This window comes from Tiliqua scincoides, chromosome 4 (assembly GCF_035046505.1).
Source record: "Tiliqua scincoides isolate rTilSci1 chromosome 4, rTilSci1.hap2, whole genome shotgun sequence".
Lineage (NCBI taxonomy): Eukaryota > Metazoa > Chordata > Lepidosauria > Squamata > Scincidae > Tiliqua > Tiliqua scincoides.
In genome coordinates, this window is record NC_089824.1 from 150135185 (window position 1) to 150380549 (window position 245365).

Genomic DNA, 245365 nt, shown 5'->3' on the forward strand with positions numbered 1-245365 from the left:
TAGGAATGGGGAGTGTCTGCTCCTTTTGGTGAATGCCAGGGGCACCAACAATTGCTGCTGTTGGCCAGAATATCAAGAGTTCCTTCCTTTTGCATTTCAGGACTGTACCATTGCCACAGAGGGTTGTACAGTGGTCCTCTACAGAGTTCCACTGCAGCCTCTTCCCAGAGAGAAAGGTAGTGTTCCATACCACCATGCCCTCATCTCCAGCTGAGCATTATTCTTCCTCACAAACACCTGCATCTCAATCCTGAATGAGGTGCACGCTACTTACCTTCTGCTATGCCTGGGTGGTTAGAGAGCAGCTTCGTGGAGTGGCCGGTGCGAGTGCTAGGCCTGCTCCTGTCTTCCTTTATCCCTGCCATGGGTGTTTCTGGTCAGTTGTGCAAAAGGTGTTTTGCTGGTTAGGGCAACTCCCTTGGCTGGGTTTGAACCCATCTTGGCTGTGCCTTTGTACAGTGAGCTACCAGCATCCTGCTTTGCCTATTAAGGCTCTCCTTGTGACTTGTCCCTCCTCTGGCAAAAAGTTCCATTCCAGGTGATGAATGCCGCCACAGGGACTTGATCCCTTGCCATGGCAAGACTTGTGTGACATGGCTCGTGACACCAGACTTGTTGCACATGGCTGCCTTCTTCTGAGGAAGCTTTCTTGTGTTCTTTCTTCTTGTGTTGTGCTCAAAAAGGTATTTGTTGAATGTATTTATATGGTGGGATAAGGCAACAGGTTTCCAGCAGGTGTCTTGTCCTTGCACCTTTTTTGCTAATAGCACTGTATCTCCTGTAGGAGATGTGTGGTGTGCATCCCTGTGTCGCGTGCTTGTTTGTGTGAAGTGTCCTTGGGTTAATGGAGCAACTTGTTGCTGTGTTCATTCCCAGTGGCTGAGGTGGGAAGGTGTTCCCCAGTATTGGCTGCTCATCTACCCTGCACCTACTCATTGCTCTGGTCACCCTGGCAGCACTTCACCATCCACCAGTGTTGAGGCTGGGTGGATGCAGTCATTGCTTCCTTGGACATCACATTGATGATGCATAGATGTAATGGGCCAATGATGCATGGACACTGCACCAATGATGCAACATTGTCAGGAGCTCCTTTATGGGTGATGAGCTACACTGAGGTTTCCATGGACAATAACAGTTTTGCTGGAAAGGGCTGAACCAACATCAGTGGGAGGGCTGCACAGGCATAGAATTGCCTGGACAAGCTTAGGATAAGATGGACATCGCACCACCATCTGTGTGCCACTGGCGTGGCATCCAAATAGGATTGGGGCTTTAGTTTATTTGAAGTGCAATGCAGTGGCAATGGAATCCATGGGATCCTATGCTTCCATCTAGGGGCCTGACATATCCCCTTTGCACTAACATATTTTTGCCAGCATAAGAGCTGGCTGAGATCTGAGTAGATTCATAGAGAATCAGGGAATGACATCGGATGTAAGTAAACATTTTCATTACTGTTATTGAGTTTAGAGTAACAAGGTTACAATTGGGTCATTAGATGAGGAGGACCTGGGTTCAGATCTTGACTCTATAGGAATCTTACTTGGCCATCTTGTTGGTATCTCTACTACTTGTAATTGACCTAAAAGGGTAATTGTGAGGATAACAATGGGGTAATCCATGTATAAGATTCTGACCTTCCTGGCAGAGGCATGGTATATATATATGAGTAATAATAAAAACAATATAATGAAACACCATCTAAACACATATAGTAAAACAGCATAAAAGTATATCCAGATAAGTTAAAAGTTGTAAAGGAGCGCTGGTGCTGGGCCCACACCAGTCAGGTGCTGGGCCCAGGCTGGCAGGAAGAGGGGGTGAGTGCAACTGCCAGGGGTGAGTGCAACTGCCAGGCAGCGTTGTGGCCTCTGGGAGAGTGGGGGAAGGATGGAACGAAGGCTGGGTGAGGGGAGGAACCGGGGCAGGAAGGGGGCGGGACTGGCAGAGCTCTGCACCATATCCTGAATGCTGTGCCAAGCCGAGAGATTCTCTCAAGTTTGTGCTGGCAAAATAGCCGGCACAGACTTGAGAAGCCCCATTGCAGGGCTTGGGGCTTTCCCCTGAGAAACCTCCGGCTGCTTCCCGGTGCCCACTGGATATAGTAGTAGCCGCTTTGGTGCCGCTGCTCCAGCAGACACCAGGAAGCTCAGGATTGGGCTGCCCACTCACTGTCATAAAAGCACTTTTTAAATATGTGTTTTCATGCCACATTATGCATATCACTGAGCCCTACACTTCAACAAGGAAAATGTTGAAGATTTGTTGAATCATAATCTCTGTTCATAAAAATTAATAGTGTCTATAAAATGTGCATTCAGTTATCCCTCTCATTTTAATATTTATGTTGAAACATCTGGAATGTCAGGTGTAAAAAAGGAATTCTGAAAATCTATTTCCCTAATAAAAAAAGTTTTTTCAGTAGTCTCAGTGGATTTGTTTGCATGAGGAAAACAAGCAGGATATGATTTTTAATCCATCAAAGATCCTCAGACTATATATTTATATTACGATGAAGAAAGTATGTATAGCTTTATCTTAGAACTATGTTTTAATAACCAGCAGCACATAATAATCAGTGTTTAATATCACTCTGGTGTCTGAAAATACAAAAATGCACTTAGCTTCCATATAAAATAGCCTGTGTTATTACATTTTCATATTTGCCTTAGTGCAATGGCCTTAATGAGCAGATCAATAAAATAATACAGTAATTAAATGCATGCAAGAGAACAAAAAAGGCATTACAGCAGTGACTGAATATCACCACAGATTTTTAAGACATCTCAATTCTTGTTTAAAAAGAAAAGAAAAGAAACAAACCAAGAAATAAAAAGTAGAGATGTATTTTTCAGTTTTGCTATACAAAAATATTTTTTGTGCAAGACTTTGAAAAAGTCACTGTCAAGTTTTTGAAACCGTGTGTGTGTGATCCATACAAAAACTATTCTAACAGAAAAATCTGTGAGAAGTTGCAACATACATAGTATTTTTTAAAAATTACAGTGGTTTCAAAATAATCCAGATTGCATATACCTGAATTTTCAGTAATACAAATGTCATATTTTCTAGTAAAAAGTTAATTTCTAATTCACATTATTTAAAATGACATACAAAAGTTATCATAAACGATTTCCAGAATATGGTTGTGTACATCTGATGGAATGTAGGCTTTCTGTTTTAGAGTTATCGCTACAAAAGCTATTTAGTTTATCTGAAATAAATATTCTTGGGAAAACCGATTGTCTGCTCATTATAAAATAAGAATTTAGAGCTTTTTTAATTAAAGGGTTGCATAGCAACAAAGCATACAAAATTCTATTGCAACTACAAATATAAAGAAATATAGTTTTTCACACTTTTTTTCCTGCATTTCCATGACAGTTCCTGCTTGCTAGGCGTCTCTCTTAATTGTAGTACTCTATGTCATGAGCGCATTTTATGCCCTAATATGAAACAATGCTTTTTGACTTATCACTAGTTAGGAAGAATGTTTACTTGAAATAATTTACTATCTATCAAAGATCAAAACTGAAGGAAATGTATGAAGAAAGATTCTAGTCTATATAGACATGTTTGTCATTTTGACTTGAAATTGCACACCCATTACATTTCTGATTAGGTAAAAGTTGTTTAGAGGAGAAAAAAGTAAAGTCAGTCCTTAACATGCCCTGTCAGACTGGGATAAAAACAATTTTGTCAGTGCCTTTGGCTTCTCCTTAGCAGATCAGGAAGACCTGATCTGGAAATGGCCCAACCTCTTGAAACCGAATGAGTCAAATTTTCACCCTTCAGGTGTGTAGTTGATTGTCCCAAATGCCTAGCCACTGAATCCCAATCATCCATGGGAATGACAAATATTAACATATGCGTTCAAAACAATGCAATTGCTAAAGCAGGAACCAATTGATTTAAAAACAACTGTGAATAAATGAAATGCGGCACAGTTAAGTTTGGTTTTTTCAAAACAATCATCATGCACAGATTTTGCTCCTGCTTAATATCTGTAAAATGAACATATAGTATAGCCAGTTGTTGACTATCGCATTTTGGCTGGTATATTTTTTAAATCTGGTTGGCAGCACTTCTTTATCCTGTTAAGCAAAATAAACTTCACAGAAGATACTTATTGTAAATGTCTCTTTATACAGCTAGAAGAACCTCCAATAAAATATTTGAATATACATCTCCTTTGCAACTTTCTAGTCCATATTGTAAATAGTTTTATTTACAAAATCCTCAGTTATTTAAATCTCTCCCGAAATAACAGTCTCATTATGTCCAAGAATATTTGAATCTCCTAATAAAGATGCCTGTTTAGAATCAATTTTGTAAGGTTTTTGAGTTTTGTTTCCAAACACGGTTATACTAATCCCACTTGGATGATTTGACATTGACATATGAGACAACAAAGGAATATTTGCATCCTGATTGGATCCTGAAGAGGGCAAGCTAGTCACATGACCAGTGCTGGTTGATCCGCTTGCACTGCTTGGTGAACGGCTCTTTGGTGGAGGGCAGTGTTGAATTACCCTTGGTGGACCTGCAGGCTGGTAGTGGGCAGCTGGAAAAGCAGCATATCCAGGAGGAATAGGATATCCATTGATAGGAATAAATCGCTGGTTTTGAGGTATTGGTGGGCCAATGAATCCAGCAATTTGGCCTTGTGGTATACCCTGTGCTGGGAACATATAGTTAGGGTACCTGGGGTTACTTAGGTTACTAACTGGACTTGCGCTGAGAGAAGTTGTTTGAGTGGTAGCATTTCCACCAGATGGAGAAGTAGAACTAGTGTGACTTGACAGCCCTTCCCAAGAGCGAAGCCTTGCATGGATCTCTTTAAATCTTGGCCTCCGAGATGGCAGCTCATGCCAGCATTCTGTCATTAAGCTGTACATTCTGGGTGGGCAGTCTTCAGAGCATGGTAAAAGTTGCCGTTTTCTAATCATTTCTATGACTTCTTGATTACTAAATCCATAATAGGGTTGGAGACCAAAGCTGAAAATTTCCCACAGGACAACACCAAAGGACCAGATATCTGAATCAGAAGTGAACTTGCCATACAAAATGGCCTCTGGGGGCATCCAGCGAATGGGCAACAGGGATTTATTTTGAACTCTGAAATAATCTGCCAAGTATATTTCTCTTGACAATCCCAAATCAGAAATCTTCACATGGAGCTGTTCTCCAATTAAGATATTGCGAGCCGCTAGATCTTTATGAACAAAAAAATGACTTGATAAGTATTCCATCCCTGCTGCAATCTGGACTGCTATGTGCAGAAAATCCGCATGATCGAGGCTGGATTTCACAGTACCGTCCTCATCACTGCTACATCCAACATCTGAATGTGGTGACCGCATAATAAGAAATTCATGGAGGTCCCCTTGGTTCATGTACTCAAAAAGCATGCAGACTGGCTGCTCCTGAGTCACAACCCCAAGGAGACAAACAATGTTGGGGTGATGCAGCTCTGCCATCAAAGACGCTTCCTGCTGGAACTCTGCCCACTGCTGTGGGTTGTTGCAGTCCTTTAGAGTCTTGATTGCAACCAGTTGAGCGTGGTCCATGCCTGGTAGATAAAGGTGTCCCTTGTAGATTTTGCCAAAAGCACATTCACCCAACTCTTCCATAAAACGGACTGCAGAAAGGGGCAGCTCCTTAGCTTTGCTCTGTGAGAAAGAAAACAAGGTATCAAACACAGCTTTTGGCATTGTTGTATCTCACACTATAATGGGTTTGAAACAACAGACAGCAATTAAAACAGTGGAGCTACAATTTTTTCCTCGAGAAAATGTCATTTACAAACTCTCTCCCCATCCAGATCAGTAAGAAATTAGATGTCATCTTCAGTTTATTATATACAGGATTTAAGAGAACAACACTGTAACCCAGATGAATTTACTCATATTTTTATGCAACTGCCCACATAATGAGAGAACTCAGTGTTTAGGGTTTTTAGGATTCGAAGTGTTACCTTACTTGGGATTCTAATAACCCTCGGCTTAGAGTAACTGTTCTAATTTTGCCACAGTAATACAGCAAATAAACATAAATATCTGCTATGCACTATTATCATTTGAATGTGACACTCAGAGAACAGAATTCTGATTTTCCAAACCATTTACAAATTTTAGATAAACACTGCATGAATTAATATATTGCAGGGGCATTTAAACAAGCAGCCAGTTGACTGTGCAGTGATGGCAGGAAATTAGCTGTATTGTTGAGAAACAGATGGTTTCTATTATACAAATCCTTTAGGCTAAAACTTGTTTAGATCTGGCATATTGTAAATTGTATTTTAGTAATGAAAGTGAAATGACCTCAGTCTGACCTGAAGGCAGGGTTTGTCTGTTTTAACCAACCTAAAGGAAAACTATGAAAGAAAATGAAGTCATAAAATTTGGGCAAGAAGGGGGTTCATTTCGAGTTAAGTTTTTATAAATGTGCTTCATTTTTGTTTGACAAGGATTTGTCATATGGCAGTGTGCAAAATGCGAAGAAGTGTAAAACACACGAGGCATCACACCAAAGTATAAGGAGAATCAAGGAGAGATACTCTGCCTCTATCAGTGGCGATATTAGATTAATAACAGGGTAAACTCCATTTATGATATTATGTAAGTTAATCAAGACTTGTATATACCCAGACTTTGGGTTGTTAATGTTTTTTATTGGATCCCTAAGCATAATTTCCAAATTCAGTCTGATTCCATAGTCAAATACAAATTTAGTTCTTTTACACAAGGTCAGCAGGGTATTTTATGGGAATTACCATACAATTATCTACTATTTTAAAACACTTTGTGAAATGCAGCCAGCTGGAACTGACACATCATTAAGAAAATTATAGAACAAAAGGGTGGAAGAGTCTTAAACTCTCAGCGTTCTTCGCACAAGAAAACATTTCTCTTTTGTAACTATACATATTACTCTGAATGTATCAGCATATGAAGTAGATATCACTCACAGTACCTTTGGTTTGTAAGCATTTAACATAGACATCTCCACATTCTGCCCTCTGACATGCTTGGGTTGTCTCTGAACTGGAGGGGAGGAAGACTTCTGGTTGTTGCGGCAAATACAGATGAATAAAAATAGTAATGTGATAGCCAAGGGAATTGTAACACTAGGCACCAGGATATAGAGGATTTCCATTTTATTCTTTTCCTTGGAGTCTTTTGTGTCTAATTCAGAAAATGAAAAAATGTTATCATGGAGAAAAACGCATAAAATCTAACACAAAGAGAACATTCCTGTACATGTAATACATATGGAAAAGATTCTGAATCAAATTTTGTGTCCAGCATTGACTATTCCACTCACTGTTGTTATTTCTTGACTCAGAAGCAGCAGTACAGGGCCCTGTATCAACTGAATAGCTGCATATTTTTGAGTTTAGTTGGATGCACTTCGGGCTTCTGGGTGGATAACCACAGATCTTATCTGGGGAAAACTAACTAAAAAAAAGGTTCAGTCTGATGATATATGATTTGCATATAGCTCATATATGTAGCTACGGGGTATGAATGAACTTTTGAGGAGTACTTTTTAAATCCCTGACAAATAATTATCTTCACAATTAGTGTTGGGATTTAATGTATCTCCAAAAGAGCTGACACATGCCAGGGGCTTTGCATCGTGTTTCTGTCATGAAGACTTGACAGTAGAACAGTAAGAAATGAGAAGCTAGACAAAAAGATAATTTCCAACTGGTTGTGATTGCCCTGCAATGAGAGAGATTAGGTATTAAAAGAAACAAGGCCCCTTGAGCATGAAATGCAGAACTAATTGGTTTTTTTTTACTGCTGTCTTTTGACAGAGCAGTAGTTTTATAGCTCAATCCCTCCTTACAAGGAAAAAAAGACTGTTTTCTCAGTGCACTGTGTGTTATCATTGATGACATCATAATAACGCCCATCTAAAGTGCCAATGGCATAATCTGTAAGATGCCTGTATATCCCTTCTAAACAAGTTAAACTTGACTAAGATTGTTTTGATTGCACTGGGAAGTTTCCAACAAGTTTGGAAACCCAGACAGGCATGCAATATATTGGCCAAGCCAAATTCGGTGAAATATTTGTCTTATCTTCCCAGTAAAAGCTACAAAGATAATGTAGAATAGTCTAGAGAGCCAACAGATACTATTGTTCAGGAAATTGAAGACAAAAGGTTCTGAATTGCCTTACTATAGCATACCATGAACTCCTTCATTTCCAGAATTTGAGGGCAAGTTAGCTTTCACATGTCTTTTAAGTCTTTAAAATTTTGCTTCTCTAGGAAAGGGCAAAAGTACAATTTGCCCAAATTCCTCATTTACCTGATTCATCTAATCTCCCTCATTCATACTTCAGTCACAAGGTAGTCAAGTCTTGATTGCCCCACATTATGTATGTGATAATTCATGATTTTCCTTATCCTAGTCTCATTGCATTAATTTCTACAACATTAATAGATTAATGATATATTTCCCAACTTGGTATTTATAACTGTTTTGTGTATCCCAGTGTGGACTCCACTAACTATTAGGAACCCTTAGTATGTATAAGGCAGTATTTATCAAACTGTGGGTCAGGACCCACTAGGTGGGTTGTGAGCCAATTTCAGGTGGGTCCCCATTTCAATATTTTATTTTTAATATATTAGACTTGATGCTACTATGGTATGTGGCTGCATTTGGGGAAATGATACAGACCTTTACTTTTAACAAGCTACTATGTATATTCTTTTAACAATGATAGTCAATGGGGCTTACTCCTGGGTAAGCGTGGTTACAACTGCAACCTAGGATAGTTAAAAAATTTTCTGCCTGATGACGTCACTTTTGGTCATGACATCACTCCCGGTGGGTTCTGACAGATTTTCATTCTAAAAAGTGGGTCCCGGTGCAAAATGTGCGAGAACCACTGGAAGGCATATTTTGAGCATTCAGAGTAGTTCATATACAAGTTCTCAGTGTAGCTTATAATAATCCTGTAAAATATGTTAATATGGTTTGAACATCAAAGCTGCATGTAGTCTACTACTGTCTTGTAAGACTGAGAGCAGCTCCCTAAAGTGTCAGACAGCAGTCTTTTCCAGAACTGCTACCAGAGACTCTTTTCATGGAGTTAGCAGTTATAAATTTGGAAGTGCAGGAGCTTGGCATGACATACACCCCTTAGCCAGGTCCCACCAAGACAACACAACAACAACTACTACCACCAATCAATTTTAAATCTCTTGATTAGAATGTTTTCTGCTGCCACTTATTCATACTTTGGAATTTATTATACAGGTCCAGCCTATTTATACATGGATTTGACTCAACATGAATGGCCCCTGCAAATGAGAAGGAATGTGCTGATCCCTGGAGAAGGGGGAAAAATGCATCCCTTTAAAAAATTGCAATCCTTTAACAATAGCCTCCTTAATGAGAGAGAGAGAGAGAGAGAGGGCAACTGGTTGACAATCCATCAGTCCTTCTGTCTCCAGGCGACCCCTCCCTTCCCCCTGAGCACAGTGAAAGAAAGGTGATCATTTTGCATTGGTGATGGGAGGGGCTGAGTGAAGCACCTTTGTAAGCTCTTGGAGGAGAAATGATTGATGGATTGAATTCTTAATGACTATCTTACATCACAAAGGTCAGCAAGGCTGTTTTTAAATCACTGGAGCAAAGAAACTTTGTTTTTTAAATTGATTTGCTATAGTGCGTTTTTTGCCATCCACGTGAGTGCTTGGAACGTAACCCACGCGAATAATTAGTCTCAACCTGTACTTCATATAAAGAATACCTCATTTTATCCAGGTAAATTTCATAGGATTGTAGCCTTAATGTGATATGAACTGCTTACTGTCTGTCAGGCAGTCCTTGGGAAGGATAAAGGCCTAGAACAGCGATGTCAAACCTGTTTCATACAGCAGGCTGAATAGCATTCATGATGGCTGCTGAAGGCTAGAAGTGATCATAAAGCAGGAAGTGATGTCATGAGCAGAAATAAGCACTTTTTTCTTAGTTAGAGAGTCCATTAGCTGCAAATGGCAGAAGAGAAAATATGCAAATCTTGATAATATTTTCAAGATATGGGCGAACCCATTATCATGCAGACTGCTCTTTTAGCAGTGATACCTCAGCACAGCTCAGCAGCTGAGAGCAGCAGGTGGTGGTGCCAAAAGACCCAAGGGCAGGATAAAGAGCTTTCCAGGGCCACATCTGGCCCACAGGCCTTATGTTTGACACCCCTGGCCTAGAATCTAGACATTAACTTCTCACCCAAGGCAAATTTCTCGGTTTGCCTCCTGCTGAGTCTGATGCTTCTCAGCTATAGCCCTTTTGGAGAAAAAAAAAGCCTCCAAGGCGGCAACCGAGACACCACTGATCCCGCTGAAGGAGAAGTCCCAGAGCTCTGGTTTCCCCACTTCCCCTTGACTACACCCCTGGGAGTTATCATATGCTGAATCACTGAATAAAGAATCATTCCCATATTGCAGATGGAGCATTAAGATGAATGATAGCTGCTTGCATATGGGGAGGAGTCAGACCTCTGTGGCAGAGCACCTGCCCTGCATGCAGGAAATCCCAGGTTCACTTCCTAGCATCTTCAGAGAAATATCTCTGTCTGAACCCCCGGAGAGCTGCTACCAGTCTGTCTACAATGCTCAGCTGGATGGACCAATGGTTTGACTCTGAATAAGTCAACTACATCTGTTTTTACGGTGGCCTGTTAAGTTCAGGCTGAGGCTACATTTGAACTGTCCATTACATGCCACCAGCATATTTATTTAAAATATTGTCATCCTGACTTTTGACCATAATTCTCAAGGTGGCTTACAGTAAGAATTTTATATAACCAATAATGAAGAAAATAATCACCAGCAAGCACACAACCAACAGTGGGTAAAATGAAGCAGCAAAGATACAATGATAAGTCACACTGGAAAGCTGCTAAGATACCAGGCCAATGACATTTTATTTGACACTTGGTATATTTGCCTGGGGAGGGGAGCTCCCATTTTCCAAGGCAAACGGTAGTGGGGTGAGGGGCATTTTCATCAGGATCATGGCCCAAAGGGAAAGGATTAAATGCCTGCTGTCTACAAGCCATGGTCCCAAGTATCCTAGTGCAACTACTATTTAATTTGAAAACACACCCACACAAAGGGTCAAAGAATGCATTTAACATGTAATTTAAGACCCAATCCTAACTGGGCTTCGCAACATCATAAAGGTACTTATGACAGCGTATGTGCCTTTACGACATCACAAAGAGCACAATGCCAGTGGCCATTTTGGGAAAGCCATTGTAAATGATGGCGGTGGCCCCAGCACACTGCTGCAGAGGGCAACCTGTGTAGCCTGCACTGAAGCAGGTAAGTGAAGGGTGATGAGGGGCAGAATGGTGTGGGGAGGTGGAGGAACAGGGGGGTTTCTGGATAGGGAGGGGAGTGGGCAGGAGGCAAATTGGGGGAGGGAGTAGGTGGATCTTGGCAACACCAGCATGCACTAAGATCCTATCCCCATTCCTTCCCCCATTCTCTCTCCCTTACTCTGCTTGGTTCTATGCCAACATAATGGCTGGAGCAGATCCAAGGAGACCCACTGGGGTAGCAGAGACTTACCCCAAGATAAGGAAATGAAAAGTTGGTTAAGAAAAATTACTTCAAGGAGGCCTCCAGGATTGCCCTATCTCGCAGGATGAAGCTCACACTCTGTTGGCATGGCTGCATCGGCAGAGTGGTGGTGGTTTAGTTGGGACTGGGTTGTTAGTTGCTGATGCATAAATGCCACTATTTCTGGGTGTGTTTTTTTTATTTAAATGCTGGACACCATGGGAGCTTACTTAATCAATTTCTCCAATATTAGAATACTAGATAACTGCCTGACTCATTCTGGTTCCTAAATTCTTGCATGGAATCAACCTCCCAATGACTTGCCATTGTTAAGTTGCCAACAACTGATTTATATTGAGACCCACTACCCTTTCCTGAAGCAGCCATAATAAATATCAGTCCATTAACGCATGCTGGTAGGATGGGCCAACTACATTTTGGTCCAGTTCCAGTCCTGCCAAATTTTGACATGCAAAGATGGAAGAGAAAATGTGAACTACAAAGTCTAAGGAAATGCTTGCAGCACAGCAATGTAAAAGCTGAGAGAGCACAACTGTTTAAAGAGTCATTAAGGATAAGGAAAGAACAGTGGATTGTGGGGGCAGTAAACTTGCAAAACAGATCATCTTCTACTAGGAAAAAAAATCCAGAAAAAAGAGGGGCCTGTGCCAAAATTCAAGCAAGTCTTTTAACACTTTTAAAAAGATGTTTGAATCCTACTTTGTGGCTATATTTTAAATTCCCCTTTATCCTGCCTTGTCATATTTGAGGCTACCATCATCCTTAAAGGCTTTTGGGGTGTGCTAATATCTTCTAAAATATTTGCTTCAAAGGCTGCGGTGGTATTATTTTGTGGATAAAATATTGGCTGTAGAAGGGAAGGTCTATTAAATTTTGGAGGTTATACTGCAGAAGAATATGTTTGCAAACCTATTGGCTAACAGAATTTAAAACAAAGTATAGAAATCTCTAAGGCAGCATAGGGACTAAAGTCCAGCTAAGCAACAAGTACAGAGAAAAAGTTTCTTCCAAGGCTATCACTGAGGTGGTCAAAGAAGACCTGAGCTGGACAGCATGCGCTATGCCCATTTAGACTTGGGGTCTAAATTGGGATCCATGCCAGAAATATGGCACTACGCTCAAATCTTTCCAAATGAGGCGCATTGCAGGCACAAATCCTTCAGCTGCATAGAGAACACAAAGAGAAAAAACACATTTGCCTGGTAAGACTAGCAAAGGCATGCTTCTCTATCCAGACGTGTTCACTGACAACATTCCGTCTGTCTCTTCCTCCTTGTTTCTTCATCCTTACTGGTCTTCTATACAGGCATGTCCCCTTATCCACTGTGTTCCATTCCAGAACCCCCCATAGTCTGGGGATACAGGGGACGCCCCTGCGAATCCTCATATTCATGAAACTGTGGATACAGGATCCACAGATATGCCCCTCCTCCCATATCATGTAAAATCAGAGAGTGGCTAGCAGGAACTACTGATGAATAGCAGCAAATGCCACTAAATATTGGGTGATGACAATTAAGAATGTTGTGGTGCAAGAAAAAAAAATTGTAGCATTGTACCTCAGCTGGAAACTTCACATTTATTTCACAGCTTCTTGGACCTAGTGAGAAGAGCAGAACTATCCATCGCAAAATATAACGTTTGCCTCTTTCACAAGTTTCTGGTGCTATGTTCATCTGAGAGGCGATGGGAGGGAAGTGATGGAAGGGAGTCATGGCTTCTACTACCACTAAATATTATTATGTCTATATGAAACACATGGCTTATGACCCAATCCAGGGCTGGCCTACATGATGCAGGGACACCGACACAGCCACCACTGCACACTGTGGGCTGGCTGAGGAGCAGGCAGGCCAGGAGAGGTAAGAAAAGAATTTTTTTCTGCTACTCATCGGTCCCAACAGGCCTACACAGATCTACACAAGCTGTTCTGCTGGTGTAAATCTGTTGGGCCAAAGGGGGCGTGTTGGGTCTGGAATAGAGTATTGCAGACACTGCTGCTGCTAAGATCTACCTCTGACCTGCCCCTGACCCAATCCCTGCCCGCTGCTACATTACTCTTGCTGATGGCTGGTCTGCACCCTGCCACTGCCCGCACAGGGTTTACTGGCTAGTACTGCATTGTCAGCAGTGCACTGCAGACCACTGGAGAGGCCGCAGTGATAGTAGTTCATGAGATCCGCCATCATATCATGCAGACAGGATTGGGCCATCAGATTTAAAACTTTGACTGTCCAATTAAGCCTTGTGCTTCTGAAGTCTCAATTTTCAATCAGGCTCAGATTTATTACTACTGTCTATCCTGAAGCTACCTGCTGGATCCAATAATCCCAGAATAATTCCCCATTATATTCTTCCAAAGGCTTTATATTGCTATCGCTGCACAGACTTGATGTTCAATTGTTCCATAATTTTGAATTTCTTTTACTATAGCATCTTCCAGAACTAAAAGAGGCACTGAGTGATATCACTAGAGCAGCTACTAATACCTGGATGCCTCAGGGCTAATTCCATATATATATTCATCACCAATTATACGGCACTATCATTTCCCTAAAGCTGAAGATAACACTATAAAAAAGCCTTTAGGTTTGAATGGATCCTGATAAACCTAGTTTTTCAATTCACTATGCTGTCAATTCTGAGTATTCCATACTTCAAAAATGTACAGTTTTTCATTTACAGTTTTTGAAGTATGGAATACTCAGAATTGACAGCATACAACAGCCCTAATGGCCTACTTCTATCCAGTGGCGTATCTAATGATCATGTAGCCCAGTGCCAAGCTCAAAATGTTGCCCTGGAAGTGATGTCACTAAAGGAAGTGACATCATGCCCGGGCTTTTTAAAAAGTGAAAATTGGGAGGAACCCACCTCCTCACCCAAGCAGCTTGCCACCCACTTGCTCTACTGCCTCCCCCCAGTCTGTGGCATAGCTAAGACATCTATCTGCTACCTGGGGTCAAAGAAAATTTGTAGCCCCGCCCCCGCCAGACAAAATCAAATTTAATTAAGTAAATAAATAAAAAGTATGCCCTTTATTGGTCAGAGACACTGTGCTGGGGTGAAAAGGGATGGTTATTCTCCCCTTGCTAAATATAAGAGGGGCACCACTTGAAAAAGTGCCTTTTAACCCAGTTAGCAGGGGTAACTGAATGGAAATGAAGTGAAATGAGAAATACATGGACTCATATGAACACCTTATTGGTTTCATGCTGTATCATGATAACATGTCATTGCAACATGTCAATAACATAATAACATGTCATTGCCTCTAAGAACAATGAGTTTCATAGGTCAGTTGTGAGTTAAGTAAATTCACTTTTTGTTACATAAGGCAGTTGTGTTTTCATTTTATGGTTAATTGGTCATAACTTTCGATAGAATACAGATATTCCAATGCTGTTTCATTGTATTCTGCATTAAATTACCTTTCCAGTGATATATAACATGATGGTATTATTCATAAATAGCAAGATTTTCACAATTTTGGTCACTAGTGTCAAGCTCAGCTTGTTGCCCCGCTAAAGCTTGATGCCCAGTGCAACTGCTACCCCCTGCACCCCCTTAGCTACGCCACTGCTTCTATCCTTTCCCCCCTTGCTGGTGCAGCTGTGCCAAAAAGGCACATGCTGTATCCAGTGGAAGGGCAAAATGGGGCAGGGGTGTTTGGAGGGGAAAGGGGATCTCTCTCAAGAGCATTATCTTTCTTTCAGATGAAGTCCATTCTACCTCTCATGCTTCCTCATTGTCTTGAACTTAACAGTGACGTTTTAACAGACATACTTAGAACTTGCCCATGTTGACTTTAAATGATTAGCAGCCCAATCCTATGCATGTCTACTCAGAAGTAAATCTCATTGTGTTCAATAAAGTTTAATCCCAGGAAAGTGTGGATAGGATTGGGCCCTAGTTTAGAGTATTCCTGTTTAAGCTCAATAAGCTGTGGGTTAAATCTTTGGAACAATTTACACTGCAACTTTATAAAAGACAAATCTTTAGATAAAGCAACGGTTATTCAGTCTAGAGCTGCACATGCTGCAAAATAAGCCCAACACAACAGTTCTATTATCCTATCAAACGGGAAATTCCGTATTTACCACAAGCTGGGATGTCACAAAGCTCCGATTTAAAATTTTCGTCTAAGGTGAAGCACCATGGAGCTTCCTTCTGATTTCCTGGATTGCGGCAGTAGGAATGACCCCCATTCAGTTCTGGGTATCGAACAGCAGTGAACGCATGTGTGTGGGGATACTGAGAATTCCATGGCTGGCACTGTCGACCAGATTTTGTGGCACTCACAGTCCCTCGGTAGTCAGCTCCTGTGCTGTTGTAACATTTGTGATCTGTAGAAGAAAACAGCAGTTCGTATTGGTATGGTACTGTATGGACTAGTACAGTATGAACTAGTAGCTGAATAGTGTAAACGCAGAGCAGGGTGCATTTCTAGAGGCTTGTCCCCCAAAATCTAATTCAGGTTCTCAATTTGCAGAGACTGTCACACTGGGCTTGGTATGCTTTCATATTCTTGAGAAGATTTAAAGGTTAGATTTCAGTAATAAAAACTGCTTATTCCAAATATTTTTAGAATAAAATACATAGGCAAACTTAAAACTACCCTGGAAACCTGAAATAAATCCCCTTATTTGGGCACAAAAGTAAAGAGAAACTCTGAGACCCACAGTTGTTACTGGGTTATTTTGGAAATGCAGCCATTTGATATTATGTTTATTCTAATCAGTCTGTGATCTAACATGAACTCTAGTCTGTGTCTGGAGTTAGGTCTACTAATGTAGCACACAAACAATGCACAGCAATCTCTGGCTATTTAAGAAGGCTTTACATACCCTTAGCACCATTTATTTTGATGGGTGATTTAATGAGGAAGGTTTGTGGGGGGAAAAAAAAACAACCATTGGTATAAGAACAGTACAAAGACTATTTGCTAATTTACATTTTTAAAACAACTTTTTCCAAAAATAAACTGCTGGCAACCTTAACCCAGAAAAAAGGCAGCAACATACTGAAATATGGATTATAGAAAATCTAGCTGTGCTTCCTTCCTAATTAACCTGATATTATGTATGAACCTTAAAGTCTATGAACCTTGAGTTTACAAAGGACATTCCTGATTCTCCTTTTGGAGGTTGGGGGATATAACATAAGCTTCTAATGCAGTATTTCTCAATGTTTGTCCCCCACCATACCACTCTGCATGGTCCATCCACAGAAAGCACCACCAGGAGTAAACTGGCGATAATGTCATCGCCAGTTACTTCCTGGTTGGGAGGCCAGATGCAACATGATAAACACTGGTAAGAGGCTCAGGGCAGACAGGAGGGACTTCTCGAGTGTGCAAAAACTGCATGCTGGAGCTCTACCTGACTAGCCGAGTCTCCTACTGCTGCGTGTCACATTGCATTACTGGTCTTGCTGTGAGGCAGTGCAGAGTCTAGAGGTCCCACACGTCTCACTGGACACCACCTCGAGTACCACCAGTACCACTAGATGAGAAACACTTCTGAATGTTGCATTTGCATGAATGTTGCATTTGCAAGATTGGGCGTACAGCCCAATTCTCAGCTGCCCGGCATGCAGGGCTGCAGCGGCACTGAAAATGGCTGCCGCTGCATCCCGCATGCTTTGCTGACACCACCAGTGGCTCCTTGGTAGAAGGGAACTTTTGTCCCCTTCCCCAGGGTAAGCTGAGTAGTCCCGCAATGGGACTACTCGATTCCATGGCAACCCTTGGGTCAGTGTAGAATTTTGAGCCTCTCTGTCAGGCCAGTGGCCTGAAACAAAGGCTTGGGATCCGGTGGAGCAAAGCTGCACCAGTCCCGCCTCCCTCTCACCCCACTCCCTCCCCCTGGCATGCCTCCTCACCGCCCTCTCCCCGCCCTCCCTCCACCTCTCCCCACCCTGGAACACCTCCTCCTCCACACCTCCACCTACCTCACCACTGCTTGGCGGTCCACACGACCGCTGAGCAGCAAAGCTCCAGTGCTAGGGCCTGCAAACATGCCATAAGGTACATTTGCGACAGTGCACACTAGTGGTGAGCCAGCATGCCAAGCTCAGGATTGGGCTCTAAATCTACAACTGTCACTTACTCTTGTTGATCGGATCTGCCATAGGGATGCCAATACGGATGCAGTTTACAGCATCAGGACTGTCTGGTTGTGGAAGATCTTCACAGTTAGGCAGCTTTAAACGCATCAGAATCATTGGATTGGATCTTGCAAAAATGTACTCAGTTTGGCAAAGGACATTTTCCAGAATTTCACACTCATCACGGCACAGATCCCGTGGCTTTGCAGCAGAGGAGGTTTCATCACAGTATGGGAAAGCATAATGGCACAGCGAAGGAATAGCAAACTGGGAACATTTATCAGATAAATGACTGGACGTTCCGATCATTGTGAAAGCAGCTGTAATAGATACATGCCAAAAGAATAAACATGATGCAGAATTGCAGATTCAATATCATAATATTTAATACTTTATAATACTTAAAAATACTTTGTAATACTTAATAATTTACCATGTCTAAAGTTGTAACCTTAATAATTTATCATGTCCAAAGTTGTAATCAGAAGAAAACTTTCTTAGAAACAATAATATTTTTTAAACTTTTCACTATTTCTCCAGATCCTTCAAGTCAAACCTGTCAAGCTGAATATAGCCTATTAGGGCTCCTTTCTGTTTTTGTGACCCTGGAACTGCAGCTGCAGGACAGCTGTTGAGCACCTGCCAGACCACAACACATGGCTTGTGGCTGCAACTCAAGAATGACTTTTGAGTGGTAGGTTACAAGTTGTATGGGCCTTCTTTCAGAGAACATTACCTATAAGGAAGGTGCAGGACTGCTGCACATGACTGCACAAACCAAGGCTTGTTCAGCCAGGAATGTGAGTTCAGTTCATTGACTCCCTCCCCCATAACAGCTTGTTGCAGTGATATGATGTTTCAATTCATTTTGTTAAACCAAATGTGAAACCAGGAGCTCTGATCTAACTCTGGCTTACATGCCAGGATATGAAACCACAGTTAAACCATAATCAGACTATGGTTTCATATCCTGGCATGTAAGCCAGAGTTAGATCAGAGCTCCTGGTTTCACATTTGGTTTACCAAAAAAGAATTGAAACATCACATCACTGCAACAAGCTGTTATGAGGGAGGGAGTTAATGAACTGAACTCACATTCCTGGCTGAACAAGCCATGGTTTGTGCAGTCATGTGCAGCATCCCGACTAACAGCCCAACCCTATTAGAGCCTTACACCCCTGGAACAAGTGTTCTGGCAGCGTAAGGCCCTTTGTGACTGTCGCGAAATGCAACAAGCCATTTGGCACGGTCTGGCTATTGCTACAAGCAGCAAACAGCCAGATCTGCATGCCAGCAGACTGGGAAAGACCACTGGCGCTGGTAAGTCAGTGCACAGGCTTGGAGGGGGGAGGCGGAACAGGGCAGGGAGGTGCAGAAACAGGGTAGTGATGGTGGAGGAGAACTGGAGCCAGGACGGGGGCTCTATCAACAGCAGAGTCACACACTGCTATCCTAACACCCTTGCTGGCCTTGATCCCCTGAGCAGGGTCCATGCAAACTTGTGTCAGCTATAAAGCTGGTACAAGTAGTGGCGTCACTAGGGTCTGCATCACCCAGTATGGGAGGCCAGCACGTCACCTCCATGATGGACCTTCTCACAGGCAGTGGGTGGGACAATGACCGGGCTGGTGGGTGTGGTGATGTACCATCACCCCGCCCCTGCTGGTTTTTTTTGCTATGCCTTTTGATAGAGTACAGATATTTCAATGCAGTTTGTTTTATTGCATTCTGCATGAAATTACACATCAATTGATATATAACATGATAGTATTATTCCTACAAACTCATTTTAGCGATCTTGGTCACTAGTGGTTTCACCCCCCCCATGGGTGTCACTATACGAACATCTTATTGATTCCATGCTGTGTCATAATGACATCTCATTGACTCAAACAGTATCATTGGTCTGTTTTGAATTAAGGAAATGTACTTTTTGTTACATAACACAGTTGCATTTTTTTTCCTGGTTTTTTGGCCACAACTTTTGACAGAATGGAGATATTTCACTCTGGTTTTTTCAATGCATTCTGCTGTAAATTACACATCAAATGGTATATAACACGATGGTTTTATTCCTACAAACCGCAATTTTAGTCACTAGTGGTGTCACCCCCCTTTGTGCTACCTGGTGAGGCCTGCAGCCCCTTAACAACACCACTGGGTGCAAGTCTGAGTAGGCCCAGCATGGGTGTATCCCAAAGCAAGGGAAAAAATGTTCTCTTACCTCAAGGAGGCCTCCAGATGCCAAAACTCCACATCAGGATACAGCAGGCACTACATTGGCACTGCTGCATCACCTTATGGAGAGTTAATTAGGAGTGGGCTTCAAGCCAGAATTGCAGCCCAATCCTATGGATGCCTACACAGAAGTAAGCCCCATTAGAGTCAATGGGGCTTACTCCCAGGAAAGTGTGGATAGGATTGGGCTGTTAAACTACAGTTCCTAGCTTTACACAACCTGGCTTCATACAATGTCCTGGAACTCTAGTTTAAGAAGCCAGGATGGCAGATTGTGTACAAAGAGGAAAGAAAACAAGGGGAGAAGGGAGTGTGCAGAGTCAGCTCATGTTCCTGATAAATCCTGGTTTATACTATCATATGAATAGTGTCGTGTTTTCTAGAAGGTATGTCTCAAATCAGTGCAAGACAGGGTGCAATCCTAACCAACTTTCCAGTGCTGGCATAGCTGTGCCAGTGGGGCATGTTCTGCATCCTGCAGTTAGGGGGCAGTTATGGAGGCCTCCTCAAGGTAAGGCAACATTTGTTCCCTTACCCCGGAGTTGCATTGACCTTATGTCGGTGCCGGAAGGTGCTCAGGATTGTGCCTTTAGTTGCAGTCAAGGCTTATTAAAGGAAGTGGAGTTAGAATAAATTTGTTTTACTGATTTAAGTGGAGCTTAATACCACTGATTTTCAGTGGGCTCACTGTATTTAATATACAGTTAAAAACTTGCATAGAGTATAGAGATAAATAATAAAGCTTACATAATATACAAAATATTTTGTTTTTTCAGGTTAGCTTTTCCAGTGTTGTAAAGTTATCTACAGATCTTGTTCTTCTGAACACGTTTACCACAGAGCTAGCTTTTTCTTCTATGAGCAAGCAAAAACAAAATGTAGCGCACAATAAACAGATTAAATCAAGAGTGAGTAATTTAACTACACAGTAATTTACAGCAAGGACAAAAATGATGGCAATCTGGCTGAAAACAGAAGAAAATAATGCTTTTAACCTACCAGTGATTTGATTTTCGATTTCACCCTGCATATGGAGGGACTCCATATAAATGGTTCGGTTTCCAATAAACCTTGCACATGCAATTCCTCTGTATGGCTGACAAAATCCATCCTCTTCGTATTCATCACTAAAATCAAATAGGCAAAATATATAACACATCAATTGGAACATATAAAACGTAATTGAGATACCACAATCATCATTACCATTCTTACCAGCTAAGGGCCCAATCCTATCCAACTTTCCAGAACCGATGCATCCACAATGCAACCCCAAAGTAAGGGAACAAATGCTCCCTTACTTTAAGGAGGCCTCCATGACTGCATTCCTACTGCAGGATGCAGTGCACCCCTTGTTGGCATGATTGCATTGGTGCTGGAAAGTTGTATAGGATTGGGCCCTCAGTCACGGTACTATTTTGCATTCTGTAAAATCACTTAAAGCAAAATTACTCAGATTTCAAAGTTTGTTCACTGTTTGTTCACTGTTACCTGGATTACTGTTACCTGGTAACCTGGATTACTTGGAGCTGTTATTTACAAACACTAGTCTTGTCCTATGCACAACTATCCTACACAAACACATCTTTGGATTTATTCATGTTATCCACTATACTTTTCATTACCTCTAATACTAAATTTTTCTTTGTTCCACATCTTGCTCTACTTATCTTTTAAAAATATTGGATTACATTGAGCAATTCAGTTGTGTGTGTTTTTTTAAATGTCCTCAGTCGAATGCAGACCTTTCAAAGCAAGAAGGACAGTTTCTTTTACCACCTGAAGCCCCCAAGTATTTCCCCAATGGGCTTGCAGGAAAAAGTTGGAGTGGAAGGTGGGGGGGGGGGGAGGAAATAAAGGTCCAGCCACCCTCATACTACTTTTCTGCTCCAAACTGACCCACTCCCCAATGCTCCTTTGCAGTGAATAAGCAGGTTACATTGAACCCTTAGAAGTGGAAGAAACTTGTAAGCATACAGAAATATACAGTGTAAGTTAACAGTAAACATTTAAAGTGGTAAATATCCACGATTGCTTCAAATCATACATATTGCAGAAAGTCTTGGAATATGAATAGCGACACTGGCACTGGAATCTGGACATGGAACTGAAAAAAGAATTTTTTTGCTGAAGTTAACATTTTGTTTTGTTTTTGTATTCTCTGGTAATATTAGATTTTCCACAATTAGAACCTCCCAAATTAAAAAAAAACACCCCAGACTTGTAACCATAACCCATATAAGATTATGGTTAAGAGTTGAATAAGAATTGAATAATATTTGACATGTTTCCACTACAACATTAACACAAATTCTGCTTTTATATCTGTTATGTGGTTTAGTAGGTCTTTGGTTTGCTGTTCAGTATTTTTCCATATATCCAACTTATGCACATTTTCACCACTTGGGTTTGTATTATTGTACTGAGCGCAACAAACTTTAAGCAGGAAAATATGGCTGTAGTGTAGAGAAAATTATTGTGCTAAAGTCCCATTGATTTCAATTATGTTGAAATCCAGTTACCTTTAAGGCGGGCAGCCCAATTCTAACCTGCACTGGAATAGCAGGCCAACTGTCCTGCGCCATATCCAGTGAAGGTTAAGAAGTAGCTGGAGTGCAACTCAGAGTAAGGGGATATTTATCCCCTTAGTCCAAGTAATTCCCAAGCCACCTCAATGAGGCTATTGGTGCCAGTAAATTGCTGGTGTAGATCCGGGCAGCCTGGTGTAACACTGGGCTGCTCAGGATGGGTGTTAGGATCCAGCCTAAGTGCTGATGGCAAGTCTCACCCCACTTCTGGGCCCATTTCACCCACCATTCCCTGCCCTCCCCCATCCTGAATTGCACTGGGACACCTAGAGCCCAAGTGCTGTTTGCCCAGCCTCCCTGGATGGGCTTGGGGCAAAGGCAGGAAAATCAAGGCAGCCCATTGGCTGCTTGATTGTTTGGGGGCATTGCGTGGCTGTTGCTGGGGCCAGTGGGGTCTCCCCAGCTTCAGTCCATGTCTTTTAAGAAGCCCCACCCACCTAGCCTATGTCAGTCTGAGAGTAGCTGCTTGCTCCATGTGGGGGCTGGGTAGGAATTTTTGGCTGGTGACTTGATTGGCCATGATTATTGGTTTGTTCACCTATCCTGTTCTGGCATTTGGGCATGGTGTTGTAGTTATTTAAAGGTTTCCCTGAATGGGACAGGTAGCATGCTGGCTGGGTAGCCAGGAATGGCTCCAGACAATGGCTCCAGTATTTGAGGAATACAAAATTATGCATGGGAAGGATAAAGTGGATAGAGAGATGCTCTTTACATTCTCACATAACACCAGAACCAGGGGACATTCACTAAAATTGAGTGTTGGGAGGTTTAGGACAGACAAAAGAAAATATTTCATTACTCAGCGTGTGGTCGGTCTGTGGAACTCCTTGCCGCAGGATGTGGTGACGGCATCTGGCCTGGATGCCTTTAAAAGGGGATTGGACAAGTTTCTGGAGGAAAAATCCATTATGGGTTACAAGCCATGATGTGTATGTGCAACCTCCTGATTTTAGAAATGGGCTATGTCCGAATGCCAATGCAAGGGAGGGCACCAGGATGCAGGTCTCTTGTTATCTTGTGTGCTCCCTGGGGCATTTGGTGGGCCACTGTGAGATACAGGAAGCTGGACTAGATGGGCCTATGGCCTGATCCAGTGGGGCTGTTCTTAAGTTCTTATGTAATGGGGGTGGTGTGCTTGCTGAGATAAGGAATGTCAGGGAGTGAGCCAGGAACACTATGACAACACTTGCTTGGGTTGGTGAGACTGGCTGGCAAGTCCCCTGGTTGGTTGGGGTAGCCTGTGCGGGTCAGTGATGGCCAGCTGCCTCGGGATTGGCTCGGATAGACTAACCCTGTCTTTGATTGGGTGAGCCAGGATGTCATGTCCATGGGGTCTGGGGGGAGGTAAACAGCTTGTGCAGTTTTCCCCCAAGTTCTTAGTGGCTAGCACGCTTTGGGGTTTTTACAAGCTTAATTTTTCCCTGCTGCCAGTTATTATTATTAATTCAATAAATTACAATCATCCCAAGCCTCTGTCTCATGCCCTTCTTGCGGGGGTAAAATACCCTGTGTAAACATCTTTTTGCCTGGGTAAACACCCCCGTTCCATTCTCCCACCACCCTCCCCATCCCCCTGTGCCAGCTGATCTCAGTCATCACAACCCTACTGTCTCGAGGCAGTACAGAGGCAGAATGTGGCCTTTGAGGGCCAGCGGGAATCCTCACACCAGCCCAGCTGACTCCAGAGTAGTTGTGAATATGCTTTACGGCACATTTGCGACACTCCTGGGCTGGTGCAAGGGACTTGTGCCGGTCGAAGAGCATATTAGGACTGTGCTCAGAGTCTTTGATAGTTGAAATCATGCTTGTAGCAGGCTTCACAAAAACACCCCCCTCTGCAAATTATATCTCAAATTGAGTTAGAAGTAGTTTTACTTCTCTCCATATACATACAAGAGAACAGGTGCCCTAGAATCAAGATCTGTCAAATATATTGGCACCCCAAAACTTTGTATGTAAGTTCCATTTATTCTACATAAATAGTAGTTGATGACAGAGTGGAAAAGAGCAATCTTCTTTGCTTAATTGGGTAACTTATTTCATGCACATTCAGACAGACCATTTTATTACTATATCCAGCACAGCATACCAACCTACACACACATTAGCACTGTATGATTTATTTTCATATTCTTAACAAACCCTCCCTCATACTCTGTAATGTTGTTCCAATTCTATGTGAAGTAAAATGTAAAAGCTTTTACTTGGCAAGAAACTTTCTGATGCAAATGGATAAATAATATTCTGTCATAGTTTCCAGAGGAGTAGAAAATAGTTACTTTTGTGCAAGTTAAAATTGGATATGTGCTTGCTTGGTATCATGACAAAATTGGGAAATTCAGAGTTTCTAGGTCACATTAGAGAGAGAGAATTATCTGGAAAGCTAATGGGAAGATTACTTACATATAACATGAGATGTAAAATAAGTCTTTCCTCTGTGTAATCACCACAACATGAGATTTCTATCTCATCTGCACAGAACCATGCTAACTGAAGAAGTTAACTGAAGAAGATGGAATCATCTACCAATGGTTTTCAAAATTTTAGCACCAGGACCCACTTTTTAGAGTGAGAATCTGTCAGGACCCACTGAGAGTGATGTCATGACTAAAAGTGACATCATCAAGCAGGAAAATTTTTAACAATTCTAGGCTACAATCCTTCTCACACTTACCCAGGAGTAAGTCCCATTAACTATCTTTGTTACAAGCATATACAAAGTAGCCCAGTTTTCTCTTCGCACTGGGACCCACTTTTTAGAAACAGAATCTGTCAGGACCCATCAGAAGTGATTTCATGAAAGGAAGTGACATCATCAAGCAAGAAAATTTTTAATAATCCTAGGCTGCAATCTTCCCCACACATACCCAGGAGTAAACCCCCTTGACTATCATATAAACGCATATGCAGAGTAGCCTAATAAAAGTATAGATCTGTAATATTTCCCCAAATGCAGTCACATACTATAGGAGTATCAAGTCTAATAAACTAAAAATAAAATAGTGAAATGAATGGGGGCTCACCTGAAATTGGTTCACGACCCACCAAGTGGGTCCTGACCCACAGTTTGAGAACCACTGGAGTAGCCTATTAAAAGTACAGGTCTGTAACATTTCCACAAATGCTTTCACATACCATGGTAGCATCAAGTATAATATATTAAAAATAAAATATTGAAATGAATGGGGACCCACCTAGTGGGTCCCGACCCACAGTTTGAGAAACACTGACCTACACTTTTGTAAGCTCCAGAAATGAAGTTTCCAGAATGTGTGCTTGCCACTAAATCTATTGGAGTGTATTGAAACCTTGTTTTCAGTGAGTAGAATAACATCCAATAGTGCAAGAGGTATGTGTTACAATCATCTCTTCCTCCTTAAATTCTCTGCAAACCTCCCCCCAAGACTGCTCCTGAGGACTGGAGAACCCTTGGAACAAGCTGGTAAATAGCATGGGAGAACTCCACCTCTTGCCACTATTTCCTATGTCCCATTACAAGTTATGTAAGGCAGCTCCACATGAGTGATCTGAACCAGAAAAACATGATGCTGACTTTGTCTTAAGATATCTTAACAGAATAGCTAATGAAAATTCCCATTTCTCAAGTGAATTTCCCATATATTCTAGACAGGTCTTTTTACTATGAAACATATATAGTTGACAAAACCACTTACAAGAAAATATTTTGAGAACTGTGACCTAAAGCTTCAATCTCGAAGATTTTCAGCAGAATCTTATCATTTCTAATTTTTTTTCTCTATATAACAATAATCTAAGGACCACAACTAATTATGATAGTACCAGGTTGGATCTGAAGGTTCCCCTTATTCTGGAGGCAGACTCCTTCTTTTGGGGCAAAGCAATCTTTGGATACAACTTACTGTCAAGTAGCAAAAGGAGACAACAGCTGCAATCCTAACCACACTTTCCTGAGAGTAAGCCCATTGAACAAAATAGGACTTACTTCTGAGTAGACCTGGTTAGGATTGTGCCCAACATTGCATACACCTTCAAAACATCCCAAAAAGGGCCCTTGCCCCACAACAAAGCAAGCAGGTGGGGGAGGGTTGTTGCTGTGAATAACAAGGTGCATAGTTAGGGATTGGCAATTAGCAAGTTATTGATCATTAAGTTAAGGGAGAAGGTTCTGGAAAGAAAAGGAATTTGGTAGGTCATAAGCCTCAAATGAAGGTGTGAGGGGCAGGATATTGGGCTATACCACCAGTGGTTCACAAACTTACCTATGATGCAATGCCCTTGCTCTGATGGTGCCTGTTGCAGAACCTGGAAGTAATTGCCGATGACATTGACACTTACTTCTGGGTTGTGCCTGGGAAAAAAGCTTCAAAATCAGCACAAAACCAGTCAAGGTGGGCCAGAAAACATCACTTGCAGCCCTCAGCTAATGGGGCAGAACTTCTACTCCATGATCTCTGTTCTGCTCACGCTGAGTGACTTGGTCAGCATGCAGCCCATAGCGCTCCTGGAGCCTCATTGTGGCTGTACCTTGTACTAAGGAACAGGGGTTTAGAGGATGCAACTATTTTTGAAGGGTTTCCTAGCATCCTACCCACCTTTAAGTTGTGGTAGGACCACCCTTAATCAGCATGGTCAGTTTGTTTGCAGGCTGGGAAAGATTATGGCAACCTCTCAGTTGGGATGAATCTGAAGGACTGGTGATTATGTTCTCAATGCAGCGCCCCACATATTGTTTCACCCATATATTGTTGTGTCACTGCTTATTTATCTCTGCCATGTAGACACTAGCTCTTAACTAGTTAGTGTATATTTCAGCCAAAGAAAAGTAGGTTTGTGCAAAGAAAAACATTACTGGCGAGAGTAGGGCAGCACAACAGATTTAATGGTTTTGTGAGCCAAATAAAATTACATCATTTTGGTCATTGTTTTTCTGGCAGAAAAAGACAGCAGCAATTATTGTTGTTTTACTTTGTCATCATTAGTAAGTTTAAGGACTTATCTAATTCACATCAGGAAATTAAAAAGGAGCCTAGGAAACTGCAGTTTTGGATACATGGATCATGTTATGTTTAGTCCTCTTCCAATGGTACAAGCTTGGCCCAGACTGGCTGAGCATAATTATTCTGGACCAGACACAAAGCAAGAATGGGGCACATGTGTGTAGTACATCAGTAACTGAGATCTATTTGATATTTGTGGAGTCACTTCTAGTGACAAATAGTCACCTGCTATTACCCAGTTACCAAGGTGCCAACACTTTTAGAAAATACACCCAGCATTGGGAATAAGTGGGCCAAATCTAGACCTATATAACACTGTATAATAGCGCTAAATAACACTGTATAATAGCAGATTCAAACTAATTTTTTTTTTCTGAACTAGAATTTCAGAGCTTCATAAATAGTTTGCAGTCATTATTCCTGTTCTAGAAACTCAGCTCCCCATTCAGTAAAGGCTACAACTATGGTGGCTGCCTTATGCTCTTAGTCAGAGCAACAGCAGCTGTGACTGGTTATGAAACAGCACTGGTAATATGCTTGGATCTTTCTTGGCAGCACTCTTACAACATGACCTACAACTCATACGCTCATAGTTATGAAAATGGCAGGAAACTTCTAGCACTTGCATTCTGTTTGTTTGACAGAGCTATTTTGGGTTTATTTCAGAGGGTGGCTAGCCTTCCAAACTTTGGGTAAGGAACTATATACAACATTCTGAGGATCAATCAAACAGGATACAATTATAAGCGCAGAGTGAGCACTGCTTAGGCTGGTGGATTGTTATATTAAAACCTCTATATTCCATGTGACTGAAGCACATCATGTGAGAATGGAATTTAGCATATGGTACATAAATTGGTATTCTGAGAATCTTGGCTTTCATTTCAAACAAAAAACAAACGAAGGAAGTCAAAATCAATGTAAGAATCAGAAATACAGTTACGGTAGTTCTCTTTATCTGCGAGGGGCAGAACTGCCACCTACCTCTTGTTCTCTGTGACTCTGTTCCCATAATCTGCTAATACTGTGTTGGTGCCACATCAAACAGGCATTGGTATTGGCCTGTGGAGAACTGTTAGACATATTTGTGTCCGCTTCCAAACTTGCCCCACTATCTTGGGCACCATCTCAGGAACTCCAGCTGAACTTTTACAATCCTGGTGATGATGAAAGGTCTCTGGGAGGCTACCTGAAGGCTGTTCTGGGGTTGGGGCAAGGCAAGGCAAGGAGCCAAGGGACAGGTGGAGGAGGAAGATCAGAAGTAAAGCAACCCCCTCCCCACTGCTGAACTCTGAGGCCTGCCTGTTAGGCCAGCAACCTTCATCAAGTCGAGGGATAGCAAGCACGGAGAAACTGCCATTACCATCACCACAACCTTCAACAAGAGATCCAGCATGGAGGAGGCAACATCAGATATTGGAGATGTAGATGAGCCATCACCAGCCCCATAGACTTCAAGTTCAGGTTCATAAAGTTCATAGAAGGTACGGTGAAGAGGGTCCAGTGGAACCTAATCCGATTTTCCCAATAGACTCAATGGTTCAGAATCCACTAGCCATTTTCAGCCACTGGTGTGTTGCGAATGGTCTACAGGTGTGCTGCGGGAGTTTGGGGAGGATTGTTTGTTAGTAGGGCACTGGGCGATGCAAGCTCCTGCTATCAGTGCAGCACACCTTGTCAATTGTCAAAAAAAATCTAAAACTGGCAATTTTAGTGCCTTGTCAGTGTGCCATGAGATGAAAAAGGTTGAAAATCACTGCACTAGGTTTTCCAGGAATCTAACTCCGGTGGATAAAGAGAATTGACTGTAAAACCCCAAAGTTCCTAGTACTTATAATGGCTGAGATAAACTTGAAAAAAAATGCTGAGTAGTACCCTGGTGAAGTCTGAAGAATCTAAGAAAAATTAAAAAAGATTCAGTGCACTGTAAAGCTCCTTAACTCCCAGAATCAGAAATATGAAAATTTGTGTGCTTAATTTATTCAAAGCACATAATTTGGGTTGTCCTGCCAGAAAAGTGGCATTCATTTCTTTATTTTAGTAAGTAAGAAAACGGTTTCTACACTCCAAACTATTTCCTCTTCTTCTAAATGTTTTCACTCCCTCTCACTGAGTTCAATATGTCTTAGTGTGCAGTCTATGAAGCACTCATCATTGCACTGCTGACAGCAGTAAGAAAAGATGCCAGCCTCAGAATGTGAGTTCATTGATTTTACGGCACATCATTTCTGGATATTTAAAATACAGCTGCATTTGGTGTGACTTATCAGATAATAGTGGACACTCCCACTCAGTTGTCAACCCAGGAAGTCCAAGTTAAATCCCAATTAAATTGAAACGTGAGAGGCAAGAACTTCCTTTCTGCAACCAGCTAAGTTGAGTTTAGCCCTCAGGTTATTTTTAAAACTCTGTTCTAAGAAATTCCTTTTTAGGTGATACACGATACCTTTTTAACATGAGCTTTATGAATAGCTATGAAGTGCAACAACTTCACAGTCAAGCAGTTGTATCTTTGTTGGCCACCCAGATGGCTACCCCTTTCATGGCTTTGTTGTAGCTTTTTCAGCATAAATAATGGAGGTTTAATGTATCTGAGGTTCTCTTTGCTCAAACATTTCACTGTTCATACACATAGAAAATCTATTTATCTGACACACAGAACCAGGAGGCTGATATTCTCTAGAGAGGAATGCCACACATGTATACTCTTTGCCCTGACTAGGAATTATTACATGCACACTTTTAACATAGTATGTGCTTTGAACATTTTTTAGTGTCTGAGGTAGAGAACATGCACTTCTGGAATTTCCCTAGAATGATATACATGACCATAAAGTGTGCCAAATCCCAATGTACCTACTTAGTTTCTGTACAATCCTTATTCAAAAAGAAGCAGTTGTTGTATAAGATTCTGCCTAATAATTCTGTCCTCCTAGTTCCATTTGTGTAATTTTATAACTTTAAATATTCTAGGTAATGCTAGCATTCGCTAGGCAAACCTGGTATATACCAGGGGTAGGTAAATCCTGTCCTGGGGGCCATTTGCAGCCCTTGGGGGCCCAGCAAACCAGCCTGCAGGAAGCCCCCAGTCTCCAATGAGCCTCTGACCTGTCAGATTGTTGGCAGCCGTGCTGGCCCATGACTGCAAGCTGCGGGCTGAGTTAGAGCAAGGCCTTTCATTGTCTCTATGTGTTTTCTGCTTTTCCCTCGACATTAATTTATCCCCCACACAATGCCTCTGAACAACTTATGTCTCAGTGTGTTTCTGGCTTGGTCTGTATGTTTTCACTGTGCAAGAGGTGTGCGGCAAACAGTTCTCATGTATTTCTACATGCCTGTATCATAGTTCTCATGTGTATTATAAATAAGCTCAGTAAAATTCATTCATTCATATAAGTTCAGTCTCTAATGTATTCATTTATGTAAATTTATTCAAATTTGAAATGTAAATTAATTCTTTTTTTCTCACCCTGACACAGTGACAGAGATGATGTGGCCCTCCTGCCAAAATATTTGCCCACTCTGGTATATACGAACAGCCTTCCTATTCACGGGCAGGCCAGGTGAACAGTAACTGACATGGCAACAAACTCATGTTGCATTTTGTAAAAGATCCCACTGCTTTGCAGCAGTTTTTAAGAAAACTGCTTATAACTCTTTAAGAAAATAAAAATCCATTATAGGTTCAGATAGAGCAAGTATTCACATGGCAGAAGGCTCAACATGCAACTTCCAGTTAGATAAGTTGCTGCCCATTTCACATTAGTCTTGATTGAGTCCAGTCTGGATGTCCCTCAAAATGGCCATGTTCTATCCCACTTGCTAGTGCCCTCTGTCAACTAGCTCTCCATTTTGGCAAACAACCCCCAACATCTTACTGTTGTAAGGGGTAGAAGCAGTGCTTTTTTGTTAAAAAAAATAAAAGGTGCAGGAACTCACAACTTGTTAATCTTATTTATCTATCCCATGCATGTATACTCAGAAGTAAGTCCCATTATAGCCAATGGAGTTTACTCGCAGGAAAGTGTGGATAGGATTGTAGCCTGAGAGCCCAAGCCTATGCATGCCTACTCAGAAGGAAGTACCATTATATTAAATGGGGCTTACTCCCAGGGAAGTGTGGACAGAACTTGTAGCCTGAGTTCCCTTGGGATTAGACTGCCAACTTTTTCCACCAGCTCTTACTCCAGTGGTGTTTATCAGCAGGGTAAGCTTCAGCAGGTTGATTTCAGAATATCAACCTTCTGCTAAAGCTTTGCACACTAGCAGCAGGTTGGTTTTGCACAGCAACTGGTTGCAACTGGTTGACCAGTAAGTGTGGGGCACTGGGGCTTCAGGCTGTGATCCTAGCCACACTTTCCTGGGAGTAGGCCCCACTGACTCTAATGTGACTTACTTCTGCATAGACATGCCTAGGATGGGGCTCTAAGGCTGCAATCCTACCCACACTTTCCTGGGAGTAAACCCCATTGACTATAATGGGCCTGAGTAGACATGCATAGGGTTGGGCTCTGAGGCTGCAATCCTGCCCACACTTTCTTGGGAATAGGCCCCATTGACTAATGGGACTTACTTCTGAGTAGACATGCCTAGGACTTGGCTGGCAACTGATGCAGGAGGCAGAGACACTGATGGGAGGGGCTGAGCTGGCAGGATGAGTCCCTCTGAAGCCTGCCCCCCTCCTCTCCTCTCTCACCTCCTCACTGCTCATGGCTGTGCAGCAGCTGCTGGTTCCTATGCTGAGTATAATGGAAAGGGGGGGGTGAAAGTGGCACAGGGGGGGCGAGCGGTATCTATGACGTCCCGCTGGCCCACTGCAGGACTGTCCCAGGAGCAGCCGTTTCTGACTCATAAAGCGCTGTGATTGGCTCACCCCGCCCTTCCTCCCTCAACCCAGAGCCGAATCTCAACCGCCCAGCCGCCCGCAAGCCCCAGGGCTCTGGTTGGCTGAGAGAGGAAATGGGCGTGTCCATGAGAAGCACCGCCCTCCATGGAATTGTGAGTACCTCGTGGGGAGAGCATTGCAGGGTAGACCATGCGCCTCTTCTCTCTCCTTGTAGTCCTGCCTGGTCTTGATTGCTGCAGGCAGTAGATTGTAGTCCTATCTAAAAGGTGCCAGAACACCGTTCAGGTGCGTTATATTAGAAAAAAACCCCTGGGTAGAAGTAACTGGCAGCAGGTGGAGTCCTGCGAACTAACTTCAGGACTTGAAACGGCACTTCTGAACTCAATTTAGAAGCATCATTTCAAGTTCTGGAGTCAGTTAGGCAGAGTGGCAGGCTAAGGTGCCTATCTGTTTGGTGGAGGTATGGGATTCCTCTGCTCATCTCAATCACAATTGTAAGGGATTTTTTTGGTTTTGTTTTTTGCTTGCAAAATTTTCTGGTAAAGTAGTAGGAAAGGGGAGTCTTATTATGCTTAATATGAGTTTTGCAAGCATTCCTTGTGAGTATTCCCAAAATCCTTCATGGAATGCTAGCGCAACGTAGATGGTTGGTGAAATAGGAGGTTGTGCAGCCACTTACAGTTGCAAAATAGGTTATAGTAAAAGTGTTCAACAGTTGATTCATTCCACAGGATGAAAGTCTGAGGTGATGAAAGTCTACATATATGGTATCATGGACATGCTCTGCCATGTCATGCCTGGAAGGGAAGGAAGGAAGGAAGTTCACAGGTCTCTTCTTTCATACTGAGCTAACCAGGCAATAATTTAATGATTTAGATTCACTTCCAGTCTCTTCTATTTTCTACCAGACACTGTCTCCTGAGGTCAAAATAGATGTGATGCTAACCACATAATTTCTGTTTCCATTTTTTCCCTTGACAAAAATAGTAGCCATCACAGGGGAGCAGGATCAGGACCATACTGTGCAGGAAGAGGCATTTATCCATTTCCATTCATGCTGAAATACCTCCCCCACCCCCACCAAAGCTGTTATAAGTCCATGGAAGGTTGGTGCCAGTAGAAGTTTTCTTCCTAAGGTTTATAGCAGTTTGAAGCTTTTTCATCAGGCCTATGGTGCAAGGGTCATAAGAACATAAGAAGAGCCCTGCTGGATCAGGCCAAAGGCCAATTTAGTCCAGCTTCCTGTATCTCACAGTGGCCCACCAGATGCCTCAAGGAGCACTCAAGACAACAAGAGACCTGCATCCTGGTGCCCTCTCTTGTATCTGGCATTCTGAGGTAGCCTACTTCTAAAATCAGGAGGCTGCACATACATGTTATGGCTTGTAACCCATGATGGACTTTTCCTCCAGAAATTTGTCCAGTCTTCTTTTAAAGTCATCTAGGCCAGATGCCATCACCGCATCCTGTAGCAAGGAGTTCCACAGACTAATTACATGCTGGGTAAAGAAATATTTTCTTTTGTCTGTCCTAACTCTCCCAAAACCCGATGTCCCCTGATTCTGCCCCCTGGTTAAATGACCCTCCTCCTTGCACGTCACAGTCTCAGCCCTTAACCTCCACAGACCCCAAGATGTTGAGAGCATTATTTCTTAGCCCCAGTAAGCAATCTGCTGAAGCAGCAGAGAGCACTGATGTCAGAACAGAACTGTCTCCAGCTTTCTATGGGTCCTAGGCAAGAATCCTGAAATATATTGTTCTCTGTCCATACAGGCAAGAGACTATCAAAACCACAGGCTGGGACGGACCAGCAGTGTTGCCAGAAGCCTTCAAAGACAAGGAAAGAGTCAAGTTCAGGAGAGTAGAACAGAAGGAGTGAGACAAAGCAAGAAGAGAAAGGAAAGTTCACAGCTTGATCTAAAGATGCAAGGAATACAAAGGAAGATTAGGAAAGCAATTAACTCCTTCCTGGAGGGCAGGGGCTTGTGCAGGCACATTCCTCCCAAAGGCCATACAATGAAGAGAAGAGGCAATAGCTGTCCCAATTGCTGCTGGGGATGTCTCCAGCTTCCACCTCCTTATTGTCACTGCCTAGTGGACAAAGAAGGAGAAGATTCTGACAGATGCTGCTGCTTCTCATTCTCCTGGCCATCACTGGAGGAGCCATAGTCCTCTCCTCTGGGCCTACCAGACAGCAGGAATAGTGATAAAGAAGGACAGCACCAGCAGCCACCACCAGGGTCCCACTCCATTGCCTCTGGGTCCCCAGTATCAAAGATTACAACACTTCAGGGTCCAAGGGTCATGAAAAGTATAGAAGTAACACCAGGCCATCTGAGGCCCAGGTTCAGGGGCAGCCTTGGATAAGCATTCAACTAGAATCACAAAGGGAGAGGTTTCCTCCTCCCTTTGTTAGCCCTTCATTTGCACCTTGGAACAATCTGGTACAACAACTGAACCTGAGAGCTTTCCATGCATCAGTTTCTTGTTCTTTGCTCCAACCTATCCTAGCCCTCTGTCGCCACTCCACACTCTCCAGTCTGCAATTTCAGTCTCAAGACTTTAGCTCCTGACTCAACTGTGACCTGTCCTAGGACATGAAGAAGCTCCATCTTCCTCAGCTGGCAAGTACTGACTAATCCAGGAGCGTCAAACTCATTTCATACAAAGGGCTGAATTCATGATGCTTTCTGAGGGCCGGAAGTAATGTCATTAGGCAAGAAGTGATGTCATTAAACAGGTCAAAACCAAAAATATGCACCGCTTTTTCTCACTTAGGAACTCATTAGTTGCAAATGACAGAAGGGAAAATACACAAATCTTGATAATCTTTCAAGATATGGGAAAGCCCAATTTTCATGTGGGCCACCCTTTCAGCAGTAACACCTCAGCACAGCAGCTGAGAGCCTAAGGGCCAGATAATAAGCTTCTGTGGGCTGCATCCGGCCCCCAGGCCTTATGTTTGACACCCCTGGACTAATCGATGCTGCTACCATGCTCCTTCCTCATCATTGCCTACAGGGGAGCCAGAGCTTTCTTTGTGCCCATCAGGCAATGACTTCTGTGCTTTATCTCTTCCTCCTCCTCAATTTGTCAACACCACTACTTGGTGAGCCCAGAAATAAAGGGTCCCACCAGTGTTACTGGCTGCTGCTGCTGCTCCTCTTCCAAAGCAGACCGAGAAGATAATGCAGACTGTAAGCATATAAAAGGAAAAAAGAAAAGTCCACCATATATAGAGACTAAAAAAGACAGCTGCGTTCAGCTGCATTTTGACATTGGACCTCCTAACTGGAGTGTGGGCCCTTGCCAGAGCCCAGCTATAACAACCCCTTTATTTATCAATTTATAATCCGCCTTTGTCCCCACAGGGCACCTAAAAAACATATGAATCTTTTCTTATGTGACTCAAATGCTTGCATAATATTTCTCAACAGATGCTGACCAAATAATCTGTATCATATGCTGCAGGCTACAGTTGATAACTGAATGTTCATATGCTCTGAAGTGCTATTAGGTTTCTAAATTACTGACATTGGTATTTTGAATAGGACCTGAGAAGGGATGATCAGCAAGGCGTCTTTAACTTCTGTCCCTACGGCTAATGACATCTTAATCCATTCATGCATCTGATTCATATTTTCCTTTTGGTATCAACAGATGCAGAGTGAGTAAGAGGCAAGTAGCCCACCCAAAAGAGGCTAGCCCAAGGTTTTTTGCTCCACTAAGCAAATCCTTCTTATTCATGCTTTATTGCAGGGGTGTCCAAAGTTTTTGGCAGGAGGGCCACATCATCTCTCTGACACTGTGTCGGGGGCCAGAGGAAAATTTTACATTTAACATTTGAATAAATTTACATAAGTTTACATAAATGAATATATTAAAGATGAACTTATATGAATGAATGAATGAATGAATGAATGAATGAATGAATGAAGGTCTTGCAGTAACTCAAGACCTATAAAAGGCCTTGCACAAAGCAAGGTTGGCCTTTCCTTGCTGCTGCATCATTGATGTGAAACAGCAAGCAGTGGAGGAAGCCCTCATCCCACAGCTCACACAAGAGGTCAAACAGTCACCCTCATGCTGAGAGCAGTTGTGTCAGGCCAGTGTGGGCTCCAACAAATCTCTGGAGGACCAGAGGCTCAATGGAGACTGGGGGCTCCCTGAGGGCCACATTGAGAGGCCTCAAGGGCCGCATGTGGCCCCAGGGCCAGAGTTTGGGCACCCCTGCTTTATTGTATAGAAGCTTAATGATAGTACATTAGAGCATCAAGAGTTCATATTAATAAGAACATAAGAAGAGCCCCACTGGATCAGGCCAAAGGCCCATCTAGTCTAGCTTCCTGTATCTCACAGTGGCCCACCAAATACCCCAGGGAGCACACAGACAACAGATACAACCTGCGTCCCAGTGCCCTCCCCTGCGTCTGGCAATCAGAGGCAGCTTGCCTCTAAAACTAAGAGCTTTCTCATACCTACTATGACTTGTAACCTGTAATGAACTTTTCCTCCAGAAATTTGTCCAATCCCCTCTTAAAGGCATCCAGGCAAGATGACATCACTACTTCCTGTGGCAAAGAGTTCTACAAGCTAATTACACGCTGGGTAAAGAAATATTTTCTTCTTTCTGTCCTAACTCTCCCAACTCTCAACTTTCGTGGATGTCTCCTGGTTCTGGTGTTATGTGAGAGGGAAAAGAGCGTCTCTCTATCCACTCTGTCCAACTCCTGTATGATTTTGTATGTCTCAATCATGTCCCCCTCTGAAGCGCCTCTTTTCTAGACTGAAGAGGCCCAAACGCTGTAGTCTTTCCTCATAGGGAAGGTGCCCCATCCCAGTAATCATTTTGGTTGCTCTCTTTTGCACCTTTTCCATCTCCACTAAATCCTTTTTGAGATGTGGCGACCAGAACTGGACATAATACTCCAGGTGTGGCCTTACCATCAATTTGATATTATTTCCTTCTTAGTTTCAGTAATTTAGCTTTCACATATTGTCCCATGCATTAGTTAATCTGGACTAAACACTATCCCAGAGATTCCTTTGCATTGCCGCTAATGTAGATTAGAATTCCCATTTTACCTATTAACTTACATTGATAAAGTGGATCCATCTATCCAGTTGCTGTTTGAATGCTGAGTTCTGTTAAGCATTAAAATGAACATGGGCAGTCTGACTCTTTGGTACAGAAGAGGGAGATAGAAGGTGCAGAGGCACCCCTGATTACAGGGAAGATCATGCAGCCAATGAGCTACTAAATTGCATCTGTGAATCTCCTCCAAAGCAACACCTATTTCTCCAAATTATTTGAATTGCTGAGGCAAGGGCTGGCTGCAAGTACCTTACTTGGTAATGCGTAGCCGTAAAGGAAAAGAAGTGCAGGCTCCGTGTTTCTCATTTGTAACAGGAGAAACTTGAAACATCATTGTTTGCACTTAGATTTCAATAATGTGACAGCATGCATTATTTTAGGGGTGTCCCTAATTTTTTTATGAAGGAAAGCCAAATAACCCTGTGTTTTAGAAACAAAGGCAGGCTATCCATGGAAACCAAACCTCTAAAAGCAAATGTACCTTTCTATTCTTAGTTTTGCTCTGATCTTGCCAAACAGAAAATGTGCACTAGTCATAAACGACATAGATCATTTTTTGATGTGAATATTTGATTCAAAGAAGAGACATTTCACCTCTCAAAAAGAGATCTCGCATTCTCATTGTTGTCACCACTGCCCTGCCTTACTATGGCTATCTAGTCAAATAAATATTACTGTTGGTGAAACAATACTATGAATGTAAGGATGATGGAAAACAGACTGCCCAATCCGACAACTGGGTGAAGAGTGAAATATATTCACTGACAAAACATAAAGACAATGTATACATTAGCTCAGTGGTTCGGGACGCACTTTTAAAAAAGACAATCTATCAGGACTCACCTAACACCAGTGGCCAGAAGTGATGTCATTTTGTAGGAAGTGATGTCATTAAGCTGGCGATGACCAGAAATAAGTACTTATTAGAGGACAGACAAAAAGGCTGTGTTTCTCAGGCTGTGTGTGAATTTAGAAAAGGGGGGAAAATGAGAGGAAAGTTGGGGAGAGGCATGGGACGTGCTGTGCCAGCTTAGGCACCTTTAAGTAAGCCCATTCAGAGGTGCCGGCTCCTGAAGGGCAGCCTGCGATAACCACATTTCGCAGAGGAGAAAAGGAAGCAAATACAGGGCAGCCCTATAGAATGGCTCTGGAGGGTGAGTGATCCCAATGCAAAGGGAGCTGGGGTGATCCTGGGGGGGGGAGAGGAGGTAGGAGGGGGCAACGGCTCCCCACCCAGTCACAGTGAAAGCCAAGGAAGATGCCACTGCCAGAGAGGGTGCTATTTTGAAGAGGAAGGCTGTGGCACCTTCTCATAGCTTCTCAAAGGCCATTTTCTAGCTGTAACCACTGCCACTGCCTGTCTCAGCCTTATATGCTTTCCAAACCAGCAGAATTCCTAAATAAAGGAATGTGTGCACATGCATTCCTTTTTTCACTTCCTCCCTTCTAGTCTTGCTCAGTAGTGTGTGCTAGGACACACTGAAAAGAGACCTCAACGCAGGTTCAAAGTGCTGAGCATCTCTCTTTATACACACACGTGGTTGCATGTAGCATAGTGGCAGACACAACACTCGTGTGTGCTCTTCCTGTATGTAAGGCTAGTCAGGTTGCTGCCACTATCACAACTTCTGCCTTCCCTCCTCTATTAGGGAACAAAGCATTCTGCATTCTGAAGAAGGGTTTATGGCTTCCACATCAGACACTCTTATATAAGATGTTTTCTTTCCTCAGTTGCTTACTTGCCCTCTGGCTACCTTTCTGCTCTGTTACCTCATGGCTGGAGTAAAGGTTAGGCACAGATAAGTCAATGGTCTATGGTGTGTAGTTGGACATACAACTGCACAGTAGTCCCTTGGAAAACTATTTTTATAAGCAAATCGTCACATCTCTGTATAGTCTCATACTAGACCTATGTTAGAACATTGAGGGCCTAATCTTATCCATCTTTCCAGCACTGATGCAGTCATACCAGTGGGGTGTGTGCTGCATCCTGTGGTGGGGGGACAGTCATGGAAGCCTCCTCAAGGTTCCCTTAACTTGGGGCTGCACTGTGGCTGCAGCAGTGCTGGAAAGTTGAATTGGCCCCTTGGGTCTCTTAGCCCAAGTGAGAGACTCTTTATTGTGAGCTTTTCGTAAGGAGACAGGCAGGTTACAGAGAGATGATTCCACATATTAGGGATATAGAAATGTTTTGTGTTTGTTCCGATCACACAACCATTTTGTTTGGATCTCTCGCTACTTGTATGTAATTATGATCTTCTTGTAGATGCATCTTGAATCATGGGAAGCATTTTAAAATACATGAAGGGAAGTAATGCCCTAGATAGAATGTCTGTTCTAGTAAGCATTACTTGTTACCAGGGATATGTGAAAATGTTAAAGTAGTCAAGATACAATTTAAATCACTTCCAAAATGTATTAAAAGCAGTTTAATAAACATTTGGAGAAACTGCTCCCTAAGATTTGAAGGTAAAAAAATATATGATTGTCAAGGATAAAAACTTAACTCTGTGCTGCTGCTAAATTATCTGGGGTTTGTTTGGTTCAGAGCTGTGGTTTTCTAACGTCATCTAGGCAGCTGTTGAGTCCCAACACATTATAAGCAGTTACTCTTATTTAAAATAGATGGAGTGGTTTAACAACTGTGAAAACATTAAAAGTTCACATAACTTGTGTGTCTTTCATAAATTTCACCCCTGATAGACACGTATAAATAGAATCTATTCACTGGAGAATAATCGGTCAGCTTAAGAATCTCATCAGCTATATTAAACTGGAGTCGGAAAAGAAAGATTGCTCTTGAGATAAGAAACTAATTCCTAAGGCAACAAACAGCTTTGAACATATGTTCAATAAAAATTAAGACCTTTTTCTGTATTCACAAATCGAAAGGACTCAAGAGCAAGGAATATATATTATATCCAAAGTTCTCAAATTGTATCTCTACCAAAGTGTCTAGAAAGGAAAGTTCAAGAAACTCCCTGGCCCTCAGAACACACTCCAGATGTGACCAGACCCTCTGGTTGCGTTCAGAGGGTCCAGGTAGGGCCACACCATGAATTTGGAACCTGTGGATATAATCAAATCTTCAGGTACCAAATCTGTGGATAAAAAGGACCAACCTGTACATTTACAGATGACATATATTTTCTGTCTCACTTGTGTTTATCTAAAACTGCTGAGGAGTACATCCATCCCCTGCTGCTTCTAACTTCCTCCTGAGCTCTGAAAATACTTCTGGACTCATCAGCTACAAAGGGACACCAGTGATATTTGGATCCAATCTTTGTTAGTTGCTACAGGAAGGGTAGTTAATGGTGGGTGCAATGATCATAGGCAGAGTGGTTTTGAGGCAGAGAAAGGTGCTTTAAAACATATGAAGCTGCTTTATACGAACTCAGGCCATTGATCCTTCTATCTCAGCATTGCTGACACTGATTTGGCAGTGACTCATCAAGGTTCCAGCCCTACCAGAGATAAGAACCTAAGACCCAATGTATGCCAAGCAAGTGCTCTACCAGTGAGTTACAGCATTACCCCTCTAAAAATATTTCCACACTACATATAAGAGTTTTAAGGACAATGCAAGAATTTGTTTATTGCTTCTTGCCTCTGGATTCACAAGATTCCAATAATTAGCATTTCCCGCTCCCCTCCAAAATACAAAGCAGAGCGTCTGTCCAATCTTTGGTAAACAACAAAGCTAATACTCTTCTATAAAGCTGCCTGACAAGGGCAAAAAATATTTTTAACCATGTTAATGTCCATATACAAATCAGGATAAATTATGGGCCCAATACTATTAGGAGTCTCAAGCAGTGGATCTTGAGCAGTGCAAAAGCCGTGCTGCTGTTGTATGCAACAGAGCTTCTGGTACAAATGGCCAGCGTTCCACCGGCTCAGGAAAGGTAGCGGTGGAGAAAGACTGTGGGTGGGCAATTTGGGGCTGAGAGGAGAGGAGGTCAAGGGACAGGATAGAGGGGGCGAATCTCAGCTGCAAAAGCAAATGCTAGATTCTGTCTCCTATTTTCCAGCTCACCCCACCTCCTTACTCTCCTTGGACAAATGCAAATTACATAGCTGGTGTGTGTCCAAGGAGACTCATAGGTAGACAGAAGTTCTACCAAGGGGTAAGTAAAAAAAGTGCTTTACTTACCTGTCATTGGCCTTCTGGTCACCCTTCCCACCCCATGCAGGGTGCGCTCTGTTGGCATGGCTACAAGCTATAGTATAGCAGGAGATAGTATTGGGCCATTAATCATTTCATTTATCTGCCTTATCACTGGAAAATTATTACTGAGGTTAGAGAGGTGTGTTCAAAGAAGCTGTTTCTTTAAGAAAACCTTGTTTTAATAAACTTTGCTATGGTATATTTGTGCAATGGCACTTTTATCATCCAAAAGCTGGAGTCTATGTTGTCTAGAAAACTGGTTTATATCCAGGGAAACTCTTATCATGGCCTGGTAACAGAACCATGTATTTTACAAATGCATTAAAAATATTCAACTGCCGCTTCAGTCAAATATTGTTTTTAAAAGTATGCCTATATGCTACCAAAACAATGAAGCAATGTTTAATTTCTACACACTTGGTTCTGCACAGTTAGACTTGATTTTGGCATGGCTAGTATCAGCCTGTTCTCACAATGGAGGAAGCATATCTTAAAGCTTTATCTAAATGAGCTCCAATGTGGACCACCTCCAAATGACATCATTGCTCTGCTTTTACATTTGTAATTCAAGTTCAAGTACAGATGAGACAAGAGCATTAGCCCATAATGTACACCATTGGACTTCTGAGAATTTCCAAATGGCAGGTTCACATGCATCTTGATGGGCCTTTTTGGAAACTTGGAGCAGTTTCTGATGCAGTGCAAATACCTGCTGTTGGAAAAGCAAGTAGACCCCCCATTATTCTGCATTCTCACCAAAAACCTTTTAAAACAAAACATGAGCCTGAAATCTGACAGATTAATTTCAGAACAACTTGCCAATGCAATGGGATAAAAAGGAGAACTGGTTACCGTTTTGTTTGTTTGCATGGATCTTGCTGACATAAAAACTATTCTGCCAATAAGAATACAGATAAATGTATTCCTTTCTCACAGAAATAGCCATGCACATTTTTTTTTTTGCAAGGTCAGTAAAATATGCATGCTGTGAAGTCAATGTTTAACTCCTTTTTATAGCAATTAAACTTCTGATAGAAATTTCTACCATTACATTTTTGCAACTTTAATTCTTTAATAATGCTAACTCTGTAGTATTGTACATGGCTTTAATTAACAGAATAAATGATGTAACACATTACAATCTTTCTTCCATGCCCTTAACGATTTTGTACTGAAGTAATATAAGTTGTAACTGACCTCTGCAACTACCACTCAAGATTGTAATATATACACTGGCTATGCAAACTATATTATCTTTACCTCTAAAAGTCCTTTCTAAATGTTCTATGGTTTATAGCAGCAGTGAAAAGCAGTTCAGGTCACCAGAGATTTATTCCCCTTTCTAATGTTTTTACTAGACTGAATAAACACATTCCCAAAGATTGAAACCACTGGTTACTCGAAAGACTGGTGAAGCACAGGGTAAACTTGTTTAAGTTGAGGTTTGCAAGATTGACACTTCTTTACAACAATGGACTGCTTTGTTAGCTTTAAATGAAACTGGTATGGGCCACAGAGCTTGCAATGTGCCCTGTTCTACTGAAAGCAATAAATGAATCTAGTCTGACTGCCTTCATATAAGGTTTCAAGTCATTTTCATTACAAAGCTGTCTTATAAAAAAAATTCGCATTGTTCTGAAAAGTCATCTTGCACTAAGCCTCAAATTATTAGTTTCTTGAGCACAGGAAAGCGGTATATACATCTTTTAAATAAATAAATAAATAAAGATTGTTTTCTGTTTCTGGTGGCCATGGTGGAAGATATGCTCATCAGCAATGAAGCCAAACTCCAATGAACAAGGTAAGCATTTCTTCCCTGGAAAGAAATCTGAAATTCTTTTGGTGTAGATATAAAACTGTGCAACTCCACCAGCTCAGCCTGAATGAATGAATGAATGAATGAATGGGCTAGCCGCAAACCTTGCCTGAACTGAAATGGATCTGCAATTTATTCCAACATTTAATAAAGTATGTCAGCTCATATCTGAATATAGCACCTTTCAAGTCTATGGTACTTGTCTGACAGAGTGAGACTAATGTGTAACTTCTGGTACAGAAAGCAACTTGCTTAGTAATTATGGCTGTCCTTTCACAAAGTAACATTTTAAAATTAACATACTCTGCTTTTATTTTTCATTTTCTGAGAAGTCACAGAAGTCTCCCTAACAGTGTGGAGCTATTTGGTTGGCTCATTTATTATTAGCTCACCTCATCCTGAAAGATCCAGGAAAATAATACAAAATGAGCATCTTTGTATTTTAATCCATCAATGCAGGTTTAAAACGTTCTGTGGGCTACAAAGACTGTCAACATGACCAGATCTTTTAAAACTTCACTGACTGCAGTTGGCAGCATTAGTAGTGCCTGAATTTTGCTGTAATGAAAAACACAGATGAAACAACAGATTCACAGTTTCCACTGTCCACCCACTGGCCTAATTAGCTATCTACTGAGGTTTGGCACTATGCTTCATTACACGACCAGACCAACCTTCCAAAAGGAAAACACCCCTATTTGCTCAGCTTATTACTTCCTGAATTGCCCCCACATTATTGATGGTATACACCCAGCGGTTTACAGCATTAATGCTTACATCATTCTGCAAAGTAGAGAGTATAAAGTACATTATGATTCCCTAGAGGTCCAGGTTTAATTTTCTTTGGCTAGTTATTATTAAATAATTTTTGCAGCAGCTCACAGTAACCTAATCCTAAGTACCACATTGTCTCCACTGTATCTAGCGCAGCTTAGGAGTGGGTTGGAAGTCTTATTGGGGTAAGTGGATATTTTCCCCTTACACTGAGTAACACCTCAGCCTGCCCAATAGGGCTATTTGGGTCTGCGTTAGCTATTTATCACTGTGTACAGCTGGCCTGATCTGCCCACACCTGGGCCTAATCCATCCCCATTCCGCCATTTCCCGCCACCCAGATACACCTCCCCACCTCCATTCTACCCTCCTGCTGTTCCTCTGCATCTCTTACCTCTGCCAGCAGCCAAGTCACTGGATGCAGTGTTGATGAGGTGGCGCAGGCCTCCCTACTGGCACTGCTTACTCTCTGGAGGCTGCAAACATGCTTTCAGCATGTTTATGACACTGTCAGCTGGCAGAGTGACTGCTGCACTAGTGCAGCAATCGCTACGCAGGCAGAGTGGCAGGTTTGGATAGATAGAAATGAGATGATTAAAATGTACTTTTTTTTCTTTCTTTCATGGTGTTCACATTCACCATGATTACGGCGTTCATGAAGCATGATCACAATGCTTCATGAAGAATTTTCATAATTTCATTCTAAAAGTGGAAAAATATAATGCATCTATGTACTATGCTTCAGGCACTTTGCTTCTACTTTAATATGGGTGTCAAATGTAAAATCTGAAGATTTCCTCACAAATGGGTGATGAGGATCTTGGTGTTTCAAAGGCCATGGTTGTGATTTGTTCAAATAAATGAAAATCTAATCTTTCAACTCTACTTTTGTCTGTTAATCAGTCAAGGGTCATGGCACCTTCTGTGCAGTGGCTCAAAGCGTGGTGTCACAACTGCCAGATTCAGATCTGATGTCAATATTTTGAGATGCACAGCGTTTAGTGGATAGAAGAAGATGTTTGAGCATGTAACATTATGATCATCTGAAGTTTCCATTTAAAACAATTTAGGGCACAATCCTCAAGTCCCTTGCACCAGGTCACAAATGTGCTGTAAAGTACGTTTGCGCCTCTGTTCAAGTTGGAGAGGACAGTGCAAGGATGTGCGCCTGTGCCGCTGTAGGCCCTGGGACAAACAGGCCTTTCCAGATCAATGCAGGGGTCTGGGGGGCATGGGGAGGGCAGGGAGGAGGCGTTTTGGGGTAGGGGAAGGGCAAACAGTGGGTGGGAAGCGGAAGGCGGGGCCAGTTCCCGGATAGTCCCCTAGCCCTGTTCCTGGACAGGCTAGGGCAGCTTCAAGCTGCTCGGATTTGTGCCACTTCTATAGGTGGCGCAGATCCGAGTAGCCCCATTGAGGCTCTATGGTGTTACCCAGGATAGGGGGTATTATTTTTCCTTGCCCCAGGGTGGCCCACAGTCAGCCCCAAACTTGCGCTGGATATAGCACAGGCCCGCCAGCCTGCCTGTTCCTGCACAAGTTAAGATTGCACTGTTAAAGTCACACATGTCTCAAGTTAATTTCAATTGAGAAACACAAAGCGACATTATCCCTACACATAATTGTCATGCCTCAGTTTAGATGCCTACATAATGCTGTGTTCACATCTATATGCTTCTCACTACTTAAGAACTTGTACTCCCCTAAAATATCACTATTTTGTTCAGTTCCTGCCAGAAAACTCTTCTAGTGAATAATGAACAGGATAACCATAGAACTATATTCAAAACAGAAAAAAATCAAAGCAAGGTCATAAAAGATAAGCAAATTATAAATGTGCAAATGTAACATGCTAAATTAGCACACCTCATTTATGTCATACCCAGAACATCCTCTAATTATGTATTTTGGAAAGTGTGGTCTTGTATGAAATTAAAGATCAATGAGATGTAGTAGGCAGAATAGATGGGAAGAGGGAAAATGATATTTGAAGAAATTTATTTATTAAGTATAATATTCTTTAGTCACTGAGAACTGCTCCTGCGTCTGTTGCAAAAGTACAACATGCTTCTACACACACCAATAGCTAAGGCATGTCTTCATTTATTTGGGACTGTGCACAGTGGACTGAGTAGTTTCAAGCTTAAGTGTGGCTGGAAGCCCCATCCCTAACATCCTGACATTTGGGCGAAGGTTCAAATGTATCAGAGTTGAGACCCAACATTCAGCTTAAGATATATGACAGCTTCAAAATACGCTATCAAAGTGTGCCTTTAAAGGTATTTAAAACTAGACCTTGTGGTATTAAAATGACACCTCAGTATACTATTTCTGTTTCAGCCAGTATACTTCTTGTTATTATGGATGATTGATTATGTTTAAGTATAATCATTGTCATGGAGGAAAGCCATTTATAATTAATTTTGTGAGGACAGGTTCCCTCATCTTGCCCTTCCTCACATACACGTTCCTTAGGTGTCATGTATTCTTCCTGCTTTGAACTGGCCATGGGGGGCAACCATTGTACCAACCTACATTAATTGTTGCCTCTTCTATAGCTCACAGTATTGATGCAGATATATTTTCCCTCTTAGTTTCTTCGTGTACACTGGGATTTTAGAATTCAGTGATTACTGTTATTATACAAACACCTCTGTATCATCCTACAAATTATCTTCTTTTTATCACATCTACCAACATGTTATTATTCTGGTCTATGTATCTCTATCAAATCCTCCCCCTTTCCTTTCAAACTTCCTCTTTTCTTCCAGCAGAGGCAGCCCAACCAGATTAGGTGATGCAGGTTGCATCAGCAGAGCATCCAGACTATGGCTGCCCCCGTCTCCCTCCAGCCATCTGTGGACTCAAGCACCCACTAAAAGCAAACAGGAAGAGGAGCATTCGCCTCCTTAACTTGATGCTGGCATGGTTTCTTCAAACACAGAGGCAAAGAACTTCTGGTTTGATTTACAGAAACTGTGAGAATGAAGGAACTCCCTCATTTGCACGGTCCCTTTATGGAAGTCCCCCAATTCTGCAACTCAAAAAAACTGCAAGAGGAGCACAGTAAGCAGTGGCTTCTTTATTGTGCAGAGGTGGCAGTGGGGGACACAAGTAGCCATTGGACAGCATACTGGGTCATGCTGGTCCTCACCCGCTGTCTCCATAGTTTAAGCTGGACTTAACCAGTCCTAGCACAAATCAGAGCTGTATTAAGCATTGACATGAATACACATCACGTGCTGAGGAATCAAAGGATTTTTTAGTTCAACTTTAAAAGTTGGAAACCCCAAGATGGAGAGGTCTTCCATCAATGACCAAACTTAGCTATATCTGGCACCCAATAACAGGAGGCCGCTACTAATAAATTCCAGTCAGAAATTGGGTGTTCTTTGTTTTCTGAAGTTAAATAACTCCATAGGCTGCTCCAGTCCCTGCTCTCTTGAGTGATACTATCCAGACCATTACCTGAGAATGTTTAATTTATGTGACTGGCACATGCATGGGCAAACAGATAACCCTGGCATGGTTGAGGAATTTTTTTCCACCAAAATGAAGTCATGTTGATAGAATGTAGCATGGTTTCTGTCAGTGACAGGTATAAACACAACCTGTTGCAGTCATACTATTTCATGTCTTGATTTTTGCAGACCTATATCTGTTAATGTATTAGGCACAGCTAATTACACACTCTTTGCTGCACATAAATGACACTCATGCAGGATGTGAAACTTCTACCTGACAGGTCTATGTAAAAGACACCTATGGACGCTGGTCCATTTTTTAGATCTTTCAGCACAATCCCATGCCTGTCTACTCAGAAGTAAGTCCCATTGTGTTCAACAATGCTCATTCTCAGAGAAGTATGTAGGATTGCAGTTATACAGGGAATAACCAAAGATCCTCCAGTATGCGTGAATATGAGAACCTCTGAGAATATATTGGAGTTGTCACTTTCAACTATTGGCCCAATCCAATACAGAGGTGGTTCTCAAACTGGTGGGTTGTGACCCACCAGCCTGAGAACAAATTCCGTTGCCCCTTAAGAGGCAGGGAAACAGGGAAGGCAGTGATGCAATCTCCAGGATTGTGCTGCTATGAGTTGTTTTTATTTTTTACACACTCTGTCAGTGTTCAAAGGTGCAGGAAACCTTGAAGAGGGCTCCGTGGGACTCCCTGCACCCCCTGGAAGCCAGCAGGGACTCAGGAACTCAGCGACACGATCCTGGGGATCGTGTTGCTGCTCTCCATCTGGCCTCTGCAAAGACTTACCCTGGTCCTCAAACTCCCTGAGAGTTTGAGAACCAGTGCAATAGAGAATCCAGGACTGCATGCATGGAATCCTTAAAAATCCTGAATTTCTACAGATCAACACTTTGGTGGGAAAGGGGGGAGGGGGAGGCCTGAATACAAATCCCTGCTTCCCCACCTCAAAGGTGATGGTTGAACTATTTGCTTTTAAAATAAAGAGCTCTGAAAACACAGCCTGGTGATAGAGGGGAAATGCACATTCTTCGCCTGGTTAAGCATGCAGTTTCCCACCACTGAGGTAGAAACGCGCACGGAGGCTGGCTTACATACACGCAGTAGCCCTATCTGGACTGGAGGGAGTTTAAATATTTATTTATCTTGGCTTTTCTAAGTTGTCTTTCAATCCAAAGACACTTATAAAGCATGAACTTCATTATATCATTAAGGGCATGCCTTCAGAGTGATGACAAAGTCTACTCTGAAAAATTAAACTGTGCGGCCAGAGCAGAACAATACACCTCTATTTGCATGGAGTTCTTGCCCCAGTATAGAAAATTTATAAAACAAAGTCAGACTTTGATTTTGGCAGATTGCATATATTTTGTGCAGAGGTTCTACAAATGAACCACTACAGCATCAATTAGAGCAATGTGGGTTTTCAAACTTGCACAGTCAAAGCATAAGAAGTGCTACATCAAAAAGTTACATACTAAGAATCTAAGGACATGCTAAGAGCCAGGAGAAGATACTGGTGCTGAAAGACAATGTTTAGGGTTGGAATTTCATTTCGAAAATTTCCAAAAAAAGAAGTTCCCTCCTATTTTGTGTATTTCTCTTTGGTTCAGGGACTGGGTTTCTTAAAAATTAATACTTCTTAGAATTTTATTTCTATCAACATATATTACATTCACATGTTGCCATCTATAATAGATATACAGTGGGCCCTCAGTATCCGCAGGGGATCCATTCCAGGACAGATACAAAACCCACAAATACCAAAATCTGTGGAAAATTTATTCTGCTGGGGGGACACACAAGAACTTACCTGAGGGGGGGCTGCTCCGACCCTCTGGAAGTCACATGCAACCTCCTCAGAAACCTCTTGGACACACCCAGGAATCACCACTGCAAACAAGAAGTGACTTCAGGTTGAGTCCGGGAGGTCCTCTGAGACCCTTCAGTCACAGTCTTGACATCCGTGAATGCTGAGCCCGCAGGTAAGGGGGGCTCACCGTATTGCTTCTATTACCATGTTTATACAGTAAAGACCTGCCCAAGTTGTGATAAGCCAAACTGGCTACAGCAGCTTCAGACGCAAGTTTTGGTACACACAGGACACTGTCCATTTTAGTGTGAGCATAAATATGATGATACCAATTTTCTACATTTCAAAGATTTTAGAAAGACTTAGGAGTGTGTTCTGTTGCCCATATTTATCTAGCTACCAATGCTGCATGATCAAGTTGACCTGGGCTCTGCATCAAGAAGCCTGGAAGATCAGGGCTCCAAAGACTACTCTGGCTGTCAGCATCCTCCCCCTGCCCTATTTTGTCCTCAGTTCTTCTTGCCCCCATTGCCCCCTCCTCTTTTGGGAAGAGGCCCCAAATAAACTTTGTACTCGCTGATAAAATTCTTCTCAAAGGCACTGGGTTGCTATACACAGCTAGTAGGTTAAGTTCAGCTTAGTGTCTCACAGGTTGTATGGGCCTGATTTCATACGTTTTAAATGTTCAAAGTGCTTCAAAGTGTTCAAAGCGCTTCTTCTCTGGGTCAAAAAAGACATGATCCTAAACACACAGATTAACTTTCTGAGTTTGTTCTATTTTAGTGAAAAAATTTTTTCGCATTAAAAAAAACAAAACACTGGGGAAGGGAGGAGTGTACAAGCAGGATTAGAACCAGAGTAGGCAAAGTTTTGTTGCTTCCCCTACCTGCTATTTAATAAAATAAAACAAAGCCTGGAAGGTTAATGTAGGTGTTCAGAGTCATGACTAGTTTGACCCTTAATGTTCTTTACAAAAGCCCTCTGAAATAAGCAAACACTGTTGTCCCCCTTCAGCAGGTGAGAGGCTGAGAATATAACTATTTCCTCAAAGCCACCAAGAGAAATGTCAACTGAAGATATTCTAACTTACAACTTATGCTCTTTGCCATTCTGTTACAGTTACAGCGCTGCGCTGAAATTATTTTGCAGGCTCTGTTAAGATTTTGGAAACACTTCCAAATTTGTTCAGGACATGATGCAGATATACTGGATGCCTTTCCTTATAAGATTCCATGGTGAAGGAGTTTGCATAAGAGGGCCAAATTTGCCTTGCAAGGAGGTTAATTTTACGACCTAATGACTCTGTAAGATTGTGTTTTCCTCTGGACTACTTGACTGCAAATTCCTTTGAAGCTTTCTGCAAACTTATTTATGATTTATGCTCGTGTAAGTGCATCATCAAGTCTAGGCTAATGATATAAGAAGTGGAAAAGGAGGGGGAAATGACATGAAGATGGAGAAGGCTAGTGTTTCGACCATTTTCCCAAGCTGAAAGTATTTTTCTTCCTTTTAAGAAATCTCCTTATCTCTTGGAATCTGCGGTGCCATGACTGTAGTGGCTGCTACCCTTGTTGCAGCAGACTGTTCTATCTCTCCCCTGACTGCTGATCCATCATGACAGCAGTGAAAAACCTCATAGATTAAGGACATAATACAGCTCTGAGGCCATTAAAAGAGCAGGCTGCTCTTTGGGTCAGGGAAATGATCTCAGACTGAAATGTGTGGCAAATAATGAATTGCCTGGAGAGGACTTTTAACACTCTGGAGATCACAATGTTATTTGAAGCCATTTCTTGCTAGCTGGAAAAAATGTTTAGGGGTGCATTTACTATAGCACTGTCTACTTTGGTACAACTCAAAATACAATAACAGATGAGTACCACAAGTAGAAATCAGGATCAAGCATGGCGCTCCATGGTTGAGATGCCTATAGCAGAATAAGGAAACGCTTCCAGATGGTTTATGCAGCTGAACAAGACAATATACTTCACCCTGCATGGGAATTTCAAAGGTCCGTTAGGAGACAAGATGTGGCTTCTGGTTCCTGAGCTGATCATACAACAAATAGCAGCCCTGAGCACAGACAATAGATCAATTCTATCATTAGAATTATTAGTGAAAGTGGAGAGGTTGCACTCCACTTCCGCTTTAGCAGAGGCGGGGCTCGATCGCTCCGCTTTTGCTTTCAAAGCTGCGGGGAGCCTGCAGAAGGTCGCGCAGGGCTCCCTGCACCCCTGGGAGGCTGCAGGAGGCTTGGGTAAGTGGCCCCAAGCCCCTGCAGCTCCCCTGAGCAGTGCAATCCTGGGGATCATGCCACTGCCTCCTCCCTGCCTCCAGGCTGCCCCCGCCCCTTAAGGAGAAACAGGCCAGAGCCCACAGGCAGGGGGCGTCGCGACGCCCCAGTTTGAAAAGCCCTGCCCTAGACTGATGCAATCATATTTTTTCATTTCAATTCATTCAAAGTTACTCAAACCACTTCATACAATAAATATCCATTAGCCTCCAGAATTCCCACACCCACATGTTTACTAGGACTGACAGCATGAATCGTTTAACCACAAATTAAGAAAAGGAAAATTTTAAATCAGAGTAGTTCCACATGAAAGGCTGAACAGTGCTAATAAAATTATCTACACCTCCTACTCCAGGCAAAACATTTAATTTGATTTCTCTCTTGATAAACGATTTGTTAGTGTTGAGTAGTCAACAGAAACTCTCATTTTTATTAAACATGCTCAAAGTAGTTTTGCATGACAACTTCATAATATTATTACTATTAAACAGTTAATTAAGAGATGGAATTGCTAAATGCAAACAATTAAGTTATTATGACTTCAGTCGAATACACATTTCCTTGGGGCAAACGCCACAGAATTCACAAGAAAGTTACTTATGAAGTTACTGCTTAGGATTGAGCTATGAACTGTTGACCTACACACATAGTCAGTAGTGTGTTTTGTTAAAAATAAATGAGAATTATTAGGAAGTGAACTGTGAATACAATTATATGATCATGGCCACCCAAACCTTTCAATAACTGAAAATCATAGTATTTTGTATGTATTGTATTGTATGATTCCTTAATATTGTGGGCATCTTGAACCTGCTGATGTGCAACATTGGGGGTGACACAAGATTATGGACATCTTTAACAAGGGACGCAGTGTTGTCCTTCCTTCCTGTCTCATTTCTGACCAAGGTCACTGTGATAGTAAAGGTTCCTGAGAGTTATAGGGTTAGAGTATAAAAACGCACTAGGCTGTAACCTGCACTTTTGTTTATGGTCTATAGTTTACTCTGCAAAGGCTGAGACTGGATAAGATTTAAATCAATGTCTGCAGCAGACTTGATCAAGGTTTGGCAGCTGAGCAAGGCTGATGGATGCCTACTGAGCATTTTCAAATATGCCACCAACCTTAATCTGCATTCCCTGCTGGTTTCAGAAGTGTTAGGAAAGCTCTCTCCCTCTCCCCATATATCCATCCACATTCACAAAGAATTGCTAATTTAAAGCAGTATATACAATTTTATAATAAACACTTTAATGAAAAATATCAAAACATTTAATTAATTAACTTTATAAGTATCAAATTACTTACGATGTTCCTGGGCTTGCAGTAGGTGGAGGACCTACAGAAATAAGATTTTAAAAAGCAGAGATGAGTTTTAGTTGTATGTACAAATCTAGAGGAGAAATCTTCATTTGTACTCAGTATAATTTTGTTACATAGTTCCTAGTTTCTAATATGGCTAGCAGTGATGTTCCATAGTAGCCCTTGCGTACTAACAATAGTAGTACTTCAGATATAGACTTCACTTTCTTCCTTTCTGCATAAAGAGTTCAATGCATACCATATAAAGAAGATTATCTTCCCTATGAAAATTTGTTGGAATGATCAAGTTAAGTTGGCTTGGGATCTGGTGCAGTAAACGTCATGGAAAAGTTAGCTATCAACACAGCTTCCATTATTACATTATCATTTTCTGAGTATTTGCATTCTAAAAATATGAGAATGTATGGCAGAAATAATCACTGAAATGCTAAAATAGTAAGCAGGTGAATTAAAAATCATAACAACATAAGATCATAAGAACAGCCCCACTGGATCAGGCCATAGGCCCATCTAGTCCAGCTTCCTGTATCCCACAGCGGCCCACCAAATGCCCCAGGGAGCACACCAGATAACAAGAGACCTCATCCTGGTGCCCTCCCTTGCATCTGGCATTCTGACGTAGCCCATTTCTAAAATCAGGAGGTTGCACATACACATCATGGCTTGTAAGCCATAATGGATTTTTCCTCCAGAAACTTGTCCAATCCCCTTTTAAAGGCATCCAGGCCAGATGCCGTCACCACATCCTGTGGCAAAGAGTTCCACAGACCAACCACGTGCTGAGTAAAGAAATATATATTAAATAACTGTAAAATTTCAAAATGTTTCAGGTCTCAAAATAACATGAAGCTCAAGTTCTAATTCTCTTTAAAAAACACACTAACAAATACAGGTCATCCCTCATTATCCGCTGGGGTTCCATTGCAGAACCCCTAGTAGAATAAAAAAAAAAAATCAGTGGATTAAAAAAAATGTGGAAAAACAGATTTAAAGACCCACTTCCAGGTTTCTTGCCCCTCCATTGCTCCTAATGGAATAAGGTTCTGCCTCAACATCTGCAGGGGTTTGATTATGGGACTTCCTGCTGATACCATAAAATGTGTTAAATAAAAGCAGTTTAAAAAAATTAAAAAGTGCATCCCTTTACAATTGTAGTTTAAAAACAGCTCTTCTAACGGTTGTAGATTGCAGTCAGCGATTAGAAATGCAAAGGACCCCCTGCCTTTGCCTGGCTCAGCTGAAGAATGGAATGATCACTTATGACAGCTTATGATCGCTTGCATGACTGTCTCTCTACAACAGTAAGAAAAGCAGTTTTTTAAACTGTGATTTTAAAGAGATGCATTTTTCCTCTTCTCCAGGGATCAGCACATTCCTTCTCATTTGCAGTGGCCATTTGTGTTAAATCATATCTGTATATAAAAAAAACCATGTATAACAAGGTTGAACCTGTAGTTTAATGCTCTGAAAAGAAAATCTAATTTCAACATTATTCAGCAGACATTTTCAAGTTATGAATTATTATAAATGACAAAAGACCCTGCATTGGCAGGAAGTTGGACTCAATGATCTGTAGGTCACTTCCAACTCTATAGTCCAACGGGCCCAAGGAGACTTTGAACAAATGTTTCTTCAAAAGCAGCCCATCCTTGCTGCATGACAAATGAGTTCTGAAACTGATGGCACAATCTTATAAATTACCTGTGGCAGCAGAGCTCCCATTCTCCTGCCATAATTCCTCTAATGGTGATGCAACTCTTGTGCTACCATCACGCGAATTGGAGCCACTGGTGGAAATGGCCAGAAGCTCTGCAAACCCATCACGCACAGACCCAGCCCATGTTGGAGCAGGTAAGGTGCTGGCAGGGTGGGTCGGAGAAAGTTCGGAGCAGGAAATGGGAAATGGGGAACACAAGGGAATGTTTGTAGGCTGGAGAGGATGGACCCTTGCAGCAGCAGTATGTGCCATGGTGTTAGCTTTATGTTTCCAGCCTGATACACTTCCTGCCTCTCCTTGACTTACAGTCAGCAAAACAGCTAATGTTGGTCCAAGGAGACCCACTGGCAATCAGGCAGCTTATTGGGAGACAATAAAAATGTTTACTTACCTCTTCCATGCCATCTAGTTGCCTTTCCAACATTGCATGAGGCATATGCTCTGATAGCATGGCGGCACTGCAGAAGATGGTGGGTGATGGGATTGAGGGGAATGCCAAAGGTGGCCTCTGATGTCACAATGGATTGTGTGTGGGTCAACTTTTTTTAAAATGCAATGGGCTAATGTGAAGCCTATGTAATGTAACTTAAAATAGCTGTTTGGATTATGTCCTTGCTTACATTTGAGACAGAAGTAAAACTTTCACTAAATAAACAACATTTGGGAAGCTTCTTTCATTATTTTATGTGCCGTCCCTTTTTATCAATGAAGAAAAAACATCAGTCTCCACTTTTGCCCACCATTTTTCAGAAACAGCCGTTTGTCAACAAGAAGGAATTCTTACCAAATTTCACAAACAGCACCCCAGTTGTGGAAACAGTCTTCCTGCCATTTGTTGCCACACACTGAAAATAGCCGGTGTCTGTGGTATCAAGGTTTCTTATTCGTAATCTAGACCCATAGCTTGTAGCACGGAAAGATATCCTTCTGGGTTCTTGTACAACAGGAGCATCATTTTTCAGCCAACGCACAGTTGGAGAAGGATTACCAGAAACCTTACAATGGAGTTCTGCTGTCTGGCCTAGAGTAGTGGTGATATTGTTCATAGGCTCATCAAGGGTCAAGAAGTAATCTGTCAAATAGACAAAGACGACAGGTTAGTTGTGGCAACTACTTAACTGAAGCACTGTTCTAAAACAATCAAATTCTTGAATTTAGTGTAAAACCTAACTAGCCAATGCTTTCTAGTGAATGTACTAAGAAAAAAAATGTTTTACAGACCAAGCAGCACCTGTTAAAATTCAATTATTTTGGACCCAGATTCCAGCTCAGACCAGTGACATAGCAAGTGGGGGTGGTACACCCCAGGTGCCAAACTAGAGCGTCACATAAGGGGATGCCACATGAGGCCCAGCCTAGATGGCAGCTGCTGCCTGTCTGTGTTTTGATCCCGATCAGGGCACTTAAAAACCCTAAGAGGCAATTGCACCAGTGCCCTTTCCTCTTTGCCTTCCTCTTTCTCACACTGCTGCCTCTTTGTGTTTTGGCAGCTTCTCTATCTAGAAGCCAACAAAACACTAAGAGGTGGTGGTGGCATGACCACCCTGCCACCCCCTTCCTCCTTCTTTGGAGGTTCTTGTTGAGCCTCCAAAGGAGAAGGAAGGGGATGGCAGGCAGATCATGCTGCCCCCACACCCTTCTCTTTTGGGAGAACCAGGAAGCGATGTCACAGCATCACTTCCTGGTTCTCCCGGAAGAGGAGAGTGCAAGGGCAACACTTATCTTCCTGCCACTCCCTCCCTCCTCCATGTCACAACATCAAATGACATCACTGCCCCAGGACCCTTAGCTACAATGCCGGCTCAGACATTATGTCTGAACAGCCTAAAGAGATCTACTTTGTTGCCTAAGTGACCATTGATCTCTTTTCACAATCTGGCTTTTGATGTATTAGAAACAATATTTAAAATAGAAAACAGTTGCCTTCCATGTTTAACAGGTTTATTTGCCACTTCGCACAATGCAGAGATGATATGGACGTGACTGGAAAATTCTTCCAAAAAGTCCTTCCATGAAGCAAGCCTTTTGGGAGCAAAACTTGTCATCTAGTTGCACCCCACCCCCATATGAACTGAGTGTTTTGCCCCTAGGAATTTTTGGTAATACTAAGAAGACAATGCACAGCAGGGAGCAGAACTGCATCACAAGCCGATACTCATCACCAAATGCCTTGAAGCAGCTGTCACGCAGATTTCAATAAAGTCTCAGTACTGTTTTGAAAAAGATATCCATCCTGTTTGTTAAATACCTACTACAGAACTAACATTAGGAGGGGAAGAGCAGGTAAAACTATTATGGAACCAATTCCTTCTACACCTCAAAGACAGTTTTGTATATATACACATTGCTCTAGAAGGTGAGTTTTAAATGTCTTCATATGAACATGCCAGCTCCATGTGACAGCCACCTTGCAATGAATTCAAGAACTTTCTAGAGACTATGAAGAAACTTCCAGTGAAGTTAAGAGGCTTTAAGTGCTGTGGCTTATTCTGCTATATAGAGAAGAGCATGATGGATCCCTCAAGGAAATCTGTAATGCGCACAATGTCCAATAATTGAAGCTTACAGCCCAATTTTATGCATGTCTGCTCAGAAGTAAGTCCCAGTATAATCAATGGGGCTTACTGCCAGGTAAGTATGACTGCAGTCTCAGTATGCTCTGGATCACACTGGTAGGCTGCAAAGACTGGGTTGGAGTCTTTAGTAGTAAGAGGCAGCCTCATCTTTCTCAATTTCAAATCTTCTTTCCCATTTTTTCCTCTTTCCGTTTTGTCTCCAATCTGTTGTCCCTGCCTCACTGCTACCGTCGTTCACAGAGTCATCAAATGCTATGCAAAATATTGCCAGTAATAAAGTTGGAGCTTTTCTTCCCACTGGGAAGGAAGTGATATCTCTCTAGGAATCCAGACTCCTCTGGAAACAAAGCATTTTAGGGCCTTTCCCCCCTCTTTGTAGTCTTGCACCCCTTTCAAATTTGGAATTTCTGCAATTTACCCACTGTCTTTGTGGCTGGTCCCATTTTAGCTATACAGGCGTGCCCCTTATATGCGGGGGTTCTGTTCTGAAAACCCCCACAGAGAGTGAAACCATGGATGAGGTGAACATCGGTTCCCGCAATCCCATGGAACCAACCCCCCTCAGGAAGTGTGGGGAGTTTCGTTCCCCTGGCCTCCTGAGGGGCCTCTGAGCTCAAAGGGGCTGAGGATGTCTGTCCTTGGCCTCTGCCAAGCTCAAACTGAACTCTGAGGCAAAAACAACTTGCAACTTCCGGTTTCACAGAGAAACTTAAAGTGACTTTTTAAAGCCTTATAAGGCAGTGTTTCTCAAAGTGTGGGTCGGGACCCACTAGGTGGGTCATAAGCCAATTTCAGGTGGGTCCCCATTCATTTCAATATTTTAGTTTTAATATATTAGACTTGATGCCACCATGGCACGTGACTGCACTGGGAAAATGTAACAGATCTGTACTTTTAACAGGCTACTCTGTATATGGTTTGAACAATGATAGTAAATGGGACTTACTCCTGGGTAAGTGTGGGTGGGATTGCAGTTTAGGATTATCAAAACGTTTCCTGCTTGATGATCTCACTTCCGGTCATGAAATCGCTTCCGATGGGTTCAGACAGATTCTCATTCTAAAATGTGGGTCCTTGTGCTAAAAGCTTAAGAACCACTGTTATAAGGCATTGAGAGGCCGGAGGAAGTCCCGGGCTTGGCCTATCTGTGGATAAATGAATCCATGGATATGGGATCCATGGATATGGGGCCCTCCAGTATTCCTATCAGCATGGAGATGGGAACTTTAGAAATAGATACAGTTAAGTCATTAAAAAGAAGAAATCAGGGACTTGTTGCTTTTATCTTCTTAAGAATGCTCATGATCAGTTTTATTGTGATCTGATCATATGATAGACCCAGCTGTAAAGACTAATATTTTGTGAACAAGTGGAATGCAAAGCCAGAATCCAGAGACACGTTAAACCCTTCTAATCCATTTTAGTCTCTTCTTTCAAGTCTCACATTAAGTTCTTTTAATAGTAAGCCATCTTTCAGATTTGAACATTGCAAAATTAAAAAAAGTATCATTAAAATTAGAGACCAATATGGATGGGTTCTTCTTGCATTTTTGTTGCCAAACCATAAACAAAATACTATCTAATCCTCGTCATTGGTTATAAAAAAAATCCATCAAGCAACTATATAGAAAAGATGATCTACTGAATGTAAATCACGCTCTTATGCCAGAAGATGAGCTCTCAGATGAAGGTGACAATCAAGTCTGAAAGAATCACTGTCGTAATTTTTTTGCACCATTTTACATATATATTGCCACCGATACTCCAACCTCATTTACAATTCTGCCAATGTTCTTTACTTGGATAGGACACAGCCAATCAAAGCTATTCTCCCTCTCGCTTTGAAGAGAAAGTCTCCTACTTTGCCTTTGTTCAGGGTGGTTCAATGTCGCTGGGATGTCTTCAGCAATGTTGCCAGCATTGTGAATTGCCTAAGGATTGAAGCACAAGAAATCCCTGCTCGGCAGCCAAGTGGGCCAATCATCTGCAGGTTCATTAATATAATTTTACCAAATGTGCTTGATAAGCTTTGAGTTAAGGCTGACAACAAATTACTGGGGTGCACTTAGATGAGGAGCATGAGCCAATAATCACTGGTATTTTAATGATACCATTAATGACTTTAATGCAGCACAATCCAATCTTGCACTGGAACAGGCAGGCCAGGAGGCCTATGCTGTGTCCAGCACAAGATTGGAGCCTGAAGTGGCTCAGGCAGAGGCAAGGGGAAACTCTTCCTCTTACACCCGGGTAAGCCACCACAGCCCCAATGGGTTTCCTAGGATTTGTAGCAGCTCCAGAGCTGGTATAAGTCTGAGGAGTGCAGAGCAGCTTGCAGTCGCTCTGTGTTGCTTGGGGAACAGGGTTGGGATCCAGCATAACAGCTGGGTCCCAGCCCCACCTCCAGGTCACCACCTGCACCCAGGACTGCCCTCCACCCGCCCTCCTCCCACCCCAGAAGATCTCCCTCCTACCTCCTCCCCAACCCTTGCGTTGGCCAAGCTCAGCCAACACAACCCTCCCTGTCTGAGTCAGCACGGCAGCCTCCGTGTGCCAGCCCAGCCAACTCTCGAGGAGGCACAAACGTGCTTTATGGCATGTTTGCAACCCTCCTGGGCAAGCACAAGGGACACATGCCAGCCAAAGGCGCAGTCAGGATTGCGCCAAAAATAATTGGTTTTAGTGATTTAGTTGTGTCTCTAATGTGGGTTCCGTGTAAACAGGTACATACCTATGGATCTGGATTTGGATCAGGTCAGTAAACAGGTCCTTCAGATCTTTTCTGAAGAGTTTCTGATTGTGATACCATTTGGGAATAGATATTTGGTTCTTTCTTATGCTAACATGTAAGTTGGTTTTATTGTGCACAAGAACCACATCTCCAGCTTCTTCTAGTTTCTGTTTTGCAATGCTTTAGGTCTCAGATTGTATTAGATGTATTGTACATCCTGCTTTTTTTTTTTTTAACATCTTTGCTATTTGAGAAACTATCAGTTTCTCCAAGCAGCTTACATTAGGTCTGCACTCTCTTCCATGCAACACCACCCCTGCCTATATGGTATCTATGCATTTCTTTCAAAAGTGAAAAACCTATTCTTTCAGTAGCTTCTCCTTTGTCTCCTTCTGGTTGCATTCAAATGAAAATCTTATGCAGATCAGATCTTAATTCATGGCCAGATTTATAGAGAAAGAGATGGACTTTCAGGTAACCCAGGTCCCAAGTTTGAAAGCGAGAGCCATCCCTTAAATAGGGCAACTGGTGGGGTTGCACTGGGCCCCAAGCTTTCGTGACCATAACAAGGAGGGGGCTCACTGGTAGAGTTGCCCTGAGCCTGCACCCTGCCCACTTCTAGGGATGGCTTAAAGATTCCAGAAGTGAAAATCAGTCCTTTGTCCTGAGAAATGAACAGGAAGTCAATGGAGCTTATTTAACACTGAATGATGTATTTTGACTAACTTATTCTGATCAGTACCTCTTGCTGCTGTAGCCTACTGCAGTTTCTGAGTAGTTTTCAAAAGCTGCCTCATATAAAACACTTTGCAATAGTCTATTCTTTTCCCCTGTTGCAGATAAGAACCCCTTACATTGAAAATATATTACAGAATCCAGTCATGCCTAAAATGACACTCTTTAATGGCACATTTATACAGGTGTGCCCCCGTATCCTCGGGGATCCTGTGAAACTGTGGATGTGGGTGAATGCCTCCCCCACCCTCCGGAGTGGGAGCGCAGGAGTGCACACAGGGGGACCCCATGCACCCAATTTGCAGATAAGTGAATGTGCATATATGGGGTCCGTGGATACAAAGGCCCCACCCCCATGCATGCTTCGGCTATGGACCTCAAGCCACTTCTAGCAGAATACACCATTTCTTTCAGTGAGACTTCTGCATTAGGATGATTTAAGGACTGCACCATCAATCAGAGTTAGACTTTCAGCCAGCTTTGACACATACCAACCTTCGTCTAATACAAGCTACTTACCAAATTACTTTCAGAAAGCAATTTCATAGTAGACATTTTGGGTTGACACCAGAAACCTTCAAAAATTTAGACCACTTATTATTTAATAATCATCAATTTAATTTTTTTAATTTGTAAAAACAATTTGCTTCCAGTCATAAACCCTGAATGCCAAGTTTCAATCCACAATTGTTGTTTTTTTCTTTATGGCTGAGTTATAAACCACTGAAAAATGCTGACAGACCCTTTACTGTAGCAGGCCTAGTGGGTGCTCTATAATGAACTTTTAAATTACTTGAGATAATATCTGGAAAGCTTGGCCTTAAATATGCTTTTGGTTTTGACTCACTGCCAGTGTAAACACTGCACATCGTAAGTCACCTTCATGCGTCTAAAAGCATAAATCGGAGACAAGGACGGTAGGATCTAAATATTAGATGACTTTTATACTGCAACTTTTTCTGATGTTTGTGATACAGAATTATTGCAGCTGTGCTTTAGCACGAAGAAATTTAATTCTATTAGCACAAAAATGTGCTTGGTAAGGAGAAATATGCACATATTTCCACTGTTATGTCCTGACATTGTTAGACAGGAAACTTTTCAACTATTTACTACTTTAAGTTGTATCCAGATGTCCATCAAATTAAAACCACCAAATTCTGGCTAGGGAATTTGAATCTAAGATTACTTCATATAAATTTCTTAAGTTATATTCTAGAGGTGCAGCTATTTGTGATGAACCATTTGCCACAATAAGACTTAACACAGACAACCATTTAATCTAATACTGTCTAGCCTGAATACAACATAACTTATTTTCAAGTAAATATACACCAAGATCATTCAGATAATATTCCAGAATGTGCTCCAAACTATTCAGAGGCAGCACTTAACTTACAGGCAATTCTCATACCCTTAAGAGTGCTGATTCCTTTTTTATTCTTCTTTGGGGCAATGAAGTGGCCACAGCAGGAGAAGATGAAGATGCAATTTTAGAAGGAATTACTTTGCATCAACTAAAGCAGAGAAAAGCCTGCAAACTTCTATCTGTTCGCAAGATGGAATGATGGTTCCCCTTCTTTATCTGGTAACTCAACATAAAGCATACCAAAGTGTTGAAGAGGTCAGAGAAATTAACTGAAATGTTTTGGACATCAATTTAATGATAAGAAGAAGGGCAAGATAGTGCTAATGGCCAAGCTTTCAGAAACTCTCTACCATTCATTCTTATTTTCTTGAGTGCTCAATAAAGCATATGCGGTAAACTGTGTCAAAACACCTATGAGCACTGAATGGACTCTCTTTTTGTTATTCCATCTTGTTGTTGGTATCCTTCAGTCTCGGAAGACTATGGTATCGTGCTCTGAATGGTGGTTCTGGAACAGAGTGTCCTCTCCAGTGCGCAAAGCCTGGGTAAAGTAGATATGGAGGATAGACTGTTTCCCATGCAGCAAGTCCCCCCTCTCCATGTCGCTGAAATGGTCCAATGGAAAGGCAGAGGCCAATACGGTTGGTTCCAGCAGAGTCGCAGGACGCCTTATATTCCACCTTATATACCTGCTGGTATACGGCAGCAGCTGAAGGGTGGTCAAGTTGGAACAGTTGTAATGAATTGGCTTCCAGAACCCAGGGTGGTGGGGTGAGCCTGGTTGCATTTTTAAGAACTTTAGTCAAGGCCAGGCCAAGTGAAGCCTGCAAGTCAGAGTGCCTTTTATTCTGATGCCTCCAGACTTTCTCCCTCCTCTCCTCTTGACATGAGCAAAGCCTAAATAGGAGCCTGCATGTAAATTTCTCCAAAGCAGCTGTAACTTCTACAGTGTTTCTCAAACCCACTAGGTGGGTCATGAGCCAATTTCAGGTGGGTCTTCATTCATTCCAATATTTTATTTTGAATATATTAGACTTGATGCTGCCATGGTATGTAACTGCACTTGGGGAAATGCTACAGATCTTTACTTTTAACAGACTACTATGTATATGCTCTCAACAATGATAGTCAATGGGACTTACTCTTGGGAAAGTGTGAGTAGGATTACAGCCTAGGATTGTTAAAGATTTTCCTGCCCGAAGATGTCACTTCTGGTCATGACATCACTTCCGGTGGGTCCTGACAGATTCTCATTCGAAAAAGTGGGTCCCGGTGCTAAAAGTGAGAACCACTGTCCTATGCAAATTATTGTTATATTGCTTTACAGATGATGAATGCGTTTTTCAAAAACCTCCCCACAATATTCTCTTCATGAAGTTTGGGGGAGTTGTGGGGTCTTTAATGTTTCTCCATATTTCTCCTTTAATTTTGCACACCAGTATATATACCCAACATAATTGCCTACTCGGAAGAAAACAGTTGCCCACCCACCTCTAGGAACCTGATTAAGGCCCTTCATCTCTGGTTCCTGATCCTTTCTTCCCCAGCTCTGTCTTCTACTCCTTCGAAGTGCCAAGCCCGGCCAACCAGCTATGAAACCATTGGCATGTTTCACCCCCTATCCCTGGAACTAAGCTAACTCACTTGTGAAGCCCCACATTGCTCCTCTCCCTCAATAAGTCTCCCTCCCAAAAATAACTTATTATTCAGCTGCTCAATAATTATTTCAGCAGCTGAAATAAAACTGTGTTGGGAAAATTTAAGTTTCTTGCATTAAGAAGCTATTTACTTATACAGTAAGTCAGTCATTTCACTGGCTTAGGATAAAGGCCTAAAAAGTTAACTTACAGGGCTTGTTGGAAACAAGAGGAAAGCAGGAGCATACAGTAGCCAGAAGTAAAAAAAAAAAAAAAATAGCCAAATAAGGAGATGTATGACAGGAGATCTATAATGGGCTAAATAAGGAGATAGGTATTACATGGAGAGTCACATGGGCAACTTGTAGACATGGGCCTATAAAAACTCTTGATTTTTGGGTATGGTTCTTTGGAAGACAAGACTGCGTGGCAGACAGAGTGAAGTTTTGTACCCAAATTCTATGTGACTGATTTGTTAATTGATCTACATTGGAGGAATAAAACTTTGAGGAAATTATTAAGGAGTTCCTTGACTGTCTTGTGACATGATTGTTGTGAACCAAAAAACTTTCCATCAACCGGAATCACTGTAAGTTGAAATCACATCAAGTTGTAACTCAAGCGAGCAAATTGGTCAGTTCCTCCTAAGTTGACCATGACCAACAGTCAAAGGTCCTTTAAGTCACTCGTTCACGCAGACATATAGTTCCTGAGCAGGGGTGGTAATACAGAACTATCCATTTGGGATGAATAGTAGAGAGCTTCTAAAAGTTCATCCATTCGTAGCATCTCACCCCACCCACATACACAAGAAGGTCAAGGTGGATAACTTCAATGGCATGGGGCTAGTCTCAGTCACTCTACCACTACTTAAGGCATGGAGGAGGCAAAAATGGGCAGTATGCATTCACGTTCAATATATCAGTTTTGAATTAGTTTCTGGCCAACTCAAGGTGTTGGCTACATGACTTGAGAGCAGAGTCAGAAAGAACGGAGAGCACTCTGAAACTGCTTTGAAACTGCCATTCTTTATGAACTTAACCAAATGACTTGGATGCCCCCTTCCTTTGGAGGTTACATGGGTGGTAACCAGAGATAGGGCATCCTCCACCCCCCCCCCCAACAAGTTGGGGAATGCCTTCCTCTGGGTCACTCAGCTGGGATCTATTCTGTTAATTTTTAGGTGTTGGGTGGAGACACCTGTAAGTAATATTTTAATCAGCCTTTCCTGATGATTGCTTCTGTTTCACTGTTTTACTGCATGGTTAAACTGCTGTTTTTAACTTTTGATGACAGCCGCCTGGAAAGTTTATTCTGAAAGGTGATGTCAGCATATTTTAAATAAACAAGCATCTGCCAGATATTTGAAAATGCAAAGGAGGTAAAATTACATTCCAAGTCTGCCTCAGCCTTTGACCTTCAATGAATGCAAAAGACAATAAAACTAGGGAAAGAATTTTAATAGTTGCTTTCAGACAGAAAATCGTATTTATTTAAGGATTCGATTTTATTAAAAGTTCAAGGCCTCTATGCCTATTAGTGCTCAGTACCCAAAAGAATGAACATGCAGCCAAAGCCAGTAAATCAATATTGTGGGATAGTCATTGTAGCTATCACTGTGTTTGTACCAGCTAAGGAGCCAACATCACAAGCATAACTTTTTGTCATATTATACCTTCAACACCTTGATAAGTAACTAAGGGATTCTGCAAATGTCATAATTAAACAACTTTCAGGTGAACCAGCACTACATCAGACTTGAAGCCACTGTAGATTAAAACAAAAAACCTCAAGAGATCAAAAGTTCTCTTTCTTTTTAATTGTTGGTGCAGAACTGGTCTGAGCACATCTAGTCTGTGACTGCAACATCAGTCATCCTTAATGAAAATTGTCTGCACCCAAGTGGCAATGTCTGTATATGTCTGGTTTCATTTGCCCTAATTTCCACTTCCATAGCAACCTCCCTGTCCAATACCACCAAATATGATTGTGTGTCAGAAAGTAGCTCTAGGTGCTCTAAAATTGAGTCAGGAATGGCAAATGCAATACCTGGATTAGCAGGTGTGACATGAAATGAGGAACAGTTGCGAACCCTGGGCTTCTCTGGCCTGACCTCCAAAACAAAGCAAAAGGAAGCAGGAAAAGACTACTGATACCTAAAAGGTCCTGAAGGGTCCACTAGATCCCAGAAATTCTTCAGTTCTGGTTCAGAAATACTTGTTTGTGCTCCAAAGCAAACCCTATATGGCTGCGGCTTTCAAACTCTCCGGGAGTTTGAAACCCGCAGTAAGTCTTTGCGATGGCAGCGGGGAGGCAGCAGGGGCAGGGGGAAGGCAGCGACGCAATCCCCAGGATTGCGTCGCTCAGGGGGCTGCAGGGACTGGGGTGCACCTTCCGGTCCCTGCAGTAGCCGTCACTGGGTGCGGGGAGCCCTGCGCGAGCACCTGCAGGGCTCCCCAGGTCAGGGAAAGTGAGAGTGGAGAGATTGCGCTCTGCCTCCGCAAAACCGGAAGCGGAGCGCAATCACCCCACTCTCACTTTCCCTGACTTCAGGAGCCCTGCAGGTGCTTGTGCACAGCTCCCCGCACCCAGGGACAGCTGCTGCAGGGACTGGAGGGTGCACCCCAGTCCCTGCAGCCCGGTCAAAAGGGAAAGAGGAGCGATCGCGCTCTGCTTCTGCTTTAGCGGAGGTGATACGCGATCACCCCACTCTCACTTTCCCTGACCTGGGGAGCCCTGCCGAAGGTTATGCAGGGCTCCTCGCACCCCCAGGAGGCTGCAGGAGACTTGGGCAAGTGTACCCAAGCCCCTGCAGCCCCCCTGAGTGGCGCGATCCTGGGGATTGCGCTGCTGCCTCCTCCCTGCCTCCTGGTTGCCCCCGCCCCTTAAGGGGAAAGAGACCAGGACCCTCAGGCTGGGGTGTCGCAACACCCCAGTTTGAATACCACTGCTATATGGCATAATCTTCTCTGCTTACTCTAAATCCTTTTTGAATCTTTTCCATGGCCTTATGGCCTGTCCTGAATTCATTCCCTGACGTGTCTGTTTCCCGCCTGTCTGTCTCTAGACTCAGTCTTCTCTTGGATCTGCCTTGGATCTGATCCTACTCCTACCTAGACTTCCATATGATGGGGAGAAACTCTCCCTAGGGTACAGCATCTGCCTCTGCAGACAATCACTGTATCCGCAGAAAGCAGGTATAGCTAAGGGGACAGAGAGGTACACTGCCCAAAGTACCACACCTTAGAGGCCTCCGAAAGGTACTGCCGGTTTTCAGCAACAAACAAAAGTGCCTTTCAGAGGTCTCTGAGACTCCCTCTCAAGGTACGATACTTTTCGGAGGCCTCTAAGATGTTGTATGGCGGTGTTAAAAATGAGAGGGTGTTATGGGAATATGGTGGTGTGCCCCCCAGTGCCAGACAGCTATGCCATTAGTGGGGATATGGAGCACATCAGTGCAGGACTTTCTGATGGATTCTCATTCCAGCTGTATCTGTTAACAGAGCTGAGGAATTAATGCAGTTTCACACACAGCAAACTGAATTTTGTTAAGAACTTTACTGAGACAAAGAAAAATTTGCAGCCATTGATGTGCATAGGCAGAAACAGCAAGACAGGAAAAGAAGTCAAACAAAAGGTCTAGTAACAGTAGGAGAGAGAAACCCACAAGTCTTTAAACCTCAGGTGGCCAACCCATGACACACGGAGGTGTATTAAGTGGTATGTGGGATACCTTTGAGCAAACATGTAAACCGCGCAGTTTCCACACTTTTTGAAGCTGAGCAGTCAATCAGCAACATACTCCAAAGGCTTCAGAAGCGCTCCTAAGCCATGGAAGCCCTTAAGGGTAATTGTCCAAGTTCCTGTGATTTGCTGATCTCGCTGCTGTTAACCCTTTTCTGTCCTGGTTGTGAGGCACTGAGGAAATAAGCTCAATGAGCAAGCACCGCTGGGTCTCTTGTGAAGACAGAAGAGGGTTGAGGAGCAAGAGTGGGATGCTTTGATCGTTTTAAAATGGTGGCGTGCAGAAGCAGCTTTGCTCTCACCACATTTAGGTAACTAGGTTTCCATCTGGCTCATAAGTTCTTTGAACTGTCGCCTTTGGGTAGACGATACAGAACTATTAGAGCAGGCACCACACGATTCCTGAACAGTTTTTATCCCACAGCCATAATTAGGTTGAACAAGGCGATATAGTTGTTACCCTGCTCCTGGGCATTATGGTCTGTTATACTGTTTTTATATTATGATGCATGTTGTCTAGAATGTGTGGGCGAGTGTGTAGAGTGTGACTGTTGAAACTGTAGTACATATTTATGCTTGTATCTCAAAGGTGCATACATTTCGTTGTGCTGTAGCACAATGACAATAAAGTTACTACTACTACTAAAAAAAGAAATAACTAAGGGCCAAATCCTATCCAACTTTCCACCCCTGGGGTAACTGTGCCAACAGGGTGTGCACTGCATCCTGCTGTAGGAGGGTAGTTATGGAGGCATTCGCCCAGTCAGGGAATATTTGTTCCCTTGCCTTAGAGCTGCATTGCAGCTGCACTGGCCCTGGAAAGTGGGATAGGATTGAGCCCTAAGATGCTCTTGGTGAGAGAAGGAGCCTGTGAGGCAGATGTGGCAGAATTTGGGGGTTGGTCACTTTATCTAGACACGCATGCCACAGTGGTGGCAACAGCGGCAGCTCCTTGCTCTCCCCTTGCTTGTCTTCTCCTGACCTACTTCTTTATTCTTTGCCCCCGATTCACAGCTTCCCCACTCACTGGCATGGTAGTGGGAGGAGAAAGAAGGGATACATTGTGGAGCCTCCTGCTCTGCCTTTGGGCTTGACTTTGCCAAGCGCTGCTGCTGCCGTCAATGTTCAGGCAGCTCTGAGGGCAAAAAACTGTGTATGCCCTGAAAACGGAAGAGAGAAAAATGAAACTTCTCTTTACTTCAGCTGTACTATTAGAGAGTGAGAAAGTGGCCTTCCATACTTGTCACTACAGTTAAAATATATACTGGTTATTATTTCTAAAACGGCGTTAAATAACATGCACAAGCAGTACTTAAAAAGCCACCACAATCAAACATTAAGAAAAGAATAACGGCACCATCTGATGGTCTCCTTGAGCCGGCAGAGAGTGTGCTCCAGTGGTGCAGGCTGTCGCAAAAGCACCGTGAAGTGATTTGCAGCTGCACAGGAGTTAGTGGTGCTGGCAGGAAGGTCCGTGCTGTCCCCACCAGTGCAAGCCTCCATGTGCACCACAGCAGGTGAGTTTCAGGCTGAGTAGTGGAGGGGTAGGGGATGGGCAGGGGGTTTAATGGGTGGAGGGAGGGCAAGGTGGGGGTGAGGATGGGCAGATAAGATCCCAAGAGGAAGGCAGGATTAGTGATGCTGGCGCATGCCATATACTACCCTCCTTCCTTGATGAGAGCCACCAAAACACAGCCACTTGGACTTGTGCTAGCAATTTAGCAGGCACAAGTCCAAGTAGATCTGTTGCTGTGGCTGAAGCTTTCCCCTTACCCTCAAGACCTCCAGACTATAAAATTCCCCCACAGAATAAATTGCAAGCCACCCTGGCCCTGCCGCAACAGCACAGGGGAATTTCAATAGCATTAGGTGGCTGGCAAGAATAAAACAGCACACAATAGCGGCATTTCCAAAACATGATAAAAAGGCAGCTGTAGGGTTTTAAACGTGTGTGCATTTAAAAAACGACAATGCAGCAAAAAGCAGACAGTGACACAAAATACTGCATCACAAATCACAAATAATTGTTTATCAACAATATATGTTTTGAAACAAGAAACTGGTCCAGCTACATTAGCTTGTAAACTAAGCTCCTGAAAAACATAAATGAATTTTCTTGTCGTTTCGGATGCCATAATTTATTAAACAGTCATGTACAAATGAAACCTATTTAAACAATATGTATGTATGTGTATCTGTATATACGTACATGTACATAAAGTGAAGGCTGATGCCACAGTCAAAGATAAGCAATTATTTTTGACATACAATCAACCTTTAAGATCTGCTTCTTATTAGCCCTTCCTTTGCCTCCTTAAGGTCTATTTTCTAAAGCAAAAATGTCAGGAAATCTGGAACAGAAACATACAATAAAACACGTCCCTTGGCCCTCTGATCTATTAATCGTTCAAATAAACCAAGCTAGCTGGATGAGCCAGAGAAAGGTTATTATACATAGTTACCGTGTGTGTAACGGTCAGACATTCATTATCCTCACAGGGGTTTAAGGTGGGGGGGAACCACCAAAGTCCAAAATAAGTTACACATTTTCTGAAACAGTTTAGCAGACTGGTGAATGGTACTTAGGTCAATTTCTTTGGTAGCTTTTGTTGTACAACCTTCACATTTCACACCCTATATTACTCATAAATGAGACAGTCAAGAAACACAATTTCTCAAATAAAAACACATATTCTATCACTGGAAAAGCAAACAAAAGAGCTAATGTGCTGTAACTAAAAAAATTCTCAAACAAAGCTGCAGTAATTTACTACCTCAGCTACTCATGGGACCCCACAAATAGAATAAAAAAAAATTCTAGTCCCATAAGGGGGCTTGATTTACTGAATATCCCTGGACAGCAGCAGAAAATGAAAAGGTAAATTGTGCATGCATATGAAAGTTGTAATTCTATCCCCTTTCACTACATGAATCAATTTCACATTGAAAAATTTCAGGAAGAGAATCCAGGAAAATCTAAGAACACCACAGAACAGAGGCCAAAGACATCGGATTCTGGTTTAGTAGAATTTTATGGAAACTGAACTCTGAGGTTTTTGATCTTGTCAAATCAAACACTTTAATGTGTAGATAAAAAACTCAAACAGCAAACAATGACAATTGGTACAGAGAATCCAAGTATTGGTACTAGAGAACATCATACTCAAGAAGCCCTGGAGGGCATGTCTGGACTAGGAAAAGGAGAGAGAATTCCAGTATGTGCCGCTTCTGCCAAAATTCATTCCATCCCACTGCCTGCCTGGTCTGCTTCTTACCCCTGTCTTCCTTCAATCTACACTGCCACCATCTTACCTGCTCTGACATGGCCTAGGTGGGCTGTTGGTGCACATGTAGGGACACTAGCTGTTTGTGCTTATTGTTCCTTAGCACACAACTGTGGCACACTTTTGTGGTGCCGCACCAGTACTTTTGACAGCAGACCAGGAAATCTACCTCTACATGCACCCAACAGAATTGGGCTGTTAGAGGGGAAAGTAACCTAGTCATGCTGGCCATCACTCCAATAAAAGATGGTCCTAAGGGATTTTTTATTCCGTTTCCAAGAAAAGTCCTAGGCAAAGCCACATGTGCTGCATCCTGCAATGGGGGGGCAGTCATGAAGGCCTCCTCAAGAAAAGGCAATGTTCATTCCCTTACGTCGGAGTTGCATTGCTCTTAAGTCAGTGCCAGAAAGTTGGTTCGGACTGCGGCCTTACAGCCCAATCCTATCTACACTTTCCTAGGAGCAAGCCCCATTGACACACTAATACGAACTTACTTCTGATTAGAGATGCATAGGATTGGGCTGTTAACCTGTATTGACCTGGAGTATATCTGAACTAGTAAACTACAGCCAAAAGGCTTTGTATCCTGAGCCTATGCTTGAACCACACTGACTCCCCAAAGCTAGACTCTCTTTTGCTGAAGAGTCTGTAGAATCTGGTTTCACCTTTTTCCATTAATGTAAAATATATCTTTGAAGACTGATAACCAAAATAAGAACTCTATGAAAGACAAACCTCTGCTGAAAAAAAGAGAAAAGATAAATGAGAAAATTGAATGGCACTAAATGAATCCGAGATGCTTTTAAACATTTTTCAGTGTAGTGTTTTTTTGTTTTAAGGTTATGGTGAGAAACCACCATCTCCCTCCTGCATCAATTGCTGCTTTCATCAGGTCTTCACGGGTGGTTGTGTGTCTTTTAAATTTCATTTCCTGTTAAAAAGGATAAACAGGCAACTGTTTAATGCTGCCAATTTAGCTTATTTAATAAAACTGAACGTTAAATGAGGCTCATTTGATAGACTGTCACTGGAGAAGTAGGCAAGTTGGGAAAAAATAACAAGCAAAAAAGGTTACCCATTCAGTTTTATGATATTTTAATAAGGACATGAAAAATATATCTAATGAAATACTGAAGTGGGGTGAGGAAAAAATATTACTTCTGAAGCGTGGCAGGTATCTAGGCAGCCACTGAAGAGGGATATCTGCTTAATTGGAAATGCTGGCTGGAAACCAATTTCACATGAAGCGTTTAACAAGGTTTAAAATTTGGTTTATATGGATGCTTCTCAGACCACATGCCAGCTCTTGGGGAAAACAGGTGGAAGCTGATTTCTTTAGGCTGTATGTTTACATGACCTGTATATTTTTCAATGCAATTTGAAGACATTCTATGGAAATGTGGCTTTTCTACAGAGTTTGATATTACTGGTTATATCATTGTTAGTTACTATGTTAGTTACTACTGGTTAGTTACTATGTTAGTTACTATGTTAGTTACTACTGGTTAGTTACTATGTTAGTTACTACTGGTTAGTTAACCAGTTATAATCACTGGTTATATCATTGTTAGTTACTTCTGGGTTGGAAGGCCAGATGCAACAAGACAAATAGCAGCAAGAGGCTCGGAGTGGATGGGAGGACTTTTCTGAGCACGGAAAACCATGCTTTGGGGCCTCCTACTGATGTTTGTTGTGTCATGTTCCTGGTCTTGCTGTTGGGTGACAGGTGTCCAGGGTCTCACAAGTATCACCAAACACCACCTCAAGTACCACTGGTGGTACCTGTACCACTGGTTGAGAAATACTGATCTAGACCCTATCAGAGAAATTTTGTCACTGATCAGAAAAGCAAGGCATTTGAAACTGAATAATTTCAGCTTGCTCATAGTTATTCCTATCACTGGAAGAGCACTATCACTGGGCAAATAAAGAAAGTAATTCATTTAAAATCACTGTGATTGCTGACCTTACACTTGACTCAGCACTTAGAATACCGATCATCAAGTCTACACAACGTGCACCACATCAAGCTGAGCGCAACACACCACTTGCGTATTCTGGCCTTCCTAAAGGTGACAACCTCTACATTCTTGCAGCCTCAGGTAGGCCACAAAAACAGGTTTAACTGAATCACTGGTGAAGTACTAAGACCCAGTAGACTGCCTTTGGCTTGGTAATGTTCTGTCTGAAAGGGTGGTAGTTGAGGAGCTGTCAATGAGCAGATCCTTCCAATCTGTTTTGATACTATGAATGCGCCTCAACTAAAGCCTGTATTTTCCCTTGCTAAAAACTACACTAGGGCAGCCATTCCCAAACTTATAGTGGTCTCAGCAGCCTGTGGTCATGGTGCCCAGTGAAAGTGGCACCATTGTCCAGCTGTCTCGGGTGCTGCTATCTTGAATTGCGCGGCCTCATGCAATTCAAGATGGCAGCGCCCAGGAGACCTTGTAAGTCTTTGATGGGGCGTCAACTGGAGAGTGGGTAAGAAGCGGCTGCTGAAGAGGCTAAGAAGAGGCTGCTGAAAAATTCAACAACACCTTTCTGTTTAAATGAAGTATAATTCAAATCTCATTGACAGATCCATATGTTCTCCAGAGACACGCACAAAGAAAAAAGAAGAGGCTGCTGGGGACATCGCATGGTGTCGCTGTGAGTTCACTGTGTGAGGCAACAAGTAAAAAAATACTGTATATGCCAGAGCACGTATAGTGCAATCCAGTCATTAAAAATGATGGTTGATGCCCCATCAAAGACGTACACAAGCATTATGAGCAAGGCATCTGAAATTCCAGAAGTTTCAAGGCACTGTGAGCAACATCAGTAGCAAATTCTACCAAGCACATTGTGCATGCCTGAGAAGCTTCTTCCTCCTGTACACACTGGCAAGACTGCCAACCAACACAGGCACATTACATGTATGTCTCCTGTACGACTGTTGTCACAAAGCTAAAGCATTTTTCATTCCCACCTCAAGTTCATAACTAACTGCTTGCCTCAAAATTTCATAGCAAAATGTGCATGCAAAGGGACTCTGACCACAGTTTGCTAATATTGAATCCAGATTCCAAGAACCACAAGATGAAATGTCAGGTAGATCATAAACTGCTATAATTCACATCTTGACATATTTTTCACATGTGGAACGTTTTACAAGAAGAAAAGGGGGGAAGGAAAATCCCAGCACTCTCCAGAAATCAGAAACTGGTGCGTAACCAAATGTCAGATGATTGCTTGACAAAGAAAATTGGCCTCAGTTCCTCCCTTTCTGCTTTACCAGCAGATTTAGACATGGCAAAACCCCCAAAAAATACAATGAAAACAAAACAAACCCAAATACTTTTAAAAATCAATATCAATTTTTTTTTTGCCTTGTCCATTTACCTTTGTCTAGTTCACTTGACATGTTCCACGATGATGTAGGCATTAAATCAGCAGTAGCAGACACGTTTGTTCCTAAAAGCAAAAAGTGCAAGGGGGAAAAAGGTTAATATCCACACAACCTATAGACTAGATAATATAAGAATAAGATATTTGCAAAGATAGATCCTTGTGATTGAGATTATCTGGAGAAACAACAATTTGTAAGATCTCCCAAAGCTTTTATGCTGCCCTGATGGAGCACAGGGTGAAGAAGTGAAGTGGTTGGGTGAGCAGCAGGCTGAGGCTGGCTGCAGGCAGCTTTGAGACATCTCTCCTCCATTCACTGCCACCTCCAGCCTACTGCTCAAAGTGGCTGGAGTGCACCTCATCCCGGGCCAGCTCTGGAGGGGCGGTTTGGAAGAACCGCACCCCACAGAATTAAGGAAAGTGCCCTGAACTAGGCTGGAACATGTGAGCGCCATGATCATGCAGTCCATTATTATGTGGGAATGGCCAGGTAATAAAAGTATAGATGCAGCCTTTGCAGGAATCCCACAAGCAAAGTTGTGGGCACTAGGTGCCTTTTTAAAACGCAGCACAGCACATTGCTGCATCTAACAAGACAATAATCATCTACCAAACATCAAACATCATCTACCTTTATGTCCGGTTTGAGGGAACAATAGAAAATTTTGTAGCTGATATGAAAAAAAAAATCAGTTCTTTTGTCAGGAGGTTTTGGACTTGCCCTTACATTTTTTATAGCCCAGCTGTGTTTATTACATAGGTCTACTAGCATCAGTAGGGTGGTAAGGTGTTTTAAGGAAAAACTATGTCAGACAGTTTGTATCATTTCAAAAATACATAACAAAATGCTATATATAGTTAGGCAACAGCCCACAAAACACCATACAGATACAATTTTTTTTCCTATTTTGAAAGTTTAGTTTTAATTGAAACAATTGTGTGTATAAAGTCAGTAAAGTATATCAGAGACATTACACACTCCTTGTAAAACCTCTCTTTTTCTTTCAAGCCCAGATGGCAGCATAGTCAATTTAAAAGTCTGTCAAGTATTCCCAAAGCAAATACAGGAAGTTAAAGGAATTATAAATCATCCATAAATATTTTCATGGAACCATATGCTCATACACAGAATTGTGAAGCCAAAGATTTTAGAGTCCAATCCTGTGGTCGTGCCGCCGACCACAGTCGCAAAGGCACGTTTGTGGGGCTCACCACTGGGCTTCAGCCGGTGCTGGGCTAGCGCCGGGCAGTTTCCCAGACCGCCGGGCAGCGGAACGGGAGATGGGGGCATGGATGGGGGCGTGGGGGAGGCGTTCTGGGGAAGGGGGAGGCCGGTAGGGGTGGAGAGGGCATGCTGGGAAGCAGGCAGGAGGAGGATCCACGGAGCTGTGCTCCACAGGATCCAGGACACTCGTGGAGGGCTGCGCGCCCTACACGAGCATCTTTACTCTACCACCAACCTTTTGGTCAGCGGTAAAGTGAGTAGCCCCATTGCAGGGCTGCTTACCTTACTTGGGGGAAGGGGATGAACGTCCCCTTCTCCCGAGGAGCCTACCGCGGTATCACGGGAGGCGCAGGATTCGGCGGCAGCCCTTTTCGGTGCCGCCAAGCCTGGGTGCTCCAGGCAGCTCAGGATTGGGCTGCCCAAGAATTGTAAAAGAACAAGTCCCCAACTAATACTGAAGATCTTGCCCAACTTTAAGCCTTCAGTTCTTAACATTTATGAGATATTTTCTGGAAGAGATTATCTATCAGATGATCTGGTGCCGTAAACTCACCAGAGATGGCTTTCATCAAATTTTGTCTCAAAATGCAGGAAATGTATTTTAATTGGGAGTAATTAAAATTATACAAATTATTTTGGATGACTCACCAGTTATTAAACTGAAAAAATACACTTTTTTTTGGTATTGCATTGGCCTGGTTTTCTATAGACAATATTTAAGCCAAGGTTACTAAATAGTGATGCATATTTATGATAAAAAGAGACATTTTATTAGTCTTACAAAAACTATTGATATTTCTTTGTTTATGAGCAATCTTATCCTGGAGTATCTGTTAATAACTGCTTTGTTTCAACAAAGTGATTTCTGCTTTACTTTTCTTTCAGCTTGGCCAAACCCCTCTTCCCATCTTCTGTGTAGCATTCTTCAACTTGTTACTTCTGTAAAGATACTTATTTACTCCTTCTGACTTAATGCTTGACCCCTTTTAATTTTTTCGTTTAATTCTTAATAACGGAAAGCAAAGCATTTCAACACAAACAGTCCTTGTTTTTACAGAAATTTGTATTTTGTTGTTTCCCAGTCTACATATGGTTTTCTGGATGGATATAATTGTCACTAAAGAGACAACTCAATTGGAGTCTTCATGAGAACAAAAGTGGTCACATTTCATCACCCAACACTAGATAGAGCACTCAAGTGTGTCATCGATCTGAGATTGTAATTAAGATTATTCCTCCAGAGAGACATACGAAAGGATTATATTGATCTTTGTTTTGAGACTGTCATGACTGTTTTATGGGGGCAGACCTGTACCTCAGACAGGATCAATGGCCCAAAATGAGATAGTGATCTGATGAGGCAGAAGAGAGAAGACTTTTCACCAGCGGCCCTTCAAAAAAACATTGATCAACCATCTTTCTCTCTTTACTGCTAATCCCAGCCCTCTTGTTTTTCCCTAAGGATAGGTACAGTGATCAACAGGTCAGAAAGGTGTCTAAATATTTAGTCTGTGCTTCTGTACATATTTTTATTATAAGTATGTACAATGCTACATATGTTAACACACTTTAAAATCTTCCAGGGTCAGCCACTGTTTCCTGGCAGTGATCCCTATCAGCATAGGATTCAAATGCCACATTACTTTCAGCCCTCAGGCCTATGTAAATTGACATCAGAAAACAACATCTCTCAAAATGGTTGTGACAGATCAGATATTACTTCTTCCACACTATCATATCCACTGGAATAATCAGTGTACAGGACTTCAACATTGTCTGAACCAGGCTCATGGAGGGACGAGGTTGGTTGAAAGGCTTACTTCAAGCACTGAGTTGAGGGGAGGGCTGAACAAATGAGCAGTGCCTTGCTGCACCCCGTATCTGTAATGGAAGATCATCAGATCATCAGGTGGATGTGGTGTTGACAGTGATCCCATGTTTTAATAGCTGGTTGACAGCTCTGGGAAGGGCAGGGCTGGCGCCGCAGCTCTAATCAATCAAGGCCAATGGAGACTCTGATGGACACCTGAGCTTCATTTGACCTTGATGGGACATGGACTGAAGAGATGGCTCACCTGAGCCTAATTTGGACTTAAAAAGGGGGTTGCAGGATAAAAGGCAGCTTCAGAAGGAGACAAGAGACACAGGTACCCCAACCCAGACCTATGGGAGGCGGACGGACCAGGACCTACGGGAGAAGGGGACTGCCAGGACTCTGCTGGAGGACACAGAAGAGAGGACTGCCGGGACCCTGCTGGAGGAGACACTCTGCTGGAGAGGACACAGAGGGACTCTGCTGCAGAAGATTGAACTAGGAAGTCTGGACTGTGCTTTGGACACTGAACTTGGACTGGAGGCTTCAAACCTTTACCCACTAAGTTAAGTGGAGTTTTGGGGAGGGAAAGCCTCTGGTAAAGAGGACTTGCAGGGAGTAAATGTGTTTGTAGCAATAAATTCTTGTTAATTGCTCAAACCAATAGGGAGTTGTGTTCTTCCTTCGCACACCACAGCTATTGTTTCTAGAGATATAAAGAGGGCGTTAATTAGCCAAAAAGTGGGCACTGGGAGACAGAGTGTAATACGGATGGAACAGCATCTTCCCACCATTGACAGAGCTGCTTCAATCAGTGCCCTGATCCACTTGGATTGGGATAGTAGCAGCCCACCTCTTCCTCTGGAGGAAGAAGGAAAAAGAAAAGACAAAAGCTGCTGCTACTGCCATCACCTCACTGTTCCTACCCATCTGGCTACTTAGGAAAGCAGCCAAGTGGGCGGGAAAGGTGAAGCATGGCAATCTGGAGCCTGCCCCATCCCCTTACCATCTGCTCCAGTTTACCGCCTCCTATCTCTGTACGATCCTTTTTAAAACAATACAGGAGGAGCAGAGCACCAGGAGCTCCCAGCATACTCCATTCATCCTCTTCATTTCAAACAGAACTTCACAGAAGGAGGTGGCAATCCAGAGTGGAAGATAAGGGAGGGAGCTCCGGACCACTGTGCCCTTCCTCTCCATGTCTACCCAGTGGTGGGGACAGGAACAGGGGAGCCATTTTTGAAGGGGTGGCACAATTGGACTGTTACAGGCAGTGTCCAGACAATCAGGCCTGTTCTGAACTGGATCCTAGTCCTGAAAGGATACTTACATCAATTTCCTCACATATCTCTCCTAGACCAGTGGTTCCCAACCTTTAGAAGCACACAGACTACTCACTGAGGCAAAAATTGGAATCGTCATGGACCACATGAAACCCCCTATTCCCAGCACACAAAAAATACAATTAAATTTTAATAACACAGGCCTACAAAACTGAGAGTCAGAAAAGTTTTTCCCAAACTTTATGGTGGTTTAATATGAATTTGGGGTGCCGATTCAAAAAATGGCATCTATTTTGCCCTATCACATCTAGTTTTGGAGATATAGTATAGCCTCATTAGTGAATGGTTCAAGCAGCTTCCTCATGAGGAAGCCATGGTGTAGACTTCCTCATGAGGAAGCTGCTTGAATCATTCACTAAAGAGCCTATGCCTTGTCTTCAAAACTAGATGTGATAGGGCAAAACGGATGACATTTTTGGAATCAGCACCCCAGATATACCTGGGAATTGGTGTAACGTTTAAGGAAGCAAAATGTGTGTTGGCCTGTGTAATTAGAGATATTTCTTAAATAGATCCCTTAGATAGATCTCTTTATAGAGATGATGTGTTGGTCACTGTTTTGTTGTCTGCTGCACGCAGTCCGCTCTTTGCCCTGTCTGGTGGTCCATGGGAAAATGTCTTCCAAGAGAGCGGACCCCCATGGACCACCAGAAACGGTGGAGTACTGACTGTCTGCAGCCACAGCTGACACTGAACAAGCTGACACACTGAACACTGAAGTGTCAGCTGTGGCTGTAGGTGGTCTGTTCTCCACCCTCTCTGGTAGTGTGTAGGGAAGCACTCACTTGACAAGATGCTGGAAATGACTGAAGGTAATTCTTTTTCTGAGACCTTGAGAATCACTTCACAGGGTCTCGCAAACCACCTGTGGTCACAGACCACAGGTCGGGAATCTATGTCCTACACCAATTGAAGCAAGACATGGTTATTCTTCAGCATATATTGAACATATAATCCCCATCAATACTCAGTTATGGAGGGGCAAGATAGGGGGCCCCTTAATTAAAACCACAAACCTTGTATTCTGATTTCCCCCAAGATTAGCTAAACTTTCTCCCACAGCTTTCTAAAAACAGATCACCACATGGATCTACTCCAGCTTCCCCATTTTTTGAACAATGATCATTCATGAAGTACCAGAACTGTGTGACTGGCACTTCCCCACTGAGCTATTCTGGTCAAGTTGGAAGGTCTGAGTCACAGGGGTCAAGTCAGTCATATGGGGGCAAAAGAGGGCAACCAAAATAATCACAGGGTTGGAACTTGTTCTTTCTGAAGAAAGTCTACAATGTTTGGGGCTTTTCAGTTTGGAAAAAAATGTGATCTGGGAGAACTGATTAACAATTCAACCTCTGTCCAGGACTGGGCTGTCGTGCATAGCCATTTATGACAGTGGAACAGAGATTCACTGCCATAAAATGGTTGCCGATGAAGTGCGAGTAAAAGGTGTTCCCCCAAAAGGTGATTGCGGGGGAAATGATTAATTCATTCTCGACGCTGTCTGGGAATGGGCTGTTGCACAACACTCTGTTGGCAGCCATTCTGGGAGTACTGCCGCAAGACGCACTCCCTTGGCCCTCTGAACAGGTAAGTCAGTGGCAGAGTGGGGGAGGGGACAAAGAGGGGTGATGAGGCTGTAGGAGGGGGTTGACCCAGCGATAATGGTGCATGCCAGATTCTATCCCTTTTTTTGAGCCTCCCTGACCCCTTTCTCTCCTCCTACTTGCGCCATCTAAAAAGATGGCACAGGTCTGAGGAGACCCACTGCGGAGCAGGAGGCTTAGGGAGGGGTAAGGGGATTTAAATCCCTTTTCCCTTCTGAAGCCTCCTAATCCACCCCCTTGCTGGATTCAGCACACTTGATTTCTGCATGACTGTACCAGTGGGGTGGGAGGAAGGATAGGACTGAACTGTAAGCCTTTTCTCCTCTCACAGTATTAAAATGAAGTGTCATCCACTGAAACTGACTGGTGGGAGATTCAGAACTAATGAAAGATGCTTCTTCATGCGGTGCATAATTTTCCTGTGAAATGCAAGTCATAAGATTGGACAAAGAGGACAAATTCAACAAATTAATGGAGGTTAACTCCAACAGTAACTCTGAAAAGCAATTGCAGGGGGGTGATGGTGGGAGAGAAATATGCCACTCTCTCCTGCTTCTGGGCTTTCCAGAAGCATCATGCGAGTTGTCGTGGGATGTGGGACTAGATGGGCCTTTGGCCTGATCCAGAAGGGCTTTTGCTTACGATCCATGCTCATTCCTTCAACATTTCAATTAGTGACACTTATGCGTGCACCCATGTAACCTGTCTGCCCTTATGGTTCCACCACGTTAAGAGTGGTGAGGGATCAAACCGCTAAACATACTTCTTTGACGAGGTTACAAATTAATTAGGTCATCTTGAACACCACTATACATATTTTATTTGGAGCTTCCTTATTTATGGGCTGCCATCTCTTTGACCAAAAAATATTCAGGGATGTCACGCCAGGCAGAATTTGTTCAAACACTGTTACAGGAACTAGGACAGGAGCATGCGGATTTTGATTTGACCACCTTTAAACCCATAAAGGGCCCTTTTCCTCAGGACTGCAGTTTTCAAAATATGTTTAAAAGATTAAGAAGAAGTATTTAGAAGAGATAGTGCCAACAGTACAGGGGATGACTGTAGCTGCTCTTTTGCACAAGCAAATCTCAGGAAATTCTGTTTGGGTAAGAACAATATTAAGATTTGGTTAAAATGAAGCTCTAACCACATTAGGGTGCTTGGTCTATTAACATGAAGCGCAGGTTATATTTTGCTTATGCTTATGTTTCAGATTGGAATTTCTAATCCAAGAAAAGGAACACACATGGAGCACTGAGTCTCTGAAACCTCACAAGTCTTCTCAAAAGGTGAATGACTGGGTGAACTCTGGCAGCCATTCATTCTTGACACAGAGAGAGGAACTTGGCAGAATAGCACTGGCTTAAATCCCACTGCCATTTCCTTAATCCGCACCAGGTGCGAAGTTATTAAAAATGCTCAGATGAGATATAAGCAGGCAAGTCACAGAATGCAACTGAGGGGAGCCAGAGTCTGCACTCCGTTTACACTTGCCTTGTATTTAGCCTCATGGTATGACTGCCACCGCTCTGAACTGGCCTGACCACCTCATGCCCAAAATATAAATGCATCAGGTTAAATTAACAAATGTTACTTATAGGGTTTTAAGGCACCACTCCAAGGACATTCTGCAAAATTAGATGCATAATATTGGGAGGGGGGAGATGCAGAAGATTTATTTTACTTTCAAACATTTATTTTCAAAGTTAGGTGGCTGGGCTTGTCCACAGTGAAGACACTTACCACTTGCTAGGGTGAGAATGGGGGTGTGGATTCTGTCCCTTGCTTTCTGAACAAATCATCAGTGCTTTAGAGCTGCAGGCCACTTGCCTGGTCCTGCAGGCATGGTTAGGCAAATTACCTTTCCAGCTTATATGGTTTTTGCCTCCATACACAGCATTCTGTCAAGTACACATATTGCAATCTAGAAGACAGTAATCTAGATACGTGGAAGATTGTTCTTTTTCTGCATGTACACTGCCTATCTAGAATATTGTAACTACACATTATAAAACAGAGACTCGCATCTGCTGAATATTAAATATAAAATGCCTGCTGTTACGTATATAATATGGTCAAGTATCAAATACTGGATGCCGAACATCAAATTCCATTTGGTGCCAAATAACACAGGCCAACACACATTTTGCTTCCTTAAACGTTACACCAATTCCTGGGTATATGTGGGGTGCTGATTCCAAAAATGGCATCCGTTTTGCCCTATCATGTCTAGTTTTGGAGACACGGCATAGCCTCTTTAGTGAATGGTTCAAGCAGCTTCCTCATGAGGAAACCTACACCATGGCTTCCTCATGAGGAAGCTGCTTGAACCATTCACTAATGAGGTTATACTATATCTCCAAAACTAGATGTGATAGGGCAAAATGGACGCCATTTTTTGAATCAGCACCCCAATTCATATTAAACCACCATAAAGTTTGGGAAAAACGTTTCTGACCCTCAATTTTGGAGGCCTGTGTAATCAATCTTTTCTTGGTTTTGGCCAAAGGCCTTTGCAAAGGAAAAACAATTTTAAAAACCATTTTAACAATTTTAAAAGCTGTTTAATATTTCTTCCTAATCTTCTTAGGGTGCAATTCTAACCCCTTAGTGCTTTCCAGCCCTGACCTAAGGGCAATGCAGCTCTGAAGTAAGGGAACAAATATTCCCTTACTTTGAGGAAGCCTCCATGAGTGACACCCAGCTGCAGGATGCAGAACACTTCCCATTGGCACTGCTATGCCAGTGCTGGAAAGTACTGACATAAGGCGTTAGGAATGTGCCCTTAGTCAATTCCAAATAAGAAATAATTCTGCAAGATCAAAGCGTGTAGAATAGAATCCTAAGGACTGTGGATGAAAACCGGTTTCTGATCACATTTTTGGCAAGTGGGGCAGCAGCTGCATGTCAGGATCATTTCAGTTCAAATAATCCCTTTGGATTGAGCTGTCTAATACAGCAAGGTTTCTTTCTTGCATCATTTACGAAAAGCAACCACAGAAGTCCTCTGGAATTCCTATAGTGAGAAAAAGAGATTCAAAGGTGGAATTGTTATTTTAAAGCTTTTTGCAGGAGGATTTGAGTTTTGGTTTCCTTGGTCCTCAGAACAAAGAATGTGAAAATGTCTTGTGCAATAGAAAATGTTAAGTAAATCTTCTAAGCAAACATCCTTTGTTTGATGAATTTAAGGGATGATTTGTTTCAAATAAAGCATGAATGCTAGCTAAGCAATCACTAATTAAAAAGCTAGAGTTTTTAGTGAACTATGAAATTGGAAAGAATGTTCATGAAAATAAGATTTGAGCTTGCAGTACACATATTCATGAATGTGTAACATTAAGTTACCAACCAGGTGACCTCCAGATTTAGGAGGTGGAGATATTTGTAGCAAGGGGGACCGACATTCAACAAGGTCCTACTCTTGGATTCATTCAAGGTTAACCAGCAAAAAAAAGCAGCATGTTTGAAGATAATGGCTTAGAATCCAAGGTGCTCCACACAGAAGGCTAATCCTTGCCTTCTGTTCACTGATTCTTGCTGGAAATCAATCAGTCTATCTATCTATCATTTAATGCTGCTATTTTAACATTTATGGTCTTTTTAAAAAAATTGGGTCTATGTTGCTATTCTTTTTAATTCTCTGTAAACCATTCTGATTTATCAGTAAAGTAGTCTAAAAATTTAGGAAATAGATTAAATTCTGTTAAGTGAATTCCATTAAGTCAAGAGAATGGACATGAGGTTCCCAGTAAAAGCATTGTGATCATTATTTTATTTTCTACAATTATATCCCATTTTTCCTGTAGACTTTTATATACATCACATAATAAGCTCTAGTGATACTATCAACTCAGATCTGTTAATACTGTTAATAATCTATCACATCTTTTCACAAATAAATGAATGTACATATCTTTCATTCACTCATTCACCACTTAATTATTTCTAATCAAATCATAGATGGTGTTATGGCTAGTGCTGAACAATAACCATGTGCAAATCATAAAGGGGACATATCTCTCAACCTCCTTAAAATCACACTTCTCACTATCACCAGGAGTACAGCAGTTGCGTATCTCAATGAAAATTATACTGCAGACAGATAAAATCTTATCTGTAAAAAGTATCTGAGCTTAGGCTTCCCTTAAACCCTCCAGAGATAACATAGTAAACTTGACAGCACAGGAAATAGGGAGGTGTTAGGTCCATGTCTCCAGACAGCAGATCCAAGAATAGGACTCAAACTTACTGGACTATGACTTGACTATGCACTCCTGTTCCCATCAAACCTTTCATCCACTCATCTATTTCTTTCCTGTCTTTCATGTAAGAAGAAAAAAAGCATTCTGAGCTATAGAGATCAAGAATCCACAGAATATAAAACAGGTGTGGAATGCTGATCTAACATGTACAATGCTGACATCCTGCAAGGCTTCCTGTCTTGTTACTCCCCATTAAAAATATACTTTAAAATAAGTCCTTGCAGTGCTAGTGCAAGAACGTGGTATTGCATTAGAAATGGTGAAAACACATCACTATTGCACAATGCGACATACGTCTGAATACTGCAAATGTATCCGCCATTTGTTTTTGATTATTCGGATTTAGTCAAGTTCACAGCTCAAATTAAAAGGCAAAAAGTAGGGGCTATACAACCAAAGGCAGTTTGACATCATAGGGGCTCAAAAAGGACACCTCTAAAGAAATGCCTTCTTGACACTGTCAGATGCTTTATTTTATCCCTTAGGCTTAGGTTCTCTTCAGCTTGCTTCCTTCAATTACCTGGATTGGTGGTGATAAGGCCCATCTTCTCTAAGTTCCTCAGAACATGGCTGCCTTTCCTCAGATGGAAGTTCACTCAGTGGTTTGGATAGGGGCAAGCCCAGTGCAAATGCTTCTGTAGCTTATCCCCAGGTCTGTGCCTGGAAGAGGGCCACAGCCTGAGGTTTACTTGGTGATTTCCTTTCCTTGAGACATGTTCCAGGGCTGTCCCTTCTTCCTTTCTTCTCCCACCATCTTTCCTTCCTCAGTTTCCTTCTCCCTTCATTTCTATCTCTCTTTGCTGAAGCAGAGCCCTTCATAAGTTCTAGTACCAACTTGACACTCTCCCTCCCCACCCCCGATTCTTCATGTGCGGTCAGATTGTCCCTGTGTGACATCATAGCAGAAAGCCCCTGCACACCAGTAGTTCAGCTTCCTCTGTTGCTGTTGCCAGTACTACAGCTTGGGGTGGGTAACTCAGATCTATAGCGACCATTAATGAAATCTGCAAGGCCTGTGTTCTGACTCCACCCCAGTTTTAGCTGAATCCTGGGTCCCTGTAATCTTCTAAATACAGTAGGTAAGAGTACCATCACAAAAGGTATGGGGTTGACCACCCCCTTCAAATCAGGCTGAAAATGTGAAAAGCAGTTTGGATGCTGAGATGAATTCAAACAAACATTTATAGCACTCAATTTCTTGTGAAGTCACTGTTATTTGTTCAACCTTGACTTGGAGAATATGTTAACTGACATAATTGGAAATCATCACATCTGAGGAGCTATGAAATTTCTGACAGGTGTTGGAGCTGAAACGCCTCATTCACACACATGCACATGAATACTTCATTCTGTAAGCAGTAGCTCCCAAACTAGGGTGTTGTGATGTCCCAGACAGTGGGAAATGGTTGCTAACTCTGTTGTGATGGATGAAAACTGGAAATGGGTCACGATCACGTAAGAGAGTCGTTCTGAGACATGAGGGAGGCCCACAGAGGGCGCCATGGGCTCCCCACACCCTTCAGAGGGCCATAGTGACCCCCAGGTATGTGTAAACACCCCTTTTGTTGCTGCAACAGTGCTATCACGGAAGTGCTGCCACGGTCCCTTCCCCATAAAGACTTACAAGGTTCCAAACTCTCCTGGAGTTTCTGCTGTAAGGGATGAACATGCCTGTTTGTGAAGCAGCCTGAGTCCATGATACGCCTCAATCTATTTTCACACAACTTCTTTATCAACTGTGATTATTTGGACATTACCAATGCTTTCTCCCAACCTATCTAGCTTTAGGTTTTCACCTGCACCCACCATCAAACACACCTTTAAACGTACAACATGAACCTCTCACACTGTGATAAGAGAAAGCAATGATATCAATAAATCAAGAGATCTTGGCGTCTCTTGTCAAATCCACCAACGCCCTGAGACCATTTTTAGTACAGAGCAGACATTCTCAAACTGTGGGTTAGGTCCCTTGGGGTGCAACTAGACAGCAAGGAGTGTGTGATCGCAGGGACAGAGAGGCTTCAATAGCAAACGGAATCCGAGGCACTTTCCTTCAAGGAAAAAGAAGCCTAGAGTTGCAGCTACCACAAACACTACATTAAACCATGGGACATATGTGAGCTTCTTGCCCCTTCTGTATACTCTGATTTTAGCAATGAGCCTAAGAGGCCCCTTCCAGTTCTCTTATAATGAGAGAATGTACATTGGATTAGTATATCAAACCCACAGATACACATGTGTAGTGGTGAGTGAAGATTCTGTGTGCTTGCCTGATGCCAGGGGTTGAGGGGGGTGGAGATTTCAGCAGGCAGAGTAAGTTTAGAACTGGTACAGAACAACTGGAAAAGGAAAGCCGATTCATAAGTTTTTGGGAGTGCGGTGGTGGATGCACTGAAAAATTCCTTCCAGTACCACACCAAAAAGGTCAAAGTTGTAACCTGCATGACACATTTGACAATTTCTGTGGACGATATGAAGGGAGCAATGGGCCAGAGTTCAAAACTGAAATCACATCACAATTTGTGCCAAGATTCAACTGGGCACAGCTCTGGAATCTTTTTTCCAATACCAAAGCTGGTTTCTAGAATGTCTGAGGCTGTATCCTGACCTTCTGTAGACCTTCTCCATCATCATAAGTTCCTTTCACTTATACAAAGATAAGATCTTATATGAAGATCATTTCTGTTCATGGAAAGACCCTGCACATAAGCATTAGTTTCCTTCTGCATGGGGGAGGAGGTTTAGGACCCAATCCTCTCCAATTTTCCAGTGCTGGTGCAGCTGCGCCAATGGGGCATACACTGCATCCTGAGATGGGGAGGCAGGCACAGAGGCCTCCTTAAAGTACAGAAACATTTGTTCCCTTACCTTGGGGCTGCAGTGCAGCTACAACAGAGCTGGAAAATTGAATAGGATTGGGCCCTTAGAAAACAGTAAAGCGTTCTGCAGAGAGTTGGGGAAAAACCCAATATGAGAAAGGATTTGTTGACCCAATTCTTCTTCAGTGAATAAGCAAAACTAGGCCCCACATATGGTGAATATAGAGGTCATGACTCACAGACTTGAGCCCTGGCTGGTATCTCTTATTTTATAAATTAAACACTAAATAGCAGCAGAGTTTCAGTTTGGGCTCCATAGAGTCAGAAAGCACGGCCACTTGAGTGAGGGAGCATGGTCTCTAAGCAAGCTTGAATTTCTGCCCCTCTGCCCCATATTGCTCCCAAGGGCAGATAACACTTCATATGCCCAGTTGCTAGGAGATAGGAACACTTAAAGGAGCTCCTTTAATAACTGATTAAACATTATCCTCTTCCTCAAAATGCTAGGTCAGACTGAAGCAGAAAAAGAAAAGAAACAGCTGCAACGGTATTCAAGAACTAAGAAAGAATGACGTCAATGTGCCGAACACAGGATTCAGGAAAGCTATGGTGAGAACTGTGATGTTCCACCTGGATTTTGCACTGTAAAGCCAATTTTGAAATCTGTGTGCCAAGCAAGCCTCTAGCGGGAGAGATAAGTGAGTCATATGTTGAAGCTTGATCACAAGTACTTCAGGGCAAACCTGCTTTTCCTATTAACCAAAGTCACCTCCTGTTCTCACTTGATCCACAGTTAGATAGCTGTGCCTGTAGGCACTCTAGGTATTTAAACATTTGAAAACATGAGAATACTAAAAGCCCATTTTCTGTATTTCACCTTGTTAATCTACATTCTGGTTTCCACCCACCACTAAAAAAATTCAGGAAGTCTTTTATATAAGCCAGGAAGTCCATTTACAGAATGTCACCCGAAATATGTTTGAAATAAGTAAATTAGCCCTGAAACCAATTAAATCAGGTTTAAGTAGTTCAACTTGCAGCAACCTCAATGAAATTCTTCATATAAATAAGGTTATGCATTTAGAGATATGGAAATGTTTATGCATATATTATTATTTCACATATCATTTAGCTTATAGTAGCAGTTCCCAGGGATGGGAACTCAAATCAGGTGAATTGAGTCCAAGTCGTGAAAACGCGTATTTTTGCTGACTCATGTACATGCAAGTCACACATGTGGAAGACTTGGCAAAGCACTCAAGTCAAGGGCCCCTCGACTCAGCACTCGTCCCAATGAACACGCACTCAAGTTTGTCTGTGTCTAGGTGTGCTTACTTACTTTTTTAGCAGCATGAAAGACCTTGTGGGGCCATCATTCAGACTGGGCATGCAGCAGGAAAGTTCCAGCCAGGAAACAGGGAAGGGTTAATGTTTGCTTTTGCATCTGAGCAGAGTGGGAAAAGTGGGAGCAGGTTTTCTAGCCCATCTCCGAAAGAACCGATTATCACTGGACAAAGGATGGGCGGTCTGATATTTTCCTTGGATGAGATAGGGCAGAAGGAGCCTAAGGGGGTTCGTACCTTACAATTGACTGGAGAAGCCCAGGGAGGGGGAGGGAGGTGGGAGCAGGCTCTCTTGCCCATCTCTGAAAGAACCGATGATCATTGGATGAAGGATGGGCGGTCTGATGTTTTCTTTGGCTGAGATAGGGCAGAATGAGGAGCCCAAGGGGGTTCTTGCCTTGGGATTGACTGGAGAAGCCCAGGGATGGGGAGGAGGTGGTTCGTAGAGATCATGCTTTCCAAACACATGGCTCCATTGTTACTTGGAAGGTGGGAGCCTCATTGAACAACTGGTGCAAATGGTACTACTTCTGAGTAGAGCTGTAAAGGATTGGGTTGTCCTGGTAAGCCTTGCAGCTGCTGCACATGAGCCTCCTCCCTCCTGCAGCTTTGCCCATCCCTGGCAGTTCCCAAACTGTGTATCGCAACGCCCTGAGGTACCATGGGCCACCTGCTGCACTGGCAGGGAGACTGCATCGTGCCAAACAGTGGTTGGAGGCTTGTGCAGTGGGAAGAGCTCCAGCACATTAAAATCACATGCAAGGAAAACCTCCTGCCTGCCCTGACCTCCTTATAGCTGTTTGGAGCTGTGCCCAATGTATCTGAACCCAGAAGTGACTGGTAATGATGTCATTACCAGTCTGGAACTATGCACTGCTTTTGGGAACTGCTGGCTTATAGGACTGTGTGTAAAAAACCCATGCATATGATCTCAGTTTGGCCCCATTCACCTTCCTCTTGTTTGCCCATTCCCAACAGCTTAGAAATGTGTGAGATTAATCCATAATATAGGGATATCTTGTTACTCTTGTTGCGTTCCATCTTAACAACAATAGCCAATGATACAGGGAAAGAGGTTATAAAGGCAAAAATTAAGATGCATCACCAGTGGAATTATTAACATTTGTATACCTCATGTTCAGAATACAAAAATTTCAAGTCAATGTAAAATACAAGTTCTCGCAGGCATACGGCAAAGTACAAAGTGCTACTCACGTGACTTAAAGCCTTGCATGTATTCAATGGGAATTTGGTCCTCACCATATACCACCACTATCAGCAATCCATATCACAAATAACTTTTGAAACTCTCTTCAGTTTCAAAAACAGCTTGCCATGTAACATGAGGAAACGCATGAAACAGAAAATGCAAATTTCTGTTGGGAGCATGGCATTAGTCGTGCAACCCTTTGAACCCATGCCAAAATACCTACGTTATATACGTTTAATGAAATGTACGAAGAAAAATTACTCTTGACTAATGAGACAAAACTGTAATTAAACAGAACTTGGTAGGAAGCCAACGACGTCATGCTCACATGCTTCCCACAGAAAAGTTGGCGAATATATGGCTTTATTAACTGACTGCATGTGTGCAGCATGAATTTCACGTGAATCAAACCAGCTACTTATTTTTCAAGATCAAGAAATCTGCTTTTTCTAACCAAAAGGACATCTATTTACAACTTTAGACACTTCTAACATGTCTTTCAGTTCCCTAAGAGATGCCCACGGTGATTAACATCACATATTTTAAAATGAAAGTAAAACTGTATATATCCCCAAATGGTTATCAACTACTCAGTCACCATTCATTGTCCCAGATCAAAGCAGGAGGCGCAGGTTACAATCAGCCCATTCCAGTTGCATGTGCATTTACAAAATTGTTTTGTTCTTTGAATCACAAGTTCAGTCTCTAAATGTCTTCATGGTCTCTAAAGGAGTGTTACATGAGAGAGATTTATAAAAAGCATAAGAAGTGACTCCATACCAAGGTGCTATGTCAGTCAAAAGGCCTTTACTGACTCCACCTGTAATCACACAGAAAAGCTGGAATGTACTCAAAAAGCATAAAAAGAATTGTCATGTAAATTACTTCCCCAGCAAGTGCACGGAGTAGCATCTTCCTAAGTTCATTGGCAATCACTTCATCAAATACAGTAATACCTTTCACAACGTGGGAGATCTTCTCCAGAAAGTCAAGGACTATGTGAAACAGTGCTACGAAATACACTGTTAATTTAATAGGCAGGAAATGGAAGCCAATCAACTCATAATGCACTGCTTCCATTTGCTAGAATACCAGTCATTCACACCAGGACCAAGAGCACTGTAACAAATAAGTGCTAAGGGAGCAATGTTATAAGAGGCATTACCATAGTTATACATGTACAAACTGAGTCTGGAAAAGAACTGGAAATTGTATATACTTTTCCAGTATGTTGATATGCCTTACAACAGACCCAAACACCTAACCTGCACAACATGTTGGACAGCCAAAAATGAGGCACTCTGGGTGCAACCCACAAAGCCTCTTGCTCAGGCCATTAGCTCCCTGCTCATTAACTGGATTCTCTCTCATTCTCTCAATGGCATCTTACAGCACTGTGCCACATAAGGAATTTAGATCATTGAACATACCGCACCAGCTAGTACCCAAAGTAAACACATTTACAGTATACTGACATGAGCTCTGTGTGACAAAGCATGATGAAATACTAAGCCCAACTCCTTAATGGATTTCTAAGACAGATACATCTTCCATTGAAAAATGGCCTTGATAGCTATGCCTGAATATCACAGAGATTCAGAACAAGCCAATCGCTCTTGCTTTACAGGAATGGAAAGGTGAGTGGGAAACATTTGAAATAAGAAATGAATATGATATATCGGTGTTGATATAAGCATCACTGTGGTCCAGCGCACAGAGCTTGGGCTTTCGGTATCAAGTACCACCTCTGTTATGGATTCAATCTTAGAGCCCAGTCCTGAGCTCTGTGCACTGGCCTAGCGCTGGAGCTAGCCCAGAGTGAGCTTGCACTGGACTATCGCCAGTGGAAAGGTGGTGCCCAACCACTCGGCGGTCACCCAAACCACTGGGCAACGGAGAAGTACGTGGGGGCATGGGGGGAGGCAGGGAAGATGCTTTCCAGGATGGGGGAAGGAGGAGGTGGATGGGGAGAGGGCATGCTGGGGAGGGACCAGGCTGACACAGAACTCTTTGATTTTGTGGCAGCACCAGAGCTGCTGCAGAATCAAGTAGCCCCACTGCTGGGCTACTTTCCTTATCCAGAGGAAGGGGATGAATATCCCCTGCTCTGAGGTGCCACCAGGAGCTGCCCAGTTGCTCTCAGGATCCAGAGCAGCCATTTTCGATGCTGTGGCAACCCCGCGCTCCGAGCAGCTCAGGACTGGGCTGCCTGGCAGGTCACTGTTAAATTCAGTTTCTCATTGGTAAAGTAATGGAAATAAGATCACATGATCTAGAAATGCTATTTGTAACAAAGAGCAACGCACTGAAAATGTTCATGCTTTGTTCAATCTGGTTTCTTAATACATAAAGGTTTTTTGCTTTCTCTCTGTTTCTACTCCTGCCTTCCCATCACTTTCCTCAGGATCTTGAATCTTCAACAGTGCTTAAGTTTTACAAAGAATTTTGAAAAAAGTGTCCTGCGAGACGCATTGTTTTATTCTGCCTATTTTAATCCAATCTCATTCACTTTCATTTTTCCTGAATCATTATTGCACTATATTTCTGCTTTTTCTTCTGTTCTTTTTTCTTCTGCTCTTTGTCTCGCTTTTTCTTTTGTCTGCTCTCTGTATGCTTTTCATTCCAAGTTCCAACATTGTTTGAAAATATCAATTATCAAATAATCCACAGCACACCCTATAGTTGTTGAAAGAAATCTTAAAACGTTTGGCAGACATTCCTTATAATGGAATATAAACTGTATCCATGCTACTAGTTAGTGATGGATCTGTCTATTATACAAGTCACGTCCCATTTTCAAAACATAGTTGTGAATGAAGTTATCTGATAGAAACAAAAGGCCTTCAAAAGTTTTACTTCAAAAGGTGGGTCATTAGTTTCAACAAGACCTGAGCTCTGGATTGAAAATGATGTCCTTAGTGTCATTTTCACTTTAAAAACTTTTTCCCTTCGAATTTCTCCCCTATAAAAAAAAAAGTCTACCAACTCCTTTGAAAATGTTACTCAATGTGTAAAAGCTAGATTGCTGGGTCATCATTTTATATAGCAGAAGGTCAAGTTGGCTTAAGTTTGGGCCAGCCTATTGTTACAAGTTCTGTGGCATAGTGCTCACAAACAGAAGTGTACCTAATGAAAGTGTAGCCCAGTGCCAAGTGCAAATGATACCCTGGAAGTGCTGTCACACTTAGACTTTTAAAAAACTGAAAAATGGGACAGTGGCATAGCTAATGGGACAGTGGCATCTGCTACCAGGGGTCAAAGAAGATTTTGTACCACTCCCACGACAAAATCAAATTTAACTTATTAAGTAAAAATAAATAAAAAGAGTTCAGGTTACTTGGCCATAACTTTTGATATAATACAGATATTCCAATGTGGTTTGTTTCATTGCATTCAGTATTCTTTTCCAATGACATATCACATGCTATGGTAGTGGCCTCAGAGATATTCTCAGTAAGAATTATAAATGAAGGTGTGAATATATGTTATTGCTTTCATTAATCAGAGGTTATTTATCCTGCTGTTTGGCACTGCATCCATAACTAACTACCTATTTAATTCCTAGATTTCCATATTCACAATTTTCACACATTTTATCTGCTGTCTAAATGCTGCACTCCATGCTGCATGGAGCGGGCAGAATCTATCCAAAATCTGCTCCTCCTCAACTACTTTCATACCAAAACAACTTGTGCAGGGCTACAGATAAATTTCACCCAACAGAGCATATGCTGCTAACTGGCTATGAAAATCTGAACTGTTAACTAGCCCATCTTAATTTTCAACTTTTAAAACAGAAATAAATGAAGTGCAGCAGTGCTGTTACAACCACCACTTATGGCACATCAGATTAAAGCTGTCATTTTATCTTAGCCACTGGATCTTTTGCTTTTATGTATACAATAAGTGATATCTCCATGCCATTCTCTGTAGTAGGAATGCCTAATGCTATTGAGAGTGATGAATGAGGTGTGGAGCTTGTTGATGATGATACATCACAGATTGACTATAAAGGTTCAGCATTTATTAAAAAAAATTGCAGGAAACCAGAAGATTCTTGGTACACAAGTTTAATCATTTGCAGGCCTGTGTTCTCATATGGTTCTCTATGATGTCAGCAGTATCAGAGCAAAGAAGAATTTGTTTCAGTGACAGAGTGTAAAAGTAGAATGCATCCTGATAGGGGCAACATGACTCCAGTAGTATCTGCTCTGGGAATTTACCTTGGTGCCTTACATCTTACAAGCAAATATTCAGTAATTACTGATTAGGGTATAGTCAACCCGGTTGTTAAGTGCCCAACATAAATTAGAAAAACGTTATATTCCATGTGGAATTAATGGCACTGCAAGCACAAACAAACCTTGACACACATTTCAGCAGCTTTTTCCTCAAGTGGAATGTGCTCCTCATGATTTACTCTACTTATTTTTAGCAACTTGGCCTTTTAGTTAAGGACAAATAGAAGATCTGTTTAAGACTGAGAAAACTCATTCCATCAGTGTAAACAAGATCTTTCTCTGGTAAGCACAGATAATTAACTTGATTGTTCAACAGACATGTCTCATTTCGGCATAGAAGAACTGCATGAAAAAATTACAGAGTAATTTCATTCTTTTCAGAGGCTCTCCTAAGCACCAATATTTCCACATTAGTGTTTCTCAAATTGTGGGTCGGGACCCTCTAGGTTGGTTGCGAGCCAATTTCAGGTGGGTCCCCATTCATTTCAATGTGAATTTTAATTTTAATATATTAGTCTTGATGTTACCATGGTATTTGACTGCATTTGGGGAAATGTTACAGATCTGTACTTTTAACAGGCTACTATGTATAACCTCTTAACAATGATAGTCAATGGGGCTTACTCCCAGGTAACTGTGGATAGGATTGCAGCCTTTGGAGTGTTTGGGGCCTTTTTTAAAAAAAACAGATCAGCAACTGCTTGGGAGGGTGGGTTTTAATTTTAATAATTAAACTTATACACATTGTAAAACTTTAAATTTTACTACTTAATTAACTGATTTGATTTTGTCATATGGGGGTGCAAAAAAAAAATTTCCTGCACTTTTGACCCTGACATCACTTTAAGTTTAATGATGTCACTTCTGGTGGGTCCCAATAGATTGTCATTCTAAAAAGTGGGTCCTTTAGAATACCCATGTTTAACTTCTCAGCAGGGTTGTGGATAGATCCTTTCCATAGGATGACTTTATTCACAGTGGTGAGTTATGGGAATACTTCCCATGAGAGAAAACCATTCCATGAGAAGTGGCCCTTAGCCATCACATGCCTTGCAATAATGATGTGTGAGGACAAAGTGCCCTGGATATAAAGGCAACATTACACACACACACACAATCCCATCTCTTAGTACATGAGTGGATAACAAGAGTATTTAACACTGAGCAAGCAACTGGGAATATATTAGACAGTGCACAAAATATAACAAATATGGTTATGCTGTGTTTCAACCTTCTTCCAGAACACGATGGGCTCAATCAGAAGGGAGCTGGGCCCCCTGGTGTCAGGGATGAAGACAAGGTATTGTCTCCATTGCAACAATGCAACTACAATGCAATGCAACAAATGCAAATCATTGCAACCTGTTTTCACTGCAAGAAACATATTGCTTTTGCACATAGAAGTGGATGGTAGCCTGTCACTTCTAAAGAAGAAAGTACCCAGGAACACTGCTGGAACAAGCTCCGTACAGGCTCAGTACAGGCCCAGCCTACTTATCCACGGATTTTTGATCCACATATTTGGCTCAACAGGGGTCCTCTGGATGCCCGTTGAGCCACTACAGCCCAACCTGAAGCCTCTGGAGGTGACCAGAGCTGCACGCAGGCTCCACTGGCCTCAGAATGGCTTCTGAAGGTCCTAGAAGGGCACTTCCAGCCCTTCTAGGACCTCCAGAGGCCTTTTTGAGGGCCTCAAAAGCATTGGAAGGTGACTTCCAGTTTCTTGGACTTTTGGAGGCCACTCTGAGGCCTGTGGAGGCTACGCACAGCTCCAGACATGACCGGTTACATTTAGAGCTCAGTGGACCCTGGTCAGCAAGTCTCTGGTCACATTTGGAGCTCAGTAGACCCCAAAATCGTGATTTGATATTGCACAGAATTCTGTATCCAGGAACAGGATCCAGGAACAGAATCCTCACAGATAACAAGTGTCTACCTGTACTGACAACCAGGTTGCTGGACGTCCTGAGGCAAGCCCTGTACTGGTACCCCCTGCAACTCCCTCAAGCTTACGGAAAATGGAAGCAGAGGTTTTTATTCCATTCTTTTCATCAACAAATGGTTACTTCTGTGGTGGCTGGCCATTACTGAAGGGTTTGGAAGGCTGGTCCAGCTAGGAGAGCCTTCAGCCAGTGCTCAGTCTCTCACACCACACCTGAACTTGCCCTTATCCTAGTGAAGCCAGAATCTGAGGTGAGGGACAACTTTTGCCCCTTTTTGATGATTTAGGCAGCAATCTTACCTGTGGGTCTCACACATTTAGCACTGGGACCCACTTTTCAGAATGAGAATCTGTCAGGACCCTCTAGAAGTGATGTCATGACCGGAAGTGACATCATTAAGCAGGAACATTTTTAATTATCTAGGCTGCAATCCTACCCACACTTACCCAGGAATAAGTCCCATTTACTATCATTGTTAAAAGCATATACAGAGTAGCCTGTTAAAAGTACAGGTCTGTTACATTTTCCCAGTGCAGTCACATGCCATGGTGGCATCAAGTCTAACAGATTAAAAATAAAATACTGAAATGAATGGGGACCCACCTGAAATTGGCTCATGACCCACCTAGTGGGTCCTGACCCACAGTTTGAAAAACACTGTTATACACAATTACCCAGGAGTACCGCAGACACTCGACCACAAGCCGACCCCACAGATAAGTCGAGGGCAGGCTTTGAGCCAACAATCATGGAATTTTCTATGACCCTCAGGTAAGTCGGGGGTTAAACTTAGGGAGGTGTCTGACTATAGTTTTGTCTGATTTTACTCGAGGCCAGATCCTGAAAAATAACCCACCACTAATTGTTACCTAAGAACTGTGGTCTCTAATTTATTAAAAACATAGTAAAAGATCATAAGATACATTTTTATTCTTTTTTAAATTCTGGTCACCTTTTTGTAAACACTATCAGAGTAAGTGCACTATAAACTACATACCAGTAAAACAGTGGTTCCCAACCTGGTATTCACGGACTCCCAGGAAAACTCAATAGGACCTTTAGGGGTAATTGAAAAAGAATGAAATAATGGCAGAAAAAGACAGGCCGTGCTCCAGAATGCCTTGCAAGGACCAGCAAGGCAGGAAGGGAGGTAGCTAGTTGGATGTGAAAGCCCCACCAATAGCTAGTTTTTGGTCATCAATTCATGTATGAACCAGTGATTGAAAACCAGCACAGTAGAAAAGCTGAAATTCAATATGGAAAGTGATCAATCACCCAGAATTTCTCAGCACACTTCTGGTGCAAAACAGTGCAAAGGCATAGTCTTCTGTTCTTCAAACAGATGAAAAGAGAAAATATATGATGAATACATGAAGTCTGGGCTTTCATATGGAGGAGATGAGGGCTTGTATTATTAATTACAAACATTTTGCTAATATGAAGGGTACAATTTATGGAAATAGGCTGCCAAGGGATATGCAAGTGAAAAAGGCTGGGAACCACTGCAGGAGAACCATGAATCAAATCCACCTTTAAGGTGGACATGAGGATAACCATGAATCAAAGACACCTTTAAGGTGTCTGGTGTGTTAAGCCAGAAGCTCTACATACGACATACAACCCATAACACATAACTGAGAGTGTGCAATTCAATTCACAGCAGAGAGATGAGATATTTGCAACCCTTTTTACTCAGAAGTAGACCCACTGCTTTCCATGGGTGTTATTCTGAAGTAAAGGTGCACTGAATTGTAGCCTGGGAAGGAGGGTCCCATCCTGGTGTTTCCAAAAGCAGACCTGCTTTGCAAGCATTTGCCAAGCAGAACCAGGCTGCAGCAGAAGGAAGGAGAATAAAAGGTTAACTTTGGCTGAAATTTCCCCGTTGCCGTAGAAAGGATCTCTGCCCTGCCTGCCTGCTGCTTGAGAAACTTGGCACCTGCCTGCCTGCCTGCCTGCCGCTTGAGAAGCAAAACTGTTCAGAGTTGAAAGGCTCTGCTCTCTGATTGACCCAGAGATCAGGTAAAGTGAGAATTGGAGCTTGATTACTTGGGCAAAAATTTCACATACTATACCTGAGTATCTACGGTTAGTTCCATTAAACTCAGTTGGGCTTACTTCTGACTTAATTAAAAATAAAATATTGAAATGAATGGGGACCCACCTGAAATTGGCTCGTGATCCACCTAGTGGATCCCAACCCACAGTTTAAGAAACATTGTTATACACAATCACCCGGGAGTAAGTTCCATTAAACTTAGTTGGGCTTACTTCTGACTTAACACCAGCAAATAGGTTGGAGGAGATTCATTGGGGGCCAGACTGCCTACAGAGAGGTAAATACAAAATATTTTACTGGTTGCTCCCACCACTACAGCATGCAGCACACGCTCCATCTGCAAGGCTGCCTGGTGTAAAATGATGGGAATATGATTGGACAGTCCATTCAGCATATGCTTTTGTGGGTTTTGTCAGATGTACCAAATGAAATCCTCAGTGGACATGTCTGTGGTTAAAAAAAAATTCTCTAACCCTCATGCGTATGTGACACAAACTCCTGCTGAGGATTTCACTTCATGCATCTAATGAAGTGGACTGTAGTCCATGAAAGGGGACACTGAAATAGATTTGTCATTTAGGTGCCACAAGTCTCTTTGTTGTTTGTGTGGTTTCTGTGAATCAAAAAATGAAAAACTGACACATTAATCCAGAGATACGCTTATCATTGACTAGCAACTCTGCTTTTCTTGTTCTGCGGTGACTCCTGAATACTAAAAATGGGTACTATAGACTAGATGAGCAGAAATTTGTTTTCATTATGTTTCTAAGTTCTGCAAGAAATGTGCATGTTTTTATTGACTTGCTTAATTTGAATTTCAGTCACCAGAACATGCAGGTCAACAAAAGTGGCTTTCTGCTACACAGGAATCCATTCTCCACAGCTTTTTCAGCAATCAGGTGGTCTGAAGAAGGGCAGGATATTAATATTCTTCAGCCTTTCTTTACAGACACTCAAGTGACCCCACTGAGAGTGAGCGTTTCAGATAGCCGAGACTATATTTTTGGAGAACGGAAGTAGAAAACCAATGTAGTAGCAATAACCAAGAGTATTATACTAATATGACAGCGAGTAGTTGGTACACCAATGTTAAAGAGTTTGTGAAATCTGATGCCCTGGCATTTGCCAGTGAAACATTGATAGACTCCAGCCCTCTGTAGAGAAGGCTTCTCTTATAGCAACTCATAACACAGAGAGCATTTGACTTTGAATTCAATGGCTGCAGAGGAGAATTACATAACTCTCAGAAATTTGCTTTGGCACAAGCTAAGGACACTGTGGCACCGTTTGTGTATACTTAGCAATTTCAGCATCCAAGGATTTTTCAATATTGTTGGAGATCTAATAAGAGAATGCTGCAAGATTTCTGGATTGGCAAAATGCAGATGGGAAAAAAAATACTGTTTTAGTTATTTCTCTTTGTGAGTTAATCTTCAAACATATACCCTGCCAAATATGGCATGTAAAAGCTTTCAGAATGGCTTAGAAATCATAAAATCAAAAAAATAATTATATACAACAAACCAAAACTAGATTTCTTTATTTTGTACAAGGCCATTCAAACACTTCGTCATAACAGCTGACCAATAAATTCTAGTGTCCTTGAGTAACTGACATTTTTATCTTAGTAAGCGGAGCTAAGTATAGCCCAACGAGAGAAGAGTTTAGTGAGAAAATTAAATTAAATCTGCTAGAGAATAGATGCATCCCTTCTAAAAATGACAGGTATTTAAAATATTTGTAACCCACCTTTAGAACAAATACAGGTATCCCCCCATATCTGTGAATCCAGTATTCATGGCTTCATTTATCTGTGGTTTTCCGCAGCCCCCCACATCCATTTACCTTCCATTTTCTTCATCAAGAAGCAGACATGTTACTTGCTTTTACAGATGCTACAAGAGGAAAGCGACAAGCAGACTGGAGGCCTGCATGCTAGGGAACACAATCAGAACATTAACAAGAACTGTCCTGCTTCCTGTAAAGGTTTGCTTTGTCTCCTCCACTTAGGGCGCAATCCTAACCCTTTATGTCAGTGCTTTCCAGTAGTGACATAAGGACAATGCAGCTCTGAGGTAAGGGATCAATCATTCCCTTGCTTTGAGGAGGCCTCCATGAGTGACACCCAACTGCAGGATGCAGCACACGCTATGCATTGGCACTGCTATGCCAGTACTGGAAAGCACTGACATAAGGGGTTAGGATTGCGCCCTCAGTGTGCAGGCTGCTTGCCTGCATGTCGCATTCCTCTTGTAGCATCTGTAAACCCAAGAAACATGACTGCTTCTTAGTAAAGAAGACAGAAAGTAAAAGGTGTAGGGGTGGGGCTGCAGTAATGGCACCTATATAGGGTTCCCTCCCCCATATCACCGGTTTCTATACCCATGGGGAGGGGCTGAAACGGATCCTCCAGGGATACAGGGTGGGTGCCTCTACATACAAAACAGTTAAAACATACTAAATACAGTAGAAAATCATATGTCAACATAAAAACATGCAAGAATGAAAATGTTTAATGATTAAGGGCCAAATCCTAACCAGGTCTACTCAGATGTAAGTCCTATTGTGTTCAATGGGACTTACTCCCAGGAAAGTGAGGTTAGGATTGCAGCCTAAAAGGAACAGGAGTTTAGTCCTAATAGTTTGGTTGGCAACCTTCAGTCTCAAAAGACTATGGTGTAAGCCTACAGCACCCGGTATTCCCAAGAGGTCTCCCATCCAAGTACTAACCAGACCTGACCCTGCTTAGCTTCCAAGAATTCTTATCCAATGTAGCATGTTGAAAGGAGATGAAGCATTCTAATTCAATTATCACAAATCCATCATAGTTTAGGAGCTTGTGTATGCATCTGGGGATTTTACTTTCTTTCAGATTCAAGAGCCCCTCTCATGTTAATTTTCCACAAGTTACTTTATGAAGAGTTTTTAAGTAGGAGGGAATTCAAATTTCTGTTTGGTGGATCAATAATGAGAAGTGGGCTGCTATACAAATAACAAAAATCCTGGAGATGCACACAGATTATGTGGAGCCAGCGCTTTGGACGACAGCTATGGATTCTGCTGTTGTTTACATGCTATTCTCCCCCCCCCCCCTTTAAGGCACAAAGAGATATTTGTAAACTTCTAATTGTTAACAAAATGATTTTAAAAAACAAGTGCTATATACAAAGGGTCCCTGGAATATGTAATACAAGAATTCTGAACCACCTAATCTCCTTTGAACTGTGTACTATAGGTGATGTGAAAAATGCCTGAATACTAAAGAAGAGAACATACCTTAAGCGGTATATTGTTGGGGTGCATGTATATGTGCATAAAGGCAAGACTGTCTGGTCATGTAAAGCAATCTTTAGTGTATAGACTGTTTGGGAGGATTAGATACACAGGAGCTTGGTTTGCTTCCAAATAAGGAGATTAGTGTCAGTAGTTAAGAGAAAAGCAAGTCACTGGCTCAGAAAAGGAAACAAAAATTTCAGTCATCTGAAACAAAATACTAGTTTCCCTCACTATGAAAGGATTTGTCAAGAGAGTCTTTGATGCTCTTTTTTGTTGTTGGTTGTCATATAATTGTACCCTTTCCAAAACTTTGATGGGAAAGAGACAGTCTTTGCTATGGGAGAGCAGTAAATGAGCAAGTCCCTAACTGAGCAAAAACCATGCTGTTTGTTATGGAATGTTTGACTGTTGGAAACATTTTAAACACACTGATCAAGAAACTGATGCCCACATTATTACGGGGTAGATACATTTTTAAAATGTATTATTTATATAGGACCATTAATACACACAGAGTAACAACAGTAGGGGCCCAATCCAAACTCTCCCCCTCCACTGATGTAGCCGTGCCAAAAAAGGTACATACTGCATCCAGCAGGGTGGTGATGGATCATGAGGCTTGGAAATGATTTCCCTTACCCCTCTGTAAGTATCCCACTTGCCAGTTGGGCTCCTTGGACTTGTGTCAGCTGCTATAGTGAGGACAGCAGAATGGCCCCGATCTGATGGAGCTGGAGTGCAACAAATGCTCCAGAAGGCAGCCTCCCCCCCTAAAAAGGACAAAAAAAAAGAGGCTTCAACTGATAAGGGGAAGTTTTCTATTTTGCACTTGCAAAGCCAGGTTGGTCTTTGTATTGATATGCCTGAAATAGAAGAACTTTAAACTGGGCACTGGGGAGGGCTGGAAATCTCACTGATACTTTTTGGGGGGGGGGGGTTATTGCAGGCAGGCAGGCAGGCTACAAAGTAAGCCCCATTGACCACTATGGGACTTACTTCTGAGTAGACATGCATAGGCTTGAGCTCACAGGCTGCAATCCTACCCACACTTTCCTGAGAGTAAGCCCCATTGACCACAATAGGACTTACTTCACAGTAGATTCACTTGGTGGAACAGGACTGGCTCACCCTTATTTAATTATTTCTTTTATTTTAATTTAGTTATTTATAATTATTTATTTTAATTTGCTTGATGATGTCGCTCCTGGCCATGACATCACTTCCAATGGGTCCTGGACAGATTGTCATTCTAAAAAGTGGGTCCCGGTGCTAAAAGTTTGAGAACTGCTGCATTAAGGTGTTAGTAAGTTGACACGGGGCATGCGTGTGTGTGAGACTACTGAACACGACTCCGGCTGCAACCTGATCCTCACTTTCCTGGAAGTAAGCCCCATTGGTTACTATGGGGCTTACTTCTGAGTAGACATGCAATGGGTTGGGCACGAAGGCGGTTGTCGCCTGCCTGTGTGCTGATTGCCCAATCAGAGAAGCCCAGAGGAGCCAGGAGGTGGGAGCTGCGGAGTGAGTGAGAAGAGGGAGCCAGAAGCGGGCAAGCAGGTACACAGCGAGCGAGTCTGCTGAGGCCCCCAGCCTAAGGACTGGCTGGCTGAAAAGGGTCCCTGAAAGTCCCTTTTCCTTGCCAGTTTGCCTGCAATTCCCCAAAAAGACCCTCCCTGCACTTTGGGGCTTTTAGAGGAAGGGTGCTGGGCCACAATCCTATCCACACTTTCCTGGGAGTAAGCCCCATTGACTATAATAGGGCTTACTTCTGAGCAGGCATGCAGAGGATTGGGCTCTGGGGGTGCTATCCCATCCACACTTTCCTGGGAGTAAGCCCCATTGACTATAATGGGGCTTAGTTTTGAGCAGGCATGCATAGGATTGGGCTTTTGGTTGCACTCTTTTTTCTCAAATACACAAGCAGGCAATTGGCACTTCTCTCTCCTCTTCTCCCCCACCCCCTTCCCCAGGAATATTTCCCCCCCCCCCAAAATCTCACCATCACAGTTAGCAACTCACTTACTGTCCCTCCCCTCACTTGTCAGCACCTTCCAAAGATGCAGAATCACTGCCTCACATTCTCTCTCTCTCTCCCCCATCCCCAGTTTAATCCTGCACTTGTTTCAATCATGTCTCCTCACTGCCCCTCACCCACTATGTGATCAACCTGCCCTGTCTTTGCCAACACTTTGTGGCACTTTTGATAAGAATTGGAACATAGGATTTTTCCTCCATTTCAGAAACCACATATACTTCCCTCTCCATGCTTCTTGTCAATTTTTTTTGTCATGTAATGATTTAATTGTATTAATTTCATTAATTCAAGATTAACTGTAATGCAGTAATTTAATATAAGTAAAAACTGGTAATGTGCCTTGACAATGTTAGTGCCTTGTCAATGTGTCGTGATCTGAAAAAGGTTGAAAATGGCTGTTCTAGGAGGATTTTGTCTTTAGTTGTATTTAAGATGAGAAAAATACAAAAGACAAATATTGAACTATACATTTCCCTTCATGTAAATCCTGCAACCCCAATACAATAGTTCACATTGTGCTAACACTGCACTCACTCTTTGCTCATTCTAAATGAATAATTCCATCGCCTGCACTTTATCTCTGGCTCGGATCTCCTTTTTTTCCATGCATTACTGAGCTTTGTGATTTCAGTAAAGTTGGTATACGAGCTATACTTTATTAAATGTCATGGTGAACTATGCAGGCAGTGATGCAAGGCTTATTAGTAGATTTAGGATTACAGAGGTTTGGTGGGAATGCTTCAAAAATCAAGTATGCTTTCCTTGGCTCTTGTGCTCCATTAGATACTATTTCCCTGACATTTTAAGAATTGTTTTATGACTGCACTTTCTATAAGTAATTTCCATAGAGGTCAAAAAGGAAATTACTGTTCCAGGGATACTTAGATAGTATCCACAGAGGCAAAAAAGACGCTGATCTAAATAGTGACATTCTGACTAACCTGATGATGCGATGATTAAGAATCCTTTCTACTGCTCACCGGCCTCAGGCTGGGAATATTCCCGCATGGCCTCTTCATCAAGGCAACTGGATTTGGGGAAACATTTTTGTGGTTTAGCATCCCAGAGGGCTTAGCTCTCCCTATTACCTTTCCTGCTGCACATCAATTTTTTTTCTGCATTCTACCAGCTTGAAAGAGAAATTGTGTCTGTGATGAAGATAGATAAAAAAGGGCCAACAGTCAAGTCCAGGGAGATTCTCACCTCTGGCATTCGTGGACCTCCTGGACACGGTGGAACTCCTGACAGTTGATGTTCTTTGCCATGGCCCAAGTGGATCCATCACCAGGCAGTCCAGGCACAGTTTGCCACCGGAAGAGCAACACAGTTGTTGCGATGCACCTGAGTCGCAGATGACCCCATTCCCACCAGGTCACAGGTCAACGATGCAGACAATCAGGCAGGGGGAAGAGGATCTCTTCAGGACCAGAGCTGGTGAAGGGACCAATACTTACACCAGGGCAAGGGCAAGAAGGGGCAGGGTGGAGACCAGAGATGCTTGTGTATAAAGGTTCCCCAACAGACAATGAAGAGCTCAGTAAAGGATAGGTAAGTGAGTGGATGTTATTCATAAGGAATCAGTGAAAGGTTATAATAGACTGGTTTGGAAAGTGCTTACCTCTGTCAGACCCCTTGCAGCTAAGGATGTAGGTTCTGATGAAGAAAGCATGCCTGGGCATTTCCCCCTTGCTACCATGGGAGTTTTCTCAATGGTGTAGATGGCATTTTTCTGAGCCACATCCCCCCCCCCCCATGCAATTGAGAAAACTCCCCTGGAATTGAGATGAGGTGAAAGGATGTACATGTGTCATGAGCACACACATCTTAAATCATTCGGAACTGGTTGTAGCTGCTTAGGACTACAAGTTGCTTCTGTTGTAAATTGAAGCATGTAGGTCACGTTGGAACTGCTTCTGCACCTGCTTTCTACCTAATGCACCCTACAACCTGGACTAGAAAGGCTATGTGGATGACCCTGCCTTGTGGTGATGGTTGGACAAAGTGGCATTTTGTTTCTGTTCAGACTGAAGTAGAAGAAGTACTTATTCTTACTTCAGAGAAGTAAGCTTTCAGAAAAAAATACATTCAAATTGCAAGATTCTGGTCAGGACTAAGATGACCTTGCAACCAGGAGATGTTTTACACATTAGACCTGAGATCAGTTACACAGATTTAACCTGATCTTCTGCCAATTCCAACAGCAGCTATTTCTGCTAAAAAAACTGATATTCTTGGCTGTGTGTGAAGTATTTGCTGCAGATTTTATATGTGAAAATACTAACACTCCGCTCATTTATCAAGTACCCAACAGGCATCTAAGCACCCCTCTGATAAAGGTTAAAACAGAGCTCTGGCTTGTAAGGAAGTTTATAGGCTAAACAGATAAAACAGGCACAAATTTAAGGAATATGACTGAACTAGGCTCATATTTTATGGACTGTATCCGTTTCCGTATAGCTCTCATTTCCGTACTTTAAAAAAAAATCCTGCTCCATAACTTATTGATTGGGGAGACAGAGTTTGCTGGTTCTTAAAACAAATTTGAGGCATTTAGATATTTCTCAGACATCTTCCGTGATGTCTGCCTGCTGTCTTCTCAACTCTAATGCTAGAGCAGTTTAATCAAGCAAAACAAGAGTTCATGGGTTTCCCCTCCATATCACTGACCATGAAATGACTGAAAGATTACACCTATAGACTTATAGATCAGTGTTTTAATGGCTATATTTGCTTTTTTATTGTTTGTATAGGGGTTTGAATTTGAATGTGTTTACTGATCCTTGTTTTTATTGTATTAGTTTATGCTGTTTACCACTTTGGGCAACTTTTTACTGGAAAAGGAGAATCAATTTTTTTTTAAGTCTTATTGTGTTCCTCCTGAGCTCCTGCACTCTCCAGAACAGCATGGAACACTGCAGATATAGTTTATTTGGGATCAAGCTGAAATGAAACATACTTTGGGCCCAATCCTGTCTTTCCCCCTCCGCCGATGCCGCAACATCAAATGGTTTGTGCTGTATCCTGTGGGGTGGCTATTGTGGAAGTCTCCACGGAGTAAGGGAACATTTGTTCCCTCACCCAGTGATAAGCCTCCACAGCATGAAGGGATCTACTCAGACCTGCACTAATAAAATTGCTAGCTCAGGACTGCATGGATCAGGTCCAGGAAAGGGGCTAGAATTCAACAGTTGCCACTGCCACCAAACCTACCCCTTTCCAGGAGTTGTTCTGCCCACTCTTCACCACATCACCTCCTCATCCTGCCTGCCCCCCACCCTGTTCCTCCTGCCCCACCACCTTACTTGTGTTGGCAGGTCTGCAATGATACTCTGGTGTGCAGGTGAAGGCTCTGGCCTTCCTGCTGGCACTCCAGCAGCACATGCCTTCATATTGTCAGAATGCCGTTTACAATTGTCATAAGGCAATTAAAGCCCAGGAGGATTGGGCTGTAAGTGGTTAAAGACCAAAATTATTCCTTGGGTGCATGATATAACTACAACTCATTACAAAAGTTCACAGCAATGTATCAGGAACAGCATTCTGATGTCACCAAAATTCTCATAGGAAAGGGAAATTTTATTTTTACTTTTGCCTCCCACAGTTATGTCCACTTCTCAGTTAGACCAACCCTTTATGCAGTACCACTACATTGCAATATTGTTGATGGTGATTATGGAGACTTTAGCATCAGCCCACAGCAATATCCTGGTGCAACATGTACAAGTTTTCCACAGTGGAACACTGCATCTATTCATGACTCTGGCCATAAGCAACGTTTTTCCATTACAATAGACCATAGAATTCAAATGGAAGAACAGTTGAGCAGCACCCACTTCTTCTTACATGTCTTGCACATAGAAAGAAAAATTGTCATAAAATCTAAGTATGTATTTCATTAAGAGCAGCTACAACAAAGTGATAACAGTCTTATCTAGTCACACATCTTCCTTTTAATTCTCCTCTCAAGCAGAATCAGTGAGCAACCACACCTCATAATACTGTGATAGACCTTGTAAAAGTAACTCCAAATTCACCAAAACTTTATACTTATCTTCTTGAGTCATAGAAAAAGAATTCTGCCAACCTTTCGATACTAGCACTGAAACATGAAAAACTGACCGGTCACCCCAGTGATGGAATAATGGGTATAACTCTGAGAAGTCTCAGCAGACATGTCTGGCAAATCATACATAATCACCCACAGAAATAACAGAAGCACAACAGGAAGCTTTGCAGCAACAGTAGATGCATGAACAAATTTGTACCAGTACTGGAACTGTGATAAATAAAAGTGTGCACTTCTGTCAATCTCCAAACAATGACATAACACTTATTTTGTCAAAAATTAAGAACTGAGTAAACAATTGCCTATGTGGAACAATTTACTTGTTATTGATGATCTAATCAATACTATCCAATTTCAGTGGCTGATATTTGTGGGTGTGGGGAAACATCACATTACATATTTGTAACATTACACATGTGGACAGCAGCCTTGTGTTTCTGGAACACGTGGCCCCAGCCTCAGTTACATCCTGCTATAGAGGGATCTAGATCCTATCAGGTACTTAATGTAAAGACTTTGCAGATTGACAGGAAACATAAAAAGGATTTAGAGAACTTTAATCAGGAGTTTTGGATGCTTTTGTAGATCTGATCCATTCATTGTATGCCTGTAATTTCTATCTTGAACCTTAAAGATACAAGTCAATATGTCAGTACAAAGCTGATGGAGGCACAACTCTTCACCTTCCCTAAAAAACCAGACATGATTACAACATATGTAGTTCAGGTTGCTGCTTAAGAAGATCTGGAAGATACAGTATATGCATCATAGTCACCCTTTGTGTTTCAGATAAGACAAATTTCTAAGATTGCAATCATAAACACACTTTCAGAAAGTAAGCCCTTAAGAACTCAACTGCACACATGCACATCCTTGGACTTACGCTTAAAATAGTTGAAGTAACTAGAGCTCAAGGAGGTCACTGTCCCATTGTGTCTGACCATTGCTACCTGTTTTCAGAAACTGACAGATGGGCAGGAGTGCCCACTGGTCTGGCTCATGGCCATCTCAGCAGGTGGTCTGACTGGAATCTGTTGCTCTTGGTAAGCAAGCCAAAGAAGAAAATATGCAAAACAATCTGTCTGTCTGTCCATACAGTCTTCTGCAATGGCAATAATCTCAAAAGTTTCCCAGGAAAACAGATGGAGAAAGAAAGGTGAGCTCAATCATCACAATCTTAAACCCTATTGTTAATGAAAACAAGAACAGTTTGTTGGAGAGTAAAGCAAAATTTTGAGAAGCTTGCTCCCCTTATAGATGCATTATCTCATTGTAAATGTTTGAGCATATTCTTAAGAAATTTGCATGATAAAATGTAAAGTTAAAACCATATTTAGGGCGCAAGCCTAACCCCTTATGTTCATGCTTTCCAGCACTGGCATAGCGGTGCCAATGGGGCGTGTGCTGCATCCTGCAGTTGGGTGTCACTCACGGAGGCCTCCTCAAAGTAAGGGAATGTTTGCTCCCTTACCTAAGAGTTGCGCTGCTCTTATGTCAGCGCTGGAAAGCACTGACATAAGGGGTTAAGATTGTGCCCTAAGAGTATTTTATCATATGTCATCTAACAGACCCAGGTCAGTTGATTACACAGGCATGTAGTGTTCAACTAAGTGCAATCAGAGGCGGTTGCAGGGGTCATTCAGGCCAGGCACATGCCTATCAGAGAGACCATGTGGCTGGGCTTCCTTGCCCACACCCAGTAGGACTGCGAGCCAGCCGAGAGGCTCATCATCAATGGCAGCTCCTCTTCTCCCTGCCGTTCATCCCCACTAACAAATAGGAGGACAAATAGGACTGAGCCATTTGGTCAAGAGCACTGAAGACCTTTTTTTTAAAAGCATGTTAGCTTTTCACATATTATAGTATCAAAGTTGTGTTTTATTCCAGTTCCTTCACACAACCGATTCCTGGGAAAAACACATCTCTCTGATTATGCATAATAACTGCACATTTTTGGCAATATACAACATGATTCATGATTCATGTTCCTTCTGGGACAAAACCCACTGCTGTGTTCTCTGAATTGGTTCATTTTTGCACATGCAACTGGTAGGTTTGTATTAAGTTGAAATACATGGTTGTACTACGCACTGAAAGTGAAACGCTATAATCATGGTGGCAAAAAGTGTGACGCATCAGATTCAAACCAGTCTGATTCATGAACCTTCACTTTCATCTCTACAAGCAAGAATAAGTCCCACCAGCATGAGAAGTGAGCAAAAAAGGATTCAAAGGACACGAATGAATAGTCACACTGCCATCTTTCCAAGAGAAAAAAGAAACTTGTTTGAATGGGACAATTTATATAAATCAGTGCAACTGCATGAAAAAAAGCTATTGAGCAGTGTCTCAGACCACAATGAATTCTCTTCAGTGAATTCCACCCACTTCTTGCTGTATCAGAAGGTCATCCAGAAAGCACAGCCAAAAGAAGCATGCTCCCCAGCCTGGCATTCAGCCACAAGATGCATGCTCCCAAAATGTCCAGGGACACAATAAGAATTTGCATTCCACATCCAAAGATATCCCTAGGGCACACTAACATACCACTACTATGCCTGTAGTCTCTGTAGTGGAAAGGGATCAATGGTTTCACAATTTCTTTCCATGCTGGACAACACAGAGATATGGGATGTGTGTGTGTCTAGCACTGTTTAGGAATGCCCAAGGTCAAGCTAGACTCTCTTCCCTTTCTTGAATCAGAGGCCTCTGTTTATATCTGGAGTGGGCCTGGAACCAACCCAGAAGTAGCAAATACTTCTCTGCCACCATTGGGTGTGCTCAATGCCATCTGATGGAACTATTTTAAGCGGCATGGGACATTTTGCATTCGGATGCACCGAAGTTCTGACAGAACCATTGACATTCTGTTGGGATGATTCTGCAAAACACTCTGCAGATAAAATTGCTCAGAGTGACATGAATTCCAATTAGGGGAGCTGATAAAGGCTTCTAGATGTGGACAGGGGTCTTGGGTTGTAAGACAAACTATTTGTATGCTCAAACCCTTAGTCTCCTTTATCAGCCAGGATGGACAAGTCAAGATTTGTTACCTGATGAGGTAGAGAATGCCTCATTAAGGAAAGGGCAAGTTCCAATTATTTTGAAAGAGGCAATTGTTCTCCCATTGTTAAACAAAGCCCTCTCCAGATCCCTCCAATTATAACTATTAACCCAGGTCTAATATACCATTCTTGGGTACCTGTCTGAGCATGTGGTTATGCCTCAGCTCCAGGCTTCCTAAATGATACTGATTATCTGAATCCTTTCCAATCTGGTTTTTGACTGGGTTTGGGCCTTTTGCTGTTGTATATTCTGCCACTATTGCTGACTATGCTGTTTTAACTGTATTGAAGATTTATAGACTGACTATTTTTTAATGTTGCTCTTTTGTTGTGTATATTGCCCTGAGTCCTTTGAAAGAAAGGTAATAAAAGTTTTTATAAATAATAAGCTAGTAGAACCTGAATTTTATGGTTTTGGGGTGTGTGTGTGTGTTTGTGTGTGTGTGTTTACAAAATTAAATGAAAACATGCTTCAAAAATAACAAGATCACAGATTGTCTCCAGGGCAAACAGTCATTTCTCCAGTCTAAATAGTTAGGCCTAATATAGGAACTACTACAAGATTTATAGGGCTGTATAATATTTTTAGGAAATAACAGCACTCTTTAATACCAGAGAAATGCATAATGGAATTGACATATTTGGGAGTGATTATTTATGGACACAAACATTGAATGGTAAACATCAATGAGATTTGGACACTTCTCCATGGCTACACACGGTATTTCACAACTGCTCCCTCTAAAAAGCTGGGCATACTGAATTGTGACACAGCAGAAATCTAAGGATGGAAGGTTTCATGAGAAATAAAGAGTTATGAAAAATATGGAGATTTTTACCCCATCTAATTTATTACTTTCTTCTTAAGACAGATCAGTAGAACCTCATTATGTACAGACTATCATAATCATCCGCCCTCTTCTAACAAAAACATAATACAGTTCTGATATTCCTGATCAGTACCACAGGATCCTGTATACAGCAATACCTTTAACTTTCAACTGGTTAGGGATGAGAGCAAGGATGAAAATCAAAAATGGATGAATGTCAAAGCATAGACTAAGGCTGCAATCCTAACCACACTTTCCTGAGAGTAAGCCCCATTGAACAAAATATGACTTACTTCTGAGTAGACCTGGTTAGCATTGTGCCCTTATTTAGTTTGCAAATTTCTTTTGGCTGATGAAAAACATAAATAACTATATAACATAGACAAATGCATGTGAAATCTAAATAAACAAATAAAATAAAAATAAACATAAGAATATTGACAAATGTTGTGGAAGGTTGGATAAAATTGGACAAAAGAGGAAAATATTTGGGCGAAATGTTAGGTAGGCAAGATTTTAATGGAACCGGGGCCATTTTAATTTTAGTTGTAAAGATAGTTATACCAACCTCCTGAAAAGCCTTAGAACATATGTGGATGAAATCTGAAATGTAGTTATAATTGAAAGAGCAAAGCAAGGAAAGTCAGCATATGCCTATATAAAGTTCCAGGAAGACTGTTTGTCACTTTAAAAGAAGGCAGCCCTTAAACAGGAAATAAGGACTAGAAGTAAAAAGGAAGAGAGGCTGCAAGCTAGAACAGTTATCAATTAGAAGCAATTAAAAAGGTATCTAAACAGTTACTCAGGAGCAATAGAGTATCTGGCATATATATTTATGCGCTCCTTTTCTACCTCCTAAGTAGTCCTCAAGGTGGCTCACATTCTCTTAAACCAGGGGTCTCCAAACTTTTTGGCCAGAGGGCCGCATCAAATATGTGGCATGGTGTGGAGGGCCAGAAAAAAGTTTAAATATAAAATTAAAAAAAATAAATGAGAGATGGAACTTAGATGAGTGAATAAATGAATGAATGGGCTCATTCATTCCACCTCTCTGGCCCTCAGAACACCCTCCACACACAATCAGAGCACAGTTCTGGTCATGTTCAGCTGAGTGGGCCAGAGGCTTTCAGGGGACAAGAGTTTGGCCGTGGGCCGGAAAGAGGCTTGCTTCGGGCCGCAACTGGCCCCTGGGTCAGGGTTTGGAGACCCCTGTCTTAAACCAAAATATATTCAAAACATAAGACAATACATTAAAAAAAATGTTTTTCTCTTGCCATTCTGTTTAACGAACCTACCAATGGAGATTGGGTACTGCAAAGAAACTGTCACAAGAACAAGGCTCACTCTGAATGGAACAGTTTTTTCACCCTTACAAACCTCTATCCCATGAATGCACAATGCAATCTCAATTCAATTCTACTATCTATGACACTATAACAGCTCACAAATAAAATACTTAATATTACAAATGAGATTATAACTGCTAGAAAACTGCAAGAACCACATCCCACTGCTATTATTAAGGTTGACACCACTCTGCAAACCAGAAGTAGCCCAACCAATAAGCTGGCATTCACCAGACAAACAGAATCATGCCCATTTCTGTCTGCTACTCTCATTGCTGTTATCACTAGCATGTAGGTTGGTGCATGTCACAGGCTGAAATGGGAAAGGGCTGTCAATCAATCAGCCCTTTGATCTGCAAGGTCAAGAGGCCCATGTCATCTCCAGAAGCTACAGGGATTTTTCCCCTGGAACATAACCCCTTCAGATGTTAAAAGCAAAGTTTTTGACGGATGAAACCTTTCCATTTTTATTTCCTTCAAAAACAGCAGTTAGCTGTTAGCCTCAAAGAGTTAAAGCTATTTATGAAGTTTTGCCCTCCATTGAAAGAAAAAGGATGGCGTTTCTGTCCCTTTAAAATTCAGTTCATCCTGAATTATTCTTGCTGCCTTTAAAAAGAAAAAAGAAAACTCTTAAAATTAATGAGTACTCTGTGTACACCAATAAATTATTACTTGGCTCTCTCCCTACTCTTTGAAATGTTTTTAAAAACAAAAACTAACTACAAGGGCTGAGCTAACTGCCCTTTAAATTGTCAAAATGCTTGAGAGACATGCAGCTGTGCCTCCTATACTAACAATGTCAATAGAACAGGTTCAATCCTCCCTGCCCCCAGGTCCTTTTTCAACCCATAAATCTCTATTTAAAAGTCAGGGTGGAAGATGTCACCCAGTGCCCTGCTTAATCACAGAATTTCGTTCCCAGGACAAAGACTGCACCATTGCCAAGTCAAACCAAAGTAACAGTGCTATCCTATATACGTATGTTTACTCAGATGTACGTCCCACTGTATTCCATGGGGCTTACTCCCAGCAAAGTACACATAGGATTGCAGCCCAGTTCTATGTGACATTGCTGTCACAATGGAGCTGCATGGCCCACGTCTTATCCAGTGCTGCAATTGAGCAGGCCAGAGGTTTTATTGGGGTAAAGGAACAAATTTCACCCTGCGTCAAGCCCCAGTCTGCCCAATGGGGCTACTCGTCCAAATAGTCCTGTGCAGGATTTGCAGGCCTGGGACAGGGGTTAGGATATGGTGGAGGCCTCCTTTGCCATCCCCACCTCATCCCAGGCTTGAACTCTCTCCCTCCCGACCCTGAAACATCCCCTCCCGAGCACTGTTCAGCCCTCTCTCCGCCCCTGCACCACTCAGTACCACATTTACCAGCACCAGCAGCCTGGATTCAGTGCTGGCAGAATGGTGCAGGCCTTCCCACTGGCACTCTGTGCTTGCAAGTCTTCATAAACATGCTTTATGGCATGTTGGCAACAGCTAGTGCCAGTAAAGGATCGGCCGTTTCTTATTTAAACCAGTGCACATATTTAAAACATTTTGAGATTGCCTTTTGGTCCCATTGAAGGGACCACCAAGGCCTTACCACAATTCAGAACACAATTCACTAAAACAATATTCATAACCAACAGCACTGAACATAAACAGAACAAAAGGCAAAAAGGACGGCAGGAAAACTAGAGCAACTCAGGAGAATGCCAAATGGAATAGAATCATTTTCACTGCCAGCTTGGAAGTTGGCATCACTGAGCCAGCCAAGACTCCTGTGGAAGGAATGCCATTATTGGCAGACTGTCACTGGGAAGGTGCTCTCTCTCACCTTCACCAACCATACACCAGTTGGAGGAGAACCATGAAGCAGGTCTTTCAATGTTCAACATATAATGCAAGCAAATGGATGCGGGAGAAGACAGTCCCTCAGATATCCAGATCCTAAAAAATATATAGGTAATAGCCAGAGACACATCAGAAACATAGAGCACAGCTATAATGTGTTCAGCAGGCACTCAAAATGCATCCTGGCCGCTGCATTCTGCACTTGTTATCGTATGGAGACAGTCTTCAAGAGCAACCCAAGCATGTTACAGTAGCCAGAACACAAAGTCACTAAAGCATGGATTATCATAGCCAGATCTGCGTACTTCAGGACAGCTGGCACCTAGTGCATCCTTTGCACAGGCTGAATCATTGCAGCTGCTATGTAGAGGGCACCCAGGTAAGAACTTCTTAATGCTCTCTATGCAGTGCCATGTGGCATTTAAATCATCCTTCAGGCTATGTTTGTAACAGCAGCTACTAGAAAATTTACTAAAGATTTTTACTGCTGCATGTGCCTTATTTTGGGTGCCAGTCTACATTTCCCGCAGTACAGTACTCCTTCAAGTGCTTTAAACTACTACAGGAAGTTCCCACAATAGTTTAAAGCATTCCAGGGAGTACTTTACTGCAAGACATGTGCAAAAACATTAAACCTCACACTCAATTCAGTTAAAAAACGCAGCAGCTGTGCCAGGGGGATCCAGCAATTACCTCTCTAATCACAGCATCTTCTGTCCTGGCAGCTAAAATTAAAACACACACACACACACACAACCAGGACAACTTTGGATTGTGAAAGTCTACCCAGCCTGTCCTCTCTGATTACTCTGATACTGGTCACAGCAACTTCCTCCCCACAACAAGAGAACACCTGCTTGCCCTGTATTCTCATGATATTCAGGCCGGGTTCTAGTGTCAGAGCAAGTTTTGCTCCTGCCTCTTGCTTCCATCAGGAAGGCAGGCAAGGAAGGCAATCACCCAATTGGAACCCTCACTGTCTACTCCTATTACAGGAGTAGCCAAACCATACTCACAAGCCATATACAGCTCTTTGACATATGAGGCTCTCTGAAATATGTTGGTTGAGTTTCTCTTTGCATCACAATTCATATAAAAGGTAAGTAAGAAATTCTCAAGCTTTATAATTATTTACCAGGTACAAACTGAGAGGCAACTGGATTAAAACATAAGTTTAATGGTGAATATATTTAAAAGCTTCTTAAATATTGTGGCTCTCAAAGTCTCTCTTGAGACTCTCAAACATCAGAAGTTGGTCATATGTGGCTCCTATATTAAGCAAGTTTGGCCACCCTGTCCTAAGGCAGCCCAGATACCATTACATTGTGAACACTACAAAGACGGCTAGGTTGCTCTGCAGTAGGATAAATAGTAGCCAAGGATCTGACTAGATACTTGCTTTCTTCCTGCCATAAAGGTGTAGCAAGATGGGGGAGAGAGGTCAGCTTGTAGGTCCCAACCAATTTATCCTGCCAGCAGAAGACAGCCCACACTATACAATACTTTTCAGGGAAGGGGCATTCCACAACAACATATACCTTGCTTTTCTTCAAACACACACATGAAAAGAGGCTTACACAATTTAAAAGCAAAGACAATAATATTACAATAAAGAAAACTATGAACCCAGTAAAATCACAGAGCTATGTAAACAAATAAAGCAGCAGGACAAAGCAGATGGGGAGTAAGGCTGTAAGGGAAGTAGAAATTCATCTCTCATTTTCCTTCCCGCACACCACTAGGTACAACTGTAATACAGGGAGGCCTTTGACACAGATGCGATGGCTCTGAACATTCCATTGCTCAGGGCAGAAAGCAGTATGCAGACCACCTGTCCATGAAAGAAGTCGAAGTCATCGCCTCTGGTTAGGATTAAAACCCCACACATGGAATGACTGACGACTGGAAATATGTCTCAGGAGATGGGGAAGTTACCGGACAGGGAGCCCAGAGCCACAGAGGCTGAAGAAAGAGTGCAGAGTAGGCTAAAAAAGAACCACCCAAAGGAACAGAGGAGGAGAGTTTCTCTGAAAAGTAACTTGTGGCCTTGAAGCACTGTGATCCTAAGGTTTGAAGTTTTTCTCCATGCACAAGTTTTCTCTGAAGGAAGTCCTTTGCTTTCATGAGGCTCTCACATTTCATTTCAAAAGAGACTGAAATGTCAGGTCTTTGGGGGTGGGGGACAAAAACTCTAGGAAGTTAAACTCCTCAAGAGAAAATAAAATCATCATCAAAAGATAAAGGATTTAAACAAATTACTGAACCAATTTCATGATCTTACAAGGAGGTCACAGATATTGACTGACAGCCCAACCCTGAGCTGACCAGCACACGAAAATGGCTGCCACAGCATCCTAAGCACTATCCAGGCAATGTTAAGCTGCTCCTCAGGGGAAAGAGACTTTTGTCCCCTTCCCCTGGGTAAGGCATGTAGCCCCACAATGAGGCTACTCGATTCTATGGCAACCCTTGTGTCACCACAGAATCAAGAACCTCCATGTCAATCCAGTGGCCCAAAACAGAGGCTCAGGATCCAGTGGAGCAGAGCTCCACCAGTCCTGACCCCTCCCACGCTACTCCCTCCTCCAGTATACCTCCTCCCTGCCCTCCACACGCCTCCCATGCCCTGGAACACCTCCTCCTCGCTTCCCCCCACACCCCCACCTACCTCTCCACCACCTGGTGGTCAGCACAACCGCAGAGCGGCAGAGCACTGGTGATACACCAGCGCTAGCCCAGTGCAAGCCAGTGCTGGGCTAGCACCAGCACTCCACTGGTGCTACGGCCTTGCAAATGTGTCTTACACATGCCCAGTGTTTGCAACATGTGCCCAATATTTGCCTTGCATGTGCCCACTGTCTGTGACAGTGCGCACCAGCGGTAAGCCACTGCGCACTGGCTAGGATTGGGCCATAAAATGCCACCATGATACAACGTCATTGAAATACTTTACCTGAAACTGGATCTTCAAATTCAAATGTTCAATTCTCCAATCATACTAACCAGTCTTATTTACAGCTTCTGAGTTCTAGCTTCAACACTACCTGGGATTTCTTTTTATAGAACATACGCCAATGCTAACTTGCCACCTCAAAATTTATGCTACCCTACATATTACTACCATGTCATGGGTAATGTAAGTACCAAGTTCTGTAATTTACATTTACATTCATCTTCCCCTTACTCGGGTGTCTGATCTGACTGGAATCAAAGAAACGGCAGTTAAACAGTTAAAGATCACATGGTAACCCAATGCACCAGATTGCCAAAGTGGCTTAGTGCCACCACCACACTGCCAAGGTTCACAACAAAACATGAAGAGAATCATTGAGGCAGCAGGTTCTTAAAAAGGCATTATTTTCCTGCCTCCAACTATCCGCGTCATAAGAAAAAGAAAAAGTTTCATTCTAGAAAGCAGTGTCATTTTGACTTTTTGCTTCAGTTGCAAAAAGGGCCAGACCTTATAATGAGTACCTAACTGTCAGGAATTACAGTTCCTTTTCTGTTTCACAACTGGTATCAGTGATTAAGGCTGGTATATACAGTTGTAAAACTAAATATGCAAAGTGAGCCCAGATGCTTCCCTTATGATGTCACTGTAGTATTCCTGAATAACAAGCCTCTTTGTGAACTTTTTGTTGAAAAGTGGTATATTATTAATTATTATTATTATTAATTTCAAACTTAAGTCAACTTTTAGTTGTGCTATGATGTGAAGTCATGAACTGATCATGGGAAAGCCAATCATTATACTCTGCCTCGTGCTGAACTAAACTCAGATCCAATTGTTTCCCATAAATTCTTTCTCTATTCCCCCCCCCTCCATACGCACACATTTGAGTGAATAAAAGATAACTTTTACCCAAAGGAGGGAAATGGTTCAGCATATTCATACCAGAGTGTATACTGAAGGGTTCTCGGTTCAACAGACCAAAGACTGCCCAGACTAAGATTAGGGTCACTTCCTTCTCCAAAGCCCCTACATTATAAATCACACTGAAGGAGGAATGCAAGATTACTAATGCGTCTATGGAAATATATATGCAAACACTCATTTTTTTTAAAAAGCTAATTATAGGTTCATAAATCAGAACAAGATACAGAACAACTCTCTCACTTGGATGTATCAAAGATTCCTTCATAAAAGTTCAATGGGAAAGCAACACAAAAGAAAATGCTGATTGTGTGTAAATTATTATAATTTAAAGATTAATAGAATGAGCAATAACTTGTTCAGGCAAAATGATCCTCATTTTTTTGTTGTTTTTAACTTCCAAAGTGCCACCTTTATTTCAGTAGACCAGAATACAAAAGGAGCATTCATTCATCCACACATTTCTCATCAGGGTCTAATAAATCCAGACGAAAGAGGGGTACGAGCTTGCTGAGAGGATTTGAAAGAAGGGAGGGCTGACAAATGTTTAATAACAATGAAATGTGATAGCAATCTACATCACACTGTCCTGAGCAGGAACAATGAAGTCTCAGAAATGACTCCTATTAGTAAATGAATTCATGATAGTTTTAAAACAAGCTATATTTAATTTGCCAATCAAATAAATACTACTACAGGGCATATGTTTTGCAAGCTCTGAAAGAAAATTAATTTGGGGGACAGAAAGATGGCAATGTGGATTTTTCTGGCAGGATCATTCATCTTAGATCCCTGTTTGAAGTGCTAAACAGTATCGTGCATTTGGCATTTTAAATACTGTACTGTGTATTTGCTACAGGATTCACATCTGAAAAATTGTACACCAGGAGAATGGGGCTGCTTATTTTAGAGCTGTCAGGTTTTATGGGTTTGGGGTGGAGCTTTTAAACAGCAGCATCACCAAAATATAAATTTATAATCCTCAAACAGGCAGCACAAAATGTTCTCTGAAGTCGGAAGCAGGTTGTTGGAAGCTCTTTATATACACATTGCTGCCTCCGGAAGCTGGCAAACGTGGGCAAGTTCACACTGAAACTGTTATGCATCAAAACAGGATGGAAACAAGACATTTTCCTCATAATCTTTTATGCACAAAAATGTATAAAATGTTTTAAGCATGAGCTGAAAATTCAATTGTAAAGCACTAACACCATACTGTAACTCTATCTGTAACTTTAGAGATCCTTTAACAGGCAATTTTTCATGTCCAGCTAGGATTGCTCCTTTAGAGATGCCAACAATTCTCTGGAGAGCAGCTTACGTGAATACGTGAATAGAGGCCAACATTTAAAGCTAAACAGCTCCATCATGTTAATATCAAAAGTGCTTCTGTACATTTGGCATGGGTGGAATTCAACATACTTTTTAGTTATCACAAACACATCCCTCTATAAAGATTTTTTTTCTTAAGAGTACATTTCAGTAACAGAGAATAAGAAACTGCTGCAGAAATGCTGCTGGGGGGTGCTTTATGCCTATGTCCCTAATGAAAGCCAAAGGAATTTTTTTTTAAATAATTAAAATACCTGTAGTGTGTAGTAACCAGGATCAGGATCAGAAGCATGGTGAAGGCAAAGTGTTAAAGCCCTCACTTCAGCCCACTGCTTCAGGCTGAACCAGTGTCAGCACACTCATTTAATGAAATGTGTATTTTTTTTTTTGTTATGCCAACATAACCAGGATGCTGGCATGATGGGGCCAGATAACTGCTCTGCCACAAGAGCAGTTTATCAGATTGTTGATTAGATAAATTTGGGGTCATAAAATAAAACTTGTCAAATTGTACCTGCTTTGAGAGCCTCCTTTCAAAATGCTTTTTTCAATCATGACTAACTCCTGCCATAAGTTTATAACACCAAGAATCCCAGCACTGTAATCATTTCACCAAGAACAACTGAAGTCTGTCCAATATATTATTATATATCCAATGTAGCATTTTATGCAGTCTGCAGTATGCCAAGAACTTACGGTATTTGCAATCATCATTCCAAAAAGTATAAAATGGAATATCTGAAGAGAAAGAAGTAGGCCGTTTTGAGAGCTGTTTGCACTATACATCAAAGAAGGCAAGGAGTCAAATTAGAAGTCTCCAAAGAAATCAAAAGCACACCATAGAATCATGGGAGATAGAATTTCAGCTCCCCCTGCACCCCAAAGAATATAGCAATAGGGATACACCAAATTCGAAAATAGCTAGTTGCTTGGTGGAATATGTCACAGACAAACCACCTCCTCCAGGTGATCAGGCAGGGAATTTTTATAAAAATCAATTTTTCCCCCTGTTTAGTCCTTAAATGACTAACCTCAATGTGTGTGGAAAGGCAGGTTTGTAAAAACATTTCTGTGGGCTAATAACTCTTGTGAACTTTGAACAGAATTAGACATGATGGGGTTCCATTCATGGTTCTGGCTTGCTTACATATAAAAATGAGGGTGGGGATAATCTCACAGTTAGACAAGCACATGCAAGAGGAATGCCCCTCCTGACTGTACGTCCCCAGTCAACTACTCCAAATCACTTTCATACATCAATATTGGAGAAATACTAGGAATCGAGAAAACTGAATCCACAGACGAAGAGGATGTCTGAGCAGAAAGCTGGAACAGTGTCCCTCTCCTACATGTTCCTTTTCTTGTTCCAAGTAAGGACTCAAACTTTATGCATGAATAGGGCAGATCTGAAGAGAGAAGCACATGTCTACAACCATTGTCTAGTTGTGCCCATATTTGCAAAGCAAGAATGGATTGCTGACCAGCTATCATGAAAAGAGTAGAACCATAAGCAGGTAATGATCTAGTTCTGGGTGACTTCAACTATTCTTAGGGCCTAATCCTATCCAGCACAGGAACAGTGGCTCCAAATAGTACCACCGGAACCTGTGCTGGATCCACACAGGCTGGAGGTCTCCTTAGGAGAAGGGGACATTCGCTCCCTTATGCCGAGTAATGCCGCAGTCTGATCAATAGGGCTTTGAGTCAGCACGAGCTATTTTGCTGCTGCAGATTCAAGAAGCCCATGTTTGGCTTCCGAGCCCAATATAGGAGGCTGGGATTAGCGGAGGAGGACTCTGCCAGTCCCACCCCCAGCCTGTCCCTCCCCTGCCCAGAAACGCCTCTCCCGCCCTCCTGCCACCCTCTCCATGTCCCCGCGCCACTCGGGACTTACCTGCTTGCCAGTGGTGGCCAGGGGTCACTCTGCAGCAATGATGGGGCAATGCAGGCATCCCCAATGGGGCTGCTTCCTCTCTGGGTGCTACAAATGTGCCTTATGGCACATTTGCGACACCAATCGCGACATCGTATGGCACATTTGCACCGCCAGTGTTGGGGCTGTAGCGCCAGCAGTCGGGCAGCCTAAAATCACGCTGCCTGACTGACTGAACAAAGCTGTAGATCCTGAATTGCTCGGTGTAAATTGCATAGAAAGAAGCTCATAGATTAATACTGAATAATTGAAAAATGCCTTCTCTGTGCTTGTCATTCATTATTACTTCCTCTGAATCTTTTTAATGTGAACTTTGTGATATTATTTCTATGAAACAGTTGCAAGTGTCACCAAAATATGATACAAAAAAGCGCAAACAATTTTTGCTTCCAAAGGCTTGCAAATGCACATCCAGTTTTCTGCAAAGTCTTACAAATAAAGCTTCCTTTGTGTATTCACAAATTTGTGCAAAAAAAATTTCTGATATTATCCGATAATCAAAACCAGCAGCAACAGCTGAGCATCTTCGGTAGCAGAAGAGGCAGGGAACATACTAACTCAACAGAGCAACACAGACAAAACAAACACTCAACTGAATAAACAGAAATGGCAGTCACAACATGCCTTGTTAGAGCCACTGAGAGAGCTGCAGCAGCATTACACATAGTGTCTATGCTGCATGAATGATTTTCTGTATGTTCAGAGCCAATACTGGGCATAGATGCAGTGCCAACATGAATACACAACTGGGGAGGTACTGCTCAAGGCAACACACTGTTGAGTCACTGATCCAGAATCCGATTAGTAACAGCCAAGGCCAATCTCAAAATCAATTACTTACTTCTACAAGTCCTTACTCTGCTTTAACATCTCTTTTGTTCTCACAGAAAGTCAATTTAAGTGAGGAGGTCAAAGGAAATGTTTGGAAGAACTGCCAGCATAGTAGGTTCTCCTCTATACTTCCCAGGATGCTTTTGACTACCCTACAGAGAGGTAGCTTACTTCCTTTCTTTGGATTATGGTTCCATCCTTTGGATATATGTAGTCAATGCAAGCTTGCAAGGAACTCTGGGAAAATAGAGGCAGCCACTGGGATACCTATTCAAATTGTTTTGCAGGACCTGATCCTGCATGCTCAGAGAAGTGGATGGCTAAGTCAGTTATAGAATATCTTTTGCCCTGAACACTCTTCACAACCTAGCCTGGCTTTTGACAGCCAGGGGCACAATGGCAATTTGGGCTGACTTTTACCATGTGTAAGGCCATGTATGTGGATGCCTTACGTCTTTGAGCTGGTGGGAGGGGGATAAGTGCAGATCAAATAAATAAAAACTAGTTACTTTTTCAGACTGATTTCCTATACTACTGTTAAAGCCTCCTCCCACCCGTTTCAGGAAACAAAAGCAAGCAGAAGATTATTGAGTATTTAAATATACACATTTTGAGAGAAACCGGGTATTCTTTGTAAGATATTGAGTAACTCCTTTGATCGGAAAAGACTGAATTTCTAGAAAGAAATCTCAAGTTTCCAAACAGTAGTACTGTTCCCATTTATTTCAGCATGGCTTGTACCAGTTAAGTATTTTGCTGAACTCTCCTAGCACTGCAAGTAACTGATCCTCTTGGGTCATTATCATTCAAACACTGTCTGAGACCTGTGTTTGTAAACCAGCTGTATGGGTACCACCGGTGGTACCTAAGGTATGTCTGGTGATACCCCTGGACACCTGCCACTCAGCAGTAGAACCAGGAACATGACACAATAAACAGCGGCAGAAGGCTCCCAAGTACGTTTTTTCGCCCTCGAAAAAGCCTTCCAAGTTCACCCTGAGACTCTTACTGGTGTTGATTGTGTTGTATCTGGCCTCCCAACCAAGAAGTAACTAGCAATGATGTCATCACTAGTTGCAGTGGTACCATGGATAGGTAGACCACGGGAAGTGGTATGGCGGAGGACAAACCTTGAGAAATACAGTCTTAGACCATCTCCTGCAGTAGCAACCAGTTTGTTACTTTCTTAAAATCAAAGCAAAGAAGCCAAGAAAGAGTTCTCCCTCTCTCTGATAAACTGTATGTACTGTAAATGCCATCATTGTTAATATTAATAACAATGTTAATAATATCTTAATATTAATAGTTAATAGTTATTTGATTTTTCACTGAAAATCGCTTTGTGAACTTTTTGTTGAAAAGCGGTATATAAATAGTGTTATTATTATTATTATTATTATTATTATTATTATTATTAATAATAATAATAATAATAATAATAATAATAATAATAATAATAATAATAATAATAATAATATTTTAACTTGTGAACTCCCCTTATTCCCTTCCTAGGTTATGTTTTTATCTGCTTTTAAATTATGTTTTTAACTGTTTTAACATTTGTTTTTTAAGCCGCCTTGAGTCCCTTTGGGGAGAAAGGCGGGGTAAAAATAAAGTATAATAATAAAAATAAAAATAATAATAGATTAGCAACACTATTTTATGTAATTGATTTCCCATCTCCACAGAAACCATCTTCAATACATCTAGCAAAGTTGCACTCTTACAGCAGAGTTGAATGCCCTTTTGCTACTGAGGAAACTGCTGAGGCCTATTGTCCTGCTATATTACCACTCTGAAAGTCATGTAATTTACCTACAGGGATTAATTTGTCTATCCAGTATTTTCTTTTATGATGTTGCCATGATCTTGTCTCCAGTACTGAAATCTAGTTCTCTTGACCAACTTTTTTTTTTTTGGTTAAACTGTTATACACTTCAAAGGATAGCTTTAAGCTGCCTTAACTTTTCCTTCAGCTTCAATATTTCTTCATGTCATCTCCTCCTCAGTGGATGGTGCTGATGTTTATTTAGGGAGTTGTGAGACTGAGGTGGGGAGCTGTTTTTCATCATCATTTCACAGGCTGCTTTGTGCAACTGCTGATTTCAACTGGCAAGTTTCAAAAATCTTATCAGTACATGGAAGAGAATTTTACCAACATTTGCCATTTCTTACCTATGCCAATCTGAGTTTTAAATGATTGACTCCTTTAAATGCAATTTTTAGAACCATACAGTGTCAGAAATGAGATGGGAGATGGATGGCCTCCCTTTTAAGCATCTGGCAGGCAGGAAGCATGGTATCCCACAAGCTGCCTCTGTTACAGGACCTGGGGGGGCTAAAGGGGGTAATCTGTACCCAGGTCTTGGGTCAGAAAGGGGACCCAGGAGCCAAAAGAGGGGGCCCAGAAATTTCCTGGGATCTGACATTTTCCAATCTCACCCAAACTCACTGCCCACACAGGATGCACATGACACATGGCAGCAACTACCGCCAGAAGCCACACGCACCAGGCCCAGGAATGCAGACATTCCTTAAGAGTGTCACATCTGGGAGGAAGCTGGCCTGCTCCAGGAGCTCTTTGGCTTGTGGATCTGCTTGCCATGAAGGAGTGGATGGAAGCTCAGGGACACAGCTGTGGGGCTAAAGCTGTTGCAGAAGTGGTGCCCACCCCCATTGCCCCCCTACTCTGTTTCACCCCCTCCCTCTTTGGGAAAGGACCCTAAAGAAACTTTGTACCCCCTGATAGAAATCCTCTTGGAGGCCCTGCTCTGTTACCATTGGTCTCTAAAAGGATTTCCTTTTCCAATACCTTTATCCTGCCAAATCACACTTATAAAGCAGAGTGGGTGAGATTTGTCAATGCAGTCAGTGGCCTCCCTTTCCTGCCTTCCCCTACCAAAGAAAATGAGGCTCAAACACATTGAGCAAGATCTAAGGATGGTTGATGACCATCGATGAGGCTAGAAATATTGTCAGTTGACAAGAGCAGAAGTATGTCATGAATGACCCAATGATTCCAGCGGCAGGTTCCAGTTAAGGAATAAAGAAGACGACGACAAACGTGTCTCAGAAAGGGAGGCCCTGTTTTGTTGCTATCAGACAAGAAGAATGAGGGGTGAAGCCTGTAGACTTCAAGGTACTTAGAAGGGAGGATGCACTATACATCAAACTAACGCATGTACAATGACCTAGCATTTTATATACAAGGCTAGTCTACATCCAAGCTACCACAATGGGTCAAGCTTAGGATAGGATAAGATCCTCTAAACTGTCAGTTTGCCACCACAATTGCCCATGACAAAAGTGACCTTATCACACAGTTTGCCCTCTTTACCCACTCTGCTGAACTGTGGAAAAAAACACAGCACTACCCAACTATTAAGGATCCTATAGGGGAACCAGGGACACATTAACCTCCCCTTCCAGTGGGGCTCCACAAAGCAAGTACAATGGGAAGTTGATGCTTGGCTTGCAGTTTTTTCTCCTTTTGGCAAGACCTTTGTTTTCACATTCTCCTTATCTCCGGGAGACTAGCAAGGCAGAGAGAAAGCCAAAGTCCAGCAGGAGCCCTACGTCATCTTTTGATCACACTGGACGTACCAAAGGACAGACTCACACACTGTACCAAAACCCAACATGATATAAATTATATCTGAGACAAGGCCAGGCCATCCATGAGGCCGACCGAAGTGATTGCCTCAACCAGCAGATTGTGGGGGATACCCCACTCCCAATCTGCTCACTTGCCTTCCCCAATCTCCTTCTCCACCCAACACTGGAAAAGGAAAAAGAGGATGAAGGAAGAGAGGGATTGACAGAAGCATTTCCAACCCTCTAGCCCTCCACTCTTCCTCTTTTGCTCTGTTCCCCACTTCCATTTCCAATTCAGGAAGTGCCAGGGGAAGCAGATATCATTGTATTAGGTAAGGATACAGCACATATCATTAGGTAAGGTGGGGCAGCATTTAGCATACTGACTAGGTGCCAGGAGGTTTTGGGCCAGCCCTGTTTGGAGATGAAACCAGGGTCTTTGATCCCAATGGAACATATTAGTCACTCAACTACTTTGAAAGCAATAGAGCATTGATGAACATACGATTATGACAAAGATGCATCTTTTTACTGCAACCACCATCTTAATTGGAAAGTCAGGCTCAAAGTCACATGAGAAATCTCTGGCAGAGTCAGTGTCCTGTAGTCAAGGCCCATTCTTCCCATTTAAAGTTGAACCACTCAAGGCTAACAATGACTGATCTATCTAAATACACCTTAAAAATAAAAAGGATAAAATATTTGAGGAATCTGCAGACATAAAGGAAGTTTCCAAACATCAGCAGAGGTTATCCACTTCTTTTCTTGCAGCATCCTTAATTATTCCCACATTATCCAAGAAATGTAGGAGTAAAGGAAATAATTTATAAGTGCTTGAACCCACTGCACCACACTGAAACATAGAGACAGTGGGTATGTTTGCTACAGGGGTGCTCCTCTACAGTCAGCATCACCAAATGGGATTACATTCCTCCAGGTCTTTAAATAGGTATGATGGGCAGAATTAATCTCTTGAGCATTTCTGAAATGTAATTTCTGCCAAGTAAGAAAACAATTTCTCTTGTAAATGAAGAATAATCTTTTCCACCTTTCTTCATGAGAATTTTGAGGTTTGGATATGTTCAGTCTTGTACTCTATGCAGATTACTTGCTAGTCACAGGATGGCTGCCAACTTTTCATTTTAAGCTTTCTGAAACTTGTAATACAATTATAACATCAAAGGCAAAGACGTGCAGATGATTACAATCAATTTGGAAGGACCTCAGGGAAGGAATGTGTGACCGTGCATGAAAGGCAGAGGACCAAAAATACCCCAAACATTGTATTTCATTTATGGGAACACTAAATATTTTATTTAGTTTCAGTGATGCATATTTTTGGAACAATGTAGAACAAAGTGCAAATTTATTCACGACTCATATGATAAGCTATGGTCAAAATATGGAAGCAATTGGCCAATACAAAACTGCTGCAAAGAATCTCTATTCCAGCAAGCAGGTTGGGGTATTTTTTGTAGGTCTCTCTGTTTTAGAGTTGCCAGAAATGCCCCTTTTGTAGACTGTGGAAGTATTCTTGATATTCCAACATATCTGGTCCAAAATAATTTATCTTATTTTGGAGTGCCCCCCCCTCTAAAAGTCTGATCTGGTTAATTAGACTGCCAGTCATTCTAGTCCATAGAACTAGACTTAGGACCAAACTAGAAGAGTTCCCCCCAAAAATGTTGCAGCATGCACATCTTCCTGTGATTACATTTCACTGGACTCCATGGGGTCTTCTTCAGAGTAAGCTTGCTGTAAACTATACTGTTAGGTGCAGGGGCTAAATTGCAGTTTTCAGTATTTAAGAGATTGCCTTACCTTTCTTATCAATCTTTTTCTTTGCTACGCTTCAGAGCTTTACACTTCTATTCCTCCCTCCATTTCTGACATTTCAGCTTAAAATGTTGAATTTTTGCTTGAAACTTAAAATTCTTTCCCACTCCTACCCCTCACAGCAGGAAGATTATAATATCTTTCTAGGAACCTTGACTCACTTCCTTTAACCCCTTTACTCTCCATAAAAACAAAGCATTTGGGGGATTTTTTAAAGAAAGCGCCTAACTTCTGCAAGTTTCTGGAGTTCCTTACGTATCCAAAAAATCTCCTTTGCAGTGCTCCACTTTCAGCTACAAACCTATCAGTACAGAGGGAGGAACATCAAAAATTGAGGCGGTGGCAATGGAAATGCATAAATTCATCACTGCTGTCTTTAAATATTTACAAATAGTAGCTCCACAGTCCCTGATCCAGAGCAGGATCCCAGATCAGGCCTGCATTGAGCTGCTAAAAGAAGTTTTAATCCCTCACTTTCTATGTCCTTTCCCCAATCTAGATGTCCCTGAAGCTGCTATACCACGGGAAGGAGCACACTGGTTATAGAAACAGCGCTGCATCCAGCTTAAAAGCCCCCCCCCATTGTTTAATACATAACATTATTGTCTGTTACATTGTATATAACACTTGCTTGTGAAAAGTAATAAGCATGAAACAGCTTCCAAAGATGAAACATTATATGCTAATCCTCTCTCATCACAATTTGCTTCTGCATCCAACAATATAGGGAGTCATTTTATTTCTTTAATTGCATTTAGATATTACAAGTTATTCATCACCTCAGGCTTTTAAATAGAAGTCTCTGATCCGAGCCCATCCAAGGGTTACATTAACACCTGAAATCTCAATAATAAATATCCGTTGGACATCTGCCCTTACTCTGACAGTGAGAAAACACAGATTCCTACCAGTAGAGCACTTATACAGGCTTTTAAAGCACAGTTTGGAATGTGTCTTTACCCCCTCCCCTTCAAGCAGTAGATCATTCTAAATATGGGGGTTTCCACACACAAAAGCTAAGATGAGGTCCACCAATCTCTTGGTGTAGTTTATTGCTTTTACTAATGCATGCACCTGTGTGATCTCAGAACAGCAGTCCCTTGAGGCTTTACATCAGATTTTTATAGTCTTAACACTACTTAAACATTTTGAAAATTATGATTTTTGCTCTGAGACATCTAATGGTTAACAAAAAAATCTACATTCATGAGATTCTAATTATTTATATGAACTTTGCACAGTTTCTGAGAACAGTGAGGGTTTGGGCTCCGCTAGTACATCATTACTAACTCACAGCACAATCCTATTAGTCTTCAACCAGTGCAACAGCCGCTGCACCAGCCTAAAGTGTCACAAACGTGCCATAAAGCACATTTGTACTTGGGAGCCAGCAGCACTGGCAGAAAAGCCTGTGCTGGCCTGCTGGTGCTTCATCCAGATCCCTAGACACAGGTGGAGGCTAGAGCTCTACCAAGTGGCGGAGAGGTGTGTGGGGGGGGTGGTGCTGAAGGGTAGAATAGGATTGGGGAGGGGCATTTCAGGGTGGGAGAAGGCGGAACAGGAGGTGAATCAGGCCCAGGAGGTGATGGGTGGAGGAGGCCTCCAACATATTCTATCCTGCATCCCAAACCTAAATGCCCTAAGCGAGGCTGCCACGACTTGTGCCAATGATTTAGCTGGTGCAAATGCAAGCAGCCCCATTGACCAGGCTGAAGCATTACTTAGGTTAAGGGGGAAAATATCTCCTTACCCTGAGGAGTCCTTCAGCCTGTTTCTTACCTGGCCTGGATACAGGGTGAACCAAACAGCCCAGTGCAAGCTAGGATTGGGCTGCCCGTATACTTACTTTGGGATCATATGGTCACATCTTTCTATTAAAGGAAATTTTTAAAAAATCAATTAATATTCAACAATGGATATGTTATTTAATTTGCAGAGTGTTTAGTAAATTATTGGCAAGGAAAAAATGGAACAAACAAGATCTACTTGCACTATAGATGCAATATCCATGCACGGGTGAAGAAATCCACTCACACTGTGGGTGCAGCTCCCAAACATTGGTACATCTACCGATAGATATCAACAAAGCCCTGCTCTTCCAATTACTCTTTCGAAAATATCAATGTTCAGGTATCTGCTATGATGATGCGATATTAATTGGTAGTTAGGTCTCCTATATCCTTATACAGTATATATTTGTGTGTGATATTATGTACATATATGTTCTTTCATAATTAAGATATTGCATGGGATAATTACGAGAAGAAATATGAGAAGTGGAATATTTGCGATTGGTTGAGCCAAAAAATACAAAAATATTTTAGTATGTTATGTGCTTTTCTGTACATCAGTATGTAACTTTTAATGGTTTACACTCATACTTTAAAAATTAAAAGCTTCCTGCTATGTCCTCTCCAAGTTACTTGGTGTTACTCACAAGGCACAACGTTGTGGGTGGATAAGATGAGCAGAAGACATAGAACCTCTTGTTTCTATGCACCGCATGCTATGCAAAGGCAGGATTCAACTGAATCCTACTGGCTTATTCCTCTTACAGCTACTGCACCCACAGTGCAAAGGGATTATGTCCGTTCTAAATCTGCATTCTAGCATACACAGGTAGTAGAAACTTTCAGTGTGAAGAAAGACTGAAAACCCTTCATTCAATATTAATAAGACCTGGTAATATTAATATGTTTCACCTCAGATATAATCAAGTTCCAAAGTAATGCTTAGTTATTAATTTTACTGTAGATCTTTGTCACAAGCAAGCACCTCTCTTCTGAAAGAAACCTCTTTTCCCTTAAACAGCACTCTGTACGACAGGGCTAATCTAGGAATCAGCCAGACATGTTCTGTCCAAAGTTCTTGGTTATGAATCAAACACAGCTTTCCTCCTTCAAACATACATTTAAGTTCCATGACTGGCCTCCCCAGAGAACATTCATCTTGGCCAAAACCTTTCTGCTCACACCAAGATATCGGTCCAGTTTGCTCAACTGACTTGGGGGTAGGAAATTTGAATGTCCATTCATTTCAACATATCAGAGCTTGGAGGGCTAGTTTCCTCAAAATGGGATAAAAGAGAGCTAACCAACTGTGTTAAGGAGCAAGATGTGTGCTGCACCTTGAAAGATGGCAGCTAAGCAAAGATGAAAGCTGTGATGCTTGATATCCAGCTAGGAGAGAGCAACTTTCAAGATCTTTTCCTCCACTACCTGGAATATAATGAACCGTAAATGTATTATTTAAGTCAGGGAAGTCATAGCTGAGAATCTGTTTTTACTTTATTTTGAACTTTGTCTCTTTTGAACTTTGTCTCAAATCAAATCCTAAGTCTTATTTTTCTCTTGTTCTATTATAATTCCCAATAAATTGTTTCCTTTGATTTGATTAAAACAAACCTGCCTAGTGCTTTAACGCAAAGAGTTTTTGCCTCCCATCTTGTTCTACATTAGCATTATCCAGACAGGAGTGTGTTGTGTGACTGTATTGGGATGTGTGGGTGAAAGAGGGGGAGAAGCAAAGCATGGAGATAGGCCAAGATCCTGTCCATCTATATCTTCTCAGGAAACTCAGTGTGTCGGCTGTCAATGGAAGGCTTGTTTCAAGGGCTTGTGTCATTAAGCTGATGGCAGTAGCATAAGAATTAGTGGCATTTACTTGATCCCAGGGTGGGGAGGAGCCCAGATTCATGGAGGTGGATGGGGTCCTTCTCAGTGCAATTCTGGAGCATTTATTAAGCTTCATAATTCCATTAGCACAGTTGAAGAAACTTAGGGCCTGATCCAATCCCTGACCTGCATGCAGCATTGAGCATGCCTTGTGCATGAGTCAAACACAGCTCTTCATGTAGAACTGCTGATTAGTTACTCTCATATGGGGTGGGTGGAAACAAACAGGTGTAGTGGGTGACTAGATCATTGCTCTAGCAAGAAACAAAAAAGAACTGAGAAAATGCAGTTGCTCATTAAATTATTTTTAAATCTTGTTTTTCCTCTAAGAGTGGCACAGGAGTATGTATATTTTTTTCTTCTGAGCCATCATGAATAAGTAGGTGCACCTCAGCTGTGGCAATTTTACAGAGCTATAAAGTTAGCAGTCTCCAGTATCCAATTAACAGCTCACCATATAAAACTAAACCAAAGTTGCATACCATTGTATTACTAGAAGGTTGAGGTAATACGTATGTCCTTGTGCTGACCTTCCACTGAACACTAGCTTATAAACTGGCTTCCTTCGAGAACTAGTAAAAGGCCAAAGGAAGATTTATTACCAAAACAATGAGGAAAAGTGGCACATAGAAATACGAATCTGCTCATTTTAAACCACAACATAGCAACATAGAGTAAACTAGAATCATCAGGCAAAAAAACATTAAGATTACTGAACAATATAAGAATGGAGCTCCTATGCCTTCCATGAGTTCCTCTTTGTTCTGTGGAGTTAATATTACAGGTGCAGCCTATTTATCCACAGATTTTTTTATCTGCAGATTTGTCTGTGAATGGGGTGGGGGTACTGAAAGTCAGACACACCTTTGCCTCCTTTCCCCTGTGCTGTCATCTCGATCCCTTTCCAGGCAGCCCAAAACACTGCAAAAAGGCTCAGGCAGGGAAATAGCCCTGGAAGAGGTTCCCCTTGCAAGGAAGGGTAACATTCCTGGAGCTCCTGAGCCTGCAAAGAGGCTGAGGAGGGGAAGGGGGGGGGTGGAAAACCTCTGTAGCCAGAACATGTGCAGCAAGGTGGAGCTTGCTCTCACTCTCTCACACTCACTCACACTCACACACAGGTGTGGTAGCAACAGAGGGGATTGCTTTTAAAAACCCAGGGAGTTGTCAGATCCTGGGGAGGGGGTTGAGGATCCAGCCAAAAAGGGGTTCAGACTCACCCTGTGGCACCCTCAGGTCCAAAAAGGGGGGGGTTAGATCCACCCGGGTCCCCCTCTTTGGCTTCTAAGGTAGGCTGGGTCTCATAGGCATGCAGCCTTCCTGCTGACTGTTAGCCTTGCCCGGCTTCCTCCTCATCATTGGCCTCCCCGGCCTTTATGGAGTTCCCAGCTCCACCCCTCTCACCCAGTCAGCCCGGGCACCTGGTCCCGGAGTCAACCCAGCCCTGCTGTCTGAGTCTGCGGGAGGCTTGCTCAGCAGCTGAGCAGCCCTGCGCCCTGGCCTGCCTCTTGGTCCTCCTCACCGCCTGTCTCCCCACTGCCCTGCTCCTGGCTGAGCCCCCCCCATGGGGCAAGAAGACCCAGCAGCATCTGGGGGAAAGGTGCCCTCCCTGGGGGCACTGCTTGCGGGCTGGCGTGCTTCCCTACTCGTCCTCCCCCCACCGGACCCAGCTGCAGGGCTCCCTTCCCTACTTCCCGGGCAGCCGCAGGTGAGGCGGGGCCATCGCCGGAGCCGCGCCACCCACGTCACTGTGGGCGGGGGGCTGGGCACCTCCCAGGGGGTTGCTCTTCCCCCTGCCGCTGGCTCCCCACAGTGCCTGGTAGTCTGCGGGGTTTGCCGGGGTTTGCGCCCACTGCCACCCGTCTCCCCAGTCTGTCCCCTGGCACCCCTGCACTTCGGGGAGGAGTGCCTCTCTGGGCGCTGCTCCTCCTCCCACTCACAGCTCCCCGCAACCCCTGGCAGCCTGCAGGGGCAACTGGTGGGGTCTGCCCCCAGCCTCCCATGGCTCTCCCCCACCTGTCCTCCACCCCCCTCGCACCTCCAGGTAAGGCAGGGGTTGGCCAGGCAGTGAGCCCCTGACAGGAGTGTTTGCCGAATTCCCCCCCCCATGGTCCAGTCCATCACCGACACAAGCAAGCCTTCCCACCAAGCAAAGCATGAGATTTAGCCTACAATCCTCTCCACACTTTCTTGGGAGTAAGCCCCATTGACTTCATTGGGGCTTACTTCTGAGTAGAAACGCATAGGGCTGGACTCTTAAAAGATCAGTATCCCAACTGTGAAAGAAGCCAGGCAGCTGGCAATGGGAGAACTGAGTACGGAACGAAGGGGAATGGATTGATAACAGCTGCCTTAGTTTCCTTCCATCTGGAAGTGTCAGGCTGCAGTATTTGCATACCTTTTATTATTATTATTATTATTATTATTATTATTATTATTATTATTATTATACTTTATTTTTACCCCGCCTTTCTCCCCGAAGGGACTCAGGGCAGCTTACAAAACAAGGTTAAAACACATTAAAAACATAGTTTAAAACAGATAAAAAAATAACATATTGTAACATATTGTAAAAACAGTAGTCAGATAAAAACTAGTCAGATAAGAGCATAGCGAAGCAAATTAAAAAAGGATCAGGCCTGTAAACAGATGTTAAAAAATATTAGGAGATGTTAAAAAGGCCAGGAACTCAGAAGGCTTGTCTAAACAGAAGGGCCTTCAGGCCTCTATGGAATTTAGCACAACGCGTTTTTTGTTAATCGCGCTGAGTCACGGAACAGAACTCACAAGGATAAATAGGCTCCACCTGTAAATGGGAATCCAGTAGAAGCTCCATTAATTACAGTATTACAGACAAAAGGCAAACCATGCTAGTGCCTTTTCCTGATTCTGCTGAAGTATATAGTTACATGCACGGAGATCCATAAGCTTCAGATGTTCCTGTTATGGTGTTTATCTCAACATAAACAAGATCAGCAAACCTACATCATAGCAGATAATGGGAAGCAGAAGAGTGGCTTATTTGATCATCTCTTCTTCAGAGTCCACTCAATCGTACTGTCCAGAATTTCACAGCTTAAGAGAGATTCTCCTGCGTCTAAATGCATGAGACTAGAAATGCAGGTTATCAAGCCACTAAACTCCATAGAACTATTTTCTAATTCTTCCTTTCTCTTTGACTTGATTATACCTACAATTTGCAGGCCTGCTTGCTGTTCAGTCACATGTACAGAGGATCATTCTAGTCATGAAGCCCTGAATCAGGGTGTATTGCTTAAAGTGGCAGGAATTGGCTTGATAATGGGAAAAAATGGGGTTTTTTTCCTGCTATACCTTGGCAAGATGGCATTTCTGAAAACCAGATTTCAATGTTAATTTAAAAAATTTCATTTGTGTTGTGGTGGGGTAGAAAAGGTTGGGAAAAAAATCATTCAGCACGAGATATCTGATTCAATTTGTACATTTTATCCATCTGCCTAAACACAAAAACCACCTCAAAAGTGCCAGGACTTTTTGCAACAAGCATCATGATCAGTTTGGCTCTGGCTGTCACATCCAATCCTGTCACTGCGAAGACTGGCATTATATGACTGAAATAACCTGGAATGACAGATGTAGCACAAATTGTATCTGACACCCAGGGAATGGTTTCATTTTGCACATTCTGTGACCAAATCCCTTTGTGTTTAATTAATAGAATGATGACTGCAGCAAAACACTTCCATTAGGAGGTTAGCAAATGACTGTTCTCTGAATCAGCAAAATGTATCATTTTGGGTACAGCCTTTGTAGTGAGCAATATTCCAGTAAATTGAGGTTTATATCTTACTGGCAAAATACACCCTGCTTTTATAAATGTCGGTGATAAAAATACATAAAAAAGTGACAGCAAGATGAAGAATACATCTCTGGATAAAACTGAACACACACTGAGAAAAATGTTCAGAAAATAAAAACACCAAAATTGTCTACACAGCATTTTCATTTACTGGAAAACTGAAAGGAATTCATCAGCTGAAAGGAATGGATCAAGAGGCTAGCAAAGTAAGACTCTCGTTCAGGTAGCCAAACATTTTAACACAGCCTGGCCAACTCTGTAGCGCCACTGTGTGATAACTAATGCAGAAGGTAATTGGATATAAAAACTTATTTTTTGCTTAAAAAAATAATAAAGTTTCTGCAGTAGTTTGGCTGGCCCATTATGGAGCAAGGATTTTATTAGGGCTGGCCACTCCACAAAGCCAACTGAAGTGTTTTCAGGCAGCAATTGGTTTAGGGTGCCCATCTCTGTTCACCTACTTCCCCCCCACTGTTCCTCCTTCTCCTTCCACTGTCTGGATTGGACAAGGAAAAGAGGGACAAAGAGAAACTGGAAATGTGGAGAGGAAGAGAGTGCTAAGTTAGGACATTAGCAAGTGGAAGGAGCAGAGGCTGACACTTAAGAACATAAGAACATAAGAACAGCCCCACTGGATCAGGCCATAGGCCCATCTAGTCCAGCTTCCTGTATCTCACAGCGGCCCACCAAATGCCCCAGGGAGCACACCAGATAACAAGAGACCTCGTCCTGGTGCTCTCCCCTACATCTGGCATTCTGACTTAACCCATTCCTAAAATCAGGAGGTTGCGCATACACATCATGGCTTGTACCCCATAATGGATTTTTCCTCCAGAAACTCGTCCAATCCCCTTTTAAAGGCGTCTAGGCTAGATGACAGCACCACATCCTGTGGCAAGGAGTTCCACAGACCGACCACGCGCTGAGTAAAGAAATATTTTCTTTTGTCTGTCCTAACCCGCCCAACACTCAATTTTAGTGGATGTCCCCTGGTTCTGGTATTATGTGAGAGTGTAAAGAGCATCTCCCTATCCACTCTGTCCATCCCCTGCATAATTTTGTATGTCTCAATCATGTCCCCCCTCAAGCGTCTCTTTTCTAGGCTGAAGAGGCCCGAACGCCGTAGCCTTTCCTCATAAGGAAGGTGCCCCAGCCCCGTAATCAGCTTAGTCGCTCTCTTTTGCACCTTTTCCATTTCCACTATGTCTTTTTTGAGATGCGGCGACCAGAACTGGACACAATACTCCAGGTGTGGCCTTACCATCGATTTGTACAACGGCATTATAATATTAGCCGTTTTGTTCTCAATACCCTTCCTAATGATCCCAAGCATAGAATTGGCCTTCTTCACTGCCGCCGCACATTGGGTCGACACTTTCATCGACCTGTCCACCACCACCCCAAGATCTCTCTCCTGATCTGTCACAGACAGCTCAGAACCCATCAGCCTATATCTAAAGTTTTGATTTTTTGCCCCAATGTGCATGACTTTACACTTACTGACATTGAAGCGCATCTGCCATTTTGCTGCCCATTCTGCCAGTCTGGAGAGATCCTTCTGGAGCTCCTCACAATCACTTCTGGTCTTTACCACTCGGAAAAGTTTGGTGTCGTCTGCAAACTTAGCCACTTCACTGCTCAACCCTGTCTCCAGGTCATTTATGAAGAGGTTGAAAAGCACCGGTCCCAGGACAGATCCTTGGGGCACACCGCTTTTCACCTCTCTCCATTGTGAAAATTGCCCATTGACACCCACTCTCTGTTTCCTGGCCTCCAACCAGTTCTCAATCCACGAGAGGACCTGTCCTCTAATTCCCTGACTGTGGAGTTTTTTCAGTAGCCTTTGGTGAGGGACCGTGTCAAATGCCTTCTGAAAGTCCAGATATATAATGTCCACGGGTTCTCCCGCATCCACATGCCTGTTGACCTTTTCAAAGAATTCTATAAGGTTTGTGAGGCAAGACTTACCCTTACAGAAGCCATGCTGACTCTCCCTCAGCAAGGCCTGTTCGTCTATGTGTTTTGAGATCCTATCTTTGATGAGGCATTCCACCATCTTACCCGGTATGGATGTTAGGCTGACCGGCCTATAGTTTCCCGGGTCCCCCCTCTTTCCCTTTTTAAAAATAGGCGTGACATTTGCTATCCTCCAATCTTCTGGTACCGTGGCTGTTTTGAGGGACAAGTTGCATACCTTAGTCAAGAGATCTGCAACTTCATTCTTCAATTCCTTAATAACCCTTGGGTGTATGCCATCAGGGCCCGGTGACTTATTGATCTTTAATTTATCAATGAGGTCTGAAACATCTTCTCTTTTAACCTCTATCTGACTTAACTCCTCGGTTAGGAGGGGCCGTTCGGGCAGCGGTATCTGCCCGAGGTCTTCTGCCGTGAAGACAGATGCAAAGAACTCATTTAATTTCTCTGCCATCTCTAAGTCTCCTTTTATCTCCCCTTTCCCTCCCTCACCATCCAGAGGGCCAACCGCTTCTCTGACGGGTTTCCTGCTTCTAACATATTTGAAGAAGCTTTTATTATTCCCCTTAATGTTGCTGGCCATGCGTTCCTCATAGTCTCGCTTGGCCTCCCCTATCACCTTCTTACATTTCTTTTGCCACAGTTTATGTTCCTTTTTATTCTCTTCATTAGGGCAAGACTTCCATTTACGGAAGGAAGCTTCCTTGCCCTTCACAGCCTCTCTAACTTGGCTGGTTAGCCATGCGGGCACTCTCCTGGATTTAGTGGAACCCTTCTTTCTTTGCAGTATACACCTCTGCTGGGCCTCTATTACTGTTGTTTTAAGCAGCCTCCATGCACTCTGGAGAGACTGGACTCTTTTTACCCCCCCTTTCAACCTCCTTCTAACCAGCCTCCTCATTTGAGGGAAGTCCTTACTTCATCAAGTAAGGGGGGGGAGTAGCATTTGACATGTTGCCTGAGGTGTCACGAGGTCTTGGCCAGCCCTGAGATCTAAGTTGCAGACCTATGTTGTTTAATCAATTAACTGATCAACCAGTCAAGTTTGCAAAAGGTTGTTTATGAAGAAAACAACAGTTTTTACTTTGTTTTTAGAATGTACATAGCACAACATCAGAGTAAGCTCACTCACTCACTCACTCACCTTACCATTCCTTCTCCACAAATGACATAAAAATACAAGAGAACATGCACATAAGCATACCTAGGTATTGGGAATGTCAAACTGTTTGATGCCATTTATACGTACACCAGAAATTAACAGTAATCTATCATTAACACTAATTGTCACTAATTGTGCTTTTGGCAAACAACTCACTGAATCTTCCAAACCACGATCAAGTAACATTGTACTTGGATCCCTGACAAATTTCAGGCCAAGAGAGAAAGGGGAAGGAAAGACATTTTACCCTTGCATGAAATGAAACGGCAGGCCAGTTTCAAGTATCGCTACGAAGGGTCAGAGAGAGTTCATGAAGCCTTTACTGCCAATAACGTCAGAAAGGGCCCCATCTATACTACCAAAAAGCAGATGAGGGGAATACTACTGACAATTATTCTTCCTCATCATGTAAACATTCACAGACAAGCTATTTGCTGCTTCTGCAAAGTTAAATTGGAATTTCAGAGAAGGAGAAATGAATCTGATCTGCACAATGCACGCAACAGTTGAACCACTGACCTCATTCTCTAGTAATTGTGGTTTAACATGTAATTAATCTGTGGAACTCCTTGCCACAGGATGTGGTGATGACACCTGGCCTAGATACTTTTAGAAGGGAATTGGATAGATTTCTGGAGGAAAAGCCCATCACAGGTTACAAGCCATGATGAATATGTGCAACCTCCTGATTTTAGGCTACCTTAGAATACCAGGTGCAAGGGAGTGGCAGCAGGATACAGGTATCTTGTTGCCTTGTGTGCTTCCTGAGGCAATATTGTTTTTTTATTTTTAATATGCTGTTTTACTGTTTGATATACTGAAGTTGCAAATTGCCTTGACATCTGTATTGTACTCAATACAGAAAGATGGAGTATCGATTATACTACCATCACCAGCATTAATAATAATAATTATATTAAGAAAAGTTTGAGGAACAGTACTGCCTCTCCCCTCCTCCCGCTCTATGGTGCCACAAGTCTGGTGACAGAAAGTAGAATCTACTAAGCAGATTTTGATTGCATCAACGACGTAGACAGAGGGTATAAGGAAGGGTTCTTATATACATATTGATATCTAAAAAAAAATTGTCAAAAATGTTTTACAACTCCTTTTCTATAAAAGTGAGTCCTATACAGTTAAAATTTAATTTCAATACACTTTCATATGTTTCTAGTGGATTGTCCAGCATGCAAAATAAAACACAAATTATTTTGCAGATGGGCCTTAATTCTGGAGTTAGATTACACGAAGGCAATTAGGTTAACTGTGTCTACCAGCAAAACTTTATAGGCTTTATGTAATTCTATCCATGGGGCATCTGTACCAACTATTTCAGCATTCACTGCACTAGGCAGCCACATTACCGGCCTTCAGGTTTGCCTCTCAGGGGTTAAACGTACAGCTTGTTGAATGCTTACCCTTCCCTAACATATGGCTTTGCACTTTAAGGGCCGACTCCAGAAGAGAGACAGCTCTTCATAGTTTGCATGAAACTATGCATTTGATTCAAGGCTATCAGAATATAGGTCAGAGAATATAAATTATTTTCAAACCACCCCATTAAAAGAATTTTTTTTGCCCTATTTGAACAATAGTACAAGGGAGAATACTACTTAAAATGAAATAATATTTACATTACTTCAGCTGTGTCATGTGCAGCATTTAACAGACTTCTAAATTCGCCTGAACTGGAAAGATAACAGATCAGACCTATAGCAGTTCCACTGAGCCAGTTTAAACATTATGACAATTCAAGGAAAGTGGAAGCACAAGCAACTCCTGTTTCTCCTTTTTCTTTATGATATTTGAAGTAGCTCTAAAATTCAAAAAGTAGGTAAAATGTTTTTTCTTTGGATCACTGAGCCGTTTAAGATATTGAAAACAAACTTTCAAACTGTGTACTTGTCATCAGGTATAACAATTCAGAACAAAATATATTACAGAGCAAAATATATTAGTGTCCGGAGGTGGACTTACTAGTCTGGGGCAGGATCCTCTAGTGCAGGGGTGCTCACACTTTTTTGGCTCGAGAGCTACTTTGAAACCCAGCAAGGCCCGGAGATCTACCAGAGTTTTTTTTACAATGTTTGCGCCATCATAACATATAACATTTATGTGTACAATGTATGTTGGTGTACCTTGAGCCCCACTGAGTATAACAGGACTTACTCCTGAGTAGACATGCCTAGGATTAGGCTGTGAGGCTGCAATCCTAGCCACACTTACCTGGGAGTAAGCCCCATTGAGTACAATGGGCCTTACTCCCGGCGTTTCCTCCCACAGGCACCTGAAGGGGGGGTCAGCACTCCGCGATCTACTCATTTTGCCTCGCGATCTACCGGTAGATCGTGATCCACCTATTGAGCACACCTGCTCTAGTGCTAGTTAGTGCCAGTTACTCAGTGCAGTCTTGCAGGATTCCCACAGCTGCCAGTCCAGCACTGTGACAAGGTTCTGCTGGGCCAGAAGAAGTACCAGGCCTGATGAGCAGAACACCCTGGACCATCAGGGAGACACCCAAAGTCAGCAAGAGGGGAGGAACAACTGGGGTAGCTGCAAGGGGATGAAAGCAGCAGACAGGGGAGGCTCACACCCCCACCTCCTCAGAGTTACACCAGCGGGGACCAGAGAGTTACACCAGAGGGGACCAGGGAGTTGCGGAGGAGGTACCGAAAAGATTTTCGTTACTTACCTTCCCCAGTCAGCCTGGTTCCTGGCCGCCCTACAGGATGCAGTGGAGGGCAACTTAGCAGCACTGCAATGTGCCGACCAGTCAAGGATAGGATTGGGTGTTCATCTCTGAAAGTAGTGGTACCCATGGCCAATTCTTATCAGAGCCACAACACTTCCTATTTCTTGAGGGATGTATATATTTACATACCAAAAGAAGAGAATAAGATCACCAAAGACAGCACACTACACCAAGGGTGACTCATGATGCAAGCATGTGAGCCAAGGTTTAAATATATGGCAGGTCCTAGCATCTGAACTAGACTCCAACCATGGTGATCAGCAGGTTCCATTTGTGAAGCAAAAAGACTCATAAGCCACACCAACATAAAAATTTTACTGGTGCATATGTTCAAAACATTTCCTCTCTGTAACCGAGGCAGTCTCTCATGCTCCAGAAGAGCAAGGAAAAATCTCTAAGATCCAAGTTTGGTGTGTGAGGAGGAATCCCACCTCCATGAAGTAACAAGCGAAACAGTGGGTAACGCCAAATGTCCTGCAGCCACAATGGAGGTAGCAGAACAAAAATTAGAAGGAATCCTCCATAAATGTATTCAATAATATCCTAAAACCTCTAGTTCCAAAATGTTATCTTAATAGTCAGTATGCATCTGACTTGCAACCTAAATCAATGTACTAATTGTAGCCATTAGTTCTTGAGTCTGTAGCCTTCTGTGACCTAAATTCTCCCATCTCTGGAGTACTAGCAGAACACCATCTCCTTCCTACCATTTAAATCACTCCTTTTCTTTTGAGGTTGTCTGGAAAAAGCACTGCACAGGAAGCCTAGAGAACAGCTGACCCAGTATTAAAAACCCAAATGACTATCGGTTGCATATAGTAAAAAAGTTGCACTCATATGGGATGATTAAGAAATTTCATCATAGATCTTGTCCTGGCAGCAGCTTCCACCACAGCTGGTTTCATGTTACAGTGCAAATCGGAAAAGGTTTCCTCCTTCAGGGTCAGGACTGTGTCCCCCTCCTCCCCTTATTGTACCTTTAAAAAAAAAAAGGTTTACCAAGTACTGGAGGGGAGTTGGAGTATGCTACCCATGCCAATATTAAAAGACTGGGGTATTTGGGACCAGCAAGGGCAGAGTAAGAAATGAGCACAGTAGCCACATAGCTTGCAGCTGGTAGGTGTGTAGACACCTATAAGAGTGTTACATCCGGAAGCACTAACGACCCTCAAAGTTCCTATTTATATTTTTCTGAAAAGAATTTAGGGACTAACACTAGAGAGAGAAAAAGAGAAACATTCATTATAGAGCTTTCTGATGCTTTTCCTTTATTTCAGTACATACCTTTTCCTAAGCCACACTTATGATTCTAAACACAAATTCACACATGCACGGGTAGAGACCATACATCAGTGATGGAACACATTCTTGCCTGCAAAATGTCTCAGGTTGAACCCCTGGCATCTCCATTTAAAAGATTTCAAGGACCAGTGCTGAGTAAAAACACATACTGGCCCAGAGAACTACTGCCAGTTCGAATATTTATTATTTAGTCAATTTCTACCCCACATTTTCTCCCCAAAACATAGTACAGTACACACTACTAATCTAGAGCAGTGGTTCTCACACATTTAGCACTGGGACCCACTTTTTAGAATGAGAATCTGTCAGGACCCACAATAGCTTATCTAAGAAGATGGGTCAATTTCCTTGATTCTGCCAATTCAAGTTCCTTTAATAAAAAATTCCTAGAGGAAAAAAAATACATTGTACTTCCATCATTTCTTATAAAAGCATTAGAAACATCAAGCATGGAGATAAGTTTAAGGCTTCAGGGCTGTTCAAACCTCAAATTCCCTTTCCCTTCAATACAAAGTATGTGTCTCTAGACTGACTATAGATTCAACATTTGAACTGGACCTGCTCCAGTGGTTTAAATAAATATCTCTTTAGGGGAACAGGTAATTACATTACTTTCATCAAAGGACACTTTTTCTTGTCATAGGTACGCAAGAGAAAGATCTGTAAAACTTTACGAATCATTCATGAAAAGACTTCCTCTTTATCCCTAGGTAAGGAGACTGACTGCAAGGTCTACAGTAAGGTTCCATCCCTGACCTCTGACCTAGATTCATATATAAAGAGGGGAGAAACACAGCTCCATGTTATTTTTGGCTTTTCCTCTTCTCAGCAAAATGATGATTTCTGAACTGTCAGAGGGTGGAATGGTGAATTAAGTGAGAAACTGAAAATACAGCCCACTTGGGAACAAGCTGGAAACACCTAATTTATTACAAATTTGATGTATATTTAGAAGCTTAAATTACCAAACTATAAAACAAATCTGCCATTCACCATTAAAAGCATAAGAATTCTTAAGTTTATCGTATATGCCAATTTTCAACAAACTTATCCTTTTTGTGTCTCTCTCTTTTAAATTTACTCAGATTTTTTTTCTATAGTTAATACAATGCAGACTTTTGAAGCCATTCTTGCTCCATATTTGGGTTCCAAGGGTATTTAATAATAAGATTTACCATGTCAATTATTGCCTCAGATGGAAGTTATGCAGCAGAAGAATTCTAGATACATAGGAAGCTGCCTGGAAGCCTGAATACAGTATAGTCGTCGTCCTCCCCATATCTGCAGGGGATACATTCCTGCTGCTGCTGTGGATACTCAAAACTGTGGATAACAGTGAACCCTACTATACTTACTGTTGCTCCATGCAAGTCCTCCAAGCTGCTTCTTCTTTGCACCTGCTTGTTAGCACTAACAAACAGGCACAAAGAGGAAGCAATCTGGAGGGCTCAAAATGGACAAACAAAACAAAAACAGATGAGATGAGTGTGACAGGGAATTGTGAACTGTGGATAACTGAAACTGTGGAAACCAAGTTTGCGGATACTGGGAACGACTGTAGCTTTCTCTCCTTCACATCTGTTTTAACTGACCGTATAAAATGGGGTGTCTGGCTGTATCTGCTTGCCACTTAGAATAATATCTCTAATCCTAAGGTGCCCTGAAGGATGCTGGGATAGCACAGAGGAAGCTCTGTTAAGTAGGTAATCATGGGAGGAGGCTTGGAAGAAGTAGAGAGTGTACATTTTGTTATACAGCACATCTGGGTAACCAGTAACCCCTGATCCTCGTGTCTGCCTGCTAACTCAGCTTCTGCTGTATTACAAAGTCTTGAAATGGCAGAACTCTATGCCTGTCAGTGTGATATGATGAATATAAGCCCAACCATCATTCCAGACACAAAAGCCAGAAACCTCTGAGAGAATGAGTTTTAGTGGGGTGATTTGCACACAGAAATATTCTAAATATGTATTTTGTAAACAGTGAGAACTGTGGTGTTGTGATGCCCCAGCCTGAGGAGCTCTGCCTGTATTTCTTTAAGGCAGGGCTGCCCGGGCCCACAGGCCATTTGTGGCCCCCAGGGAGCCCCTGGTCTCCAATGAGCCTCTGGCCTTCTGGAGACTTGCAGGAGCCCTCACTAACCTGATGTGGCTGCTCTTTGCAGTGACAGCTGGGAAAAGGCTAAGCACTCACAAAAGGCTAAGCACTCACCGTTAGGTTGGGGAGGCTGCAGCTGAGTCCAGGAATCGGATGGGGGTGAGAAGTCATGGGTCTTTTTGTACTGCTTGCGTTTGGCTTGGGGGTGGGGGGTGGGGACGGGCACTGAGGAGAAATTGTGGGTCTGTTTGTGCTGCCTGAGTGTGCTTGATGAAAGGGGCAGGTGCTGCAGGGAAGAATTCGCAAGCATGCCTGCTCAGCAGTAAGTCCCATCAGAGGGACTTACTCCCAGGGAGGTGTGGCTCCGATTGGGCTGTGAGTGTGTATGGGGTTGGGGGCTGGTGCTGCAGAGATGAAATTGCAGGAAGTCTGAATGCCTCTGTCACAAACACCCCTCCCCCTTTTCTGGATCTCATGTGTATTATAAATAAACTCAGTAAAATTCATTCTTTCATATAAGTTCCATCTCTAATATATTCATTTATGTAAATTTATTCAAATTTGAAATATAAATTTCCCCCAGACCCCAACACATTGTCAGAGAGATGACCTGGCCCTTCTGCCAAAAAGTTTGGACACCCCCGCTTTAAGGAGTGGGGATGGGGGAATACAGTGACACAATCCCCAAGACTACACTGCTTGGGGAGGGGGCAGGGGCTGTCTTTTACTTACACAAGGTAGCAGTAGGCAGGTTGGGGTTGGGGGGTCCCGTGGAAGCCTCCACAGGGCTCCTCAAGCTGTGGAGACTGTGAAAAGAACGATCGCAACTCACACTTTCGCGATCCCTGCATTCCCCCCTCCCCTGCCAAGACTACCTCAGTTTTACTGAGTAGTTTTACTCCTGAGGAGTTTGAGAATCCCCGAGTTAAAGAAATACACTTTTTGTTAGGTAAGAGAGATGTGTTTTCCTTTTCTGGTTATTTGCTATAACTTCTGATAGAATACAGATAATTCAGTGTGGTTTGTTTAATTGCATTCTGCATTAAATTACCTATCAAATAATAAGTAACATGATATTATTCAAAAATACCATGATTTCCACAATTTTGGCTACTAGTGTCAAGCTCCCTTGACAACCCCTCAAGACCTGGTACCCAGAGCAATGTACCGTCCTGCCCCCTTAGCTATGCCACCAGTCACATACATGGAAGGCAAATTCCATCATAGTAGAAGGCATAACAAATTCAGGGTTTGTTACCTTTTCTTCCGATATTCAAAGTTTACCCATCCAGAGAACTTAAATACCCAACCATATTTTGTGCTGTATAACTGAGAAATAAAAAAGGCAAGTAGTGTGCTAAAAATAGCAAAAAGGAGTCTTGGAGTGGCGTGCAGAGCTGCTGCACACAAGAACCACACACTCGAAAAAGTTCTCCCACTTGCCCTGGCTGCTATTTTTAGGCTCCTTAACCTTGCAACCTGGAAGCGAGTAGCCAGTGATGTTATCACATGGCGTGAAATGCGTCATCGCCTTTCACTTCCAGGTTACAACACTGGAGAAGGGAGTTGCTAGCTGGCTAAGTTTGGGAAGTGCTGCTCTGCAGGATTGGGGACACAGTATTCCAAAATTTAGTGTCTATTTGCTCTGTAGCCTCTCCTATTAGAGAGGCTCAATTGATGGGCATTAGGGACAGGATTTTCCTGCTGATGGCACCATGCTTATGGAATTCTCTCCCTGGGGAGAGCCAACAAGTTTCCCTCTCTTCCCACTTTTAGGTGCATTCTTATTTGGTCAGCAATTTATGACTTTTCTCTGCTCTTTTAACTTTTTTTTTTTAATGTTATAGTCATGCTGCTGATTGACAACTGTATTGTTAGATGAACTTTTCTTGTTTTAATTGCAAGTGCAGAAAAGTTAGGTTAAACTGAACTGAAATAAGAGAAATATACCATGCACAGTGATGCATGTGGAAATATGTACACCCGGTCCACAATATATACAACCTGATGAAACTAAACAGCAACATATTTTTTGTACTTACTATTTTCAACTCTGTGCCCAAACAATACATACTGTATGTGGATCAGTCCAATTAAACAATAGAAAAATTTGGGAATATGAAGGGTTTTTAATTTACAAAAACATTTATAACTGTGAGCTTGCCAGCTAGGATTTATGTACTTTCATGTACATATAGCAACTAGCATATTATTTTAGCTACTTTTACAGTAATTGATGATGATACCATTTTAATTGTCTCATTTTTCTCATATAATTTATGCTTACCCTACTCAACTCAAATAAAAACAGAACTTTCTGGAGCCACGTGATTATGAGAAAAGCGCTGATTTAATTAAAACACAGGCTAATTTCTAACCCACACAATTGCATAGCAAAGTTGGAACATACAACACAAGCCTGCCCTGAAGGCTGACAAGTAAATGGCAAATTACAAAGAGCTTTTTAAAACCCTGCATGTTTCTAAAGCTGATCTCATTATTTTGGATGGCCGACAATTTATGTAGGGTTAGTGAAATAGGGAGACTGATCACACATTAGTTCTTAGCATCTTACATTACACTTTCAGTATGGCTGTTTCGAGGATTTAAAAAATACAACTTTTATAAGCTAAAACAGTATTTTTTTTCTCTGGCAATTAGTGTGGGAGTTGGGAACCAGAGGCCCCAAGGAAAAGTGGTTACTATGATACCTCTACAATATTATGATCCAGGTCTGTGAAAACACACTCTGAGAAATTTATGTGTTTTTAAATAGAGCAAAGATGCTCAGTGTATACAAGAGAAATCCTTATCTAAATTCAAGAACACTCACAATTACTCCATTCCATCCAAGGTGAATGATTCTATGGACCAAACTTCTAAGTTTGGATTTTCTTTACTGAATTGAGCCCTGAGCTACAAATGACAGATAAAAGAATTTAATTTAGGGCCTAGGGCTGCATACAAGGTTATCCTAGATGGGCACTATCCCCATCAGATGGCAAAAACAGCTCTGGCAGCACTGAACACTTTCGAGAGTAAGAGGACTGACTAACCCCCACTCCCTTTATCTTCTCCAAAAAAATACAGGAGATAGTGCTGCCAAAGCAGGGTGCCCAACTACCTGTTTGGCAGAGATATGGTCAGCACCTCTGATGCAGTAGCAGAAACCAGTGGTGTAGCTACAGGGGGAGCAGCACAGTAAGTACTGCAGCCACAGCAAAACACCCTGTAAGTGGCCTCTCACACTCACTGTTGGAGCCATTCTGGGCAGTGATAGCAACATGCAGGAGCACCTGCATCGCTGCCCAAAATGGTTTCAATTAGCAGGAAGGACTGCTAGCATGGCGAATGGAGGCACCTACAGTACTTACCGCGCTGCCCCCCTGTAGCTACATCATGGGCAAAAGCATCAACAGAGTGAGGGACTCTGGCATCTCTTCCATACACACATTCTGATGAGCTTTCTCTTACATCCGAGATCAGTCGCCATTCAGGGAGACCTGCCTGGGACATCAAGTCTGTTGAGCGGCTGAGTCTGTTGTGCCCATCATCCAAACTACAAGAGTGTCATCAGTGCTTTGTGACCACACTCTGGGCTGAGCTTCAAAGTCTTGGCCACTGTGAGAAGCGGTCAATGATGGTGGTGCATCCCATTTGAAGCTACACATTCAGAGCATAAGGGTGAAGGTCACTCCATCACATCTTTTTTTTTCAGAATCAACCAAGGATTTTTGTCAGGCAGAAGGTTTGCTCTTGAAGCATGGATACAGTACTGTATTTGGCCCTTCCTATCCTCTAGTACTTGAGAAAGGAGGCCCCCACCTTGAGAAGATTTTGTTACATCTAGGAGCTTCAGCAACCATTACTGAGGAGGGCAATACCAAGAGAGATCACCCTTTAGGCGATCTGCAGGAAAAGAACAACTTTCTAGGTCAATATTCAGGAACATTGTTAAAATGTTGTTCCCAGTAAAGACTAGTGGAGTAGACCTAATGTGGTTTTACTTAGGCTACAATGAGAGGCAGTCAGGGGAATACTGGAGTTATTAAATATCGCTTAATTGTTGACATCTGTTGACCGTTTTAGTTTGGTTTTGCTATTACTATTTATTGTTTTAACAACTATTTATATTATTGTTCCTGTGTTACAAAAATGGCATTACTGCATTTTTGAGCTTAATTGCTTTTGGTATGTTAATATGAATTAATTTTTTAAAAATCATTTACTTTAGGTATATTTTATTACAATTGATTTTTGATATTACTTTTTTCCTTATTGTCAGTCATTCTGTATTTACTTTTGAAAAAACAACATATAAATATTAAAACCAAAACATTATATCAAAGGTCTACTCAGAAAAGTCTTTTCACTTCAACTGTGCTACCTGTATTATCATCTTATTAAAGAGTTCCCCTTCCACTACTGAAAGGACCCATTGTGCATGCAAGGGGCAGGGGGCATTTGCAGGAACTTGAGAAAGCCAAAACATTATTTCATCAGTATGAACAGAGGATATGATGAAGCCATTACAAATCAGGAGTAATTAAATCAGTATGGAAAACAAAAAACCAGAAAAAGGATCACAGAAGCCAAGCAAAATGGAAGTGGGGGAGGGGACGTCAGATTAGTGGGAGAGATGCAAGTCTTAAACTGGTACTATGTTTGAAAATTTAGTTTTTGTGCAATAAAACAAATGAAGAGAACACTTTTAAATTTTAAAATCTTCCTAATGTTTTAAATAAAAAAAATCGGGTGTCATTTATCTTTAAAGAACTCCCTTGGGATACTTTCTCTGAAAACATCTTTACAAGAATCTAAAATCAAAATGTCTTGGGATTTCATTTTATTATTTATATTCTGCAAAAATAAACACAAGAAGGGAGGTAAGTTTATCACAGAACTCACCACAGGAGTAAAAAAACTGATGCAATTAGCATGGAAAAACACACTGGCAAAAGCAGTTGCAATCTAAGAATTACTTTAAAGAGAGGGTAAGGAAAATATTTAGGTTTTGAGAACAGTAACTCACTAGATAAGTGAACCAATATGATTACACTGAACAATTTCTAAAGCATTTTCTAAGCCCTTACAGTACAACTGCAGACTTTAATGAAGTTGTCCTGGTATAGCGAAATTCAAAAGAGGATGTGGCCCATATTGTATGTATGATCTCCAAACAATGATCAAAGAGAAGAGCTTTGTTAGCAGCTCTGATCAGAACAGGAGAATTGCCTGTTCTTGGATGAAAGGGAAAGGAAGCAACATCTGCCATTTTGAAGAACACAAAATAGGCTTCGAAGTACATATTAATCAGTGGTGAAATTAACTTTTCAATTCACTGAAGGCAGATCAGCAACTTCTGAACTAATGATACTATTCTAAAGAATTAATTATGCAATACATACAGAAGGATTTTTTAAAAAATATGTTTGCTCTTTACTCAAAAAAACATACACTTATTAGATCTCCTTAAAAGTGTTCCCATCCTTGAAATAAATATATTCATTGGTTTACAAACTGAATGGTTAATATCAAGACCTTTTAAAAGCAGCTGTGGGTTTTTAAAGTCTTATAATGCACAAAATGTATTTCAAGGATTCTAAAGCAATGATGAAATTTTAAGTTGAAAATGTTCTTTGAAGTGAAAGGCATGTCCCTGACACATTAAATCAGGCAGGATGATTAAGAAATGCTTTAAAAATTGCATCATGCCAGTGCACCCTGACCTTTACTAAAAACCCTCAGGTCTCCAGTAAGAGCTGGATGCTTTGTCAAAGGCTATTTCCCTGACATCTTATTAGTTTTTTCAGAGGGTCTTGCTCTTTAATTTGTTGGACTTGTTTGTGAATGCTTTTGCACACTCTTTGAAGACAATATATGCAGATGAACTTTCTAATTTGTTTCCCCTCTGAACTAGGTAGCCATCAGTTTCTCAGAAACAATAGGTTCTGCCAACAGCCTCCCGTGGCACTCAAAGAAAAACACAGGTGTTCTCTCTGCCCTGCAGGAAGAGGAAATACCATACTGATTAAAATTTGGGACACACTAGCCAAGACAGACCTGAACTGCCCCATGCCAAGTCTACCATCATCTAAACAAATTAATGGATTCATGACATATATTTTGCAACTGCCTAGTTTCCAGGGTTCACACACTAACTAGACAACCCCTGACATGAGTCAGAAAGCAGCACACATAGGCAGAGGAAGGAATCTTCTCTATTCCACAGCAGCACATGGAACAGCCCATAAAAATCATAGCCAAAGTGCTCCATCTCCAGTTTCTAGCTCTTTACTATAGAAGTTTATTTCTTAATACCCTAAAAAATGAAATAAACAGTCCAGCACACAGTATGTGAGATCCAAACTCCTTTGAAGACCCTCTGAGTTCTGCCATCAACTTTTCTGGGAACAGAATTTCATCCCCAGGTGTTAGGCTTACTCTTTTTTTGATGAGCAGTGCAGTTCTCCTGCACACGTACATGTATTCTTTTTATCCTAGCATTGCCTCATTTCTTTCCATCTAGGCTGAAACACAGCCTTGAGCATGTAACAGTGAACACACCCATGGCTCATAAAAACACTTTCCAACGTTTTTTTTAAAACCCTTAATTATGAATCATCTGTTTCAAAGCAAGTCACAAATGTTACCATTTACTACCAGGATCTGAATTTTGCCTGCTTGCATTCTTCACCTTGATCTAGAAATCACTGACTTAGAGTGAAGAGTTACACCTCTCTCAGACATTTTACCATCAGCCCAGAGATCGTCATGATCAAACTAAGGTCCTTGACTGGATAGAATCCAAACCTGCAGAGATTTGGAAAAGACCACGTGGTATCTCACTTTTCTAATAAAACAAACGACCCTAGATCTCATCCAAATACACGATCTACAGTGTTTGGCAGAGTAATGTCATTTACCAATCCAGAATCCCTGCATTTTCAGTGATTATCTCACATTCAACAAACTGCCCATTCTTTCAGAGGAGAACTACAGCTCAAGTGGTGGAGTGCTTGCTTTGCATGCAGAAGGTCCCACGTGTGATCCATGGCATCTCCAGTAAGAGCTGGGGGGAGGGGAACCCTGCTTGAAATCCTGAGAGTCACTGTCAATCAGTGTTGCAGATAATACTGAGGTAGATGGAGTAAAGCTCTGACTCAGTGAAGTGCATAGCTGGGGGGAATAGCAAGTATTGCAGACACTGCAATGCAGTGTGTAAGCAGCCCCTCCTACTTGCCACTGGAGCCATTCTGGGCAGCGATAGCAATGCACAAAAGACGCGTGTTGCCATCGCTGCCTGGAATGGCTCCAACAGCGAGTAGGAGGGGACACTTACATGGCGCATTGCAGCATCTGCAGTACTCACCATTCTGCCCCCTCCCCAGCTACACTACTGACTCAGTATAAGGCAGATTCCTAAAGCTTAGACTTCTGTTTCAGACATGCAGGCCCACAAAAGTGTCACTGACCCAGACTTCAAGGATTATGTGGTTCAAACCTGACACTAGGATAGTGTTTCTCAACCAGTGGTACGGGTGCCACCAGTGGTTCTTGTGGTAGTGTCTGGTGGTATGTGCAGAACCCTCAGACCCCTGCTGCCTGGCAGCAAGACAAGCAACGCAATGTGACAAGTAGGAGTAGAAGGCTCAGCTTGGTGGATAGAATTCCAGTGTGCATTCTTTGTGAGCTCAAAAAAGCCCTCCCGTCCACCCTGAGCCTCCTACCAGAGTTTGTCCTGTTGCATCTGGCCTCCCAATCCAGAAGTAACTGGTGATGACATCATCGCCAGTTACTTCTAGTGGTACTTCCAATATGTGGACAATGCAAAGTGGCACAGCAAACATTGAGAACTGTACTAGAAGAATACAATAGATCTAAGCCCCCATAACAGATCTCCACCCACCTTGCATTTGAAAACCTCTCTTGATTCCACAAATCACATGCACATATGTGGTCCAAATAGTCATATTTAGGCACTTTTCCACAACTTCGAACATACATTCACTCTGCCACAACATGTACCCATTTCTTCTTTCCCTGCTCTCACTAGACCTCAAAAAAGTTGTTTTTCCTTGAACTTTAGGAAAATGTTGAGTACTGTCTTCAACCAGCAATGTAGCCTTTGTGTTTTCTGTGTTTAAATGGAGCTGGTCCCTTGCCATATATTCCAAACCAAGCTTCATTTTTGTTGCTATTCTGTAAGTGGGCTAGATCCAGTGATTCTGTTAATAAAATTCAAATGGCCAAAAAAAAAAAGTCGAAGTAAGCATTTTTTTTTTTAAATATGATGCCTTTCATCAGCTGTTTTAAAAATATGATCTCTTTCATCAGCTGTTTTAAAGTCTTGCCAAAAAACTTCAGCTGGAATCAAGATGCACACACATTTTGCACTAGACACGTTTTTTAGCCTGCTGTCAGACCCTTTCCATACACCTTACAACCTCGCAAACAGCTTAATAAAAAGAAATGCTGCAATCATCCAAGTTATCACTGAAATTTCAAATATAAAAATAAATTCACAAACCTAATTAATCTGCATAGTGGTCAAAGGGGTAAGGTGTGCATCCAGTGCATCTCCAGCCTCTATATATGTGTGCGTTCACATTGGCCAATTAACACCTATGGCAGCAATTACAGGGCCACTATGCATGATGGCATTCACTTTTTTTTGGTATAGAAGAACTGCTTTGTCCAGGCTCACTCACTCAGAGCACTTCCTATTCTGAGTTGTAGTCTTAATTATGAGCACCATCTATGTTTAAACACAGTGTAAAAAATGAAGTCACAACAGAGAATCACCTTAGATGCTTTAGAGAAGCTGTACAAAAAGTACCCTGCTTCTATGAAGATCACACATAAAGCAACATATACATTCAAAAAAGAAGAAAAAGTACACTTATAGTGCTTGTCTCTAAATATCTGGTATGGAATACACACCTTTCTTCAATTCTTTACTCTTTGATGGCCACATGAAGGTTGTCATTTAGTAGCTTATAATACTGGTTCACCAAGGCATAGGTTGTGCAAATGCCAATTTCCCTTCCCGGCCCCATCTGAAAATGAAACTTTCCACATGTGTGCCTGCTGCTGCACAGACAAAAGTGTTAAAATACAGCATTTTTCTTTTAAAACTGCATCCCAAAAAATCAGAGACCAAGCTGTGCATCGGGCTCACCAGCATTTCCTTTATATCAGAGCCAAGTAACATTCTTTGATAACAGTTCCATCTCTTGAGAGGTGTAAATAACTACACACTATCTTATTAAAACCATTTGGAAGAAGGCAAGTGGATTGGAAGCCAAACGTTTGTGCAATGCTACAGGTCTCATAACCACTTAAGGATGCAAATTTCTCTCTGATTGGTTTTAATTTAGAGCCATTTTACAAAGCCTATAAGGTCTTAAAAATCAATTTACTATTTCAGTATGCATTATTCAGGAAATCACTGCATCTCAAGAACAAAAAGTATAGTCTGCTTGCAACTTTTAAAGTGGTGGTTCCCAAACTGGGGGTCAGGAAACTACCAATGGATCACAACCTGATTATTGGTGGGTCGTGAAACTGACAAGCTGAAGGCTGACAAGAAGAATGTATTGAGCCCTATGGAAACAGAAACAGAGCAGCACATGTGTGTTTACTCACAAGTAGGTGAACGTGCCTTGGTCCACTTTGAAGGGCAGGCCGAGTGGAATGCAATGCCACAGGAACGATCCCAATCCAATAAACTCTGGAAGGAGTCCCCCCCTCTCCCAACTGTATTGGGCCCCGTGGAAAGTGAAACTGAGCTACACATGCTGTTTACTCAGGAGTAGGCAAACATACCTTGGCTCTTATCAAAGGCCAGGCAAAAGGGAATGCAAGCCACCAGAACGGTCCTGAGTCAATGAATATGGAGCTCAACAAATACTCCAGAAGGCAGCCCTCCCCTCATAGTAAAGACGATAAAAACAGAGGCTTGAGTGGCTGGTAAAGTGAAACTTTAAAAAAAAGTCTCATAAAGCTAGATGGGTCCTGATAGAATGCTGTTTTAAAAAGTGGGTCCTGGTGCTAAATATTTTGGAAACGAAGGTTTTTAAGTCATGCAAAATTGGAATTGTTCAGATGTCTCTTGCATAGACTTGCCAGACGTCTGCATTCTACCTGGTCACTTTACATGCAATCATTTTGTTTAGGTCTCAACCTATAAAATATCTGGAAGGCCATTAAAGCCAATTAGCCTATGCTATAGAAGGCTAATTTCAGATCCCATGAAAACGAAAGGTAACTGCTGCCTCTTCACAGAACTTTTAGTGCCAAAAAAACATGAATGAAAATGATGAGACAGTAAGAACAATATAAAAAAAAAATTGTCCTCTGATGCATTTGGTCCTGAATGCCAGAGGAGCTAAAAAGAAAGCCAAATGACAGCTGAAGACAGAGAGAAAATGCCACATCACTGTCAGACACCAGCAATTAAACCTTTACAAAGCAGAAAATATGCCTGCTAGCCTTTGAGTAGGCAGACACCTGCCATTTGTGCCAACACATCTCGCTTTCATTTCTCAGCAGCACTGGATGGCAGCAGGCTGAGTATTTTGCTCCCCATCCGACCTTTTAATTAAAAGGCACCAACAGCTAATCTCTACCTGCAATCATTGTACTAGCATTCATTGTTAGTGCTGCACCACAACTCCCTCGGGAGATGCCTGGTTTCAACTCTTTCAGAAAGTACAAGCCTCTCAAAGGCACAAAACAGATTTACGAAGAAAAGAACCTGCAAAAGAAAAAGATGGACATGGAAATAAATGTTTACATATACCAAGAGGAATTTAAGAGCATCTTCTTAGGTGCACAATCCACTTTCTCCCTAGGCATGAAATCTAGGTGTTTTATGGACCTGGGAAATCTGGGCTGAAGTCCCAGCACAGCCTTGAACTAACTGGGTGGCCTCGGGTTAAGACAGTAAATCACAAGCTGGAAAATGAGAATAATGATTAGGGCGTGATTAAATAAGATAACATGATAAAAGGCTACAAAGCACAGGTATGATAATCAATAAACCTGTCTTAGAAGTTGTGTTGATGATAACACTATACACATGCTTACTTGAGATGAGCAAAACAGGTCGAGGCACTTTACCGAGTTTAGAGTTATGTTTTGCACAGAACTGTAACTTGCACGGTCTGCATCCTAATTTATGTCCTGTCCCAATTAGTGGGCCATTTGGATATTTTATAGCATGAAAGTTAGTACATCATGTAACACAAAATATTTTTTCAACAATGTGCAATATACTTCATGGACTAATTTCTCACAGAATCACTCTTGCCACTCTCCCAATACTACCCCTCCATTTTTTTCCATTTAAAATACAGATGAATATTTGAGGTTACCACTGCTTATTATTGGGCATCTTATTTTGCTTTGGGGTCCATGTTGAGGGGGTAGGTTCTTCCAATACTGCTGGCTACTGAACCCCAAAGTGAGAGAAGCTCCTTCCTGGATTTTTCTCCTCTCTAGGAAAGTTATCTGAGGCTAAAGTGTAAACAAGCACCGCTACATGTCTATATATTCATCCACATTTATTACTTCTACTACTATTGCTTTGTCCCAAGAACAGCCAACACAGATGGAAAACACACAGTGAGTGGGTGAGGTATTCATCAGGAATAAAAGAACACAAAAAGAAATTGAAAGAATAGTAATCAAGAAATGTAGATACAGACATGCTACCCCAACAAACTGATCTGGAGAAATCACGGAAGCCTGTAGTTCCTTGTAGCACTGTTACAATGTAGTGATTAAAAGGCAATAAGGTATAAACAAGGAAGGGTCCAGTTCTGACCCAACCACAAACTCAGTCATTTAAGTATATTCCAAAGAAGGAGCAAAACAGGCAGCTATGACCTGAGCATTCTTTGCCCCTGCTTCCAGATTGTGCTGGGGGGGGGGGCATATTTCTTTCACAACGCAGGGACAGAACTTGCATCTTCATATCACAGTCAGAATCAGTGGGAGAGAAAGTCCAACCCACTCACTTTTCAGTAGTCCATATCAAGCCACACCCATTCACACAGCTGTAAAGCAAGTATAATAATGGCCTACCTTACAAGGTTGATAAAAGCAACTGAGGTAGCTTTTACATGAAGTTCTTTTAACATTTATAAATAGGATGTGTATGTGTAAGAGGGAGAATGAGTGACGGATTATTGTTAGGATACTTCTAAGTATACTTAGGATTCTTAGGATACTTCTAAGTATACTTAGGATACTTAGGTTAACTTCTTCCTGTATTAGCCTTTGTTCTGCATGAACACAATTATTTTTCACATTTTTATACCGCCCTTCCTCCAAGGAGCCCAGGGTGCTGTACATGATTCCTTCCCTCCTTTTGTCCTCACAACAACCCTAAGGTAGGTGAGGCTGAGAGATAGTGACTGGCTTAAGGTCACTCAGGAAGCTTCATGGCTGAGGAGGGATTTGAACCTGGATCTTCCAGGTCTCAGTTTAGCTCCTCAATAACTGCACCATCCAACTCCTGAACCACTACATCATCCTGACTCATCACAGCCAACAACATGCTTTGGTTCCTTTATTTCCCTGCCTAGGACTATGCATATATCTTACTGAATGAACTTCTATTTTTTTCTTACTAAGAGGTATTAATAAGAGCACAGGGCAGGGAAGAGCATTCACTGGCTACCAAAACAGCAGGCACCCACAGACTGAATTTGATAATGAGTTGACGGCCACTGACATAGAAACTTCACACTTTTGCTACTTTGAAGTCAATAATTACAAAGTTGTGCTCAATTCCAAATACAATTATTGCTTAAATAATCTTCTATAATCTCCTGATCTCTTTGGGATTAAAAAAAAACTGCTCTAATCATTAAACAATGCTACACTTGTGTGAAACTCCATGGCAAACACCTCATTTACCAATAAAGTTTTCAAAATGGACAGTTCTGAGAATTTTCAATTTGAGGAAAAACTACAAGAAAATAAAATATTCCCTTCAAAAAAAGCTACTCTTCCTTAGCTTGTGGCTTTCCAACAGCCTATTAACAATAGGAACAACTAAAAGAGGTGTGTGTGTGTGTGTGTGTGTGTGTGTGTGTGTGTGTGCGTGTGAGACAGAGAGAGAAGAGAGAGAGCTGAAATAAAGCTTGCAGAAAAACCATTAGTGAATTCTTACACAAACAAGCAATATGTACACTGGAGAAATCTTTGGACTTGGGAAATACTCAGAGGTACTGTGTTCCTTAATTCTAAGTATACAAAACAAGAGACCCTCCGAGCCTCTATTTGCCATCTGGATCCACTTGATGGACCTTGGAGCTCTAATGAAAGATAGACACTACAAGCCAAGGTTTTTCCTTCTTTGCAGTACACTTAACAAGCTTGTCTCTTATGCAAGACATTGACATTTGATGCCCTAGCAATTGAACTAAGGCAGGTGGGCTACTTGCAGTTCCTGGATTGCCTGGAGGCCCCTGGTGCGATCCCTTAAGTTATAAGAATCCCAAGAAACTAGCTTTCATTTAAATCTCCTACCTGTTGTGAATAGTCAATAAGTAAAACAGAACTGTGCAGAGAGATTCAGGAACTAGAGCAAATACTCATAGAGGGCATGTTTTTCTAATGGGTATTAACTAAAAATGCAACCTTTTTACATGAAGCATTCCTTAGCTTTGCCATTTGACAGAGAGGAAGCATGAGTCTTGGCCTTGCATGACAGGCCTTTAATAAAATCATATCGCTTTGCAATGAATAATTGAACAACAACAACAAAAAGCTAAACGTGAATTTACCTTTAAAGCTGGTAAATGACACCAGGAGAAAAAAAAATCAGTTATTTTAAATCATCTGCGCCTGACAAATTGTGCTTAGAAATACAGGTGTTCAGCACTAGGTTGACCTTATTGTCAGGATAAACATATGCCATAAATCATGGGTATCTTGCAAAATTGCTACAAGGGCAGGACACTGTAGATCTTAAAAGAAGAGAAAGGAAGGGACCCCTGCATCTGCAGGACTGAACACAGATTCAAAGGTGACATTCCTCCAACTTCCTTTCAACCTTCTGATTTATTCTTGTTACTGAAGAAAAAGTCTCTCTCTCTCTGAATCCCATGAAAAAGAGAAAAATTGGAAACTGATCATTTGCAGAACCAAGTCTTCAACTCTATGATATTTGAGATAGTGGTTTCAGCACACTCTGAATAACATAATCTTGTGTTACTAAAATCACAATCTGATATTAGACTAATATGGAGAGTATTTGTATTGGCAACCTTCAGTCTCGAAAGACTATGGTATCGCGCTCTGAAAGGTGGTTCTGGCACAGCGTCTAGTGTGGCTGAAAAGGCCAATCCGGGAGTGACAATCCCTTCCACACCGGGAGCAAGTGCAGTCTGTCCCTGGTCTGTCTCCCTGGTATGGGCCTTCCTTCTTTGCCTCTTAGCCTCAGACTGTTGGCAAAGTGTCTCTTCAAACTGGGAAAGGCCATGCTGCACAGCCTGCCTCCAAGCGGGCTGCTCAGAGGCCAGGGTTTCCCACTTGTTGAGGTCCATCCCTAAGGCCTTCAGATCCCTCTTGCAGATGTCCTTGTATCGCAGCTGTGGTCTACCTGTAGGCCGCTTTCCTTGCACGAGTTCTCCATAGAGGAGATCCTTTGGGATCCGGCCATCATCCATTCTCACGACATGACCGAGCCAATGCAGGCATCTCTGTTTCAGCAGTGAATACATGCTAGGGATTCCAGCACGTTCCAGGACTGTGTTGTTTGGAACTTTGTCCTGCCAGGTGATGCCGAGGATGTGTCGGAGCATGTGGAAAACGCTCAGTTTCCTCTCCTGTTGTGACCGAAGAGTCCATGACTCACTGCAGTACAGAAGTGTACTCAGGACGCCTGGACTCCCTTGCCTTTGGCAAGGCACCTGGAAAAGACAGCATCCCTGCTGAAGTCCTAAAATGCTGCAAAGAGATCATCGTCACTGAGCTGCATGAAATCCTCTGTCTCTGCTGGAGAATAGATTGATATGTTACAAATCACATGCTTAACTGAAGTCTGGAAATTTTAATGACCTGGAACCTGTCAGTTCAAAATTCAGATACTAAAATTCAAACAATTCTCAAATCTAAAAGCATACAGCAGTGGCGTAGCTAACGAACGTGTAGCCTGGTGCAGAGCTCAAAATGATGCCCTGGAAGTGATGTCACAACCGGAAGTGACATCACGCCTGGGCTTTTTACAAAGCGCAAATTGAGAGGAAACCTGCCTCCTCTCCCCAGCAGTTCACCACCCACTTGATCTGCCACCTCCCCCAAGCCAGTGACATAGCTAAGGCATCTATCTACTACCTGGGATCAAAGAAAATTCTGCATGTCTGCCCCCCATGACAAAATCAAATTTAATTAAGTAAATAAATAAAAAATATGCCCTTCATTGGCTTGAGACACTGTACTGGAGTGAAGGGGACTGTTATTCTCTCCCTACTAAATATAAGAGGAGCACCACTTGAAAAAGTGCCTCTTTACCAGTTAGCAGGAGTAACTGTATTATGATTCCTGGAAATGAGAGCTGACTCATACTAACACCTTATGGGTTCCATGCAGTATCATAACAACATCTCAATGGCTTTCAGAACAAGCAGTCTCATAGGTCAGTTTTGAGTTAAAGAAATCCACTTTTTGTTCCTTAAGGAAGCTGTGTTTTCATTTTCTGGTTTATTGGCCATAACTTTTGATAGAATACAGATATTCTAATGTGGTTTGTTTCATTGCATTCTGCATTAAATTACCTTTCCAATGATATACAACATGATAGTATTATTCATACATACCAAGATTTTCACAATTTTGGCCACTAGTGTCAAGTTCAGCTTGTTGCCCCCCTAAAGCTTGATGCCCCATGCAACTGCTACCCTCTGCACCCCCTTAGCTATGCCACTGGCATACAGAGTATGCTGCACACAGTATTTTCAGTCAGCAATTGTGACACAGTATCTTCCTGTAGTCTCTACCGTGCCAAAAGTGCTGACTAGAGAGAAGTCCAACTGGTAATAAATATTATTAATTTTTAGATTGTTTTGAACCCCTTACACCCTTTTTAAGTGGAACTAGTAAGACCTTGCTGGCTGTGATCCCATCCATCCTCAGACATAGCTGGACAACAGCCTAATGCAGCTTCCCAAATTTAAGGGTCATGGTGTCCTTCCTTCCCGGTGCCACCATCTTGGATCACACAACATCTCATGCAGTCCAAGGTGGTGGTGCCCAAGAGAGCTGGGAAGAAGGGACTACTAGGGAAATCCCACGGTGTCCCTGTGAGTTCGCAGTAGCACCTGAGGGCACCATGGTCACAGTTTGGGAACCACTGGTTTTATTTGCTACATATTATCCAATGCAGAGTGGAGCCTGGACTACTAGCAAATACTATCAAAGCAGTGTTTCTCAAACTATGGGTCAGGACCCACTAGGAGGGTCACGAGCCAATTTCAGCCAATTCATTTCAATATTTTATTTTTAATATATTAGACTTGATGCTAGCATGGCATGTGACTGCATTTAGGGAAATGTAACAGATCTGTACTTTTAATAGGCTACTATGTATATGCTTACAACAATGACAGTAAATGGGACTTATTCCTGGGTAAGTGTGGGTAGAATTGCAGCCTAGGATTGTTAAAAATTCTCCTGCTTAATGATGTCACTTCCAGTCATGACATCACTTCCGGTGGGTCCTGACAGATTTTCATTCTAAAAAATGGGTCCTGGTGCTAAAAGCTTGAGAACCACTGTACTAGAGGGTATCTTGTCAAGGACTGCTGAATTTGACTTGGTGTCTCTACAACTGTGAAAAATCTGGATATTATACATGGCCTCATTTTCATGCAATACAAAATATAATTTTCAAATTTAACTTTTCTACCTGCGTTGCATAGTCAAAATGATTTTAAAGTTTGGAGGAAAAAGGAAAGGAAATGATGAAAAATAGAAAGAAAAATATACAAAAGATTTACAAGTGGAAAAAGCAATAAAGAAATTTTGCTCCTGTGAGAAATGTAGTGAAATCTGGAAATCAGATTTAGGAGACAATTACCAAACCAGTTCCTTAACATATTGCCTTAAAACAACACTCTGTACTTATTTAGGAAAAAATCCACCAGGGATCCTGTACTATCCTAGTTAACAAGAACCTGGAAAAGTAGATTTCATTAATTCACACACAAATTACAGAAGATCCAAACATCACAATACAATGATTGTGATCCTGATTTTAGAAATGGGTTATGTCAGAATGCCAGATGCTAGGGAGGGCACCAGGATGAGGTCTCTTGTTGGTGTGCTCCCTGGGGCATTTGGTGGGCCACTGTGAGATATAGGAAGCTGGACTAGATGGGCCTATGGCCTGATCCAGTGGGGCTGTTCTTATGTTCTTATGTTAATGATGGTATGATGGAGAAGACTGCAGATGCAAAACTCTAGTGTAACACATTTTGCCTCTGCAGAAGTTGATCAACTTACATTAATAGAAATATAAGCACAAGACTCCAGAGCCCATTCTCAATGTCTTAGGGCCCAATCCTATGGGCCTTAGCAACAGGCTGAGCTCCAGTGCCAGAAATAGGTGTTGCAAATGTGCTGTAAAGCACGATTACAGCTCCTTGAGTGGAGGGGACACTAGGCCCAGTGCCAGGTGGAGAATGCTGTGTAACTGCCGGAGACAGGTAGGAGCATTGGGCAGCAGTGCAGCCTTTCGGGGCGGGAAGAGGTGTGGGACTGGTGGAGGCCTCCTCTGCTGGATCCAGCCTCCATGTCAGGTTGCAAATCCCAACAGAGTTTATCAAATCTGCACCGAAAAAATAGCTGGCACACACGTTAGAAGCCCCACTGTGGGAACTCGGGCTTTCCTCGGGGTAAGGAGACAAAAGTTCCCTTCCCCGATGAAGACCTCTAGCTCCTTTCTAGCCCCTATAGGATCCAACGGTCACCATTTTGGCACTGCTGTTTCTTCAGACACCTGGAATCATAAGACAGGGCTGTTAGAGATCCCATGCCACATCTGCACTGGTCCTAACAACATTCCTACTGACAATGTCAATTCTAGTAAGGATGACAACACCCTTAAAACCAATTTTTAAAGGTCTAGTTCAATGGTTCTCACCTTTTTCAGCCCAGGACCCACTTCTGAGAATGACAATCTGTCTGGGACCCACCAGAAGTGATGTCATCAACCTGGAAGTGATGTCATGGCTGGAAGTGACATCAAACAGGAAGTGACATCACTGTGATGTCAGAACCAGAAGTGACATCACTGTTCTTACCTAGGAACTCAAACTGTAAATAACAAGAGAAAATATTCCAGCTCAGAAGCTTCTTACAATTCTCCTCCCCTGCTACCACTGCTATCAAGCAAAAAGAATAAAAATAAAACATCTGGAACAAAATATTTGTGACATATGCTCGGTACTTATGTTCAGCCCATTTGACATACAACCCTGAAGATCACCAAAATGCTCTCAGCCGCATGCTCTGACTTCACTTTCAACCCATTTGACACACAACCCTGAAGATCACCAAAATAATGGAAAATGTCATCTAGTCCAACCCCCATTTCACATACATTTCACATACAACCCTGGAGAAGATCATTAAAATGCTCTCAGCCACATGCTCTGACCTCAATTTCAGTCAATTTCACATACAACCCCAAAGATCACCAAAGTCATGGAACTGGAAGCTACCTAAAAGGTCATCTAGTCCAACCCCGTCTGTAGCTTCTCAGACATATTCTCAGTGCAGAATAGATGGCCAAGGCACTTGGAGAGATGCACCATATCTCTTTGACTACTTTTAATGGTGTGCATCAGAGAAATGTCAGGGAGCAGTGGAGCATCTCCCTCACTGCCAAAGGAGGAAGATATGGATGTCCCATTGTTCCCTTCCCAGCTGCTAAAAGAAGCCAAACAGTGGGATAGCTACATTGGAAGGGAGCGCTCACTTGTTGCGGCTGTGAGAGGTGGTGAGGTGGCAATGGTGACAGTGCTCTCCACACACACATAATTGTGAATGTCAGATAATTTGAAACTATCCAGTCATTTGATTAGAGCAGTGTTTTTCAAACTGTGGGTTGGGACCCACTAGGAGGGTCACAAGTCAATTTTAGTCAATTTATTTCAATATTTTATTTTTAATATATTAGACTTGATGCTAGCATGGTATGTGATGGCATTTGGGCAAATGTTACAGATCTGTACTTTGAACAGGCTACTATGTATATGCTTTTAACAATGATAGTCAATGGGACTTACTCCTTAGGTAAGCCTAGGGCTGCTAAAAATTTCCCTTCTTGATGATGTCACTTCCAGACATGACATCACTTCCAGTGGGTCCTGACAGATTCTCATTCTAAAAAGTGGATCTCAGCGTCAAAAGCGTGAGAACCACTGGATTAGAGTATTCCTATCATAAACACTGTGACAGCATGAACACGTTAGGAAAAAACAGTCCCAGTAACAGTGAGTTCTAGGATTATACAAAGATAATTAGAATGTATGTCTGTTTGGCTATAATAAGCATGTGGAAATACTTAACTAATGCAATCCTAATAACATGTTGGCAACCTTCAGTCTCGAAAGACTATGGTATCGCGCTCTGAATGGTGGTTCTGGAATAGCGTCTAGTGTGGCTGAAAAGTGTGGACATGAAAAGCGTCTAGTGTGGCCTATGTGGCTAATAACAGGGTATACTAAATAACGGGTATATTAAAATCAATCTGTTGTAGGATTACTAACATAAAACAATTCCTTATTTACAGAAATTTATAATTAATTTAGATTGGTCTCTCATCTTAAACAGCAGTTGAAGCAATACACACTCATGGGTTGTTTTGCCCTCATAAAACCATTCTAAGGGAAGTTGAACTGGTGCCTAAGGGCCATATCCTATCCAATTTTCCAGCACTGGTGTAGCCATGCCAACAAGGCATGTGCTGCATCCTGCAGTAGGAGAACAGTCATTTGTTCCCAGTCCTCACGGCTGCATTGCAGTTGCACCAGCACTGGACAGTTGGATAGGATTCATACACTATGGCATTTTTCCCCAACAGACCTGATTCTATACATTAATATATGCAAAAATCTATCATAAATGTCTATTTTGCATCTTTTATGTATTCACAAAAAAACTGATACTTGATGATGTTTATGGGAATGCATTTTTCCCCACCCGTGGATAACTTCTGTGCAAAAATAATGCATTTCCTATAGACTAAATGGTTCTAAGGTCCATGACTGAATTCTCAACATGGTAGGTGGCCATGCTGGTCCAACAGAAGAAAAATATATATATAACATTTAGGGGGAAAAAATAGAAACTGTCCTTGGATAGTGAATGATTGATACATGAAACAAGGGCCCTCTCATCCAACTCAAGTATTTTGTACCTCACACAACCTGAGCTTTGCATATAAAACAGAGATTTAGATTTTAGCAAATCCAGGACTTTAGAGTCAACAGATTATCATTGGTAACTGCATTTCACAGCACAAGGTATTCCAACCACAGATTCTTTAGATGAAAAGATAAGAGGAGGGGAGAAGTGCTAATCAAAATTAAATTTTAGTGGTAAATACACTAGTACAATGGTTTTCAAACTTTTTAGCATAGGGCCTAATTGGGACAATGACAATCTGTCCAGGACCCACCATAAGTGATGTCATTAACCTGGAAATGATGTCATGGCTGGAAGTGACAGCATCAAAGAAGGAGTGATGTCACTAATACAGTCAACACTACTGTAAAGGAAGAGTATCTCATGGCGTTTTATTAGCTTTTATTGAGTTATTTCTCAACCTTTTTCCAAGAGCAAAGTGCAAGAAAAAAAAGTCTATTTACAACCTTGACACCACAAAATTATACCCTGGACTGCAGGGTTGCCAGAACAAATATTATGCAATGGTCAGCTTGGAAGAATGTCAGCATCTCAGCTTATCAAAGCCATAATAAGCCACAATTTCATGAGCTGGAAACCCAAAAAATTAATAGTAATTGCAACCAGCTTATCAGACTCGCAAGCAAGGGCTACATACTGCACCAATCCCAAGTCAGGTTTACAAAACTGTGTCTTGTACACACACCGGCAAGGCTGCAAAAGACAGCCCAAGGACAAATTTCTGCCTTTCATTTCAGAGATCATTCCTTGCCTATGATCAACAGATCCACGTTCCCACCTCCAGCTCTAAACAATTTCAAATGGTTTCTAGGTAGAAGACTTTCCTCCTCCACTTTTCAAGGGAAAGGTGTGTAATGGTGTAAGCAAGGAGGGGAGCAGGTTAGAAAATCAGAAGAGAGTTGGAGTTGGAAAACTGGGGATTTGAATAGTGCACAGGTGAAAATGGGAAAGAAGTGGAAAAAATTTTCCTCAAAATGCTCTCTGAGAATAGTGTAATATCCACACTGTCCCAAAAGGCATTCTGTTTTGTTTGTTTGATTGATTTTTAAAAACACCAGCTGCCAGGACAACCATCACCACTGTCATCACTGCAATTCTTTTGCCCCATTTAACATACTCCTGCAGATCACCAACTTGCTTAACCAATCTCTGACCTGTCCACAGGTGTACACATTTGGTCCCCGTTGTGAATATGCAGCGTTGGGCAGAAATGGCTTAATTCTCTCCCCAATTTTACCCATCACATTTCACATACTCCTGCAGATCACCAACTTGCTTAATTCACTCCCCCAATTTCCCCCACCTCATTTCACATACACCTGCACTCGCTTACCTTGGCCGCTCCTCAGTCCGGAGGCTTAGGGCCTGAGAGGAAGCTTTCAAAATGGCAGTGCCCAGGCTTCCGACATGGTGCCACTCAGTTCACTGATAATAATCAAGATACTAATCTTCCAAGATGGTGACCGCCAGCTTATTGCAACCTACCAGAGAATGGGTCATGAACCACAGTTTGAGAAACAGTGCTCTAGTAAATCTGCTTAAATACTCCCATAAGCAAAAGCATCAAACTGCAGTTGTGTTTACATGCTCTCATGTTGACATTCACCACTGAGAAGTAGAAAAATTACCCCAAAGCTAACTAGCTGTTACAACCTAGGTCAATATTATCCAGATATATTAACATAACATCTGTAAATGTGACCTATTTATGGTACAGTACCCAGTTAGGAACACTTTCACCTTATCAATAAAATGCAATTTTCACAATACAGAAACTAGTTCCTACTTCTTCTTTCTAATCATTTTTGTATATTATGCTGAGAAAAATACCCATGAAAATGTGCAAGCGACATTATTACATGCCATAGGATGTCTGTGTTGGGTCCTCTGCTATCTGTACACAAGTACAAAATGTATAACAGGAATTAGCAACTAGCAATCCATCCTAGGCCCAACCCAAATTGTAGGGGCTTCTCAGGGGAACCTTAACATGGCCTCCCAATCCCAAGAACCCTCTATTATAAAACCTCAGTTACTTTTTCCCAAGCCAAGACACATGCAAAGGGCTCTTTCACACCCTTCCCCCAGTTCTAACTGGCACAGAGATTCTGGCAGTGTTCTCACCAGATGCATCTTAGACGTTCATTCCTTATTTCCCCTGCTTGAGTCAAGACACAGGCAGATGGGGTGAAGCAAATGAGTGCATAAGGATGCCTCTGCTGCTATTCTCATTAAAGAGAAAGGAATAAAAAGGGCAGGAGGTCTGGTCTAGAGGGTAGAGCCTCCATTTGCCTGAAGATAACATCCGAAGGTCGCCAGTTCGAGGCCACCGGCACCGTGCGACCTTGAAGCAACTGACAAGCTGAGCCGAGTTATTCCATCTGCTCTGAGCGTGGGAGGATGGAGGCCAGAATGTGCAGCCAGATCAAGAAAGTAACACCTGAATGTTGTGGTTCTTGTAAGATAGAACATTCTTTCAAATTGTAATAATCCCTACGGGGATTTAATAAGCCTGCCTATGTAAACCGCCTTGAATAAAGTCTTGAATAAAGACCAAGAAAGGCAGTATATAAATACCTGTATTATTATTTATTATTAAAAGCACTTTGCATCTGAATCACATGGAACTGAGGGCCAAATCCTATCCAATTTTCCGGTGCCGGTGCTGCTGTGCCAATGGGCTGTGTGCTGCATCCTGTGATGGGGAGGCATCTCCTCAAGGTAAGGGAAGATTTGTTTCCTTACCTTGGGACTGCATTGCAGCTACACTGATGCTGGAAAGTTGGATAGCATTGGGCCCTCAGTCAGTTGCTTGCCCATCAGCACTCGTTGGGTTCAAAACTTGGTCCCTGTTAAAATCAAGTGGCCAACAAAGCCTGTACAGTGAGAAGCAGTTCCACGCAAACACATGTATAATAGCATTTATTTTGCACTATAGCCCTGGCTGATTCCAGGACAGGCAGAAGAGTGAAAACAAAAATGACATGAACCTATAAACTGACATAATGCCTGACAATCAGTACACGTGTTTGGAGAAAATTATAACACTACTTTCTGAGGTCTTGGGCACAATCCTTGCTACTGCTTCCATCCACAAAAAGGATTCCAAATCATGAATTCAAAAACACCGCGGATGACCAGGATGCTAGCAGTAGGTGGTGAAACAATGGATCACAGCTGGCTCAACCAGTGTGCTTCCGAGCTAGTGACAAAACCTGACAGGTAGGCTATGAACAGAGCCACAATACTACTAACAGATTCCTTTAGCAAAAGCAGCAGACCAAACTACTCACTGAAACAATCTACTTAAATATGCAGAGGGATAAATCGCTCTAAGAATAGGGCCCAAATCCATTACCAATCCCAATGATTTTCTCCCACTAATTTATTCAGGTGTCTTTGCAGGAATATCTACCATTTAAGGATAACAACAATAGCATTTTCCATGGATTTGGGCCCAAATCCATTACCAATCCCAGTGGTTTTCTCCCACTAATTTATTCAGACGTCTTTGCAGTAAATCGTATTCAGAGATGAAAATCTAACATTTAAGGAGAACAACGATAGCATTTTCCATATCTACTCTGGGTGCAGTTGCAAGGCTATATATTGGTCTTTAAAATGAGAAGAAAACCAATCATATAAACTAACCGTACTGGTGGTTGCACTATTAGCATCACACATTTGCTTTCGCCATATACAAGGCCATCAGTGCACTAAGCAGTGCTTTCTGCAAAGCTAACAGAAAAATATAGTTAAACAGGAATAACTGTTAAAATTTACCCGGAGATAAAACACACACAACAGTTCTCATAATTTGTTTTTCTTTAGAGAAAAAAAAAATTTGCTAAATCCTTAAAATGTACTGCTCTTCTATGTATTAACTAGAAAGAGCAGTTGATTGAAGATTTGGTGTGACTGAAAGAATAAAACAAGATCTCTGTGTGATTATGCCAAGTGGTTAGTATTCCTTATTTTATAAAGAAGGAGAACCCAGTTAGCATTCAGAAAGTAAACAGTGTAGAACTTTTCCAAACAACTCATTAAAACAAGCATCATTCCAAAAGTTTCAAAGACTGTTCCAGAGTTCTATTTTGGAAACCATTTTTTCAGATGATGAAAAGCATTTGTTCCTTTCCAGTGACTAAGTAAAACCAGCCATGTTAAAACAGGTCAGGTATAACACATACAGCTGTATGATGAGAAAGAAAAATGTTTTACTGTGCTAAGTTTGAGTGACAAGGGAAAATGTCTAACAGCTTGAGGCTACACACTTTCTGTTAATAAAGCATTTTGATTCAATTTAATTAAATAGGTAGGGGCTTCTTCATGGCATTTAAAAAAACTATCTTGGGGCAAAGGATATTCAAGGAAAAGCAAGTGGATCTTCTAGACGCTTTTAAAGGTTCTCATTTGGAGACACCTCAGTCTTGACCCATGACTGATATTTTGCCATTTTTTATTCTTCCAGCAGGAAAGCCTTTGACTGCAGGGTTCTGTTAGGCATTTAAGTTGCTTCAATCCTGCCTTAGCTCTCAAGAAGCACACCAAATTAGTTAGAAATTTAGCTCAGATATGAACAATTTATCTGTCAGATATTGGAAATGCCAGCAATTGGAAGAGTTTTGAGGGCACCAAGGAGTACTGACGAAGCCCTAAAGACATGCTGTAAGACTTGACAGGGCATTAATGAGCAGGGTAATTGCCCCATTCATTTTTCAAGAGTTAAACCAGGAAGGGCTCACTCCGTGTTCCAACAGTAAAAAGTATGATAAGATTATTTAAAGTAAGGCCTCAGGCTGCAATATTGTATCACCTATCTCCAAGTTCATTTCAAAGTATTCAAGTAAAATTGAAAAAAGATAGAAGAAAATATTGTTTCAAACACAACAAAAATGAGCTTATCCACAAGTCAATCTAATTCCATTTCAAATTCTACTGTCCATGCATTCGTGTATGCGTCATATTAATGGAGTCACATAATGTAGTGGTAGCATCAAGACGATCCTAATCAAATCTCTAATCAGTAGGGGAAGTCTAAAATAGTAAAAATGAAATAACGGGAAATTGGGCTAATGAAACGATATTACACAATATCTCTCTCAATAACACTGACATGAACCTATTAAAGTGACTGCAGAGTGTGTGTAGACTGTCCCAAGGGCTTCCGACTATGTTTCTAAGCCCCTAACTCCCTCAGAGCTCTGTTGCTTTAGAAGTCTCTACACCCAGTTAAGCAGTGGCGCTGCTAAGGGGGTGTGGACCACACCGGGTGAGGCACATGCGGTGTGTATGACATCATTACTGGTCAAAATTTTTAAAACCTTAGCATTTTTTAATAATACCATCACGTTATGTATAATTCAATGCATATTTTCTATGCAGAAGGCAATGAAACAAACCACATTTGAATACCTCTATTCCAGTGGTTCTCAGAAATTTAGCACCAGGACCCACTTTTTAGAAAGAGAATCTGTCAGGACCCACTGGAAGTGATGCCAAGACCAGAAGTGACATCATCAAGCAGGAACATTTTTAACAATCCTTGGCTGCAATCCTACCCACACTTACCAGTGGCAGGAGGTCTGGCACTAGACTAGGAGGGCAGGAGGTCTGGTCTAGAGGGTAGAGCCTCCCTCTGCCTGAAGATAACATCCACAAGGTCGCCAGTTCAAGGCCACCGGCACCGTGCGACCTTGTAGCAGCTGACAAGCTGAAGCCAAGCTATTCCATCTGCTCTGAGCATGGGAGGATGGAGGCCAGAATGTGAAGCCAGATCGGAATGAAACACCTGAATGTAGTGGTTCTTGAAAGAGAGAACCTTCTTTCAATTGTAAAAATCCCTATTTAATAAGGGATTTAAACTAGCCTGCCTATGTAAACCGCCTTGAATAAAGTCTTGAATAAAGACCAAGAAAGGCGGTATATAAATACCTGTTATTATTATTATTGCCCAGGAGTAAGTTCCATTTACTATCATTGTTAAAAGAATATACACAGTAGCTTGTTAGAAGTACAGGTCTGTAACGTTTCCCCAAACACAGTCACATACCAGGGTAGCATCAAGTCTAATATATTAAAAATTAAATGTTGAAATGAATGGGAACCCACCTTAAATTGGTTCATGACCCACCTAGTGGGTCCCAACCCACAGTTTTAGAAACACTGCCTCTATTCTATCAAAAATTACAGCCAAAAAACCAGCAGGGGCAGAGTAATAGTGCATCTCTACTGCTCAAGGCATTGCCCGCCCACTGCATGGCACAAAGCCCATCATGGGGGTGATGAGCTGGCCTCCCGCACCAGGCGACAAGCTTTAGTGACACCACTACTTCTGCTCAGAAGCTGCCAAGGAAAATGCATGGAGTTCTATGGAAAGTGAAACTGAGCTACAGTGCAAGTTTACTCAGGAGTAGGTGAGTTGGTCCATTGGAAAGGCCGAGAGGAATGCAATGCCACCAGAATTGTCGCAATCTGATGAACACAGGCCCCAAAAACACTCAAGAAAGAAGTTTATCTCTATAAGCTGATAAGTGTATTGAACCCTATGGAAAGGACATGATTGAGACATACAAGATTATGCAGGGGATGGACAGAGTGGATAGAGGGATACTCTTTACACTCTCACATAACACCAGAACCAGGGGACATCCACTAAAATTGAGTGTTGGGAGAGTTAGAACAGACAAAAGAAAATATTTCTTTACTCAGCATGTGGTTGGTCTGTGGAACTCTTTGCCACAGGATGTGGCAACTGCATCTGGCCTGGATGCCTTTAAAAGGGGATTGGAAAAGTTTCTGGACGAAAAATCCATATGGGTTACAAGCCATAATGGGTATGTGCAACCTCCTGATTTTAGAAATGGGCTACATCAGAATGCCAGATGCAAGGGAGGGCACCAGGATGCAGGTTTCTTGTTGTCTTGTGTACTCCCTGAGACATTTGGTGGGCCACTGTGAGATACAGGAAGCTGAACTAGATGGGCCTACGACCTGATCCAGCAGGGCTGTTCTTATGCTATCTTCTCAATGTTTTAATTTGTTGGGGTTTATAGTGTGGCAGCATTAGGTTCATTGTAGTTGTTCATACAAGTAGTATGCAAATCTTGGCTCCTGTAAGTTTAATTCGAGTAGTTGACAATTTAGTTGTGCTCTTCAGAGAGGGCTATGTGTTTGTGATGTGTTTTATGCCCGTTTTATTCCTGTGGCTATGTCTGCTTACAGGCACAGGCATAAAGCACATTTATACCACCAATATGATAGTAATTACGCTTAACAGGTATGCTTTAAAATTGATTAAAATAATAATTTGGAATAAGAACACATAATACTGCTTTCAGCCCACTCCACTTTTTAAGGATAACACCGCCATTCATGAAAAAATAAAACCGTTTTACACTGCCTCTACTAATCAGCCATGAAACTTGCGTTTATCTTGGGCTAGTCATCATCCCTCAGTCTATGTCAGGAGTCTACAAACTTTTTGGCCAGAGGGCCACATCAATTATCTGGCGTGGTGTTGAGGGCTGGAAAAAAAATTTAGATACAAAATTTAAATAAAGAAATTAGAGATGGAATAGAAATTAGATGAGTGAATAAATGAATGAATGGGCTCATTCATTCAACCTCTCCGACCCTCAGAACACTCTCCAGATGCAACCAGAGCACAGCTCCGGTCATGTTCAGTTGAGTAGGCCAGAGGCTTTCCGGGGACAAGGGGCCAGCCGTGGGCCAGACAGAGGCTCAGCACATACTGCATCTGGCCCCAGGGCCAGAAGTTTGGAAACCCCTGGTCTAGATTACCTCACAGAATTGTTGTGGAGATAAAATCCATGTATACACCATGAGCTCTTTGGAGAAAAAATGGGAGAAATGTGCAACAAAATAAATATAGAATGGATCATTGGAGGATATTATTGCTCCCAATTCTATGAATATATAACAATGTTTTAAAGTGAATAGCTTTTTCATTGCTTAACCTTTTGAGACAACAAAACAGAGAGAAAGCAAAAACAAAAAACAAAAAACATGGGAAGTATTAAGCATTCCATTTCTTTCTCTGGAGGTTACTCTGCGAAAGAGAAGGCCCTGTGAGAACTTTGTTATAGTGACTGCAGTTTAATTTGGAGTTTCCTCTCCACTGAGCAGCAAAGTGAAATCAGGTTCCAAACTCCACCTCAGGTTCTTTATTCAAACCTTTTCTTCTCGATGTAAATAGCCTGACAAAAATAAAGCATCATGCCATCACAGTCTCTCCCACTGCTTGTTCTGTCCTCATTGTCTAATTCTGTCATTATTGGTTGGCAACCTTCAGTCTCGAAAGACTATGGTATAAGCCAGGGGTGCCCAAACCCCGGCCCTGGGGCCAATTGCGGCCCTCAGGGACCCCCTGGTCTCCAATGTGCCTCTGGCCCTCTGGAGATTTGTTGGAGCCCACACTGGCCCGACGCAACTGCTCTCAGCATGAGGGCGACTATTTGACCTCTCACATGAGCTGTGGGATGAGAGCTCCCTCCACTGCTTGCTGTTTCACATTTGTGATGCAGCAGCGGCAGCAAAGAAAAGGCCACTCTTGCTTTGTGCAAGGCCTTGAGCTATTGCAAGACCTTCATTCATTTATATAAGTTCATCATTAATATATTCATTTATGTAAACTTATGTAAATTTATTCAAATTTTAAATGTACATTAATTCTTTTTTCTCCCGGCCCCCGATACTGTGTCAGGGAGATGATGTGGCCCTCCTGCCAAAAACTTTGGACACTCCTGGTTTAAGCCTACAGTACCCAGTATTCCCATGTGGTCTCTCATCCGAGTACTAACCAGGCCTGACCCTGCTTAGCTTCCAAGATCAGACAAGATCGGGCATGTGCAGGGTAACAGATTAAGAATATTTATATATCATTCTTCAACAAAAAAGTTCACAAAGCAGTTTGTGTGTCATTCCTCACATAAATTACTCAGGAAGATGCAGATGACGCTTGAAAAATCTTTTAAAAATGTCTTGAATTAGAAGATGGTGCTACCATTCACACTCAAGCATTAAAAAAAACAAGTAGTGTATAGACTGCAAAAAATAATTTCAAAAGTCAGTTTATTTTGACTTACCTTCACACACACACACACACACACACACACACACACACAGATAGAGAGCCTCCCTTAAAGTAGAAGACAGTGACATGAACAAACAGTACTATGTGTGTTATATAACACAGTTGTGTGTTTCTTACACACTTGGGTTTTTCAACACATGGTCCTGATTTAAAGATGGCATTTTCTCATCTTTGGAAAGTTGTTTAATGTTTAAAAAGTTATGTAATGTAAAAAAAATTCCAAACTGTTAAAACAGTTTGCTATGTGGGAAGAAATCTTTTCTTAATTTGTATGACAGTTATATTGAATAATTAACTCTCAGAGGAGAAATTAATATGCTTTATGTATAAGAAGGAATCGTAACAATCATATATGCATTTCCCAATATAGCCACCTAAAATAGTATGGGATTTTCAGTGTGCATTTTTGTAAAATTCTATAGATACCATTTTGGAATAAGCAGATATCTAAATAGTGTTTTCTAATGAAATTGCTTTCATTCTGTATTTATGTGCAAATAAAAATATACTGCCTAAGCAAAACACACATTTTTTTCAAAATGCATTCCTGCTGTTTAAAGCTTTCTACCTCAGGATCTCTCACTGTAGAGCAAGAATATGGTAAGAATTCTTAACCAGATAAATAATCAAATTCTTAACCAGATCAATAGTTTGCCTAAATTCTGTCAACTAAAAAGGACCAGTCAAATATCTTAGGAAGGTTTGCAAGCAGCACATGATGGCTATATCCATCCATGTCAGGCTGCTAAGGAGGGCATACTAAAAGCATTTACTGGGCAATAAGTTTGACAGAAACCTAGGATGGCTGGACGAAGATAATAAGCTTACTACACCTTTTGCAAAAAAGGAAGTTTTGTCAATTGCAGTTTGCCAGGCAGGGATAAGAAAAGCCACACTTGCTAAATGCCTCTTCTATGACTGCAAAGCTCTTGCGCAACTGAGCCCTTTGAAAATGAATCCAATCCAGTATTACTCCAATAATAATAAGATATCTTCACATAAAGGATGTCCTGGAGCAATCTGTTGTAAGAAATATGCAACTGCCCGAAAGCAACCAAAAGGTCATTCTTAAAAAAAAAAAAAAAAAGGCCAAACATATTCCAGTAGGCTGAATATTCAAAGTTTTCTGTCATTCCTTTGAGTTCATTGCTGTGTAGACACATCACTGTTATCGCACAGAACAGAAGCAGATTCATCCCTAGTACAATTAACTGCTCTGTTTAAAAAGACAGTAATGAAATTTGCCAGTTCAGCCAGCTACCAATTACCTACAGTTTCTGGAGGCACCATCAGAAACGCCAGCAACAGACTGCACTAGCTTTAAAACTCTGGATTTACTTGCTTTGAACTGTGAATACTTCTTATGGACAAACACAGTCATCCACAATTTTCTGTGGTTGACTTTGTGCAGCAAGGGTGGGGTGGGGGTTACCATCGTAAGCTGTGCATCAGGCAGCAGAATGTCCTCCTGGTTCTTCTCCCCCTCACCCCAATCACTGCCTCCAACTTCAGGAAAAAAAGGAGTTTATAACAACTGCTTCTTCGTCTTCTGCTGGCTCCTCTCCTTAGAGCTGAACCATCAACCCTCCTCTTTTGGTGGTGCATTCTTGCCATGCCTTTGAATAAAGCAAGGCAAGCCACACAGAGTCACCACAGAGAGACAGGATGGCACTTTCTTCTACAGGATCCTTTCATTTTTTGCCCAGAAATCCCTCATTTTAAATACCTCAAAAGGCAACCTAAAAATCAATCAGGAGGGGAAAGTGGTGTTTTTTTGTAGTGCTCTGGTTGGGGGCATTTGGAAAGGTGGAGAATAGAAACAAAACCTAGTGCTCCAACCCTCACTCCAGCCTCAATTCTTTAAATAAAGCTTTACAAGTTGTTTGATATAGCAAGAGGCAGAGAGTTTCTCATTGTAGCAGCACTCCCACTGCCTGGATGACAAGGTCAACATTACTGCCCAAACATTTCTGCAGGAGGATGCACCAGAACCTCTGTTTTGGCTCCCCAGTGCTACTGTTATTTTCCTTCCCCTGCAAGATGGAAAGCAAGTCTGCCCCCCACCCAACACTGTTGCCTCTACTGCATGGGCAAGGGGAAGATTATCACCCACAGCCACACCCCTTTCTGCAGGCTGCCTTACACTAAGCCAGTGTTATGGCTGGGGCTGGTATCTTTGCTGACTGCCACAGATCTACCAGCTGGCTTGCCTCAGCTGTGGCAGCCAGCAAAGGTGGCTCAAGCACACACGCAGGGAAACAGCATCTCTGTCAGTCTGCCACTTCCATCACTCTGCCACTCCATGCAACAGATTCATGTCACTTCATGGAAAGGCTGGCTGTGTTCCATTTGTTATTTCACTATTTTCCTCTCTTTGATAAAAGCCCTTTCCCCCTTCACACTAGTTCTTCTATTGATCAAGAAGACAGAAGAGTGATCTCTAGCTAAACTGTGACATACAAAGAATAATAATTTAAAAGAAAAAGAAAACCTACAGAAATTGTACATCTGTTCCAGGAAGCACAATGAGTGTTCTGAAATAAAGTGCTTCCATAATTGTTAAAGGAGTTGCAATATTCTGAAACACACAGCCATCTTTCAGAAAGAAAGGCATTGTCTGGGAATGCCTGGCCTTGCCCCAGTCACCACGCCGCAAGACTGTTCTTCGGAGAAGGCCAAGCTGACCACTCAGGCTGCACTGCTGCATGGCTATGACAAGTTGAGGCAGCCGTCAGCTCAGCCGGTGCAGGGCCTGCTGGCATGCGACTCAGCAGGCGTCTCCAGCAGTGCCAGCTGCTGCTGCAGCTTCTGGATGGGCCTGACTAACTTTGCTGCCACCCCAGTCAGCCAGCTGAGGTAGATGACCACCAGAGACCTCTCCCTGGAGCTGAACAAGACGGGCCAATGGCAAACACAGAGAAGAGGGATACAGTTCAGGAAGTGGGGCACCACCATCTAGCCATTTGGGCTTAAACAGTGTGCACTAACCAATCAGTAGGCTCAGTTCAGATTAGGCACCAGTGGGCAGTGTGGCTGCCAGATACCCTTCTAGAAAGCCAAGATCAGGGAGGAGGATTCAGGGTGCACTAACCCCCCCTCCCCCAGCCATGTCTGAGGCCCTTAGGATGCCTCCATAAGCATCATGAAGGGCCCCATGCCCCGAGTCTAACACTTATCACACCTAGCCAACTACCTTGGAGCAATCAGCAACCTGATTACCAAGCCTTGACAAGCATCTCCCACACATATGGGGTGCACAGGTCTTAGTTCAAAACAGTTCTTCTATACCCTTGAAATGCAGAAAGGTGGTAAAAGGACCATATATTCCTCAACTTACATACGGCTTTCAATAACTTTTGTGAAATTCTATGCCTTCCACACATCACAATAAAGTAAGCAGACAGTTCTGATGAATTGTTTTCCTGGAAAAATCTACGGGAAGTTTTTTTTCTGAAGACCTAGCACAATCCTATGTGAATCTACTCAGAAGCAAGCAACTCTGTTCAATGAGGCTTACTCCTAGTGAAGTATGGATAGGACTTCAATATTAAATAGCAAGTTCAGAATTAGCTATTAATGTAATGTAAACGTATGTAAATTTGGAAAAGAAAATGTGATAGTGTTGATCATGACTAACTGGTATTGTCTTAAGAGAAATTCATTTTCCATATACTGTAACAGCAGTACATACTTTAACATTTCACTTCCTAGAGAAGCTACTCGGAAACTAGTAATAGGATTTAAAAAAACAAAAACAAAAAATGTCCACATGGCAAAAGCAATGAAATAACATGTTTTATTCTGTACTTGATCCATAGTCATGCACTACTCTAGTTCTTGAATACAGCCTCACAGGTCATCTCCTGAAGTGATCAAATCCATGATCTGTGTCAAAATGAATCAGCACAGCACTCATGAATAGGCACTTATGAATTGGCACAACAAACAATGACTGATTTGTTTAATGAACATTTTCACTCTTCACTAATGGCAAGAATGTGTCTCATCTGAGTGTCTACGTTATTGTTTGCATATCAAGTTAGACAGAACAATACAGTCTCTTCTGCCATGTGCATTTGGCTGCAAGTGCACAATACTTTGAGTCTGTGAGTATAATTTTTGTTCCATATGAAAATTCCGGCAAATGTATTTTAAAGGATAGCTATAGGATTATAGTGCTTATGATTCTACTGCTTTGTTCTGTTCTATCTGCTGCTATCATTAAATACAGTATATATCGTCACACATACCTAGTTTCTTATGGGATATAACTTTTTTTCTAGACTTTTCCATAGCTATAATCACTGGCATTTCACAGCTGATGACTGCTAAATACTGAACTATCCCATGTGCTTGATAGGGACAGAGAAAAGTAGCTTGAAAGTATGATAGTAATCAGAAAAGGAGAAAGCAGAATGACTTTTGGAGCTTCTGGCAAGAAAGAACTGTGGTTTGTTTTGGGGGAAGCTGCTATTGCTCTGAAAGATTACTATCGCATTTCTGCCTGTTCCCATCCTCACCACTCAACTTGTATAAATATAAACAAATAGAGCTTACACAGCAACTGTTACCCTGCACATGCCTGATCTCGTCTGATCTCAGAAGCTAAGCAGGGTCAGGCCTGGTTAGTACTTGGATGGGAGACCTCCTGGGAATACCAGGTGCTGTAGGCTTATACCATAGTCTTTCGAGACTGAAGGTTGCCAACCTGCAGAGCTTACATAAATGCTGCATGTCTCCAGTGTTCTCTCCCAGGGCTGAACCAAAAACTCTTTACACCTGCGGCAGCATGCCAAATGCTGCTACCCCAACCCAACAATGTGCCAGCCTGCTTCTGATCCTTCTGCTCACGATGTTCCAGTGCAGGACCCCACTTCTCCCCTCCACATTTTCTCTTCCGCTCTGTCCTCCTCTTACTTTCCCAATCCAGGGAGTGGAAGGAGAAGGAGGAGCAGTGCCATCTCCAGAGCATTGTGTATGTGCTTAGTACTTCTATAATAAAATCATTTTTTACTACCAAGTTAACTTAGGGTCAAATGCTATCCAACTTTCTAGCACTGGTGCAGCTGTGCCAATGGGGCATGCACTGCATCCTGTGGTAGGGTAGCAATCACAGAGCCCTTGTCAGGTAAAGGAATGTTTGTTTCCTTTCCTCGGGGCTGCATTGCTGCAGCACCTGCGCTGGAAAGCTGGATAGGATTAGGCCCTCAAGCAGTTCCACTCTCCCTTGTTCCCTCTCCCCCCCTCCTCCTCCCTCCTTTGGTCTACTTTTAACTCCAAAGTACTACCAAAATGTAGGATGGGGTTGTTTTTTTAATTGCTCCTACTCAAAATATTACAAGAGATGTCTCAGAAACTTTATAAGCCTTTGAAAGAATTCAGATACACAAAGATAGAAAGAAAAAAAAATCCTCTGTCTTTCAAAAGAAGCAACAGTAGACTTGCTGAGTAGCAGATAGTTTATTATGTCCACAGAATACCTACCTCCACTTAAGCCTCTAGGGATTTCTGCTTCAGTTGATCCTTTCAAATGGGGTTTGTAGATCAACAAGAGCTCTTTAAGTTCTTTAGGAACAAATGCTCTCCCCCCCCCCCCAAATATTGGCTTACCTAACAACTTTCAGTTATAACACATAGCTTTCCATCTGTATGCCTCTTCCAGAAGACTCCAAATGAGGGGTCACAGAAACAATGGGACAAGGCACTTTTGTTTCTGTTGGCTCCTTCAACTCAAATACCAGTCTGTTGATTAGAAAGATATGCAAAACCCCTTAGCAAGTTGCCCTCTGTGAGCCCAGTCCTGTGACACTCTGGGCTGAGTCATTCTATCTGTGGGGAAAGATTCTATCAGTGGATAGGATGGGAAGAGAGGAGATCATGAAAAAGCAATTCACTTAGCCTACAGAGTCACTCCATAATTGCTGCATGAAGGTTACAGACATTTAGGTGGTCCCAAGGATTAGAAGTACAGGTGGAGTCTATTTATCCATGTTAGTTCAGTTAAGTGACCCAGCACAACTAACAAAAACGGGTTGTGCTAAATTCCATAGAGTTAAGCAAATACACTGCAGTCTGACACTTGGGGCTGGAAGGAAACTAAGGCAGCTGTTATCAATCCCCTCCTCCTTCACCTCCCTCTCTTTCCCCTTTCACAGGTGGGATGCTGAGCTTTTAAGAGTCCAGTCCTATGCGTTTCCTTCTGTCCTATGGGACAAAAGTAAGTCCCATTCTAGTCAATGGGGCTTACTCCCAGGAAAATGTGGAGAGAATTGTAGCCTAAATCTCATGCTTTGCTTGCTGGAAAGTCTTCCTTGCTGGGCTGTTTTGTTTATGTTGGCTGGAGCAGGAGAGCCTGCAAGGGGGGGGGGAGGAATTTGGCAAACACTCCCTGGGTTTTTTAAAGCAATCCCCTCTGTTGCTACCATACCTGCACCTGTGTGTGTGTGAGTGAGTGAGAGCTCCACCTTGCTGCATGTGTTCTGGTCACACAGGGTTTTCCCCGCACCCCTCTTCAGCCTCTTTGCTGGCTCAGGGGCTCCAAGAGTGTTACTGTTCCTTTGCAAGTAGAACCTCTTCCAGGGCTCCAGGGCTATTTCCCTGTCTGTGCCAGGCAGAGCCTTTTTGCAGTGTTTTGGACTGGCTGGAAACTGATCAGCAAAGGAGGCAAAGGTGTGTGTGACTTTCAGTTCCCCCACCCCATTCATGTTGAGACAAATCTGTCTCAATGCAGATAAAAAATCAGTGGATAAATAGGTTGCACCTGTAGTCTCTCAACTGTCTAGCAATGCCAGCCCTTGACCCTCCTCTCTTTGCAGCCCTATCCTAAGATTAGCTACCTGATGAATAGTGTATCTATGAAGGGAACTACTGATAGCTAATTTAGTACAATGCGATTATGTTGCTAGTGCCATCACAAAAAGATACGCCAGTACGAAAGTTTCATGTGGGGTATTACTTTGCTACAGACAGGTTACTTGCCTATAACTAATGTTCTTCAAGCAACCATCCATGCAGAAACATATAGTGGAGTTCTGTGCATGGTCAAAGCCAAACTTGGAAGCTTCCAGATCTTTGTCAAGCATTTTGTCTTTTCTGGTGTGCACAGCACGATGGCCAACCTAAAGATATTAACATAAGAACATAAGAACAGCCCCACTGGATCATGCCATAGGCCCATCTAGTCCAGCTTCCTGTATCTCACAGTGGCCCACCAAATGCCCCAGGGAGCACACCAGATAACAAGAGACCTCATTCTGGCACCCTCCCTTGCATCTGGCATTCTGACATAGCCCATTTCTAAAATCAGGACGTTGTACATACACATCATGGCTTGTAACCTGTAATGGATTTTTCCTCCAGAAACTTGTCCAATCCCCTTTTAAAGGCATCTAGGCCAGACGCCATCACCACATCCTGTGGCAAGGAGTTCCACAGACCAACCACACGCTGAGTAAAGAAGTATTTTCTTTGGTCTGTCCTAACTCTCCCAACAGTCAATTTTAGTTAATGTCCCCTGGTTCTGGTGTTGTGTGAGAGTGTAAAAAGCATCTCTCTATCCACTCTGTCCATCCCCTGCATAATTTTGTATGTCTCAATCATGTCCTCCCTCAGGTGTCTCTTTTCTAGACTGAAGAGGCCCAAACGCTGTAGCCTTTCCTCATAAGGAAGGTGCCCCAGCCCCGTAATCATCTTAGTCGCTCTCTTTTGCACCTTTTCCATTTCCACTATGTCTTTTTTGAGATGCGGCGACCAGAACTGGACACAATACTCCAGATGTGGCCTTACCATCGATTTGTACAATGGCATTATAATATCAGCCGTTTTGTTCTCAATACCCTTCCTAATGATCCCAAGCATAGAATTGGCCTTCTTCACTGCCGCCGCACATTGGGTCGACACTTTCATCGACCTGTCCACCACCACCCCAAGATCCCTCTCCTGATCTGTCACAGACAGCTCAGAACCCATCAGCCTATATGTGAAGCTTTGATTTTTTGCCCCAACGTGCATGACTTTACACTTACTGACATTGAAGCACATCTGCCATTTTGCTGCCCATTCTGCCAGTCTGGAGAGATCCTTCTGGAGCTCCTCACAATCACTTCTGGTCTTCTGTATAGACCTCTATTGTATATTCTCATTATACAGTATCAGGTCCTCTATTGGAGAAACCAACTTTCTACTCACTGCTTGATGATGCAGTGAAAGCTCTGAATGCTTAACAGAGGTGGATATTTCCAACTTTGATATCATTTCCATGTTCAACTGTGAAAAGGAATGGTGAGAAGATCTACTGACATCAGCAAGAAAAAAGGTAATGTTTGACATCACCATTGGTTTCAGACAGATCAGTGTTGTTGAAGTTGACTAAACTACTGTCAGTATTGACACTTCAGGTGGCAAAACAGCAACTGATGCTATGCATGATGTTAAAACTTCAATAGGAGTTGAGGTGTGGACTGTATGAGACTGACTTCTTGTTGCCGATTCACAGGTGGCTCAAGTACTGTAAGCCAATGGAGATACTCTTGGTTCGTATGGTGTCAGGGGAACAGGATGATTGTAACCAAAGGCTGCAGCAATGACCCTGCCTCCATACTGAACTAGGAAGAAACAAGCATCATGCGTAATGGTGGAGAGAAATTTTGCCCCACACTGATAACACTTTCTAACAGGTGATCCTGCTTGCCACATGGCTAATAATTAAGTACCAATACAACAGCAATACCTTCAATAGAGCAGATAATATGTTCCCCAAAAGTGAAGTGTTGCATGAAACAGCACTACAGGATGTTGTTAATCTAATTGGCAAAATTTGGCACAAAGAATGCAGTACTCCCATTAGTGAGAATGGCTATCCATCATAACCATCAATCATGCTCAGACTGCCGTAACGAATCAGTGCTAAAGGAAGCTGCGTTACCAGAAGAATGACTGTAGTTGTAAAAACAACCATGCAAAGGTACTAATGCAAAGGTAAAGAATAAAGATAAAACCTGAGCTAAAAGTCTCTCAAAATTTTTCTGAGGAACAACAGACAAAGAGAAGCATGCCTCACATTCATGTTTCAGTGGTGGTCAAAAAGAAGCCGGGAGATAGGGCATTCTTCCCACTCTTGAGACCTACAATGAATACAGGGTTTGCCGCACTTGACACAGCAGGGACAAAATTCTTGACAAAGCTTCTGAGGCAGGTTTGCAGATGCAGAGAGGCCATGAAGAAGAATCTGTCTCTACGCATTTGCAATGCCTCTACAGATGCCAGAATTTGACTTGAATTTATTTTCTCAGCCTGTATCAAGCATGCTGGATCACAAAGAATTATTTTTAAAGGTGGCTTCGCATAAATATTATGCGAATTCTTTTAATCTGTACTATCATTGTACTGTATACACATTGGTTAATACCTCCTGAAGTCCACTGATCCAAATAAAAAAGGCTTTTCTGCGAGCATGGCAACCACTGACACAGTTGTGAGGCTAAACATATGGCACGTTTTCAAAGTCCTTTTGCCCTCTTCTTCGCCCTCCTCACAGAAAACAGCATTATAGAAAGCTGGAATTAGAAGTACAAAAGGTAACAGAGCTTGGTGGGAAGTTGAGATGGGAAGCAGAAAAGCTCTATTAGCACCCTGCTGCTTCTGTCAAGCCAGGCCAGTCTCCCTGTGGAGAAACTTTTCATGTGTTATCATCACTGTTAACCCCTTTTGTGGTGCATAAAATTCAGTTTGCTGCAAGTTAAAAAAAATGTGCTTCAAGTACAGAGCTTTAATCAAACTGCATTACTGGTTTCCTTCACAGGAACAAACCTAAATGTGCTAATAGCATAAAAAAAAAATTTAAGGCATCATCAAACCTGTACTACTGGTATCATTTATAATTTTGGGGTGCTTACGATCATATAGTCCTTTACTGCAGTGTTTCTCAAACTGTGGGTCAGGACCCACTAGATGGGTCATGAGCCAATTTCAGGTGGGTCCCCACTCATTTCAATATCTTATTTTATATATATATATATATATATATATATATATATATATATAATACATAAAAATGCAGCTATGTGACTGCATTTGGGGAAATGTTATAGACCTGTACTTTTAACAAGCTACTATATATATTCTTTTAACAATGATAGTCAAAGGGACTTAGTCCTGGGTAAGTGTGGGCATCCTTGCAACCCAGGATGGTTAAAAATTTTCCTGCTGGGTGATGGCACTTCTGGTCATGACATCACTTCCAGTGGGTCCTGACAGATTCTCATTCTAAAAAGTGAGTCCCAGTGCTAACTGTGTGAGAATCACTGTGCTATTAATATAGGATACTTCTAGAGCCTGAAGAGCAGGATGTACCCTTCTGTCTTTAGTAACAGCCATTTGTTAACTAAACCATGCAAGCACTGAAACTAGTACTGAGCGCAACATTCAGCAGCCCCAGAATCTAATTTTCCTATAAAAGAAAACAAAATCCAAAGTTTCTAGCTGAGGCTACAAAACAGACTCACAGCCCAAGCTTATCCCCCCCCCCACTGATGCAGAGGTGCCAAAATGGCTACTGCTGTATTCTGTGGGTGGGGGGAGTTGTGGAGGTCTCCTCTGCAGATCTACTAGGATCTGCACTAGCAAAATCTCAGGCAGAGTTCCACATGTACCTACACCATAGAATCAGGTCCAGAAAAGGGCTTAGGATTTGGCAGCAGCTGCCAAACCCGACCCTTTCCTGGACCCAATTAACCCATTCCCACCCCTGTTGCCTAATCAGGCTAATCTGGAGTGCGTCGGAAGGCTCCGCCTTCCTGCTGGTGCTCCAGCAGAATGCTGCTTCACAGCAGCCAGTACCAGCAGAACACAAATCCTGCTGCCGCTTGATCCTATGTGAACAGTGCCCTCTTAGATGTGTCACCCTTGTGCAGTACCCCACCTTCACAACCGTATGTGGCAGCCTTATTCAGAAGGGAGGCCTTTGGTACCTTACAAAGCTGTGTGCATATATTTGCATATGCAGATCTGCATAACTGAAACAGAAGAAATATTTGTAGAACTAAAGAATTGGAACAGGGGCACTCAGAAAAATATGAGTTTAGGGCTTCGTATAGGACAAAATTCATCAGATGGCTGTAAAAGATGTGAATCTGTAAAAGAGAGCTGAGGGGTTCTTGACAGAAAGATCATAATTCTCAATCCCAAAATATTTCTACATATCATTACCCACAGCATAGTTAACAGTTGTAAATGTTGGTTGCCAAACGTAGTGACGCTAGTGTGGACACAGCCAAGGGCTGTGTATGTATATGAGAGAGAACCTTCTGGCTTCCAAGTGTTTGGGTTATTAGTATTTCAGATATACATTTGAAAATAAATGCTTCAGTGTTCTCTTTACAGTTACATTTCTTTGGAACAGGGCAGTGGTAGTACGGAAACAATTTTAAAACATCATCCATATTTTTCTCGAGTCTGGCCCTGTTCCACCGAACCAGTGCTAAGAAAAAGTGGTCTCTGCTTCAGTTTGTGTCAACGTGGAATATATAAACAGCCTGACTCTAAATTAATATAGTTTTTAGTTTATATAGGATGGATAGCAACTAATCTTTCCTCCTTTAGTTGGCAGCAACTACCTCTTCACAGGTCTGAGAATGTTTTATTCTGGCAGCATGACAAAGCTGTCCTTTGGCTGAAATTCCATGGTCTCTCACTCTTTAATACCAATATACTGTAAGTAAAACTCTAGAATTCCAATTCGTGTCTTTCCTTATTGCCAAGTTCAAAATTTCACAATTAAGAACACACTAGAGTAGCGGGGTTCTAACTTCCCTTTGCAAGGACATTTCTGCCAAGAAACTCTTGCATGTCTGCAGATAAATCTGTGTGTTACAAAGGACTCTGGAAAGGACAATGCAAAGGGCTGTACTGTAAAGTGCACATTCAGTTCATATGGGACACTACCCAGCCTTACTGGACCTAGTTGTTACCCTGCATAAACTGCATTCTAGAAAGGTCTACCATGGTCTCCTGAGACTAAGCATCGAGGGACAGCATTGTTATTGGCCAGGGGTGCCCAAACCCCGGCCCTGGGGCCACTTGCAGCCCTCAAGGACTCCCAATCCAGCCCACTGAAAGTCCCCAGTCTCCAATGAGCTCTGGCCCTCCAGAAACTTGCTGGAGCCTATGCTGGCCTGATGCAACTGCTCTCAACGTGATGGCCAACTGTTTGACTTCTCATGTGAGCTGTGGGACGAGGGCTCCCTCCACTGCTTGCTGTTTCATGTCTGTGATGCAGCAGTGGCAGCAAAGGAAAGGTTGGTCCTGCTTTGTGCAAGGCATTGCAAGACCTTCATTCAATCATGTAAGTTACATCTGTAATGTATTCATTTATGTAAATTTATTCAAATTTGAAATGTAAATTAACTTTTTTTCCTGCCCCCAACACAGTGTCAGAGAGATGATGTGGCCTTCCTGCCAAAAAGTTTGGACACCCCTGTTACTGGCAGACAAGTGGCTTTGGGACTGCTTACCTGCCACTTTTCCATTAAGAACTCCCATGTTGTTAAAAACCCAGTCTAAATATCACTGCTTTGTGGTAAGTGTATCTTCAGCTGTTCTATCAGTATCTATACTGTTCTACAGAATCAGCACAGGCATTCCTGGGGAGGGGGACAAAATGCTAAGTTTTTCAGTCGCATAAATGCCGATGTAAAAGTGGCTACTCCCCGCCTTCAAAGCCAGTCTCAGCTGCAAAAGCAAAGCTGTTTTACACTGGCTGCTTTACATTGGCATTCAGGTGCCTGAAAAAAAAATTAGCGTTTTGCTCTCTCTCCAGGAACACCAGAGAAAATCAGGGCCGTGAAACTCACTGAGGCAGTCACCTCTACCCAGCATTTTTTCTCCCTTATCCAGCAGCATATAGGTGTGTGCCCGACACTACTGCTGCTGCTTTTACTCCCAATTTCTGGAGCTTATAAAGGAAGAATGGAAAACTGAGCAGAAGAAGTAAAGGGAGGGGGGAGGAAGTTCAGTGGAGAGGTAGAGTCTCTGCTCTACAATAGTCTGCAGTTTAAAATCATACAGCCCAGGCACAGATTTACCACATCAGTGGCCTTACTCCTAAGTAAGCATATGTGAGAACTACAGCCAGATTGGGATGAGTTTTACTTAGAGAAGGGGTCCCCCCCCCCCAAAAAAAATACATCGATGCCTAGGGCTCACTTCATTCTAGCAAGTACTCCAGTACTTTCACAAAGATCCTTTGTATAAGTAAAGCACTGCAAGCACACCAGACTAATTTTTAAACCATGCAATTTAAATATGTCAAATAGAATAACAATTAAATCTTTTTTACCTGTAAGTGTATAATAAAACTAAACATTTATCCACAATTTGGGGGTAGACAATTTTACAGTTTTTCTTGTTCTGACAAATTTGCCCTGCATTATTTTTCTACATATCTTTCTGCTTGAAGTGGAAAGAAAAACAACCCTACTAATTTTATTCACATTACACAGTATCAGCCAAGCTTATTTCTGGGCCTTTTCCAAGACCACCAACAAGGTTCAAATTACTTTAAAATACAATAAAGTGATTTCTCCTATTTCAAGCAAATAATAATTGATAAATTTATAATGCAGATAAACAACAAACAAATGTATAAGATTGAAAATAAATTAACAGGAAGAGATTGGTGAGGGGGAAATTCCCAGTTGAAGAATCTATATTTTTACCCCAAAGGTAATAAAAGAAACATTGAGAGCATGCTTTATTGATAGCTAGCAGCCGAGTTAATTGAAAAAACATTTGCAGGTTTGTTCTCATGGAATATTTCTTCAATGTCACTGCCTGGAGATTCTATTCTATACAACTTTACACTATTTAATAAGAAAATGAAAATGCCTTAAATATAGTCTTTACAGACACTGAAACACAACTGTAATAAACAAAGAAGAGACATATTAAGTCCAATCATGAACATTTTTCAGCTGGCACATTCTATATACATCCACTGGAAACTGTGTTAATGAAAAACAGACTGTTTTTCAGATTAGTTAAATCCAGAAGCTCTTCTTATTTGAGAAAGAGCAGTTGGGGGCCAACCCAGGTTGGGACCACAGTTTGCAGTTTAACTCTTTCCCCTTTCCTGCTGAAATCAACACCCAGGACTCTAAATCACAAGGAGAAAGTGCCCTTCTCAAACAAGCACTGAACCCTGGGATGTTGAGGCTTGTGACTAAGTAAGCAAGAGGTGGGGCTAGATGACAGAGGGCTGGGTCTAGACAACTCCCATTCCTCTACTTCAGTATGTAATGTACCCAGTTTGAGCCATTTCTGCCTAACATTGCATATACACAACAGGGGCCAAATGTGTACACCTGTGGGCTGAGCAAAAACGGGTTAATGACTGAAGAGGACTACTAAGAAAAGAAGAAGAAAGTTCTACAGAATTGCTCTTTTGCACCATAACACCAAGACCTGGCCACAACTACTACAAGCAGATTTATGATAAGAGTTCAACCATCCACTTATCCTCATCTTATCCATTTCCACTCTAGCTTTCTACTCTCTGTCAGCTCACTTCAGGTATCAGAGCGCAGCTAGAACAGAGCCTGAGACAAATGACCACAGAGAGACAAGATGGGGAAAGGGAAAACGTTAAGGTCCTCTATCCTGTGCACCACTTTTGATTTTAAAACTTAGACATGTGCGCACATATACACACTTTATACATGAAAGGGGGAACACATGGACAATAAATACAACTGCCCTAGGTATATTAAGTTTGGGCCATCATCTAAGGCCCAAACTTGTCCTCCACACTGTTCTGATTCTTTCTTTTGGAATTCTTTAATGAAATGTACAGTCTATATCTGTTGTATTTAGTCCCTGATCTGTGGGTGGACCTAGAGATTTTGGGATCGTAGCTTAGCGATAGAACACGTTTTGCATGCAGAAAGACCCAGGTTCAATCCCTGGCACCTCCTTGGATAGCTGCTGCCAGTCAGTGTCGACAGTACTGCACTGTTCTGTTCTGAAAAGAGCAACTCTCTTTCTCTTGTCCTTGTCTTTACTAATAGTTAAAAAGTAGGCTGTCTATCCTAACTTCTTGAGACCCACCAGGATGGGATGAGGAAAAGCTAGAATTGAATAGAACTAGGAGAGAAGGAAGGGTAACTGGAAAAAGCAAGTGTGGGCACAAGGGAGGAAGTCTAGTGAAAGATTTGCCACAGATAGCTCCAAGCTACACAATTTGGTCCACCAACTGACAGAATCTTGAGCATTTATATTCTGCTGTAAATCTTGATATCTGATCCAACTCCCTCTCAGTGAGTCATGGTTTCTTTAAAGTGGGTTGCACTGTGATCTGCTCTATGGTTTCTTGCTAGCACTTTCTTCCAAGGAAGGCAGCCTGTGTGAAAGTAGGGTCCTAAGCAATGAGAAAGATGATTTTTCAAGGTAATGGGGCTCTGTCACCCTGCTCAGATTATCAGACATGGGCAATTCAACAAAGTCGGTTCTTCTTTGGCCTGCTTCTTCCCAAGAGGGTGCATCAGTGCTTATGTAGATCCCTTACTTCTGCCTCTCCCAGGTTGATATATAGGTGGGAGCAGGGTACTGCTAGGGATGGGAACTCCAGTCCAAGTTGTGAAAATCAGTGTTTTTTCGCTGACTCATGGAGACTTGAGTCACCTGCGCCGATGACTTGGGCATTGACTCAGGTCTGTTGATGTGCTTGCACACTGGAGTCTGCCTGTGTCTCAGTGTGCTTGCTTACTGTTTTTGCGGTGTGAAAGACCTCACAGAGCCATCGTTCAGACCAGGCAAGCAGCAAGGAAGTTCCAGCGCGGAGGCAGGGAAGGGTTAATGTTTTGTTTTTGCATAGGGCAGGTGGCAGGCTCTCTTGCCCATCTCTAAAGGAACCAATGGTCATTGGATGAAGGATGGTTTTTTTCTTTGGATGAGGGAAGGCAGAAGGAGGAGCCCAAAAGGTTCTTGCCTTAGAATTGACTGGAGAAGTTCAGGGAGGGGGAGGCAGTTCATAGTAGTCACATTTTCCAACCTCATGGCTGGCTCCTGTATGCTCCAATAGCATAGCTAGAGGGAGTGGAAAGCACTAAGTTTTGCAGGGAGCCTCATGTCAGCTTGCAAAGCACTATGTGTTGCACAGAGTCTCACCACACATGTGCAAACGGCCATCTCCCCTTCAGAAAGGGACAGCAGGTGAAACAGAACCACCCTATCATAGTCCATGCAAAAGCTCCACAGCTGCCCCACCTGCTTATACCTGAGAAGGCTCTCCTTACACCCGAGAAAGAGGCTGTAAGGTGAGCCTCCTTGGGTATAAGGAGGCAGGGCAGCTACAGTGCTTTTCCACTGATGATGGGATGGTTCTACCTCACTCTGAAGGAAAGGGTGCCGTTTGCACTTAGGCTCCGTGCAACACATAGTGCTTTGCAAGCCAAGGTGAGGCTCCTTGCAAAACTTAGTGCTTTGTACCCTTCTAGTGATGCTACTGGTGGGCTGCATTGTTACCTGGGAGGAGGAAGCCTCATTGAATGACCTGTACAAATGGGACTAGGATTGCATCCTCCTGGTAAGCCTCGCAGCTGCTGCTCGTGACCCTCTTCCCACTTCTGTTCTGCTCTCTCGCAGTCCCTCCCACCCCCTCCTGCCTTGTTTATAGATGGGATGGGGACAGCAGGGGAGTGTTTAAAGAGAACTCACTCTCTCTCTCTCTCTCTCTCTCTCTCACACACACACACACACACACACACAGAGCAGCCCTGTTTTTTAAACATGGCAGGCTTTTTAAAGGTCTTTTCAGGTCACAAAAATGCTCTGGGCAACTTGGAAAGTCTGCCTGTTATGACACGTTTTTGAGTCAGGTTGTGGGGGGTGGAGACTCGTGACTTGACTTGAGTCAAGCCACACCTGACTTGTCCATCCTTGCTGCTACGGCAGGGGTGACAAATAGGAGATAAGGTTAAATTATGAATCTAGTGCTTAGATGGCACCACGGCATACCATCCTCCAAGAAGCAACCAATAAAGTTGATCAAAAGATATGGAAATATAATCATGACCTTTTATTTAGTATAAGTTATGGAGAAGATGAAAAATATTTTCCCCCTCTGCATTTCATTTCTATCTCATTCAACTTTCACATACTTAACTATTTAGCCACTCAAAAGTGCTCTTTATAACCTTCATGTGATTAAAAAGTTCAGAATTCCACATAGCGTGAGAACAAATTATTCTTCAATTACCGTAAGATGTGTTCTGAGTTATAAGTGGAAAAAGTACTCAAAGGCAACACGAATACACTTATGGCAAGCCAGCTATTACTTTGTATATTATTATCAGTAGTTCCCACAGGAAAAATGCACATTATGAATGACCTGCACTCCTCACTTCCTTCTCATCGCGCAGAACAGAAATAAATGAGGAAAACACCTGTGGAGAGGAAAGAGAGTGTAACCATATTTCTGCTTTACTACTTTCTGGCAACTTCCGCATCACAGACAAACACAGCTAGACAACCACCTACTTGGTGTTGTCCTACTTCAGGGAGATGGGCGTTGCTCTCAATTAAGTGTTTGTATAATTGATTTCATAATGAATACTGTGCGTATTATTCTCCAGTGTGGTCTAATATCTTTGAATTCTCTCTCTCCTCATCCTCCATATCCACAGTCAGATAAAAGCCAGCACCGCAGCTACAAAACCAGTCTTTGTCATGACTCCAAAGAGCACAGTCATCTCAGATGGGTTTTTACACTGCTTAGGTCTCTTTAATAGTCAAGTGACAAAAACCAGCTTCCTAGCTTACATGCCACAGGAACCAATCTCAAACAAACCTGTGCAGACAAAAATATGTTCTTACTGCCTCTTCCAAACACAGCGTGAAACTTGTCACATCATCTGTGGCATTTTATACAGTAATCAGAAGCATAGCTACATGGAACCAGTTCCATTTAGAGTCAGTTGAGTTTGTTTTGAAGTAATCAGATTTAGGATCTGCGCTGGAGAATACCCAATTGAATGAATTTGAAAAGGCTTTTTCTTGCTTATTTTGGATATTAAATAAGGGAATCATTTCTCAGCTACCGCTCCCCACCCCAAGAATTTGTGGTTGTATGGTATAAGGCAGGGGTGTCCAAAGTTTTTGGCAGGAGGGCCACATCATCTCTCTGACACTGTGTCGGGGGGCCGGGGAAAAAAAAGAATTAATTTGCATTTAAAATTTGAATAAATTTACATAAGTTTACATAAATGAATATATTAAAGATGAACTTGTATGAATGAATGAAGGTCTTGCTATAGCTCAAGGCCTATAAAAGTCCTGGCACAAAGCAAGACCAGACTTTCCTCCACTTCCACTGCTGCATCACAGATGTGAAACAGTAAGCAGTGGAAGGAGCCCTCATTCCACAGCTCACGGGAGAGGTCAAGCAGTTGCCCTCACGCTGAAAGCAGTTGCGTCGGGCCAGTGCAGGCTCCAATGAACCTCTGGAGGGTCAGAGGCTCATTGGAGATCAGGGGCTCCCTGACGGCTGCATTGGGAGTCCTTGAGGGCCGCAAGTGGCCCTAGGGCCGGGGTTTGGGCACCCCTGGTAAAAGAGAATTTGCAGGCGAGAATCAGCAGCCAACAGTCAAACACACCTCTCCTGCTAGGCAATCCTCTGCCCTGACTACTATAAAGGAATCCCATATTTCCCCCATATGCGGTTCTCTCTGAAAACACGTGGTTCTGCCGCTGATTTCAAGTCCAGAACCTTTTCTACCTTAAGAAAAAAAAAGAGCTTTTCATAGCAGAAACATAGGCTACGTGGTACCAGTCAGGAATACAGTTTTATCAACCCATCTTTCACTAGGGATACTGGTAGTAATAGACCATCAAGTTAACAGGCACAACTATAGGTCAAAGGGCTTCATTTATGATGTGTCAAAGAGCCAAATCCTGAAGGACAGTAGCCCCTCATTAAGCCCAAGAAACCCAGTAAGCATTAAAAGTTTTCTGCTGACAGTCTCTTCCTCATCCAATTCCCTGCCCTTTACTAGCTTGTTTCCAATCCACCCAGAGATGAATAGAGATAGAATAAGGCAATATTGAAGCGGATGAGCACTTTAAATCAACAAATAATAAAATGAGCTCTTTATTGATATGAAATCTACCATTTTAAAGCAATCAATTGATCCGCCAATCTTTCAGCTCCATACTCTCCATAATGTTATTCATGTCATCTTCTTTCCAAAGTTATTGTTATTAATTACTACTACTACTACTACGACTACTCTATTTGTATATCACCTTTCTCATACACTTGTCTCTCATAGACTCATGGCAGTTTACGTAGATAGCATGACTATAAACCCCATTTTTCCCAAATGTGGTTTTTTACAATTGTTATTATATGAGATAAAGTTAATACAACCCTACATTTCTCTAGATGTTTCCCTTTGCGGTGCGATTGTTGTCCTATGGCTACGTTTGTCTTTCTACAACACCTGCTTCTATCATGTCCTCCCCTCCCATCTCACCACAAAAACCATTAAGAAATTCCACATTATTATTTTCCAGTGTTTTATCAGCCTTTAGCCAAAAGTGACTCAGCATGCAATAGATGCAGCACCCTATGACCTCATATGAACACAATTCACTTAATAAGTTTGTTGGATGAGTTTTGTTCTCGGGTGAATTGAGATCAGTTGTATTTAATTTAGTGTGGTTAACTTACAGCTTATCTTAGTATATTTTTCCTATACATTTATGTCCAAAGAACCATCTTATTATGAACTTCTAACATCCTTTTCCAAAAAAACCCAGGACATTTAATTTATTCAACAATTTGTGGGTAAGAAGATCATAGATTATTGCGAAAAGTTTCCAATTTCAGTGTAAAGATATGGTGTTCAATTAATGCAATTAAAGAGAGCTGGCTTTAAAAAGAAGCATTCGTGGTAAACATTAGACACAAAGCCTTTTATCATACTGTTTAAAGTCTTCAAAATTTAAAAACTATGTCATGGGGATGATGTCACCAATCCAGCTGCAGGATGAAGAACAAAAGTTATTTCACTTGAGGAAGAATCAAACAGTGCTCTCAGAAGAGGTGTCTTGTTACAATATAAGCGAAATGGGAGGGAAGCACACACGCTGGCCTGCAGAGGCCATATCCAGCCTCCACGCCAACGCATATGGGCAAGTTTGCACTAGCCTCCCTAGGCCAGCATAGTAGTTTGGATTGGGCAGAGGGAGGGTGGAATGGGGGTATTCCGGGGCAGGTTGACCAGCAGGTGGTTCAGTGGGTGAACTGGCCCTGGGAGGGAGATGGTGCCAGGATCCGGCACTTAGACCAGATAATAACCTCCCCATCCCGAGCAGCCTGGCTTTACACCAGGCTGTTCAGATCTGTGTCACTGATCTTGGTGGCACAGATACAAGTAGCTCCACTCAGGCAGCTGCCATGCAACAAGGGGTAGAGGGAATTAATTCCCCTTATTCCGAGTTGTGCAGCAGCCAGCCCCAGTTCCATGCTGGATACGGGGCAGGGCAGTTGGCCTGAATGTTCCAGCAGGGGTTAGGACTGGGCTGCCCAGGTTTTCTCAGGATCAAACTACTGCTGATCACTACTGATCAAGATCACAACATGATGCAACTATAACAAGGCTTTGATCTCAGCATGCAATTGTAAATATCTCTAGAAAGAGTCAGTTATGTAAAACTGTAGTTAAGTTGTACGTTGGCTCCTGGATAGTCTCCATTCTTTAATATACCACAAGAGTGGAACACCATGGCACCCCTCCCCTCAGGCGAGGGCACCCAGTCTTCTCCAAAAAGCAGATAGAAAACAGACTGACTTTTTTTTCCCTACATGGCTCCTCAACTATTTGTGATACAGATCACAAGAAACCCTTCTTTCTCTCTTCAGGATGTGCTCTGACACTGTTTGGCAACTAGGTCTCAACGGTGACTATATAACCTATAGGTGAGAACTAAAATACATTCCAAAATATTCAGTTAGGATTCATATGAATTCAGTCCTTAGGATTCAGTCCTAAGTCTTCACTGCAAAGCATCCTCAGAACATCACAACCAGGATGAGCCAGGATGATGTAGTGGTTTCGGAGTTAGCTGTGGAAGATCTAGGTCCAGGTAATCCCCACTCAGCCATGAAGCTTCCTGGGTGACCCTTGGTCCTGTTATTATTTCTCAGCCTAACCTACCTCACAGGGTAGTTGTGAGGACAAAAGGAGGGACAGAACCATGTATGCCACACTGAGCTCCTTGGAGGAAGAGCAGAATAAAAATGGGAAGAAATAAACCGTTAAAGCCACTGATTGCATGGAGTTTAGCGCGACAGGAGCTATGCAGAGCAGCAATGCATGTGTCAACTCTGCCTGTCCTGCCAAAACTGAATTTTCAGCTTTTTCTATCTTATAATATCTATGGCTCTGTTTGACAGAGCTTCCAAAAACCTGAGCTCTGCACAGAGTCAACAAGCAGTCAGCTGTACAGAGCTGTGGGGTCAATAGTCCAAAGGAACCTGGTATATAAACCTGGATTAAATAAAGGCCCAATCCTATCCAATTTGCCAGCACTTGTGCAGACATCCTAATAGGGCACACGCTGCATCCCGTGGTGGGGAGGCAGTCATAGAGGCCTCCTCAAGGTAAGGGAATATTTATTCCATTATGTCAGGGCTCCATTGCAGCTGCATCAGCACTGGAAAGTTGGATAGGATTGGGCCCTTAGTCCCTTACAGGTGCTCTTAAAGTGTTGCACTTTTTTATGTAGCAAGGGGAGAGCAACTCTCTCTCTTCAGCCCAGAATGGCATCTTTTCCAGAGGCTGCTCCTAGTGACTCTTCTGCATCTCTTCCTAGATCGTGAGCTCTTTGGGGACAGAGAACCAATTACTGATTTATTTTGCTATGTAAACCACTTTGAGAACTACTTTTTGTTGAAAAGCAGTATATTATGGCAGCAGTAGGGGCAACTTGTCCAAGTGGCTAATCTAGTCATGGAACAGACATTGAGATCTCCAATTGGTAAGTTGTAAAACTTTCTTGATAAGGTAAGCATAGGACACTGATCCTATGTGAATCCTTTGTACTGCATCAGGCTTGCCAAAGCACAAAGATATTGTAGAGATTCTGTGCAGTATGGCTGCCCTGGGGGTTAGTGCTAAATTGGCAATCCCCAAGGACTGACTGATACAACCTTAACAAACAAACTCACTCACTCACATTCTTCAAGCTACCACAGACTTCCAACCAATAGCTATGGAGCTCCATCATGCTGAAGTCACAGCTGAACCCAGAATCCTGCCGTTTTAATACTCATATCTGATTTTTAATGGAAGGGGAAAAAAATTAAGAATGAAGTCAGAATAGGGGAAATAGACTATATTTTTAACAAACCTAAAGAACATCTTGTGCTCATAATGATTCTTTCTCTGGAAACAGGGTATTATAAAATTCAGTGCTAATTACTGATGGGATCCTTATTAAGTGAAGTCCCCAACAGAATACAACATGTTAATGATAGTATAGATTCTTCTGGGATCCTGCCAAATTGTAAACAGCCCCAATGTATGTAGACTTCCAACAGGAAATTAAATAACTGCCTTGCTGGAAATATAAATCAATTTACAGTGGTCAAACATGAGCTTTCCAAAACAGTGACAGAATTTAAGCAACAAAGTTAAGGAAAATGTAAATGAGACCAAATTAATAATCACCCTTAATCTCTCATTCACATATTGTTCTACTTAAGGACTGAAACGTTATGACACGGTTCTTGAGCTTTTGTGTTTATATATAAATACATAGCAAAGATCTTGCCTATACAGCTGGCTCTTCTTATCCTTGGGTTGGGCACCTGTGGATTTGACTCAGCATGGGTGCCAACACCCGGTGCCAATTCCCGGACACAATTGGAAGGCTCTTCCAGTCAAGTCCAAGAGGTCTTTGAGGGCTTTTCATGGATTTCATTACCCGCAGAAAACAGTATCTGCGAGAGATCAGTTCCCAAACCTCCTACAGATACCGAGAGCTCACCATATATGTCTTGACTAGAGTCTCATTTCAAATTATCAGAATAAATAACTAATACCATAGTCGTAATATTTATCTGTTTTTATTCAGTTTATACCCTGTTTTTCTTCCAAGTGGGCACTGAAAGCAGCTTACAAAATACAAGCATGCCTCCTTATTCATGGGAGTTCTGTTCTGGAACCCCGCACGGATACCTGAAATCATGGATATGGGTGAACACCCGTCCCCAAAGGTCCCAGGCCCCCCCCCCCGAGATTAGGGATCTCTGCTCCCCTTGCCATCAGAGGGGCCTCTGAGCTCAGCAGAGGCCAGATATGTCTGTCTCCAGCCTCTGCCAAGCTCAGAAGGCAAACACACAAACACAGTCAGAAACAAAATGGTCCAGAAACAAAATGGCAGCCAGTGAAGCTGCCAATCTGACAAAGTCAAATCACTTACCTCCAGTGACTACACAGACCACTGCATTCTGCACTAATTGTAGTTTCCAAATTGTCTTCTAGGGCAGCTCCATGCAGAGTGTGTTACAGTAGTCTAACCTCAATGTCACCATATCATGGATCATTGTGGCCAAGTTTGAGCAATCCAGATATGGCTGCAATGGGCACAGCAGCCAAAGCTGGGCAAAGGTACTCCTGGCACAGCTTCCAACTGGGTATCCAGGAGCAGCTGTGAATCCAGGGGAACCAAGCTGCAGATCTGGTCCTTCAGGGGGACTGCAATTCTATTTAGGGGAGGAGGATTGTCCAGTTATCTGCATCATGGATTTCTAAATCAAAAGAACCTCTGTCTTGTCTGGATTTAATCTCAGCTTGTTTGCCCTCATCTGATCCCAACGGCCTCCAGGCAATGCTCCAGGATTTTGACAACCAGGACAGGAAACTCTAATTCACAGATCTGAATGAACCATTACAAACATTACTAGTGTATGAACAGGCATTATTTGTTTTACGTTATTTTCCCACTCATCTTCACAAAACAGAGGTGCAACTCTATGCGCACTTATGTGGGCGTAAACCCCACTGAGCATAACCTGAAAGTAATGTCATGGCCGGAAGCAACATCATCAAGCAGGAAAATTTTTTTAACAATCCTAGGCTGCAATCCTATCCACACTTACCTGGGAGTAAGTCCCATTGGCTATCATTGTTTTTATGCCAATAAAGGTCTTACTGAACTGAACTGACTATCATTGTTAAAGCATATACATTTTAACCTGTTAAAAGTACAGATCTCTCCAAATGCAATCACATTCCCTGTTGGCTTCAAGTCTAATATACTAAAAATATTGAAATGAATGAGGACCCACCTGAAATTGGCTCACGATCCACCTAGTTGGTTCCAACCCACATTTTGAGAAACAGTGTTCTAGATCAATATTTTGAAGACATCCACTGACAGGCAGTCAGCCTAGACCTTTCAATGGCCACTAAATCATGCAAGATAAGTATGCAATACATAACTGGAGACAACAGGGAACTGAGTTTTGTCATTTTGCCCAGTTGTATAAATATTCTCTTTATTGTTATTTAATTGAGCAAATTTATGGTAGTGATCATTTTGTTCTCTGCTACAAAATCAGACCTATACGCAAAAGAAACCAGTAAGCTGACTAAAACAGTCAGAAGTTTTTGCTCCGTGAAATTATTAATAATGCTACCTTGTATTTCTATACAATATCACCTTTCATTGATTCAAGTATGTGAAAGTGTGCTACACAGGTGGATAAATAGAATTAGGGCCTATTTTACAAGTTAGGAAGAAAGCAACTTTGCCAAGGTCACTGAGTGAGCCACTGACAGACCTGGAGGCAAAAACAAATTCCCTCCCCAATTTCCAATCCTCCACTTAAGAAAATGAAGAACTGGAATAAGTCACAAACATGCTGTATTAGCAGAACACCCCGTGAGCTGCTGTATTTGGTGCCTCCTCACACAGAGATCCAACCTCAGCACTAGATCCGGTGAGGACTGAGCCACTAGTAATCTTGTCAGCAGCTTTCCCCTGCCCTTCACATGGAATGGCAATGCGATGCAAGAACAATTATGCCACTTCAGTGCTCACTGAGGGAGAAAGTCTATGGCTGGATTGTACCACTTCAGGCTACAAATGGAGGTTCACGTGATTGAATATACCATACTAAAAAAATCATCTCCATATAAAATCTAGATGTCACAAGGCAGGGTCCCACATCAATTCCCCCCTCCCACAACATTTATATTTGTAGGTACATATATTTCTTTTTAGACTTTAACATTAACCCCTAGACACAGGTTTACTACCTCGGGTAAAATGAGGCTTTAGCATAGAGCAGCAAAGAGTAGGGAAGGGACCTTCACCCCAATTCTTCCTGTGACTCCCTATGTGCTTTCTTTCTGGTTCACAGGATCTGCAGAAAATGGCCCAGAACTGCTACTGCTAAGGCCAGCCTACAAGGATTGAATTGCCCTCAACAACTATACAGTAATGATGTCTGAGGACACATAGTGCCTAAAAGACTGAAACGTCCTAGCTCAAACCTTGTCTCTGCCACAAACTCACTAGTTAGCCTTGGGAATGCCATTTCCTTCCAGCTGTAGATCCCCATTACTTCACACACTCTGAAAGCACTATAGACCAATAGTTCTCAAACGTTTTAGCACTGGGACCCACTTTTAGAATGAGAATCTGTCAGGACCCACCAGAAGTGATGTCATGACCAGAAGTGATATCATCAAGCGCGAAAAATTTTAACAATCTTAGGCTACAATCCTACTCATACTTCCCAGGAGTAAGTCCTATTTACTATAATTGTTAAAAGAATATACATAGCAGCCTGTTAAAAGTAACAGATCTGTAACATTTCCCTAAATGCATTCGCATACCATGGTAGCACCAAATCTAATATATTAAAAATAAAATATTGGAATGAATGGCGAGCCACCTGAAATTGGTTCACAACCCACCTAGTGGGTCCTGACCAACAGTTTGAGAAACACTGCTATAGGCTATCAAGAGTATTGTACAATACAATGAAAAAATAGGAAAAGGCAGCCAACCCATCCTTGTACTATCAGACCTCAATTTTCTTCTGGGCTGAAAAAGAAGCCAGGTGAAAGTTCTCTGAGTTGTGTATGTGTACATTTCAAAAGGCTTTTAAGTTCCATTTCAAATTAAACAACAGCAACAAAAAGATCAGATGTCCTCACATTTTGGAAACACAGGATATTCAAGGGAGTAAAGTGGCTAACAAAAGAAGTTTATGATCCAAGCCTGTGCTTGGGATTCTCAGTCTCTGAGCTGCAGGCACATAAGGAAAGTCATCTATTTGCTCTTACTAAACCCTATCTAACTATTCACCCCTTCACAGAGGAAACAAAGCTTCAAAAGTAAAAACAAAACAAAATCCTGGCCAAGGATCAACTTTCATCTGGTGACAGCATGTTACAGATTTAGAAAAATTACACAGGAAGATGAAAGCTTAAAAAGCTGGTGCTGCTATTCATCCAACACAGCATAAAAGTTATCACTTAGACACAGCAACAAAAGTCACCCTGATGCAGATAACAATCCAACCCAAAACAGACTTTACATAAGGATTTTCCCTGGGGCTTATACTGTATTTTGCACAGTGAATGTACAAAGGATATTTTGCACAGCGAGGGTATATAGGAACACAATGTAGGATATTAGAAGAAATGCTATACAATTACAAACAATGTAGGAATTTAACAGGACTCAATGTTAAAATATTACCAAAATGTTATTTTATACCTCAGCTTTTACCATTTGTACTTGCATATTTGCCTCCAGCAGTAGAGCAATGTCACTTATGATTGTGTATGAAAAAATAGGCAACTTAAAACACAATTTTATACACGTTTACTTAGAAATAAATTCCACTCTGTTCAAGGAAGCACACACCCAGATAAGTGTGTTTAGGACTGAATTAATAGCAGCAGTGAAGAGACCTCAGATTACAGAGATAATTGCTGGAAAGAATACAGCTGTACCCAGATATTTGGCACAATACTTTAAAACAGGGGTTCCCAACCAGTGGTCCGTGGACCACAGGTGGTCCATGAGAACCTGAAAAGTGGTCTGTGAAGTCTCACCCTCAGAGAGAGAGAGAGACAGACAGACAGACAGACTTCGGTAATTTTAATAAGTGCTTCTGATCAGAGAGGGCCAAACGCCAAGTAATAAAAATGTAGTAAGTAAATAAATAAATATCTCTGCACTTGGTCAACAGATAAGGGTAAACCTCATTGAAGAAGCTCCGTTAGGAAAGCAGTTGCCAATGTAGTGGTGAAATCCATTTATTATAATGAACGTATCCTCAAGTATCTAGTGTTCCAGTAATAGACACTACAGACTAAAAGGCCAATGTGTCCTCAGGTTAAATTCTAACCACAACAGGAGGTCAGGATATGCCCCCACAATTGTCCTCATGTCTTTCCACACTTGACCATACATTCCTTTATTACAGCAGAGTATTTGAAAAATGACAAGCTGAAAAATATGAAGAAAAACTTCACTGATTCAGCTAGATCCAAACCACCAAGTTCCAGAAAACAGTATGGTTCTCAGATAAGGACTATCCATGATTTGTGTAATATGAAAAACACACTAATGCCATTTTACTTTGAACAAAACCATGAGCACTCGAAAGGATGCCGAAATAACCTCAAGGCCATAGACAACAAACACATTTTTGTGGACTAAAATGGATCTTTTCACTGAAAATTTGTGAGCAAGCCAGTATAAACAAAAAGGCCACACAGACAACCAAAGAAAGCAGCTATTTCCCATTCAGGAGAGTAAATTCCTTGAATTGAAATAAAATAACTCAGGATTTGGTTTTCCTATAATTTTTCCTCTCTAAAGAATAAAACAGAACAATGTTTAGAACACTACCCACTTGTTCCCTTGTGAATATGTGGCTTATGCAATGGATTTTGAGAGACACGGGCCAATTTTTTTTTTAAATATGAAATGCTTCTTTCAAGTTTAATATAAACTTGAGATACTTTGCTTATATTATTCAGATACACTATGAGGAATGCAATATCACCACATGAGCTGGGCTGAGTAACTGGACTATCCAGGGTAACTAGCCTATCTCTAGTAGTAGTTTCCAAACCTCTCTTGCTCTTTATGTCATTTTTTTTTAAAACACAAGTGATAATTCTTCATGCCCTATGCTTTTATCTGACCAGATCAGTACTCAGCTATTCAGAAATCAAGGAGAGGGAACGGGTAAAGGCAAGTGCATCAGTGGGAGGTGCACTAATGCCTTTTGTTGACCACAGGCCTACAAAATTGAGGGTCAGAAAAGTTTGTCCCATACTTTATGGTGGTTTGATATGAATTTGGGGTGCCGATTCCAAAAATGGCATCTGTTTTGCCCTATCACGTCTAGTTTTGGAAATATAGTATAGCCTCATTAGTGAATGGTTCAAGCAGCTTCCTCATGAGGAAGTCATGGTGTAGGCTTCCTCATGAGGAAGTTGCTTGGACCATTCACTAAAGAGGCTATACTATATCTCCAAAACTAGACGTGATAGGGCAAAACGGATGCCATTTTTTGAATCAGCACCCCAAATGTGCCCAGGAATTGGTGTAACGTTTAAGGAAGCAAAATGTGTGTTGGCCTGTGCAATCACTTGTCAGAATACGAAAAGCATAAGAGAAGAACCTTAAGTCTTTAATCCCAGATCATAGCACTCATCCCCTCACCATGCTTCTATCAGAGCACTGTAGCATGCAACTAGAAGCAAGACATTCTGGAGGCAAGAAACCCAAATGTAATTTATTTCAATCATCATGCTTTCTATTTTATTTCTCAAAACACTGGCTTGTTTCAACAACAAACAGTAAATCATATTTGGTTTTAACAATGTCAGAATAAGCACTCGAGCCCTATGAGCCACTGCATTAAGGTCCCAGTGTTAATGCAACACACCTGACCTCCCACACCAGGCATAAGCTCTACTGAGCTGGTGATTGCCTCCAGCAAGAGATAGCAGTGACATGAAAAGGACATTTCTGCTGCAGTGTTGTGCTGGGGTAGCAAGGGCAGGGTCTCCATTGGACAATTTTTCAGGATCCCAGTTATGCGAAAACAGAAGAGGCTCTAGACAGAAAACAAAAACAAACCCACCTGGTTTGTTCACACACACACCCAAAAAGACAGAATGCTGTTTAAACTATGACACTTTTTTAGTCTGCAAGGTTAGAACACAACATGTTCTTGAAAATACTATACATTAATTACGTACTGTTACTTATTATTCCACCTCTTCCATCAAGGGACTCCTAACCAACTTTCCAGTGCTGATACAGCTGCAATACAGCCCTGAGGTAAGGGAACAAATGTTCCTTCCATGACTGTGCCCCCATGCCAGGATGCAGCATGGACCTCACTGGCAAGGCTGCATAGGCTTTGGAAAGTTAGTTAGGATTGGGCCCTTACTCTTACAACCGAACTGCAGAGAAAGTCAAGTCATAACATAGTAACTGGTTGAAAACTAGTTGGTGAGTTTCATAATCAAGATGCAATTTGATGGAATCAGTTTTTCTGTATCTAAATCTATCCACCCTGCAACAATGAAAAGTCATTTAACCTGTCCATTTCATTTCAAGTTTCCATTGTGATGCTCCTAAAATATGATGAAATTATTTCTGAGACATGTTACAAAGCAAAATTTCTGTTGTCAATAGGATGTTAGTTTTTTACTTCAACTGAAAGGAGAAAAGCAAAGTAACAATATTTAATAGCTCATAGTTAATAGCTTAAGTTAATAGTTAATCATTGAAGCGCATGAACACGTTTTCTAATTCATTAATGGCCTTTAAAGAGGGAGTTTAATTTATATAGTTAAGAAGAAAAGCTTCCCAGATGCTACATATGTATTCTCTTAATGCTTTGAATAATTCTTCTGGTTTCATTGACAGGTAACATGCGTAAGTCTAACCTCTTCAGTACTTGCATTTAATAGGTACACACTTAATCCCTTTATTGGAAAGACAGAACTGTTACCCTTAGGTTGTTTTTATCATCTTAGAGGATTATCTGAAGTAATTCCAAGATCAGCAGAACTGAAAATGAGCCATGGTTTGGAGAAAGGCCCCTTTACAGACTTGGAAATAACCAACTAAAAATGGGAAGCCATGTAGGCAGCACCCTGTTGCAATCTCCTTTACTGAAACACTACAGTCCTTATTTTGAGCATTTTACATGACAGGGAAGTCTAACCAAATGATTCGGCTCTAAAAAACTTTGAAGAGGTTATCTGGCACACCAAGTGTAACTGGCTCTAGATAAAAGCTGCTAAACTAAATCAGCTCATCAAAGGTTATCAGAGAGTGAGACTGTCTAAATCTTTGCTCTTATGTGCTCCTGAGTTCCTCTATAGCAGTGGTTCCCAACCTGGGGTACGTGTAATATTTAGCGCTTTCAAGGGAGATAATTACCTATATTGTTCCAAGTGCTGATGAAGAAAATATACAAATATCCTTTAGAGTGTAGGAGTGAAATGTTTCCATTTTAATCTATTAAAAACCTGTACTCTGCATATAAAACTCTGGGGAACACTGGGATAACACCAGAGTAGGCAATGGGTCCAAAGGCTCCCACAATAACACGGCTCATGCAACAGCTCATAGTTGTTACAGATGTGTCTGCCATGGTAGTTTCAAGTGATCATACCCTAAGGCTGCTCCACTAAAAGCAATTGACCTCAGTGAGCCTAGAGATTTTACCAGTTTCATCCCCTCCAAATTTACTGACGTAAATGTTATCTCTCAGAAGCAAGGCAGGGAATTTCAAAAGCAATGCCAAACTGTACACTGAGGAAAAGAGGAAGAAAACCCACCTCCCAATTGTTCGGTCTGCAGGAATAAAGATTGGAATGCAACATATCCAACCCCATGGGGATTTGCTGGGTGGGGGTTTAAATCACCCTGGGTTTATCCAGATGTCTGCAACATCAGAGACTCCAATGATCAGCAATTCTATTACATGTTAGCATTTGCCTAAAAATGCAGTACGTAGACTGGCTTCTATTAAAACCAATTATTATCCTATGTACTGTATAAGATTTCACAACAAAGGCTTCGGAAATGAAAGTAAGAAGGAACAAAAACAATCTGTTTTAACACGGGAAGAATTGCTTCCTGCTGCAACCCCTAAGGCCACAGCAGTGAGCTTAGTGTCTCATCTCTTTCCACCAATCAAACAATTCTCAGCATCACTGAACAAAAGCTCTTGCAAAAGGCATCAGTTACACTATTGTTTTTTTCCAGGCCAATCACCCACTCCCCCAACACACGTTTTTAATAACCCAGAAAGAACAAAACAATATACAGCCCAGATAAGAAACTGTGACTCATGAGGACTTGAAGCCAAAGCTTTACCAAAAGTTTCCAGTATGATCCTCAGAGGGCTTCTGAATCAAGTGTTTCAATTCTGTAAAATGGGTGTAGATAAGAATCATCCCAATCACTGTCATGCCACTGAGTAGGAAAAACATTATAATAGTTGATGCAGAACGTTAAGTTTTCATTTCAGTGGGAGCACCCTGTCATTGCAAAACAATTACTCTTGCAGATCGTGGTACAAGACTGGTTTTTCTGGACTAATAAATAGTCTCTAAGCCATGGGCTATGCAAAACAATTAATGCTCACCTGCCTGAATTCCCACTGAGAGAATATTCAAAGAGGGGTACTGGCAGACCAGACTATTTAAAGTATGTAAGTGGGAAATAAGCAGGGCAAGTGGACTGCCTTGGCACACGGTCAGGACTCTGACCTAACTGGCATCACTAAGACATGATAGTAGGAGGCATATGACTGGAACACAAGTCAAGAATTTGGCAGCAGCAGGAGAAGACTGCTTGTCAACAGCAGGTGCCCCTGACACTTGTGCAGCCATACAGTGCCCACAATTGTATCTGACGTGCTAGCTGGGTCAGAGCGAATAAGCATTTCCCCAGTGGGTTGAGTGCTGAAAAAAAATGTGATACCTTCAAGAAAGAGACTTGGATCTCCTGTAACAAATAAAGAGCTCCACCTTTATTGCACTATGAACTGACTGATGGGAAAGGCTAGTATTTTGCTGCTTAATTCAGTTTGACCCAAGGCTGTTATGCTCGAATTTGAATACAACCCACACATTCCAAGTGTTCTAGGTTGAACACAACAAGAACAGAGGCTACCTATACAAAAATAATACAAACTCTGTAGAGAAAATGATGTTGTGAACAACCCTAATTCATTTTGTTACTTGGAAATCAACATGATCCTGCAGGTGTTCACTCTCAGGTAAGCATGTATAGCTAATGCAGTCAGAGGGTCAGAATTTCAACCATAGCACATATACTTGAAGTATAATTAGCTGCAAAGCATGCAACAGCGCCCTAACCCTTTTATGAAAGATGGAACAAAAATTTTGGGCAGGGGTAAGAAATTTAGAGCAGAAAAGTGGCTAGAAGAGAATGGCGGGAGTGTTTTTAACTCTGTCCCTCCCAACTGATTTTGCCCTTTGTGGGAAAGGGAAGTGTATACTTACCCTCATAAAGACTTATCTACAACCCTCAAAGGGAAAGCACATCTAGGCATTAGAATCTGGAGTGGGAAAACAGTGGTTAATAGAAGTCTAAACACTCCTTGCCTCTTTACACCAGTCTTCTGTTCTAAATCCCATTCCGCTTGAAATTGCTTTGATCAAAACACTGTTGTACACATTAGGGCACAGCCTTCCAAACCCTGGTCCGGGGCCGGAGCTGGGGTTTGGAGAAACCCCTCCTCCCCATATCACAGCTTACCATTCTGCCAGGTCGCTGCATGACTTCTACTGCGATCAGTGGACAGGGACCCTCTGGGCAGGTGCGTCTGCTGATATGTTCTGTCGCACAGCCTGCTGGGATGTCGGGCAGCAGATGCGACTGCCCAGAGTGTCCCTGTACTGTGTCCCATTCACAGTAGAAGTCATGTAGTGACCCACTAGAACAGTAAGCTGCTGTCCGAACGGGGACCGTTTTTTCGTTACATAGTGGTCACAAGTTTGGCAACTGCTGCATTAGGGTGAAATGAGTAGTTGGCCTGTAGTGTTGACTAGACAAAATGAGGCTTAAAAACAGTTGTGGTTTATTCTCACCCATTTCCCCCAAAGGCTTAGTACTTGCTACGCACAACAGCTGATTAGCACCACAACGCAGTAAAGTATTTACTGACAGATCTACAAGTTACATGACATAAGAGGTCGGCATATGAAAGAAAAAAAAATGTTTCATTCATTCTGTGGGCCCCATACAAACCTGGAGATGTGGAAACCTGGTGTAGAAATCTGGAGATGTACCACACATACCTGTTCAAAAGGTGTGGAAATTCTTAGCTTCATGGTCACATTCCTAATAATTTTAGGGCCCAATCCTATCCAACTTTGTAGCATCAATGCAGTCAAGCCAATGGGGTATGCACTGCATCCTGCAGTTGGGGGAGGGAGTCAAGGAGGCCCCCTCAGGATAGGGGAACATTTGTTCCCTTACCTCAGGGCTGCATTGAGGCTGGAAAGTCGAATAGGATTGGGACCTTAGTTATTTTACTTTCTAGAAGACAAGCAGAGCCATAAACACTCTTGACTTCAACTGTTTACAAGACTGAAATACTAAAATAGCCCAATAAGGATATGTAGCATGCTTTAACGAGCAGACCTTGCAATGCTAAAAGATATCCTATGCTTTCTTGCTCAAATGCAAGTTCCACTGAGCCCAGTTGGGCTTAGTCTCAAATAATCATGGATAAGATTGTAACTTTAACCAACTTGAATGTGCAATTTAGCCAACTCTAACAAGATAACCGGGGTTCTTATTTGAAAGCTCACACAGCTATTTGTTTTTATTTGCATTAAGCCTGTGTATAGATATTTTTGGTATGTAAGATAATATCTGTGTAACAAGCACCTGCTTTTAGTTAAAGGTTTCTGAAGCATTTTCAGCTATGAGATTTTCAGGGCCTCAAATGGCTATTGCATTTCTTTGCCTGTCTCTAAAGAGCGGCATCTAGTGTCACACCTCAGGGAAGATAATTTTGTCCAAGCTTGGGAGCTCACAAGGAATCTTCAAACGTCTCACTCTTGCTTGGGAAAGTTTAACTTAAGCTACCCAGACATTTTTTGTGAGTCCATAAATCAGCACATCACTCCCATAGGACATTTATTAAAATAACATGTTACGATAAGCCTCCTTTAGTAACAGTTACTATTTCGCCCATTTGGGCAGAATTAATGGGTAAAAATGGAATAAGGACAATAGAAAGCATTCATTCCAATTCATGCAGAAACAGGGTCTGCACCAAGGCATTTTGGTGCATGAAGTGAAAAACACAAATCCCCTTCCTAGTTCTTGCCCATAGTTTATGACAGATTGTGTCTGTGGGTCCGATCCCTCTCCTATTCTGTAACCTGTAATGGTGCCTTACAATAATTATCATCCAAAGTGGCTTTCTCACCATGCCTCATTGCAGGGTTGCCTCTGATCAGAATGATATCCAAATTGCAGGCTGCTGATATTAGGTAGTTACTCCAGCACATTTTTTTTTTCCATCTTACAAGTAAATCTGCTATCTGGAAACCATTAGGGTGGATTTCAAAAGAGGACTGTATTACCTCAGACTTTGGAACTCAGAGAAGCAACATAGCATCAATTATGTCACAAAACAAAGGGTGGCCCTTCCCTCTCGCTTGTTTTAGTGTGATGATCTTTGTTCAACCCCGTCCCTATTATTACCCGTAGGCTCATTATCAAATAAAAGCTATACTGTGTAGATCAGCCATTCCCAAAGTGCAGGTCATGACCCACTGATGGGTCATGAGACCATGCAGGGTGGGTCATAGGCTGGACCTTCCCACTTATCCTTGTGTCCAAATGGCTCAAAAATGGAACCATTCTGAAAGCAATGGGCAGCCCCGGATGCTTCTCCCAGGTTGCAGTGAGCCGACGACCCACTCTGCTGGCCTCCATGAGCTTTAGAATGGCCCATAGAAGCCTCTGAAAGCCACTTCCAGTTATCAGAGCAATTCCCGCTTTTCATCCAAAAGCCAAAGAGGCTTTTGCCTGTTTGCGAAGTGGTTTGGTAGAGAACAAACATTGAGAAACGCCGCACTAGAACATACACTGTACACTTGTGCACACGAGGCACTTCAATATGTCACAGCTATAAAAATATGAGAGATTGTGAGCACAATCCTAAGTGCTCAATTGGCTAGCACAAGTCCCTTGCACCAGCCAAGGAGTGTTGCACCTCCAGGACTGTTGGTTGGTTCAGTGTGAGGATGCGCACTGACCCGCAGAAGCCAAATCCAATGTACATGCCAAAAGAATAAGGTAAGTTTGCACCAGCCTGGGGAGGCCAGCACAGGGATTTGGGGGAGGGGGTGCAACAGGGGCATTTTAGTGTGAGAGGAAGAAGGGCAGCAAGCAGGCCAGTGGGCAGACCAGGCCCAGGAGGGGAGTGGGATGGACCTCTGGACTCAGGCCAGATCCCAAACTCTTTCCCAGACAGCCCAGCATTACACCAGGCCACTCAGATCTGCACCAGTAATTTAGCCGGCACAGATCTGAGTAGCCCCATTGAGGTGGCTGGGGCATTGCTCGGGGTAAGGGAAAAAATATCCCCTTACCCCAAGTTGTGCCACAGCCACCTCCTAACCTGTGATGGATGTAGCGCATGACAGTTGGCCTGCCTAGTCCAGAGCAGGTTAGGATTGGGCTGGCCATGGTATTTTTATTGACATGAATCTAAAATTATTCAAAAGCCTGAATTTTAGAGACTGTATAACAGGGTGGCCAAACTTGTTTAACCTAAGAGCCACATAAGATAAACTTCAGATATTTGAGAGTTTATTCTTGAAATATTTAAATTCTTAAAAATACATTTACTGACCATAAACATTAAACTTACATTTTAATCCAATGGATTCTCAGTAAATTATAAAGTTTGAAATTTTTTATTTACCTTTAATATTAATGTGATGCAAAAAGGAACTCAGCTAACATATTTCTATGAACCACACATATATCAGAGACTTATGTGGCTCACAAGCCACAGTTTGACCACCCCTGCTATTCAAAATAGCTAAAATTCATAACAGCTAATTAAAGTCAAGGAGGTTAATTTTATTATACCTTCTGCAATTTCTGCCTGCCCTGGACTGTCACATGTATAAAATAAGGGTAAAACATTCCATACAGCTGAATCTAAGACAATAATAACTGACAATATTACCTCCGAGACCTGGTTATCAAAAGAAAAACAGAATGCACAGTCAGACTTGGAAAGATGTTTTATAAAGCAATTAAATTTGAAGAAAAAAAATGTAGGAATGCCTGGAATTAAGGGAAACCATCCAAGTTTGTCTCTTAGGAGATAGCCTGGTTTTAGTATTTTGCAAGGAGATTGATAGCAATGTGAAATGTAAAGACCCAAAAGAACTTTCTCTAAATACTGGATTAAAATGTTTAAGCCTTTAGACAGATAGACTTAAAATTCCACAGAAGGTATCGCTTTAAAAAGGAATTAAATCTATCTATTAGCTTTTACTTTTGGCCGACTACATAATTATTTTTCAAAATAAAGTGATCATTCTACCAGAAGAACTCCACAGACACACCACCAAAAGAACATCACAGATGAATCCATCATGGTCAGTTCTATCGTGGTCTCACCTTTAGGAGATTATACCTTATGCCCAAGTTCCCCTGGTTGTACTGAAATCTTTCCAACTATTGTGATTTATATTGTGATCATACTCTGACATATTGCACAAAATGTATCTCACAAATTAGAAATGTGAGCCAATGCGGTTTGGTGACTACAGTAGTGGGGAACTCAGTTTTTAATGGTCTGCTCAAGATTCCTGGAGGCTGCTTCACACATAACGTTATAAAATATACAAAGAGGTAAAAAGGTAAGGTGTGAATGCAGCTGACACTGTTTGCAGTCACATGTTTCATGGAAATAATCCCATCAGGGAATCTGAATTGGCTGTGTCTTATGGTCAAACTTATATATTATAGTAAAATCAGATTTGCAGTTGTGTAATGTGTAACACAGTTGGATGGCCTTGGGCAAATTATTTATATTCCACCCATCATAGTATTCAGGGTGATATAGATGGGTCCCCGTGCAGGCACTGAGTACACAAAGGCCTGCTTAATTTCAGTAAAGTGGTTGCATCTTGCTCTCAGATCATGTCTTGGGACTCAAACTATTCCCTCTCAGCCTTCCTACCTTGTGAGAGTAAAACAGATTGATCCCCATGTATTTCAACCAGATTTCTTCAGATGACATAAGGGATCAAGATAAACCAATAATTCTTTCTCATTTGTTTCAGTATAGATGCAGTCACATATCTGTCTGGAAACTATTTAATCAATAATTGGTATTTAATAATTAATTGGTTTAAACCAATCACCTTCCATCCAAGGATGAAATGTTCAGGGCTTGAGAAAGACCAAACAGAAAGTTGCATTCAAAGTTCTGAGATGGGCAGATGGGAAGAACAGGGAAAACAATGGAATTTTAGGGAGACTGATGTTTAACAGACTGTTGGTTAGTGGCGTTTAGCCAGAGTGGGAGAATTTTACCTCTGTGGGTGCTGTGTGGAAACTGGAGTCAGGGAAACTGTCAGTGACCTTATCTCGAGTTGATCTCTCGCTGTGTATAAGTGCAGGCTAATGCAGGAGTGATCTTTGGTGAAGGACATCAGATCCTGGAAAACAGCTTATCTGGGTAATAGTACTGTGAAGGGCAGAGTCAGGGCAGTTATAACACTGATAGTTTCAGTGCAACAGGAAGTTCTCCATAACAAGTGAGAGTTAAAGCTCTGAAATACACTCTTTGAACTAACTCTCTAACGCACTTCAGCAGTGATATTGCAACTACTCAAGCAAAAGCCGTTGGTACCCAGCAAGAAGCTGCAATAAATATAAAACGCTGTGTTATAACAGAAACCAAACAAGCTATCTACCCCCTTTTAAGGGAGATAATAATTACATTGCTCTTTCTAAAGGTCAGCTCCTGTTTTTCTCCTAGGAAGAGTTGTACAGTACTATTAAACACAGTGGCTATTCTCGGAACTTCACTGCCCTCAGAATTTAAGCTTGGTCAACACTGCCCTCAGAACCTGATGGGAACAGTGTTACACTATCACCACATGTCTTTTGTGATCACACATTCTTAAGATAAGCAGTCACACAGAATATTAAATATATGTATTCCTAATTTTCCATAGGATGTATCAATATGGTTGTCTTCCAAGACTGAAGGATGCCAATGATGAACAGCCTGAACTACTGATTCCACTTTATTTTGAAAGCAACCCTCCAAGTATCAATGATACAAATTCCAAGGACATAAATTGGGGTAATATTTGCAAATCTCTTTAGTTTAAAAATTTCTAGTGGAAGTAAATTCAACACTAGCTGGCCCTGCATTTTAAAAAGGCAAGCAAAGCTATACCAGATAGCCATGAGGGCAACTAATTTTAAACAAGGGCCATCTTTTGAATTGAACAAGGTCTGAAGGACCAGCAATATCAGCTCCAACCACTTATTCACTCCCAGACAAGAAGACACATAGGAAGAGGGTGGTTTAAACCCTTCACTTCTCATGTCAAGAACAACAGAGAATTTGGCAGAATCTTTTCCACAGCCCTGTTAGTGTTTCACTACTATTTGCCTGACTTGGCTTGCTGACAGCAGTGAAGCACTAAGATTCACAAGGGGAAAACGTTTTCAGAGCATCCCTTTTGCCGGTCACACTTAGGCAGGTGAGGTTAAAGAGGCTCCGCTTGGAAAAAGATAGCTAAGATGCATAACAACATTTCTGAGGGAGGCCATAGGAGGATCAAGGTCCAGACTTGGCCTTCAAGTGTCTACAGGAGGGGGGTCAGCTCATTTGGCAATGACATCACCAGGTCAATCACCAAATTTCTGGGTTGCTGAGTTCCACAGTATGCAAAACTTGATTTGCACCTACCTACCCTACCCTCCTAGCCTACCACCCAATTTGCTACATACCTGCATGACTCTGAAGTTGCAAAGTCAGCATGCTGGAATCTCACCTGCAGCCTCGCAGAGTCCTGGTGCCGCCCCCACCCCCTGGTAAGAGTGCCATCCACTGGTTGGCCTCAGGACTGCGACCTCAAAAAACTTTGGTTGGCGAGCTGTATCCAGACCACGGGCCATAGGCTGCCAATCCCCAGTCTACAGTTTCCAAGATCTTTTCAACATTTGGTCTTCTTTGACTAGACTAAGAAATAGACTCATGTACAATTGTGAAATAGCAGCAGATCTTATAGTTACAATCAATTACAAAGACACACAAAACAAGCAAGTTGTTTCATCCAACTTCTATTTCAAAAAACATGTTTTCCTCCAGAGCTCTGCAGAGCTCTTCATCAATTCCGAAATGTTAATGTCCAAAGAACAAATTAACTCCAAAATTATGTTTTCAAATATTATTTTTTAAAAGTTGAAATATTAAAGATATTTCTTGTACAGTTAAACATTTGGAGATGATAATGCTCAAGCAACAGATAATCACAGACCTCTGTCTGTCAAGAGGAGCCAACAGATGCATTAAGTTCCTATTGAAGGCTGCAATTCTATACGTTTACCTTGGAGGAAGTCCCATTGGGATTTATTTCTGAGTAAACATGCATAAAACTACGCTTTTTAATTTCAGTGCAAACACATTTACTTGAAAGAATGTACTGTGAGTACACAGCTCTTGGTGCTGATTCACACATGTGTCTTTTATCACATGAAGACAGTGATAAAATTCAGTGATTTATAAAAGTCAGTGAGTTAATTCAGTGATAAATCATATGTGCAGATGAAATCTAGAAATCTAATACTACAGATAGAAATTTCACATAACCTCAAGGCCACCTTGTGCGTAATGCCCTTCAGAAAAGACTGTTCACACATTCAGTTGCCAGGCATTAGGTGTATAGTTATCAGTGTACAGTATATGTGAACTAGATATTAGAACTGGAGCCTCCAACCTGTTCTCCTTCATACATACCCCTCCCAAAAGTCTTACACTCCATGTTAATACAAACAAGTTCACATGTCCAAGGTTCTTTACGAACAATCACTAAAGTGTATTATAATCCTCACTTTACCCATAATTATGCACTGAATACATGTGGAAATACCTTTTAGCCACCCTGATAGCAGACATTTTAAAAGAGTGTTAATTGATAACATTAGTACACAACACCATCAGGTTCTTGGTGTTTTACAGAACTAGCAAAAGATGCAAGTCTCTTCTTCCACAATCCAAAATTTGCCAATTGTGCTAGGAGCAGAAGAAGGATGGAAGAGACAATGGATGAATATGAACAAATGCATATATCCTTCTGGGTATTTTTTTTTCATATGTAGGGCAGGGCCTTTGCTTGAAATGTGTAACACAGTATATATGTGGCTTTCCCCCCTGGTGAGGTCCACACTAATTGAGTTTCAACAACGCTACAGCATCAGGATGTCCCAGACCATTCACCGAACAGTTGGGGATGCAGTCTGGAATTAAGCTAATCCACATTAAGTGATCTGGCACATGGACCTTTCCACACAGACCCCCACAGAGATCCAATTTAAAACATTCCAGCCAACTATTGCTATCATGCAGGATTATACTCACCATCTGACCCAACTGTGCAATCACAAATCATTACCTTTCCAGGGCTCTTTCAGTCATCCTTAAAGACTTGCCAAAAACAAACCCAAACTACCAAACCACATGCATGACCAGGGGACCCAACTATATCTTTCCTTGCTTTTATCCACTGCCCCCTCCAGCTTCAGAATTGTTGCTATTCCCCGACTCAATCACCTCAATCAACTTTTCAACCCCCAGCTTGAAGAACAATTTGACTGAATCCACAGGAGCAGTTCATCCTCCTTTTCATTATGTCCAGCCCAGGAAAAAAAGAAAGGGAAGCCCTGGAGGCTTCCCACAGGGATATTTATAAAGGCCTGAGTTTGCCTTATTAGCTTGTTGCCATTATGGGTCTGGGGTTTTTTTTAGATGCCAGTTGAGGTAAGGCTTAGGAATAAAGTCTCGGGAATCTACCAATCAGCTTAAACTGGCCACATAACTACCCTTAGACTTTGCAGATGCTGTGGACTGAAGGCACGCACATGTCTAACTAGGCTCTGATGCAAACTGTGAAAATGTGGAAGCGATCAAGTCAACAATTGGCAGAGTTCTAGTCTTTGTTTATTCAGATTCACACATCGACCCTTAATTTCATTCAAGAGAATGCAAACTCTTGCAAAAGGAGAAAGGAAGAGGGGGAGGAGGTGGCCAAAACACTGGATTCCTTCTGAGGTTCTTGCAAGAGAGCAAACAAACTAAACCAACTGCAGCAGGAAAGTCTGTGGGGATCCTGAACAAGAGCAGAACCACCTATGCTCAGCAATGATGGCAAAATTGGTAGGTGATTCCCTCATACAAGTCAATGCCAAAGCTAACCACACTCAACTCCAAATGGGCTTCCAATCACTTTAAGCACTGCTCACCTCTGCTTTCAGTATTAGGGCTCATTGCTGGCACATGTGAAGTAAGACCAACTTGTTTCTCAGCATGTGCCAAGTACATTTTCGTTCATCACTGAATAAAGACAACCATCCCCAAAACAACTGAGATGTTCAAAGGGAGACTTTTTTGAGTCAGAAAACATGGCCTGTAGACAAACCTGAACCTGTTTTGAAAGTGCAGGTCAACACCCACTAGATTCAGCAAGTAAGTTCCAAAAGAAAGACTAACAGGGATGGCATTTGGAATGGGTAACTGAACTTGAAGGGTGGATGCTTTGCTGGCGGAAGAAGCCTGGGCTGTGCATAGGCATCTCATCCTATAATAAGGAACAAATTGTTGACTTCTTACAGTGACAGAACACAGGATTCCAAGTGGAGTAACAGTCATGACTTCCTAATGTCAGCCTGGGGCAGGGGTCTTCCTCAGTGATGAAGAAAGCCAATTCTGAAAATGTTCACTAGTGCTCTGCCCTTTTGACTATATATGTTTTTGGCCAGTCCCACACTGGACTCCAGGGTGGGCTGAATCCTGAAGCCCTGGTGTGTGTCCAAATCTGACCAGTTAGCTCATAGCACCTGGTCCCAGGTGGCAGTCAGAGTCCAATCTTATGGATGTCTACTCAGAAGTGAGCCCCACTGTAGTCAATGGGACTTACTCCCAGGTAAGTGTGGACAGGATTGCAGCCAATCCTGTCCACACTTACCTGGGAGTAAGCCCCATTGATTACAATGGGATTTACTTCTGAGTATACCTGCATAGGCTTGGGTTCTTAGGCTGCAAACCTATCCATACTTTCCTGGGAGTAAGATCCCTTCACTAAAATGGGACTTGCTTCTGAGTAGACAGGCACAGGATTGGGCTCTCAATCCCCCCCACTGAACGAAAGGTCTTCCCACGTCCGCGGCTCAAGAAGCTCAACGCGCCCCATTCCACTTCGTGGGGCTTCCTCGAGAGTCAACGTGCCCAGCTTCGGGCTGTCCCGAGTCCCCACACATCTCCCCACCCGCACCACGCAGAAGGTCCCACCGCTGCCAGCTCCTCCTGCAGTCTGCCGCTTCCACACTCGCACCACCCCCCAGCCAGGCTCTCTCCCTCCAGGGGCAGGCTGAGTGCAGCGCTGCTGCAGGGGCAAAGGCTGGGAAGAGTGAAGGGCTTCTGGCCCCGGCGCATCCCCCGGCAGCAGGCGGAGGAGGAAGAGAGGGAAGCCGCGCCGCGCCGGCGGGGACCTCGCTTACCTGGGGCCGCGGCGTGCGCCAGGCTCCGCGTGTGCAGCCACAAGAGCAACTGGAGCAGGAAGGGGCTCCTCTCCCACCCGCCCGGCCGGAGCTGCCGCTGCATCCCTGAGCCGGCTACTCCACCATCCAGCAGTCCTGCTCCGGGGCGCTCGCAGGCAGGCTGTGGCCGTCCGCCCCGCGCTGCGCTCTGGAGCTGCCGCCGTCTGCAAGCCAGCCAGCCAGCGCGCGCTCTCCCTCTCCCGCGCGCTCGCTCGCTCGCTTGTCACTTTCCTAAGCTCCGCTCCAGACCGACCCATCCCAGGCCAAGGCAGCCAGCCCTGCTGGCCACAGGCGGCCGGCAGCCAGCCGCGCTGCCTGGCTCACCAGCGCTCCCTGCCGGGGAAAGCCGCGACAAGGCGCGCGGCAGCCCCGCCAGCTTGACCCTGTGGCTGAAAAGACCCGGCAGCCCCCCCTTCGCCCTTCACTAAGATCCCCAAAAAGAATGAAGAGAACTCTCCAGCTATGCCCAGGGTGAAAACAGCTTTAAGAAACACTTACAGCCCAAGCCTATGCATGTCTACTCAGAAGTAAGTCCCACTAGAGTCCATGGGGCTTACTCCCAGGAAAGTGCGGAAAGCATTGGGCTGTGCCACAAGCCGGCCGTAAAGGAGCCTTGAACTCACTTCGAAACAGGGTGACCAGATGTCAAAAGAAGACCAGGCACCCCAAAATGTAGGACATCCAAGAAAGATGTAGGACATGACAAAATAAAAGCCAAAACACTCATATATATTGACTTCATGAGTAATTTAAAACTGTATTATTATTAAATTTAGAATACATTACATACAATTTATTAATTCCAAGAAGGCTCTGCGCTGCCTGCTCAAAGGGCAAAGGAGGACATTAAGTTCTTTTCCAGGACAGGAGGCTAAAAAAGAGGGCATGACCTGGAAAAAGAGGACATCTGGTCACCCTGCCACAGAAGACCTAAGGAGCAATGTCAGTGGACAGGTTCATGTAGTTACCCACCCAAACCTCATTGTGGGGTGCCTCATTCTACAGAGTGTGTCACGCTCACAGCATAATCCTAGGCATATCTACTCATAAGAAAGTCCCATTATGTTCAATGAGACTTACTCCCAGGTAAGTGTGTATAGGATTGTAACCTAAATCTACCTCTTTAGACTTTGTATGTTAAAATCCTTCTTACTAGAGCAGTGTTTCTCATCCAGTGGTACGGGATGGTACTAGAGGTGGTGCATGGTGGCTCTTATGGAACCCCTGAACACCGGCTGCCTGGCAGCAAGACCAGGAACATGACACAACAAACAGAAGTAGGAGGTTTGGCAAACAGCTACAAAACATGCTTTTCCACACTCAGAAATGCCCTCTTGTCCATCCTGAGCTTTTTGCTGGTGTTCCTCACATTACATCTGGCTTCCCAACCCAGAAGTAATTGGTGATGATATCATCACCAGTTACTTCCAGTGGTACTTCAAATAGGTGAACCACATGAGGTGATGCAGTGGAGGACAAAGGTTGAGAAACACTGTACCACAGAGGCATAGCTAATGATCATGTAGCCTGGTGCCAAGCTCAAAATGTTGCCCCAAAAGCGATGTCACAACCGGAAGTGATATCACACCCAGGCTTTTTAAAAAGTGAAAGTTGGGAGGAACCCACCTCCTTCCCCCAGTAGCTTGCCCCCTCCAGACAAAATCAAATTTAATTAAATAAATAAAAAGTGTGCCCCTGATTGGTTCGAGACACTGTGCTGATGTGAAGAGGAATGGTTATTCTCCCCCTGCTAAATCCAAGAGGCGCACCACTTGAAAAAGTGCCTTTTCACCCAGTTAGTAGGGATAACTGTATTATGATACATGGAAATGAGAGCTGACTCATATTAACACCTTATTGGTTTCATGCTGTATCATAATAACATGTCAATAACATAATAACATGTCATTGGCTCTCAAAGCAATCAGTCTCATAGGTCAGTTCTGAGTTTTAAAAAATCCATCTTTTGTTCCATAATGCAGTTGTGTTTTCATTTTCTGGTTAATTGACTATAACATTTGATAGAATATAGATATTCCATTGCAGTTTGTTTCATTTCATTCTGCATTAAATTACCTTTCCAATGATATATAACATGATGGTATTATTCATACATACCAAGATTTTCACAATTTTGGCCAGTAGTGTCAAGTTCAGCTTGTTGCCCCCCTAAAGCTTGATGCCCCCCTAAAGCTTATCCCCTGCACCCCCTTAGCTATGCCACTGCTGAACTAGAGTATATCCAAAGAGACTTATAGCATCCTAAAGACATTTATTATAGGATCAGCTTTCATGGGCTTCAGTCCCCTTCATCCCAGGCATGAGGTGAAATAATCACCAGGTGAGAACATACAGGGGTACGCAGATAACATTAATTGAAAACAGTGGAGGAAAATGTGAAAGGCTAGTCTAGCGACAGTTTTAAAAGTATACACGCTACAAGATAAACATGGTAAGAGTGGTAATTGGTGATAATAGCTTCCTAGCAGTGCTAAGTTAATTAACTCTGTAATGTGATTTTTTTTTTAACTGTCTCAATTAAAAAGCCTGCACTGATTGTGTCAAGTCCCACTGGAAGAGGTCATGGTTACTTTGGGAGCAAATCCCACTGGTGGAAAGGAAGGATTCAAGCAACGTTAAACCAGAGATATCACCAAGATTTAAATCAGGATTCACACGGGCTTAGCCCCAGAATTTGTTTGCAATGCTAAGCCCCAAATCCAGAATATGCAAAATAATACGTAATACAAGGAAAGAGTCCCCAAGCATTCAAAGATTGCATTTCACTAACTACAACCATCTTTGTTCATATGTCTGGGATTTTCCAAACAGGCCTTCTGTGTCCCACCAAACAATTAAGGCCTGGTCTATGCATGTAGGAGAATTGGGGGGGGAGAGGATAGCAGAGACTGCACCACATTAGACTGCTAATGCGGGGTTCCATATGTATTTGAATATGCACTCACATCTTTAAAAACAATGCTACAAATAGAAAGCTACCACAGCATGATTTAAAGTTCTATTCCAGTCCTTTGCCAGCTTTTTTTTTTTTTTTTGCTATTTGCATTAACACAGTTGACAAATGTTTAAAAAAAGGTGATCACCCATCTGCAGCAAGGCGTGGTACAGTCCGTTCTGTCATCTTATGCTGCTGCATGTATAGACCAGACCAAAGACTCTTTTTGCACCTTAAAGTTTAACAGATTTATTGTGGCATAAACTTCTATGAACTAGAGCTAACTTCATCAAATAACTTCAAGAAGTGGCTTCAAGGCGAGCTAGTTTTTGGCAACTTTTTTTTTTTAAGTGGCTTTAAAAAACCTGGGTCACTTGGGAACATTTCAGACAATAATTTAATTCACTGATTTACCCTACGTAATTAAGGACATGCATGCAAAGGGGGCACCTAGCCCCTCCTCTAACTACTCAGTGAGTTGGGGGGAGTGCATCCTAACTGTGCCTTTATGCATGCTGTACTATGCAATTAAGGAAACAGACCCAGGAACAAAAGGAGAGGCCAAGGACATACATGTGCTGTGAATTGGCATATACTTAATTGTGTTTGTCTGGTTGAAGAATTAAATTATTGTCTGAACTGACCCTTGAAGAAGTAAGATAGAAAATAGTGTCTCTGGGTATTGTGGAGTGCCACTCCCACCCTGTTGTAACCGCAGCCTACCTCCACACATTTGGGAGAACAGCTTCCATGTTGCAGCCGTGATTGTGCTCCACCATCTCTCCCTTTAAAATTAAAATTTTCCACTGTAGATCAATAGTCATTATTATTGGTAACAGTTCCAGACTGGAAAGCAAAGTTATCAGCAGTCTAGCCAATCAGAGGAGATACTCGGGTAGCTGGAACAACCAGCAATAACTACGGCTCAGTAGGACAGAAGTAAAGTTCTTGGCAGTTTTGTTAATTACACTTATCTCTCCTTTCTTCCACCATAGAATTCAAGGTGGTATATCTGGGGTTCTCAGATGCCCACCCAACCAAGCACTAACCAGACCTAGATCAGACCAGACTTAGATTCAGCAAGCTGGCTGTAGCGTGTGCCCTCAAACCATTCTCTGCCTTTTAGAATCTTGTCACATTGTATTCACAGTCCTAAATATACTTTCTTGGAATTAAAGCCCAGTGAATCAATGTGACAGACCAGAGAAAACAGGTGTAGAATTAGCACGTGGGTTTTTATCTGTGAGTATAATAGCTTTAGATAGATGTTTCTGATTTTGAAACTTTTCTGTATGTTACATACGTGTATGTAATAAAGTGAACTGCACTTAATTACAAAAGATGATGGCACATTCTGGGGCCTCCTCACATTACAAATGCACCAGAGTTCTTGCAAGATTCAGCACCCAATCCTATTCAACTTCCCAGCAGTGATACAGCTGTGCCAATGTTACCCTGCACATGTCCAATCTTGTCTGATCTTGGAAGCTAAGTAGGGTCAGGCCTGGTTAGTACTTGGATGGGAGACCACCTGGGAATACTGGGTGCTGTAGGCTTATACCATAGTCTTTTGAGACTGAAGGTTGCCAACCAATGGGGTATGTGCTACATCCCATCCAGGGAGGGCAGGCAGGGGAGGCATCCTCAAGGTAAGGGAACATCTGTTCCCTTAAGGCCGCATCAGCACTGCAAAGTTGGATAGGATTGGGCCCTCAATTTCAGCCTGAAAGCCACACAGTGCTCTGATTACAGAAGGACCCAAGACAGCCTGTCCTCAAGTTTATGAATGCATCTGATTTGGCAACCCTAACTTTTAGAAGGTTAGTGGGGACTAGGATTTTCCTAAAATGGGGCGAGAGTGAAGTCAGGAGGCGGGACTTGTGGATTTCATTAAGGGTCCTATCTTTGCCTTTATAATTTTTCCACATTTATGTGGAAAATCCCAGAATTACAAGCCACTTTCCTTTGAAAGTCAAGTGGCAAAGTATTTGTTGCTTTTGAGAGAGCCTGACTGCATACTATAGCAAAATTCTTACATATGTTGAGGCCCTGGTAATGCCACTTCACTTAACTGTATCCAAATAGACAATTCAACCCATGTTCCACAAAACTTTTTAAAAATACTCCTAATTGGGACTGAATGGGTGGCAAAAGAGGAAAACAATGGGAGAGAACTCAGTAATTCTATTATGGCCCCATATCTAATAGATGCCACATTCTCAAGATGCTGTAGCCGAATCTCAACTAGAAAACAGTCTATTTATTGATGCAAGATGATCGAGTTTACTCACCCATATCAGAATACAAGTTGATGCTGCTCTTAATACCAAAACACATGTTTAAGACTGCTGACCATGGACATTTCCTGTATCAGGTGAATTACTTGCCTAAAATTTGAGAAAGTGGTTGGAGATTGAACTAGTGAGCCAAGTCTACCACCTTTAAAGACCACTTTACAAACAGCTGCATCATGGGGGAAGGAAAAGGATTAAATTTATGGAGGATATAAATAACAATTTTTCTATTAAGCAAGCTGCTTAGTCCATGAGTCCATAAGCTACAATGAGGATTCCTTAAACCTTAGAAATTTGATGTGAATTCTAAGGCAGCTGAGTGATCCTTACTCTGTTCTCTTGTTACCACTAGAAACAGAAAAAGAACTGCAAAATACATGCTATCTGTTTGTTTAATCCAGACAGAAATCTAGATTACAACTTCATTGGAAAATACAACAGAAGCGTAATATTAAACTCATCCATACATGAAATACACCAGATATATTCCATTTGAGAGAAGGAACAAAATAATTTACAGTAATAAAACATAAAAACATTATTTTTAGCTTCTCATCTGCCAAACTACCCACAATTAGCAAATGCCTGGCCTAGAGTCTGCGCTTCAGAGCACATCAATGAAAGTTAAAACACATGCTTGGGGAATACATCTGCTGTTAATCTACACCATTCTGAAGTCAACACAAATATTTTTGCTATTTTCCCTTAACTCTCAACAATCAGAGAGCCTGTGGGGAAGAACTGAAAATAGAATACACTGGAAAAGTTGGAGAAAGAAGCAAAACAGAGGTCTGAGTTAGAAAAGAAAAGAAGTTACAGCATCAGGAATCTGTAGACTACCCAAAGACTAAGACAGCATAGTGATTGAATTTCTCCTGCATATTTCACAGGATCTGATAAACTGTCAGAGGAAGGGCAGCTCTGGATAAGAGAAGCCATGGCCTTATACATAGTTGCATTTTTTCTGAAACAGCAGAAGACTTGTACTCAATATCCTGAAGGAATTAATTCCCGAAGAAAAATGTATATGTGTATTCTAAGCAACATATTTGTTAATTAAAAAATAACCATGAAACCTGCAGTCTGGGAACAATTTGTAAGCACACTAAAGCTAATGCAAAGATGTGAAAGCTAACAGAGTAATGTGAGACATTCGTTTCAGATCAACAAGAAAACTCCTCACAGTTGTTGGTTGCATGGGCTCCTGGGTAATATCACATTGCCAAAATGCCTGTGTTTTCCTTCCCAAAATATGCTTTCCCATTTCATACTGACGTATCTTACTAACAAATACGGTGATGGTGTTTTGACATGGTTTAGACATTTGCGACAAGATCTTTTCTCTGGAAAAAAAAACAACACTCAGTTTTAGACCCCCACAGAGGACAGGGTCATGGGAGGGGGGAATTTGGAGTTAGAAAAACAGTGGGTTAAGTGTGACCACTCTGGCCCTTGCCATTTCTCTACTCTACATTTCCCTTTCAGCTTTTCATTTTTAAAAGTGTCAAACAGCATCAGGATTTAGTTACATGCAGTTGTGTGTAACATGTAGTTAGCTCCTTAACACTTCTACAATTTTGACTTATATTGCTGACAAATGTACAGGCATTTTGATTGAATGAGACTCACTGCACAATTCTGTCCTTTTCCCCACCATAGCATGCAGCTGCATCAAAAACAAGCCAATTGGGAGGCTTGGGAGGGGAAAGGGAAAATATTTTCTATTACCCCCTGTAAGCCCCTTGACCTCCACTGGATCTCCTCAGACCTGCACCAGCTGTTTTGCTGGCACAAGTCCGAGGAGACAAAGATGGTGTGTTGGCTCACTCCAGAGGGGATAGCACCCAGCACAAATTGCCTACACTAGCTCCCATCCCTTCCTGCCTCTGACACACCTCTGGCTCTACCCCTATTCCACCCTGATTCTTCCACCCCATGTCCCTTCTGCCCACCCTGCCAATTCACCAAAGTTGGTGGGGTTCCTCTTTGCCACTGCTGAGTGTGGGGTCCTCCACGCTGTCTGCAGTGGCAACCCAGAAGTGTGTAACTCCATACATTTCAAGAGTGACTTTCACAATATCATAGCCAATATTAGGATTAGACCATTAAGGGCCCAATCCTATCCATTTTCCAGTGCTACTGTGCCAGTGGGCTATGCACTGCTTCCTGTAGTGGGGAGGCAGTCACAGAGGCCTCCTCAATATATGGGAAACATTTGTTCCCTTGCCTCAGGGCTGCATTGCGGCTGCACCAGTGTTGGAAAGTTGGATAGGATTGGGCCTTAAGACTGCAATCCTGTGCTCATTCACCTGAGATTAAGTCACATGGAATATAGTAGGTCTTCTGAGTATACATATAGGAATAGGATATGCAATGGCAAATTTTTGTATACTTGCCTTTGACTAAGCACATTGAACAAAATGCGGCTTACCTCTAAATAAATATGCCCAGGATACCGCTCTAGAATGTAAACATTCATACATAAGAAATGTTCAGTGCAGTGTTGATCTTCAGAAATGTGACACAAGTTTCAAGTTGCTAACATAGAGTTAACAATGTTTCTTTTTTCATCTTCAAACGTTGCATGACAGGCAGAAATTCAACAACTAAAATAGAAATACACAACTGGGGGGGAGCACTTGCTGAATGTTGAACTATTATGCAGATGAACAGGAGCCCTGTCATAAAACACAGCAACAGGTCACCACTCTGGTAATATTTTGTAAGAAGAAGTGAAGGGTTAGGGAGCTAAAATATACCTTTCCAGCTTTGGCAACTGTGATAACTCCCTGTGATAGCTGAGGGAACAGGACCCTGCACCTGGCACCCTCCTTCGTCTCCTCAGGTCATCATTACTGAACAGTAGGAAACGCTACCAACGCTGAAACCAGTCAGAGGGGGCTGCCAGTTGCATGGTGGGAGCTCCAATTATTCTGGGGACTCCAAAACAGATGCAGTAGCATGGGACTAGCAGTCACACAAGGGAGGTGCTCCTCACTGAATGTAAGAGGGAAGTTTATTGAAATAGGAGTAGGAGACAAAAAGGAGTAAGAAGTAGTTATAAGCAGCCACGCACAAAAATGCATGTTTTTAGGCAGTGAAGGGCCTAGGCATGGAAAATAGGCAGAACCTGGTCCCTGGCCTTACATACTTTGGGCAAAGGCTCCCGTCTTCCATCGCACCTCTTTTCCCAAAAAGTGAACTGGATCCTAACAATCAGTCAAAGTCAGGGTCAACAGTCAAGATAATTTTTCAGATTAACCTTGTGTGCGCCTTTTGTTGGGTGATGTCATGATTCTGCCTCAATGATCATCATGGTCAGGTGGGCATCCTTACCTGACTCCAGACCCTGGTCAGGTGGGCAGAGGTGCCCTATCTGGACGAATGTCAGATTCAGTACAAGGGGTGAACTAAACAGATGCCTTCTGGGATGGAGCAGCTTAAGCCTTAAACAGTAGACCATGAGCTAGCTTCTAATGGCAGCAGTCCTAAAGTATCTTCCTGCCCTGTTTTTATGCCCCTCATGTCACTGGGCCCATGGCAACTGCTCACAGCATTTTGTGCTGAGTGTTCATGAATAGTCAGGACATGGATGTCCTGGACATGAATAGTCAGGACATGAATAGAACAGGACATGGATGTGTAAATCTTCTTGATGTGCATTTCTGTCAACAAGAGGAACCATTCATTAACCTAATTTCATTGCTCTTGATGTGCCTGTGTGTGTCAGATGCTGCTCCAGTTTTAATGGATCAGCACCCTTTCCCCAGTGATTAACAAGACAGGACCCTGATGACCTTTTCAGCCACACTAGATGCTGTTCCAGAACCACCTTTCAGAGCGCAATACCATAGTCTTTCGAGACTGAAGGTTGCCAACCGGTCACTCTGACCCAGATCTAGCCATAGGCAACACATCACATGTTAACCACTTGTGGCCTTGAAAGAGAATGTGTGTCCCTATATGCATCAAAAGACTGACCTAGCCAGTTCAGTGGAGACAAACACAATCATGTCAGTGAGGATGTATATCTCCATCCATACCAAATGTTTCCATGCATGGGATCGCATTGATACATCAGGGCATTGGAGGATATATGTGAGCCGTCAGCCTTCTACCTGTTAAAATAATCGCATGGACCAGGCTTCACAAAGATGGCATGCATAGGCCTGGAATTTAGGGGCTTATTTTCAGGTGCCCGGAACTTTAATGATATTAAAGCTCTTCGCAAGCCACAAAATTGGCTCAATCCAAACTGGACCTTGGACAACCCAATCCTAAACTATCCTTAGGCCACCAGAAGTAGCATTCTGGTGACATTCTGGTGGCAGTCACAAACATGACACACTATCAGGAGCAGCGAGGCCACCACCACAAGCAGGAAGCAGCAGGCAGAGGCAGTGGCCTGCAAGCAGACTGTCCATGGCCCCTGGCACTGGTTAGTCAGTATAGATGGTGGGATGGAAGCAGGGAGGAGAGGAATGGGAGAAGACAGGCAGTGCTGCTGATATCCTATCCCCTTTCAGGCCTCGGTCCACTTTCCTGGGTCCGCTATGGTTTGCACCAGTGAAATCATCTGGTGATGATGAAATCACTGGTGCAACCAGTGAAATTATTTGGTGCAGGAGTAGATGGAGGGTTCCGCCCACTTATCTGGAGGAGATTCTGGGACTCCCCCCCTCCCCATGGGAAGCAGCACATGCTTCAGCAACATGGCTGCATCAGTGGGCGAGGGAAAGAATAGGATTAGGACCCTAAACTGATTGCATTATCTATAAGCAGAAGTAATACACTTGGGGTAAAATGGGATTCAGGAACTATATAAAACAGCATTCGAACACCTTTCACTATTCTCTGTGCTATGTAGCTTAATAAATATGATCTGGTTTATTATTATGATTACTATGATTGATGTTATAACACACGGGCAGCCCAATCCAGAGCTCGGCAGCACCAAGAAGGACTGCAGAAAAATCCTAAGCCTCCTGCACTACCGCGGGAGGCGCCTCGGGAGAAGGGGACATTCATCCCCTTCCCCTGAGTAAAGTAAGCAGTCCCGCAATGGGGCTATTCACTTCAGCCCCACTTTAGCACTTTAGAGGAAAAGGCGCTCATGTAGGGTGTGCAGCCCTGCACGAGAGCCTTGGATCCTGTGGAGCAGAGCTACACAGATCCTCCTCCCTCCCTCCCCCTGACACGCCTCCTGTCCACCCCCTGGCACGCCTCCCTCCGACCTCTCTCTGGTCCCCGCCGGCTTCCCACCCCCCCGGAACACCTCCTTCCTGCCCCCCTCCCCGCCTCCTGTTCCGCAGCTCTGCAGTCTGGGAGACCACCGAGCTAGTACTGGGCTAGCACTGGTGGGAGCCCAGTGGTGAGCCCCGCAAATGTGCCTTAAGGCACGTTTGCAACTGTGGTCGGCAACACGGTTCCGTGCTGCCAACCACAGGATCGGGCTCTAATGCAGTGGTTCTCAAACTCTCTTCTGCACCCCTGGAAGGCTGCTGCAGGGACTGGTGAGTACCTCCCAGTCCCTGCAGCCCTGTTAGTGGTGCAATCCTGGGGATTACATCACTGCTTTCTCCCCTACCCCTGCCCTTTAAAGGGGCAGAGGCCAGGGCTCTAAGGCTGGGGCATCGCGATGCCCAGGTCTGAATACCTCTGCACTAAGGAGTCCATTCGGCAAGCACTGTTCTCAAATAAGTGCGAGTGAAATGCATGGAGCATTGTCCTCTTAATATACGAAGCCTTCCACAATCTGTGTATCATCTAGCATTCTTAGTAATTCTGTAAAATAGATTACCATAATTCCTGCAAGATGGTGACTGCCTGAAGGCCACCCAATGAGCTCCCCCTTTTAAAATGCAAAGTTACAACATTCACACACACATATTTTCTGGCCCTTGAGTACAGTCAAAAATATTTATTCTGTAAGTTAAGAGAATAATTACGTCATTGTTCTATAGCCGGGTAAGACGGAGACACAAGGGATACTGTTCTTTCAAGGGTAGTTTGGGGAAATTATTTTTGTATTCCACATTGCAGTTTTAATGAGAATTTGTAATTCAGTTTATTTGTAGTACAAAAAGAAGGTTCTCCATTTCAATGGCAGCCCAAAGATATCTGACCTGATAAAGAAAAAGAGATGAAGTTATTACATAGTTTTCCTATTTGATTTTCACAAGGCTTGGAAGTTTTGTTCCCTGTGGTGAAGCCCTAGAGGGCTGCCCTGTGTTAGAACTGGGAGGGGAGAGAGTGAGAGACAGCATATTTGGTCACCGCTTTCTGAGTTTCATTTTGTTCCCCAGATGAAGAGAGGGTAAAAGTGCAAGTTCTCTGGGTCACACCATCTGAAATCTGAGAGCCATCCACTAGCTCTTCCCAAAGTTAATGGGAATGAATGGAGGGGAGGGGAAACTTGCATAATGGAAAAACAAATGAAGAAGCATAGAATCCTGAGGGCTTGGAGCTGTTGTAACTGATGTAACAATGTGAACAACACTTGAAATGTACTCTCAGCATCGCTGTGGTGAGATACAGTCAGTCATGTGGTGAGCAGAACTGAGGATTTATAAACAAGGAACAGAAATAAGGGCTAGTGGTGGGAAGGAAAGGACGACTGCTTCTAATCCTTCATCCTCTCCTATTAATTCCCTTCCTGTTATTGTTCTCTGAAGTATAAAAGGAAGACATTAAAAAACAAAATGAATTCTTATCAGATGTACACCAACAGCCTTTCATTTGCAGGGCCTCCAGGCTCTTCAAGAGTGCCTTCAGGTGTTAAAATACTGGAGGTGTAGTGAGAAAAATGGAAAGATTAAATGGCCACAGGAATTCCAGGAAAGATTCATAACTCTCCTCTCATGAAGGAAACCTAGCAGGCCAGCTCTGAAGCCCAACAGTTCTGAGGTGTTGTTTGAAGGGCAGCATTGTACATCCACTTCTTTTAATTGCAAGATTGTCTGGAGTCTACCAGAACCATCTTTCCTTGCATGTGTTAAAGGGCATCTAGAACAGGCTGTTGTCTGTTGCTTTGTACAGGTCTATAACAGAACAGCATGCTCAGTAAAGACATTTCAGAACTTTACACAATACAGTACTTAAAATCTCTCTTACAGTTTTTCCAAAGTACATAAGCAAGAAAAAAAAGAGTCAAAGGAAGCATGAGGAAGCAATAATAATAATAATAATAATAATAATAATAATAATAATAATAATAATAATAATAATAATAATAATAAGGCCAAGTCTCAGTGCTTGATTTGGAGAGCTTTATTGGGAACTTTAGTTTGCTCATCCATGCTGAAACAATACACTTTGATTGAATTGTCCCAATAAGCATGACGGACTCATTCTACCCCTGAAGAAAGCAAAACACTGAAAGCATTGGGCACATGGTCTTTCCCAATAAATAGCTTAATTGTGGGCATCATTTGGAGGTGTTACTTCTTTTCTTGTCTTTTTTAGCCAAAGTACATATCTATCCTACACATGTGGCGTCACAACTTATCCCAAAGGGGAATTTTAAAAGTGGTGCCAAAGTATAATCTATTCCTCTCACAGAAAAGGACTGGTTGTTCAGTGGCATTTCAGTCCACTTCTCATCCCCCCCCCCCCCAAAAAAAACAACTTGGCAGTTTCATTGAAGTAAAATTTACCTCAATTAAAATGAACCAAAAGGGGGGAAATAAAACACTCCTTTTTCATGATATTGTGGTTTAAATGATCCAAATATGGTGAACACTTGCACTTAACAATGTAATGATGTCATGCTGATGTTGCATTTAAGATAAGGATATTGTTTTTCTTATTTTTTAGATCTCTAATTTTTCAAGTTTAAGGAAAAGATATATGAATGAAGTATGGGGCTCTATGAGATCCCTTGAAATTAACACTGAGGGTCATTACAGACCCCATATATCATTCCTCCAGGGACATGCGGTGCAGGATGGCAAGTGAGGCAGAAGCGCCCCACCAGTGTCCTCTGAAACTCACTGCAGACTAACCTGGTGATTGCGTATGTGTTGCACCCGCTTGGGTGCGAATGAGGTGCGAAGGTGTGCGCGATCGCCAGGTTAGGCTGCTGTGATTTTTGGAGGATGCCAGTGGAGCAGTTCTGCTTTCCCTGCTGCCGCTGCACCACACATCCCTGCATTCTTCTATGGTTGTACCCATATTATAAATTACTGTATAATCCTTAGAGCCCAATTCTTTCAAGCACCTATGGTAGCAGATTTCGTGATGCACTTTGGGGCCAGAGGTGCAAACAGCTAGAGGCTCTGCATGTATGCCAGAACTACCTGGAAACTCTATTGATGCAGGTAAAGAGGCATAGAGGGCAGTTTGTGGAACGATCAGGGAAGAGGTTGGGTCAAGCTGGGGGGGGACATGTTGAGGGTGGGCTGTGGTGGATCTCTGTGGCAGCAGCAGTGCTGATATCCTATGCCCCTGGCCTGGAGCAAAGGAAGTACTCCAACAAAAGAGAAGGGCCATTGGGGACCGAGTAGGTAAATATAAAAGTTCTTTACTTACCTTTCCACCACTGCCTGGTCCCCAGCTGGCTCACAGCATTCAGTGGAGGCTGCGTCAGCATCTCTACAAGCTCTGGGCCAGCCCAGGATTTAAGATAAAAATTCCTAAGATAATAAAATGTGAGAGAGAAGATAAGATATGGAGAGAGAAGTATCCACTTCCTTCAGACTCCTTTGAACATAAAATCAGATATCCCCCACATTCCCATTTTGCAGAGGAATAGGGCAGACATGACTAAATAAATGTGAGTATCCAATCACACCTAGTTCAACTCAAAATCATATACAGAAAGAATAGTTGCATGCAGCAGGAAAGGGAAGTAGAATATATTAAAAATTGGAAACTGTGCCTAGTGCTATTATTAGTCTCTCGACTAGAGCTTAAGGTTACAAATACAAGGTAACATCCTAACATACGGACTCATAGGAGGTTCAGTTCTTTCACTAGAGATACCGTCTAGCATTGAGCTCTTAAAACGGAAGCCATCAGGTTATCTTAAAATCTGTGGTTTTCTCTCATCCTGAGCTTCATTATTTCTCCCTCCTTCAGTGGGTTGTTCCATAGGCTCTCATTTGAAGAATCTCATCCATGAAACTTTACTCTGCTGGTTTGGCCAGTTTCTCCCTCTGCCAGAATAAGCACCTAGGAGCATTCAGGAGGGAATGGGTTGACAATAGCTGCATTCATTCTTTTTCATATGCCAACTCCTTGCACAACTTGGCTAGCTGAAATGCAGGAGGGAGACAAGTTCAATCCGGCATTGTATGGCTAAAGGTAAGTTCCCAGACGATTAACATTTTGGAGGAAGCCTGACATTCCCCTCTCTAATGTTGTAGCAGCTTCTAAATATGAGATTATGAGCTTGTCTGAGAATGTTTTGTCCCCACTTAATGGAATGAAAGTATTTTTCACTGACTTTCTAGATCAGACTTCAGAAAATAAGTTCACCTGAATTCCTTAGTTCATTCTTTTTCTGTTTCTCTCTTTCCCTCCATGTGGTGTATATACTGTAGCTACACATATATGAGAACTCTAAATCATCTTCTGAGTTTTTATCAACCTTCATTAAGTTACTGTATTAATTAGGAAAAACAACTATACAGACATCATCGTACAAAAAATATTTTAAAAGACTACTGCATAACACAAAACAAGCATTCAAGCAACATGCCAAAAAAGGGCTTTTCGCTGCTTTGTTTGAGATATTCATTCAAAAGGAAATCACTAGAAATGGTTGCCTCTAATTTGAACTGCACTAAGGTTAGAAATGTTTTAAGCAGAAAATGACACTCAGCTACTCCACTGGCAGCTTGGTTAATGTATTTATTCTGAGGGTTTCAAAATATAACAGAAAAAGAAAAGTCATTTGGAATAATGAAAATGTGTCCAAAGACATCCGCCTTTCATAAGGCCTTTTAAGTACACTCAATGAGGAAGATAAAACAAATGTGGTTCCTGTTGGAGAAGATTCCATCTTTTTACATTAGTGGCTGTTCTGCAGTTTGGAAATATGTCACTCGAATGTAAAAACAAATCTTAAAGGCCTTCTTGCAGTGGGAAAAGCGAAAATGTTTACAGTTGCCCCAAATTCTTCCAACCACGTCAGCATTTTGTGCAATTCAGAAACGAGTTCTTTGCTACAGAGCAGAATTAAAAGCTCAGTGTTGTTTAGAATCGTGTTCTTTCATTTTGTGCCATGGATTTTAATAGCTGAGAGTCTGAAAACTGCCATTATAAAACTTTCTTCTTTGAGGCTCTATAATTACAGAGCAACTTTAATGCTTTTATCTTTACAGCATGTGGAAGGGGTGTAAATCTGCAGGGACTGACTCCTGATTAGCTCTGTTTTATCTCAGAGAAAAGTTATGTATAAAATATTTGCAAATTTTATAGAGGAGTCATTTTCAGTGCCTCTTTCATGATGGGGGGGCAATGAATTTCTCATTGGAATTGGAATTTCTGTTCCTTGTTACCATTTGGTTTCTGGTACAGCACAACTTCCTGTTTTCAGACCTGCACACACTAGCAGACCAGTGTAAATATCTCTTCTACCACTCCACCGCACCTTACTAGCTCTGGTACTACACAGTAGCATTCCCAGAAGGGGGTCACAGTGCTGAGTTTGGCAGGTGCCTGAATGTGCCATGGAAGCTGCCCTTCCTCCTCTTCTTTAGAGCCATTCCAGGTGATGAGAGTAAAGCGGAGGTGTTTCCTCTGCTTTGTTCTCGCTGCCTGGAATGGCTCTGAAGGTGAAGAGAAGGGGCAGCTTCCATGGCTCTTTCGGATGCCTGCAAAACTCAGCATTGTGACCTGCCCTTTGGGAATGCTACTGGTATCATATTTGAGGTGCCCAGTGCCCTCTGATGGGTCCATTTCATGTTGATCACTCACATGTGGTTTGGCATTGACTGATTTACCAATCAGTCAGCGTAGTGCTGGATGGTGTCCTTCTAAGCAGTGGACAACAGCAGTGTCCTTCTAAGCACCAAGAAGGCTTAGCTGGCAATGAGAAGTGGCAGCTCTCTGCATCCAGTATTGAAGCCATCATTTTCATTCCCCCATAATGCCCCCATCAGACTTCTGCTCCAGGAGTATGTTATCTCGGAAGTATTGTGGGTCAGTTAAAATAGCAGCTCCAGCCATGGTGGCACTGAAAGGAGCACCAGCAGGAAGAGCACAATGGCAGTGGGCCTTCATAGGAGGCTATGTGCTAATGCCAGCCCTTCACCCAGCCACCCACACACTCCAGTGGCTGCTGCCAGATACCTTTAAACCTGTGGATCATCATTCTTAGCAGTGGGAGCTTGTAGTGAAAGTTTTTTAAAGTTAGGTAACCCTTTAGCAGGACCAGCCCATCCATGACACCAACAATATTTGAGTTGCGTAGCAGAGGGGGGAGTGGCAAACAGACTCCTGCCCACCTCCTGCCAGTCCACTGCTGATACAGCTGGACTCCTTACTTCATGTGGGCCCTGAAACAAATGCAGAGTGCACTGGGAGCACTGCCAGCATGTTCTGCAGTTCTTGATTATGTTTATACACTTTCTTCCATGGGAAGGGCCCATGCAGAGGAAGGAGTGAGGTAAGAGATACGTGGGTTTTGGGAGATGCAGTTGCAGCAGTAGCAGTGGTGGCAGTGGGGAGGGTGGCACTACCTTCAGCCAGTCCTGCATGCACTGTTGTTTTCTGTTCATCAGACCTTTCCATCTGAGTATCAAACCACCTTTTAGTGTATCCCCTTGTTTCCTCAGCAAGCTGATACCCAAGTACATGGAGCAAAAGGTTGGCTCAGCTGCCTCAGCACTACCATCACCATCCTGTTCTATTGGGAGCACACTTGTTCTCCCAAAGGAAAGACCTGTAATCATTTGTGTCTCCTGTGATATGCGGTGCTTGTGGAGCTTGTGTCTTTTTGCAGACAATTCATGTTGATTTTTCTCCTTAAAAAAGTAGGAGCCTATTTTGTCTGTGGTGCATAGTTTTATGTTTTTCAGACAATGAAACTGGTACTTAGCTACCAAGTGTGCTAGAATCAGCCTCATCCAAGGAACAAGGTACAGCCAGTGTTCTCTTGCAGACATCTGTCGGTTAAATGCAAACTCACACCACAATTGGGCTTTAAATCTAGTCTAGTCCTGTCCTTCAAAGACCAATGGCTCACAGGATAGATCAGTGAAATTGTGTAGGTCTTACAGATCTACCCTTGCTAACTGGACAAAGAGGCATGTTTTAAAGTGGTGTCCTCTAATACGTAGCAGGGGGAAAACAACTGTTGCTCTTTGCACTTTGGCATGGTGACTTTTCCAGTGTGTGTGTGTGTGTGTGTTTTAAAGATTGTGAGCAAAGACAGGGAACCATTTATTGATTTCTTTTGCTATGCAAACCGCTTTGCATAGTGGATGTTCTGAGCATTCACTAATGGAATATGAAGGGGATTGTTCCATGGAATGAATATTATGTTCATGTCCATGGAATGAATGTTATGTTCTAATGTTCTCTAAAAATTAGATTTAAAATAATTTAAACTTCACCTTTTCCTATCTACTATCACAACTTCGTAAATTTTCTTCTTTGGGCACCATATTTTGATGAACCCCATTTTGAAAGCAGAGGCATAGAAGGACAAATGTCTTCACAAAGGCTCTCTATAGGTGAAGATTTGAAATCTTTTCATTGTTAAGTTGCCCAGATCAGATATGTTAGGTAAAGCTGCAAAGAGTGGGGGGTGGGTGGGAAGCAAACCAAACACAAAATGCAAAACATCTGGATCCAATCGGATTCCGGTAGGATGTGCAACAGCTAGTAAGGAAGGGAAAGTGTGGGAGGAATTGCTCACACAACTGCTTTTTTGCCCAAGGATATTAGGCCGCTGTGAAAATATTTATTGCAATTGCCTGTCCAAAATGGGACTCAGCGTTCCATGAACCGAAGACTCAGAATGCTCTGCCGATCACCAGTCACAAATATTAACACTTAATACACTGAGTCAAGAGATTGAGTGCAGGTGGAACTGAGTGTTGGAATTAGTCACCCCATCTATTTTGTCCCTGCCACCCGCTAGCATCACACATCATTGTGCTATTACAGGCCTGGGCTGCCTGTTCCAACGTGTTAAAGTCAGGACTGGCAACCAAGATAACTCTGCACTGCTGAGTCCATGCCAGGAAACTGCAGGTTCCTTGCTTCACATGCCCTCTCCTCATTGCTTTAAAAGGTTAGGGTGCTCTGCACCTATTCGGAGTGCACCTAGCTGCTATAGTGCTACTTGGCAGTTACTATGACTGAAAAAAGCAGTGTGCAGTGCTATCTGAATGTAACAGAAGACCTCTGCTGGATCAGGACAAAGGCCATTCTAATCCAGCACCCTTTTCTCCACAGTGGCCTACCAGCTGCCACAATGGCAGAAAATCAGCATGCCTTTCTCTCCTGCTTGTGAACTGGGAAGTCCCAGAGAGGGACTTTCTGTGGATTGGGAAGTCCCAGAAAGGGACTTTCTGCCATTGCTTCCCTGTATTCATAGGCGTACCATCACTGAACCAGAAGTAGCACATAGTCATTATGACTAGTAGCCAGGGATAGACATCCTTCATAAATTTGTCCAACGCCCTTTGAAAGCCATCCAAACTAGTGACTTTCACCACATTGTGGCAACAAGTTCTGCAGACTAATTGAGCTGCCTGTCACTTTTTTAAAAGAATTCTCACCCACCTTGTGCAGCCAATGCACTGGTTGGTGGACTGAGGCCACTGTTGACTCAGGAGGATCAACAAATGTGGCTGCTCTGGCACAGTGTGGCTGTTAGCTGGTGGCAGTGATGGAACAGTGTGCCAGTACTTGTTTGCTGGAACAATCCGTAGTTGGGTCTTACAGCCCAATCCTATCCAGGATTGGGATGCTGGCCAGAATGTGTTGCAACAGCAGTAGACACTTCCACAGTTGCAAAATGCCTGCTGACAATGTGCAGAGCACCTTGTCAATGGCCATTTTGGGAGCACTGCCACAAGAGGCAGCAGTATAATAATAATAATAATTAATAACTAGTTATTTATATACCGCCTTTCTGGTCATCAGATTACTCCTTTGACTTTATTCAAGGCGGTTTACATAGGCAGGCGTTTCTGAATCCCTCAAGGGGATTTTTACAATCATAGAGGTTCTCTTTTTCAAGAACCAACAACATTTCAGAATGGGTCTTCCTGGTTTGGTCTCACTTCTGGCCTCCAGTTCTCCCATGCAGGCTGACAAGCAGCTCCATCTCTCACATGGAGGGCAGCCAAGACGCTTCTTGCTCACACCAAGAGGAGGTGGAATCACTCAGCCAGGCTTGTCAGCTGCTTCAAGGTCACACCAATCTCAGCCGTTCAGGGAGCTGCCGCTGTCCTCGAACTGGAAACCTTCTGATGTTTATCAGTATTCCTTGGCAATCACTGGTTCCCATCACGCCTGCCAGAGCAGGAAAGGCAATGGAGGGTGGGGTGGCAAAACTGGGTGGGGATGGGAGAAGAAGGGGGGCTGGGAAGCTGCAGGAGAGGGTCAATCTGGTGGTGATGGTACACACTGGATTCTATCCCCTATTTTAGCTGCCTCTCTGCCGTTTTGTTCTCCTTGGATCTGTGCCAACTACAGAGCTGGCGCAGGTCCAATATGACCCTTTGCAGAGTAGGAGGCTTATGGAGGGGTAAAGGGAAAGGATTCCTCTCTCCCCTCTGAAATCTCCTGATCCTCCCCCCCCCCACTGGATACAGTATTGCATCAGCGATGAGGGCAGGAAGATGGGCCCTTAATGTCTCTTTCATGCATCAGTGCTGAACCAGGGCTACTTGACTGAGGCTGCAATCCTATCCACACTTTCCTGAGAGTAAGTCCCATTGAATACAATAGCGCTGAGTAGACATGCATAGGATTGTGCCCCGAGTTGCTCTGCAACTGAATTTTCTCACCACTCGGGAACAATCCAGGCAGCATTCTGATGGCGTGTCAGTGGTGGTGGCATAAGGGCCGTAACAAACCTTCTTTGCCAGTTAGGGCCATTGTAAACAGCGGATAGTCAGCAAGTTTATTTATGGGCAGGATCATCCTGGTGGGATTTGCTACATGTTGAGTGAATAAAATGTCTAATAAGCTTGTGATGTGTGACCAATGCAAAACCTACATGCAGCTTGCAGGGCGTTTGGCTGCTATTGACCCACTTCTGCCTGTAGCAATCTTTCTTGTTGTCCCATTCAGGCAACCAGACCGACTGACCTCAATTGCCATAGTCAGTGGAAGTACAAATGACAAATTGTTTCCCTCTGCCTCTTCCTCCCTCCCTCGTCTCTTTTTTCTTGTTTCAGGAGGAGAGTAAACATGTGGGCAATGTTAACTTTTGCCTGATAACATTCTGAGGTGAACTGGAATAAAAAAAGGAGCCTGCAACCAATTACTGCATAGATTTTCTGTAGGACATCATTGTTGATGTTTTCACACATCTTCAATAAGTCTTTTCTGTGTATTTGCATGTGTATGTGAATACTGTTGATGCAGAATGCTACAAAGCAGGGGTTTAAGTCAGATGCACATTTGGGTTTAACATCTGTATTGCAGTCATGGGAAGTACAAAATGCACACATGAGTTAGAACAGTGGTTCTCAATCTGGGGGTTGGGACCCACCAGTGAGTCACATTTGCGGTCCAACTTTTGGTGGGTCACAAAACTGACAAGCTGATAGCTGTCAAGGAAAATGTATTGAGCCCTATGGACTTAGAACATGAACAAATGGTTTCAGTTACTCTTGAACAAGAATCCTTACATTCCTATATATTAAAGTAGAGGTGCATAGGCACTGGGCTTGTCCACCCATGGAGCAGGGTGAACCGGCCACTTTAGGTGGCAGGACGAAGATGGTGGCAAACTGGGCTGCCCCATGTGCACCCACATTTGCCAACCATGACTAACCATGCTCTGATGGGGCTTATAAAGTCTCTCAGCTAGTTCTGGGCACTTGTAAGCGATATGGACGAGGCAGCAGTGGATACTGCTGGGTCTCTCAGATGCTTTGCCAAGAAGCTGCTGCTGCCTCTTCCAGGTTGCATGCTCACTTGGCTGTAATTTTTTCTGACAGGCTGAGCCCGGTGACCAAATGACAACAGCTGGCACTTTCTCTGGGCAATCTAACCTAGAGACAGCAGCCCAGCAGCAACCTGGGCCCAGCAGCAGCAGTCACATTCTATTCCTTCTCTGATTCTCCACAAGGTTTACGGAGTGGAGGGTAGGAGGCAGTGGCCTACAGTGTTTCGTTGCAGACCTTTGCTCTTCATCCCCTTTCCTTCCTGTCCCCTCCTCACACTTCCTTTTCTGTCTGCTTCCTAGGTTTTTCAAATCAGGAAATGAAGAAAAATAATGAAGTAGATGATAAAGGTGTATGATGGCTGGAAGAAGAGGGGTGGGAGGTGAGAAAGATGAGGAAGGTGGGAGAAGGGGAGAAAGGATTGGGGGGGGACAGCAGAATGAGGAAGAAGCCACGTGGTGATGCATGGGCCAAAAAATGTAGAATGACAACAAAAATGGAGAAAGAATGTCAAGTGGATGCGCTTCTTCAGGTATATAACAGGAGGCTCAGACTAGCACTGCATAGGCACATTTGGGAATCCTCAAATGTGTTTTTTTTAATCGCAACAGATCTTTGCAGGGCACTTTAACTGTCATTGTATTGCCCCCACCAATTGTTGGCCCACTACAGGAATGTCTGAGTGATTTCCTGAAAGAAGAGGTTCCTTTTGCAGAGATACATCCCACTTTGGACTCTGCACTAAAGTACCAGGAAGCAATGAAGCTTCTGTAAAGATGATTTCTAATTTAGTGGTTCAGTTGACTGGATTTCCTTCCAAATAAGTAACTGAGGGCAGAATCCTAACTTGCGCTGGAAACAGGTAGGCCAACGGGTCTGTGCTGCATCCAGCTCAAGATTGGGGCTGACTGCAGGAGCAAGGGGAAACGTTTCCCTAACCCTGTGTCATGCTGCAGCAGTCCCAATGGGTCTACTTGGATCTGCTCCACCTGATGAGGTGGTGGAAATCTGAGCAGCCTGGGACTGCTCTGGGCTGCCTGGGAACAGAGTCAGGATCCGGCATAACTGCTGGATCCTGGCCCTTTCTCCCTCTCGCCACCCACCTGCCCATGGTCCTGCCTGCCACCCACCCGCTCTCCCCCTGAAATGCGTCCCTCCTGTCTCCTCCTTGCCCTCTCCACACCCCCGACCCCTGCGTTGGCAAGCTCAACTGAAGTAACTCACCATTTGCCTGGGGCCTGAGCTGGCGCAGCGTCCATGTGCCGGCCTATCTCCCCTCAGAATGGCACAAAAGTGCTTTATGGCACTTTTGCAACACTCCCAGGCTGATGCAAGGGACTTGCATTGGCCCAAGTGCCAGTTAGGACTGGGCCCTGAGGGTCTCACTGCAGTCTGGACAGCAGTACAGTCTGGATAGCCCTGAGGGACACACTACAGAAGGACAGCTATATCTCCATAATATTATATAATGGTAAATGATGCTGATATTTAGCTTTTGAGGTATTTGTCTGAACCCTTGCTTGATTCTGTTTTGCTTTTAAAGCCAGCACTGACTGAACTAGTTAGGTTCACGTCTTCCCCTTCACACCAGTTTTTAATCAGGGGGACTTATTTCCAAGTAAAAATGGATGGAAACAATTTTCTCAAAGGGTTGGAAGGCTTCTTGGAAGTGAGGCTCTGCTTGTGATATGTGTGAATTCTATCTTCCTGTCACCTCTGGTAAATAGAGGTAAACAGGCTTTGTATATTGTGTTATTTCAAAACCCTGAAAAACCTCTTGGAACAGAGACAACTGTGGGGCAAAAGAATGCATTCTGAATTGATTAATTTTCAATTTCTCACCCCTCCTTTCATTCAAAGGTCTCATCTGTAGATTGACAAGAAGTGAAAACAATGCAATCAAACAATAAACCCACAATTATTTAAAAAAACAAACAAAAAAACTAAGGCTGCAGTCTTGTACAGCACACACCTGGAAGTATGTTTCATTGAATGCAATAGAACTTACTTCTAAGTAGAAATGTATAGGATTGTGCTGTAAGAAAGGCAGTTCAGTAATACCTTCAGTAACACAGCTTCTTTCCGTACTGTTTCGTTCTAGTGCTCTTCATCCTGGGTTGATTACAGCTGATGAAAGCAGTGTACAGGTGGGACCTTGGTATCTGCAGGGGATTTGTTCTTGGACCTCCCCCCCCCCCCCGCAAGTACCAAAAATTGCAGATAATCAAATAGGTGATTTTTGGCCCCATAAGCCCTCCAAAGGGAATCGAAAGTGTGTTCCAGTCCCCTCTAGAGGCCTTCCTGAAGCCCAGAGAGGCAGTGCACATCCACCCCGTGTCTCTGCAAACTTCAGAATGGCCGTTTTGACAAAAGAAGCGTGATTTCCTGAGGGAAACCAGAAGTGATATTTTTATGCCTTATAAGGAAACCATTGGGAAACAGGAAGTAGCTCTTTTTTTGTCAAAACAGCCATTCTGAAGCCCTCAGAGGCAGGGTGTGGATGTGCACTGCCTCTGCGGGCTTCAGAAAGCCCTCTGGAGGCAACCGAGGCACAGCTCTGATCGCCTCCAGACAGCTCAGGTGGGGCCAAGTCTGGCTCCACATGGGTAGAGGGGACCTGCATTGAGCCAGATCCACAGCTGTAGAATCTATGAATATGGAGGCCCCACCTGTATTCTGGTCAATTTTTTGGCTTCAACACCCATGCTTTCTCCCTATACAGTAGTGCTATTTCACATAGGTCTTGGCTTTCCAGTGATGTACCCCCTCTGATATTGGCGTAGTCCAGTGATGTACCCCCTCTGTATATGTATACACCAAGAGAAATGGTGCCTCTCCCAACCCATTTCAGATCTCTTTAAAACCATCTCCAGCCTATGGTTGAGATTACAGTGGCAGTCACCTTCTGTCTAGGCCAGCGGTTCCTAAACTGGTGGGTCATGACCCACCAGGGAACTGGAAGCAGGACATTTCCCCTTAAGGGGATCCCGAGGATCACTGCCAGTGGCAAAGGGGGGGTTTTCTGCCTTACCTGGCATAGCGCTGGCTTCCTGTGGATGCGGAGAGCCTCAAAGATGCCTCCATAGGACTCCCCAAGCCGTCAATTAACTGAAATAAGCAATCAGAAACCACTTCCAGTTTTTACTCTGAAGCCAGGGATGATGCAGTTACATTGCCCCTGATGTTCCAGGCTCTTGCATTGGTTTAAATGCTAAAGGCCCGCCTCCCTTCGGTGATTTTCCGTCCACTTGGGCCCAGTCATTGCACACTCTTGCTGGAGAGTGGCAAAAACATTATCAAAAGCAAGAGTGTGTGGCAGCTGGGTTCAAGCAGTCCTAAAATTGCTGAAAGGAGGCTCGGACAGTGTTGTGTTGCCCTCTGCTGGCTCCCCCTGCAGCGGCCATCTCCCTCAGCTCCCTTGTGATGCCACTGGCGTGCTTTCCAACTCTGCTAAGAAGTTTGAGGGCCCTACTCCTTTCATTTACTTATTTTCAGCAATGTACCTTATAGTACAGCGATGGATGTACTTCAAGTTGGCAAGGCTTGTTATGCATACATACACTGTGTGGAACTCCTTGCCACAGGATGTGATGCCTTTACACCTAGCTTAGATGCCTTTAAAAGGGGATTGAATAGATTTCTGGACAAAATGTTTGTCACAGGTTATAAACCATGGTGAGTATGTGTAATCTCCTGATTTTAGAAGTAGGCTACCTCAGAATGCCAGATGCAAGGGAATGGCACCAGGATGCAGGTCTCTTGTTGTCTTGTGTGCTTCCTGAGGTATCTGGTGGGCCACTGTGAGATACAGGAAGTTGGACTAGATGGCTTTGGCCTGATCCGGTGGGTCTCTTCTTATGTTCTTATGCTACAGCCTCTGATCACACAGGTCATTCAGGGCTTTGCAATGCTTTTTATACTCCAGAAAAGCTGAAAGTAGGCCATAGAAGCACAACCAATGCAACAGTAACGTTTTGATGTGTCTTTCATAAAAGCTAAGGAGTAACACCACCTGGCAAGGTCTAGAGCACTTCAGGGACTAGTCTCGGTTTTCTGCTGTGAAAGGATGGGCACAGGTCTACATATGTGCTGTTAAACAATAAAGGGTGCAAGTTTTCTTTGTAAAAGCCATTCACAAAACTAGATGCTGCTTGCAGTACCACCTGCTCTGTTTGGATTTCTAAGAGATCAAAGGGAGCTGCTTTTCTTTACCTATTACCTTTTTATCCTGCTCTTTCCGTCCTGAGCAGCTGAAATGAGGAATCAGAAACAGTAAGCAAACAAACTTCACTTCCCAGGTGTATAGTGAGTAGCCTACCAACTGTTGCCTGATGACCTTTTTATTTCTTTTATTTGGATGTGTGACATGTGGTATTGTGGATTTCATGCATACGTGGCACTGGGTGCCTGCCAGGCAAGCACTACCCAGGCCAGTACTGTGACTTGAAATAGGTCTGATGGTAAGATACCAAGTCTAGAGGAGGCCACACTTTCTATGTGTCGTAGCAATCACCCCCCTCCTGACTCTAGCAAACAAGACTTCCTCCAAGCAGGTGTGCAGGAGCCACACCTGACTTGTGTAGCGCATTTGACCCTGTGACCAGAAGCAACATCCTGAGACCTTCTTGACTTGGAGTAAACAAAGTTGTTAACAACACAAAAGAAGGGTCACCATCCCTAGCTGCCCTCACCAATTCCACAGCTAAATTCAATGCAGGAGTCTATGTGAAGTGAGCCACTGGCTTCCAACACTAGCTGCCACACCCTTGAAAGGGTGAAAACAATAGAAACACCAATCTGAGGCCAAGGATAAGCAATCAAGGGCCATCAAGTTACAGAAGAAGGTTCCCTGATGAGCTGACCCCAAAAAATATCCAAGGCTCTATAGGTAAAATGTATTAAAAGCTGGGTCACATGACCCTACATGTCTTCTTTCCTCATTCTGCACTCTGCCTTGCTGTTAATATTGTTATTCGTTGACCTGCCAGTGCTGCATGAAGCCCCTCATTCAGGCCACTACCCAAGAACTACCATAAACCCAGGACTGGTGACTGACCACTCCCTTCTCTTTCCAGCCAGTTTATCTTCTTCAAGTGCAACCAAGAAACTACTTCTGTTGCACCATTGAGCAGGCACCCTTCCTGCATGTAAAGCAACTGCACATAGCATGTGCCAGGTAGCTATCCTTTTATAGGCCAACTCACCCAGGAAAGCAACTTTGGCTCCCTTGCCCTGCTTCTCTCTCTTTCTCAACATTCTGCTTTCTCGCTCAGCCAATATGGAATGCCTCAGTGATCGAGTTGCCGCCTTGTATGCCTGAAGATCTGAGGCTGCCATTTCGAAACAACTGGAAGTATCCAAGAACTAACAACACACTGATATATTGATGAGCTGACTCCTGGACAGAGGAGTTGCTGTCCAGTTGGGCATGGGAGGCGAAGTGGCCAGAGAGAGACCAGAACGGGAAGGAAACTAGCTGGAATGAGGAGTTATATAAAAGATTAGAACTATTCTATTGTAAAAAATCCTTTTGGGAGTTTAGAAGAGACTGCCTATTTGAACCGCCTTGGATTAAAGTCTGAGGAGAAATCTGATGACCATGAAAGGTAGTATATAAATACCTGTATTATTATTATTAAGATGACGCCTGCCTGCTAAGAAAAGTGCATGTATAATTGAAACCTCAAGAAAGAACTTTTTTACTTCAGAGTTATTGGTTTACAGAACTGCAAATTAATTCAGACGTAATCAATTTAAAAAAATCAGGCTTCAAGCATATACACACTTTCCTGGGAGTAAGCCCATTGAATAGAATGAAACTTACACTACTTCTCCATAGACATGCATAGGATTGCACTGTCATGCGATACATTCAGCAAGTCTCCTTTAACTGAGTGACAGAACTTGTACAATTCCAGAATTTGGTTCAGTACACTCTGTTTTTAGTCCAGCTCTGTGGCCTGCCAATTCCAGTCCTGTCCTAGAATTCCCTACAGACTCTTGTAACTTGCAAGACATCCTTTCCAATACCATGTCATAGGTTCCAGGCTAGTTAACCGTCAATGTACATCCTGAAGGCCTAAGCTTCAACTTGTATAGGAACGGTAGTGGCCTCTACAGGCCATGTCTGCAAGTGATACTGAACACATTTTCCACAAGAAAAAGCTGCACCTATTAAACTTTTCATAAGAGCTGAAGAAACAGAGTGGCTTTTAATTGTAAGAGACTGCAATCCTAACCACACTTTCCTGAGAGTAAGCCCCACTGAACAAAATAGAACTTACTTCTGAGTAGACCTGGTTAGGCTTGTGCCCTAACTATCTCAGAAGAATTTCTATAAAATGACTCTCATACGAACTGAGGTTTATATTTTGGGAATGATTGATTTCTTCACTGTGGCTGAAACAAGACTCCATATGCTAGTAAGACGAAGGTTTCACTGAGAGCTAGCCACACATAAGTCTAATGTGAGTCCAGGGTGGAAATTTGGGGAAGCCTATACCAATTCTAGCGATGTGTTCAGCACATGAATAAACCTAGTACCCTTGATCGAATTGAATAATTGTTTATGAAGGTCACTGATAGTCAGACATAATTAAAGAGGAATCTTGACTGGTTACTAGGAAGTAAGTCTCACTAAAAAGGATTTTCAAAAAAATAAATATTACATTTTGCACTGTAGATGGACTTCCTCATATTTATGCAAGACCACTGCAGAGCCCCAAATGT

The 245365-nt window shown here is 42.4% G+C and overlaps 1 protein-coding gene and 1 pseudogene across 1 annotated transcript; one reads left to right on the forward strand and one right to left on the reverse strand.

Annotated features, from left to right (window-relative positions):
* Window positions 1-2556: 2556 nt before the first annotated feature.
* On the reverse strand, window positions 2557-217499 carry ROR1 (receptor tyrosine kinase like orphan receptor 1). Its single transcript, XM_066623616.1, has 9 exons — window positions 217272-217499; window positions 74313-74384; window positions 55640-55927; window positions 53124-53154; window positions 20962-21089; window positions 17727-18044; window positions 15717-15962; window positions 6982-7193; window positions 2557-5675 (listed from the first exon to the last, which is right to left on the reverse strand). Exons 1-9 carry the CDS (start codon window positions 217372-217374, stop codon window positions 4251-4253), a joined length of 2823 nt encoding a protein of 940 aa, XP_066479713.1. The 5' UTR covers window positions 217375-217499; the 3' UTR covers window positions 2557-4250.
* Window positions 178959-179080, forward strand: LOC136650508 (5S ribosomal RNA; annotated as a pseudogene).
* Window positions 217500-245365: the final 27866 nt, after the last annotated feature.

Coding starts and splice junctions, on each gene's coding strand:
- ROR1 (XM_066623616.1), bottom strand. CDS start 217,374: ATGCAGCGGCAGCTCCGGCCGGGCGGGTGGGAGAGGAGCCCCTTCCTG. Junction 21,090..53,123: donor ACTGCAAGCCCAGGAACATC/GTAAGTAATTTG, acceptor ATTTGATTTTAG/TGATGAATACGAAGAGGATG. Junction 18,045..20,961: donor AATCGAAAATCAAATCACTG/GTAGGTTAAAAG, acceptor TATCTATTACAG/CTGCTTTCACAATGATCGGA.